The sequence below is a fragment of the Macaca nemestrina genome, chromosome 1 (assembly GCF_043159975.1).
Source record: "Macaca nemestrina isolate mMacNem1 chromosome 1, mMacNem.hap1, whole genome shotgun sequence".
NCBI classification, from domain to species: Eukaryota; Metazoa; Chordata; class Mammalia; order Primates; family Cercopithecidae; genus Macaca; species Macaca nemestrina.
In genome coordinates, this window is record NC_092125.1 from 128955954 (window position 1) to 129244311 (window position 288358).

The window sequence follows — 288358 nt, forward strand, 5'->3', positions numbered from 1 at the left end:
GGTGATTACAATTTAAGATGAGATTTGGGTGGGGACATAAAGCCTAATCATACCATTCTGCCCAGTCCCTCTGAAATCTCATATTTCAAAACCAACCATGCCTTCCCAACAGTCTCCCCATGTCCTAATTAATTTCAGCATTAACCAAGAAATCCAACTACAAAGTCTCATGTGAGACAAGGCAAGTCCCTTCTACCTACGAGACTGTAAAGTCAAAAGCAAGTTAGTTATTTTCAAGATACAATAGGGGTAACAGGCATCAGGTAAGTGTTTCCATTCAAAATGGTAGTGCTTGGCCAAAATAAAAGGGCTACAGGCCCCATGTACATCTAAAACCCAGCAGAGCAGTCATTAAATCTTAAAGCTCCAAAAAAATCTCCTTTAACTCCATGTCTCACATCTGGGGCACAATAATGCAAGGGGTGGGCTCCCATGACCTTGGGCAGCTCCTTCACAGGTTGGCATTGAGTGTCTGTTGTTTATCCAGGTACACTGTGTAAGCTGTCAGTGTATCTACCATTCTGGGGTCTGGAGGATGGTGGCCCTCTACTCACAGCTCCACTAGGCAGTGCCCCAGTGGGGACTGTGTATGGGGGCTCCATCCCCATATTTCCCTTCCACATTGACCTAGCAGAGGTTCTCTTTGAGACCTCTGCTTCAGCAGCAGATTTCTACCTGAACATCCAGGAGTTTTCATACATCCTCTGAAATCTAGGCAGAAATTTCCAAACCTCAATTCTTAAATTCTCTGTACCAATAGGCCCAACACCACATGGAAGCTGTCAAAGCTTGAGACTTGCACTCTCTGAAGCAATATCCTGAGCTGTACCTTGGAACCTTTCAGCCATGGCTGGAGCTGGAGCACCTGGTGCTCAGGTCACAGAGTCCTGAAGTTGCACACAGAAGAGAGCCTTGGGTCTAGCCCATGAAACCATTTTTTTTTTCCTCCTAGGCCTTTGAGCCTGCGGTGTGAGGTGCTGCTATGAAGACCTCTGACATGCCCCGAAGACGTTTTCCCCATTGTCTTGGCAAATAACATTAGCTTCCTCATTTTGCAAATTTTAGCAGCCGGCCTGAATTCCTTCCCAGAATATGGGTTTTTCTTTTCTACCAAGTGGTCAGGCTGCGAATTTTCCAAACTGTTATGACCTGCTTCTCCTTTAAACATAAGTTCAAATTTCAGGTAATCTCTCTTAGTTTCGAAGTTCCACAGATCTCTAGGTCAGAGGCAAAATGCCACCAGTCTCTTTGCTAAACATAGCAAGAGTGACCTTGGCTCCAGTTCCCAATAAGTTCCCATCTCCACCTGAGACCACCTCAGGCTGGACATCACTGTTCATATTACCATTAGCATTTTGGCCAAGGCCATTCAACAAGTCTCTGGGAAGTTCCAAACTTTACCACACCTTCCTGTCTTCTTTTGAGGCCTCCAGAGTGTTCCAACTTCTGCTCATTACCTAGTTTCAAAGTCATTTTCACATTTTGAGGTATTTTTATATCAGTATCCTAAACTCCTGGTACCAATTGATTGTATTAGTCTGTTCTCATACTTCTATAAAGAAATACCCAAGTACTTCTGGGTCATTAATAAAGGAAAGAGGTTTAATTAACACAGTTCTGCATGGCAGAGAAGGCCTCAGGAAACTTACAATTATGGCAGAAGGGAAAGCAGGCACATCTTACATGGGAGCAGGAGAGAGACCAAAGTGGGGACAGCCCCTTATAAAACCATCAGATCTCATGAGAACTCACTCATTATCATAAGAACAGCATGGAAACTGACCCCTGATTCAATCACCTCCCACCAGATCACTCCTTCAAAACCTGAGGATTGTAATTCAAGGTAAGTTTTGTGTGGGAACACAAAGCCAAACCATATCAGAGTCTGAACAGCCAAGGTTATCCTAAGCAAAAGAGCAAAGCTAGAGGCATCACATTAACTTAATTCAAACTATACTATAGGGCTACAGTAACCCAAACAGTATGGCATTGGTACAAAAACAAGCACATAGTTCAGTGGAACAGAATAGAGAGCCCAGAAATAAGACCACACACCTACAACCATCTGATTTTTGACAAAGCTTGCAAAAAGAAGCAATAGGGAAAATACTCCCTAGTCAATAAATACTTCTGGAAAAACCAGCTAGCTATATGCAAAAGATAGAAGCCAGATTCCTTCCTTACACCATATACAAAAATCAACTCAAGATGGACTAAAGAGTTAAATATAAAACCCCAAACTATAACCCTGGAAGACAACCTAGGTAATACTACAGGACATAGGACCAGGCAAAAATTTCAGGACAAAGATTTCATGATAAAAAGACCAAAAGCAATCACAACAAAAGCAAAAACTGACAAGTAAGAAGTAATTAAACTTAACAGCTTCTGTGCAGCAAAAGAAACTATCAATGGAGTAAACAGACAACCTACATAATGGTAAAATTTTTTGCAAACTATGGATTTGACAAACTTCTAATATTCAGAATCTATAAAGAGGTTAACAAATTTACTAGAAAAAAATGAACAACCCCATTAAAAAGTGGGCAAAGTAAATGAATGGACACTTTTCAAAAGAAGAAATACATGCCAACAAGCACATGAGAAAAAGCTCAAACCACTAATCATTAAGGAAATGCAAATCAAAACCACAATGAGATACCATCTGACACCAGTAATAATGGTTATTACTAAAAAAAATCAAATATAACAGATGCTCATGAGATTACAGAGAAAACAGAACACTTATACACTGTTGGTGGTAGTGTAAAATTAGTTCAACCATTGTGGAAAGCAGTATTGCAATTCCTCAAAGAGCCATAAGCAGAACTGCAATTCAACCTGGAAATCCCGTTACTGAGTATATACCCAAAGGAATATAAACAATTCTACCATAAAGACTCATGTATGCGAATCTTCATTGTAGCACTATTTACAATAGCAAAGACATGGAATCAACCTAAATGCCCATCAATGACATATTGGATAAAGAAAATGTGGTACATTTATACCATGGAATATTATATAACCATAAAAATCCAAGATTATGTCTTCTATGGAAACAGGGATAGAGTTGGAGGCTATCGTCTTTAGCTAACTATGCAGGAACAGAAAATCAAATACTGAATATTCACAATTGTAAGTGGGAGTTAAATGATGAGAACTTATGAAAACAAAGAAGGAACAACAAACACTGGTGTCTACTTGAGAGAAAAGAGCAGAATAGACAACTATTGGATACGGGGCTTAATACCTGGCTGGTGAAATAATCTGTACAACAAACCTCTATGACAGAAGTTCACTCATGTAACAAACCTTCACATGTACCTCTGAACCTTAAATAAAGGTTAAAAACTATTATAAAGGTGAGAAAAGTATGAAATTTCTGTTTTAAAAGTTAGCCATCAATTGAAATATGAATGTGGTTAGTTACCATTATATGCTAAAGTAGATTTAACGTATCTTCATCATGCACCTGAAATAAGTTAGATTACAGATATTTGATGATTGAGATCTCTTGCCTTTCATCTTTAGCTACATGAATACATTTGAGATGTGTTTCATATTTAGACCTTTATATCTGCTTTTCTTCTGTCAGAAATATTCTTCCACCCATCTTCATATGGTCCCTACTTTTAATTTTTCTGAAACAATTTAAATATAATTTCTGACTGTTTTGGCTAGAGTATCACCCTCCCCTCAGTCATTTTCTATGATTACATATTTTATCTTCATGTTATTGTTTATTGAATCTGAAACTAATTAATTTATTTAGTAGTTAATATGACTGTTTTTCTCCCCAGACTGAAATGTTAGCTCCTGAAAGTGAAGTTTGCCTATTTTGTATTTTGCTCACAGCTAATTCATCAATACCTGAAACAGTATTTGTCACACGGTAACAAAACAAAGGGAAGGAAGGAAGGAAGAAGGAAGAGAAGAAAGAGAAATGTGTTAACTCCTGCAATTTGCTAGAATTCCATGTATTCTGTATTGTAAGTTTCTTTTTATGTGATGAAATGGCACCCCCCCCCCAACCCACACACACACACAAACACATCTGGCAAAGTGGTGTTAGTGAGAGGACATTAATATAATCTCTAATAGAAAGAAGCTGCAAATGTATTGGCAGAAAATACCAGTGCTCAGTATTGTCATAGCTGAAGCAAGCACCTAAACAAGTATTCAGATATTTTCAACCACAATTTTTAATCAGAACACCTTTTTCATAATACTGTTATGCCATTTGTACTCCATTTTGTATTTTTTGCTCCAATTGCCAGCTGTTGTCATCCCCTGGTAAATATTAGAGTTAACTGTGAACCTTTTCAGAAAATATGAACATTGGACTCTATCCCCAGAGGCTTTGACTCATTATGTCTTGGTGGGATTGACTACTTGTATTTTAAAACATCACAAGTGACTTTTAAATTATTTCATATGCTTGGATGCTACTACACTAGTTATCCTGAGCACCTTGATAAAAGGATATCTCACTTTATTCATCTTTGTAGAGTGAGTAGGTATGGTAGAACTGACAAAGAAAATGGTTTGTGAATGAATGATGAGGGATCATTAATTAACTGGTTCACAAACTATTTATTCCTTGAATACAAGGTAGTGAAATATAATTCTTATATAATTTTGAATGGCTACTATGGTCTAGTCCTTTGCACTAAATATAAAATATGAAGAATCAGTAACATTAAGGAGAAAAAGAGTGGAGACAAGAGAGGAAAGGAGAGGAGGGAAGAGAAAAGGAAGAAAAGGGGAAGAGAGGAAGAAAATCAAAGAACATATTAGAGAACTTGACAGGAGTTAATTAGTGCATCTCATTGACAGTCAAATATATTTCTTACTTTGCTTTCCAGTGAACTCACAGTTTCCCAAATTGTGTTTAAAAAGGCATTGAGCTAATTTATTCCTCGATAATAAAACCCTGCTGTGTTCCCAGTTAATTTACTCAGTTCTAGGCCAGGAGACCCAGTCTTTTAAATTTATTTCTATCTACAAATCCTATATTTTTGGAAAGGCACTTGAAACTTAGGGAAAACTTGCTTATTCATTCATTTTTAAACTTAGCCTAAAGGAATAATCTCAACATTCTTATTTATAGAAAATACAATTAATACTACATACCTTGATACATACTAGGAGAATTTAGTTGAATTTCCCCTATATTTTGATCCCAAAACTTCTCACTTGAATATGTTCACTTTTGTAAACTTACTAAATAGTTTTCTACTGCCAACCTTGTCTGTTATGCTCTTGCTACTAGCCAATATTTTCTTTCCTCTGTAATGCAAACATAAAAAACTCTACAGTTGCATCATGGCAAACTTACATACACTAAAAATCATATCTTTGCTCAACCTTTTTTTTTTTTTTTAACATACTTAATTCACTAGCGTGACTGAAAGAGAACAAATTGACTAAGGTGAAACACCTTGAAAGTTAAAGAGAACAAATGTGACCAAGGTGAAACACATTTTAGTAAATTTCATTATCTATAATCAAACTAATTATATCAGTTTAGGTTGGTTTATTACTATTCCATGTTTGCACGGAACTAGATTACTCAAATTCTGTTACTCTTTTATCTCTCAAACTATTTTTGGGGTTTACAATTTACTATAGTAATAACTATATCATTTTTCTATAGATAGTTTTTAAATCTTGAGTTTTTCCCTGCAGATTATCCCTACTAAAAGTTCAGTTCCAGTTACTTCAACAAAAGAAGTGTGTTGTCCCTTTTTGCATACCTAACAATATACTAAGCAATTAGGATAGAACAAGGAATTAAAAATAGTCTCCATTTCTAAGCAAATTTGTCTTTATGTGAGAAAGACAGGCATGTACAAATTAATTAAGTTCAGTATTAGAGTAAGGAATACATAGGTTCAGATTTCTATGGGAGCACGAAGGAAGAGAAGTTAGTTACTGAAATGATAATTAAAATAATGGAGAACAGTGAGCCAAAAGTAGATACCTAGAAAACATACCTTTTGATGCACAAGCAGAGTGCAGTTACAGAGTAATCATAGAAAGTTTTGCAAATAGTCACAGAATGACTAATAATAGAAAAAAAGATATAAGAGAAAGATGTTATAGATGTGAATGAGGAAAGAATGTAAAGGAAGGGGGCATATTTCAATATCCCTTCAATATATTATATGCAATTATTTATATAAATCTCTAAATAATACTGTATTAGGTTTTACCAGAGTAAAAGAACCAAGACGAGATATACCTATCTCTATAATATGTGTGTGTGTGTGTACATGTGTGGGTACGCATGTATTCCGAGGTGGGTGGATCACAAGGTCAGGAGATCGAGATCACAGTGAAACTCCGTCTCTACTAAAAATACAAAAAATTAGCCGGGCGCGGTGGCGGGCGCCTGTAGTCCCAGCTACTCGGGAGGCTGAGGCAGGAGAATGGCGTGAACCCGGGAGGCGGAGCTTGCAGTGAGCCGAGATCGCGCCACTGCACTCCAGCCTGAGAGACAGAGGGAGACTCCGTCTCAAAAAAACAAACAAACAAACAAACAAACAAAAACAAACAAGAAAAACACATACAGAGAAAGAGAGAGAGAGATTGATTATAAGGAATTGTCTCGAGAGAGAGAGAGAGAGAGAGACTAATTATAAGGTATTGGCTCATGAAGTTTTAGAAGCTGACAATATCCAAGATTTGCAGGGTGAAATAGAAAGCTGGAGACCCAGGAGAATCGATAGGTGTTTTCATTATAATTCCAAGTCCTCAGAATGAGAAGAGCCAAGTATAAGTTCCAGTCAAACAAAAACAAACAAACAAAAAATAGCAAGCTGGGACTTTTAAAAATGCAATGTTTCAGTCCGAACCTGAAGGCTATAAAAAACCAATATTCCACCTCAGACAGTCAGGGAGGAGGAATTCCCTTTTGCTTAGCCTTTTTGTTATATTGAGGTCTTCAATTGATTGGATGAAGCCCACCAGCATTAGGGAGAACAATCCTTTACCCAGCCTGCCTATTCAAATAGCAAGCTTATCCAAAACACCTTCACTGCCACAGAATGTTTGACCATATGTCTGGGCACCCTGTAGCCAAGTCAAGTTAACACATACAATTAAACTATCACAAATAGTAAATGTTCATCTATTTAGTTTCAGATAAAAATAATTATCAGATATTATAATGCTTTCTTCTTATATTCTAATAAAACATCTTGCTTTCACCTCATTCTAAAAACCACTACAATAAATTAGACTGCTGTTCAAAAATAGTCAAATTGAAGAACAAAACAAAATATTGATGAAGTGGGAGATAGAACAACTGAGATGAATAATAATTGGAAATTAGTACAAACTGGCAATCAGTTTTGAAGAGCACATACTAGAACAAATGTTTTAAATTCCCTCACTGCATGAGAAAAGAAATAATGGTGTGTTTCAGTTTTTGTAAAAAAATTAATCATTGCATTAGAGAATATGCATAGAACATTTAACAGAAGAAAAAATATGTAGGTTTTTTTTAAGTCTAAATTTGAAAGTTTGGGCAATAATGTAATCTAAAGAAAATGGTGGGGGAACTATAATTACTTGATACAACTGGTAGTAGAAATGCTAGGTTCCTTAAATGAATCTCATCATTCATGTTTGGGTGAATTCCTTTAAACAAATAGAGCTCGTTAATTAAGATGTCATTGAACACCAAAGAGAAAATTAAATTAGAGGCAGTGGGGGCAGTGAATAAAAGGTATGCTACATTAAGAAAAAAAGCACCCCCCAAAATATAATAAAATATACACCAAATATAAATAATTTATATGAATAGTTTGTCATAAATGTTAAATAATGGCACCTTTTACACGGCATTGAAGCAGTGATTTGTAATCTCCAGTTGTGATGATCTGATATTTGATTGACCCACCACATATTAATTTGAGCAGAGAACTATATTTAATATTGTGTAGACATAAAAGGAGTTGAACATGTTATTTTGGCTTTTATCATTTTTTATTGCAGATAATGAAAAAATAAATGTATGTATAAAGCATCACATGCATAATTAGAAGGTAAAACATAGAAACTTCATAGTAGTGGTGAGTACTGAAAGTATCTCTTTGGGGCATTACTTAGGAAAAGAAAACCCTTTAACTGAGATTGACAGAATTGTAGAATAGAGTTAACAAAGAGTATGGGCAGAAATTATAGCACAGGACTGTAAATCTGATTATGAAACAGAGCCAGCTGAATATAGTACACAAATAATATGTTAGAAATAAAGCTTCTGTTGGGACTGACGACATAAATCAAATTTAGGATAAAATAAAAAAGTAAACGTGTTCTTATTTCTCACCAGCAGAAACTTGGAATTCCTTTTATTATTATGGTCACCAGACATAGTTAGAAATAATAAATAAAATTATGAATTTAAAGTTAGGCTTAATAGTTGTTAAATCAGTCTAAAACAATAACAGCAAAAGCCAGACATGTTAAAAAATCAATGCTTTGGGAGATGTTAGACATCTAGACACCAAGCAATAAAGAACTGAAATCATTGAGAGATGGAAAACAAATGAGGTGAGCCCAAAGTTTTGTCAAATTTATTGCAGACCATCTCATAGCAAGAGGAGAAATGAAGTAAATCCCAGCTGACTTTCTGAGTTAGGGAGATGGAGGGTCACCCACCCATACATTTTGAGAATTTGGTAGAGAATTGATCAACTCATGCATATGAGGAAACTACATCAAGCCAGAAGAAGTATCACTACAAATTATTAGAAGGTACAGTGCCTAACACTCACACAGAACCAGAAAAAAAAGTCTGTTCCCATAAGCCAGCCTAGAAAATATTATAATTCCCATAATTTTATAAAGAATTCAAAGCAGTCTTTTATTAATAGAGGCAAAGATGTATCCCTAGATAAGCCCTGCTATGATCCCAACTAAACAAAGTTTATCACTGTGCATTTTTTTTCCGATTAGTTCTTCAGAGCCTTCTCCATAACCATAGAATACCATTTATTTTATAACCAAGAGAAACCCATAATTGATGGGGGATGATACAACCCCTGGGATAAACCCTTAATTGATGGGCAATTGAGGGTTGATTGTCTTTGGAAAGACAATATTGGAAAAGATTCTATATCTTTCTCTAAGATTCCAGAATACTTTAGTCCTGACTATTCAGAACAAACCTTTTATTAGAATGCCTTCATTTTTTCTTTTCTTCATAATATTTCTGACTCTCCTCATTTCCTATTCTACCTCTAGATTCACCTTGCAACTAAGGTGCCCACACTCCATCCTTTCTCTTAGGCTCTACTATGGGGAAAATTCAAACTGAGAAAAGCAGAGAATGTCTTATTTTGCCATCGTATATCTAGTTTTCATAGCAATTCTTGGTATATGGTAGTACTAAGTGGTTGCTTATTTCCAAATAGTGAAGGTCATTGACCACAAAGGGAAATAATATTTAAGAAAATGTTTAATTGAGAAGAGTAGAAACAACAACAAAAATATAGTCTATGTGTCCTTATTATTATTATTATTATTGGAATAGTGCAAACGTTAGAAGAAAGTAAAAGCCAAGAAGATAGCTAATTAGATAGAAAGATAGATACATAGATAGCGATACTGAACAAAAGCTAGAAGAAGAAATAAGGGAAGGCAGTAAAAATTCTAAAGAATGGCAAAAATGAATTATTAAAGCGCTACTTTCATTTAATCTATATCTCTCTCCTCATCACCACTCTAAAATTTTTTTTGAAATTAATGTATTTTAACCCACTATATCCAAAACTTTTATTATTTTAGCATGTAGTCAATGTAGAAATTATTAGATTTTTTTTCATTTTTTGCTACCAAGTCATAAAAATTAGGTTTGCATTTTTCACTTACAGAACACCTGAATTTGGATTTAACCCACTGCAGTTACTCAGTAGCCACATGTGGCTAGTGGTTTGATTCATATACTTTTATGATTCTTTTATTCTTCTGCAGATCACTTTGCTGCTGTTGTTGTTTTTGATTTTCTTTCCAAGAGCCCAGTGTGACTTTCATAGCTTAAATCTTATATCAATTTCTACTTCAAGCTGACAACTAGAGTATCTGAGCTAGGCACCCTAATTGGCAGTGTGCAAATATTCTCAGCCCAACTGTGGCTATAGCAGTGTGTACCAGTATCCTGATGCTTGTTCAACAGGGTTCAGAAGAACAGAAACCCAGACTGATTTTCAAAGATATCCCACAGCAAAATACAGTTTAGTAATTTTCATGGTGAATCATTTTTTGTGCAACTACAAACACTAAGTAAATGATATATAATTTTCTTTTCACAAAAAAGTGATTCTATAAAGCAGTTATTTGAAAAAAACTAAATTTAACTGTTTAAACTAAATTTACTGTGTTTTTATGGGATAGCTACCACTAAAAATCTGTGTATATTTTGGGAATATTATAACTCATATGAATATGAGTTATAATCTTTGATACTGATGTTTTAAAAGAAATCTAGAAAATTTGCTATTGTGTGCATGTTCATTTAAGCCTAATGCTTAATTACATATCAATAATTATATAATATATTTAGAATATATATCTATATGTGTACTGTATATATAAAGTGAGAGTGAGTGAGAGAGAAAGATAGGCATCAAATACCTAACAAAATATCAATCTTATTCTAGAATTTTAACAAAATCACTGCTGAATTTCTTGAGCTATACCTGTTGTAAAATGAATTATTTTTTAAGGAAAACTGTATATGCCTAATGAGGGTTGGCTTAAAAAATTCCAAATTTACATGTGAAAAAACTGGTTCATCACAGTTTCACAGCTACAGACTTGTTTGTTTATATTTTTGTCAGGCTGTGATACTTCATATTGTTTGATTTTTTTTTTTTTCTAAGAAAGGATGACTGATTAAGGGTGCTAGGAGGAAAATGATTGCCTTCTGGAATTTAATTAGTTTGACTTTAACTCAAGACAAGAGATTCTGCTAGCTGTCAGCTACTATTTGGGTCTCTAGCTAATTAAAGCTCTAAGAGAGCCTATTAAAACTGTTCAAAAGTCAAGGCCCCCTTAAAACATCTCCTGCATTGCCACACAAAAAGTGACGGTGATATTATTGTTCACATATCTTGTTTATTGCCTTTGGCTTGAAAATGAGCCAGAATATGCCATCAACTTAGCTCTGCCTTTTATTGTTATTTTTGGCAAATGCTTTGAAATATACCAACATTTAACGCACAATACTTTTATCATGCTAATACATACATACATCATGATAAAACGGATGTAAGAACAATTTAGAGTCCCGTTCTCTGGAACACCTTCTGAAACATTTTATTTCTTTGTATTTTTAGAGCGCCAGTTTTTATACTTACAAATATTTCTGCTAAAATAAAAATTATTTGCCTGAGTTTGTTTATTCAAAGCATTATCAATTTAATAATCTGGATCTGCTAGCCATGTTTAGAGTGGAGTTTTAAACTTGAGACTTGTTAAAGAAATAAGAGTATGTCGCCCATAATTAAACTTATACTGTATAATAAAATCTATATAAGACACTCAATCTACATTTATACATTTTAGAGTGTGTGGCTTGTTCTCTAATAGAATACTCTGGTTTCCCTACTGAGATATAATATGACAATCTTCATAGTAAAGATTAAAATGTAGCTCTAGGCAAACTGACACACACACCCTCTTGCGTCTCTTCTTTTTTCCCACTTATTTGTACTAGTTCTGCTCTATGCTGTGGTACCTGCTACCTACCTAAGGTGCATTGATAATGAATCTTAGTCTTTGTACATTCACATGCTCAAAGTTTAATGTGTGTGCATCAAGGCTCTAAATTAATTTATATGAGAAGCTTTTCTTTCTCCAATATTGCCTGCAGGATCATAGCTATGACTTTGAGATAGTGAAGCTCTCTTTCTCTCTAAACTTACCACATGGGTTGCATTGTCTCTAGAAAGTGAACTCCAAGTTCATAAACTAAAGCACTGAAGAAAGAGACTGTAAATGCCTTCATGGCAGGAGGAATCCATTTCTTTTCAGAGGGATACCTGCAAACCAATGCTTAATGTTTCAGCAACTGTGATGCCATGATCACTTCTGAAAAAGACAAACTGTCCCAGGGAAGGCTAGCTAAAATTTTCACTTACTTATAATTTCATCTGCATCATTACATTATTGCTAGTGTAATAACAAGGACCAGGTTCCTACTTTATAAACACTGTTTAACAAAGTGGTCTAGCCTCTGTGACATCACCAAATAAATATATCATGCTTCATTTTAGGATTCTTATGAAGGACAGACTCTGTGAGTTAACCTGTGTGAGAAGTTTTAGGCCCAAATTTTTATAGACTTTCATTACACACACACACACACACACACACACACACACACACACACACACACAAAACCTTTTTCTTCCATACAGAGTTTTAAAAACCTTTAAACAAATATTTTTATATATTTTATAATGATATTTATTCAAATTGTTATTTGAAGTCTAGACTATAAGTTGTTTTAGAACCAAGTTTCATTCATCATTAAATGCCTTGCAGTGAACAGTATCTGGCCAATGCTTATGAAATGAATAAATACAAAGCGAAGTTAAGTAGGAATCAAGCACAGATTTCATGCTGATCTTTTTTTTTTTTGAGACGGAGTCTGGCTCTGTCGCCCGGGCTGGAGTGCAGTGGCCGGATCTCAGCTCACTGCAAGCTCCGCCTCCCGGGTTCACGCCATTCTCCTGCCTCAGCCTCCCGAGTAGCTGGGACTACAGGCGCCCGCCGCCTCGCCCGGCTAGTTTTTTGTATTTTTTTTTTAGTAGAGACGGGGTTTCACCGTGTTCGCCAGGATGGTCTCGATCTCCTGACCTCGTGATCCGCCCGTCTCGGCCTCCCAAAGTGCTGGGATTACAGGCTTGAGCCACCGCGCCCGGCCTGATCTTTTTTATAATACAATTAGTTGTGGCTCATAAACTATTAAGTCACAGAATCAACTCTGATAATTTTATGAAAGATAAGTAAAAATTTTATATGTAAATAATTTTGCTGATACTGTACAGTCCTATTGGTGTTGGTTTATTTAGAATAGTAAATTTTAGGATTTGATTTTCAAGATATATCTGAGTGCTTATCCTGGTACACTTAAATGAGTCATGTGATCTTGAAGGGCTTTAAGTTTTCAGTCTGGAAATTAGAGGCCTAAACAAGGGAATAGCTACATTGTTTTTCATCTTTATAGTTGGAACAAATCCTTTGAATTTCTTCTAGGTGTTACCTACTGCCATGTGACCCTAATTCTCTATTTGAAGTATGTATTTTCATTGACATTCTACTTATTCAGTTTTGGTCATAAAATAAGAACTCTATTACCCTAAACTCTGTTTATCTCTTTATTACTGTCAATCAAAACTTAATTCAGTGTTATAGAATTAAGGTGGTTATATATAAATAAAAATTGATAAATGAATAAAGATTATAAACCATGAATTTAGGATTCTGTTTCATTCTGAAAATAAGAAAGAAGAAAAAATTGAGAATGTATACAGAGACTTCAACTGTATTGAAAGTGCTTGTTGCTTAAACTGTTTTGTAGGTTTATAATGATTCATTATATATCTTAAAATGAGTTTAAATGATATGGCTGTAACATTTCATAGCCAAAAAAGGAGACCAATAATGTTTCTTTTAAATTTTAACAATTAGAATGTTATCATTATACTAGTTTCTCAAATTATTATGTATTTTACCCACATACCAGACTCTAGAAATAAAAAAGTTCATAAAATAAAGCAAGAATAAATCACTTTCAGGAAGATTATTGTTAACTTCTACACTTACAACATCATTAATTGAACCTAAACCCAAATATCTGTAAAACAAATAGCAAATTAATTTTGTTTCCTGAGATCTTAATATTTTTTTCTCATAACTGGCCTATTTTATACATATTACCATTTCTAAATAATTTCAATAATGAGAGTAAACCATATTCCTGCAAATTCTCTTGATACTGTTCAATACTGTTTTATATTAAGTACAAAGTTAAAATTAAAATTATAAACGTGTTATTTTAAGGAATAATCACATTACTTAGAAATAAAACTATGTGTTGTGTGCTGTACTTTTAGTGAGATATAGTTTTACTGTTATATAGAACAATAATTAGTTTATTGTAACCTAAATGTTTTTTAGTTACTAAATACTTTAAGCTAAGTCTACAAATCTTTAAACATTTACATGGCCAATAGAAGGTATATATCTGTATTCCCAAAATACCCTGGTTGCATTGGCTTAGTTACAGCGCTTGATGGTGCCAACTATGTTTAATGAATCCTGAATGACTAATGAGCTCATGAGTCTTTTTCATTATTGTAGCTTCCTGTAGTTCTGAGGTTTTCTAGCACATACACATGAGTATTTTTATGTTTAAGTAAATGTACATTTCAAAATTATGGCATATAAAATTACCATTTAAAATAATAGGCTTCATATATGCAATATTCACATGCATTTTTGTTGAATAAAAAATATGAAAATAGAAAAAAATGATTTTTTTCTTAAACATATCAATTTGTTAAACTCCAAAAGTAATTTATATTAAAGCGTTTATTGTAAAAATTATCAATATGTAGCTTGAAATGCCATAGCTGGTGTGATACTATTTTCATCAAAGATGAAAAAAACTACAGGAAATGGAATTTTAAAGAAACACATCAATGATGGGCTATTTTAATTTAGCAACAATTTTCTCTTTTAAGGCTCCCACTCAATTTATGTAAGAATCAGCTATTATTTCATATATGGCAGAAAAATGTTATTTAAAAAAGTTCCATGTAATGATTTTTTAAGCTATAGCAATTTTTATCTACTTTGGTTTTTACTTATTTTTTACTGTATATATTTAAATAAAATTAAAATGACAACAATCTAGAATTCAGTTTTAGAAACTTCCAATATTTTAATATTATATTATGCAGTATTTTACAATCTGATTGCAACTTTTTAAATATTATCATCCTTATATAGAAAAATGCAAGGGAGAAAAATCTCAAGCTTTGAAGCTTTGTACAGTTACTGTAGTAGCAAATTCAATTATCTGTGAACAAGTGGCAGAAATAATAGAAAGTCAAGTGTTTTAGTTAAGTGGAGATGTTTACTTCCACATTTATAAATATTTACATTGTATTGTTATTCTGTATACATTTACCTAGAATAAAGTTAATAATATAAAAATTCAAGGAAAATATTTGTTGAGTACACTGAAGTTATAAAAAGTGGTAGAGACTCATCTATCTTATAATTTCCTTAAACATAAAATGGTTTTTGTGTGTATGTGCCATATTCTTTTTAAACTTTACAATTTTCTAAATTTCTATTTGGGCAAATTTATAGGGTACATAAGAAATTTTCTCATGTGTGTATTATGCATAGTGATCCAATAAAGTGATCCATTTAGAGTGCCCATTACTTGAGTACAAACCTTTTTTATCAAGTATGGTAACTGTATTCTGCTGTTAAACATTAAATGTATTACTTAATTTTATTGTTTATTTGTACCTTTCAACCCACTTCTCTTTATCCTCCCCTTTACCCTTGACTCACCCTTTCCTGTTTCTGCAATCTGTTTTTTCCACTCTCTACCTTTATGTGTTCAATTTTTCTAACTCGTACATGTAAGTGGAAACATTTGATATTTATCTTTTTGTGATTGGCTTGTTTCATTTAAGATAATGACTTCCAGTTCTATCCAATTTGCTGAAAATGGTATGGTTTAATCTTTTTATGGCTAAATAGTATTCCATTGTGTATATTTAACACATTTTCTTTATGTATTCATCTATTGATGGATTCTTAGGTTGTTTTATATTTTTGCTATTGTCAATAGTGCAGCAATAAGCATGTGAGTACAGGTGTCTCTCTGATATACTGATTTATTTTCCTTTAGATAAATAAATACACAGTAGCAAAACTGGTGGACTGAACGGTAATCCTATTTTTGACTTTTTGAGAAATCGCCATATTGTTCTGCATAGTGGCTTTATTAGTTTACACTCCCACCAATGGTACGTAAGTGTTCCCCTTTCTCTGCATCCTTGCCAACATTTTTTTTCTGTCTCTTTAATAATAGCTCTTCTCACTGGGATAAGATGATATTTCATTGTGATTTTAATTTCTATTTCTGTGATGATTAGTGATGTTGAGCATTTTTTACATACCTGTTAACCAATTGTATCTTTCTTTTGGAGAATGTGTATTCATGTCTTTTTGCTACTTTTTAATGGGATTTTTTTTTTCCTGTTGAGTTTTTTGCATATTCTGAATATTAGTCCCCATTGGATGAATAGTTTGCAAATATTTTCTCCTATTCTGCAGGTTGTTTATTCACTCTACTGATTATTGCTTTTACTAATGAAGAAGCTTTTTAGTCTACGTAGAATTTTTCTACTTTTGTTTTTGTTGCCTGTGTGATTGAAATCTTTGTCACAAATATTTTTCCTAGATCAATATCCATAAGAGTTTTTCATAGCTTTCCTTCTAGTATTTTTATAGTTTCAATTCTTACATATTAAGTCTTTATCTTGAGTTAATATAAATATCAATGTACAATATATGGTGCTTTGTGTCTGGCTTCTTTTACTTAGCATAATGCTTTTAAGGCTCACACATATTATAGCATGTGAAAGTACTTTATTCTTTTTTAAGTAGACTTTATTTTTAAGAACAGTTTTGTGTTCCAAAAACTAGCAACTCCAAGTGGAAGGTACAGAGGTTTCTCACATACCTGTTTCCCCTACATGTTTAAAGCATCCTTCTTATCAGCATTCCTCATCGGAGTAATACATTTGTTACAATTTATGAATCTACACTGACACAACATTACATTAGGGTTCAATTTTGATGTTGTTCATTCCATGAGTTTGGACAAATTTAAGTCATCCACCATTATATTATCATACAAAGTAATTTCACTGACCTGAACATTATCTGTGCTCTGCCTGTTCATCACTCTCTTCCCTCTAGCTCCTGAAAACCATGGGTATTTTTACTCTTTTTCATTTTACAGAATAGTTGAAGTCATACCATATGTAGCCTTTTCAGAATGACTTTTTTTCTATTTCTTTTTTTTCCCTTTATTTCTTTAAAAAAAAAAAAAAAAAAACCATGACACATGCAGAATGTGCAGGTTTGTTATGTAGGTATATATGTGTCACGGTGTTTTGCTGCACCTATTGACCCATCCTCTAGGTCTCCTCCCCTTATCCCCACCCCCTCACAGGCAGTGGTATGTGTTGTTCCCCTCTCTATGTCCATGTGTTCTCAATGTTCAACTCCCACTTACGAATGAGAACATGCAGTGTTCATTTTCTGTTCCTGTGTTAGTTTGTTGAGGATGATGGTTTCCATCTTCATCCATGTCCCTGCAAAGGACATGATCTCGTTCCTTTTTATGGTTGCATAGTATTCCATGGTATATATGTACCACATTTTCTTTATCCAGTCTATCACTGATGGACATTTGGGTTGGTTCCGTGGCTTTGCTATTGTAAATAGTCCTACAATAAATATAGGTGTGCATGTGTCTTTATAGTAGAATAATTTATATTCCTTTGGGTATACACCCAGTAATGGGATTGCTGGGTCAAATAGTATTTCTGGTTCCAGATCCTTTAAAAATCACCATACTGTCTTCAACAATGGTTGAACTAATACAATGTAATTAATATTCCCACTAACATTGTAAAAGTGTTCCTATTTCTCCACAGCCTCACCAGCATCTATCATTTCCTGACTTTTTAATAATCGTCATTCTGACTGGCATGAGATGGTATCTCATTGTGATTTTGATTTACATTTCTCTGATGATCAGCGATGTTGAGCTTTTTTTTCATGTTTGTTGGCTGTGCAAACCTAGAGGGATCATGCTACCTGACTTGAAACTACTACAAGGCTATAGTAACCAAAACACTATGGTACTGGTATCAAAACCGACATACAGACAAATGGAGCAGAACAGCGACCTCAGAAATAACACCAGACATCTACAACCATCAAATCTTCAACAAACCTGATAAAAACAAGCAATGGGGAAAAGATCTCCTATTCCGTAAATGGTGCTGGGAAAAACTGGCTAGCCATATGCAGAAAAGTTGAAACTGGACACCCTCCTTACACCTTATACAAAAATTAACTCAAGATTGGTTAAAGTCTTAAAGGTAAAATCCAAAACCATAAAAACCCTAGAAGAAAACCTAGGAAATACCATTTAAGACATGGGCACGTGCAAAGACTTCATGACAAAAATGCCAAAAGCAATTGCAACAAAAGCCAAAATTGACAAATGGAGTCTAATTAAACTAAAGAGCTTCTGCACAGCAAAATAAACTATCATCGGAGTGAACAATCTACAGAATGGGAGAAATTATTTTGCAATCTACATATCTAACGAAGGTCTAACATCTAGAATTTACAAGGAACTTAAACATATTTACAAGAAAGAACAAACAACCTATCAAAAAGTGGGCAAAGGATATGAACAAACACTTCTCAAAAGATTGACTTCTTTCACTAAATATACATTTAAACTCTATGTTTTTTTATGACATGGTAGTGCATTTCCTTTTAGTACTAAATAATATTCTATTTTCTGAATGTACCAGAGTTTATTTATTCATTCATCTACTGAGGGGTATCTTGGTTGCTTTCAAGTTGTGACAATTAGGAATAAAGCTGCTGGCCAGGTGCAGTGGCTCAAGTCTGTAATCCCAACACTTTGGGAGGCCGAAGTGGGTGGATCATGAGGTCAGGAGTTCAAGACCAGCCTTGCCAACATGGTGAAACCCTGTCTCTACTAAAAATAACAAAAATTAGCCAGGCGTGGTGGCTCGTGCCTGAAATCCCAGCTACTCAGGAGGCTGAGGCAGGAGAATTGTTTGAATCTGGGAGGAGGAGGTTGCAATTAGCCGCGATCACACCATTGCACTCTAGCATGGGCAACAGAACAGAGGGAGACTCATCTCAAAAAATAATAATAATAATAATAATAATAATAATAATAATAAAGTTGCTACAAATTGCAAATATCCAAGTGCAGGTTTCTGTGAGAACATGTTTTTATCTCCTTTGTAAATATACCAAGGAGTGTGGTTTCTGGGTCATTTGGTAAAGAATTTTTAGTTTTGTAGGAACTACCAAATCAGCTTCCAAAGTCACTGTACCAAGTTGTATTTTTACAAGCAATGAACAAGTGGTCTTGCTGCTCCACATCCTCGTTCAGCATTTGGTATTGTCAGTGTTCTGGATTTTGGCCGTTCTCATAGATGTGTAATTGTATCTTGTTCTTATTTTAATTTGCATTGCCCTAATATATGATTTGTAGCATCTTTGCATATGCTTTTTCATTTTCATGTGCTTTTTATTTGTCATCTGTATATATACTTTAGTGAGATGTCTGTTAAAATAATTTCCTCATTTTTTAAATAGATTGTTTTCTTATTGTTATTCGTGTGTTTTGGATAACAGACTTATATTAGATAAGTCGTTTGTAAATAAGGTCTCCTAGTCTGTCACTTGTCTTTCTATTCTCTGACAGTGTCCTTCCCAGAGCAGAAGAAAATTTAATTTTAATTAAGTCCAGCATATCAAGCCTTTTTTTAAATACATAGTGCTCTTTGTGTTGCATCTGAGAAATCATTGCCAATCCCAGAGCCATCTGGATTTTCTCCTATGCTGTGTTCTATGAGTTTTGCAGTTTTACATTTATATTTAAGTCTGTGATTCACTTCGACTTAATTGTTTGTAAAGGTTACAAGGCCTAAGCCTGTATTTCTTTTTATTTATTTATTTTTTCATGCAGATATCTATTTGTTATAACACCATTTGTCAAAAATGTTATCGTTGCTCCATCGTATTTCCTTTACTCCTTTGTCAAAGATAAGCTAACTATATTTATGTTGGTCTATTTTGGGCTCTTGATTCTGTTCCATTGATTGATTGGCCCATTCTTTGCCAATACCATAAGAATAGTTTTATAGTAGGTCTTGAAGTAAGATTGTGTCAGTCCTAAAACTTTGTTCTTCTCATTTAATATCTTGTCAGTTATTCTGGGTCTCTGGGTTTTCTATATAAACTTTAGAATCAGTTTTTTTTTTTTTTTGTATTCACAGAAAATGTTCTCGGATTTTTATTGAGATTGCACTGAATTTATAGATGAAGTTGAAAAGAACTGACATCTTGATAATATTTAGTCTTCCTAGCCATAAACATAGTTATTCATTTATTATTTAGTTCTTCTTTGATTTCTTTCATCAGACTTTTATAGTTTTTCAAATATTGCTGTTGTACACATTTTCTAGACAATATATGTAATTAAGTGTTTCAGTTATTGTATGTTAATGTAAATAGTATTGTGTTTTTAATAAAAATTTTGCTAGTTCATTGCTGATATATAGAAAAACATTAGACTTTTTATATTAACTTTATGTTTTGCCATCATTATAATCACCTATTCGTTCCAGGAGGGGTTTTTCTTGTTGATTTCATTAGAATTTCTACATAGGCAATCATGTCATCTGCAAACAGACACAATTCTTTTTTTTTTCTTTTCTTTCTTCCTAATCCGTAAATGTTTTAAGTCTTCTTGTCTTCTGACATTATGCTGATGTTGAAAAACAGTGGCAAAAAGGGAACTATACAGAATACATATATATTAGTAATTTGTGTCCTCTTTTTTCTTTTAGCCTGACTAGAGTTTTATCAAATGCATTGATTTTTTCAAAGAGCAATCTTTTAGTTTTGTTTATTTTTTATATTGATTTGCTGTGTCCAATTTTATTGATTTCAGCTCTAACCTTTATTATTTATTTTTGTTTTATCACTTTTGATTTAATTTATCCCTCTTTTTTACTTTGTTGAATTAGAAGCTTAGATCACTCTTTTCAAAAAATGTATGTATTCAACGCTTATAAATTTTCTTCTAAGCACTGCTTTTATTACACCCCCACAAAATGTGATAAGTTGTATTTTATTTTTATGTAGTTAAAATGTCTTTTAATTTACCTTGATATTTCCTCTTTGACCCATGTATTATTTAAAAAGACTTTGGGTATTCTCCATATATTTTGAACATTTTTGGCTCTCTATTATTTATTTCTAGTTTAATTCTGTTGTCTTTGGAAAGCAGACATTATGTAATTTATATTCTTTTAAATTTGTTAAGATGTGTTTTATGGCCCAGATAGTGATCTATCTTATCAAACGTCCCATTTCAGTTTGAAAAAAATGCTTATTCTGCTGTTGTTGAGTAAAAATAGCTTATAGATGTTCATTATATTCAGAGCTGATTGATGAATTTTTTTAGTATTACTATTTCCTAACTGATTTTCTACCTGTTGTATCTATATATTTCTAAAAAGAAGTGCTAAAATATTCAATCATAATAGTGGATTCCTCTATGTCTCCTTGTAAGTCTGTCAGTTATTTTGCCTAATGTATTTTGACATTTTGTCATGAAGCATATACACACTAAGAAATATTATGTGTTCCTAAACAATTTTACCCCTTTCTTATTATGTAGTGCCTCCTCTTTACCCCTGATAACTTTCTCGACCCGAAGTCTTCTCTGTCTGAAATAAATAGCCATTTTTACTGTAGTAGTCAGGGTTCTCCAGAGGGATGTAACTAATAGGATGAATGTATATATGAAGGGGAGTTTTTAAAGAAGAATTGACTCACATGATCACAAAGTGAAGTCCCACAATAGGCTGAGTGCAAACTGAGGAGCAAGGAAGCCAGTCTGAGTCCCAAAACCTCAAAAGTAGGGAAGCCAAAGTGTAGCCTTCAGCCTGAGAGCCCCTGGAAAACCACTGGTGTAAGTCCAAGAGTCCAAAAGCTGAAAAACTTGGAGTCTAATGTTCGAGGGCAGGAAGCATCTAGCATGGGAGAAAGATGATGACTGGAAGACTCCGCAAGTCAAGTCTCATTTCACTTTCTTCTGCCTGTTTTATTCTAGCCACACTGGCAGCTGATTAGATGGTGTCCACCCAAATTGAGGGTGAGTTGGCCTCTCCCAGTCCACTGACTCAAATGTTAATCTCCTTTGGTAACACTCTCACAGACACACCTAGGGACAATACTTTACATCCTTCAATCCAATCAGGTTGACACTTAATATGAACCATCATACTTACTTTTTTTGATGTGTTAATATGGTATATCTTACTCACCCATGTACATTTAATCAACATGTGTTTTTATGTTTAAAGTCAATTTCTTGGAAGCAACATATAATTGAGTCTTATACCAGTGCCATACTGTTTCATTAGTGTAGCTTTATAGTAAATTGAAATTGGGAGTGTGAATCCTCAAACTATGATATATTTTTTTCAAGATGTTTTGGTTATTGTGAGTTCCTTGAATATGTTTATAAATTTTAGGTTCATATTGCAAATTTCAGAAAATATCAACTGGGATTATGATAGGGGTTGTGTTGAATCTATCGATAAATTTGGGAATTATTGCTTTATGGACATTAAGTCTTCCAACTCACGTACACAAAATGTCTTTCCCTTTTCTTAAGTATTCTTTATTTTTTTTCATTTATGTTCTATAGTTTTTAGTGCACTTGTTTTGATAAATTGTAAATCTTACTCTTGCATTATAAGGAGCAGTAAAAAGGTTATAGAGAGCAAGAAAATAAGGTTCAATTCTTATTTTTAAAAAAGCTGTGAACTTTAAGTTATTTTTATTCCTTTGGAGATCTCAGGCAGTACTAAAAATGTTCTCCAATTCAAATATTTCCACTACTCTCCATTTTTCTGACTTCCACTTTTTCTTCAGTTTTTATCTAGTAACTTCTTACTCTATTAACTTGGTAAGTTCTTCAATGTACTTATGACTTTTAAGTTTCATTCTAAATTTTCATTTGCTTTAAGCAAAAATATTGGTCCAAATAATCTAACCCATCATGATCAAAATCAGACATCCTGATACTTGGATAACCACCTCAACACATTAAGCTATCTGAATCTATTTATTAAATGAAGTTTAATTTTAAATCTATTAGAAACCTAAAACTTGTAAAATGATATTCGCTTTAGGATGTAGATGACATCAAGTATTTGGCTGGAAAATGTACATTTTCCTTTATATGTCTAAACTATAAAAAAAAATTTCTATCCTTTCAGAGCTCATCAGTGATGACTGAGGACCAAATTATTTCCACTGAGAGATATATAAAATGTAGAAATAATTTTTTATAAAGGAATAAAAGAATAAGTAAGTTAAATACAAAATATGGTAGAATGGCTAGCTAGCTAACTATATAAATGCAGCATCATTTAAAAAGTGAAAACATCACCAAAAGATTTGCAGTTCAACATTTCTTTAGGGTTAAGCTACTGTGATACATTTTTACAAGTTGGCAAACAATGACAAATATTTTTTTCTCAGAACTAAAAAGCACAGTTTTAAATATATAAATATGTAGCTGAAATAACATTATTTATGAGCATTTTTCTCCTTTATACAATGATATGTTACCAAGGATGCAATTTTTTTTTTTGGAACTCGAAAGGCAGACGAGTGAATGCTGACAACACTCTGTCCAGATCCCCTTTAGCCAGCCATTGCCCTCATGTCTAGCTTCTTTGTGTTAGTCTCTAACAGCTCACAGCTGCTCTCTCTTCTGAAGAATTTTCCTTGACTATATGGTAGGTTCCTCACCCAGGAGGTAAAATTCACCAGTCAGGGGAAACCTACAACCAATGACTGCTGTAGGTACAAATAGGACAGAGCTCTTGTCCAAAGGGGTACTTTTTGCTCCAGAGTTTGCCATGAAATTTTAATGGAGCTGAACTCACTCCCACTGAAATAATAATTTTCTTTAGTTTTTATTCTACTTCCCTTACTCTTTTATTCCTTGGATTATTCTCTGTAAATTATGCACAACTGAATTTCTGTCTCAGCCCTCACTGCTGTAGAACCTGACCTAACGTAATTAACCTATCTCTCTTTCACTACGAGAGAGAGAAGCTGACTTGACCGAATTTGATAAATCATCTTGGTTGGTCCAAACAGCTATGATAAGAAATGTTAAGTGGTAGTGCAATAAAGCAGGCTTGAAAACAATAAAGGACATTTTGAAAAAATATTTCAAGGTGTATTTTGAAAAAATTCAGATTAAATTATATTACGTTTTGTCCATTAAGGAGACAAGATAATCTGATTTGAGTATAAATCATGATTTCTCCTCATTGATCAATTATTAATTGTATTGCTAACCTACTTTATTCCTATGGATCTGATACAATATTGTCTCTGGATATGGAATCTTAATTTTAAATAGTTTTTAAAATAAAGATTTTTTATATTAAATTTTCAAATACAAGATGAAAGCAAAGCAAACACGTTTTTCCTCCTCCGTGTAGAAGAAAATGATGAATACTAGGCTAATATCCCTAAGTTCTGTTGCTTTTCCTAGTGAAGTCACAAATCCTTAGCAAGCCTTTGGAATTTAGCATTTTTTCTTTAAAATCAAAGGGTTTTGTTTTTATTTAATAATATCAAATATTTCTTCAGTGTCTGTTGTACACTGTAGCAGTATTCTGACTTCAAAATTAAATATGGTAAGAACAGGCTACAGAATCAAGATAAAAATAAATTCTGTAACACATGTATTTTTAAAAAACTCAGGAGAAATTGAATTAAATGGAAAAATTAAAATCTATTGGAGGTAAATGGAAACTTCCGAATGGGCTGATATCTGCAGTGAATATTGAAAGTGTGTTGCATATCAACAGAAAAAGAAGAAAAAATTAATATGAGATTAAGTTAACAACAGAGAAAATGCATGCAGACTTCCAAGAACAGAGAATATGCAGTACATTTTTAAAGGTAAGAATAATGAAAAATAATATATCAATTTGTTTGTAATTCACATACAGCTGTTAACTTATATGAAAAATAATCTTGCTGTATTTTAATATTTTATTTAATTTCAAATGTATATGTAGCATGATTATCATTATCATTCAGAAAATATAAATAAAATGGAGCATCATCTGGTTTTTAAACTCGTTTCATTGCAATTTCAGAAACTTTATGAACTGGTCTATTTCTAGACAAACTGCTCTTCTTAAAATCTGTTCTGAGAAGACAGCAAAATGAATTAACAATGGATTATTTATCGAAAAGTTTTCTAGGTCGTTTCCTATTTCAGGTATAAGAATGGACTACAGAATCTTTCTTTGAAATACTAGTTTAGTCACACAAAATTAAAATGTGTATTATAAAACAGTGTAATGGAAAATTATTTAACTGACATGGTTGAAACATGTCTTCATAAGAAAAAGAAAGCGTTTTTGTTTTAAAGACTTTAATGCAAAAGCAAGTCTATACTCAAAATAATTTGGTTTGAATGCTCTATAAATTTCGAATGCTTTTTCGGTAAAAGCTTTATTTAGTTTAACACATATATCATCTTTCAACAGGGTCTCCTTTTATTTGAAAAGCTTAAGCTAACAATAAATCAAGCACTATAATGTAATATCATCAATGAAGATGTCACAATACAAAGAATTGTAAAGAGATGATTAGTCAAATAGGCTTAAAAGGTTATACAAAGAAAGACATTATCTTATTAATTCAGAATTTGCTGCAATGTATTGTTAGCTCAGTGTTAACCACTTTGGCCAGAAGCATGCATTTTAACAATTACAACAAAACAATACACATTAGACTATATGATCTGGTATTAGCTTTTTTGGTTTATTAAACACGTCACTGAACACCTAGTCGAATTTCTTTAACCTCTACATTGTTTACTGTTACAAAATAAAATATTAAATTGCATATGTTAACCAAGTGACAATGTTGGTATTTTATGATTATTTACTTAAGGTTGATGATAATACATATGCTACTATAAATAAAAGTTAGGGGATATAACTTGTTATATGAAATCTACCTTAGCTTTTTTTCTGAGCTGTTAAAATTTTAAAACCTCTTAAAATATTATCACTTCTGTAATAAAACTAACTAAAAAGATACAGGTGAACAAAGTTTTTGTTTGTTTGTTTTTGTTTTTTTAACAGAAAATGCAGTCAACTCAACTTGCTGATTATAAACTTAACAACTGCATAGACCATTTATCTTTTTAAATCTTAAAGCATTAAATTAAGATTAAGTCTTAAATCTTAAAGCATCTTAAGCCATGTACGATTTACCTGTAACCCAAACACCTAGCAAAAATCTGTTTTATAGAGTACATAAAATGTATATAAAATTACATTTAAAATGTTCAACTAAATCATCATATTGATTTGCAATAATATGTGAGATTTAAACTCTAGACTTGACCAAAGGTAAAGTACATCTTCACCTTGAAATGAGGCAATGGTTTTTTTTAATTTTAGCAAATCACACCTATTTTCCTTTTCAATATTCATTGTATCTATTACTATCTAGATCCTGAATTGACAAGCTATTTTTATACAAAACAGCATTAATACATAGATAGATTATACCTACACACGTATTGTTTTGTTTAAGTGTGTCCTCGGATAAATGTGCTTTGGAAACTTAATTCCAAATGCAACAGTGTTGGGAGGTGAAGCCTAAAGAGAGACTATTAGATCATGGGGGTTCTGCTTTCATGAATGGATTAAAGCCAGCCCCTAAAGAGCTTGGAATTGGATCTCTTGCTTTCTCTTACTCTCTCTTGGCTCTTATGGCATGGGATAATGCAGCAGAAAGGCCCTCACCAGATCTCAGTGCCTCGATCTTGGAATTCTCCAGCTTTCAGAACAGTAAGCCAATAAACTTCAATTCATTATAAATTACCAGCCTATTTTGTTTTAGCAATATAAAATGAATTAAGACACAGATACACACACATCTACACATATATACAAATATGTAGATCTGTGTTTTACATAAAACAGATTGATTCACCTCCTACTAGACAAATACCATAAAATATACAGATTGAGTATACAGGATATCTTTGAGCAAAATAACGACAGAACTACGATGAGAAAAGCTTTGAGAATAACCAAAAGATTAAAAGTTTGGAAACTTACTCCAACAGGCAGTGCATGAGAAACAAGTAGATCCTCCAGCTCCACTCTCACTTACGATAAGTGAGTAGCAGAGCAATTGGGTGGGACAAAGTTTGGACTAGAAATAAAAAGATTGAGAATACACTCTCAGCTTGCTTCAGAAAAGTGTAACCTTGCCTTAGTTCATATTTTCAGAAATATGCCAACCTGCTTTCATTAACATGATATTCATATTTATTTCTCCACTTACATGCTTTGTTTTTAAAATGTATATATAATAATATATTCATTTTGTATTATGTGGAGACATAATGTTATTGTTTTGCTGTTATATTATGTAGAGACATAGTTGTTATATATGTGGAGACACATATAACATATTATATGTTATATATAATAGTATCATGTTTATTAATAGATAATATGTAAATATATAAATATGTAATTATATATGATATACATAACGTACTTCATGTAATTACATAAACAGAGTAACTGACACAAATAGCTTAAAAACAAATGCAACTAATTAAGCATAAAACCTAACTGTTGAATAAAATACACATGCGTTTGGTAGAAAAGAGACTGGTCAGATATTCACAAGTATTTATCTTTCAAAGAATGTTGTGTTTTGTAGTGTGCCTTATAAAGCAAGTTTGGTGTTGATTAATCAGGAAAGTCAGTTTTAGATATTATTTAAGTAGACTTGTACAGTACGCATACACTAATAAACAGAAAGGCCTTGTTTAAACAGTCAATTATTCTTGTATCTCTATATTGTTAGATCAACAAATTATGAACTCTTTGACATATTCTGTATAATCAAATTATCATCAACTGTTAATTGAAAAATGATAAACTTAAAATGACTAAAGGCATACATTGCTATATGGCACTTTATAGATATTGTGTTCTTTTAACAAATTGAAGATTTGTGGCAAGCCTGGTATAGCAGGTCAGTTGGCACCATTTTTCCAACAGCATATCCTACTTGGTTTTTCTGTAGCATATCACATTTTTATAATTCTCACAATATTTCTAACATTTATATTTTTTATTTTTATTATTATATCTGTTATGCTAATTTGATGTGATCTTTGATGTTACACTGTAATTGCTATGGGGTACCACAAAGCACATCCATATGAGGCAGCCAATTTAATTATAAATGAGTGTGCTCTGACTGCTTCCTCAACCAGCCGTTCCCTCGTCCCTCTCTCTCTCTCCTTACACCTCCTTATTCCCTGAAACACGACAATATTAAAATTAGGTCAAGTTGTTCACCCTACAATGGCCTCTAAGTGTTCAGATGAAAGAAACAAATTACACATCTCTTTCTTTAAATCAAAACCTAGAAATGATTAAACTTAGTGGAAAAGGCACATAGAAAGCTAAAATAGACTGAAAGCTAGGTCCCTTAGCCAGGTTTTGACTGGAAAGGAAAAGTTATTGAAGGAAATTAAAAATGCTACTCTAATGAACATACAAATGATAAAAAACAAAACAGCTTTATTGCTGATATGAAGAAAGTTTGAGTGATCTGAATAGAATATCAAACCAGCCACATTTTCTTAAGCTAAAGCTTAATCCAGAGGAAGACCTTAAGTCTCTTTATTTCCATGGAGGCTGAGAGAGTTGAGGAAGCTGGAGAAGAAAAGTTTTAGGCAAGCAGAGGTTGGTTCATAAGGTTTAAGGAAAGAAGCCACCTCCATAATATAAAATTGCAAAGTGAAGCACCAGGTATTGATAGAGAAACTCTAGCAAGTTATCTGGAGTATCTAGCTATGAAACTGGTGAAGATAGTTACAACACACAACAGACTTTGGGTGTAGAATAAACAGCCTTCTATTGGATGAAGATGCCATCTAGGATTTTCATAGCTAGAGATGAGAAGTTAGTGCCTGGCTTAAAACATTCAAAGAACAGGCTCACGCTCTTGTTCAGGGATAAAGCAGCTGCTGACTTTAAATTGAAGCCAATGCTCACTTTCCTTCCTGAGAATATTAAGACCCTTGATAATTATACTAAATTTATTCTGCCTGTGCTTTATAAATGAAATAACAAAGCCTGGATGCCAACATACCTTTTTTTCTCCCTTTGTTGTGCTCATAAATACTTCAAAATTTAGAATTTAAAAAAATACTTGAGAAGTGACCAAATGGAAATTATAATAAAATGGGAGTTTGAATTTACAATATTTATTGATTCCAGTCATTTAAAGCACTTTAATATATTTATAAATATTAAATATACATTTTTACTTTATAACAGTACATAAATTTTGAATAAATTTAATAATGTCAGTTACCTTGTGTTTATTAATATTCCTTTTAAATAAGCAGTAATTAACTTGAAAGTTATTTTTATATCTTAATTACTTTACCATAATTGTACTGAACTAAGTGAAAATACCAAGAATTTCTGACTTCTTGTTCCTTTATGTTGCTCAGTGAGGACAGTCACCAGATAAAATCACAAGTGTATGTTCAAAAATTTTTGGAAGACTATAATAATCTAGAACATCACATTTTAAAATTAGATATTAGCATGTTTAAAGGTTTTAGCCTGTCATACCATCTATGGAAATACCAAAATTTATTGCATACTAAATTTGCAAAAAATAAACTACTATCATATAAGTTGATTTTTAAAAGTGTAATAAGAACATTTATAAACAGGAAACAAGTATTTTAAAGATATTTCATGGTTAGATGCTTGAGATCTTTTTAAAGAAACCCAAATTAGGCTGGGCACTGTGACTCACGCCTGTAATCCAAGCACTTTGGGAGGCTGAGGTGCGTGGAACACCCGAGGTCAGGAGTTTGAGACCAGCCTGGCCAGCACAGTGAAACCCCCAACTCCACTAAAAAAAAAAAAAAAAAAAAAAAAAAAAATTAGCTGGGCGTGTTAGCAGGCACCTGTAACCCCAACTATTACTTAGGAGGCTGAAACAGGAGAAACCCTTGAACCTAGGAGGCAGAGGTTGCAGTGAGCCAAGATCATGCCATTGCACTCCAGCCTGGGCAACAAGAGTGAAACTCTGTCAAAAAAAAAAAAAAAGAAATGGAAGATAGAAAACTTGGCTGGGCGTGGTGGTTAACACCTGTAATCACAACACATTGGAAAGCTGAGGCAGGTGGATCACCTGAGGTTAGGAGTTCGTGACCAGCCTGGCCAACATGGTAAAATCGTCTCTCTACTAAAAATATAAAAATTAGCAGAGCATGGTGGCACGCGCCAGTAGTCCCAGCTATTTGGGAGTCTGAGATATGAAAATCACTTGAACCCAGGAGGTGGAGGCTGCAGTGAGCTGAGATCACACCACTGCACTCCAGCCTAGGCAACAGAGCAAGACTCTCTGAAAAAAGAAAGAAAGAAAGAAAGAAAGAAAGAAAGAAAGAAAGAAAGAAAGAAAGAAAGAAAGAAAGAAAGAAAGAAAGAAAGAAAGAAAGAAAGAAAGAAGAGAGAGAGAGAGAGAGAGAGAGAGAGAGAGAGAGAGAGGAGGGAGGGAGGGAGGGAGGGAGGGAGGGAGGGAGGGAGGGAAGGGAAAAGAAAGAAAAAGAAAGAAAAAGAAAATACAAAACCCATCAAGAAGGAGATATTCATAGGAAACAAACAAAAGACAGAAGGCTTTTAGTTACAGAAAAAATACAGTAGAAAGTTTCGGGAAATAAATTCAGCATAAATTGAAAAAGTAATGTGAAAGTTTGTATGTTATTTTTTAAAAGAGTAATAAAAGATTATTAGAATAACGAATTATAGAACTATTGGGTATGCTACTGTAAAGCAGTAAATAATTACAAGATTAATTTAAAAAGTCTGAGAATACTGTAGCTATACATTTCGTTTCACATGGCACTGCAAATATGAAGAGTTTTAAAATGTGTTATTTAAAATATATGTTTTGGTTGCTCAAATAAAAAAAATAATTGACTCAGGTGCCATAGCTTCATTTCTTATGTTAGGATGTCAATGATGTCTGAAATAGAAGATGCAATGTGAAGAAATATATTAAAGTGTTCTAAATAAAATAGTAATATATAGTTATAAGCTATATTCATCATTACTCAAAGTTTATCATGTAAAATATTCCATGTAAATTGATGAAATTTAAATAAATATCTAGAATATTTTTAGAGCAGATGCTTGTTCCTTATGATCTAATATACTCATCAAATGGGAAACTGTTGACTTTTTAAAGTCATCTATTATTTCATTTTTATTTTCTTCATTATCTTTTTGTCAGACCATAATTTGTTTTAATAATCTTGAAAAGATCTAAATAGACAGCAACACCCTGCTTGGTAAAAGCTATGAGAAGTCATTAATTCTTTTAGTGATTTTCATAGCAAGCTCCAGAGCAATTGGAAATCAATGCCAAAGGTCACTTCACATTAAAAATAAGTAAAAAATGCAGGAATGTATCAATTATACAGTTATTGCTGGTAAAACAGAACATGCAGTGTTTCTAAAAATATCTAGGAGAAAAGTGCAATTTTCTATTCTACTGACAGTATGCTAGAATATTAGCAATATCTTTAAAATTATCAGCACAATACAACAAATGAGGGTTGGTAGATATTGTTGATATATTTATAAATGCAGAAACATTAGCATTACAATAATTTTGCCCCTATTGTCAACATATTTTTCTGTACTGATGAACAAGAATAAGCATAATCATTGATATAAATGACAAAGAATATTAAAATCTGTATTCTGTAAAATGGTAATTGCCTAGAATATTTTATTTTATTTTATTTATTTTTTGAAGTTCTCAATTTTAATTTTAATTTTTTTATTATACTTTAAGTTCTGGGGTACATGTGCAAAATGTGCAGGTTTGTTACTCGTGCCATGTTGGTTTGCTGTACGAATCAACTTGTCATTTACATTAGGCATTTCTCCTAATGCTATCCTTCTCCCAGCCCTCCACCCCTTGACAGGCCCCAGTGTGTGATGTTCCCCTCCCTGTTCCCCTCCCTGTGTCCGTGTGTTCTCATTGTTCAACTTCCACTTATGAGCGAGAACATGCAGTGTTTGGTTTTCTGTCCTTGTGATGGTTTGCTGTGAATGATGGTTTCCAGCTTCATCCATATCCCTGCAAAGGACATGAACTCATCCTTTTTTATGGCTGCATAGTATTCTGTGGTGTATATGAGACACATTTTCTTTATCCAGTCTATTATTGATGGACATTTGGGTTAAAAAGTCAGGAAACAATGGATGCTGGAGAGGATGTGGAGAAACAGGAACACTTACAGTGTTAGTGGAAGTGTAAATTATTTCAAACATTGTAGAAGACAGTGTGGCGATTCCTCAAGGATATAGAACTAGAAATACCATTTGACTCAGCAATCCCATTTCTGGGTATATACCCAATGGATTATAAATCATGCTACTATAAAGACACATGCACATGTATGTTTATTGAAGTACTATTCACAATAGCAAAGTCTTGGAGCTTGGAGTATTTTAAGTATAATGGTGATACTGATCTTGTGTTTTATTTTGAAGTGTATCAGTGTCTAAGAAAGAGAAGTTTCTTGCTTCTGCATGGGATTGTGTGGTATCTCTTACTCTTCTAGGGATATGTAACACAGAAAGGGCAGTCAAAACTAACAAGAGAAAGCAGAGTGAGAATAATATACATCTGATGTCATTTATACAACCAATGAAAATATACTGAAGCTACTTAGTTTCATATACGCAAGAGGAGATAAAAAGTCAAAATCCAGTATCCAGAAACTCAAAATATGGCTCAACAAGTGACAATCTTCTGAGTTAAAGATATAATACCAAAAATTTCAAATCCTAACTGAAAGCCATAAATAACAAAATTGAGGCATTGTCATTTCTAGTTTATTTTAAAACTATGACTTTAAAAGTAATTTTATCTTCTATATTTTTCCATTATGATTTTTTAAAATCAAGAGGAACATAACCAAGATGAATACAATTAGAACTCTAGCATATGACTGTATTTCATCTTTAAATAAATATTTAATGATTACAAAATATAATATTAATTTTAAGCAATCTTCCCATTGGAAAAGCAACAGTTATCAGTCTGATTGTGTCATTGACATGGCTTGGCTGTTTCCCAACCTAAATCTCATGTTGAATTATAGCGCCCATTATCCCTACATGTCCTGGGAGGAACCAAGTGGGAGGTAACTGAATCATGGGAGTGAGTTTTTTCCCATGCTGTTCTTGTGATAATGAATATGTCTCATGAGATCTGATCTCAATGTCAGTCTGTGAAAGCACCCAGGAGTGCGTCTGTAACCTGAAGAGCCACAGGGGTTGATCTGCCCAAGACGTGGGAGCCCACATCTTGCATTAGCATGACCTGCATGTGAGACATGGAGTCAAAGGAGGTTATTTTGGAACTTTAAGGTTTAATGACTGCCCTGCCGGATTTTGGACTTGCATGGGGTCTGTAGCCCCTTTATTTTGGCCAATTTCTCCCATTTGGAATGGGTGTATTTACCCAATTCTGTACCCCCATTGTATCTAGGAAGTAACTAACTTGCTATTGACTTTATAGTCTCATAGATGGAAGGGACTTGCCTTGTCTCAGATGAGACTTTTGACTTGGACTTTTGAGTTAATGCTGAAATGAGTTATGACTTTGGGGGGTTGTTGGGAAGGCATGATGGGTTTTGAAATGTGAGGACATGAGATTTGGGATGGACCAGGGGCAGAATGATATGGTTTGGCTCCCCCTCCTCACCCACATCTCATCTTGAATTGTAGCTCTCATAATCCTCACATGTCATGGGAGGGACCCAGTGGGAGGTAATTGAATGATGGTGGTGGTTTTATCGCATGTTATTTTCATAAGAGTGAATATGTCTCATGAGATCTGATGGTTTTATAAAGGGCAGTTCCCCTGCACACACTCTCTTGCCTGCCGCCATGTAAGACATGCCTTTGCTCCTCCTTGGCCTTCCACCATGATTGTGATGCCTCCCAGCCATGTGGAACGTGAGTCCATTAAACCCCTTACCTTTATAAATTACCCCATCTTGCGCTTGTCTTTATTAGCAGTGTGAGAACAGATTAATAAAGTCATCTTACTTTGAATTCCTAGGCAAAAATTTTAATAATTTTACTAAGGTCTATGAACAGAATATAGAGAAAAAAAGGCTTACTACAGGGTTTTTCACTACTTAAGAGTAAAAATGGTTAACAGAGGAGGGCAGAAGCTAAAATAACATTCTCCTAAAGATGCTTCCCCTATGGAGCACCTGGATGCTGCTGTGCTGACATAAACATCATAACAGTGATTATCTTTATTCGTATAATAATCTGGTTAAAATCAACCTCAAATAGAAAACAGATTTGATTGTTATTGATAAATGAGGAAAAGAGATCAAATGTATCAGAGATCAAGTGGGTTTGGCTTGGAACTGACAACTAATGCCAGAAAAATCCACCCACCCTCATTTGCCACAACTACAGACCCTTAAGCAAGAATCTAAAGTTAAAACTTTGAAAAACTAATACTTGTAACCAAACCTAGATAAGCATTTATTCTCAGCCCAGAAGCCAGTGTTGCCAGAGAAAAACAAAAAGATTGAGAAATAGCAAAGAAACCCGACCCTTGGCAGTCCAACATTGAAGTTAGGGATGTTTGGGGAACCTCTCCCTGGTGCCTGATAAATGGTTGCAATAATTTGAAGAGTGAACTGCAAATGTCATGCAATTTCCTCAACTTTGTCTCCCAGTCTCAGTTTCTGACCTCAACTTGAAAAAGGCTTCTATAATCTGTCCAATTTAATTTTCTACTCACGACCTCACCTTGCCCTTTATGTTTATTTGTTTTAATGAGAAGCCTCTGCCAATGCCTAACTGCAAATTTTAACCGTCCTTTGATTAGCTTGTTCAGGTTTCTCTCCTACTTCAAATTAACCTCAGCTCCTTTCATGTAACTAAATTTTACTATCTCTAGCATTGTTAATCAACCTAGAACAGCCTCTAAGTTCTGCTGTTAGATAGATCTTAGTCTTCAAAATTGTAGCCAGAGCCTCTAAGGCTAAATTGGGTGAAACTTCTTACCAGCATTTATCAGATTTCTACACTCAGGCATTTCTCCTCTGACTGCCCAAATCGTTCCTGTTTCTTTCTCTGTGGCTACTTGGGGAATTTCTCCTGAACTCTAAACTCAAATCCAAAAGCCTTCTATTGAAGGAAGCAGAACAGAAATTGCTGAATAATTACAGCACTACACAGTCTCTCCTGAAGAATTTACAGAATTATTATTCACAGAAATGTAGAAGTTCCCTTCTTTTAAAATCAGCTCGGTTTTCTGCCAGTTGTACTTCAGGGGGAAATTCATGGAAGTTAGGACTGCCTGATATACGAAAAGCCTGCAAGAACCCATGATATAATGTACAAAATTTAATGAAAGATTTGGAACGTTTTGGCTATATAGTAAAGCATATTATACCCCCAGAGTAACTTTTTAAGAAAAAAAAAGTTGTTTTTGTCTACATGAATTACTGCAATTCACCTTTTGTGTAGGGGTTCTACTTGTTATTATAAAATGACAGCTGATACAATATTCCTAAGTTGGACATTTATAAAATGGCATCTTCCCATATATTTACCATGTATCTTCTTTCATGTAAAGAAACAATATCTGTCCATCAAGACTCTTTTGGTATTTTGGTTTTGAATTATCTAACATGAATTTCACTATCAAACTAACAGAAAGAGTTATAAATCAGTACTTTGACATAAGTTGAGTATCATCTCTCATTATTAATACCATAAAGCTACACTCCTAGATAGTATATATCAGCTTCTAATTCCCATTATTATCCATAAAGGATTATGATAAAATTTTGCATTTAAGTTTTATTGAAGATTTTCTTAAGAATTGCAATCAATGTACATAAAACTTCAAGACAACTGAAATAAATCATTTTTATATATGCTTTAAAGTCTCAAAGACACAAAGCAACTCATCATATTCTTTTCAGAATTTAGAGCTGTAAGCAACAAAAAGCCCATGGTTTAAAAATAGTATGCTTCTTTTATTAGATAATAAAAACTTCATGGCATTTTTATTTTCTTCTTCTCTTCAAAGAAACTCAGTGTTAAGTTCTCAGACTTTATCATCATAGATGTTCAAGTAAATTTACATTTTTATTCACCTTCTCCCTTTTCAATTTATTTAGCTCATGGATTTTATTTTTTACAATGCTTTTTTTGATTTATTATACCTGTGATTTTTTTTATAAATTAGGTAAAATATACTTCAGAATTATATTGGCTGTATATTTTAAAGTATTCTGATGATTCATATTTCTATTTTCACAGGGAGCTGTAGTTAAGATAGGAGGAAGATTGACAAAAGGGGCAGAAAAAACAAGGTGTAGTTTTGGTTTAATGTATAAATTTAAATGGGTACAAGATGACAAAATTTATGTACATAGATATGAATAAAAAAATTGTTAACTTTTTATAACAAGTAGAAATTACTAAAGATTAGAAAAAAGGTACATGTGACATCATGAAAATTCTTCTGAGGTGTTATTTTGATATCAATTCTTTAAAATGAAGACTTTTATCAGTTGGATGGTCCAAAGAGAAGAGACATGAATAATTCTAATTTATGCTATGCTAAAAACAAAATACAAATTACTGTCATGGAAAATGGCAGACAAAGAGCTGTTGGAGCAGGGGTAGATTTAACAACAACAACAAAAAAATAGAGGAAATAACAGAAACAAATGCTATGGTCAATATTTTCTCTATATATCAAAACTTCACGTAACACTACAGGAGAGGTCTAACAAGGCATATACACTTATTTTACAGCTTACTATATAAACATTATCCAAGAAAGCATTTACCAGGCTGTCAAAAAGCAAATGCACATCATCATTAGACAGTGTGGAGAAAATAAGTTTTTAAAGGTTATTAAGACCATTCTCATTTTTATGAGTGTCTGTTGTATCATTCACATTATAATTATCATCATTTACATTGATTGAAAATTAGAGATTAGATTATATTCCTCAGGATATATTGCTGCAGGCCTAGTGCCTTAAATTATATAATTTTCATTGAATATAAAAAATATACCATACAAACATTTACATTAAGATCTAATCTCCCTCATTGTTGAACACTTTAGATAGATATTCCCAATATTTCTTGGAATTATTACTTTCAGGAGAAATTCATAAGAAGAAATATAGTACCTCTGAAACAAATGATAATGTCCTAGAAAAATGAAAGCATACAAGAAAAAAAAAGTGAGACACTTTCAAAACCTGTATCCAAAGCCTTCAGGAAACATTTTGTGCTGCTCTAAAAATAATGATATTCTAGTTGTATATAGATACACATCAATAAGATAGGTCTTGTTAACAAAGATAACAAACATTTTAATATATATTTTTAACAAAGCTTATTCTTCATTGATATTTATGTTTTATAAATTCCCTCTTTAATATTTATTATTTTAATACATCTTTACAAATTTGCACCCAACGATTTTTAATATTGTGTATATTTTTAACGAGTAAAACAATTAAACATGCAATTTGTATGAATAATTACTACAGGGTTTCTGCTTCCAGCAATGGAGGAACAGCTTAACTGAAAACAACTATCCCAGTGAAGACAAGTAAAAAAACCTGTATTTGGAAGGCAAAACATATTAAAGTCATTGAGTTATAGCTATTTGAGGATGTGAGGGACAAAGATCACGCAAAAAGTAGAAGCCTGGATAAGTTTTGCTTTTTGAAATATTTTTCAATTTTAAAATAGGTGCTGAGAGTCAAAACATTTGGCAGAGCTTTGTATAGTCACATAAACAGTGGCCAAAGCATTGAAGTTCAATGTCTGACAAAGAAGTCAAGCATGACTGCTAGGGAACAGAAAGGAATAGGCCTTAGTGATAATGGAAATTGTCAATAATCTAGAGACCACCAAGACTGAAGTATATCTTCCAGTCATTTGATTAAAGGTTATCTGTGCCTAATTAATCTACCCCTGGAAAGCAAAAATGTATTATTTCTGAAGAAAGGTAACAGGATTAAGTATTTCAAATCATGCTTTTTTTAAAATTCCACTTCTGGCATTCAATTAAATTATGTAAAAATGACAAGAATTTACAAGAAACAAATAAAATAGCAATAGTAATGACAGCAAAAGTTATTCAGATATTAGAGCTAATATGTATATATATATTTTAAATAAATGTGTTATGTTAAAAAATTTTAAGTGACAAGATGAAATATTTTAGCAAAAAAAATAAAAACCTAGCAAGGAATAAAATAGAAATATTACAACTGGGAAAAAAAAGATAAAATTAAGATAAAAGGTATACTTTAATGGCAAATTAGACAAATTAGAGAATTGAATTATAGATCAAAGACTGAAATATGTGCATAATTCCAGAATAAAACACATAAAAAAAAATAAAAAAAACCCACCTTTTTCAAATGTGACATAGGAAACCTTGAAAATCTTCTCTCTCATTTTTAGAAAAAAATAAACCAACGAGTAAACTAAAAATCAGTGATTTTTTTTTTTTTGACTATTAGTAAACTGAATTTGAAGGGCAAATCACCACCCTGAAAACATGGAGATAAGAAATCCAGAGGGTCTCAGCCATGGTTTTATTCCCTGGAGTAGAAGTTACTGGAGGCACAGATTTGTAGGAATACTAAAATGGTCATTATAATAAATTGCTAGAGCTTAAGTGTAGATTAGAAAAAGAGTAAGAAACTCCAAGGTCTCTAGTATATGGGTGACAATGCATGTTTTTTAGTTACCTTCTGGAATCCCACCAGTTCTCGTATTATAAAGCTAAGAAATATCCACTGGCTGACTGGCCGGGAGACTGGAAATTAAGCATTGTTAAATATGTTCAGAACATTATCTATTAAAAAGACCTACTCTCCAGAGGAAAATACTTTATCAGAATGTGTCTTTAGTTGCCGGAAGACATTTCTTCACACTCTAGTACCTCCTACATTTCTCTCTCACATAGGAGGGGGAAAAATTACAGCACTGGGGAAACACTTGTGAATGTCACAGTTCAGAGACATAGGATTACTAAAAGACTGAGATTTAATCATAACATTTAGACTGCTTCCTCATCTTCACATCTTAACATCAAACCAACAGGTACTTTAGTGTAATTACAGTAGATTGCATCTGAAAGAGGAAAAGGAGGCAATTTTTTTCTGAGGAGAGTACTTAGGGAAGTAGAAAGTCAAAAGCGAAGACAAAAACAAGGACATTAGAAAAAAGCCTCTGGTAGCTACAGTTACAGAAAATATTAAACACAGCACAACTCCCATTCAGATTTACATAAACCCTCACACTAAAGGTGTACTTCTCACAGATGTTATTACTCAACATAATATTTCTGCTTTTCAACAAAAATCGTAAGCCATGTTAAAAGGCAAGAAAAATACAATCTGAAGTAACAAAGCAATCATCAATACCAGACTCAGATATAACACAGATATTGAAGTTATTAGATAGGGAACTTAAAATAATTATTATTAATATTTTCATTGCTCCAATGAAAAAATAGATAACATGTAAGAAAAATAGATTACATTAGCAGAGCAATAGAAACTCAAAAAAAGATTCCAAAGAAAAAGCTAGAAATAAAAAAAATTCTAACAGAACTAAAGAATATCTAAAAAATACTATAACATATATGAAGCCTAGCATTAACAGTGTCATCAAAGACTGGACACAGCAGACGAAAAAGCAACATTGAGTTTAAAGATAGATCAATAGAATACTCAAACACTGAAATGCAGAGAGGAAATTTCTTGAAAAAAAGAAAAAAATACGCCCAAACTTTGAGACAATTTCCAAAAGTACTGTGTCCGGAATTGGTGGGTCCATGGTCTCTCTGACTTCAAAAATGAAGCCACTGACCCTCACAGTGAGTGTTACAGTTCTTAAACATGGTGTGTCCAGAATTTGTTCTTTCAGTTGTTCAGATGTGTCCAGAGTTTCTTCCTTCTGGTGGCTTCGTGGTCTCGCTGACTTCAGGAGTGAAGCTGCAGACCTTCTTGGTGAGTATTACAACTCACAAAGGCGGCACAGACCCAAAGAGTGAGCAGCAGCAAGATTTATTGCTAAGAGCAAAAGAACACAGTTTCCACGGCGTGGAACGGGACCCCAGCAGGTTGCTCCTGTTGGCTGGGGTGGCCTTTTATTCCCTTATTTGGCCCCCACCACATCCTGCTGATTGGCCCATTTTACAGGGTCCTGATTGGTCCATTTTACAGAGTGCTGATTGGTTCGTTCTGACAGAGTGCTGATTGGTGCGTTTACAAACCTTTAACTAGACACAGAGTGCTGATTGGTTCATTTACAAACCTTTAGCTAGACAGAAAAATTCTCCAAGTCCCCTACCCAATTAGCTAGACACAGGGCCCTGATTGGTGTGTTTACAAACCTTTAGCTAGACAGAGAATGCTGATTGGTGCATTTACAATCCTTTAGCTAGATAGAAAAGTTCTCCAAGTCCCCACCTGACCCAGAAACCCAGCTGGCTTCACCTCTCAGTATCACAAATTAATATTAGTGATATCTAAAGAACACAGAAGACAGAACAAAGCTGCAGAACTATTTGAGTTAATAATAGCTGCGAATTTTTCCCAATTAAAAATACATAACAGATATAAAAAATAAGGAAACAAATATGAAAACAGAATAAGACAAAACCAAAACACCCGGGAATATTATACTCAATCTGTAGACAAACTAACACAAAGAAAATATCTTCAAAGAGACTGTGGAAGGAGTTGAGCAGGAAACACCTTAGCTGCATAAGAATTACAGCAGACTTCTCATGAGAAACCATACAAGCAAAAAGATAGTGAAATGACATTTTAAATATTGGAGGGAAAAAATTAAACCCAGGGACCAAAAAAATTCTTTATCCACTGAAATTAGCTTTCAAAAGTAAAAGAGAAATGATGAAAACACAAACTGTGGGCATCCATTGCAAATACACCTTGATGGCAAGGAACTTTAAAAAAAGTTCTTCAGAGACAAGATAAATTATATAGATTCAAAACTAGGATTGCTATGAAAAAAGAAAAAGCATCAGAGGAGGTATAAATGAGGGTGAAGTTAAGTTTTTTTAAAAAAACCTAATTAATTTAAAAGATAACTGCTGAAGACAATAACAGTGAAAATACATTGGGTGATTATTGCACAAGGACATGGAAAATGACTGAAAATCTTTTCATAAGAGAAGCAATGATAGAATTGGAAATAATATGTAACAAGGTACTACTGGTTATACATAAAGTAATATAGTGTTATTTGAAGGTGGACTTATATCATTTGTATGTTACAAACTCTAAATATTTAAAATAAGTCTAATGGAGATGCTAGGATATAAATACATTTAATCATATAAAATGCTCAATGAAAATCAGAAAAGGTAGAAAAGCAGGGGAAATGAATGAGTAAATGACAAGTGTAACAAATAGAAAACATTTTTTTTTAAAAAAGTATTAATTAAACTATTTTAAACATTACTTTAAATGTGGATGGACTCAACACATCAATTATAATACAGAGATTGTCAACAATATTGAACTATACATGAACAAAATGTATAAAGAAACTAGATATAGATCCATGTAGATTACAAGTAATAAGGAAACTTGAAAGAGAGATAAACATGTAATAATCTTGAAACTCTCACTTCTACCATGACCAAAGAAGAAAAAAAAAAAATGCTGACACTGAAAACCAATTATTTTCATTGAGTCCTTCAGAAAATTGACATTACAAGGTAAACTGTAATCCCCAAATGGAGACACAGACAAGTACAAAGAATCACACCCCAAATCATTTTGCCTAAATCAGATGCCATGGGATGCATACAAAGTAGGAGCACATAAATGTTAACTTATATTACAGGAGTTATATTAAAAAGTTAATTGGTTTCCTATGTAACAATGATGAAAAATTGGAATTTAAAATTAAAGCACACAATCATTTTCAATAGTACCAAAAATGCTTAATTATAAGTCTAATAAAATGTGTACAGAATGTATATGTGAACTATAAAACTGAAGAAATATATAAAAGACCTAAGAAATAATTAGCTATTTTTGTTCATTGAATGGAAAACTTAATGTTGCTAAGATATGAATTCATTCCGACTTGATTTAGAGATTCAATAAAATCTAATAAAAATACTAGCAACCTATTTTGTGACTATCAATGAACTGATTCTAAAGTTTCTGTGGAAAGATAAATGACCCAGGATTGCCAACAAAATGCTGATTAACAAAACTGAAGGACAGGCATTTCCTGATGTCCAGACTTAATGATAAAACTATAGTAATTTAAATAGTGATGTACCGGCCTGAGAACAGACAAGTATATCACTGGAACAAAAAAACCCAGAAATAGACTCACACACATATGGTCAACTGCTTTTAGACAAAAACGCAAAAATGATCAATAGAGAAATAATTTTCCTCTCAAGAAGTGGTTACAGAAAAAGAAATTAAACACAGACCTTACAGCTATCCCTAAAATTAACACAAAATGGATAATAAATTTAAATGTAAAATTCAAATCTATAAAAATTATGGAAGAAAAGATAGGAGAAAAGTTATGAGATCTTGAGTTTGGCAATGGATCTTTAGATATTACATTTAAAGCATGACACATTAAAAATGGATAAGTTGTACTTTATTAAGATTGAAAACTTCTGCTCCATGAAATATACCATTAAGAGAATAAATAGACATACCATACATTGGGAGAATATATTTGCAAAACTCATATATGATGAAAAATGTGGATTCAACATACAAAAATAACTTTTAAAATTCAACAAGAAGACAAACAATAAATTTTTAAATGGACAAATATGTGAATTGAACCTTTACTAAAAAATATCAAGATGGAAAATAGGCATAAGAAAAGATTCTTTAGTTTGCTTGTAATTAGAGCATTGAAAATCAAAATAACAAGGTGAAACCCTACACACCTGTTAGAATAGTAAACATGAAAAAAAAACTGTCAATACTAAATATTACTGAGAATGTGGAGCTATAGCAACACTTATTCATTGCTGGTGGGTGGCAAAATTGTACAGCCACTTTGGAAACAGCGTTACAGTTTCTTGAAAAGCTAAACGTTATCTACCATATTATCCAGCATTCATGCTCCTGCGTATTGACTTAATTCTGAAAGGTGATGTCAGCACAAAAATTCAAACGTTTATAGAAATTCATATTACTGAAACCTGGAGTCAACCAAGATATCCTTCTACAAAGAAATTGATACACAATCTGCAGTACAACCATACAATTAAATGCTATTATACATTAAAAAGGTTGAGTTCACAAACAAGGAAACAACATGAATATTGTTGAATGCAGATTGCTAAGTATAAGGAAGCAGTCTGAAAGGTTACATACTGTATTATTTCAGTAATATGAAATTCTGGAAAAACAAAACAGTAGTGAGTATAAAATGATCAGGCAGGATTGGATAGGTGAAGCACAAGGGATTTTTTTTTTCCCCCCAATTTAAAGGATAACCTTAGGTTGGTTAATTTGTTAAGAAGAAAGAGATTTATTTGGCTCACTGTGCTGCTGGCTTGAATACTGGTCATCTGGTAGAAGTCTCAGGCTGCTTTCATTCGTGGCAGAAAACAAAGGGGAGCCAGCGTGTGCAGAGAGTACATGGCGACAGAGGAAGCATGTAAGAGAACATGGCGGGGCCAGACTAATTTTAACCACCAGCTCTCATAGAAATTAACAGTACAAGAACTCACTCAGGCCCCCAGGGAGGGAATTAATTTATTCATAGACTGCCCCTATGAACCAGACACCTTCCATTAGGCCTCACTTTCAACACCGTAGGTCAAATTTGAAAATGAGATTCAGAGAAACAAACATCCATACTACAGCAGGATACACAACATTGTATTAGTCAAAATCCATTGAATTATATGGCACAAAAATATGAACCTTAATGAATGCAAATTTTTAAAATATCATTTAGGAGGTGTAATGATTCAATTGTGCAATGAAGAATGTGACAAAACAATATGACTGTGTTCAAAACGTATGAAACTGGGCGCGGTGGCTCAAGTCTGTAATCCCAGCACTTTGGGAGGCTGAGGTGGGCAGATCACCTGAGGTCAGGAGTTCGAGACTAGCCTGGCCAACATGGTGAAACCCCATCTCTACTAAAAATACAAAAATTAGCTGGGCATGGTGGCAGGCCTATAATCCCAGCAACTTGGGAGGCTGAGGCAGCAGAATTCCTCGAACCCAGGAGGTAGAGGTTGCAGTGAGCTGAGATCCTGCCACTGTACTCCAGTCTGGGCAACAGAGTGAGACTCCATCTCAAAGAAAAAAATATATATATATATATGAAACAACCTTACTGAAGATGGTTGAGGGAATAGTAACTCTAATAGAGTTTGTAATACTAAAGGCAAAGAACTGTACATAACTACAATATTCTGGTTAATAAAATAGTTTACCACAGGGATTGGATTAAGAGTTTGAACACTGTTATATGTATACTGGAATCGAACAATTAGGCAAATGGATGGCAAGTGATAGAAGTCAGGTTTCTTACTGCTTGAGTTGGAAGTTACAGATAAGCAAGAGAAGATGGGCAGAACAATTCACATAATAGTGGATTAGAGTCAGAGACACTAGTATGAGTTTGTTCTTAATTTGATATAGAAAAATTGGTAACGAACGAAAATATTTACAGAAATGCATATGTGCACATACTAGTATGCACACCTGTATTTGTGTATGTATCTATGCCTTGTTTTGTCTGGGCCTAGAGGACCTTTTGAAAGGGTCTAGAAATAATGACACCCTGGTAACCCAACAAGGATCTAGATCTTAGTTTCCAATTCTAGCATCTGGATTTTAGTTTCCATTCTCCAATTAAAAGAACCAGAGTTCATTAAATATAATTATCAGATGGGTTCAGGAAGTATACAAGATAAGTTTGGGCCATCTTTCAGTGTCAAAAAGTAAAGATGTGCACCACAGTTAACGTTCAGTAAGTACTTAAAGAGTACCCTTGCAAATGATCTTTAAAGTATTTGAACTAAAATAACTCTGAACTTCTACAGGAAGCCACAATAAGACACTAAAAATAATTAAAGTAAATTAAAATAAAATTGAAACACCCATTTTGCTGTCTTTATCTGTCTTTAATACTGTAAAAATACTGTAAAAATACTTGAATCTATACATACCGTAAAAACACTTGAAAATGCTAAAATATCTCTGTGGGTATAATGGCAAATACAAAAACATAAAACAGGCACTGAAAGTTTCAGCTCTACTAATCAAACAAATGAGTTCTTCTTACTATAAAATCCAACATTCAAAGTTTGAGCATGCTTATATTGACATCTCGGACAGGTTTTATTTTCTTAAATGTCTACAGATGGAATTTTTATGAAACCTCTGATAAAACAGAGGTAGAGTTATAAATCAAAATTTTAAATAAAAGCAGTTATAAATTAAGACAATCAGAGAAAAAATAACATACTAAAGCCTTAAACACATGATGAAATCATATATATGCAATAAGAAAAGATATTATATCCACAAAATAAGAACCGAATACAGTATAAAAGTCACATGAAGGGAACAAAAATTCTTGTGTCTGGGTGTATCTGCCTTTGTGTATGAAGTAATCCAATCATAAAGTTAGAATATAAATTTGAGAAAATTTTCACAGTAAGCTGAGCATGAAAAAAATTAAATGAAATACAAAAATTATCAGAGATAAATTTTTAAAATTTTAGATATAATTCAGGGAGGTTAATATCCAAACTAGAAATTCCAGAAAGCTTGGAATAATAATATGGATGGGGAAAAAATCAACAAAATATAACACAGAAAATTTATCAAAACTTTATTAACCAGAGTGTTTAGAATATTGGATGAAATAGAAATGTGAATTTGATAATATTTTGCTTTCAAACATATACAAATTATGACATTCTTAAAATATTTTAAAAATGAAAGTAATTTTTAATCTAAAAAGCTAAATTGGAAGCTAGAACATGGAGTCTTGCTCTGTTGCCCAGGCTGGAGTGCAGTGGTGTGATCTTGGCTCACTGCAAGCTCCGCCTCCCAAGTTCACGCCATTCACCTGCCTCAGCCTCCCTACTAGCTGGGACTACAGGCGCCCACAACCACGCCGAGCTTTTTTTTTTTTTTTTTTTTTTTTTTTGTATTTTTAATAGAGACGGGGTTTCACCGTGTTAGCCAGGATGACCTAGATCTCCTGACCTCGTGATCCGCCCGCCTCAGCCTCCCAAAGTGCTGGGATTACAGGCGTGAACCACCACACCCGTACTGTTATTTTTAAGTTTTTAAGTCTTCTCTGTTTCCACATTGAATTCTGCATCTATCCACTTTAAGAATGTAATTTTGAGGTAAAAATATTTTCAGACACGTGTGGTCTCCAAAAACTCACTTGTTGCTCACACTTTCTCAGAAACTACTGGAAGTATTTCAGCAAAAATAATTTAAACAAAACAGCATCCAGAAAATAGGGAAATCAGTACAGGAAAGAGAGAAAGGGGGGAAAAAAAGAAAGGAAAAAAGAAAGAATAAAAAGAAACCCAGATTTGACAGTAAGAAGAGAATCACTTCTACATCAGATCTACTGAGAACCACTCTGTAATTGGTTGGTAATTTGAGTATTTGTTAACATATTGAAAGTAATTTTCTGGCAGAATTTTGGCATGAATTAATCATAAGTACTTAGAAGAAACTAAGCAAATGGAAAACAAAACAAAAGAAACAAAAGTAATCATTTCCTCCAGGCAAAATAAGCAAATTGTGTTGAGAAGAAAATGTCATTTTATTTTATTTGCTGACTCAGCTTTGAATAATACTTGTATAATTACATTAATGTTGATCTAAACAAAACTATTATAAAGTTGGTTTGCATGTGGTAGAAGAAATGTGTGTGTCTGTGTGCTTATGGTAGAGAGATAATATGAGGGGCATAAATCTTCCTTTTTCCCAATAGGAAGTCAGTATGTCATATTCAGAACTCTAAAATTAGTAATATTAGCATCTTTAACATGTAATTTTATAATATTAAGAAACAAAGGAAAAAGGTGAAAGCATGATAAATACCCATTTTTAAGAAGCAGGAATTGACAAAAGTAGAAAAAAGAGACTAGTTTTTTGTTTTTTGTTTTTTGTTTTTTTCATTCTCCCCATGGAGCATTTATTTATTATTTACAAATAGGTGCCCAAGGCAAGAGGATCACTTGAGGTCATGAGTTAGAGACAAGCCTGGGCAACACAGCAAGATCACATCACTACAAAAAACAATAATAATGATAAATCAACACATTATCTGGGCATGGTCTCACACACCTGTTAAGTCCCAACTATTCAGGATGCTGAGGTGGGAGGATCATCTGAGCCCAGGAGTTTGAAGCTGCAATGTGCCATTGTACTCCAGCTTGGATGACACAGAGAGAGAGACCCTGGTCCCTAAGAAAAACAAGAAAGAAAAAATAAGAAAACGAATAGATACTATTAGTAACTTCATTTCATACACAAGAAAATTGAAATACAAGTATGTTACCCACGTCACCAAACTAGTAGTAGAACTTCAATATCAAGCCATGCAGTTTGCCTTTAATGTCTATGCTCTTAACTTACCATACAGTAGTTACAGTCCCTAGAATGCTTTGACTGGATAAACTACAAGTTAATCAATGTTAAAAGTAAGAAGTAAATTTGAAAAACTTAATGTGTTCTGAAACATTTAAAAATATTTTTATGTTAATATTATTCCCATGTCAAAGATAATTCAATGTGTAAGTCATGTTTAATTTGAATGTTTATGTGAATTTAAATATTAGTGCACGAGAAAAGCTTATGAATATATTGTGTATAAACATTATTAACACTAAAATTCAGAGTCTCTTGAGAGGTAAAATATATTGACCAATTTTTGTGAGTAGTTGCTTTATTGAGGAAGCTTGACATAGACAAGACCTGAGTCTCAGAAACACATGAGTTCATTGCCAATACTGTGACAAAACGGCACTAGGCTACTTTTGTTGATTTATAGAGGAAGCTAAGTAAATTTAAGCAAAACATAAATGAGAATTCACAAAAATAAAACAAGAAAAAATAAAATATAAGAAAAAAATCTTAAATTAAAAAATAGAATAAATAATTAAAAATTTGTTTCTGAAGCATTCTTAAGACATCACCTTCGTATCCTGGTTTATTGTTATGTAATGAATTAAATGACACAGAATCTACCGCAAGTTTGTTTTTCAGTAGACGTTCAACCTACGCTATAATAAGGGTGTCCCCGTGCAGACTGCTGATGCAGATGCCTTCTCGTTCTCACCTTCAAGCATAATCACCATTGAACGTGATAATAAAGGATTCCAGCCATGACAAATTTGGCCTTGTGCCCAGTTTAGTTAAACCCAATATCAAACAATAACTAGAGCTTATTCCAAACCATTTATATGTAAATGTCCCAAACATGTGGATCTTTTTAAAGGAATGTACTGACAAGATATTTTCTCTGTAGCAATCCTGCACCTCAAGTTATGGACTTCAGACATTTGACATAGTTTCCCAACATCCAAGAAGATACTAAAATATCTTATGAAAATTTAGAAATACATATTTAACATATTATAGTTCCACATAAAGAGATTTCAGCTGATTTATGAGTGCAAAGACGCCCTTCACATTTAGAATCAGCTTCAATCAGGAGAGGCTAAGATGTTTGCCCACACACCTGGTACCAAAATTACTCTCAACCTGGCCTGAAGCCGCCTAACAAATATTGAATTAAGAAAATGTTACATGAATTAGGTTAGAGCTCAAAGGACTTGTCTACATTCAAGGAGTTTTAAAATAAACACTCAGACACAATTCAGGGTTGTTTGGAATTTTAAGAGCCAAGCAGAAAACAAGTGATGTAAAAGATAAATAACTGACAAGAATATATGTAAGTGTGTATGTGTTAAAAAATCACAAGGGAAAATTATCTCTTTGTTTCATTAGGCAATATACTATGAAGCAGATCTACATATTCCATGAGATTATAACATTTAATTGCTACATTTTTTTTCCTTTCTGCAAAAAGGTGTAATATTCATTAAATTTGTTCTCTAACTTTAACATTAAGTGGACTAGTTTTAATGTGTTATCATTCTCCTAGCAAATAATAAGGCAGGAAGCTAAGGCTGAAAATTTAACTTCAGAAATATTCACACTTGCATATCGCTAAGCCAGTCGACCTCTAAAAATCTCACCCAGTTCAGCTGACCTTTCCACATGAACTTGCAGATTTAGTTTGTGTTTTGTCTAATCACTTGGCATTTTTCATTTTAGAATATATTGAAAATTGAATAGATTCATTTCAAAAGATGTAAAGCTTTTACCAAAAAGTCTTAGAGACATAGCAGGAAATGAAATTAAAATGATGCAATTGTAGCACAAATTTTCTTTTGATGATTATGTTAGCCATGGGATTTCATTTTCTTTCAGGAGATGATATGTGATCCAGACTTTAAATATATGTAGGTTATTTTAGGAAACTCAGTATTCAATGGAAGGTCCAGAATATGTAGATTACCAACACTGCTAAATTGTGTATTCAATTTACTCCATCAAATACACTAAAGATTAAATTAATTAGAATAAAATCTCACATTGTCACTGATAATTGTATCTCACACCTTTTATAGGTGAGCATTTTATTATAAAATTTTTGACATGAGCTTATAGTAATTGAAACTCCAAAGTAGTCTCATCTCTTTTGTATAAACGTATTTCATTGCATAAACCAACTGAAATAAAACGTTCTCAAAAGTTTATTTTGTTAAACTATATACTTCCATTTTTTTCTCTCTAAATATCATTTTGTATCTGCATTCACACATAGCAAAACAATTCTACGAGTGCTTTCATTTCTATTCCAAACCTGAAACTGAGAAATGTTTCTAAAAATGATGGATATAAAACATTTCCTCAAAACTGATGTTAACAGAAAAGACATTAAAGGTTGCTTCTACAAATGAGGACAAATATTGATTTTTTTTATAAATAGAGTTCTACTGTGCTTTTCATGTGTTCAGTCATTAACCAGAGTACCTGGATTATACAGATTTGATGATTCTCTCAACACATATAGTCTGATTTAATTTTAGCATTCTTATTGATTTCAAGGGGTGTCATAGAGGGCAGAAGGATGAAAAGGGTTGACGGAGTTCAACATATGGCATCCAATTAGAGACATCAGAGAATATCAGTACTTTCCCTTTTACTCATAAAAAAGAAAACACTCTACTGCTGTTTATTCTTGAGAGAAGAATACACACATGATTCCACTCAAAGACGTTATGAAATATTTATTTTTATTATATTTTATCATAGTAGATTTCATGAGTTATACGTAAGTTGTATGTGATTTTTAAAACAAGAAGAAATACAGTGAAAAAACACTGGATTTGACACAGGCAGTATTACTTACCATCAATATGGTACACTTGGATAATTTATTTAACCTTTCTGAGCCCCTGATAAAAATGACAATCTTTCTCACAAAATTTATATTAGTTTTCTAGGTATGCTGCAACAAAGTACCAAAAGCAGGGTGGCTTAAAACAACAAATATTTATCGTCTCACAGCAGTTGAGGCCAGAAGTTCAAGACTTGAACTTATGACCACTTGATCATGGTAAATGTTATTTTTAACATTTTATTAAATAAATTTAGTTTGCTAATATTTTGTTGATGCATCAATGTTTATCAGATATTTTGGCCTGTAGATTTCTTTTTTCTTTTCTGGTTTAGGTATTGGAATAATGTTGGTCTCATAGAATAAGTTTGAAAGGTTATCCTCCTTTTTAATTTTCTGGAATAGCTTGAGAAAAAAATATATTAGCTCTTCTTTAAGTGTTTGGTAGAATTCTGCAATTAATATTTTAGGTGTTGGGCTTTTCTTTGATGAGAGAATTTTTATTACAGATTCAATCTTATTACTTATCATTATTCTGTTTTTATTTCCTTTTTTGATTCAGAATTTGTAGGTGGTATGTGTCCAGGAATTTGTTTTTCTTATAGGCTTTCCAATGTGTTGGCGTATAGTCATTAATAATAATCTCATATAACACTTTGTTTTTCTGAATCAGTACTGTTTCCTATTTCAACTCTGATTTTATTTGAATTTTCTATTTTTTTCCCTTAGTAAATCTGTCCTAAAGCTTGTCATTTTTATTTATCTTCTCAAAAATCCAGCTATTTATTTCATAGATTTTTTATCTATATAATTATCTTAATTGACACATAATAATTATACACATTTATGGGATAGTGACATTTCAATACATGTATACAATATATAATGATCAAATCAAGTGTGAAACCTGAATATCTGAGACAGACTCAGTTAATTTAGAAAATTTTCATTGCCGAGGTGGAGAAAGTGCATTCTTGACACAGCCTCAGAGGTCCTGATGACATAGGCATATGGTGGTCAGGACCCAGATTGGTTTTATACATTTTAGGGGGACTTGAGACATCAATCAATATATGTAAGATGTTATTGGTTTCATCCAGAAAGGTGGGACAGCTCAAAGCAGGTAGGGGGCTTCCAGGTCACAGATAAGTGAGAGAGAAGTGGTTGCATTATTTTGAGTTTCTGATTAGCCTGTCCAAAGGAGGCATTCAGATCTGCATTTATCTGAGTGAACAGAGAGGTGACTTTGAATAGAATGGAATGCAGGTTTGCCCTAAGCAGTTCCCAGATTGATTCCTTTAGCTTAGTGATTTGGGTGCCCCCAAATTTATTTTCTTTTCACACAAGGTAATTGGCATATGTGCCACCTCAATATTTATTATTATTATTTTTTTAAATTTCAATAGTTTTTAGGTAGTTTTTGGTTACATGGGTAAGTTTTTTAGCAGTGATTTGTGAGATTTTGGTGCACCTATTTCCTGACCAGTGTACATTGTACCCAATATGTAGTCTTTGATTTCTCACCCTGCTCTGATCCTTCCCCCCAAGTCCCCAAAGTTCATTATATTATTCTTATGTCTTTGCATCCTCTTACCTTAGCTGCTACTTATAAGTGAAAACATACAATATTTGGGTTTCATTCCTGAGTTACCTCACTTAGAATAATGGCATCCAGCTCTATCCAAGTTGCTGCAAAGGCCATTGTTTTGTTTCACTTTATGGCTGAATAGATTCTGATGTGTATATATACCACATTTTTTTAAAACACTCATTGGTTGATGGGCATTTAGTTTAGTTTCATATTTTTACAATTTTGAATTGTGCTGCTATAAAGATGTATGTGCAGGCTTCTTTTTCATGTGACGACTTCTTTTTATCTGGATAGATACCCAATACCAGTAGTGGGATTGATGGATTGAAAGGTAATTCTACTTTTAGTTCTATAAGGAATCTCATTACTGTTTTCTATAAGGAATCTCATTACTGTTTTCTATAATAGTCGTGCTACTTTACATTCCCATCAGAATTCTAAAGGTGTTCCGTTTTCACTACATCCACACCAACATCTATTATATTTTGACCTTTTAATTATGGCCAATTTTTGCAGGAGTAAGGTGGTATCTTATTGTGGTTTCAATTTTCATTTCCCTAACAATTAGTTATGTTGAGCATTTGTTTCATGTTTGCTGGACATTTGTATATTTCTTTTGAGAATTGTCTATTCATGTATTTTGCCCAGTTTTTGATGAGATTGTTTCTTTGCTTTTTCCGATTTATTTAACTTCTTTGTAGATTCTGGATATTAGTCCTTTGTCGGATGCATGGTGTGCAAATATTTTCTCCCACTCTGTGCATTGTCTGTTCACTCTTCTAATTATTTCTTTTGCTGTGTATCAGCTTATTAGTTTAATTAAGTTCCATTTATTTTTGTGTTTATTGCATTTTTTTGTTGTTGTTGTTCTTAGGACAGTTTCTTTTTCTTTTTCTTTTTTTTTGCCTAGGCTAATGTCTAGAAAAGTGTGTTTTTTTTTTTTTTAATGTTATCTTCTAGAATTTTTGTGGTTTCAGTCTTAGATTCAAGTCTTTGATCCACCTTGAGAGTTCATTTTTGCATAAGGTGAGAGATGAGGATTAGGTTTCTTTCTACATGTGGCTTGCCAGTTTTCTCAGCATGATTTATTGAATAAAGTGTCCTTTCATCACTTTATGTTTTTGTATGCTTTGTAGGTGATCAGTTTGCTGTATGTATTTGGCTTCGTATCTGGGTTTTCTAATCTGTTCCATTGATTTACATGCCTATTTTTATACTAGTATCATGGTTTTTGGTAACTATAACCTCATAGTATAATTTGAAGTCAGGCAATGTGATGCCTCCAGATTTTTTCTTTTTGCTTAGTATTGCTTTGTCCACGTAGGCTCTGTTTTGGTTCCATATAAATTTAAAATGCTTTTTTTCTAGTTCTGTCAAGAATGATGATGACATTTTCCTAGGAATTACATTGAATCTGTAGATTGCTTTAGGCAGTATGGTCATTTTCACAATATTGATTCTATACATCCACGAGCATGGGATGTGTTTCCATTTGTTGGTATCATATATGATTTCCTTCAACAGTGTTTTGTAGTTTTTCATGTAGAGATATTTCACTTCCTTGGGCAAGTATATTTCTAAGTATTTTTATCTATTTATTTGTTTATTTATTTATTTGTATTCTGCAGCTGTTGTAAATATCATTGAGTTCTTGATTTGATACTCAGCTTTGTCGTTTTTGGTGTATAGCAGTGCTGTTGATTCATTTGTGTACATTGATTTGCATCCTGAGACTTTAGTGAACTCATTTTTCAGGTCTAGGAGCTTTTAGGATCAGTTTAGGGTTTTCTAGGTATACAATCATATCATCGATGAACAGCAACAGTTTGGCTTCCTCTTTCAATGTGGATGTTATTTATTTCTTTCTTTTCTCTGATTGCTCTGGCTAGAACTTCCAGTACTATGTTGAATAGAAGTAGTGAAAGTGGGCATTTTTGTGTTATTCTAGTGCTATTGCCTTATTATTTCTGGAGAGGGGCTCCATTTGATTTATTTCTGCTTTGGTCTTCATTATTTGTTTCCTTGTATTATTTTTTATTTACCTTGTTCATGTTCTTTTAATCTATTGAGGTGCAATATTAGGTTGTTTGAGATCTTTCTCTTTTTTGATGTAGGTGTTTATTTCCTTCTGACTACTGCTTTGAGTGTATTCTGTGGGTGTTTGTATATTGTATTGTGATTTACATTTGTCTTTAGAAGCTTTTTTAAAAAGCAATTTTAAATTCTAAATTGATCTGTTGGTTTTTCAAGGATTTACTTTCCACATATTTGTACAGTTTCCAAAGATGCACTTGTTAGTGATTTCCAGTTTCATGTCATTGTGCTTGAAAACAACAGTTGATATAATTTCAGGGGTGTTTTTTTTTTTTTCTTTAATTTGTTAAGACTGGTTTTGTGCTACACTATGTGGTCGATCCTGGAGAATGTTCTCTGTGCACAAGAAAAGAATGTGCATTCTGCTGCTGTTGGATGGAAAGTTCTACTTTTGGTCTATTTTATCTAAAGTGCTATTTGATTCCATTATTTCCTCATATATTTTATGCCTAGATTACCTGTCCATTATTGAAAATGGAATATTGAAGTCCCCTACTATTATTGTATTGCTATTTATTTCTCCCTTTTTGCCCACTGATATTTGTTTTATATTCTTAGGTGTTACAATGTTCTGTACATAGGTATTTAAAATTATATCTTTTTGATGAATTAATCCTTTTTATATTAAATAATGACCTCCTTTGTTTCTTGTGACAGTTTTTGGCTTGAAGTCTATTTTTTTCTGAGGTAAGTATATCCACCTCTGCTTTATTATGATTACCTTTTGCATGAAATATCTTCTTCCCTCCTTTTGAGTCTATGAATGTCCTTAAGGATTAGGTAGTTCTGTAGTTAAACCCTGTTTTGATATCCATGTGCAGCCATTCTAAGTCTTTTGATAAGAGAATTGATTTCATTAAAATTAGGTTATTATTGATAAGTAAAATCTTACTACTGGCATTTTGTTAATTGCTTTTTGTTTGTTTTGCTTTGTATGTTTCTTGTCTTTTTCTTCAGAGGATTTCTCAGCAGAATCTCTACCAGCTGGGAGATAATAGGATGGTATATTTTAAATGACAAATGTAAAACTTTCAAGCATAAATACCATATTCAGCTAAGCTGTCCTTCAGAAATGAAGAATAAATAAAGTGTTTTCCAGACAAGCAAAAGTTTAGGGACTTTACCACCACTAGACCTGCCCTACAAGAAATGCTCTAAGGAGGTTTTCAAGTAAAAACAAATGAACACAAACTACTATATGAAAATATTTAAAAGCATAAAATTAATAAGTGGAGGTAAATATAAAATTAACTTCATGATACCCCAATACTTTTATGGTGCTCTATAAATCAAATATATATCTAGTATGAAGGTTAAAAGCCAAAACTGTCAAAAATAATGAAATCTAAAATAGCCTAAGAAATGCATAATGTAAAAAGTTATAAATTATAACATCAGAAATAAAAATCATGGGAGTAGGGTACACAAAAAATAAAGAGAAAAAACTTTTATATACAACCAATAAAGACAAAAAAGTCTCCTATATTTCCCTGTAAACTATCCAATTATAAATTATAAAACCATTGCCCAGGATATTGTGTAAATAATATGAAGTATAAAAGGCTGAAATGTGGCAGATCTTAACTTTCAGTTCAGTCAGTCTTGTTCTGGAATCCATGCTGTTAATTCATACACTATTCTACCCAAATAAGAGCAATTATCTTTAATATACATTAATATATGTAAATGCTAATAATATCTCTAAAAGGATTTGCAGTAGGTTGGAAGAGTGGTTACCACAGGTAGGGCTAAGGAAAAGGAATGTGAAGCAGCGGTTTTTATGTTTTCCTCTTTTTTTCTTTTGAATTTTTTTATTATGTTCATGTTTTCATAAATAAATAAAATAGAAAAAAAGAAAGAAAGGAAGGGAAGAAGGTGAAAGGAAGGAAGAAAAGAAGGAGGAAGGAAGGAAGGAATAAAGGCAAAGAGAAACACCACAGAAGGAAGAAACTAATATAGCCCATGTCTTTGGAGAATGATTTGCTTTTAAAATAATGTAAAAGAATATTTATTGACATAAAAGTGTATGTATTCGTAATCACACAACCAAATTTTAGAACATTTGTATAGTTTGATGCTTTTAAGGGAGAAAAATTGTGTATTTATACATTATATGTATCAATAACATATAAAATGAAAAATCAAAATTAAACAAAAATTATAGGAACAGGTAAGATTTTTTCTTGTGATTGTATTTTTTTAACTTCTTACCTAAAATCAAACAGTATACAATCTTATTATAAAATAAGTATTTCAACAAAAAAAATTGATTTGGCTTTGAAAACAATAATATAATAGTGAATAATATATTTTAGGCTATACTTAGTACTTAGTGTTAATGTAATTAGTGACTTTAAGGAAATGAATTACTTTTTATTTATACTAGTAAGTATAACAGGTTTTATTGTGAATCATGGGAAGCCAAGAAACAGCTTTCCTATACTCAGGGCATAAAATATTTCTTTCTAACTTTAGAGAACATAGGCTTCTTGACTAATTCCTTTATATAAATGTATCAAATCTGCAGACTTATAAAGAACATTAGATAGACACAAACTATAATCTTCATAATTCAAGAATAAATAACACTTGCTATCTCGTGGTACACAGTGTCAAGTTATCTATGGCTATGATCACACTAGCAGTACATTTTGATAAGATTGTATTGATTTGACAACATGATTGTAAAAGTGACAAAAATACAAAGGCAGAGATACACAGCAATGACAACTTTCAACCTCTCAGTGCTTTTGTGGAGTGTACAGGGAACTCTGGATGAAGAAGATAAGAGTTCACCTCTGTCAAATGAGAAAATGTACATAAACATCATTTGATGAAGCACCAAAAGTGCTGCTAACCCTGATTAAGTTTCTGTTCTCCAAGAAGGAAAATAAAACCAACTAAATAGAAGTCAGAAATCTGACATATATGTGTAGATGCATATTTATATTATCTTGAGTTTATATGTGTGTATATATACACAATTTTTAAGGCAAAATCAATAAACACAAAATATTATTAAGTATAAAAATGAATTAAATATTGGTCATAGAAATGATTAATTAATGGGGTTTCAGAGAAATCCTTTAAAAGAATGTGTAAACATAATAAAAATGACTGACATTGCTGCATGGTGGCTATCTGCAGCTCTGAAAATAATTCTCAACTACTAAGTTTGAATTTTCTCTCCTATGTTCAATAACGAAGTTGTTCTCCAAAGCCTCCCTGGCATTTTACTTTTATTATGCGGTTATATCCACAGCAAAATAACTGGTGCTCTATTCAGATCCATAGGCCTATTTATTATTCAGTTTTGCTTTGTGGTTTTGGTTATCTGCTCACTGTATAGTCCCACAAGAAAATATCTTATTTTCATGAGAGAATCAAAGAAAGAATTGTTGAACCAACATTATTTGAGTTAAAAAATGTATTTAAATTCAGGACACAGAACAAAAAATTAGATATGTTAGTAAAAGGTGTTTAGGACTTCCTGAGTAAGGCATATACATTCCTTTATTATATATAAATTTCCTCTGGAGATTTTATTTTTGCCATATGGGAAAATAGCAATAACAATAACAATAACAATATTGTTCTATTAAACAATAGAAAACAAATTATGAGGTAGGAGTTTATTTTCTCCAACCACATAATTTTATTCTGTTCAAAGATTCTGTATGAATCAATTTCTCTCTCTCTCTCTCTCTCTCTCTCTCTCTCTCTCTCTCTCTCTCCTGTTTCTGTATATGGTGTGTGTGTGTGTGTGTGTGTGTGTGTGTGTGTGTGTGTGTGTGTATGTGTGTACAACCATTTTAGAAGGCATGGTATCAGGACAAAATCCAGTTAAATCAATGCAGAGATAAATGAAATTTACTTCCAGGAAAATGTAATTAGCATCTACTATGTCCCTGGCATTGTTATGAGAGTATAAATGACTTTGGGTGATTTCATCATGCCCAATATAATGCACATTCATAGCAACGTGTTATGCATTTCAGATGTTATACAAGTGGACATACCAGTTTTTCCTAGATCTACTGTCAACGCTTAAAACTACTATTATACTGTTCCTCTTTTCTATGTATTTGTTACATTCTGGAACACAGTGGGGGGTTGAAATTGTGCCACTGTTGCCTCATAAGAGTGGAACTGAAACGCTCGTAAGGGATAGAAAGAATGTGACTTGGTTATGATCGATTTGGAGGTTTTCTGTTATTGATCAACAGAATTGAGAAGACTATAATTTTTCTAGGATGTAGATTCCATTTGTAATGAATTTGCCATTAAAAGTAATAATGAGAAAGTTCTGCTTCTGTAATACATTGTATATGATTTTGGAGTCAGGTGAGAAGGGAAACAGCCAGGTTACAGGCATTTCTATCATTGTTTTTTTCACATCGTGTTATAATGATTGGTTTACATATTGTTTTCCACTGAAATCAAAAAGGATAGGAGTCATGTGTTGCTACCATGACCACAGTGCCTGACACCATAGCCAACAAACAAACAAAAAAAATGAATGTTGAATTAGATCCAGTCAGTGATAGTCCTTAAAATAATAAGAATAAAGATAGGACTTTTAGAGTGTTCAATTTCTTTGAAAGGAAAATCAATGGTGATTATTTATTGACATATTTATCCCTTAAATAAATTCAAAAAATGAACCTCTAATTTTGTGTTATTAGAATTGTTTTCCACAATTATCTAGGCATAAATCTGAAAAGTTAATGAATGAATTTTGGCTCTCATAACAGACTATTCTTCCATCTTTCAGCTGCAGAGGTGGAATTCATATGCTAGTTCAGCAAGTTGAAACACCCATTTGTATTGCTAAGATTACTTTTATTATGTTTGTAGGCAGTTATAGAACTAGAGAAAATTATTGAAAATTATTAGTAACTTCATTTTTGCTATTGTTGAAATTTATGTTTATATTTTTACCAATAGCCTTTAACACAACAATTCCATTTCTAACAAACTTTCCTCATGGTTCTATAAAAAGTAATTATAACAATTTATGGTATGCCAAATTAGTTAGATCATATATCTAAAGAGTAATGAGACTATTTTATATCAATATTTCCATCCTATGTTGTTTCATAATATTTAGGTTATGAAATTAAAATAATATATTTTCACAAGTACTTTTTTGCAAATAGATTGTGCTGAGTGCAGAAACCAAGCTATATTTTAGGCTTAACACTCTTTTGGGTGTAGTCCAAACTCAAAATCAATACATATAAGGATGATTTCTTCAGTCCTCCAAATTCGAAGTTTAAGTCCACAAAAACATTTCATGCAAATAATAATTCCTATAATCTTGAGGACTTCTACAAAGCACTGGGTTCAATTCAATTTTTATCTAAGGCCCATGTGATCTACTTGGTTTTGTCAGTAATACTGTCTTGCATATGCTGTGGCTCTCTAGCTATTGCTCTATGGACTCGGGTTAAATTACTCATGAGTAGCTATTATGTGCCAGGAATTATGCTAGGTATAGGTATTCAAAAATGAGAAAAATCTAATTTTCTGAGAGAAAAGAGGCAAGCAGATATGTAATTATGATAGAGAGTATCCTGAAGAATATCTATGTTCCACAAATACATCTTAGACCCATCCACTCTTTTCTCTGATGACTAATACCATTATTTCTCAATGAAAACTAGGTTATATAGGAAATACTAAATTGAATTTTAGCAGTGTCTTCTATTCTCATCGATTTATTTTACACATTTTAACTAAGTCATGCTTTAAACAGGAAAATTTGAACATTTCATGCAACTATAAAATTCTCCAAATGTGTTTTTATTCTATTCAGATAAAGTTCTAAATTACTTACTTGTACTACAGAACTCTATATTATTGGACCCTGTCGGAATTTTTAACCCCTCCTTGGGTAGGCATTTGTTTTCTATGCCCAACCTTCTTTGACATTTTTCTGTCCCTTGGTTATACAAAGTTGCTTCCCACCTCACAACCATAGCACATTCTCTTTCTCTACTTAGAAAGCTCTTCCTCTTGCTGCTACGTGCCTTTCACTTGTTTATTTGATCCTCGTTTTTTGGTTCTTAACTTGGCTAATACTTCCACAATAATACAATACCTCAGATTCTTCTTTATAGCATAAGTTACCAGACTAGAATTACTGAATTTGAATTCTCGCTATAAAATTTATTTATTCCATGATTATGTCAAAATTGCTTAATGTCTCTGTCCTATAAATTTTCATTAGCAAAATGTGATTATAATGCTTACCTTATAGATTTTTTTAAATGACAAAAACTATATTAAAAACTTTGAACAGGACATAATATGTAGCATATACTCAACAAATGTTAGGAATTATCATTAACTATCAGAGACTCTCTAGCTTATTTTTATTAAACTTCACAATAATCATCACAAATATAACCGAACACATACACATGCACACACATGAATGTGTAATTTCTCTGTCTACTGTGTATCTCTCTGTCTTGAATATAAGCTCTGTGAGCTCAAAGCCCATGGGACTTAATTCTTTCTCATTAATGAAATACACCATAGTAAAGGCATCCAAATATACAGTGACGGTTGTGATGCATGTGCCAAGAAATGAGGCACCTGCCTTTTATGAAAGTCCCTTCGTTTTTCCATTCTCTGGCAGGAATGTTTAGCTTTAGAAATGATTTTTGTATCCAATTTTGTTAGCTTTCAGTACCTATTAACTTATTTTGATCAAAGTTAAGACAATGCATAATACATAAGTTAGATATTCAGACCGTAGGTCAATAAAAAAGGAAAACTTATTGTACCATGAGATTTTGAACCATTCAATTAAAGCAAAAAAAAAAAAAAAAGAAAAAGATGTCAAAGGTGCTTTCACTGTTATAACCGGTTAAATGATACAGTAGGATTTCAAACAATGATGTCAAACTATCCCCAGATTTATGGACTTTCAACTGTTGAAATGGAATAAAAGACTATGCAGAATAAACAGATAATAGTGATAGCATGAAACATTCACAACCAAAGCTTGGTAGTTAGTAACATGGAAATGCAATGATAATTAAGAGCAGACAACTCAGAGAAATCTGTAGTCTTCACAGATGTGTTTATATAGACAAAAAGGAGAGTTTTTCTGAAGTTCTTCGGGTTGAAGATAAATGATCCGTTTCAGAAATTACCCAAGCAAAGGCCAGTCTAAATTCAATAAGTAATAGAACAACTCAACCAATGGGTCAATGTAGAAGTGGGAGATTTTAAGTGAACTTCATAAACTGAGGCATTTAATGATCCAAAACTATGAGAAACACAGTTGCCTAGCAATATTTCATCTTGAAATAAAAAGTGCCTGTAAAGGGCCAGGTAGCATCCCTGAGTTAGAAAGACACTAGGAATTAACAAAAACAGATACCAGTAAAGATCAATTGAAAAAGAAAAAAAAATTCTCATTATGTACAGATTTGCCATTAATTTATTCCCTCATTTACTCTAAATAATGCACAGACTAACTGAAAAAGAAAAGGCTTGTTTTAGACATATGTGTACAATGTCTCCATCATCTTAGGATGTGCTCAGCACTGAGAACAGTATAAAGAGCATACCTCTGAAATTAAACAGACTTGTTCTTATGATTTAGATCAGTTATTAAACAAAATCATGAACGAGTCACTTAAACCACAGTGACTCTACTGACTCATCATAAATAAAAAAATAGATACAAACAACTTCATAGGATGGCTAAAAGGTTGTACACTTTCTACAGGAAAATGTATATAAAACACCTAGCATAGTAAATGCCAGCAGAAGGCACCACTATATATTATTATTATTATTTTTCCCCACATAATACTCTTATGGAATGGTCAGGGTCTTCTAGGAAATGATTTGGGAGCTGAATCAAAAATCAGCTTTGGGATAGGAAATAATTTATAGATAATGATGATAAATGAAGAGAAACAGTAAGATGTGTAATACAGTTGCTGCTTTGGGAAATTGTCAGTATTAATATTTTGATTGAAATCATGCTCCACTTTCTTTTTTATCCATTATTTATTTTTAACCACTGAATTGAGGTATAATTGATGTACAAAGAACTGCATGCATTTAATATATGAAATTTGCTAAGTTTGGACAAATATAAATATCAATGGCACCGTCACCACAATTGAAGTAAAAGACATATCCAACACCTCCCGAGCTTCCTTGTGACTTTTTGTTTTGTTTTGTTTTATATTCTGTGGTGAGAACACTTAACATGAGATCTACCTTCTTAAATTCTGAAGTGCACAATATATCACTTTAGACACTACGTTTTAAAGCAGACCTCTAGAACTTATCTTTCATGACTAAAACTTCAAATCCATTGAATAACTCCCCATTTCCTCCACTCTCAGCCCCTGACAGCCAACATTATATGTTATACTGCTAAGAGTTTAGCTATTTTATATACTTCAGATAACTGAACTCATGCAGTATATGTTCTTTTGTGATTGACTTATTTTGTTTAACAAAATGTCCTTTATGTTCATCCATTTTGTGCATATGACAGGATTTCTTCCCTTTTTGAGACTGAGCAATATTTTGTTGTCTTTCTATGCCACATTTTCTTATCTGTTCATCTGTCAAAGGAAATTTGGGTTGCTTCCATTTCTTTCGTATTGTGAATAACGTTGCAACGAAAGATGAAGTACAGATACATCTTTGAAATCCTGATTTCAATTATTTCGGATACATATCCATATGTGAAATCATATGATAGTTCTATTTGTTTTTAATGGAGTCTCGCTCTGTTGCCCAAGCTGGAGTGCAGGGGTGCGATCTTGGCTCACTGCAACCTCTGCCTCCCAGATTCAAGCAATTCTCCTGCCTCAGCTTCCCGAGTAGCTGGGACTACAGGCGCCTGCTACCACATCTCGCTAATTTTTTGTATTTTTAGTAGAGACTGGCTTTCACCGTGTTAGCCAGGATGGTCTCGATCTCCTGACCTCCTGATCCACACGCCTCGACCTCTCAAAGTGCTGGTATTACAGGCATGATCCACCGTGCACGGCCTCAATTTTTAATTTTTTGAAAAACCTCAGTACTGTTCTGCATATCTGTTATGCCATTTTACGTTCCCGCCAACAGTATACAAGAGTTTCAATTTCTCCACATCCTTGACAACACTTGATTTCTTTTATTTTGTTTTATTTTTGATAATAGCTACTGTAACAGGTATGAAGAGGTATCTCATTGTAGTTTTGATTTGTCTTTCTTTGATAATTAATGATGTTGAGTAACACTTCATATATCTGGTAGCGATTTGTATGTCTTCTTTGATATAGCTGTTCAAGTACTTTGCTAATTTTTTTTGAGGGGGGGTGAGTGGTGGGGTGTCGTGTTGTTGAGTTGTAAGAGTTTCTTTTATGTTTCAGAAATTAACCTCTTATGAGATATACGGATTGAAAATATTTTCTCCCATTCCAGAGGTTTCCTTTTCATTCTGCTTGTTGTTTATTTTGCTGCTCAGAAGTTTTGTAGTTTGACATAGTTACACTTGTACATTTTTGCTTTTGTTATCTGTGCTTCTGAGGTCATATCCAAAATCCGTTGCTCCAACTAATATCAATAAGTTGTTTCCTTGTTTTCAACTAGGGGTTTTTATCCCTCTACTAGGAATTTTACGGTTTAATTTCTTATATTTAAGTCTTTAATCTGTTTTTCTTTAATATTGTGTATGGTTTAATACGGAGGTCCAGTTTCATTTTTTTTTTTTTGCATGTGGATGTACAGTTTTCCAATAGACATTATCCATTTTCTATTCTGTATTCTTGACAGCTTTGTTGAAAATTAAGTGACTTCATATGCATAGTTTTATTTCTGGGGCTTTCATTATGTTGCATTGGGATACACATCTTTAAGCTGGTACCATACTGAGTATTTTCTGTAGCTTTGTAATATATTTTGAAATCAGAAAATGTGATGTCTCCCGCTTTGTTCTTCTCTCTTTGTGGCTCCACATAAATTTAAAAATGGTTTTGTTTTAATTTCTGTTAAAAAAAATCCCATTGGCATTTTATGGAGATAGTGTTGAACCTGTAGATCAATTGGGCAATATGTTAACAATATTGTCTGGGTTTTTTTTGGTTTTTTTTGTTTGTTTGTTTTTGTTTTTTTTGAGACGGAGTCTTGCTCTGTCGCCCAAGCTGGAGTGCCGTGGCACAAACTCGGCTCACTGCAAGCTCCACCTCCCAGGTTCACACCATTCTCCTGCCTCCTGAGTAGCTGGGACTACAGACATCCGCCACCACGCCCGGCTAATTTTTTGTATTTTTAATAGAGACAAGTTGCACCGTGTCAGCCAGGATGATCTCCTGACCTCGTGATCCACCAGCCTCGGCCTCCCATAGTGCTGGGATTACAGGCTTGAGTCACTGCGCCCAGCCAACAATATTAAGTTTTCTAATCCATGAACACAATGTGACTTTTCATTTATTTTGTTTTCTTTTATTTCTTTTTATAAATACTTTATCAATGCTTTGGTTTGGCTTTGTAGTTTTCAGTGTATAAGTTTTTCACTTCCTTGTTTTAATTTATTCCTTTTTTTAAAAATTGTAAATGAGATTTTCTTTTAATTGCCTTTTTGGATGATTTGTTGCTAGTGTATAAAGACACTTCATTTTTATGTCTTGATTTTGCATGGTTTAACTTTACTAATTTTGTTTTCACTAACAGGGTTTCATGGTGTCTTCAGAGTTTTCCACATATAGAATATGTCATCTATAAACAGAAATAATTGTATTTATTTATTTATGATTTGGATTTCTTTATTTTTCTTGATTAGTTGCTCTGGCTAGAGTTTTACTGGTCTAAGAAGAAAAGCTTTGAAATTTTCACCATTGAGGATGATGTTGGCTGTGGGTTTATCATATATGACCTTTATTATGTTGACGTGCATTCCTTCTGTACTGAATTTGTTGAGAAATGTTATCATAAATTAATATTGGATTTTGTCATGTGCATTTTTCACAACTCCTAAGATGATCATGTTATATAAATGTTAATTCTATTAATATGATGAATTACATTTATTGATTTGCATGTGTTGAGCCATCTTAAATCTCAGGGAGAAATACCACTGATCATGGTGAATAATGTTTTTAATGTGCTGCTGAATTTGATTTGCTTGTATTTTGATGAGGATGTTTTGCATCCTCATCAGGGATATTAGACTATAATTTTTCTTGTAATGTCTTTTTCTTGGCTATAGTATCAGAATACTGCTGGCCTCATAAAATGAGTTTAAAAGTATTCTCTTCTCTTAAATTTTTGAAAATATTTGAGAAGCATTGTTGTTAATTATTTAAATGCTTCAACCAATTCACTAGTGATGCCATCTGGTCTTGGGCTTTTGTTTGTTGAGAAGTTTTTGAAAGCTGATTTATTCAGTTAGCCATTACTGATCCCTTCAAATTTATCTATTTCTTTATGATTCAGTCTTGATGTGTTGTATGTACCTATAAATGTATCAATTTATTCTAGGTTATACAATTTCTTGGTATAAATTGTTCATAGTAGTCTCTTATGATCCTTTGCATTTCTGTGGCATTGGTTATAATTTCTACTCTTCCACTTCTGAACTTATTTATTTTTGTGAGTTTTCCCATTTTGTGTGTGTGTGCAGCTAAAGTTTTGTTCATTTTGAATATCTTTTCAAAAAAACATACTCTTGGTTTCATTATTTTTTCCCGTATTGTTTTTCTAGTCTCTACTTCATGTATTTGTGTTCTGATCTTTATTAGTTTCTTCATTCTGCTAACTTTGAGCTTAGTTTCTCTTCTTTTCCTGGTTCCTTGAGGTGTTAAGTTAGGTTGCTTATGAGGAGTCATTTTTTTTTTTTTTTTTTTTTTTTGAGACAGAGTCTCACCCTGTCACCAGGCTGGAGTGCAGTGGCGCGATCTCACTCACTGCAACCTCCTTCTCCCAGGTTCAAGCTATTCTCCTGCCTCAGCCTTCTGATTAGCCAGGATTACAGGTGCTTTCAACCACACCCAGCTAATTTTTGTATTTTTAGTAGAGACAGGGTTTTGCCGTATTGGCCAGGCTGGTCTCAAACTCCTGACCTCAGGTGATTCAACCACCTCAGCCTCCCAAAGTGCTGGGATTACAGGTGTCAGCCATCATGCCCAGCCTTTATGTGAAGTCATCTTTAAAATGTTTGTGTTATTGCTGTAAATATCCTTCTTAGTAGGCTTTGTTGTATCTCATACATTTTGATGTGTTGTATTTTCCTTTTCATTTGTTTCAAAACATTGTCTTACTTTCTTTTTCACTTCTTTGATCACTTGATTTTTGGGGGGTTGTATTATTTAATTTCCCCACATATATAAGATTTTCAATTTTCTTCTCATTACTGATTTCTAATTTCATACCTTTTTGGTTGGGAATGATATGTGGTATTATTTCAATCTTTTAAAATTTGTTATGACTTGTTTTATCTTGTGATCTATACTTGATACTGTTCCAATGCACTTCAGAGGAATGCATATTCTACTTCAGGTGAAATATTCTTTATATATCTTTTGGGTCTATTTGATCTATTAGGTTGTTCAAGATCATTGTTTACCTATTTTCTGTCTGGATGTTCTATTTTTTAAAGTGGGTTACTGATGTCTCTTACTATTTTTGTATTGTTTTATGTTTCTCTCTTTAATTCTGTGAATATTTGCTTTATATATTTAGATGCTCTGATGTTTGGTACATATGTATTTACAATTGTTATAGTTTCCTGACAAATTAACTTTTTATCATTATATAGTGTCCTTCTTTGTCCCTTGTGACTATTTTTGGCTTAAAGTCTATTTTGTCTGTTTTAAATGACTTACCATTGCCATTTTAATTTTTTTTTGTCTTTTTTGAAATTCTTTCCCCCCTCTTCTCCTGTCTTCCTTTATGTTTCTTTGTTTTGTTTTGTTTTGTTTTTGTAATGATATTCTTTGATTTCTTTCTCCTTTTGTGTGTTTATTTGTATTTTGTATTCTTTTTGTTGTGGTTATCAAGAGGCATATGTTAAATACCTTATTATGATGACTTATTTTAAGCTGATGACTTCAATTGCATATGAAAACTCTACACTATTATGTCTCCCTCAACACATTTCATGTTATTGATGTCACAATTTGCATCTTTTAACATAGTGAATTCATTAGAAAATATTTGTATTTATAGTTATTCCCAAATTTTTGTTTTATAAATTTTGTTCTAAAAATTTTAAGTAATTTACACACCACCACTACTGTATTACATTATTCTGAATTTATTGATATATTTACCTTTACTAGTGAGTTTATACTTTAGTATGTTTTGACTTGCTGTTAGCTGTCCTTCCTTTTTAATTGAATAATTCACTTCAGCATTTCTTGTAAAGCAGGTCTAGTGGTGATGAGCTCTTTTTAGCTGTTGTTTATCTTGGAAAGTTTTTATCTCTCCTTCATTTCTGAGGGACAATTTTGCCAAATATAATATCTTGGTTGGCAGATGTTTTCATTTAGTGCTTCGACTACATCATTCAACTCTCTTCTGGTCTACAAGGTTTCTGCTGATACTATCATTGATTACTTTAGAAAGGCTCTCTTCTACAGTATAAGTCATTTTTCTCTTGATGTTTTCAAAATTATCTTTTTCATTTTGACTTTTGATGATCTGATTATAATATGTCTCCATGTGTATTTTGTTAGGTTCTTCTTATCTGGGTCCTTAAATCTTCAAAAAGTCAGGTGCAGTGCTTCACGTCTGTAATCTCAGCACTTTGGGAGGCCAAGGCAGGAGGTCACTTGAGCCCAGGAGTTAGACCATCCTGGGCAACATGGTAAAAATCCCATCCTACAAAAAATGGAAAGATTAGCTGAGTGTTGGAGTGTGTGCCTGTGACTCTAGCTACTCAGAAGGCTCAGGTGGGAGGAGCACTTGAGCCTAGTAGGTGGAGACTGAAATGAATTGTAATTGTGTGACTGTACCCCACCCTGGGCAACACAGCAGGACCCTGTTTCAAATAAATAAATAAATAAATAAATAAATAAAGCTTCAATAATCCTGGTATCAATTTTTATGATGTTTTGAATGTTATTTCTTTAGATAAGTGTTCTGTTCTACTTCTCTCTCTCCCTCATGGTAGAGAAGTTTCATAGTCATATGCCTTTTCCGACTATCAGAGAGCCACGCTGCCCTCGTCTTTACCCAAATGCAGTACACTGATAGGCTTGGGTACTGCATAAACACTCCACTGCTTAGCCTTGCTCCTGGGTGAAAATGTCTGGGTTGTGTGCTTTTTTTCCAATCATACAGAGCTATGTGAATCACCATAAAACTCCTTTTCATTTACTTTGTGAGAGAGTGCCAAAATTATGAGACACTGGGCACAAGCTCTACTTTTCTTTCTTCCTCCTGAAGGATAAGATTATGGGTTGCCTGTCTTCTTCCTCTTATCCTGCAGAGCTTTGTCAGCTGCTGAGAGATGCTAATCCTTTTCCTTCAGGCAGTGACTGAAATGCCAAGACATTAGGTGCAAGCTTCACTTACGTTTTTTTCCTCCTGAAGGAGAACTCTCAGGATTGTGTACCTTCTTTCAGTCAAACAGATTCATCTCCCTTCCCCTTTTCCTTAAGAAAGTGTACCGGAATACTGAAAGGCTAAATCCAAGCTACAGTTTTCTTCCTTCTTAAAGTAGGAGTCTTAGAGTCGTACACCTTCTCTCAATCCTGCAGCACTGTGCAGGCTGCTGAGGTTCCCTGACCCTTCCTTTCATTCTTAGCTGCCCCGTGGTATTTTCCATATGCTGCTTGCCTCAGTGTTCTGAGTGAAGTGAGACAAAAGTAGAACTGGTGGATAATGCCCTGAAATGCTGAGGGATATAAGAGGCATGCTGCCCTCACTCTTTCTCCCAAGAGAGAAATCCCAAGCCTGGATCTCAGAGGGTGCTAAGCTGTGTCAGTTTAAAGCAGGGACTAACATAAATAAAATTAAAGTGTTATTTATATGAGTTTACAAAGTCATTTTTCTGGATTTTGTGCTTGCCTGAAGTGTTATAACTTTTAAACTGGATTCTGGAGTTCACAAACAGGTATTTTGAGAGTGCTTCATTAGTGTTTCTTCAAGAGGATGATGGCTGGAACTTATCATGTGCCATGTTGCTGATGTCACTTCAAACAAACATTTTTCAGTTTCACTTCTAAGAAGTTAGTAACTGCTTATATACATGTAGGAAAGCATATGCATGTACTCACCTATTTATAATTCTTTATGCCAACCTCCTTCTTATCTTAATAGCAGTGACATTTTAATATTTTCTTTTTAACTTAATTTTTAAAATATCATATATTTCCTTTTCTAGGTCCACCACTGTGTCACATAGCCAGATGGAGAGTTATGTGGAATAAGATCTGGGAGAAACTCAAGCACAGGAGCTTATTTTCCCACAGAGTTGGGGCATAACAACCTCCCAGCTCATGATTCATTCACCTTGAAACTTCCATTATTCCTCTTTAAATTTTTAGTCATCTTCATTTTTTCAGAGTTACCACTAACTATATTAAATGCATTATTCTAAGCACATTGCATGAGGATATCATTTGTATTAAATTCTAAAGGAAGTAGGTTATGTCCAATTCAAAATATTAACCAAGAATAGAAATTTCAATCATATCTTTTTCTTACCATAAGTCTTAATATTTTTAAAAAATGTGTTTAGATATAAAAATCTTTTATGATTTTCTAATGTAACTTGTACTAGAAAAATTTTTAAAGTTCTTGTACATACAAGGTATCTAAGTAAAATATCTAAAGCCATTAATGCCCTATCAGACTCTGTTACAGATCTAACTGATGGTTAAGTGATATTATAAGGTTGTCTTATTCTAGGAAAGTAATGTGCTAGACACAATCCTCTCTGAAGAGCCGCATGATAATTGTGATTCAACTGAAAAAGGAAATGATGACCCTTACTAAGCTATGTGTTTGAATAAGAACTTTGTCTTGTACAGACTTATTTTGAAACAAGAATCAAGCCAAAATCTTAGAAAAAAAATGAGCCATGATCCACAGAATAATCTGAATAAAAGTTCAGGCATTTGGCATAACATATTTTTACAATGATGCCTATTAATGTTTTTCTACTTTTAATAAAAATGCTTTGAGCATAATTTTAAAGGAAAGAGAGAAAAGTCTTTTATTTCATAATTTGCGTGTTCCTTTCTCTCTTAGGAGGATCATGTTGTTGTAAGATTAATACTGAATCACTCAAGAGGCTTAAGTGCAATTTACTTCTTTCCCTAAGGTTGATGGAAATTGCAATACAGAGTACTAAGCATAATTTTCTACAACAAAATTCTCACTTCAGCAACTATATTCCCTTCTAGGCTCCTAGCATGTTATAAAATACGTCTACAGTTTAGAGTACACTTTAGAGAGTACATTAAAATGCACCCTCACGTTTTATATACAGGGATGGAGACACATTTGATGAATGAAGAATTCACCATTCATCCTCTGATATCTTCCAATTCTAACAAGCAAAGAGCTGGCAGACCAGACTCTTCTACTTGAGTCAACCTGTGACAGGAGCAGTACCAGGTCAACTCTTGTGACTATAACAGATTAAGGCTTTGGGACACTGCAATTTCCATAACAGCATAAAATCACAGCCTTTCAGGTATCTCTCAAAGTTATGTAAAATATGTACTAATAATAATTTTATCTCATATTTTAGCAATTTTCATATTAATAGTATTTCTCTATTGAAAACAATACAGGCAGTACTCTATGGTTTTCTAGTCATTATTAGGTAATAATATTATTTTTGAATAAAAAGTCACTTTAAAACTAAACAATTGGTGATTACAGTAAATACAATTGAACATAAATTATAATTTATTATGGCAATAATCTTACTAGTTCTTTGCACCATGCAAGACAAAAAAATGTTAGTTTATCTGAAAACATTTATATTAAGAATTAAAACTTAGTTGTAAGTTATTCAGGGTAAGTAAATGAATTATAATGAGAATGCTGTATATCTGTGTGCCAGTTTTTCTGCTGTAGGTAAGTTCCATGATTTAATAGTAATTTGCATTTAAATGTGTTGTTTTCTTTAATTCTTAAACTACTATTACTTTGTTATTTCAAAGAACAACATTAAAATTATTCATAGAACTTCATCTTCATTTTTCATCAGATGGCATCTATATTCACAAATTAAAATTTATTTATTTGTTGAAAATAATCAGTCTCTTAAATGTAGGTGAAATATGGAAAGCTGTGCCTTCCATATGTTCAATAAATGTTAAATGACCTTTGCTAAGATAACTTGTTAAATTCATTACAGAGAACTCTTAGAATGACTATAAATATATCTTATTCTAAAGCCAATTAACTTACCAAATATGAATAATTCAATTTAGTGTAATTTAAATATTGGCAAACACTGTAATATTTTCAGAAAAGCATGTAAAAATGCAGAAAATAATCAAATTTAAATATAGTTGAGCTCAATCAAGTGGCGAAATAATCAGTAAAGATATCACAGAATTTCATCTTCTAAAACTCTTTGACATTAATCTAGAATGTCTTCTACTTCACAAATAAAGATAACACCTTATTATGGTATTAAGGGAAAGGGTGGAGTTCAGGTAAAATCTAAACAAAGCTGTATTTTGATAGGTACAATACATGATTGGGCTGTGTGAAAACGTAGCACATCATACCTTGGCTGAGAAGTATACTCATTAAGAAATTACAAAGTAAGCTAGTTATAGAGTACTGGGTTTAGAAACACCTTTTTAAAATCTTTAAACATGGTCTAGAAATTGACGGCTTTTCTCTGTCAAAGTGGTTCGCATCCTCCATGTAACTGTATGATACTCCATTCTCACTCATTTTACTTTAAACAAATTTATATCTGTCTATAATTTGAGAAACCAGTTTCAGTACTATGTCTTTCTTATTAATTAACAATAACAGTTTTCTCAGGTTAACACAGAACATGACCTTAAAGGAAGTTACCCAGGAATTAGGTAAGAACATCACTTGAACTCTAGAGACTTGGACTATGCTGCCAACCTCATTTACAGCCTTTTAAAGGGGCTGAATGTTATAATTACCCTTGTGTCTCTAGAATTCACTCCTTGACCAATTTTTTTTAATAAGCAACCTCAATCAACTGTGAAAATAAATTCAAATTTGCTTAGCATGGAAAACCCAATTATCTTGGAAAGTATAATATTACTCTTATGAAAAAAAAATGTCTTTACCATGAGAATGCTTGTAATTAGGTATAAATGATGAAAGAAATGAACACAGCCTCTTTCATTTAAACTCAAATGATCTGTTCCTGAAATTCCATGTCCTACATTAAAAGAATAACTGAGAATGTATGTCCCATTATTTCTAATAAGACCCTATTGTAGTGTATTGCCTATTAACCCAATGCCATCTGACAATTTCTTAAAACTTGATTAAACCACAGGACATACTTAGGTATAAATAATAAACTATCATAGTACGATAAAATGGGGAAATTTTTGTTGATCACTGAAAATATTGCTTCTTGATAATCAAAGTGCTAAAATTGTAGTTAGCAATATTGTGGCTAGTAGTAAGTTAATATTGTCAGCTCAGCAGCTGAGAGGATATCTATTGATACTTAAAAGATGTTTTTCAATGCACATGATTCCAATTTTTACGTTACATTTTATATATAACATTTATTTTGTTATGCAACTCATATTGAGTTTTGGGAATGGAATTATATATTTTTCTAATCTGGCTTAAGATGTTATCTTGAGAGAGTTATATTCTATGAAATGTGGCTATTACACACAAAATATTAGGTAAGAGTTTCACATGATCTCAAAAGAGTTGGATTGTGCTGTCAAGGAGATGTTTTGGAGATATTCTAAGGAGGACATTCATGTTACGTATTTTTTTAACTGAGGATGATTTTTAAAAAATATTTTGGCATGCTAGAATGTCTAGTTGATTAGTTTCTTAATTCTAATTTACCTTTTTAATTTCTAATTTATGTATGAAACAATATTGAAAATTTAAAGAAAAATATTTTTCTCATTTATAATCTAATATATCCAATTTAGAGAAGTCATATTTTGGAAAATTTACTTTTTAGACAAACAATATATGTCCTTAACTATTTAATATAGTTTAATACATAACAAAATTTAATTAACTTAAAGAATTATTTACATTTCCAAACAGAATAGTATAATTTGTTTGTAAGATAGACTCAAAAACTAATAGAAATATATTCTTAATTTTTATATATAAAATACTTATAAGTTGAATAATAATTCCACAATACAAGTAGCCACATACATGTTTATTAAAAACAAAGGCCACCATAAAGAAAAACTAAAGCTCATAATGATGGGAATTAGGGAAAACAATTTTTTCTAGGTTTTATCTAGAGATTCTAAGTTTTTGAAGAAGTTTAAAATTATCTTATTAAATTAAAAACTTTGGCTCTCTTTGCCTCTCATCTGATGGCTCAAAGTTTGTTATTCCAAGGCATGATACTGACACTTTCTGTGTTCCCTGTATTACAATCAAATGTAGAAGACTACTTTAAAATGGTGACCCAGTTTTGAATAGGAGGTTGATATGGTTTGGCTGTGTTCCTACCCAAACCTCTTCTTGAATTGTAGCTCCCATAATCTCCATATGTTGTGGGAGGAACCTGTTGTGAGGTAATTGAATCACAAGGACAGATTTTTCTCATGCCGTTCTCATGATAGTGAATACGTTTCATGAGCTCTGATGGTTTTATAAAGAAGAGTAGTCCTGCACATGCTGTCTTGCCTGCCACCATGTAAGGCATGCCTTTGATTCTCCTTCACCTTCCACCATGATTGTGAGGCTTCTCCAGCCATGTGGAACTGTGAATCCATTAAACCTCTCTACTTTATAAATTACCCAATCTCAGGTATGTATTTATTAGGAGCATGAGAACAGACTAATGCAGAGGTGTCACCTAGTTTTATGTAGTTATATTACAAACATAAAAGAAAAATAGTAAGAAAACATAGCACTTTGATATGCTCAAGATACTTATTTTGGAAAGTTAAGTTACTATTCATACACTATTGCTGAAACATAAAACTTAAGGATTATATAAAACATGTACTCTTGAAGCTGATTCAGCAGGCTGGTATTAGCATAAAGTAGTTTAGATGAGAGATATTTACTAAAACCTATTTTCTACTCCTGAGCCAGCAGATGATAAGAAGGCTGCTGCTGAAGCTTTATTTTTGTTTGGCTTTGTTTTGATTTTGATTTTTGAAGCTTTGTTTTTGGTCTTGCAATTGGTGGGAGTGCAAACAAAAATTGCTTTTCATCATTTGGCAGCAGCTGCTCAGCCAATTTATAACCTTTGGAAAGAGGCTTAACTTTAAGGAATCTTCCATTGTATCAGATTGTGGTAAAATATGCATTTCAATGTTTTAACACAATTAAATGAGTTTCAGTATACCAAATTAAAAAGAGAAAATATTACTATATTGTGCATGACCTTACATGATAATAAAGTAAAATTTCTGTATGGCTTGTTAGTTAACATTCTGATTATTCAAGATTATGAATAATACATTTATTTGATTAACATAATATTTTAAAAGATTACTTTCAACTCACTTCAAGGATTCCCAAATGCTAGTGTGAAACTGTTAGTATAGAATACTGTAGAATACTTGTCCTATTCTGTAGGAGCTGGCAATTTTTTTTTTTTGGTAAAGTTTAGATAGTAAATATTTTAGGCTTTATCAACCATCTAATATCTGATGTAAGTATTTAACTCTGGTGTTGTATTGCAAAGGAAACCATAGACAATGTGTAAATGTATATTCCAATAAAACTATGTACAATAAGAGACAAGAGACCTGAATTAGCTTGCAGGCCACATGTTGCTGATCAGAATCTTGGAAACCAATCAGGAAGTCATTATAATAAATGTATTCTCTGACTTCCTGGAACTTCAAAATGAGATGTTTGTAAGCGTCATACTAGAAGAGCTTTACTGAATATAAAACACTTGGCCCACTCTTTTAGTAGACTTCTTAGAACTAGATTTATACTCTCTAAAGACATTAAAAGTTGTGATAAATGTTATACAATTTCTCACATATTCTCTGTGAGAATGTTATTTTACAATTTATTTCCAAGGGGAAACTCTTTCGAGAGAAAAAAAATAAGAAAAAATATCAGATAGCACTCAAAGTATAAATTAGCAAAGGCTCAGGACAACCAAATGTGTAGTTATTCTTCTTAAAGTAAATTGATCTTTTACTTAGACCACCAAAGGATTTTTTTTCTTTTTATTTAAAATCCAACCAGTTTACTAAAATATTTTAATTCTGGGTTAATTTTTCCTGGAATTCAATGTATTTTATTTTTTAAGTATGTACACTGATGTTCTCTATTATTTTATAAAGTACTTTTTGAATTGTTGTTTTGAATATTTAGTTTTGGTTATCTTTTGCAGGGATTTTAATATGAATATGTTGCTGCTTCACTGAAGTCTTATATAGCGATTGCTTTTAAAAATTTGTTTTTATCTTTTTGTGATTCATTCTGATCATAATTTTTATTATAAAGCTTACATTCTTTTTTGCACATTTTTAGCATCTATTTATCATTTTGTTCTTTGTAGCTTAGCCTTCACTTTTCAATTACTTTGTATTTTCTTCTATTTCTTTCAAAATTTAACCAGTTCTACCAGGTTCAACATTTCTTTAGCCACAGTCTTATGTTATCTATGTTATCTGGCCATATTTTCTGTATGCTTGTGGAATTTCCTCCTGTTTTCCGATTTTCTTTATTTTTTTTGAAATATTAAGATAATAAAAACTGGTGTATATTTGGCTGATACATTTCCTGTGTCACATTTTTCTTAGGTGAATTTGTCATCGTCAGAGATATTTTGCTGCCTTTATTTAGTTATCCCCCCTTTATCCTCTGGATGTTATTTGTATTAATAGTATATTTGATTGCAATATTCCCTAGGCTTTTTTTATCACTTATATCTAAGGTGGATCTTCCTATTAAGCAATGACAAGTCCTGAGAAGTGAGTAAAAGAACAGTGCCATTTGTGCCATCTCTTGGCCATCAAATGGGCTCTTTGCATAGCTAAAATAAGGAACAGGTTCTTTGCAAATGGTTTCTGTGTGGCCAAACCACCTCTGATTCTCTCAGGACAGACTACAACTAATGATAGCTTCTACTTAAGGCCTGGAAATTGCCTGGATTGTTCATGATTGTCCAATGAAGAGACAGTAAGGATGCTATGCCCACTTTCAAAGGATGGACCTTCTCTTTAATAAGTGGTAGTTTCTTAAACGTACCATCTCCATGCTCCCTAGGAACCTGATCCCCATCTACATCTCTAACCCAAACACATCTCTATTTTGCCTACTACTCTACCCTGTTTGTTTGTTGTCACCACTGTTCATACCGGTTTTCATTCAGTGTTGGGCCATCTCCTGCTGGACGTGAATATTTGACATAATTTCTAAGATCTGTTTCATACGTTCCCTGACCATTCCCACCAAACGTCCTTTACCTCTTCAGTTTTTGCTGTTGATTATGATGTATTTAGTTATTGGTCATATACATATAGAGTACATAAATTTGTTAGCTTTTTTAAAAATGTGTTTTAAATGAATTTGCATTTTTGGTTTATTTTAAATCTCTTCATTGTAATCTCTGACTTTGAGGACAATTAGTGGCTCAATTTGGATCTAGGATGTTGCCATGCACATATCAAAAATATGAGGCATTGCTTTTTATATCCCAGAAACCAATAGTATACTATTACATCCACCATATGCTACATTATTTTCACGTTCTAGCATCTCTAAAATATGGGTGCCTTTTACATTTAATGAAATCTTAAAATTATAACTGCAAGCATTTAAAAAAATATTGTCATAAAACACAATAATTTTTTAGAGTATATGTATTCAATTCAATATAATATAATAAAAAGAAAATGTGTAACTTTTCACTAATATTAAATAAATGAATGGTTTAGTTTCATTGAACCTCATCAAAACACTTTTATTAGAGTTTGGAAGCTATGAATTCTCATATTTGGGCAAGGTGTGGTGGCTCACATCTGTAATCCCAGCACTTTGGGAGGCCAAGGTGGGCGTATCGCTGGAGTCTAGCAGTTCCAGACAAACCCGGGCAACATGACAAAGCCCTGTCTCTACCATAAATAGAAAAATTAGCCAGGCATGGTTGCATACACCTGTAATCCCAGCTACTGGAGAGGCTGAGGTGGGAGGATGGCTTGAGCCTGGGAGACTTAGGTTGCAGTGAGCCAAGATCGTGCCACTGCACTCCAGCCTGGGAGTGAAATAATAATAATAAAGCCAAAAAATAAAAAATAAAAAAGCTCATATTTAAGAGTTTAGTTAAAAAAAAACTGTGCAGTTTAAATAATCCTGATAACTATTACAGTTAGAGGATATTTCCTGGAAGTATGAAAACAAAATCATTTAACTTTAAATTCACTACTATAGGGAGAAACTAAATCTATGCCTATTTTTTCAAACAGTAATAGTTAAGGAATTAAATGGATAAGACATAATGCTTCATTCTATCAGGAAGATGAAGTTTACTTTTCTGAAATATACGGAATGAAATAAATGACACTTTACGAAGTCAGAAAATGATCGGAAAATATGAGCATAAAAACCACTGATATCAAGACAAAATATTCTTCAAACAGTACAAGCCAAATTTGTATAAAAGGTGCACACACACACACACACACAGACACACACGTAATCACTTAAATGAAAATAAGAATAAAAGAAAAAAAAGAAAAATGCAATTCAATAGTCAGGCATAGTGGCAGGCGCTTGTAATCCCAGTTACTCGAGGCGGGGGTGGTGGGGGAAGCAGGGGAGCTAAGGCAGGGGAAACACCTGAACCCGGGAGGTGGAGGTTGCAGTGAGCTGAGATAGCGCGACTGCACTCCGGCCTGGGCGACAGAGCAAAAACTCCGTCTCAATAAAAAGAAAAAATACAATTCAAAATGTCTACTTACCTGGAGATTAAAGAAAGGGACATAGATAAGTAGAGACTTAAACCACTTTTTTTTTCTTCTTTTTTTGCCCAGGGTGGAGTGCAGTGGCAGGAACATGACTCACTACAGCCTGGACTTCAAAAGCTTAAGTGATCCTCCCACCTCAGTCCCCTGAATAGCTGGGAATAGAGGCGGGTACCACCACAACCTGATAATTTTTAATTTTTTTTGTAGAGATATGGTCTCCCTATGTTTCCCAGGCTGGTCTCAAACTCCTGGGCTCAACAAATCTTCTTGTCTTGGCCTCTCAAAGTGCTGGAATTACAAGTGTGAACCACCTTGTCTGCTTACGCCTAAACCAGTTATGTTTTAAACAAACATTATTAAGTGTAGAGTGAAGAGTTAGAAATGATGCCATAATTTAGGATGCCATGTTTTGGCCACTGTCTGCATGCCAGCTTCCTGGGCAGCACCATTCCTCTACTCTCTGTGGCATGATCAAATTGTCCAATAATTAGTTATCAGAAAATACTATGATCTCAAATATCATAGTGTCTTTGTTTGAGCTGCATGTTCTTGAATGTTCAACCCTTCTCTCTCTTTCAGGCTGTCTAGCTGTCTAGTAAACTACTAGATATAATATATGTCTTTTGTTTCAGATCATGAATCACCTTCTCAGGGATACTTTTCCTGATACTGTCCCTGTTACCATATGGTGACACTCTCTAATTCAAGTTGCTTTGTTACATACAGTTGTCCCTTGGTATCCACATGGGTTTGGTTCCTGTACATCTCTTCTCCAACACCTACAGATACAAGAATGTGGACACTCAAGTTCCTAATATAAAATGGCATAGTATTTGCATACAACCTGCACACATTCTCCCATATACTTTAAATAAATTCTATATTGCTTATAATATATAATGCAACGTAAATGATGTGTAAATAGTTGCTATCCTATATTTTAAAGTTTGTATAATTTGTATTGTATTATTAATATTATTACTGTATTTTCAGAAGACAATTGACCCTTGAACAAGGCAGAATTTAGGGGCCCAGTCAGAAATTGAATACAACTTTTATCTCCCCCAAAATGTAACTACTAATATCTTACTGTTGTCTGACAGACTTAGTAATAAAATAAGCAGTTAATTAACACATATTTTGTACATTATATATATTAAATATGATATTCTTACAATAAAGAAAGCTGGAAAAATGTGATTAATAAAATCATAAGGAAGGAAAAATACATTTACTATTCATTAGGTGGACTATTGGTTTATCATAAAGTTCTTCATCCTCATCATGCCTCAGGTTAAGTAGGCTAAGGAGGAGAAGGAAGAAGAGGAGTTTGTCTTGCTGTCTCAGGGGTGGCAGAAGTCGAAGAAAATCCAAGTATAAATGAATCTGTCCAGCTCAAACCTGTGCTTTTCAAGGGTCAATTGTATTTTCTATGTGGTTGGTTGAATCCGATATGGAGGGCCTCAATGAAACACTCAAACAGTGGTGGGTAGTGATGTGGATGAAACGTAAGATTTGAGATCCCTCACTTCCTGGCATGCCTTCTCATTTCCTTTACCTTAGGTTTTATTTGTACCTGTGCTTGGTATTTTTTTTTTCTTAAAACGGCTGTCAAATTATTAATACAATAGCTTCAGGCCTATGACACCTAAATCTATTTTTGCCTTCAAAGAATTCTTATTTTCCTCCTAGTGCATCTTCATTGTTATTATTTAATATCTGTCTCCCAGGGAGAGTAAGAATTCTGTCTCTTTATAGTCACCATTTTTTCCTAAGGGCCTGAAACATTATCGGGCTTAACAGGAGTGTCAAGTAAACATTTACTGGATGAATGAGCATAACTGTAGATAATGATCTTTCTTCTCTTCATACACAATTTTGTATTTAGTCAAAAGTATCACAGACACAGGTATACCGCATTTCTTTTAATATATCTTCTGTAGAATTGGAGGTAAAAAAGCTTATGACTATTCAGCATAACATTGCATTAGAGATAACATTTGTTGTAAAGGCAGGATTACTCTCAGGTATCTGTATTTGTAAGCCCTTAACAACAAGTAAGATGTATTTCTTCAGAGGTCCCTTTCTTAATAGGATTTCAGGCTGCTTGTGGAAGCAGCTGAAATAAATGGCTTTTAAAAACATGTGTGTCGTATTACATTAAATGGGGTTATGAATCAATATCCATGCGCTATAATATATACCCTAGCCATACAATGGAATTAATTAGGGATTAAAAAGAGAAATCCATTCCTAATTTTCCCTCCATCCCACTTTCCCTTCTCCTCTTGAAAATATGAGTTTTTCAAATGACATATGAGTGGAAGAATCCATTATAAGCATCCACTGTTTTGCCTGCTCTAAAGTAATTTGGTTGTGCATTAATAACTCTCACTTCACAATCTGTCATAAACTATGTTTAAATGCCTGTGCTTTTAAATGAGATTGCTTATTTTATGAAGGAATGTTTGATGGTCCACGGTTTCTGTGTTTCATCGTGTGGTGTAAAGGTATAGTACTGGACGAAACTGTAGAGAGCTCCCTCAGGTTTGTCCTCTGCACTTCCTCTCTGCATCTTCAGCTTACTACCCTCAGCTTGTTTTTGAAATCATCGATTTAAAAGCAAACACCTATCAAGGTGTCAAGAAACCCAGAAACTAGTGTAAAGGCACTGTTTTATATTAACAGATAAGTCCAATTCAGTGTAATCAATTTTATATGAGAGTTAAACTTATATATAAATTTGTAGAGAGAGAAAGGCAATTTTAACTAAGACAATCAGGCTAGTTAGAAAATATTTCACAGAAAAGTGATATTTCAAATGTTTAGAAAGATAAAAATCCTGCTGTTGGAGAAATATGCAAAGCTAGCAGGGCCATTTCAGGAACAATGAGAATTTCAAAATCAATAAAGAAAATTACAAAACTGGAAATGAATGAATTAACTGACTATAAAGGGTCTTCTAAAGACCTATAAAGCAAGTTACATACTATCAGTAGACAACAGGGAGATTGAGGACTTTGAACAGAATGTAAAAATGTAAAGACATGTTTTATTTATTATTTATTTAATTAATTATTCAGTCAGTCATTTATTACATTCTCGTGAAGTAACATATGACAGTTATGTAGAGAATATACTTAAGTGATGAGATCCAAGTTGCAATATTCCAGGTAAGAAATGAGGTGGCCAGAACTAACATTGAGCTAGAAGAATATAAAGGGGGATTAACATGTAAAGGTATTTATAGTGATATGCTGGTAAATATTTCACAACTAGCTCAAAACAAACAATACCTGATGTGTACCATTTGCCAGATCTGTGGTATATGAATGCTCCTACCATGGGCAATTTCAAAGTGCCAATGTTTTATCACTGAATGCAAAATTGGGAATAGATGTGCACAGTCAGCTCTCCTAAGCTCACACCAACCAACTTCAGAGCACCACTAGACATTTCTGAGTTGCAATCAATAAAATGTGGACGTTGATGGAATACAGTGTTGATAGAAAAAAATTGTATATAAATCCCAGATTTCCATCTTGAGAAACCAAATGTGTTCATATTCAATGGCTTTGCTGCTTTCTAAAATAATAATAATAATAAAAATGCTTATTAAAGAAAACATTTCAAGTAAATATTTGCATTTTAACTAATATTCTTAAGAAATATAATATCTTAACTTAGAGATATATAATTCTTGGGATTTCAGTAAAGGATATCTACTAAGTAATATTTGGTGTTCAGGACAAGAGAAGTTAAGCACACTTCAATGATTCGATCTAGATCAATAATCCCCAAACCCGCTCATTTCTAGTTATCAAAAATTTTAATAAAGTGTAAAATAAGCTTTCTTTACTTCCAGACTTTTCAAATATTTTTTATGCTAATTCATTGTGTGGCATTCTAAAGTAGGAATAAACTTCGTAATTTTTCAAATTTAGTTGGATAAGGATTTCTATTTTGACTGCGCACCCTGGTGAAGATATCTTCTTCCCAAACCATATTATACAGGAATTAGTAGAATAATTTTGAAGATTTGTACATTACAAAACAGGTGAGCAGGTGACATATGGGGAAATTAACTCAATGATCAATTGCATTTAAAACTATACCCATGGCAATTGGATAGTACCTTGTCTGATGAAGTAATATGCATAGAAGGAGGTGTGCAGCATGTAGTAATAAAAAAAAAAGGGGGGGGCTGAGGTGGGCAGATCACGAGGTCGGGAGACTGAGAACTTCCTGGCCAACATGTTGAAACCGTGTTTCTACTAAAAATACACAAAATTAGCCAGGGTTGGATGTGCACGCCTGTAGTCCCAGCTACTCGGGAGGCTGAGGCAAGGGAATTGCTTGAACCAGGGAGCTGGAGTTTGCAGTGAGCCGAGATCATACCACTGCACTCCAGCCTGGGCGACAGGGCAAAACTCTGTCAAACAACAACAACAACATCAACAACAACAACAACAACAAAATGCCCAGCTGCTCCTTATTTCTACATGAAAATAATAACACCAAAGGAACAACAAAAGTTACCAGGAACAAGATAAGTAACTTATTAACTTATCCTCTAATCTTCTAATGCCCCTATGAGTTATAAATATGATTGCCTCTATTTTTCATATGAAGAAAGTCAGTTTTGGGAGGTTAAAACACTTGGTATATGAATTAATTTCTGTCAAGATCATGAATGTTAATGCTCTCAAGCATTGCATCCTACTGTTTTTATTATATCAAAAGGAAGAAAAATATTACTCTGTATTCATCATTGTGTGAAAATTAGTGTGTCCAAAGATAACACTTTCTAAGAGGCAAAGCTGATACATTTTCTCAGTAAATGAATAAATGTCCTAATATTTCTCAGAACAAAAAAATTGCATATGCACAATGGAAATCTGACTTTTACATTAGCTTATACCCAATAACTATTTGTAGGATGATCCATGCTATTGCACCGATGAAGTATTCACAACTCTCTGTGTAATAATCATTGAAGAAAAAAACCAAGATTGTCTTTCACTTATTTTAGGGAGGTGTCTGTACACCCTTGACATTGAAATTTTGCCAAAAATATTACTGCAGGGGATGACAGGCACACAAATCTGCTTTCTCAGTATTCACAGAAAAAACCTTCTAGGCAGAGTTTTCAGTTCAGTACATTCATTACCTTTTAATTGCTCCTAAACTGCACTGTGACCTGTTGCATGAATAGCCAAATCTATCTAACTGAAACTAGCATAGTTTGGGCATGTGTGCTGTGAAAAGCTTTTTCATCAGTTGGTATGTGTGTTCATTCGGGCATGCTTGTTCAGCTGTACCTATTATAAAACCAAGTAAAGACGTAGTCAAAATACAAAAGTAAACAAATTGTTAAGAAAACAGCTACATATTAAAAACACACAAATTTCATCCAACCATTTGTTACGTTATACATGGTTAAATAAGGAGCATGTTAATAACTGAAAACTTATAACTGTTAAATATGATTACAGGCCGGGCGAGGTGGCTCAAGCCTGTAATCCCAGCACTTTGGGAGGCCGAGACGGGCGGATCACGAGGTTAGGAGATCGAGACCATCCTGGCAAACACGGTGAAACCCCGTCTCTACTAAAAAATACAAAAAACTAGCCGGGCGAGGTGGCGGGCGCCTGTAGTACCAGCTACTCGGGAGGCTGAGGCAGGAGAATGGCGTGAACCCGGGAGGCCACTGCACTCCAGCCTGGGTGACAGAGCGAGACTCCGTCTCAAAAAAAAAAAAAAAATATGATTACAATACCAGACATTTCATATGTCAAAAAAAAAGCATGGTAAATGACTGTAATATTGAACATTGCATTTAAGAATCTAAGCTATAAAGAAAATTCCACTTGGAGAAAATATACTCTTGAAAATTTTAGTCTGGGCCACTGTAAATACAATGCCATAAAAAACAAACGACTGCACCAACCGCTGTGATCAATGAGGTATAAAAATTATAACAACCCTAGAAGATTTACTCAAAGTTATTTCACAATCCCTCATAGACTAGGTACGCATCATCCTACCTTCAAAAAAGTGCAATCAGAAAGCTCATGTTTCTGCACCTTCAAAGGAAAATTCCATAAATAAGAACCTTAAATACTGCCTTCAATTCACCTTACCAATTTACATTTCTTTCCTATATCCATTTTCATAGTTTAGTTAGATAAAATGTAGACAGAGAGACAGAGAGGAAATTAACTTATTGTCTTCTTTCCATTCTTAAAACACTTCCTCGTTGCCAATTAAAATATTTTTCAAAGAAACCTTTGGGAACCATGGGACATGTAACTTCTACTCAAAGGAAGAAAAGGTCACATCCAGTCAGGCTGTGGACAAAAGGCCTACCAAGAATTTAGTGGTACTGTACTGAGTCAGCCATCATGAATAGCAAGTTCAACAGCGTCATCGGCATTCCATGGAAGGAGTTTAAATGCAATATTCTGCGCCCTACACCTAGATGTATGCAGTGATTTAAAAGGGAGAACAGAAGAGAAGAAGGATGAATAGTAAGACCAGACCATTTGATTAGAAATGAAGAGCCAGCAAAAGAAATGGCAAGCACTAACCAGTGAAGGTGGAGGATAATGAAGAGAGAATGAGATCCCAAAGGCCAGGTAAAAAAATGGACTTCAAAAAGTTGGGACCTATGTTCCAGATAGGCCAAAGAACACAGAGACTGAGAATTAATCTTTGAATTTCACAATTAATCTTTGAAATCACATTTCCAGGTTATTGCTAATCTTCTCAAAAAAATTCTGATGAAATGTTGAAGGAAAGAAAGCATGTAGGAAAGAATAAGAGGAGAAATGTAGACAATGAATATAGAGGTCTCTGTCAAGGTATTTTGTTATAAAGAAGAATGGATATAACACATTGAATGATAGTTGCTAGAGTGTGTGAGTTGAGATAATTTTTAAGATAAGGAATATCATTTTACTTGAATAATGGTGAGGATAAATGAGACATGAGAGACAGAAAATATAACCCTGATGACATAAGATATTACAGTGACAATTCTATAGGAATATTCTTGGAAAGACTAGAACTGCTGGGATTCAGTGCACAAATAGAGTCCTTTGTATTTCAAAGCATGGGTAATCTATTAGTTGGAAGATAAGGGATTGTGGATTGCATGAGTACAAACACAAACAGAGGAAGTAATTGTTGGTAGGAAAGTGTGGAAGTTTTTATTTGATTTCTGTTACTTTTCCCAATGAAATAGGAAATTTGATCATCAACTAAAAATGAGGAGAAAGAATGGCATGCTTAACATTTGATGGGAAAAACAAAGTAAGAAATGGTTGTCTCAGAGAATGAAGGGGAAAATGTCATAGAAAACTGCAATAGTATTACTGGACAAACTTGAGATTCCACTTCAGTTTAATTGTCAGTAATTTAAAGTGTGGTTAATCTTTATGATTGCATTTTTTCTATAGACATACATAGGTATGAGGGTGCAAATGAAAGGTGTAAAGCTGGATTTAATCATGGATGATATTTTTCTTATTGAGTTGAGAAATGTAAGGAAATAGAGACTGCGTGTGTGGAAATAATTGAAATAGTGGACCACTGAATCTAAGATGGGGAGTGAGGGAAGGAAGAACATGAGAATTGAAAGAGAGTTTAAAAAAAGGGTTAAGAACAATAAGAGCAAGTCCCCTTTATATCAGATAATTGTGGGAGTTAAAGTTCCAAGAATGAGAGCTGGAGAGATAAGAGATAAGAGGGGTTGTCAGAGGCTAGAAAGCTTGAATGTAAGATTATGGACTGGAGAGTGATTGAGAATATTGATGTCTAGATCATGACCATTGGAGTAAGTCACTAAAGTGTTTTTTAGAAAAAGATCATTAGAGAAAAGGAGGTTAAGAAAATAAAAGATCATGGAGGCACTAATTAAGTGGCCATAAAACCTCCAAGAATTATGACAGGAACAAATGTAAACAAGAGTGAATGTGAGTTCAATGTGGACATGGTGTTTAAAATGGTGGACTCTGGAGGCAGGCTGGGCTCTCAAAACTCAAACGTAGTTTCCAAATGAGCCTGTAGAATTTGAATAAATTACTAAAAGTTCTCTTTTCCCATATATAAAATTGAAGTAATAATAATATCTTTATTAATTAGAAAATAATAATGATACTAAAACCTCATTTGAGTATTAAATAAGTAAATATTATGTCTGTAAAAAGCTGTGTAAGGAATTATTTCAGCAGTTCTCTCTTATCTAACATTATCTTTTTCCTATACTACTATTAGCTTCAATACATGTTTTTGTTTCCTCCATTTAAAAAGCAAACTGTTCCCCTTTGGCCCACATACGACTTTACCATTATTTTTATTTCTAGTCCATCTGTATTTGCTTTTCATAGCTTAGCTTACTTTCATTTCTTTTTCAGGCAAAATTCCTAGAAGATCATCTATATTTATTGTCTACAAATAACTTGTCTTTTCTTTTAAAAACCCACTTCAAATAAAGTTTTTTTTCTCTCCTTGAAACTGCTTTTGTCAAGGTCATCAATATTCTTTATGTTTCTAAATCAATGACAAAGTTTTCATCATTGTTACCTAGAAAAACACTTAATTCTGCTCGTTAGTCTTTAATCCTGTTCATTCTCTTCTTCTTCTTGAAATATTTTCTCATTTGGTGTCATAGACACCACATTCTACTTATCTTCTCCTCATTGTGGTGCTCATTCTCATGATCTTTACTGGTTCCTCCTTTACTCATTCACCTATAAATATTGGGGTGCCCCAGAATTCAGCCTGTGTTTCTCTTCCCTTCCCTATTTATACTTACATGATTTGTGATCTGTTCTAGCCACATGTTTTATTTATTTATTTATTTATTTATTTATTTATTTATTTATTATACTTTAAGTTCTGAGATACATGTGCAGAACATGCTGGTTTGTTACATAGATATATACGTGCTGTGGTAGTGTGCTGCACCCATCAACCCGTCATCTACACTAGGTATTTCTCCTAATGCTATCCCTCACCCAAGCTCTTACCCCATGACAAGCCCGGGTGTGAGATGTTCCCCTCCCTGTATCCATGTATTTTCATTGTTCAATTCTCACTTATGAGTGAGAACATGTGGGCTTTGGTTTTCTGTTCCTGTGTTAGTTTTCTGAGAATGGTGGTTTTCAGCTTCATCCATGTCCCTGCAAAGAACATGAACTCATCCTTTTTAATGGCTGCATAGTATTCCATCATGTATATTAGCCACGTTTTCTTTATCCAGTCTATCATTGATGGGTATTTGGGTTGATTCCAAGCTTTTGCTATTGTGAATCGTGCTGCAATAAACATACATGTGCATGTGTCTTTATCGTAGAATGATTTATAATCTTTTGTGTATATACCCAGTAATGGGATTGGTGGGTCAACTGGTATTTCTGGTTCTAGATCCTTGAGGAATTGCCACACTGTTTTCCATAATGGTTGAACTAATTTACACTCCCATCAACAGTATACGGGTGTTCCTATTTCTCGATATACTCTTCAGCATCTGTTGTTTCCTGACATTTTAATGATTGCCATTCTAACTGGTGTGAGATTGTATCTCATTGTGGTTTTGATTTGCATTTCTCTAATGACCAGTGATGATGAGCTTTTTTTCATAAGTTTATTGGCTGCATACATGTCTTCTTTTGAGAAGTATCTATTCATACCCTCTGCCCACATTTTGATGGATTGTATTTTTCCTGTAAATTTGTTTAAGTTCCTTGTAGGTTCTGGATATTAGCCCTTTGTCAGATGGATAGATTTCCAAAAACTTCCTCCAGTTCTGTAGGTTGCCTGTTTACTCTGATGACAGTTACTTTTGCTGTGCAGAAGCTCTTTAGTTTAATTAGATCCCATTTGTCAATTTTGACTTTTGTTGCCATTGCTTTTGGTGTTTTAGTCATGAAGTCTTTGCCCATGCCTATGTCCTGAATGATATTGCCTAGGTTTTCTTCTAGAACTTCTGTGGTTTTAGGTCTTCCATTTAAATCTTTAATAGATCTGGAGTTAATTTTTGTATAAAGTGTAAGGAAACCGTCCAGTTTCAGTTTTCTGCATATGGCTAGCCAGTTTTCCAAACCCTATTTATTAAATAAGGAATCCTTTCACTATTGCTTGTTTCTATCATGAGTGAACTCCCATTCACAATTGCTGTAAAGAGAATAAAATACCTAGGACTACAACTAACAAGAAATGTGAAGGACCTCTTCAAGGAGAACTGCAAACCACTGGGCAAGGAAATAAGAGAGGACACAAACATATGGGAAAACATTCCATGTTCATGGATATGAAGAATCAATATCATGAAAATGGCTATACTGCCCAAAGTAATTTACAGATTAAATGCTATCTACATCAAGCTAATACTGACTTTCTTCACAGAATTAGAAAAAAAGTACTTTAAATTTCATATGGAACCAAAAAGAGCCCATATAGCCAAGAAAACCCTAATCAAAAAGAACAAAACTGGAGTCATCACACTACCTGACTTCAGACTATACTACAAGGCTACAGTAACCAAAACATCATGGCACTGGTGTGCCAAAATAGATATATAGAGGAATGGAACAGAACCAAGGCCTCAGAAATAATGCCACACATCTGTACCCATCTGATCTTTGACTAGCCACATGTTTTAAAATATTTGTATAGGTTAATAACTCTTCTATTTATGTCTCTTTTCCAGTTTCCAAAATTGATTTGGAATTTACATAATAAATTCTCTTTTCAAAACTTTCAGCATGTACTGTTTTCCCCATCTCACTTATATGCAAATCCATTCTTTAAGTGGCTGAAACCAAAAATCTTAAAATCATCTTTGACTCCTTTACTTCCTGATACTCTATCTCCAAACCAATATCAAGCCTTATTGGATTTACATTATAAATATTCCCCAAACTGGCTTCTGCCAGCTATGAAAAAGTAGTTTATATCATAAAGTAACCTTTCCAATAATAACAACTTAATAGATGATGGCTTCCTATAATAACAACTAAAAATGTTATTTTAAAAAAACAGAATTTACACACAAACAAACATACACAAGTAGGCATCAGAGGAAAGTAGGTCAGCTAGAATCTGAGGGAGAAGCTAAGATCCCCCCCAAAAAAGAAACATTATATCGCATTATTTATCTTGAGGAATCTGCACGTTTGTAAACATAAAAAGCCAATTTGTAATTCCTATGTGATCTTCACTCATTGCCATAATGGTCTTATCCACTATTCTTTTTTATCTTTTCTTGCCTCATAGTCCTGATTGGCACATATATATGTCATGCATACTTTATTTTTGGGTTTTTAATTTAATAGGTACATAATAATTGTATGTATCTTTGAGGTACATGTGATATTTTCATACAAGCATACACTATGTAATTATCAATTTGGGTACTTGGGATATTCACAAGAATGATTATTTTGTTGTGTTGGGAATATTCCATATCTACTCTTCTAGTTATTTTGAATTTTATAATAAATTATTGATAACCACAGTTGCCCTATTTTACCACCCTAGATCACCAAACTCCTATTTCTTACCATATACAAAAATCAAATCAAAGTAGATTGAAGTCTTAAATTTAAGATGTAAGACTTTCAAAAATACTGGAAACAAACATTCAAGAAGTGCTTTAAGACATTAGTTTGAGAATGATTTCTTGAGTAAGACCTCAAAAGCATGAGAAATCAAATCAAAATGGACAAATTGAATCACACCATGCTAAACAGCTTCTGAATAACAAAGGAAATAATCAAACAAGAGAAGAGGACATCTACAAAACCCAGAATAGTAGATAATATTTGCAAAGTATTCAACTGACAAGAGATGAATAACAGAATAGAAAACTCAAACAACTCAACAGCAATGTATCTATCTATCTGCCTTTCTATCTAACTTCAAATTAAATATTGATGAGCAAAATATCTGAATAGATATTTCTCAAAAGATCACATACAAATGGCCAATGGGCATATGAAAATATACTCACCATCACTAACCATCTGGGAAACACAATTCAAAACCATATTGGCGTTATCACCTCACCCCAGTTAAAGTGGCTACAATCAAAAGGACAGAAATTAACAACTGATGATGAGAATGCAAAAAAAGAGGAACACTCAGACATTGTTGTTGGGAATGCTAATTGGTACAGCGACTATGGAAAACAGTATTGAGGTTCCTCAAAAAGCTATGAATAGAACGACCTTAGGATCAGGCAATTCCACTAGACACATATCCAAAATAAAGAAAATGAGGATATTGGAGAGATATCTGTGCTGTCATGTTTACTGCATCACTGTTCACAATAACCAAGATATAAAATCAACCTAAGTCTTCATTGATGAATTAATGGATAAAGAAAATATAATACACACACACACACACATACACACACACACACAGAGAAATATTATCTAGCCTTAAAAAAGAATAAAATCCTGTCATTTGCAGGATGGAAATGGAAGACATTGTGTTAAATGAAATAAGACAAGCACAGAAAGAGAAATGTTACAAGTTTTCATTCATATATGGGAGCTAAAACACTTGATCTAATGGAAGTAGTAAATAAAATGGTGGTTACTAGAAGCTGGGAAGTGTAGTGGAAAGTGGGTAACAAAGAGGGATTGGTTATCGGTTACAAAATACAGTTAGAATAGTCAACTTAAGCTTTACTGCCTTGGCACTGACTTTGACCTTCCCTGGAATGTTAATTCTCTATCTACATGGATGGCTCAGGTCTACATCTCCTTCTTTTTTTTTTTTTTTTTTTTTTTTTTTTTAATTATACTTCAAGTTCTAGGGTACATGTGCATAATGTGCAAGTTTGTTACATAAGTATACTTGTGCCACGCTGGTGTGCTGCACCCATCAACTTGTCAGCACCCATCAACTCGTCATTTACATCAGGTATAACTCCCAATGCAATCCCTCCCCTCTCCCCCCTCCCCGTGATAGGCCCCGGTGTGTGATGTTCCCCTTCCCGAGTCCAAGTGATCTCATTGTTCAATTCCCACCTATGAGTGAGAACATGCGGTGTTTGGTTTTCTGTTCTTGTGATAGTTTGCTGAGAATGATGGTTTCCAGCTGCATCCATGTCCCTACAAAGGACACAAACTCATCCTTTTTGATGGCTGCATAGTATTCCATGGTGTATATGTGCCACATTTTCTTAATCCAGTCTGTCACTGATGGACATTTGGGTTGATTCCAAGTCTTTGCTATTGTGAATAGTGCCACAATAAACATACGTGTGCCTGTGTCTTTATAGCAGCATGATTTATAATCCTTTGGGTATATACCCAGTAATGGGATGGCTGGGTCATATGGTACATCTAGTTCTAGATCCTTAAGGAATCGCCATACCGTTTTCCATAATGGTTGAACTAGTTTACAATCCCACCAACAGTGTAAAAGTGTTCCTATTTCTCCACATCCTCTCCAGCACCTGTTGTTTCCTGACTTTTTAATGATTGCCATTGTAACTGGTGTGAGATGGTATCTCATTGTGGTTTTGATTTGCATTTCTCTGATGGCCAGTGATGATGAGCATTTTTTCCTGTGTCTGTTGCCTGTATGAATGTCCTCTTTTGAGAAATGTCTATTCATATCCTTTGCCCACTTTTTGATGGGGTTGCTTGTTTTTTTCTTGTAAATTTGTCTGAGTTCTTTGTAGGTCCTGGATATTAGCCCTTTGTCAGATGAGTAGATTGCAAAAATTTTCTCCCATTCTGTAGGTTGCCTGTTCACTCTGACGGTAGTTTCTTTTGCTGTGCAGAAGCTCTTTAGTTTAATGAGATCCCATTTGTCAATTTTGGCTTTTGCTGCCGTTGCTTTTGGTGTTTTAGACATGAAGCCCTTTCCCATGCCTATGTCCTGAATGGTATTACCTAGGTTTTCTTCTAGGGTTTTTATGGTATTAGGTCTAACATTTAAGTCTCTAATCCATCTTGAATTAATTTTCATATAAAGAGTAAGGAAAGGATCCAGTTTCAGCTTTCTACTTATGGCTAGCCAATTTTCCCAGCACCATTTATTAAATAGGGAATCCTTTCACCATTTTTGTTTTTCTCAGGTTTATCAAAGATCCGATGGCTGTAGATGTGTGGTATTATTTCTGAGGACTCTGTTCTGTTCCATTGGTCTATATCTCTGTTTTGGTACCAGTACCATGCTGTTTTGGTTACTGTAGCCTTGTCGTATAGTTTGAAGTCAGGTAGCGTGATGCCTCCAGCTTTGTTCTTTTGACTTAGGATTGTCTTAGAGATGCGGGCTCTTTTTTGGTTCCATATGAACTTTAAAGCAGTTTTTTCCAATTCTGTGAAGAAACTCATTGGTAGCTTGATGGGGATGGCATTGAATCTATAAATAACCTTGGGCAGTATGGCCATTTTCACGATATTGATTCTTCCTATCCATGAGCATGGTATGTTCTTCCATTTGTTTGTGTCCTCTTTTATTTCACTGAGCAGTGGTTTGTAGTTCTCCTTGAAGAGGTCCTTGACATCCCTTGGAAGTTGGATTCCTAGGTAGTTGATTCTCTTTGAAGCAATTGTGAATGGAAGTTCATTCATGATTTGGCTCTCTGTTTGTCTGTTACTGGTGTATAAGAATGCTTGTGATTTTTGCACATTAATTTTGGGTACACAACGAAATGAAGGCAGAAGTAAAGATGTTCTTTGAAACCAATGAGAACAAAGATACAACATACCAGAATCTCTGGACACATTTAAAGCAGTGTGTAGAGGAAAATTTATAGCACTAAATGCCCACAAGAGAAAGCTGGAAAGATCGAAAATTGACACTCTGACATCACAATTAAAAGAACTAGAGAAGCAAGAGCCAACACATTCAAAAGCTAGCAGAAGGCAAGAAATGACTAAGATCAGAGCAGAACTGAAGGAGATAGAGACACAAAAAACCCTCCAAAAAATCAATGAATCCAGGAGTTGGTTTTTTGAAAAGATCAACAAAATTGATAGACCGCTAGCAAGACTAATAAAGAAGAAAATAGAGAAGAATCAAGTAGACACAATAAAAAATGATAAAGGGGATATTACCACCAACCCCACAGAAATACAAACTACCATCAGAGAATACTATAAACACCTCTCCGCAAATAAACTAGAAAATCTAGAAGAAATGGATAATTTCCTGGACACTTACACTCTCCCAAGACTAAACCAGGAAGAAGCTGAATCTCTGAATAGACCAATAGCAGGCTCTGAAATTGAGGCAATAATTAATAGCCTACCAACGAAAAAAAGTCCAGGACCAGATAGATTCACAGCTGAATTCTACCAGAGGTACAAGGAGGAGCTGGTACCATTCCTTCTGAAACTATTCCAATCAATAGAAAAAGAGGGAATCCTCCCTAACTCATTTTATGAGGCCAACATCATCCTGATACCAAAGCCTGGCAGAGACACAACAAAAAAAGAGAATTTTAGACCAATATCCCTGATGAACATCGATGCAAAAATCCTCAATAAAATACTGGCAAACCAGATCCAGCAGCACATCAAAAAGCTTATCCACCATGATCAAGTGGGCTTCATCCCTGGGATGCAAGGCTGGTTCAACATATGCAAATCAATAAATGTAATCCAGCATATAAACAGAACCAAAGACAAAAACCACATGATTATCTCAATAGATGCAGAAAAGGCCTTTGATAAAATTCAACAGCACTTCATGCTAAAAACCCTCAATAAATTCGGTATTGATGGAACATATCTCAAAATCACAAGAGCTATTTATGACAAACCCACAGCCAATACCATACTGAATGGGCAAAAACTGGAAAAAATCCCTTTAAAAACTGGCACAAGACAGGGATGCCCTCCCTCACCACTCCTATTCAACATAGTGTTGGAAGTTCTGGCTAGGGCAATCAGGCAAGGGAAAGAAATCAAGGGTATTCAGTTAGGAAAAGAAGAAGTCAAATTGTCCCTGTTTGCAGATGACATGATTGTATATTTAGAAAACCCCATTGTCTCAGCCCAAAATCTCCTTAAGCTGATAAGAAACTTCAGCAAAGTCTCAGGATACATCCCTTTCAAGGGACTGAGGAAACAAACAGAAAACAGCAGTTCAGAATTTGGGAGAATTTCATGAGTTTAAGGAAAGGAAGCAAAAATGTGTTTAAGGACTACCAATAAGAGACATTTTGGAAACACCACTGATTTTTATTTGAGAATCCTGAAGTACTCTAAGAGGAAACTCACAATGAAAACAGACAAACCCCAGGATGTCTGAAATCCAGTCTCCAGTCATATTAAATCCTGACAGGATGAAGGTGATCTGCTCTTCTCTAACTGCATAACAAGCAAGTCAACAAAAATTACGTTATTTCTGGAGAAAGATAACATTTTCTTAAATCTAAAATTTTCAACCATAATGTCTGACTTGTAGTAAAAACTTCCCAGGCATGAAACATACACATACAAACACACAAAATAAAAATGACAACAAACCAACAAAAAACAGAAACAAATGATAAAATCCAGATGAATCAAATAGGTTTTCAGGTGATTTGAGTATTTGAATTATCACAATTGGAGTTTAAAATGATTATGAGTGTACCTTTATCTTCAATAAAGTAGATGACAGGATAGAGAAACTCACCCGAGAATAAAACCTGTACTGAAAAATAAAATGCAATATTCTAGAACAAAAAGTACAATAATTGTAGTAAGTAACTCAAAAAAATAGATTTATCCATACATATGACATAGTAAAATTTAGCATTTGTAAACTAGTCTTCAAGTCAGTATAAATGTGAAACACAGTAAGAAAAAGAAGTATGAGAAACAAGTAATATGTGGGATAAGGGCAAATGTTCTAAGATATGTATGTGTAATTTCAGTCTTTGAGTGGGATAAGAGAAAGGCATGAGCAATATTAGAAAAGAAACTACGAATGGTCACAACTGGCAAAACTTCATAAATAAAACTACAAATTAAGAAAGCTCTATAGAAACAGGAAATGGATATGAAGAGATTTCCACTCCTGGATATATCAGCAAAACTGCTAAAAACGACAAAGTTAAAACTTAAAAGCAGCCAAAGAAAAATAAAGGAATAATACTGTTAAATAAGAAGAGTAAAACTAGAGGATATTTAATAGAAACAATGGAAATCAAAAGAAAATACAGCGAGTCCTGAAAGAAAATACCTGCCAACTTAGATTCTAAATTTCTTGAAAATTATTCTTCAAAAATGATAACTATGTAAAGATGTTTGCAAATTTAAAAAACCCCAAATACTATTTTGACAACAGACTTAATAGAAATATCTAAGGGAATTCTTAAACAAAAGGAATATTATCCCAGGTGAAAATATGGCAACGCAGAAGGGAGGAAGAGTACTGGAAAGAAGATGCAAGCAAAAAGTAACATTGCCTGGACACGGTGGCTCATGCCTGTAATCCCAACACTTTGGGAGGCTGGGGCAGGTGGATCACTTAAGGTCAGGAGTTCAAGATCAGCTTGGCCAACATGGCAAACACCTGTTTCTACTGATAATACAAAAATTCGTTGGGCATGGTACCAGGCACCTGTAATGCCAGCTACTCAGGAGGCTGAGGCTCAAGAATCGCTGGAACCCCAGAAGCAGAGGTTACAATGAACCAAGATTGTGCCACTGCACTGCAGCCTGGGAGACAGAGTGAAACTGTGTCAAAAAAAAAAAAAAAAGAAAAGAAGAAGAACATCCATTAAAACAATAATAATGTTTTGAAAGTTTAAAATATATTTAAAATAAAATACACAAATACATAACACAAAGGAGGTAATATATGGAATTAAATAGTTCTAAGTCCTTGTTCTAAGTCTGAGAAGTGACAACACTGCTAATTAATAGTAGATTTTAATAAACTAAAGATGTAAATTGTAATCTCTACTGAAATTAATACAAATAATTTAAAAGGTATAACCAGTCAACTAATTAAAATGTAAAATGGAACGATAGTTTCCAAATAATAAAAATCTATTCAGAATTTAACTATCCCTTATTTGTTCCCCCGCTACTACCTAGGCTTGATTCATCAACAGCTCTCACCTAGACTACCACAAGTTTTTATATCCATGTTATTTCTTTTCTATCCCATAGTATTCTTGATACAGCAATCACTGAATTTCTATTAAAATATGTCAGCTCATCACACTGTTCTGTTCAAAACTTCCAAATGCATTTCCTTGCTTACAGAATAAAAGTCAAAGTCATTGCAATGACCTGAATGCCCTATGTGGTTTTCGCTCATGGCATCAGTGGTCTCAACTACTATCCTTTTCACACTCTTGCTGTCTCACAGGCATGATTGACTCAAGTATATGTCAGGTACATTTTAGCTCTAGACTGTGCTGAATTTGGCTTTGGCTCTGTCTGGAATACCCCTCTATTTATGTATATGAATTGTTCAGTTCCATCCTTCCTTCAAGGCTATGTTTAAATATTTCTCAGTTATCAACTGAGACAATTATGTCTTTTCAAGAATGGTATATATTGAGCAATATGTGGATACATTTGCTTATCACAACTGAGGGAAAAGGGTGCTCCTGATATACAGTAGATAGAGGCAAAGCATTCTGTAAAATAGTATAATGAACAAGATAGGTTCTCATACCCCGCCTCAAAAAAAAAGTCAGACCCAAATTGTTGATAGTGCCCAGGCTGAAACTCCGGACTAAGATAAATTTAAATTTAAAGACTAGTAAAATTAGTTTATATTAAAATCACAACAAAAATTAGTTTCTATAGTGCTTTAAAGGCTTCAATGTTGTTTTACATATGCTTTCTCTCATGAGTACAATCTCCCTTTTAAGTATCTCCACTCCAATTTATCTTTCACAATTTGCCTAGCTATCCACTCAGCAGAACTAATCTCATTTCTTCCTATCGTCTTTTTATTTCTTCCTTTTCCATCTGGTATAATGCAACTTCTCTATAAGATTGAGCTCACCTGCCATATTGTTATTTATTTTTTCCTAAATTAGAATAAATCACTCTTCCATGATGGTAATGCAGGTAAGAGAGAAATTCCATTGTATCATGCCAATTATCAGCTTGACATTATTGTCTACAAAATAATAGGATCCTTGAGGAAGGATATATTTGTTATTCCATCTGCTATTGTAGTCTCAATAAAGCCACTTATAAACAGTAGGAAATATAAAGTAATTAAACACAATCCTGACTTTAATATTCTTAAAAGAGATGTAGATAGCTCAAGATTTAAAGATATGAATATTGATAAATATGAATAATCATTCTCACAATGGAATCTATATAACAAGGAAAAAGGAATAAATTATAGATACACAACAGTAACATTTATGTATCTTAAAAATAATGAGCAAGGATTATGTCTTAAGTGTCCACATATATTTTTAATAAAGCAAAAAAAAAACAAGGAAAATAATATATCATCTGAGAATGTATTTTCATGTACAGTAAAAAATAATTTGGAAAGACGAAAGTGGCATTAGAATCAGGAGATGAATCTCCAGGATTAAGCAGGAAATGGGATAAGGATGGAGCATGCTGTTAGATACAGTACCTTGGCAGTATTTGCATTCTAAATCTGACTGGTGAATTCACAAAAGTTCATTTTACTATTACATTTAAAAAATCACATTGTACTTTGTTTTTAATATTTACTATGTAACAAACATTCTATAAATTACCCACAATTTAAACTTTTAGAGATTCTAGAGACATGGGTTAATGTCATGAGCTGAGTTCTATACATTCAGTTAAAATAGGCCTTCAAAATTAACCTCATGTTGTCTTCAAAATATCTTCCCTGGAACACTTTTTATAAAGAAATGTACATGATAAATACAAAAAGTTACAGGACCAAATCATTTTGTGATCGACTATCCAACATATCTCCTTGTTGATTATTTTCAATACACATCTGCATAGGCCTTAATAAGCCCTTCTGTACATAAATTTGTTTGATTATTTTACAGTAAATGTTTCTCAGATTTATTTGACTATGTCATTTTCTTCCATCACTTATTATTGGAATTAGCATTCTATAGAGCATACTTCAGGAAATATTGCTGCAAAATTTACCAGGGTTGCCATAAATCTGATGGATTTGGAATCTATGAGGAAAAAATAAAATATTAAAGAAATTATGAATGATGTTAGGAACAATCTTTCAGACTGATTATGTAGACCTTCTTTATGCAGGGAGATTATGTCTCCATTCTCCGTGCATTAAGCATAAATGTACTTTCATGGGACATTAATATTGACTCAATCATATATTATGCTCTAAATTTTCTAACTTTTTTTTTTTTTTTACCCACGTGAGGGCATAACACATATTATATTTGTATTAGATTACTGGATCACATATATGAAAGTTATTTCTTTTACATTTCACAAAGAAATAGTAATAAAGATCCTGATGTGTGTCCCTGCCCAAATTTCACGTTGAAATGTAATCCCCAATGTTGAAGAAGGTGGGACCTGCTGGAAGGCGATTGGATCATGGAGGTTATTTCTCATGAACTGTTTAGCACCATCCCCTTGGGACTGTTCTTGCAATACTGAGTGAGTTCTCTTGAGATCTGGTAGTTTAAAAGTGTGTAGTACCTCCCCACTTCATTCTTTTGCTTCCATTCTGGCCATGTGATGTGTCTGCTCCTGCTTTGTCTTCCACCATGATTGTAAGTCTCCTAAGACCTCCCCAGAAGTTAAACAGATGCTAGCATTACACTTCCTGTACAGCCTGCAGAACCGTGAGCCATTTAAAGGTCTTTTCTTTATAAATTACTCAGTCTCCAGTGTTTTTTTATAGCAATGTAACAAGGTACTAACATATTGTGAGACACACAGGGTGGGTTTTTTAAATCGATTTTTACTGTATTTCGGGCTGCCAAATTTTTGTCTAGATGTGTTTTCTTCTAATTCCTTTTTACTATATGATATTTTTGTCCAAACCATATAATCAAAACTAAATACATAGATTTACTAATACATAGGTTTTTCTTCAAAAAATCTTTGTATTAAACTTATTAAATACACAGATTTTTCTTGAAAGTAAGGTAATGCTATTTCCACACTAATTTAAATTAATAGTGGTAATATAGAGATTACAATTTACTCAGCAAAGTATATTAGCAATTTGGAATACGTTTTATAAATAAGGACACAGTATAATTCTATTAGTTTAATTATTATTTGCTCCAAGAAGAAAAATAAACATTCTCTAATTTTTCAATTAACCAATAAGAAATTAGATGTTTTATTTCAGTAAGCTCCTTAATACTATTTATATAATTTGTTTAAAACTGGGAAATGCTATCATTCTGTTTTTAATAATTTTAAAGTTATTAGCAATAAAAAAAACTTGCTCTAAAATATTTAAAATACAACACTATGAAAATTTATTATGGCATTTCTAGCATTTAGTTTTATTCAGTTAAAGATATCTGTTTATGTTACTCTGAAAACTTGTGGTTTTAATACACTTAATGAGCAATTTTAATGTTTCTCCTGGAAAATATAGCAGTTCAGCGAAATCTATGTTTCCTTGAATGGTTCTTTAATTTGTTTACCCATAGATACACGGGGAAGGACTCAAAGGTCATTAATGCTGGAATTAATATACATTAGTCATAGGAGTAGACCATTTCCCAACTGGGTAACACCACATTTCCAATGGCCACCTAATTAATGACTGTCTAATTGACTCATGTGCAAATCCTGCAAGGCAATACTTTTACTAAATAAATTGAACCTGCCATTGCAAAAACTGCAGGGCTGAGGGCATAATTAACTATACTGAGGCATGCTTGATCTCAGAAGCCCTAGGGATAATCAATAATTAGTTTCATCAGAAATGGTTTTGTTGTAATAACCATGACACAGTGTTTCTGAATTACTGAAGTTTTGATGATTGTTGCTTATTTGGATCAGAATAGGAAAGCTGTAGCTAGCTCAAGTTTTACAGCATAATAAATTTTCCAAAGTATCTTGAGATTAAAAACAATCAAAGTAAATGAAGCGTCAAGTACTATTCATCTTTCCAAATATTAGTGCTTACAAAAACAAAGAAGACCAAACTAACAAACACTCTGAATTTATCACATTTAAAGTCATATAGAAATCACATTTCATTTCATAAAACAAGAAAATAAATTAAAAGATGTGATTGGTTGATAAATATTCTAAACTTTGTCTTCCTGGAAAATTTGTGATCCAAAATTCATGATCTTCATCACTTCATTAAGAATAAAAATTCTGAGCACAGAGTCCATAATCAGTTCAATTCATGTCGTTCAATATTTATAGGACCCATCAATTAGAAGGTGGGCAAAAGTAATTGAACACTCTGATAGTCTAATAATAATTCCCAAACAGGAATTCTAAATAAAGTAAATTCATATAACTCAAAATATATGCTTAGCATATGCTATGTAAATAGGTTTTCAAATATAATTTTCTAGCATCACGACCTTATTTTGTTTTAGAAATAGCAAAAATTGCTAAATTATTGAAGCTGTGTTTCTGTTTTAATTCAGGAGATGATACTGAAGCAACTTTACCTTTCTGCTTCTCAGTTGTAACAGAGTATGTTTTATCCCCTGTGTTTTTTAGATAAGATGAAATACTCTTCCGATGACATAGTAAGATTTTATCCTAGATTTGAAGTAAATATAACAATACAGAAAATTCACACAATAATTTTCTTAGTCATGATCACAGACAACTTGATATGAAAGGGAGTAAGCCCACTGCCGTATAATTTCACCAATATATAGTAACATTTATCAGACTTTTACAAATCAGGACTGAATAGTGCTAATGCGGAGGCTTTCAAATTGTGCAACTTGTCAAATTTTTACTGAAATATTAAAATGTATAATTTATAATACTACAGTATGACTGCTGAGATATGTAACTAAACTAATAGGGAATGGGGAAGAAGGGGAATATCATTTTTCTGTGTCTCAGAGGACAGTTATATAGCTTGAGGACAAGCTTAAGTCATAATAGTCACAAAAAAATATTTTTCAGAAGTGAATTAAATAATTGAGTTTTCAATTACTACAGCTCTTAGTTGAAGGGTGTTCCTGTATTAACCTGTTCCATTCACCCGGCTACCTAATATTCTTATGGCCACAAAGTTCCCCAGTCCAGCTGTTTTTTTTGACATGTTTGTCTCTTCACAAACTTTGGAACAATGCAAGAGAATCAGCTAGATATTCTCATATAAATCTACAAACTAGACATTTCCCTCAATCAGTCCATGCATTCTTAATAAATAGTGAGAGAAAATTATCTCAGGGCATATCTGAAAGTCAAGAGTAGAGAGTACCTAATATAAAATCTATAAGTAGCTATACATTATAATTCTTAAGGATTATGGCTCCAGGGTCAGAATCAATGGGTTTGTATTACAAACTCCACTGTTTACTAGTTGTATGACCCTAAACAGTTTATATAGCCTTGGTTTTATCATTTGTAAAATATAATCTTGGTTTTATCATTTGCAAAACAGAGTTAGTATTAGTACTTAGCTCATATAATTATGGGTTCCTAAGAAAATTTAAATAAATGTATAAAACAAAAAATGATCATTGCTATTTTGATTGTCCTTAAAGTTTATCATAATGTTTAAAAATTAAAAGCAAATAATATTAATAACTAATATTTGCTGAGCACTTACTATGTTCTAAAAGTCATGTGCATACGAAGTCATTTACTTTTTACAACTCTTCATGGGGTAAGTACAATTTCATAGAAAAGGAAATAGAAGCACAGAGAAATAAAGTGATTAGCTCAAAGTCACATTGATAGCAGACCTGAGATGGTGGTACTCGGGATAGAATATCCTAAGACTCTGAATAACTTGGCAACATAGAAAACCAGAATGGCTGCTACGTCCTGTCTATGAAGCCAAAATCTTCAAGCTACAGAGGCTGGAAGGAATATCTACTACTTGGGTATTGAAAATGATGCCATTTCCACAGGAAAGAACCATTCTGTGTCAGTCAGACTAGATAATTTATAAGAAAAATAAATTTACTTCTTACAGCTCTGGAGACTGGGCAGTCCAATTTAAGGTGCTGGCGTTTAGCAAGGTCCTCATGCTTCGTCATCGTATGGTGAAAGGCAGAAGGGCAAGAAAGCTTTAGAGAGAGCAAGAGGAAGATGGCCAAATTCCTCCTTCTGTCAGAAACTGACTCCTTCAAAACCTAACGCATTTTCACAATAACAGCATTAATACACTCATGTGGGCAGAGCCTTCATGACCTAATCACCTCTTTAATGTCCCACCTCCCAACACTGTCGCATTGTGGATTAAATTTCTAACACATGACATTTAGAGGACGCATTCAAAGCATATCACCCTCATATCCAAAAGAAAACAATAGCACAGTACTACATTATTATATCTGGAAAATTAGTTTTTAAAGGGAGATCTTATAAAATTGGATGTTTGTACACAAAGGACAGAATAGAATATAAAGAGAAAAAAAATCTCTGCTTGTATCAATAGAGATTTAAGTAATTCAGTTAATATTCTTATGATTTTTTGTTTGTTTGTTTGTTTCAAGTAGAAAAAAACAACTGCCCAACTTTTGTAAAGAGTTTTACTAGATAAAATGAGATACTTACTATAAAAATGTTCTGGAGATACCAATTACTGTATTGACAAATGTAAGATATCATTAATATTAGTCAGCTGGGAAATAATGCATATGGGTATGTAATTCCAAGCTTAACTTGGGATAATTACTGTGAGATACATTCTCAGGGAGAATACATTCCAAACCTATAATTTTCTTTCTTTCTTTCTTTCTTTTTTTTTTTTTTTTTTTTTTAAGATGGAATCTCACTCTTTCACCAGGCTGGAGTTCAGTGGGGCAATCTTGGCTCACTGCAACCTCTGCCTCCTGGGGTCAAGCTATTCTTCTACCTCAGTCTCCCAAGTAGCTGGGACTACGGCAACGTGCCATCATGCCCAGTTAATTTGTGTATTTTTAGTAGAGATGAGGTTTCACCATATTGGTCAGGCTGGTCTTGAACTCCTGACATCATGATCTGCCCGCCTCAGCCTCCCAAAGTGCTGGGATTACAGACGTGAGCCATCATGCCTGGCCAAAACCTATGATTTTCTAAAGCGTATTTCAAATACTCTTCAAGCAACTGTGTCATTTTTTTACTTAATCAAAGCTCCTATCCAAGTGTTATTTGCCCTTTTCAATATCAATATTTAGAGATGGGCATCAGCTTAGAGCAGATGTAGAGATGATCAACAGTCCTCTTGATAGCACTGTTTTTTCATTTGAGATTCATATCCTTACACCCTATTTTCAATAACTTGTGAATAAATACCACATCAAAGATTTTGATGAGTGATAAAGAAATTTTATGAGCTCTCTTTTCCTTTAAATAACAAATGTGAACTCTTGCAGAAAAGACTGTTGGCTACAACTTTCAAAGTTAACCAAATTTCTAAAGCTGTTTATATTGTATGGAAAATGAAAGAAACACATTTTTAAATCAAAATGAGGCAAAGGCCATATGAAGAGAACACTATGCTATTTTTAGCATTTCTTGAAGATTAGGGTTTGCATTTTAGCACAGTCTGTACTTTTCCTTTAAACAATTACTATCTGTCACCACTGTATTTTGTATTGGAAACTTTGAAAGGTAATTAAAGCCGTATTGAATGGTTTAGCCCAAAACTAAACAATGATGAATTTTCAGAGTGTTTATGTGTTCAAGGTTTAAAAGTCTTCATGGAAAAAATGTTTTATCTTATTAAAAACATATTTAAAAACATGTTCTAGCCTTTCTTTCTAATGTGGCAGCAACAAACACACTAACAAAAATATTGAGGAAATAAAATCAGAAATTTAAAATATTAAAAAATAAATTTTCCAATTTTTATGAAAGATTTTCTAAATTTAAAAGAGCTAAATTTTGTCTAAACATAAACAGGCAGGTTGTGATTTTATCTGCCTTTTGGACTCATTTAGTAAGTGGGTATTGTATGAACTTTTTAGAAAAAAAACAGATAAATTAAATTTTGTATTCTTCAGTTGCAGCAAAGCATATTTCCAAATTTCATTTAAACTAAGTAAAATAATGAGACCAATTGTTAATATCTATAGGTACAGAATATAAAATAATAAATCACAGCTAGAATTTGTTATTAGTCCCCTAAGTTAAATTATATAATTTAACTAATTCATTCTTCTGATTTTGGTTTAAGAAACAGAGTGTCTCACATGTTGATCCAAAGCATCATGAACATAGTTTTCTACCTTATATGTTTTTCCATTTATTCTGTACATCTCCAAACTTAATTAATTATTGTCCAAGGCACAATAGTAGTCATTTGAAACTTAAGTCTGGAGTGGTTTAAACCATGTTTCAATCTGTCTCATGCAAATATTTAGCTCGGGTAGGGTACAGAGAAAGATGGTCAAGATGAGGTTCACTCTACTTGTCCCTTGGTATACGCAGTGAAAAAAGGCTGGCCCTCCAAATATACAGATGTTGAATCCTGTAAATACTGAATTTTTGATCTGCGTTTGGCTGAATGACTCTGCAAGTAACTGGACCTGCACAGTTCAAACCTTTGTTGCTCAACGATCAACTATATATGTTTGGAAGTTATCCCTTACTCATCTCTTGCTTTAACCATGGGTTGGGCAACATCTCAAGTTTTGCCAACAAGTTTCCTAATGGCAAAATTGCTTGAAGAGAAAAAGATTCTGGGTGTTTTATTTATTGCTTATGAAAACAATATGTAACCACAAGCATGCAATGACTTATCCTTTGTTAGCCCTCTTTCCTTTCTCTGTCTCCTTTTTCATTCTTTGCTTATCAGCTCCAAACACATAGAAAGAAAGAAAACAAAGATTTCAAATTTTGTCTCTCTCATACGAACCGTTCAGGCTGTGGGGATCCTGTTTTAGTCATCTTGGTATCTTAAGCACATAGAATAGATCATGTTCATTGCAGGCAATCAGACATGTTTAGAAATTTTATACACAAATTTGAAGTTGTGCTTGATGCTCATTATAATTTGCATGAAAGTGCAGGGTAAGGAGGGCACACAATACAACAGATTTAATTACAGCTACATGTGCAGTTAGCCTGTGTGTGTGTGTGTGTGTGTGTATATATATATATACACACACACACACACACACAAGCTTAAGTCACAATAATCACAAAAAATCTATATGTGTATATATATAATAGCTATATATAGCTATATAATAGCTATATATATTATTATATATATATAAACATATGATTTATAAATATATAAATATAATAAATACAAATATATAGTTATATAATTTACAAATATATATTATATAATATATTGTTATTATATAATTATAATATATTATATAATGTGTGTTATAAGTATATATTATAATTATATATAATATTATATATATATTGGCTCACTGCAGTCTCAAGCTCCTGGGCTCAAGCCATTCTATTCCTGAGCTGCCTAAAGTGCTGGAATTACAGGTGTGAGCTACCACACATGTTTCTGGATTTTTAAAAAACTAGTGGATTTCTTGTTGACAGCAACTAAATGGTGTTTGTAGCATTTTTTTTTTTCAATAGGTTTTGAGAAACAAGTGGTTTTTGGTTACATGAATAAGTTATTTAGTGGAGATATCTGAAATTTTGGTGCACCCATCACCTGAGCAGTGTACACTGTATCCAATGTATGGTCTTTTATTCCTCACCCCCATCCCACCCTTTCCCTCAAGTCCCCCAAATCCATTGTATCATTCTTATGCCTTTGCACCCATATAGCTTAGCTCTTACTTATGAGTGAAAATATACTACGTTTAGTTTTGCATTCCTGAGCTACTTCACTTAGAAAAATGATCTCCAATTCTATCCAGGAAGGTGCAAATGTCATTATTTTATTCCATTTATGGTAGTTCCTAACCAAGGAGGTGAAAGACCTTTACCAGGAAAACTACAAAACACTACTGAAAGAAATAGATGACACAAACAAATGGAAACACATCTTATGCTCAAGGATGGGTAGAATCAGTATTATGAAAATGACCACACTGCCAAAAGCAATCTACAAATGTAATGCAATTCCCATCAAAATGCCACCATCATTCTTCACATAACCAAAAAAATCCTAAAATTCATATGAAACCAAAAAGGAACCCACATAGCCAAAGCAAGACTAAGCAAAAGGAATAAATCTGGAGGCATCACATTACCCAACTTCAAACTATACTATAAGGGCACAGTCACTGAAACAGTACGGTACTGGTATAAAAATAGGTGCATAGACCAATGGAACAGAATAGAGAACAGAAATAAGGCCAAATATTTAAAGCTAACTGAGCATCTACAAAGCAAACCAAAATGTAAAGTTGGGGAAAAACCCTATTCAACAAATGGTGCTAGAGTAACCGACAAGCCACACATAAAAGAATGAAACTGAATCCTCAACTTTCACCTTAAACAAAAATCAACTTAAGATGTATCAAAGACTTAAATCGAAGACTTTAAACCATAAAAATTTTAGAAGATGACATTAGAAAAATTCTTCTAGATATTGGATTAGGTGAAGATTTCATGACCAAGAACCCAAAGCAAATGCAACAAAAACAAAGATAAATAAATGGGACTTAATTAAGCTAAAAAGCTTCTGCACAGCAATAGACACAATCATCAGAGTAAACAAACAACTCACAGAATAGGAGAAAATCTTCACCTGACAAATGGTAATATCCAGAATCTAAAAGGAACTCAAACAAATGATCAAGAAAAAACAATCTCACCAAAATGTCGGCTAAGGACATGACTAGACAATTCTCAAAAAAGATACACAAACAACCAACAAACATAGGAAAAAAAAAAGGCTCAACATCTCTAATGATCAGGAAAATGCAAATCAAAATCACAGTGCAATACCACCTTACTCCTGCAAGAATAGACATAATCAAGAAATCAGAAAATAATAGATGTTGGCATGATGTGGTGAAGAGGGAACACTTTTACCCTGCTGGTGGGAATATAAACTTGTACAACCACTGTGAAAAACAGTGTGGACATTCCTTGAAGAACTAAAAATATATCTACCATTTGATCCAGAAATCCCACTACTGAGTGTTTCCCCAGAGGAAAAAGATGTCCTTATACAAAAAAGATACTCACACATGAATGTTTATAGCAGCACAATTCGCAATTGCAAAAATGTGGAAATAGTCCAAATGCCCACAATATATACACACGACATTGTCTTTATCTACTCTTTGAAGATATACGTCCCATTGAATACTACTCAGCCTAGTTTTTATTCTTAATGCTGAACTTTTAAAATCTCTATGAAACTTCTGAAATCCATGAATCACCATCTTAGTCCCAAAATTTAATAGACAGATAGTTAATATCCAAAAGTAAAGTAAATGGTCATCAAGCTAAAATGTGTCCTTAAGAATAACATTCATGTCATATACTTTTAACTCTTCTGTATTTTGTTTCAATTAGGACATTTTTTAGTTAAAAAAAATTAAAAACATGACAAAGATTGCCAATAAATATATTTTGTATCAGAAATTTAAAGGAACTTTTAAACTCTCCTCAGAAGCCATCATCACCTTCACAATCTTTTAAAACCCTTTATATGATTGTGACAAAAAAATTGTATAAATAATTAAAATATATACAACTGAAAACTATTAGATTGTAGCATTACAGAGACTTATTTTTTATTTTTAAATTTTCTTTAACACACATGATTCTCATCTAAATTAACTTTTTTTTTTTTTTTTTGATACAGGGTCTGGCTCTGTAGCCCAGACTGGAATGCAGTGACATGATCTCGGCTCACTTCAACCTCTGCCTCCTGGGTTCAAGCGATTCTCCTGCCTCAGCCATCAAAGTAGCTGAGACTACACCACACCGGGCTAATTTTTATATTTTTTGTACAGAGGGGAGGTCTCACTATGATGTCCAGGTTGGTCTCTAACTCCAGGGTTCAAGCGACCCTCCTGACTCAAACCTCTCAAAGTCCTGTGATTACAGGTGTGAGCCACCTTGCCTGGCCTTACAGAGACTTTAAAAAGTAAAACTAGTTCCTGACACAGAAAAGGGTGCTCTTCTCTAGATCTGAAATTTGATCCACCTGAAAATTATAGGAAACACTTGGGTCTGTAAAACAACCTGTGACGGTCTGTTGCCCACTGAACAGCTATCTTCCAAACTCCCTACACACTCCTACCCGACCAACTTCATACAGAACCTGGAAGTTGTTCCCCTTTTTCTGAGCAGCCATTCATCAGGGGAGGTCATTTGTATTTCAAGGGAAAATCTTCATGGTCTGAGCCAATCATAGGAGCTTTATTCCCTTTGAAAAGTAATTGCTTTACAGATAATACACATTTCTGTGGCCATGAGGGCAAGTGAATGGGAGCAGGTGAAACCTTCCTCTTATAAAAAAGAAAAAAAAAAAGATATATTTCAGCCTCTTGTCATCCACCACCTGGAACCTTTGTGGTCACTTTGGAGCCATAAAGGGAGACATCAGACACACTTGTTCAGACACACTTGGTCAGAATGGCAATGAAAGGCAGAAGGCAACCAGGTTTCAATGACACTGTTCAGCTGCTGAATTAGCCAATCCAGGAACCGCCCTCCATCTAGACTCCTGGTTCTCAAGCACCTCAGTCCCAAAGATTCCACAATTGTTTTTGATTGCTAAAATAATCCAGACACATTATTTGAGGAAATAAAACATTTATTGAGATGTTTATTTAGTAACAGCAACAAATAGTTTCTCAAGAAGAAGATAAACTGAAAACTCCTCTAAGGCAAAACAAAGTAACTTTCCATTGTTCTTAGCTTAGACCAAAATCTATAATCTTATATTCTCCTTTAATAACTTTCAAAATACACAAAATGCTTGGAGGAAAATATTCACATTATACCAAAACATTTTAAGATAAAGAGCAGTGTAAGAGCAGTATTCTCTACATACCACAGTATACCATGATGCCTTCCTATAGCTTTAGACCTATTGATACTCAAAATATTAATGCACTTGTGGAAAATGATTGGGAAAATTGAAATACCTGCAACTTTTTCCAGTTTCTGACTTCAGGAACAGGTGCAAACCACCATCTCCTTCATAGATCTCCTGTTACAGCATCCGTTAAAAAACATTTGTCCAGCTCTCAAATATTGATGATAATGCATGGGATGCATGTGTGCTCTGCTGAGTTTGGAACCGATAGCATATTCTACAGCAATGCTCAAGCTCTGAATTATTTTTGCCTGACAAAAATAATATTCCAATATTCCCTGAAGATATTTTATAAAAAGATTGAAAATGGCTATTTTTCACAGTCAAAGCCAATTTCCTTTATTTTTTGAGATAGAGTCTCGCTCTGTCACCCAGGCTGGAATGCAGTGGTGCACTCTTGGCTCACTTACAGCCTCAAACTCTTGGACTCCAGCGATCCTCCTGCCTCCACTTCCTGTGTAGCTAGGACCACAAGCACATGCCACTACACCTAGCTATTATTTTTAATTGTTTTTTAGAGATGGGGTCTCACTTTGTGGCCTAGACTTGTCCCAAACTTACACGTGTGAGCCACCACACCCAGCCAATTTATTTTTTAGTAGAATATACACTGTTGCATTTTCTTCACATTTTTTTTTACAAAAGGTTGCTATAGTGTGCTGTGTGAGTGAATATTCAGATCCTGTATATAAACTAAATATAATCAAAGGCTCCACATCAGTTATTAAGTTTGATATTGAAATGTCTGATCAGGGACTCTCCAAATAGTATTCACAGTATTAATGGTGAGAGAAATTTTCATTTCTATTTTTTCTTACCTTTACAAAGGCTTTTGTTGGAAAACTGAGTTTACAGTAAATTCTAATGAAATAGTCCCATTAAACATTTGAAATTATTGGTAGATATGAGAGAATAATAAAAAATTTCTATTTAAAAGTAAGTTTGACATTTATTTGCAATCAATTTTAAACTGTTATGTCCAATATTCCATTCTGTTTTTCTCATGATTCTTTAATTGCTAGATATTTCAAAAACATTATATTAATTTGTTGTTTTTTAAGAAAAGAATTTTCTTGTACCATTTTTAGACTTCTATCTTAACTTTATATAATTCAGTTTTTAAAACCTAGTTTCATATTTAATGAATTAAGAAACAACATCAGAACAGTTTAGGCAGATTTTAATAGGCAAAAAAGGGTTGCTTTGGCAATGTATAAATGAGTAACTGTTATAATAGAAGTCATTATTTAATCTACTTTTATTAAATATTAAAATGCAAAAAAAGAATAACATTCATTTATTTTCAAAAATTTTTGTAAAATGTTCTAAGATTAGTAGTAAAAATATATTTTCTCATTTATGTTAGCAAAAAAGTAAGAACATTTTTCTAACTTGTTAAATGATATTAAAACAAAAATACATAGTATTTTATATTTTTGCAATGAGTACCTGCAAAAGGTGTCCATGATATAGAATATAATTTCTAGCCAACACAAACTTGAAAATAAAATTTTAAACTCTCTAATAAAATTGTATTTAATTATGAACTTACAAGGCAAGTAGATTCAATTTTACTGCTCTTAAATAAGTCTCTCTCTGCTCATTTAAGTCTTCATAATCTTTCAATTTATAAGTAATATATCATCAGTAATTCTTCTCTAACATTCTGTTTCAACATACTTCATTGTGATTATTACCATTATAATATACTTTGTATCAACAATGGACACAAGCAGTTTTAAAAGAAACCTGGAATACGTGAATTATTTGGAATATTGCCTTTAATATGTTAGAAAGAAAACGTTTTGAACATTTTTAATACCAATTTGTAAGTCAGAACTTCCCATTATCCTTTATTTCTATTTTAGTCTGTGTCTTCTGAAAAGTCTGAAATAAAAATGCTAATGTATTTTTAAAGGTTAATAGTTGCCTAAGTGGTCCATAAAATAGAAACTTAAACATAGCAGTTTGCAAAATTTAATGAGAGGGCAAACACAAGTTCACCTTGTCTTTTTATCTTCCTTAGCTGTGTCGTCTGGAGACCTGTAAGTGTCTGAAAATGATTATATCAACTACAGGATTAGGCGACGTAGGCTCAGAGCAGATTAAATGGTTCAATGTCTATGCACTTGGGGGTTCTCATGGCAGAGTGTGTAGGCTTCATTCAGAGGGCAAACACATATTCCTGATGTCTGTGCTATCATGAGAATAACTATCAGGTTCTGAATTTCATCCATCACTTTTATATCTGAAGAAAGCCCGCCTCTAGCCTAATGAGTGCTGCAGAAAACTGAAGTCAGTGGAGCCACTTGTCTTCCCAGTTATCAAAGTACTAAATTACTCAGGAATTGAATCCACATAATGAAACTAAGTGGTACATTTTGCTTTATTTTCCATTATTAAAGATGTTTGAACTTAACAAAATAACTATATTGGTGGTAACAATAATCCATTTAGCTAAAAGCTTTAACACATGACTATATCAAAATTATGCCTAAAACGCTTTATTGTACCTTCTAAAATGATCCTAAATTAGTAGTTTCAATTTAGAGCAATTGTGCTCCATGCCCCCAACTCAAGTAGAATTGGCAGGTTTAATATAGAAATATAGGAGACTTTGTTAAATTTTAATTTCTAACAAACAACTTATTTAGTATAATTGACCCATACAATATTTGGGATTATGCACATGTACACACACACTCATGTGTGTTGCTTTTCTGAAATGCAAATTGAGGGGATATTCTGCATTCTTTCTGGCAATGCTTTGAACCACAGGGAGCATGTCACAATGCCTTGATACATTTTTTATTTTCACAAAAAAAGGGTGGTGGTGCTACTGGCACCTAGTGGATAGAAGCCAGGGATACTTTCAAACATTCTACAATGAACAACGTAGTCTTCTACCACAGAGACTAATGGATAATAGTCTCCATTATCTAGTCTAAATATTAACAATACTCAGTTTGAGAAACCCTGTCTTAGATTACAACAGGAAATGTATTACATTACCATCCAGACTACTTCTTGCTCTATTTTGGCCTTTTGCTGCTCTGCTCTTAGAGTAGATTCTAGCTACTGGATAGCAAGTGCCTATAAAGATACCAATGGATAAGTGATCAATGGTACAGAGGAAAAATAAACCATTGATGAAGCTGTCAGATGTTTGGTGAAAGGGTTGGTAAGCTTGGAGAGATGAATAAAATAAAACTGTACCTTCTGAAAGAATTCTGCAACGTTTCAGAGTGGATTGGTGGCAGAAAAAAATCTTGACCATTTTTCCTTCTTTAGGAATTAAATGTTAACACTATTGAGATCACAGAAAAAAATTAACACAAAATGTGTGGGATTATCAGAAGATTACTTATTTTGTTACTACCTAAATTTATTTCTATAATAGTGAATTAAATTTTGGTTGATGGTAAAAAAAAAAAAAGAGAGAGAAAAGGAGCTTAGGGTTATGATGTTTTTAATTTATGAGCCAAATGAATAAGCATATTGTCTATGAAAATTAATACTTAAAATAGGGCACAAAGGTCACCTAGCAGTAGGTAACACATAGAAAAAATTCAAAGGATATAATCAAACTGCAAAGATGAAAAAGAATTTAGCTATTTCCTTATTTAGATCTCAAATTTACAGATTGAAAACTTAAAGCCCTTCAAGATCAAATGACTCATTTAATATCCAGGATATCCAGGATAAAGTATATCCAGGATAAAGAAACAAGTATCCAAAAATGTAAACCGTAAAACTTACTACTTTAAATAATCAAAGTCACGCCAATGCCACTATTGATTATAAGTACTATTACGTATATAGAAAATATAATCCTCACTTATCTTTTAGAAAATTTTAAATAGCAAACTCTTTCTGAAATCTCTACTGATGTCTCCAACCATACATTTATTGTTATATTTCTCTATAATCCCTTCTCACATACACACAACTCTGCAGGAAATACATCACATTCAAAATGGAATGTCCAGCACAGTGCCTAGTACAAAATGAGGCCTCATTCATTTTCTATGTCTCATTTTACAGTTATATCTATTCACAAACTTCATCCAATCCTTGAATTTAAGGAGTGTTCCAATATACGTTTTAAAATATATAACTATTCCTCTAGGCAACACATTTCTTCAGCATAAGAATAGTACAATTAATAGTTCCAAACATGGTCAGCCACATATTTTGCACATAGTAGGGGAAACACTCAATAAATATGAATTTAAATAAAGATGTTTCATTTCACAGTAAAAACCAATGATAAGGGGACTCTGAAGTACAATAGGTAAAAGACTCTCCTTAAATTCAACAAACCTTTACGTAAATTTTTTGCTATTTTCATGAAAATACACATATTCTTTTGCAATATTTATCAATATTTACACACAATTTCATGCAAGTTTCTTGATATTTTAAGAATATTTAAATGAAAGCCCCAGCGTACATGACTGAATGTTAACTCGGTGATAAATATAGTGATTGGTGTTTTGCAAAATCAATAAAGGCCCAGAGCAATTTGCTGATTTTAATAATGGAAATAATTTGAGATTCTCTTGCTGAATTTATTAATATGTCATAAATTATTTTTCAATCATCTGGGAAAATAATAAATATCATACTTTTTCTTTTGTTTATAACGTAAGAAAAAAAGTAGTTAGAATTTTCCAGCGCAGAGAATTTTAAATTTTAGCAAAAGGAACTATTGTTTAATTATCAAAGGGAAGGTCATCACAATGATGAGGTTGAAAGAACTGAAAATGAGATCTCAGACCACAAATATGAGGCTTTGACAGTGAAATCCATGGAGGGAGCTTGAGAGAGAGAGAGAGATTTTGAGACACTGAGACTTATTTTAGGGAAGAAGAAAATCGCAGTTAATTATGAAAAAGGTTTAGACTTTAGAAGCAGCCTGGTCTGTCAAGAAAACCTATAGCGTCTAAACCCTGATATATTTTCCCTACTTTAGCTTTGCCTATTGCTAACTTTTCCAATGTGTAGAAGCCTTCCTTAATCATAATGGTTTTATTATCAGTGTGATTTGCTAGGGTGTGAGAACTGTAACAGCGACTAAATCTTGAATACGTAATTGTGCTAAGTTCTGAAATATTCAGGACCGTCAAAAAGATACAATATATTCAGTGCTGCACCCCTTATTTTAAGAAAGTGGTATACTCTTTAAGTGCTTTCATCTCCCTTGCATTTCTTTTTCTTGCCAGACCCACATTTGTTAAATGAATCACTTTTCACTGAGATATAGCTTCATCACCCATCTGTCCTACTCACATTCACCATTTACAGCAGCCTCATTGAATTTGTTTTTACTTCAAAATTCTCCATGCCTGGGCCAAAATACTTAACCCCTTTTCTCAAGGGCAAATGCTACTCTTTATGCAAAGTATTAATTCACCATTTTGTAACATCTTGTCAAAATTCCTACTAGGGACCCATGTATCATGTTTTCTTGCTATAAATCAGTCTTCTCCACTAAACAGTATGATCTTCAAAGGAAAAGATAATGTATTTTTGCCATATTTGTGACAGGTAGTCAAAATAATTTGAATACATGATTTAATAAATAAATTGTTAAAAATATATAATTGTTATATAAATATATATAAGCAGATAAATATATCTTGGCCAACAGTTAGGGTTTCAAGTGTCCTTTACTTCTTGATTACACATTTAATTTAGATTTAGGACCTAGATTCTAGATGTGCTAGCTGGTAACCATGCACCATAACCAGAAATCACCAAATAAAAAAAAAAATAAGAATAAATTACATATATGACAAAGTATAAGACCAAAGTTAATAAAGGAATTCATTAGTTAATTTAAAAAATAGAAGTTAATGAATAGAAAAAAAGTTTAAACAGGCTTGAATTATAAATTATAAAGTTATGTCATTGAAAATAAAAAATAAAAGTAACAAAGATTGCAAGTCCAATTGTGAAAATTGAGGGGAAAAAAACTCAAGAGAAACTAAAACAAATAAACAAAAATCTTAAAAGAACAATTCCATTATATTTTCTACTTGACTCTCTGGCCTTCTTCCTGCATCAACTCAATGTATTCATTTTCTTGGTTTCACATCATGATTAGCTATTTTTTTTTTTTTTTTTTTTTTGAGATGGAGTCTTACTCTTCCACCCAGACTGGAGTGTAGTGGTACAATCACTGCTCTCAGCAACCTCCGCTTCCTGGGTTCAAGTGATTCTCCTGCCTCAGCCTCCCACGTAGCTGGAATTACTGGCATACACCATCACACTCAGCTAATCCTTTTGTATTTTTAGTAGAGACAAGGTTTCACCATGTTGGTCAGGCTGATCTTGAACTCCTGACCTCAAATGATCCACCCCCTCTCAGCCTCCCAAAGTGCTGGGATTACAGGTGTGAGCCACCGCGATCGGCCATGATTAACTATTGTTAATTGGAAAATGTTATCAACACCTCTAGCTTCAAATGCCACTGATAATTCCTAAATATATATACATTCAGAATTTTCTTCTGGAATACAGATTAACGGTTCACTAAAATTTAAGGCATATCAAATGCCACATAACTAAAACTAGTCAATGTTCAGTCTCATCTTAAATTAGTTATTGTCAGTATTTTACTCACTTACTCTCTTCTCCCGAAATCACTTTCTTCCCTTGATTTTCAGGATATCACACACTACTTTTTCTTCTTCTGCCCACGTAACTGCTCCTCAGATCCTTTTCTATTTTTCCTCATTTTCCAGACTTAAAAGCATTATAGTTACATAAAGCTTAGTTCTTGAAACTCTTCTCTTTGTGCCTACTTCTAAGTGAACTCACTGAGTCTCATAGATTTGAATATGTTATTTATATTGGTGTCTCCACAATTTATTCAAATCAAGTACATTCAGTAGACTCTTAACTGGCATATCTAGTTGCCTCCCCTTTACATCATCACTTAGATGTCTTGAGAGTATCTAAAAGTTAGCATGTTCAAAATTGACTCTTCACAACTGAACTCTCATGCAGAAGATTCCTTTTACAGTTTTACCCAACTCAGTTGATAGACATTCCATTCTTCTAATTCTTCAAGCAACATTTTACCCACATGTTATCTCTTTCTTTACTTCACATTTCAAATTATTTTGCCTGTGATTTTGAAATATTTTCAGCAACTAGCAACTTCCTATTATCTTTACTTCTATCAGTGTAGCCAAAACTACAATAATCTCTTGAGTAAATGATTGCAAATGTCTAAAAATTTATCTCTTTGCTTCTACCATGTGCCCTTTTGGTTCCCAACAATGTTCTTTAAAAAATTATATCACTCTTCTATTCAAAATTCTTATGGTATCTCATCTTATTCAAAAGTCAACATCCTTATGTTGGCCCACAAAGTACTAGGTGATCCATTAACTCCAGCCTCTCAAGCATTCTCTTTTGCTACTACTGTATGTCTCGCTCACTTGGCTGCAGTCATAGTAGCTTCCTTGATAATCCACAAACATGCTGGGCATGTTCTCATGGCAGGGCCTCTAAATGGCTGCTCCCTCAACCTAGAGCTTTGCCTCCCACTTCCATCTCAGCTGCAAACTTATTCCTTTAGCTACTTTGTGTTTTCCTAAAATATTTTGTTTATTAATGAGGTCTCCTGTCTGAATCACATACAATGACATCCTATTTCACATTTTTCACTCCCTAAAATCCTAACTGTAGCTATTGCACTTGTCACTATTAACCCCCCCGCCCCCGCCACCAACACACACAATTTCTATATTGTCTTTGTCTCCCATTAGAAAGTATCCTCTTGAAGGATAGGGTTTCTGTCATAGTAAAAGCTCAATACATTCCTGCTAAATAAATAAACTAACCAAAATTACCATGTTATCTCCATATATGCTCTTCTTTCTTAGTGTCTTATATTAGTAAATGGAGATTCTATGTGGCAGTCACTTATGTCAGAAAATTGTTCCCTCTACCTGATCTCACACTTTCAATTAATCACAAAACTTTTTCAATTTTACCTTCTGAATCCTCATATCTCCTCACTACTTTCTCTTTTTTAACCTGAGAACTAAAAATTTACTATCTATAATACTGGTGATCATTCTACTTGTAGTCTAACTTGCCTCAGATAACCACAAATTATTTTCCAGAGGAGACTTTCTACTGATCTTGTCACTCCTTGATTAAAATCAGTCTCCATTTGTCTTTCTAAACTCTGTAGAATGACATTTAAGACATTCTACATTATGGTCTCTATCTTTCTATTTTAACCTGCTGATATTGTTTTAGACATACTAAATGATTTGCACACAATTTGCAAAGCATAAATTACATTCTCTTGACTGCAGCACATGCTGTTTCTTTTCTATTCAATGTCAATTCTGCCTCTTCATCTGACAAAGTTATATGTTTTCCAATAATCAGCTCACTTACTTACTCTGTGTGTGGGAAAAAAAAAAAAAAACTCAATAAATATTTCTTGAGTACATTATTTAATCTCCCAGGCGGTTTCATGTGAACTTGCTATGTATCCCCATAGCACTTGGTGCATACATTTATATTAGTGCATATTACACTGTATTTGTTTGCCTCTCTACTATCTGCTACTCCCAGAAATGTGAAGTTTGTAAAGGAAGACACCATGTCTTTCATCCATGTATCCCTAATGCCCAGATCAGTGCCTGAGGGTAGATATTTTAAAAGTATTTGTTGGTAGAGTAAGTAAAAACCTGCACAAAATGCTATTATTAGTAGAGAGACAAAAGGAAAATAAAATGTTATCCTCATTAGGAATAATTACCATGATGACCATGTTTACGATTATGTAAGTCATGAAGAGAATTATGGAGCCGCAAGGTGTTCAAATGTAATGTAAACCTGCTTTGATGTCAGAACTGGCTTAGAGACTCAAGTAATCAAAGAGCCTGGTCCTGCAGAGGATGCTTCATGATTTATAGAATATGTTTTTTTGGACTAAATTTTCCAGAGGCTGTTTTATCTCTTTGTAAAAATAAGTGAGATCAAGATAATTAAATAAACAAAAAGGAAAATAAATAAGCTCTTGTGCTTATTTTATGCACCCCCATCAGTGTCTAACCTAGATTTAATCCTCTATAAATACATTTTGACTAAAACATTTGTTTTTAAATAATTTACATGATAAATTATTGAAGCTTTGAGTTATGATTTCTCATCCTATTCTTTCTTATCCTGAAGTTATAACAGAAAGAGAAAACATTCCTTCTTGAATTAAGAGCAAACTACCAGATAAAGCAGATCTTTTTTGACCTACTACTTATTTTTAAGTTTACAGTTAGATAGGGATTGAACTAACTCCTGTAGCTATAAACATAAATTTGATTTACAAAGACTTTCTTTTAAGAATTGAGACAGCAAACAATGAGAAAACATAGAAACTGTTCACACACCACAAGATTAATTGAAAAAAATAAGTATTTTTTTAAAGATAAATTTAGTTATTTGAAGAAAATAGTCTTTATAGAGTAATCTGTCAGACCCTCTTCTAGCAATTTATAAATGCCAACATTATAAGACGATTATCTGCTACTACTATAACTGTTTTATAAATAGAAAAGCTGAGAACAAAGATCTAAATAATTTTTACTTTGCAAATGTTAAGTAAATTTACAAATTCAATTCACTCAAAGTTAAAACTGTCGAGATGGAATATACCTAATAAAATATTAAGACAGTGTTGAATTAAATCTATGAATATAGTTATCCCACTTTCTCCATGGCGGATTGGTTCCTGGACCCTACACAGGTATCAAAGTGCACAAGTGCTCAACTGTGTTATAGAAAATGGTGTAGTATTTGCATACAACATAGGCACATCCTCCTGTATACTTTAAATTATCTCTGTGTTACTTATAATACCTAATGCAATGTAAATGTTATGAAAATACTTGTTATGTTGTATTACTTAGGGAATGACAAGAAAAAAAGTTTGCACATGTTCAGTACAGACACAACCATCCATTTTTTAATAATTTCTTTTTAATTTTTAGTTTTAATTTTTAATTTTTGTGAGTGTATAATAGGTACTTTATGAAATGCATGAGACATTTTGGTACAGGTATGCATACAATGCATAATAATCACGACATAGAATATAGGGTATTCATCCCTTACAGCATTTATCTTTTGTGCTATGAAAAAATCAATTTTTTTAGTTATTTTTAAATGTACAATTAAATTATTATTGACTGTAGTCCCCCTATTGTGCTATCTAATTCGTTCTTTCAAACTATTTTTTGGTACCCATTTACCATCTCCATCTGCCTCCTATTTTCCCACTACCCTTCCCAGCTTCTGCTAATCATTCTACTACACTCCGTCTCCATGATTCAATTGTTTTTATTTTCAGATCCCACAAATAAGTGAGAACAGACAATGTTTGTCTTTCTGTTCCTGAGTTATTTTACTTAAATTAATGACCTCCAGTTCCATCCATGTTTTTGCCAGTGATAGAATCCCATTCTTTTTATGGCTAAATTGGGTATATGTACCACATTTTCTTTACTCATTGCCCTGTGAATGAACACTTAAGTAGCTTTCAAATATTGGCTATTGTGAATAGTGTTGCAACAAACTTGAAAGTATAGATACCTCTTTGATACATTGATTGCCTTTCATTGGGTAGATAACCAGCAGTGGGATTTCTGGATAGTATGATAGCTGTATTTTTACCTCCAAACTTTTCCCCGCAGTGGTTGTACTAATTTATATTACCACCAACAGTGCACAAGGGTTCTCTTTTCTCCACATCTTCCCCAACATTTATTATCGCCTGACATTTGAATAAAAGCGATTTTAACTGAGATAAGATGACATGTAATTGTACTTTTGATTTGCATTTCTCTGATGATGAATGGTGTTAGGAAATTTTTCATATGCCTGTATATCACTTGTATTTATCCTTTTGAGAAATGTCTATTCAAATCTTCTGCCCATTTTAAATCAGATTATTAGACTTTTTTCCTATAGAATTGTTTGAGTTCCTTATATATTACAGTTATTAATGCCTCATAAGATGGGTAGTTTGCAAATATTTTCTCCCATTCTGTGGGCTGTCTCTTCATTTTTTTTTTTTTTTTTTGAGACGGAGTCTCGCTCTGTCACCCAGGCTGGGGTGCGGTGGCCGGATCTCTGCTCACTGCAAGCTCCACCTCCCGGGTTTACGCCATTCTCCTGCCTCAGCCTCCCGAGTAGCTGGGACTACAGGCGCGCTCGCCACCTCGCCCGGCTAGTTTTTTGTACTTTTTAGTAGAGACAGGGTTTCACCGTGTTAGCCAGGATGGTCTCGATCTCCTGACCTCGTGATCCACCCGTCTCGGCCTCCCAAAGTGCTGGGATTACAGGCTTGAGCCACCGCGCCCGGCCTGTCTCTTCATTTTATTGATTGTTTCCCTTGCTATGTGGAAAGTTTTTAACTTGATGTGATCCCATTTGTCGATGTTTTTCTTTGGTTGCCTGGGCTTATAGGGTAATACTCAAGAAATCTTTTTCCCAGAAGAATGTGCTGGAGAGGTTTCTTAATGTTTTCTTTCAATAGTTTTATAGTTTGAGGTCTTAGATTTAAGATTTCAGTCTTCAATCTATTTTCATTTGGTTTTTGTATATGGTGAGAGATAGGGATCTAGTTTCATTCTCCATATCGATATTCAGTTTTCTCGGCACCATTTATTGAGGAGGCTGTTGATTCCCCAATATATTGTCACCTTTGTGAAAAATAAGTTCACTGTGAGTGTATGGATTTGTTTCTGAGTTCTCTATTTTGTTCCATTGGTTTATGCATCTGTTTAAATTCTGTTTGTGCACTTTTGGTTATTATAGCTCTGTAGTATAATTTGAAATCAGATAACGGATTCTTTTAGTTTTCTTCATTTTGCTCAGAAAAGCTTTGGCTATTCTGGGTAGTTGTAATTTCACATAAATTTCAGACTTTTTTTTTCCATTTCTGTTAAGAATATCACTGATATTTTTATAGGGATTACATTAAATCTGTAGATTGTTTTGGATACTATGAAACTTTTAACAATTTCGATTGTTACAAACCATGGACATGAAATATCTTTCTATTTTTTGTGTGTCCTTCAATTTTTTCATCAGCATTTTACAGATTTCATTGTGGGAATCTTTCACTTTTTTGGTTATTTCCTAGTTATTTAATTTTATTTGTGGCTATTTTAAGTGAGATTAATTTTTTTTTTTCAGATGGTTCACTGTCATTATATACAAATGCTACTGATTTTTGCGTGTTTATTTTGTATCCCACAAATTTACTGAATTTCTTTATCAGTTTTAATAGCTTTTGGGGAGAACTTTAGGTTTTTCCAAATATATTATCATTTCATTTGCAAACAAGGGTAATTTGACTTCTTCTTTCCAATTTGGATGTCCTTTTGTTTATTTCTTTTGTCTAATTACTCTAGCTAGAACTTCCAGTAATATTCACTGATTTGCATATACTGAACCATCATTGCATCACTGGGAGAAGTCCCACTTGATCATGATGAATTTTTTAAGAGTATTCTTGAATAAGTTCTGTTAGTATTTCATTGAGGATTTCTGCATTAGTATTTATTAGTGACTTAGCCTGTATTTTTATTTTTTGATGTTTCTTTGTCTGTTTTTTATATCAGGGTACTACTGGCCAAGTTAAATGAGTTGGAAGTATTCCCTCTTCCTCTATTTTTTTTTTTTTTTTTTTTTTTGTGGGGCGGGGTACAGCTTTAGTATGATTGATATTAGTTCTTAAATATTTGGTAGAATTCAGCAGTGAAGCCATCAGATTGTGGGATTTCCCTTACTGGGAGAGTTTTTATTATGGTCTTGATCTTGTTAGCTGTTATTGGTCTGTTTAGGTTTTCAGTTTTTCCTGGTTCAATCTTAGTTGGTTTTATGTGTCTAAAAATTTATCCTAGATGAAACCCCGTCTCTACTAAAAAAAAAAAAAAATACAAAAACTTAGCCGGGCGAGGTGGCAGGCGCCTGTAATCCCAGCTACTCGGGAGGCTGAGGCAGGAGAATGGCGTGAACCCGGGAGGCGGAGCTTGCAGTGAGCCGAGATCCGGCCACTGCACTCCAGCCTGGGTGACAGAGCGAGACTCCGTCTCAAAAAAAAAAAAAAAAAAAAAAAAAAAAAAAAAAAAAAATTTATCCTAGAGTTTCTGATTTATTGGCTTATACTTGCTCATAATAGTCATAGATCTTTTGAATTTTCATCCTATCAGTTGGAATGTCTCTTTTTGCATTTCTGATTTTATATTTTTTGGGTCATTTCTCTGTTTTCTTAGACTGGCAAAAGGTTTGTCACTTTTATTTCTCTTTTCAAAAGAACAACTTTTTGTTATATTAATTGTTTTTATTGTTTTCTTCTTTTTAATTTCATTTATTTCTGCTCTAATCTGTATTATTTCTTTTCTTCTCATAATTTTGGGTTTGGTTTGCTTTTGCTTTTGTAGTAGTTTCAGATGTATCATTAGGTTACTTATTTGAATTTTTATATAAGTACTTACATCTATAAATTTTCCTCTTAGTACTCCTTTCACTATATTCCATAGGTTTTCATGTGATACGTTTCCATTATCATTTGTTCAAAAACATTTTCATTTTTCTTAATTTCTTTATTGACCCACTGGTCATTCAAGGAGCATATCATTTAAGTTCTACACATTTGTCTGGTTTCCAAAATTCCTCTTCTTATTAATTTTTAGTTGTATTCCATTATGGTCAGAGAAGATAATTGATATTATTTCGTAAGATTTGTTTTGTGACCTAACATATCCTTAAGAATGATCTACATGCTGAGGAAAATAATGTGTGTTCTGTAGCCTTTGCGTGAAATATTCTGTAAATAACTATTAGGTTCATTTGTTCTAGAGTGCAGATTAAGTCTAACGATTACTTGTTCTTTTTTCTTCTTTTTTTGCTCTGGAAGATCTGTCTAAGGCTGAAAGTGGGGTGTTGAAATTTCCAGCTATTATTGTATTGAAGGCTCTCTCTCTCTTTAACACCTCTGATAATATTTTCTTCCTATATCTGGGTGCTCCAGTGTTGGGTGCATAATCATTTATGATCAATATATCCTCTTGCTGAATTGACCCCCCTTTTCATTATATAATGAACTTCTTTGTCCCTTCTTACACTTTTGTCTTAAAATTAATTTTATCTGATATAAATATAGCTAAACTTTTTCTCTTTTTTGCTTTTCACTGGCATAGAGTATCTTTTAATTTTCAGTTTATACGTCTCTGATATTGTTTGGATTTTTGCCCCCATCCAAAGTTCATGTGGAATTGCAATCTCCAATGCTGGGGGAGGGGCCTAGTGGGAAGTGATTGGATTATGGGGACAGATTTTCCATTTGCTATTCTCATGACAGTGAGTGAGTTCTTACCAGATTTGGTTGTGTAAAAGTGTACTGCACTTTCTCTTTCACCTTCCTCTTCCCCTCCTTCTCTGGCCATATAATTTGTGCCTGCTTCCCCTTCACCTTTTGTCATGATTGCAAGTTTCTAAAGCCTCCCCAGCCCTTCCTGTACAGCTGATATAACTGTAAGTAAGTTAAACTTTTCTTTCAGTCTCAGATGGTTCTTCATAGCAATGCAAGAACAGACTAATACAGTATCTTCATAGGTGAAGCATGTTTCTTGTAGGCAACAGATTATTTGGTCTTGTGTCTTTTCATCCATTCAGCCACTGTGCATCTTTTGATTGATTACATGAGTTCATTTAAATCCAATGTTATTAGATAGGTAGGGATTTACTCCTCACATTTTGTTATTTTGTTTCTGGTTGTTTTATAGTCTCCTCTTCCTTCTTTTCTTTCTTCTTGTCTTCCTTTTAGAGAAGGTGCTTTTCTCTGGTGGTAAGCTTTAAATTGTATCAGTTGTATGCTTTTTTGTGTCAGTTGTGTGTTCTTCCAATCTGAGGTTACCATAAGGCTTATAAATACTGTTGTAAAACCCATTATTTCAAAATGAGGATAACTTAACACTGATTGCATAAATAGACATGCAAAAAGCAAACTCACAAAACTCCACTTTAATTTCATCCCCTGACCTTTATAAATTTTTTGTTTCTCTTTATGTGTTATTGTATAGTCTAAATCTTCAGAAGTTGTCATAGTTATTATTTTTTATTGGTTCATCATTTAGTCTTTCTACTTAAGACAAGAGGAGTTTATGCACCACAATCACAGTGTTATACTATTCTGTTTTATTTGTGTGTGTGCTGACTATTACCAGTGAGCTTTTTACTTTTAGATGATTTATTTTTGCTCATTAACATCATTTTATTTCAGATTAAAGAACTCCCTTTAGCATTTTGTATAGGGCAGGTCTGGTGTTGATGAAATCCTTCAGCATTTGTTTGTCTGGTAAAGTCTTTATTTCTCCTTCATATGTAAATGATATTTTCAAGTGATTTACTACTCTAGGGTAAAAGGTTTTTTTCCCTTAATTTCTTTAAGTATGTCATGCCACTCTATTTTGGCCTTTTAGATTTTAACTGAAAAGCCTGCTTCCAAATGGATTGGAGCTCCATTATATATTGTTTGCTTCTTTCTTCTCACTGCTCTTAGGATTTCTTCATTGATCTTTGAGAGTTTGATTATTAAATGCCTTAAAATAGTCTTATTTGGTTTAAATCTGCTTTGTGTTCTATAAACTTCTTGTACTTCAACAATGGTATCTTCCTCTAGGCTTTGAAAGTTCTCTGATATTATCCCTTTGAATAAACCTTTTTCTTCTATCTCTTTCTCTATCTTCTCTTTAAGGTCAACAACTCTTAGATTTGCCCTTTTGAAAGGGCTATTTTCTAGATGCTGTAGGGGTGTGTGTGTGTGTGTGTGTGTGTGTGTGTGTGTGTGTGTGTTTTAATTCATTTTGCTTTTGTCTTTTCTAATTGTATTTTCAGGTATCCTGTCTTCAAGCTCACTAATTCTTTCTTCTGCTTGGTCAATTCTTCTATTAAGAGACTCTTACACATTTTTTCAGCATGTTAATTGCATTTTTAAGCTCTAGGATTTCTGCTTGATTTTTTAACATTTTTTTAATCTCTTTGATAAATTTTTCTAATAGAATTCTTAATGCTTGTACTGTGTCTCTTATTTTTTTTTTTTTTAGTTTCCTCAAAACAGCTATTTAAAATTATGTGCCTGAATGTTCACCTATCTCTGTTTCTCCAGGATTGGTTGCCGGTGCCTTATTTAGGTCATTTGTTAAGGTCATGTTTTCCTGGATGGTGTTGATGCTTGTAAATATTTGTTTGTGTCTAGGCATTGAAGACTTAGATGTTTGTTGTAGTCTTCACAGTCATGGCTTCTTTATGCCTGTATTTCTTAGAATAACTTTCTAGGTATTCAAAGGGACTGGGGTCTAAAGTCCAATAACATTGTGGTTTTTGCAGGCTCTACAGGTATTACTTGGTGGTTTTGTATGACATTCAGAAGAATTCTTTGGATTACCAGGCAGATGTTCTTGTTCTTTTCCCTTACTTTCTCCTAAACAAATGAAGTGTGTGTGCATGTGTGTGTGTGCACGCACACTGAGCCACCTGGAACTGGGGATGTGTTGATGCAAGCACCACTGTGACCATCACCACTGGGACTGCAACTGGGTCAGAATGGAAGATGGCATGGTGATGGGTCCTGCCCATGACCTTTCCCTCCAGGCTGGCGAGTTTCCCCAGGACCCAGGCATGTCCAGAGATGTTTTCTGGGATCCAGCGATTGGGATCAAAAACCTTAGCAGTTTACCTGATGTCCTCTTCTACTGCGGCTAAGTTGGCACTCAAACTACAATATAAAATTTTTCCTTCTCTTTTCTCTCTTTTCCACAAGCAGAGGATCTACTTCCTGTGGCCTCCACCACCACCAGTCCATGGAGGGTTCTGCCAAGTCACCACTGATACTCACTTAAAGCCCAGAGGTTCTTTTTTCAGCTTGTGGTGAATGCTGTCAGGCCTGGGACTCACAGTTCAGGGCAGCCTGCTCCTCTTTGGGTGTAGGACAGATCCAGAAGTGCTCTCCAAGAGCCTAGGCCTGGACTCAGTGGTCACCAACCTGTCTGCTGCTATACCTCACTGTGGCCAAGCTGGTACCTAAGGTGCAAGACAAAGTCCCTTTTACTTTTCCCTTAAACCAAGGGAGTCATTCGTCATTGCACATTCCCCCAGCTGGGAATGTGCTGGGTCACTCCTGAAGCCACACATCTCAGAGCCCTAGACTCACACCATACTACCTGGGTATTGCTACTGGCTATTCAGCACCCACAAGCTCTTTAGTCAGAAAGTGATGAATTATGCCAGGTCTATTTCCTTCCCTTCAAGGCAGCTGGTTCCCTTTTGGCCCAGGGTGTGCCTAGAAATGTTGTTGAGAAGCTAAGGCCTGGAATGGAAGCCCCATGAATCAGCCTGGTACCCTATCCTACTGTGGCTGAGCTGGTATCCAAGATGCAAGACAAAATCATCTTTAATCCTCACTCTTCTCTCTTAAAGCAGAAGGAAAGGGTCACTTTGATTTCTGCAAGCTGCACTGCCTGGGGTTTGGGGAGGGATGGTACAAACTCCCTTAGCCGGTCAGCTGGTATTTCCTTAAGTCATGTACCACTGTAATCTACTGGCTCTAGGTCAACCCTAGCAGTAGGAGTTGGCGAGGAATTGCAGTCCTTGTGTTCTAGACTGCTTTCCTTGTTCACCTAGTACCAAACTATTGGGGAAGACTGCCCCTGATAATTCAACATGGGTTCTTTTCTATTTCCCTAAATGTCAGCCAGTCTGAGAAATAAAGGGAAATAGTACAAAGAGAGAGATTTTTAAAGGTGGGTGTCCAGGGGTGACATCACATGTCGGCAGGTTCCGTGATGCCTCCCAAGCCACAAAACCAGAAAGTTTTTATTAGTGATTTTCAAAAGGGGAGGGAGTGTATGAATAAGGTGTGAGTCACAAAGGTCACGTGCTTCACAAGGTAATAAAATATTACAAGACAAATGGAGGCAGGGGGAGATCACAGGACCAGGACGAAATTAAAATTGCTAATGAAGTTTCGGGCATGCATTGATAACATCTTATCAGGAGACAGGGTTTGAGAGCAGACAATGATCTGACCAAAACTTATTAGGTGGGAATTTCCTCATCAGGCCTGGGAGCACTACGGGAGACCAGGCTTATTCCATCTCTTATCTGCAACTATAAAACACAGAAGTCCCCAGAGTGGCCATTTTAGAGACCTCCCCCTAGGAACGCATTCTCTTTCTCAGGCATGTTGCTTGCTGAGAAAAATAATTCAGTGATATTTTTCCTATTTGCTTTTGAAAGAAGAAAATATGAATCTGTTCTGCCCAGCTCTCAAGCAGCCAGACCTAATGGTTATCTCCCCTGTTTCGTGAACATCGCTGTTATCCTGTTCTTTTTTCAAGGTGCCCCGATTTCACATTGTTTAAACAATTTGTGCAGTTAACGCAATCATCACAGGATCCTGAGTCGACACACATCCTCAGCTTACAAAGATAACGGGATTAAGAGTTTAAAGACAGGCATAGGAAATCACAAGAGTATTGATTGGGGAAGTGATAAGCATCCATGAAATCTTCACAATTGCAAAATCTTTACTCACAATCCAGAGATTGCAGTTCACAAAAATCTTTACTCACAATCCAGAGATTGCAGTAAAGACATGCCTAAGAAATTATAAAGGCGTTAATTTGTAGAACTAATAAATGCCCATGAAATCTTCACAATTTATGTTCTCCTGCCATGGCTTCAGCCGGTCCCTCCATTCAGGGTTCCTGACTTCCCACAACACCAAACTGCATTTCAACCCATGGTGACCACTGGGATGGGCCAGTCCCCTCTGGTTAGAGCACATACAAATGCTCCCTCCATACATGGGTGACAGCCAAGATCAGTATGCCTTTATTCTCAGCTATGACAGGGCAGCACTGACTTCAATATAAAGTCCTTCAGTCACTGCACCCTCCCTCCCCAAATACCCAGATTGTCTCTCCATGTCACTGCTGGGGGATGGGGGAGGGGTGACATTGCCATCCAGACTGTCTCTCCTGCCCTCCTCAATTCCTCATTCAGAGAAATGAAGTTAAAAACAGGTACTGTGATTGTTTACCTAATTTTTGGTTCTTGTGGTGATGCTTTTCTGTGTGCAGGTAAATGTTAAGATTTGGTGTTCCAGCAGGGGAGAGAAACAATGTATGCTTCTATTCCACCATCTTGCTCTGCCCTTTTTCCAAATATTTTCAATACAAGGTTGGTTGAATCTACAGATGTGGAACCCATGGATGCAGTGTCAGACTGTATAGAAGTATATGTATATGTGTGTGAGACACAAATACCTCTAAATATATATACATACATGTATATAAATACAATATATATACATGTATACATTAAAATGTAGATAAATAGTCTTACTCTGTTGCCCAAACTGGAGTGCTGTGGTGTGATCTTGGCTCACTGCAAGCTCTGCCTCCTAGGTTCATGCCACTCTCCTGCCTCAGCCTCCTGAGTAGCTGGGACTACAGGCACCCACTACCACACCCAGCTAATTTTTTTGTATTTTTAGTAGAGATGAGGTTTCACCGTGTTAGCCAGGATGGTCTCGATCTCCTGACCTTGTGATCTGCCTGCCTCAGCCTCCCAAAGTGCTGAGATTACAGGCATGAGTAATCCGTGAACTTTTTAATAAAGCTCTTTAAATAGCAGTTCCTGTAATGTTTTTTCCAAATATAATATTAAAAAAAAAATAGGGAGAAATACAAAAGACACAGAAGCAATAAAACAGATGTAAACAGATGTTGCTTATGCTTGCTCACATTAGCAACATGGCATTTCTTAGTGTCAGTATCTCTTATATTTGAATTGTAAAGTCTTCAATGTATAAACTTTATTTGTAGACTATCACATTCATTATTTTTATAAATAATAAATAAAAGCAATAATAATGAAATAAATATTTATGAGACTGTTTACTTTTAGGTTGATAAAAAGTAATTTTAAAAATTATTTGACCCAACAGGGATATAAGCCAAAAAAAAAAGTGCTTTTTATAGAACCTCAAGGAGTCACAAAATTGCATAATTTATTTGATTTTTTGATCTAGGCAATATTTGCACAGAGTAAATCATAAATTTGAAATTCATTAATTGATAAGTCTAAGTAAATATACAGACCTTTGTAACCAAAATAATTATCAAGAGGGTTAATTTTTATATCACCCTATATAAGTCCCACTACAGTCAATCCATATTCCCAGTAGGCAACCACTTCCCAAATTCTATCACTAAGATTTCATTTGCCTTTCCTTGAACTTCAAATAAATTGAGTCAAATAGCATAAACTCTTCTGTGACTGTCTTTTTGATCATTGTATCTTTTCAATGTATACATATTGTTGTAGCATTAGTACTATTTTTTGGAATAATACTCCCTTGAATGAATGTGCCAAAATTTCTTTATTATCTTCTTATGATGAAATTTGTGTTGTTTTTAAATGTCTGAATATTATGAACTACTGTGAACAAAGGTATTATAAACATTCTTGTGCCAGACATTTTTTAGCCATACGCTTTCATTTCTCTTGACTAGGTACTTAGGAGTGGAATTGCCAGTTCATGAGGTAAGTACAGACTGAATTTTTAAGAAAGTGTCAGTCTCTTTGTAATTTATTTGTTTGAGTGTTTTATATACTTTAGACACAAGCGGTAAAAATGAAAATAAAAATTGTCATTATGTATTATAAATATTTTTCTCAGCTTTTGAATTGCATTTTCACTTTAATAACAATGACTTTTGATAAGCATAATTATGAATGAATGAAATATTTTTTATCATTCCATTATAAGTACTCTAGTAATTTTCCAGTGAATCTTTTTATAATATTTTATAGTTCTTCTAAGGATTAAAATATCCACTAATCTTTTATAGCATTCTTTTAAATATTTTCTCTTTTTAATTGAAATATAATAAGTTTATTGCAGTATATTTCTATTTATTAACCCAGCATTTTATGCTATTATTATGTCATATTTCATATTCACAAATAATAAAAGACCAACAATACAATACGATTTTTTTTTTTTTTTTTTTTTTTTTATGTCAATGCTTCACTCTGGTCACTCAGGCTGGATTGCAATGACATGATCTCTGCTCACTGCAAAGATAGTTTTGCTGGATGTTAGGAATTAGGTTGAAACTGGTTTGTTTGTTTGTTTTTCAACACTTTAAAGATTTACTATATTATGACTTTCATTGAAATCACTTGACCTCTGCCTTCCGGGGTCAAGTGATTCTCCTGCCTCAGCCTCCCAAGTAGCTGGGACTACAGGAGCGTACTGCTACACTCAACTAATTTTTGTGTTTTTCTGTAGAAAAATACATAGTTTCACCATGTTGCCCAGGCTAGTCCCAAACTCTTGAGATCAAGCCATCCACCTGCTTGGGCCTCCCAATGTGCCGAGATTGCAGGCATGAGCCATAGAGGCCAGCCCTAATTTTTGTTGTAAATTGTCAGTTCTCTTGTTTTAAAATCATGTAAAAGTATTTACTAACACAATTTCCTTTTTTGGTACTTTTTACTCATTTCTTTGTTGCTGAAAATTACCTTCATGGCCGTGTCCTTTCTGCTTAAAAAATGTATTTTTAGGCCAGGCATTGTGGCTCACACCCGTAATCCCAGCACTTTCAGAGGCCAAGGCGGGTGGATTGCCTGAGCTCAGGAGTTTGAGACCATCCTGGGAAACATAATGAAGCCCCATCTCTATTAAAATATAAACAATTAGCCAGATGTGCTGGCGGGTACCTGTAGTTCCAGCTACTCGGGAAGCTGAGGCATGAGAATTGCTTGAAACCGGGAGGCAGAGGTTGCAGTGAGTTGAGACTGTGCCACTGCACTTCAGCCTGGGCAACAGAGTGAGACCGTCTCTGAATAAAAAACAAAACAAACAAACAAACAGAAACTATTTTTGTCTTTCTTTAGGGACAGATTTCCTGGTCCTGAATTATTTCAACTATAACTTAACTGAAAATGTCTCTGTTCAACCTTTATTTTTTGAAAGATAGTTTTGCTGGATGTTAGGAATTAGGTTGAAACTGCTTTGTTTGTTTATTTTTCAACACTTTAAAGATTTAATGTCTTATGACTTTCACTGGAATCATCCACTGTCATTTGTGACATTGTTACATTGCCCCCAAGTTTAAATATATTCTATTTTCCTGATCTCTTTCAAGGGTTTTCTCTTCATCTTTAAACAACTAGAGTATGATATGGCTATGTGTGGTTTTCTTTTTTCTTTTTCTTTTTCTTTTTTTTTTTTTTTTTTACTAGTGGGGTGGGACGGAGTCTTGCTCTGTCTCCCAGATTGGAGTGCACTGGTGGGATCTGTGCTCACTGCAAGCTCCTCCTCCTGGGTTCATGCCATTCTCCTGCCTCAGACTCCCCAGTAGCTGGGACCACAGGCACCCACCATCATGCCCGGCTATATTTTTTTTGTATTTTTAGTACAGACGGGGTTTCACAATGTTAGGCAGGATGGTCTCCATCTCCTGACTTCGTGATCTGCCCGCCTCGGCCTCCCAAAGTGCTGGGATTACAGGCTTGAGCCACTGCGCCCGGCAGTGGTTTTCTATTTACTCAGAATTTGCCAAACTTCTTGGCTTTATAAAGGCATGCTTTTCACTAAAATCGGTTTCTTTTTTTTTTTTTTTTTTTTTTGAGATGGAGTCCCACTCTGTCGCCCAGCCTGGAGTGCAGTGTGGTGCAATCTCAGCTCACTGCTGCAACCTCCACCTCCAGGGTTCAAGTGATTCTCCTGCCTCATCCTCCTGAATAGCTGGGATTACAGGCATCCTCCACCATGCCTGACTAATTTTGTATTTTTAAGAGAGACGGGATTTCGCCATGTTGGCCAGGCTGAATTGGGCACATTTTTAGTCTTTCTTTTCTGAATGTGTGTGTGTGTGTGTGTGTGTGTGTGTGTGTGTGTGTGTATGTACTATACATATGCGTAACGTATGTGCTATACATATGTATGTATATTTTATATGTGTGTATATACCTATATATGTATATTATATATACATATATGTATCATATATGTATACGTGTATATATGCATATATAATATATATGTATATATAATATTCATATATACTTATATATTACATATATATTATATATGTATATATACGTGTACATATATAATATACATATATGTATGATTTTTTTTCTATTCTTTCTCTCTTGTCTTTCTGGGACTGGAATTTTTTTTTTTTTTTTTTTTTTTTTTTTTTTGGGGACTGGAATTATACAGATGTTAGACCATTGCTATTTTCCCAGAAGTTATTTGATCTCTTCAAGTTCACCGTCCCTGTATTCTGTCATCTCTAGTATTCTGTAAAGCACACTAAATACATTTTTTATTTCAGACTTTGTACTTTTAAATTGTAGAAATTCTATTTGTTTATTTTTGTTTGTTTCAGTAGATCCCAGTTTTATTCCAAGATTCTCCATTGGTTTTCTTAATGTGTCCATCTTTTAATTTAAGCCTTGAAATAATTAATTTAGCTAACTTAAAGTTCTTTATCTGCTATTTCAGTATCTGTGTCAGATGTAGCTATGTATCTTTTGATTGCTTTTCTTTTACATATGAAATTTTAGTTTATTTTATTTAAAATAATTTTTATTTCATATTACATATTGGAAATAAAATGCTTTAAAATTCTAGGTTATATCTCTTTCTGAAGATATTATAATCAATTATATTAATGAATGATCACTTTTAACTTTCGATTGTGTCAGTTTGGGGAAAGTCCAATATTTTAACCAAGCTCTTTTAATAAGATAACTCAAATTCCAAACAGCCTCCTTTGATGGAGAGAACTGAAATTTCTTCTAAGGATTTTCTGCTTTCCAAATATTTTTTCCATCAGTTTCCTCAGATTCTTCCTCATTCCCGTGAAGCTCAGGGTTACTAAAGCTTTTAAGGTGAATTTACAAGCAGGCACTGGTGCTCCCTATCTCTTTGGTTTCCTCCTTGCATCATTCCTTATCCTTCAATTTCTAGCCCACCAGACAATCCCAATGCTTATCTTTGACTTCAGTCAAAAGTATTGTGCTTTACTTGAGTTCTAGCTACCAATTGCTTACAGATTGTACTGGGCCCTCAGGAAGAAAGTTACATAAAGGGGAATATTGCTCAGTATGTTTTTGTTTGTTTGTTTGTTTTTAATAGATTGGATCCTCTTCAGCTTCAACCTGCTTTTGTTCACTCACCACTGCCTACAAACAAAATGTTTCTCATATTTCACAAGTTTTATTCATGGAAAAACTCATGTTATAAAACAATTTCTTCATTTCCATAAGATACTTTGTATTGCATTTTTCAATAACAATACTATCAGGGGCAGCTAATATCTAAGTTACCAGTAGTGAATCTGTACAGGTCTGCAGCAACCTCAATTCTTGCCTCCTTACAAGAAAGTGTTGGCTTGAGGAGCATAAGGCAGAAAAAGAGATTAAGGCAAGTTTAAGAACAGGTGTGAAAGTTTATTAAAAAGCTTTACAGCAGGAAAGAAAGGAACGTACGCTCGGAAGAGACCCAAGCGGGTACGCTCAAGATTAAATGCCCCATTTAATCTTAAACCCAGGACCTTATATACTAGTCCACTTCCGGCATCTTGCCCCCTTTCCTTTCATTCTTCCCTTAGGGAGAGCAGCCCGCATATGCAGTGCCCTCCTTGTGCTTGGGAGGTGAGGCTGCAGTGTGTTTCAGAAGTTGTATGTAAGATTACCTGAGTCTTTCTTCCCTTTTCCGTTAGAATGCTCCCAGAAGGTCATACTCCGCCATTTTGTCTCAATGAGTATGCACTAGCCCACTGGCCTAATTCCTGAGTTTTTATTGGAGGTTGTCAATAACCAATTTCAAGTGTCTTTATCTATTGGGAAATTGCCTCTCCCTCGTGACATCTGTGGCCAGTTATCATTTTAGTGTAACAACTGCCAGGCCATCAGGAAACTGCCCCCCCCGTCCCAGTGCCAGCTACAACCAATTACCATTTTAGAGAGACTATTGGACTATGATCTGATGGATGCCTGACATTCCTGGTGGATGCGGAGAACCCTCTTCTGCCCCACTAATGCCTGACTAGCTACCTACTGTAACAATACCTCTTGAACTTGTATTTTATCTCAGTTCTCAATTTGCTTTTGTGTTTATTTAAAAAAATGAAATTATTTGGATGTTCATGTAGTTGAACTTTTTTTTACTTGCACAGTGTACTGAAATAATTTCAATTGCTGAACCCAATTTTGTAAGTTTTCACTGATGATCAGAATTATTTCTAGTAACCAAATACATTAGTAATTAATCTGCTTGAAATTAAAATATCAGATGATGCCTTTTACTACAGGCGATACATTTTAATAAATTTAAAGGTTCACTATTTTCATATTAGGGATGTCTATGAAAATAACCATATATCATTAATATAACATTAAAAGAAAATACTAATTATCTGATTTTGAATATCAGTCCCATATTTTTCTGTGTGTAATAGAAACTCCTGATATAATTTATGTTCAAGAGTATGAGCACTGAACACCTTGTATGTTCTAGAAACCAAATATTCAAAATCACAAGCAGTGGAATACTTTACAGAATGAAATCTTAATAGTCCCTGGATTAACATACAGTTTTTAATTGATGATATGCGATATTTAACTTTCTTTTCAGTTAAATGTATCATGCATTGAAAAAAAAATCACTGAGTTTAACTCTCACGCATGGCAGTAGAAATGAAATAAGGAAAATGTCTACTGCATCCATTCACTATTTTGAATCTTCCATGCTCAGCAGAAAGTCAGGATGATCATACTCTCTGCTATTAAAGTTCATAAACCTCAGAGACTTTAAATTTTCAGACAATCTGAAAGCTATTCAACTTTAATGTAGTCAATCATCTATATCAAATAATTTGGTTTAGAGCAATATATTTCACTTCTTCTTCCAGAAATTTAACTTTCATCATACTATGCGGTGTGCTCCATAATGCATCTAGAAATTCTCTAATCTTTTTCTGCACATAAATGACAGAATCCAAAATGAATGGCTATTAGTTCTTTTCTATTTTCCTGCAGCCTACCCAATTATGAAGAAAATTAATGTGGTAACTATAGCCTTAGCCCTCCCCAGACTGACAGCCAAGAACAGCCCAGTGTAGAGTACAGATTAGTAGGAACCAGAAATAATTTACTGTTGTAAGACGAAGTGTAAACACAGATGCCTATCGACTTTGCATGAGCCTAGAGATAAGCTCATTTTCCAAACCTCCCGCAGAGAAAGGGCAAGGTCAATCTGAATAATTGCCTATAAAGCACTAATTCCCACTCTATTTGCATATTAGCATTGGAGTCCTGCAGAGTATACCAGAGAGATGGCGTATAGTTTAATTCCTATGTGTAGTTTCTAGTACTGTTCAATGCATAAGGTGCTAAAGCCTGTTTCCAGTGTTACTGCCAACATAAATTGCATTTTACCAATAACCAATAATGTATCAAAGATCTTGATACTTACAACTCATCCTTCCTTCAATCTCCATCTCTTAGAGTCTACTTAGACTACCTGGATGATACTTCTAGTTCTCTAAGAACTAAATTTGCAATCTTCTAAGGTTATTCTCCAGTAAAGTCATGCAGTTCCAGATAGTTGTCCAGTCCCTGTGTAGCACTGGCCTCTCCCTCCTTCCCTTTGGTAGCTCTTGGGTTTATTGTTGTTCTGCACATACCTTATGCCAGTAACCATTGTAGATATTTTAATTGTTGTCTCATTTAACACACAAACAATTTCATAAAGATGGTACAGTAATACTCTTTTTTTTTTCTTTTTTTTTTTTTTTAAGACGGAGTCTCCCTCTGTCTCCCAGGCTGGAGTGCAGTGGCCCGATCTCGGCTCACTTCAAGCTCCGCCTCCCGGGTTCACGCCATTCTCCTGCATCAGCCTCCTGAGTAGCTGGGACTATAGGCGCCCGCCACCATGTTTGGCTAGTTTTTTTTTTTTTTTTTTTTTTTGTATTTTTAGTAGAGACTGGATTTCACCGTGTTAGCCAGGATGGTCTTGATCTCCTGACCTCGTGATCCGCCCATCTCGGCCTCCCAATGTACAGTAATACTCTTAATTGACAGATGAAAGCACTGAGAGTATAGAGCTTCAATATTGTTTCTAGTTATACCAGTTATGAAATAGTTGTTCAGATCTGAACCCAGTCTGTCTCATTCCACAACATGCTTTTGCTCTATATCATGCAACATCCTATAATTCTTGAAGCTCAAAGCTGATATTAGATCTCAGTCTCATATTAGCCAAAGACATGAGTTGAAGAAGTTTTACTAAAGAGAGATAGCACAGATATTAACAATAAATTAGCCCATAGAGTTTGAGTCAAAGAAAATGAAATTGAATGTGTCAAGGTTGAAAAAAATCATACATTTTGTAATCAAATATATCTACATTTAAATTCTAATGCAAACTACCTCTATGCCTTTGGTTAAGATGCTTAGCTTCACATAAAAGGGTGTGTGTGTGTGTGTGTGTGTGTGTGTGTGTGTGTACGTGTGTGTGTTTGGTATTCTTTATAAATTCATGATAATAATATTGTCTACTTCATAGAATTTTCATGAATTAAAAATGCAAGTTTAAACAGGTAGAGAAGTTAGGCGGTCTGTTCATTATAACCTTTTTTTATCCTGAGAAGAGACACTAAGACAGTTAAAGTTAAATATAGACCTAAAGGCCCATGTACTTAAATAAATACTAGAAATCTAGTTTGAAGAGAGATTAAGGTTCCTTACATGCCTAACAGAAGCACTAACATAAAAAGATCACCATTCTTATTTCTTCTGAAAGAATAAAAAATAAATGGAAGTTGACATATTTCGTGCACTCCTATTAAGTAATAAACTATTATTGCAGAAACATATAATTTTATCTTAGAAATATTCCTTTTCCCATTATAACTAAGGTATGAGGGTTGCCATTGCAAGGTCTTTCAGCAATGTGGAGGTTGCCAGTATGAGAAAACTAAGCCGACATGTAGAAAGAAGAATGGTCTAATAATTCTTAATTTCTATTCTTTCTCATAAGCAGTTATGATCCAGTCCATCACTCCTTCTTCCTCTAAACTTAGCTACGAGGACATCACCTATTCCCATCTGCTTATTTCTGAGTCTGCCTGCTGATTCTTCCTCATCTCTGTAATGTCTAAACATGGATCTGCAGGGTTCATTTTAAACAGTTCTTTTCCTCTCCATCTATATTCACTCCACAGGCAGTCTCATCTAGGCACTTTAAATATGCTATCTATGCTGATGACTTCCAAATTTAAATATCCCACCCAGACCTAGTCTCTGAAGTCTACACTTATGTATCTTACTCACTATAAACACTTGGATATTTAATAGACATCTCAAGTTTAACATGAACAGAACTGAATTTCTAATCTCTTCTCCACTCCAAATTGATTATTTTCTTTTCTGGATCAAAGTAAATAGCAAATCTATTCTTCCAGTTCCTCAAGCCAAAAGCCTAGGGACCAACTGATTCATCTCTTTATACTACACCCATTCCTACATTACAACCCACTGGCTCTACAGACAATGAATAGCCAGGCTCCAAACCACTTCACATCCATGCTGTGACTCTCATCCAAGTCATATTCATGTCTCTTCTGAATTAATTCAGTAATTTTCTAACATGGCTTCTGCCATTTCCTGCTTTTGGACTAGTCCCAATAGCTTAAGCACAGCAACCATGTTAAAACATGAATCAAGTATTGTCATTCTTTGTTGAATGGCTCCAACAACTTTCCATCTCACTTAGAGAAAAAGCCTGTTCAGTTACATGCTGCCTCAGTCATGTTGGTCTTGATTTTCCTGGCATCTGAGTAAAGAACTAAAGAAAAGTCATCTTGTTATCTTCCAGAGAAACATTTTAGGCTGAAGAAATAGCAAGCGCAAAGTCTTTGAGATGCAAACATGTGTTGCAGTTTAAAAGATCCATAGCACCAGCATGGAATTTGGACTCATGTAAGCCTAGTGTTCAAATTATGTTTCTGCAACTTACTGAGTCTACCTTTAAGTAAAACTATAGATGAGGCAAATGATCAGGGAGTCAACTGACACTGGGATGCTGTTTCTGAGTTCCCTCAATAATAAATCATATTCAGTACCTTCTATGAAGCTATTTTAGTTAACAAAAAATAAACTTCTTGTCATCTTTGAGTCCATATGCCTGTGGTAGTGAGGCAGGAGGGTAGGACAAGTTGGGTGGGACTTGTTCCCTGTGTGAAGCACTGCAGGTTCCTTTTGCATTCCTTGCACCCTCGTGAGTCAGCACCTAACTCTTTTGCAAGACATGTGGTCCTACAGTACACCAGCCCATCGCTATTTGCTTACATTAAGGCCTGAGAAAGAGAACAATGCCCCTTATTCATGTTGTAGCTTCCCTAATCTCCAGCCAATCAGCACCGAAAGCTAAAGAAGCTAGGAGCTACAAATTTCTGCCTTCTCAGTCATGCAAAGCTAGAGTCAAAGTTTACTTTCCAGTAAATTTTTCTCATTTTAATTCTAAAAAACACACCCCTCAGTGGAGATTTTATATGTTAACGATACATGCAATGTGCATTAGAGCATGTAGAGCTAAGTGCATGCACCAACAGCAGGTTCACCTTTGCATAGTTGACATCCCTAGTATATTATGAATATGTATGTACAGTCTCCTTAAGGCACTAGGAGCTATCTTTCTCTTTGAGGAGGTTGTTCACCTCTCAGAGTGTACTTTTGCTTTGCAATAAACTTCTTTTCCTACTCTTACTTTGGATTAACTCAAAATGTTTTATGCAGCAAGGTCAAGAATCTGAAATAGCCCATGGACAGCAATGGGGGAGACAGACATTAGACAAATAAAGTGAGTAATGCAGGATAGTGGGAGCTGAACAGTATGGGGGGGGGTGTTTTTTGTGGTGATTACAGTTTGAGATACAGATAGCATTTTTATCCAGGCTCATGTAAGTCTAACTTCTGTAGTTTTTAACCTTGTGATATTGCTCTTTTCTTGACATCCTTGACATCTTCAAAAATGTTCAGAACATAGTAAGATAGTGGTTGGTCAAGCACTTACTCCTTAAATAAAGTTGCATTCTGCCATAAGTATTGAAGGATTAGAGATGGAAGAAGAGAGGAACTGGAGATCTGACTTTGCTTTATGAACTGATATAAAGCTACCACTGGCAGTTCTTAAAGATAAATGAAGGAAATCTAATCATGCCTTGCATGAAAAACTGACTATTCCCCACAGAAATAGCTGTGACTTTTGCTTCCTTTCCATGAGTTTGGCTACTTTAGAGTCTTGATTAAAAGTTAAATGCAGATGTCTCATGCTGGTAAACCAAGTTTTATTTTTTAAAGTAATATCTTGCATTTTATTTTCACACATATTGATTAAAGCAATATTGTGGTAACATTAGAGAAACAAAATATTTTATGCAAAGTCCTACCATCTTACTTAAACAAATGTTTACAATTTTACAGGTAAAATTTAAATAATGTGCATTTGTATTTTAATTAACATATATTCATAGTGACATGGTTGTTGTCATAGTATATGAAACATTTTCTGTATTGCGTATATTGTCCCATTTTTTAAAAATAAATTAATGGGTATGCAAGAATCCATGGACTAATTCTATCATAGTGACATCTGCACTTTATGTTTGTTTATTTGAAGATTTAGGCACCTCTCAATGTCAGCTCTCCTACCCAATTCTATTGCAATTTTAAATCAATATTGCCCAACACTGGCTGCAGAGAGATTTTAAATATAAATAAAATCACATGAGATTCACTACCAAAGAGTGATTAAATTGATCAGGATTGGACTTAAGCACTGGCATTTTTAAGACTTCTCCAGGTGTTTCAAATATACAGGCCAAATTGAGAATCACTATGAAAAATTAGCAAATGTCTCATTTAACATTGTAGCCTTACAGTTCTTCAGTTCCTGGCCTTGCTCATACCTACACTTGGTCACCAATACCTCATGTGTCAACTCCACAATCCTGGCAATAATTTTGTAACCTTCCAGATGTAATTTCTTATTGCTATTACACCTTGCTCAGAGAATCTCAGTGGAATCTTCTCAATTAGAGGAGGAATCTGGATTCACACCTTCCCCCCTTAGTGTGTACTTCTCTCTTTTATTTATACCATATTGTGCAGTTATAAGTTTCTAAATATTGTACTTAGTCAGTTTTATTAAACCGAGCCACCAAATGTAACATGTGTCTTATTTTGTCTTAGAACAGTTGGTCTTCATCTTTTTCCTATTTAGTAACTGGAATTTCTTCATTATACTTCATTGATACTTTTTTATTGATAGTGTCAATTAACTTACATATAGCAGTTAACATACAATATTTTCTCTTGACAGAATCCAATGTGTGCATTTAAACAGACAGGGTTTTGTAAACTTACATTTCCTATGATGACAGGAGACAAAACTTTATCTTCACAGTCCTAAAAGCATAAATTAATTACATAGGCTAAAAAAATGACTGTAATCTTACCACCTGGTTTTCCTTATTCAAATTCCCCTCTGTTATATGACACACGTACACACATACACAAATTGAATTCTGCTCAGTTTTTTTCTGAGTAATATTGATGCAATGGGACACCTTACTTGTTTATTACATTTTTTTATCTGTATATTTAGAAGATTTACTCAGACTGAATACTAGATTTAATAATATTGTAAGTATGCTGGGAAAATCACATTGAAGCAAATTTGCAGAAAAAGATATAAATTACTTCTGAATTTAAAAAGAACAACAAAGTCAGCTGGGCATGGTGGCTTACGCCTATAATCCTAGCAGTTTGGGAGGCTGAGGCAGGCAGATCACTTGAGGTCAGGAGTTCAAAACCAGACTGGCCAACATGGTGAAACCCCATCTCTACTAAAAATACAAAAAAATTAGCCGGGTGTGGTGGCGCTTGCCTGTAGTCCCAGCTACTCGGGAGGCTGAGGCAGGAGAATTACTTGAACCCAGGAGGTGGAGGTTGCAGTGAGCCAAGATTGCTCTACTGCATTCCAGTCTGGGAAACACAATGAGACTCTGTCTCAAAACAAACAAACAAACAAACAAAAAACAAAGTCAATTGTTCAGAAAATTTTGATAATTTAAGGTAATCTTGCTAAATAAAAACAAATATTCTACTGTCATGAGAAATTTGATAAGTGAAACTCATTAACAAGAAGGCTTAATTTAGATTCTGTGATCTAATCTTTGGATTCCATAGTTTAAGTGAGATCTTTACATTTTTTGATATCATCAAAACATTCTTTCTTACAGCTGGTACTTTGAAGAAATAATTCAACCAATGAAACTAAAAGGAATTTTTTTTTTTATATCTAGATTGTATAATATCATTCTTCATTTTCTTATGTGAAATAAACAAATCCGGCCCTAACATACAAAAAAGACATATGAATCCCAGATTTTTTTTTCTTTTTACTTTTCATTCTTTTTTTTCTTTTTCTTTTTCTTTCTTTTTTTTTTTTTTTTTTTTTTTTTTGGCAGAGTCTCCCTCTGTCACCCAGGCTGGAATGCAGGGATGGGATCTCGACTCACTTCAACCTCTCCCTCCCAGGTTCAAGAGGTTTTCATGCCTCATCCTCCCAAGTAGGTAGAATTATAGGTGTGTGTCACCACATCTGGCTAATTTTTATATTTTTATTATAGATGGGGTTTCACCACGTTGGACAGGTTAGTCTCAAACTCCTGAGGTCAAGTGATCCACCCGCCTTAGTCTCCCAAAGTGCTGGGATTCTGGCATGGTATTAGTTCCATGTGATAGACATGTGTGTTTTCTTAAAGACTTTTGCACACATTAAAATTAATAGATTATTTTAAATCCACCATGTATTATATGGTAGTTCTATTTTTTAGTTTTTGAAGAACCTCCATACTGTTTTGCAAAGTTTCTGTATTAATTTGTATTTCCACCACCAATGTACAAGCAGTCCGCTTTCTCTGCATCCTCCCAAGTCTGTTACTCTGTTTTTTCTTTTCTTAATCATAGCCATTTTAATGAGACTGAAATAATATCTAATTGTGATTTTGATTTGCCTTTCCCAGGTGATTACTGATGTTGAGCATTTTATATATATACATATACCTGATAATCAATTGTATGTCTTCTTTTGAGAAATTTCTATTCTGATCTTTTGCCCAATTTTAAATAGAATTATCTGTTTGTTTGTTTTTGCCACTGAGTTGTTTGAGTTTCTCATACATTGTGGTAATTAATCCCTTGCTTGATGGATAGCTTGCAAATATTTTCTCCCATTTTGTAGATGGTTTCTTCACTTTGTTGATATTTTCTTTTGCTATGCATATTCAAAAGAAAATAAATCAATATATCAAAGAGATAGCTGCACTTCCGTGTTTACTGTAACATCATTCACAATAACCAAGACATGAACTCAACTTAAGTATTCATCAACAAATGAATGAATAAGGAAAATATGGTATATATATACAATGAAATATTATCTAGCCATAAAAAAGAACGAAATTTTGTTATTTGCAGCAACATGGATAGAACAGGAGAACATTATGATAAGTCAGCAAACCAAATATCGTATGTTCTCACTCAAATGAGGGAGCTAAAAGAGTGGACTTCATGGAGATAGTGTGTGGCATAGTGGTTACCAGAGGCTGGGAAGCTTAAGGGGGAGGAAGTATGAAGCGACGTTGGTTCTTGAGTATGAAAATACAGTTAGAAGGGATAAGTTCTACTGTTCAATAGCACAGTGGGTGACTATGGTTAACAAGAATGTATAGTATATTTCAAAATAGCTAGAAAATTTGAAATGTTCTCAATACAAATAAATCAATTGTTTGAGATGATGGTTATACCAATTACCCTTATTTGATCATTATACTTTGTATGCATGCATTCAAATATCACGTGCACCCCATAAATATGTATAAATTGTATGTATTCATTTTAAAAGCCAGCATGTACATATTAGTACTATACTGATCAACATAATAATCATAATATTATAGTAGCAATAATAGTAATGGTGATAATGAGTAGTGTACTATAATTAACAGAAATTTCAAATTTATAATTTTTAAGTTAGTATAACCTCAGTTCTGTTACTTTACTACTGCCAGTAAGCCTAAGAAATATATTTCTTGTTTAGAAACACCCTCTAAAACCACAGGCCTAAGCTGTATCATTCTTAAACCTGGCAGTGTCTAAGGGACCTGCTGTGGTCCATTTCTGGAACTTCTATTTCTCCTGGAGCAAAAGTCACAGGGCTAAAGGACATGTCAACCTGGATTCCCTGCCATGCCTTTCTAGACTATGACCTAGGAAATTAAGACCCCAAAATTCTTCACCCAAACAACCCCAAAGCTTCCAATGTTCAAATCACTACGCATGAGGCCTGAAAAGAAGTAGCTACTTTCATGAGTATTGACAGAGCTTGGACTGAAGAAACAAGGTAGCCATGCCCATCCACATGAGAATGAGTATGTATATTGTGGTCAAGATAAAGTGAGGAGCTAGAAGAGAAGAAGGGTAGAGCATGGGCCAGGGAACTGACTCCCACTGTGTTATCACATTCTGTTGAGAAAACACTCAGCAGTCTGAAATACTACATTTTAACCTGGCCTTTTTTTTTCTAGGTGTTATGAAAATCTATTTGTCAAGTTTAGAAGATTAGATCTTTTCAACATTTGAAATATGGGATGTGGAATTATATTTGCACTCTTATCATGAGCCCTACAAACATAAGTCTGGAATCTGGCTGTAATTGGAGGGTCACAAATTGTGAGGCTATTGTTCACATTTTGGGAAATCAATGGGAACAGAAATGGGCAGATAGTGAGGTGGATGTCTGAATCGTGGAGTGTTTCTTAGCCAGTCACACAAAGCTCAGGCATCACAATTTCTATAGAAGCTGCACTGAACAGAACAAATGCCTCCTATTTGCTCTCTGCTTCTGATGAAAATCTACTGCCTTTTAAATGAAAAACAATATATTTTGTCATTCCAATGATTTGAATTATGTCACATATGATCATTTCATAAGTTAAGATACTACTAGTCTATCATTAAATTAAAATATATAGGAAAAGTTCATCATGTGGAGGGCTTGTTGGAGAAGGAAATATAGATTTAGGACTATAGGAGCTGGAATTCTTTTTGTTGGTGATTAAAATTCTACTCCACAGTCACTGTGTGTGGACATATAATTTTGTTATGAACATTTTGTTTTGAAATGTGTTTTTGTGTGTTTAAAATATTTATTTAAAAGGTATTTATCCTCATTAGAATGCACAGGTTATATCTGTAAATACAGTCAGGATAGAGCTATGAAGCTGAAAAAAAGTGTTGGGATTCTGCCAATGTTCCTAAAATTCATGTCTTCATAAACTGACTTCTGGAAAATAAGAATTTAACAGGCACAGACTTAAGAAACATGAGGAACCCAAGTTATCCTGCTCATAATATAAATCGTGTGGCCCCCTTATTTATTTCATGTACTTACATCTTCTCCATCTGTGGTCCCAGAGCTCTCCTGTACCAGGCAATCATATTCTCCAGGGCTCCATTACACTTTGTACTTGTTGAACTGTCTTTTATTCTCGAAACATTTCTCAGAGTTTTTGTGTTAATTGCTCAAAATAGAATCTTAGTGCCATGAAACTCCTGATGATTCTCTGAGAATCTCAAGTTTTAAAATGTAGAAAAAGAGTAGGCAGCCTATACAAGATTATCCTCATGTCCAAAGTCAGAAATCACCGACATATTTTCTCAGAATCTGTCAATGGCTTAATCTGGCCCCGCTTTAACTTTTGCAGGCTGCTGGTGTTGTTGCTTTCCTTCTTCATTATATCGAACACCAGAAGCAGTTATGTAACAAGTAGAAAATGAATGTCGCCCATTCAATCTCTTGGTATTATGTAGTACTAGATCTGGTTGTTAAGCAGGGCTGGCACCATGAGATTTCAAAAGTTGTGCTGAACAATTAAGTAGTGTTATTCTGAGATTAGTTTATGTATATTTTTAAAAGTGTTAATATCTTTAGTGCTTCGATATTTAATTATCAAATTAATCCTGTGTAAATTACATATCTACAAAATTGCTTTATGAAGTGCTATATACTTGCAGAAGGTGAGCCACTCATTTGATTCTAAGTTTTGTATTAATTAACAGAACTGATATGAGATCATTGTGAACCACAGACAAAAGTGTATCCAAAAACAAACCTAATATTCAAGTCTGTTTTCTTTACAGTCATACTTTTTTTATACGCAAAACAAAGTAATTAAATGTATCATTCCCCATGCAGTACTATTATCAATATTTAAGATGACTAGAGGAAACAATGGTGATGAATAAATTTTGTTGGCTTTTTAAGGTTAAGTTAAGCAACTAAGAGGTCTTCAGTCTTCTTAGTTGCTTCAACCAAATTATGCAATGCTGCTGCATGCTTACTTTCAACTCCCAAATGTAGGAATTGTCATGGTCCTCTATTCTTGAAGTATGGAAAAGAAAATAATCTTAATTAAATGCTTGAAATATGTATACATAAAATCAAGCCACTCCTTTGCTGCAAATAATGTGTTGACTTCCTGTCCAAATTTCTATTAAGCGTCTACACCATTTGGCTCCTGCTTACTTCTGTCATCTTGATTTCTATCCCACCATGACCATTTCACAAATTAAGATACTGTCTATTATTTTCTTCAGCCAGGATCATCTATTAATCATTTCTTTATTAATTTATGTATTCAATAAGCACTAAATGAGTATCTACAGGAAGAGCGTAGATATAAGTACACAAAATAAAAACTCCTGCCCTCATAGGGCTTACATTCTAAATGTGTGGTGATCAGCAGAGATGAGGCTGAAATGCATCACAAACCCATAAGTGAAATGTACAGTATATAGTAATAAATATTACTAAAAAGAAAGAAAGCACAGAAGATAAGTGTGGAGTGCTGAAATTTTAAATGCTCTGATCAGGGAAGGCCTTATAGAGGAGGCAATATGTGAGTAAACATTTGAAAGAGTAAATGCAGGACAAAGGACTAAGAACAGAGCAAGCAAATGCATAACAATGGGAGAGGTAAGATCAAAGAAGTGAGCGGGGGCCAGATAGCTTAGACCAGTGTAAGAATTTTGGTACTAAATGGGAAATATATCACTGGATAATTTTGAGCAAGGGAGTAATATGATTTTATGTATTTCAAAAACAAAATTATAGGGTTGCTGTGCTGAAAACAGACTGAACTGGGAAGCAAAGCACAAAGTGGAAGACCAACTAGAATATTACCACAATAATCAGAGTGAGGAACAATTGTACCTTGGACCAGATGATATCAATGGAAGGGTGAAAAATGATCCAACTGACAAGATTTTCAGATGATCTATACCAACAGATGTGTTGGTAAGTAGGAGATAAAATTGATGACTTTAGGATTCTGGACAAGAGAAATATAGAGGGGAAAAGTTGTGGGATGTGTTTCCAAATCAAGTTGAGAACAATTGCAGGAGCAGCAGGTAGTACCAGGAGGATGCATAGAAGGGATGTGCCATGTTTGAGATGCCCATTGGACATGAAAGTAAAGAAGTCAAATAGGCAGCAAAGTGTACAGGTGTGGCGTGAAGGAGGTAAATCTAGGTTGAAGATAAAATTTGGAGATTCACAGTATATTGTTGATGTTTACAGCTAAGAAGCCAGATGACATCACCAGGGTCTAAAGGGTATAAAACAAAAACAGAAGAGTTTGATGACTGTAGCAAGGAAATAAGAAGAAAAAGAAATGTAAAAAAGACATGAGAATAGAACTATAAATGAGAATATGGGCTCCAGAGAGCAGACTGGTGAGATTGTATTAATGGAGGAGGTGATTAATGCTGCCGATTAATGCTTCTAAGAGATCCAATGAATGAGGACTTAAAACTGACCATAAGATTGAATATCATGGAGATTATTGGTGAGCTTTTAAAGAACCATTACACTGAAAGAACAGGAGTAAAGAACCTTATTAAAGTCATTTCAAGAAAGACTGAGAGAGGGGTAAAATGGAGACCTTGTCCAATTCTGAGGTTGTCATTGTCAAGAAAATCAAATAATTGAGGTACAGAAGATATGTCATAAAGAGATGATTGTCTTTAGCTTACAAGAAATTTAAGCGTGCTTGAATGCTGACATAAACAGCAAGTAGAAGTAACAGTAGATGATGAGATGTCCTTGAATAGACAAGAGATGTGCACAAGCGAAGCTGTTGGCCTTAGGTAGCTACTCAAGCAGTCTGACGTCAGTAACAGGAATGCAGAGAGGGTATAGATGTTGTCACAGGTAAGTAGATATGACAGTGGATGCTTGTGAAGGCCTTTTTAAAATTGCTTCTATTGTAACTCTGAAATAAGATGTAGGGAATCAGCTGGAAGTAATGGGAGAGGAGATACTGGAAGACTGAGTGGAAATGTGAAACTATGACAGAGTCATTGGGGAGAATAGGAGAGTGAATGGATTAAAGCACATTTGAAGTTAGTGATCTTAATATAAAGAAAGAATAATCAGATTGTTATGTGATTTATTTATTTATTTTTTTGCCTCAAGCTACATTCATCTGTCATGGTATAGGCACAGAGTGGGTAGAAACTGTATTTTTTTCCCCTAGTATTGAGGTTTTGCCAGGCAAGTTAGTGTAATGGAGGGAGTAGTAATAGCTTTGAGAGTATAGTAATTTAAACTGGCAAAGAAGGGCAAGAAAAGTCCTAAGACGAGGAATAATGAAAGGATAAATTCCATGCCCTAGGCAGGCTCAAACAACTGGTGAAGTTCAGCGGTTAAGAAGTCACCTAGCAATATAGTAGATTGAAATCTGCGTGCTAGAAATTGAGATTATGGAGGAGATGAACTTTTATTGTTAATGACAAATCTCAGACCTCATTATAGATAGGACTGAGCTATTCAATATGAGTAGATTAGTAGGCATTCAGGAAGAAAGTCAAAGAACTGTTAGAACAAGCCCTAATAAAAACAATGCATCTGGATATTGAAATCAAGTAATGTGGCAAGGAGGATGTTGAAGATCAACATGGAGACAGCTGCTAAAATCTTCAAGGAATGAGAGGGAAGACCTATGCATGGAGTCAATAGAAAAATGTTAAAAGAAGGGTAAGTGGGAGACATTGTCTGGGCATGAGATTTAAGCTGAAGTGACTTCTTTTTCCATCATGAAAAACAGGTTCACAAAAGAGAATTAGAGAGCCCTGCGGGGATTAGAAAACTAAGCATTTTGTAATAACTAAAGTAAACGAGAAAAAATACTACAATAACCGAGGCAAAAATGATGAGGTCTGGAGTTCCATAAATAAAAGCAAGAATAAAGAAAATATAATAATAGTAATAATAATATATACTTAAAAATATACTTGACAGAATTAGGTGGCAGAATGCATATAGTGAATAGAGGATGATGAATGATGTTTGGCCTGGAAGATGTGATGTTTGAGATGCCCGTAGTACATCCACAGGCTGACATCCAGTGCACAGCCTGAAGCCTGTGTCTAAAGCTCAAGCCAAGTGATACAATATTGGAAGTCACTGGTGATAACTGAAACCATAGAAACGCACGAAAAATTCAAAGTGAAGCCCAGTATTTGAGACTGTAAACAGGAAATGTCCCAATAAAAAGTCTATACAATTAATTCTTTATATGAAAATGAGCAGCGGTAGTGATGATACGGATTCAAAGGTAGCTAGAGCTAGTAGGAGTAGAGGTAAAAATGAAACACTACTTACAAAGAAGAGAGTGAAGTCAAGGTCTGTTTTTCCACAGGTTTATTAAAGGTCATGCACTTTCAGAAAAATGAGGAAAAGAATTAAACCTCTTGAACAAGGTCATCCAGAATTAGAGTTACAAAGTAACTAGAAATGTAGAGACAATTAACCAGATAATATCTTCACTCTAGGTTCTAGCAAGAAAGGTCCTATTTCCTTTTTATTCTTTCACTTCTTTCTTTTCAAAATTCCCTCATAGTCTACAGGAGAAGCAGAGAGACACCCGATTGCACAAAACATTTTCCTCCTTTCCCCGACTCCTACTACACGTGATGGGCCTTTCCTTCCATGAAAGCTTCCCTAGCCTCTTCAAAATTTTCAAACTACCTCTGAATTATCAAATTAGCACTATGGGAAAACTGATCATTGAGTGACTATCTCTATTTATATGTTATTATATGTTATATATTATTATGTAACATAACCACAGTGTGACATTATTAAAGGCAAAGACTATATTTTATTCAATAGTGTTCATCTTAAGCACATTTCCTGACCTAAAACAGGCATGCTGTGCAAGTGTTGAGTGAAAAAATAATCTGAATATTTCACGTAAAACAGTCTGATCAAACCTGTGCATTACTGAAATAGCTTGATGAAATTCAACCAACTTTTACCACAACTTTGGTCCCCACATTTTGCCATTTTGTGCTTAGAGTATCTCAGAGATCTATCTGCAAGTCAGATATTCCCTGTTTTATTGTAGCGAACTATTAGACATTCAGCATCACATCAAGGTAACTGGACAAAAGGATTAGTATGAAAACAATTAGCATAAAAATGAAACCATTTCCATTTTCTCATTGTAACAGTTTTGACTAAACAAGGCGTGTACCTCAAGTTTTTCTTGAGATTTGTTCCGTTCCTTTTCCCTCATGCCACATCTTCACACTTAAGTTAAATTCCTCTAGTGAATACAGGTTAGGTTCAAAGTAAAGCTACTAACACACCAATTTTGCAGATGGGAAAAAATGAGATTTAGAATTATTACTATAAGGAGACAGGGAACTAATGCATTGTGGAATCTTGATTTTCAGTTATACTTACTGACTCCCAAGCCCAAGCCCTATCCATGGAAAATATATCATTTACAACTAAAAAATATTCTTAAAATACAAGTAATTTGTAGAAACTTACCATTTTACTGATTTCTTCTCAAATCATAGACCTAACAACCCTGTTGGCAAAAATAGAATTAAATATTGAAGAATGTAAACAAAGCAAATTACCTATGTTTCATAATACCTATTTTAGAAATGCTGCATTTCTGGAGTTGGATTTGTTGTACAAATTATGCTCATAAAATGATGTAATTGAGTTGACACTCGTGATTACAAAACGAGAATTTTTGGCAGTGGTTTGTTTTCTCATTGTTTATAAAACATTATGTGACTGCCAAAATTCTAAATAAGATGTAAACTATGTTGAAGTTCTATTTCATTATACCTTAAATTTGTACTCTGCCAAAATATATTAGTGTATGTGTGTGTGTTTGTGTATGTGCATATGAGGATGCCTTTGTAACTATTGATAAAAGCATACTTATCAGAGTTTATTTTTAAAAACTATTAAGAGCAGTGTTAATTGAAGAATATTTATATAATTTTTTAATTTAGAGATATCTGACAAAAGTAAATGCCATTCATTATAACACCATTTAATAAATATGCACTAATATATAAAATAAAGTTTACTATCCATTTGGAATTTGTTTGACAATTGTTCTTAAAATTCAGGGAAAGAATCTCTAAGCCTTTTCCACGTAACAAAATTCTGCTCCAAATAGCATTGTTTTGATTCCAATATATTATTATGCAATTTACTAAAACTTGGAGAAAAATGCCCAAGGGGATTACACAAAATCAGTGCTACCTACATTTCATAATAGACAAACAGTAAATAAGTTCCATTTTATTCATTCACTAAATTTAGTTAATTTTCTGATACCACATTTTAAAATGGTTTCTCTTTTATGGCTTGTATCAAGCCAATCCGTAATCTAATCTATCAAAAAGGTGTTTAAGACTAATGGGTTACAACTGGATGGGTTATAAGATAAAATGATGGAGGGGAAGATCTAAAAGGATCTCAAATTTAATGGTTATTGGAATGAAAACATATTTAAAATCTGAAATATGCAGATACTTGGTTAAACGGAGCAAATTTAATAAATGGGTGCGGCATTGTGATTGAGGACTATGTGGGAAACATTGTATTATTTTTATTATCATCTTTATTAAAAGAAAAATAACAAAGGTCGTTACCCAGATAGAATGTATCACACATATGTGCCTGTAAGTTTTTTAACTTGATAAGGGTAAAAAAGAACATGTCAGTAATGAAATGAATCTTTATCTTTGGAAATAAAGGTAAATTTGATGCTTTGAATGAACAGACACCTTGTTTGACTAGAAATGATCATGATTCCAATTTCTTGTCAAACATGTTAGTTTCTTGCTGTCAGAGAATGCTGTTCCATTTCTGGTATTTCAGCATCAGGCTTTTGCTGTTACAAAACCAATGCCGTTGGCTGTCAGGGCTTTACAGTTTCAATTGGCAGACTTATCTGTCTTCAGCAGGATTAGACAGAAATATTTCTTATTCAGAGGCTGCTCCTGTGGAAGACGGCAGCAGCCCCAGGAAATCTGAGTATATTAGCTTCAAAGGACCTGTCTGCCACCCTTCTGACAGTACACTCTGCAAAGAACCTTCCGATCTCCTGCTCCCTGGGTGGTTTCCTCTGCATCTTAAATATGTATTTTCGGCATTACATACAAACTTCAGCAAGTTCTATGTTTTAATATTAATTTACATAAGTACAAAAACAAGCTATAGATTTTCACGCAATTGGTACTAGCCCTTTCTGGTAAATGATACTAAAACCGTGAGGAGAGATGGGAGACAATGAGTCTAAGATAAAACTGTCAGTAGAAAAAAACAAACGAGAATCTTTACCAATTGCTTATAACATTAAAATAGTACTCTTCTTTTAAAAACGTTGAATAATAGTTTCAAGTATTATTTACTAATAATAATAAAGGAGATCTCAGTGAAAGGCAGTTATTTGCCAAAAAAAAATGTAATTATTTCTGTACTTCTGAAAGTGTGCAAACTGCTTTAAAAGATCCCATGTGCATTTTCCTTTTCTGTTTTGTATTTTCTCGCTCCTCACTGCCCCCTCTCACTCCTTCCCCCATCAAAAAAAGACAAACAAAGGTGCTGTAAGTCTAGAATGTGCGTGTGTGTGTGTTTCCTTTTTTTCCCAAGAGACTACATCTCTTAGTATTTATATGCCTCTAAAATTTTATCAAGTGCTTTATAATCCATTCATTGAATATTTTATTACTCCATAAAATCTGCAAACATGTCTACTTAGAAAATCCCAACCCTCTCTCTAGCATGGGAAAATGGCCCATAGCATTGAAAAATGTCAGTGACCACAGTCAAGTATGACTTTATTTTTGTAGAGACAGAAATAAAACCTATACGGAATATTTCTTTAATTGCCATTTTTAACATGTTGTATTGGTAAATCATGGAGTCTGTCTGGTCTATGTCACTGTCTTTGTTATGATTGTGAGGTTTTATTTATTTATTTTTATGCCACCACTCTTTCAGAAGGATCTCAACTGATGAATAAGTAGCATGTTTCACTGACTTATTCAGTGCCTTTGAAAGAAACAGTATAGTGTGTTATTTTCTTAACTGGATAAATTTTAAGTGATTTTTTAAGGCCTAGCAATAAAATTCAGTTCATAGAATAATGATAATCAGAAGCCTTTATGGCGGAAAAAAAAAGTAGATAATTTTACATCTTAAGTTGCTTTGCTGCAAAAAAGTAAAATATTGCCTTGATAAATAACCATAAGTTTAGTAACTTACAATACATGACAATCAATAGCTTTAGAGCTCAAAATATTTATTTGAAACCTAACAAACAACTGCTTAAATTGGTCAATAAAAATAACTTTACTGCCTAATTGTTATTTAATACTGATTTACTTTTCACCAAGGCCCCCAAAATCATACAATATAAACATGCGGCACTGTCTCTTTAGGGCTGACTTCACAATTACAGATTTGATTACCATTAAATACCTTGTGCTCATACACATTTGCAGCTATACCCACGAAAACACAGTTGACTAATTAGGTTTTTCTCATAGAAATTTTGTTTTCAGCCGGGCGCGGTGGCTCAAGCCTGTAATCCCAGCACTTTGGGAGGCCGAGACGGGTGGATCACGAGGTCAGGAGATCGAGACCATCCTGGCTAACACGGTGAAACCCCATCTCTACTAAAAAATACAAAAAACTAGCCGGGCGAGGTGGCGGGCGCCTATAGTCCCAGCTACTCGGGAGGCTGAGGCAGGAGAATGGCGTGAACCCGGGAGGCGGAGCTTGCAGTGAGCTGAGATCCGGCCACTGCACTCCAGCCTGGGCGACAGAGCGAGACTCCGTCTCAAAAAAAAAAAAAGAAATTTTGTTTTCAATTTTATAATTTTCATCAGTGTATTTATCTGGCAAAGTGTTCCACATCTCAGTCAAAGTACAAAATCTAAATTAAGAACAGCATAGTGATGCCATTAGCTTATGGTACAATTTCAAGTTCCCATATCTCCATTATATGGCACTGATCCAGTCAAGTGACAATTATGAATTATGCATCATGAGAGCACAGAGGATTTCTCTGAAGGTGTTTGCAAAGATTTCAGAGAAAATATTAATTTATCCCCTCTCATACTGAACATTAATTTAGTGTCTACTATGTGAGGAGTACTGACTAAGCATAAAGCTGCTCCTTTAGGGAAAAAATACCAGTGAATTTTAAAAGGCATTTCATCTTGTTTGAGTATAATTTTCAAAAACAAAGCTCCTATTTTTCTGATTGTGTGTGCATGTATGTGTATGTAACAGAAAATAATATTATTGGACAAGTAATCAAGGTAAATTATGTTTTTCTTTATGGACTATAAATGGCAGTTTATATAGTTAGTGTTATAAGAAGAAAAACACTAGACTGAGGCTTTGGCACACCTTTTTGCATCTATGAAAATAAAATAATTGAGGGATCACTTGTCTATCCAGTAAAAGGGACAGCAGGAATTAATAATACATTAAATGTTCTAAAAGTTTTACCCAACTACTTCATTTATGTGTCCCTGTATCCAGTACAAATACATTTACTTATACTTATCAACAAGAAAAAAAAAAAAAATGAATGGCATGTGTTCCACTTATATGCTGTGTCTATCTCAGTGTTCTAAGCCAGAAAATAAATAAGTTCTAATTCAAAAAAAAATTAAATATTTATCAGCCTGAAAATAATAATATGTATTTTGCTAAGCTTGCTACCTCTTTCCCTATTGATGCTTATTGCCTTTGGTTTATATAATTCTAATTCATCTATTTTAGAAATCAACATTGAAGTGAAATGCAGTCTTTAGAAAAGAGCAAAGGCTGGAAAGAGGCATGGTTCTAATATTACAGAAAATGATCTGTTTTCATTATGACATGATGATTCATTTTTTTCCCTAAGTGTGACTCTTTAAATAGAGAAGAAGCTTATTTTCTAATATTTATTTCCTCTCTAAGTTGTTTTTTATTAGAAATGGTATTGCTTCAAGCTGACATTTTTCTAATATTGGTATGGTTTTTCGTACATTTTATGTCATTAAAAATTATGCATGGCTCAACAACAGCATATCCCAATTGAGTCATATCAATGTAAATAAAAATGCAAAGAGGCGAAGTCGATAATATTACCAAAAAATTGGTGTTTAGGGTATAATATGGAGATTCATACTGCACAGATGTTCAGCAGAAATAAGATCTGCACCTCAATTGAGTAAGAGTATTACCTGTTTTATTGCTCTGTCTATGTACAGCAGGCAAGGGTAGAGAGACTGTGACCTTGAATGCATCACAGAAGAACATGCTGCTTGCTGCTTTAGAAAAAAGAAAAAAAAAAAAAAATCACTACTCAAAGTTATGTTCAAACAGTTGAAAAACAGTAATAATAAAAAAGTTAAAATTATAAAAACATTAAACCAACAAATATGACAATATCTAGTGTTTACATTTCGGGTGGAAGCTGTGAATGCATAAATCACAAGAGATAAAAAATGGATAAACAAGATAAAAAATGGAAAAAGAGGAAAAATGGAAAAAGGGAAGCTATTTTATTTTCTCATTTAGACAGGGGATTCAAAGAATGAATTACATTCCTACATTGTATATAACCAGATAATTAAGGGCTATAATTTGCAACATGATTATTGTGCATTTTGTCTGGGAAGGTTCCACCCAAGTATTCACTTTGGTGGAGTTTGTAACTAACTCATTTTCCTTCTCAATGTGTTGTGTATACATACATTTTTATAATAAATTAATTAAAAATTTAGTTATCCCCATTCCTAATGCTAATAGTCAGAAGCAAGAGTTACCCATGAACTTCAAAGGGTAAAGGTCATTTCTAATAAAATTTGAGCATCATCCTGAAAAGACAAAACAAAACAAAACAAAAAAACTAACTCTAGCCTTTCCCTAAATCAATGTAGTTCAACTTCCTAAACCCCTTCCCTTAGTTTAGCTTGACCCTCCAACCAACAGTTACCTAAGGGAATTGCAGCATTGATTGGGTCTGAAACAGTAGTATTTCCTGAATTTTGGCATTTTCTTCACTAGCAGACATAACCAAAAAACATAACTAATATGTTCATATCTGTCATCAATAGACATAGCAATAATTTTACATCACAGTAGAGATATATCTCCTCAAAATGAAGATCGAAATCCATGTCTCCTCAAACAAAAATCAGAATTTTTCTTCTGCTCAGCAAAAATTGTCTTAACAACCATAATGGTTCAAGAAAATTTTAGCAAGTATCTTCACCAAGCTAGAGACATTGGTTTATTCATCCCTGGATCCTCAAGGCTCAGTCCTGGGTAAGAATAAGTTTGTTAAAGCAACTTTTCTTTTTTTTAAAAGAGACAGATCTTTTGCTACTGTAAGGAAGCATTTAAACTGCCTTACAATAAATAACTATTAACTGTCCTTAATAGTATTTAATTTTATATATAAATTTTCCTTTATAAAAATTATTTCAATGTTGTTATTGGGATCACATAGAAATTAACCATGTCAGTCTTCATAGAGTAGGAGACACTTAGATTAGTAATTAAAACATAAGTATTTTTTCAAAAACTAGAGATGAAGTGGTCAAATGGCTAAAGTCTGTCTAGCAAAGAATTTATATATAAGGTCATAGAATGCAAGATTTTGGAGACAAAGTTGAAACAAGTCAATAGAAAACAACAGGATAATCAGAGAAAATATGCAATCCACATATCTCTATGCAAAGTAATTATCTGGTGCTTATAAGTAGAATTTATTAATTGGAAAAATGCAGAGATACCAAGTAAGAAGGCTTCCATAAGGGCTGTCTGTGATAAGTGGAGGACTCTTGACTATGGAAATGGCTGAAATTCTGTCTTTCTCACCTGAGGAGCTCCATTTGGGTGTTCTTAGCACCATGTTTGAATAGTTCTATGAAATAGTAAAAATCACAGATATACTAAGGACTCCAATTTGAAACTATTTTTATCCATTCTGTCATTCCTATGATGTAAGTTGAGAGTTAGTAGTTAAAACTGAGAGAACATAGGACATATCACAAAGATAGCATAGAATGGAAAGAGAAAAGGAAAGAAGATAAAATGTAAAGCCTTAGATAATCTGTGTGTGTGTGATCATAAAACAACACAAATAATGAGACAGATTTCTGCTTTGAGCCAAGATGGAAAAACAGAGACTGGATTTATTCTCCCACTTGACCAAAAATAGGGGTAAAATACACAAAACAATGAGTTCCTCTTTTTTTCAAGTTCTATTTCTTTAGAGAGGAAAGGATTCTTGTGATGTCACATGTAATGGTAAATATAAAAATGGCTTTTGAGGGCCAGGAGCGGTGGCTCACACCTGTAATCCCAGCACTTTGGGAGGCCGAGGCAGGCGGATCACGAAGTAAGGAGATCGAGACCATCCTGGCTAACATAGTGAAACCCCGTCTCTACTGAAAATACAAAAAATTAGCCAGGCATGGTGGTGGGCACCTGTAGGCCCAGCTACTTGGGAGGCTGAGGCAGGAAAATGGCGTGAACCTGGGAGGTGGAGCTTGCACTGAGCCAAGATCAAGCCACTGCACTCCAGCCTGGGTGACAGAGTGAGATTCTGGGGGAAAAAAAAAAAAAAAAAAAAAAAAAAAAAAAAAAAAAAAAAGACCTTCAGAAACACTTATCTTGAAGAAACAGGGTATTTATATAACATTGAAGTATCTCTCCCAAAGTAGTTGTTATTTACTGAGGTGATTTTATTTTAACAATTTAGACGTTATACAAAAATTAATTCAAGATAGATTAAAGACTTAAATGTAAAACCCAAAACCATAAAAACTCTGGAAGAAAACCTATGTAATACCATTCAGGACATAGGCATGGGCAAAGACTTCATGATGAAAACATCAAAAGCAATTGCAACAAAAGCCAAAATTGACAAATGGAATCAAATTAAACTAAAGAGCTTTTACACAACAAAAGAAACTTCATCAGAGTGAACAGGCAACATACAGAATGGCAGAAAAATTGTGTAATCTACCCATGTAACGACAGTCTAATATCCAGAATCTCCAAGGAACTTAAACAAATTTATAAGAAAGACAACAACAACAAATAACCCATCAAAAAATGGGCAAAGTATATGAACAGACACTTCTCAAAAGAAGACATTTATGTGGACAAGAAACATAAAAAAAGCTCAACATCATTGATCATTAGAGAAATGCAAATCAAAACCACAAACATATACCCTCTCACAACAGTCAGAATGGTGATTATTAAAAAGTCAGAAAACAATAGATGCTGGTGAGGCTACGGAGAAATAGAAATGCTTTACACTGTTAGTGGGAAAGGAGTGTAAATTATTTCAACCATTATGGAAGACAGTGTGGCAATTCCTCAAGGATCTAGAACTAGAAATACCGTTTGACCCAGCAATCCCATTACTGGGTATATATTCAGAAGAATATAAATGATTCTGTTATAAAGACACATCACATGTATGTTTATTGCAGCACTATTTACAATAGTAAAGATGTGGAACCAACCCAAATGGCCATCAAAGATAGACTGGATAAAGAAAATGTGGTATATATATATACTGTGGAATACTATGCAGCCATAAAAGGAATGAGATCATGTCCTTTGCAGGTAATGGATGAAGCCATCATCCTCAGCAAACTAACACAGAAACAGAAAACCAAACACCACATTTTCTCACTCATAAGTGGAAGTTGTACAGTAAGAACACATGGACACAGGGAGGGAGACAACACACACTAGGGCCAGGCAGGGGGAGGGGGGTAAGGGGAGGGAGAGCATTAGGACAAATAGCTAATGCATGTGGGGCTTAAAACCTAGATGATGGCTTGATAGGTGGAGCAAATCATTATGGCACACTTATAACTGTGTAACAAACCTACACATTGTGCGTTTGTATCCCAGAATTTAAAGTAAAATTTTAAAAAATACTTTAAAAAAATTATTTCAATAGGTTTTTGGGGAACAGGTGGTATTTGTTTACATGGATAAGTTCTTTAGTGGTGATATTTGAGATTTTGATGCATCCATCATCCAAGCAGTGTACACTGTACCCAATGTGTAGTCTTCTATCCCTCACCCTATCCTCACCCATGTCCCCAAGTCTCCAAAGCCCATTGTGTCATTCTTATGCCTTTGCATTCTTATAGCTTAGCTCCCAGTTATAAGTGAGAACATATGACGTTTGGTTTTCCATTCCTGATTTACTTCACTTAGAATAATCGTCTCCAACTCTATCCTTGCTGGAAATGAGATTATTCTATTCTTTTCATGGCTGAGTAGTGAGTAGTATTCCATGGTGTGTGTGTGTGTGTGTGTGTGTGTGTGTGTGTGTGTATCACATTTTCTTTATCCACTCATTGTTTATTTGGGCTGGTTCCATATTTTTGCAATTGCAAATTGTGCTGCTAAACATATGCATGTGCAAGTCTTTTTCATATGACTTCTTTTCCTCTGGGTAGATGCTGGATCAAGTGGTAGATCTACTTTTAGTTCTTATGTTCAATGTCATGCAATAAACAATGGTTCCTTGAGAGAAGCAATCTTGGAGAAACCTGTAATTGCAATTGCACGAGCTCACTGCCTGAGAGAATATTCAAGCCATACCACAAGGAGAAGCAACCCAGTTGGAACCCAATGAACTCCTTGAATAAAGAATATGGAGCGAGGTGTCTGAGGATACCCAGGCAGTAGGCAGAGTAGATCAAGGCTAGTAGAAGGGACTAACAAAGAAGAGAGAGCTACGCAGAAAGAGAACTCTGAAGGTATGCCAACGGATCCTCTCAAATATTTTGCAGAGTGCTTGTCAGTCCAGACATGTAGAACACCATAGACTGGGGGAAACATTCACCACTACTCTTAAAACAAAAGCTTGATAAATCAGATTTTATTAAAACCAAGCCACAGGCTTGAAGAAGGTATTTACAGTACTTTTAAGAACTGTATCCAGAATATACAAAAATTGATGTAAATCAATAGAAAGAGCTCTGCCAATTCAATTTTAAAATAGTTTATATATTAGAACAAGTACTTTATGAAAAAATATATGAAAATGGCCAATATACATATAGAAAATTTTTCAAATTCATTTGTCATATAAGAAATGCAAATTAGAATGACAACGAGGAAACTCTAAAAACCCACCAGAATATCTAATGTAAGAATGACTGAAAATACCAAGTGTTGGACAGAAGGTGGAGATAGCAGAATGCATATATAATCATGTGGAGTATAAGTTGGTACAATGACTTTAAAAAAAAAAAATGCTTTACAGTGTGGCCTGGCGCGGTGGCTCAAGCCTGTAATCCCAGCACTTTGGGAGGCCAAGGCGAGTGCATCACCTGAGGCCAGGAGTTCGAGACCAGCCTGACCAACATGGTGAAACTCTGTCTCCACTAAAAATACAAAAATTAGCCAGGAATGGTGGCGCGTACCTGTAATCCCAGCTACTCACAAGGCTAAGGCAGGAGAATCTCTCCCAGCTACTCAGGAAGCTGAGGCAGGAGAATCACTTGAACCCGGGAGGCAAAAGTTGCAGTGAGCCGAGATCATGCCACTGCACTCCAGCCTGGATGGCAGAGTGAGATTCCATCTCAAAAATAAATAAATAAATCAAAAGGAAAGTTTGGCAGTATCAGCTGAAGTCCACACACACTTATCATATGACTCAGCAATTTAGCTGCTAGGTATTTTCCCAACATAGTTGAATACTTAAATTCACCAAAAGGCATATGGACAAATGTGTACAGAAGGTTTAATTTTAAACGTACTTAACTGGAAACAATCCAAAACCCATCAGGAGCAAAATGCCTACTGAAAACGAAAGTGTATTCATTCAGTGGAGTGATGTTCAAATTAAACAAAAATCTCTGCAGCTATATGCAACAACATGTAATATTCTGACAGATAAACAAAAGTGCATTCTGAGATTCCATTCACATGCAGTTCAAGAGATTTAGTTTTTTGAGTTTTAAATTTAATATTAAATTTGTTGTTTCAACGTTAAGCCTCAACAGTTATTTTAAAAATCACAATAATTATTCTATTAGAGCAGGTAGTGATTAAGAAAATAAAGGTAATCATAAAAAATTAACCTGTGATCATCACTAACTAGTGATGAAAATAGAATGTTGTTGAATAAGTGTGCCTGGGTCTATAGTGAAATTTACTGCAAAGCAGGCGATTTCTGGGTAACAGAAGAAAAAGGAGGGAGAGGAGAAAGGAAAGGGGAAAGTAAAGGTGAGGGAGAGGAAAGGGAAAAAAGAAAGATGAGAAAGAAAGAGAGAGAGAATTAGAGAAGTAAATAAAGAAATGAGAGAGAGAAAAGGAAAACTCAAAACACTTAATTATTTAAAGAAACCTGACTTCATAGCATGTTCTTCTGATTATAAAGTACAGATTTCAAATTCTATATTTTGAATATCTACCTTCATTTCCAGTCTCGTCAAAAATTCAAACAATGACTTTCCTTTCTTTGGAAGCCTTACCTATGATCTTTTTTTGTTAATCATCTTTATACACAGATATTAATATTTTTATTTTTAGAATTTATGATGTTGAACTATACTAGCTACTTGTGGTTTGGAAATTGCAACTATCTGGACATTTTCTTGAAATTCCTATGATGAATAACTGTAACACTGCAGCTAGAAAGGAAAAATCATAGCACATTTTAAATAAATCATAAGGTTTGTCAACAAAACAGTCTAAGAACAAAACATTAACATTGTGCTGAACAATCTGCTGTGTTGCCACAAATAAAACATCAGGGACATGCTTATATGCATTTGAAATCTGATCACTGTTTGCCTAAATAACACCTGCACACAAATGCATTTTTAAAATTTCAATCCCTTAGCTGTCGCTGTCTCCTTGTACCTTGAATGCCTTTCATCTCCTTTTCATCATACTGAATTTCTATTCATACTTCAATGTTTAGTTCAAATGCTATCATTTTTATGAAGTCCTCACAGATCCTCCTGTCAAAATGAATTTGTCTTTCCTCTGACTTCACTCAGCATCATACTTGTGCTATGGTTTACCATTGATTTTAATTTGACTTTTAATTAATTAATTAATTAATATTGTTTTATGTACGGTTTATAAATCGAAAGATAGTAGGATTTATCAAATATGCCTACCTTATCGCTCTTATCCACATAACATCCAAAATTAATATTTTCAATATACAATTATGTAATGATACTCCTCTGCTTCCAACTCTTCATGATTTCTCATCTCACTTGAATAATATCTGAGAACATTGTCATCAGTCATGGATTAACATGTTGTTTTTTCTGCTCACCTCCATCATAGCCTCTTACTACTCAACATTTGATGTCTAGGTTTCATTAACACTACTTACATTCTAATCATCAAATATACCAATATCTTATCCACTCTGTATCAACTACACAGATAAACCACTCAATCTAGCATACCACTTTCCTAGACACATTCAGTTGTATCACTGTTGTATTTCCTACAGCATTTATCACTAAGTGATATTTTGTTGTCTGTTTTTTTTTTTTTTTTAACTGACCTCAATCACTAACAGATAATCTCAATTAAGCAGAAACCTTTCCTCTCTTTATTGCTTTATCTCTGTGCCTGGAACAGACACAAAAGAATATTTGCTAATAAATTACTTATAATATCACCATGACCCATGATGGGCTGATTTAATTAATGGCTTTATTTTGTCTTTCCTCCGTCTATCTATATCCTTTAATGTTAATTGTTCTCAATAGTGAGACAAGGTTTATTTCCCTCTGTTTGGTTTTGGACTGACATTTAACTTGCTTTGGCAGATAGAATATAGGAGAAATAACTATGTCAATTCTAAATATTGGCCTCTGGAAACCTTCTGAATTTTCATTTGACTGCTCTTGTACAATATCACTTTGTCATAAGAATATGCCCAGGGTAGACAGCCATAGGATGAATTATATGGAGCAGAGATGTGTCTAGACAATTGTGCAGCTGAGGCCATCTTAGAACAACCAACAACCAGTTAATCACCAGACATGTAAGAAATCTCAGCCAAAAAAAGCAGAACATGATATGCAGGTGACTACAGAGACATGAATGAGCTCCCATCAACACTAAAAGAACCACTCACCACAGATTTGTGCATTAAGTTAATGATTGTTTTAAGCCACTGAATTTTGTGTGATTTGTTATGTAGAATTACTGTGGCAAAAGATAATTCACATGCCATAGTATCTTGCAAATCATAAAGTCTCAATGTGTGTTAGTTGGAATGTCTTCAAATTAAATATATCTCTATACTAAACTTCTTCTTTGAGCTAAAATTTTACATCTCCAACTGCCTGGTGTATTTCTAAACTAAATGGAACAGTTTCATCAAATTCTGCCTCCTTTCTCCATGACCTAGGCATGAGGTTCCAAACTTTATATCAGCATTGACTACTTTTTTTTTTTAATCTCCATATTCAGTGTTACTGTGGGCTATCAATTATTCCTAAACGGAAACATTTCAATCCATACTTCCTTGTCTAATTTTATTGGCACCATGCTAGTCCAGCAATTCCAGAAGTCAGCCAAATAGATGGAGAATAGTAACTTATATCGTGCAGTGTTTTACAATATTCAAAACATTTTCGTACTGCATTCTATTTAATGGCTACAACCACCTTGGATCATTCTACATAGACCTTCCTATCTTCACTTAAACGTTGATGAAACTGAAACTCTGAGAAGATAAGTAAAATCTTTCTAACTTCTAGTTCAGAGTCCTCTTCACTACACTATGTCTGACTAACTTAGCAGCCTCCTAGCTTATTTACCTAGTTTCAGTTTCTACTCATTCTGCCCACAAAATGGTAAAAAATGAACATTCCTCAGACTATCCTTCCATTTCCCTGTTCAACAACTTAAATATTTATTATTTAGAGCATTAAGTTTAAATTTGCCAAAATTTAAGGTTTTCATTATGCTTTTAATTTTTTCTGGTGACCTTCAAGACCTCAAAAATCATTATACTAAAATATGTTTTCTACTTTATACGACACATTTTACTGAATCCTATAAACACCTCTTAATAGTTATTTTATCAATGCTTCTTTAGTTCAGTAATCTGGAATACATCCTCGTTTGAACTATAAAATATTCCATGAATATGAGAAACTATTATGAATTCATAAAATTTTTTAAATAAAATTTTAAATGCAATGCCTCTGGTCCCAGCCTAATAAGGTTACCTTAAATCTTCTATTTTTACTGTCTCTTATGGTCCTACTCTAAAAACATATTTAAGTGGAGCAAATCACATATTAAGGGATTCGTCACAAAATTATAAAGATGGTGCATTGTTTCACGCCGGGGCCGTAACACACTGTCAGAGAAGTCTCTTCACTTCCCATTTTTTATTGAAGAAGTTAACATATATTTGGTTGAGAACTCAAGTCTGGAAAAAAGAAAGTATTGTGAAGTGTCAGGATTAATGGGTCTTAAAATTTAACAGCAAGCTAGAAAGCCTGGGTGGTAGAGTAGGTAGGTTGCAAATTCCCTGGGCACAGAGTAGGAAGAGAAGGATGAATCGCACATCATAGAAGTAAATATAAAATATGCAGACCAGTCTAACATTTTTGCTATGTGGTGTCACTTTTTCTTTGCTTTCAGCCTAAATGAATTATCTTCCTAAACATAAAGAAGATAGAAGACCTTTCAGCCACTATGTCATCCCAGGTGATGCCAATCCAGTCCTACACCCACATGGAACTTTAACCACTACTCATGCTATCTACACAAGGTAAGAAAGAAAGGAAGTGAAGGAAATTAATAATTGATTAATATGAAATATGCATACGTGTCACAGCCCAGACTTCTGCAGTTTATTTGAGGCTGGGGTAACAATGATAAGGTCCTTCTTCCATCACATTCTAGGCTCCTGAAATAGCAATTTACTAGGTAGGGTTCTTTACCATATAGATTAACCCAAATTCCTCAAAGATGCCTTCTTTCTGGAGTAGTTTAAATTGAGACCGTTGGTCTGGCATGATGTTGAATAGAATACCATGACTGTGATGAGGCACTGTGTTAGTCCACCGATGGTGGTACTGGCAAACTCACTGTAGACAGGGAAAGAAAATGAATTTTATAAATATATGCCTGGTTATGATGAAGATAAATTATTACCTTCTTGATGAAAAATGTCCATTGCAATCATCCTGAGAAGTAGTTTGCTGGTCCTCCCCAGGAATCATGTACATTGCTGGCTTGTGATAGTATTAATAGTAGCTTGAGCACTCAGCAGATTTAATAGCCAAATTGGCCATGAAGTTGAGGCTTTGGAATGCATATATATTTCTGTTGCCATGGCCATTCTATATATAAGTGTTTTAATCAAACTCTGTTGATCAAGGAAAGAGGCTGGTTGAATGCTACAAAACAGCTGCCGACCAGCGTTAGCTCCCTCTGTATCAGATGCTCTCTGGTGTGCACTCACATTGGACTAGATATCCTCACTTTATTCCAAGAGGTCTTTCTATATTACTTTCTCACAGACATCCTTATCTTGTTCTTTTAAAATCCCAAAAATCATCATGCAGAGAAACCCAGGTCATATAGTGCACAGAAGCCAGTTTTTCCAGGCACAGAACAAGTCAGAGAAGAAGGATAGACTGGGGATTGGGGATTTGGAGGTGGCTGGGGAATTTTAAACAAGAACATAGTAAGTGATTGCATTTTTCTCTACCCCAAGGTTAATCTCAAGTTCTGCCTAGTTCAGGCTATACTAAATTATATTGCAGTATGACTAATAAGGTAGAAAATCAGCCAAGTTTATGCCCTTCTTGCTACAAGCTTACTGGTCCTTTTAATTTCTCTCATGTAGTGAATCATCACCAGAAACGTAGAGAGTTCCTCTCTAAGTAACTCAGCACCAGAACACTTTAGATATCAATCTACACATTTATTCATAGCAGCATCATGCTATTATCTTTGGTTCATAATTTTATTTCTGGATCGTAACATTTTTGATTCTTCAGAAAGGGTTTTTGGAAAAATATAATCTGTATTTTTTTCAAATGATAAAAATTAGTATTATCTTCCCTGAAGTATTCACTCTTGTGTGTATTTACTATTTTTTGGTAATATTATCCACTAAGGATATTTCTCATATTCCTACAGTAACATAAAGCTACATATGTCAATGAAGAGATTTTTGGATGTAAATTTTTCCTCCTGGGACTTTGCTTACTTTTACAGGAGTGGTACTCAACCAGGACTGTACATTGGAAGAATCTGAGTAGAACAAACAAACAAACAAAAACTGATTAAATGAAATAAAATAAGGAATCCGTGTTATTTTGTTTGTTCATTTCGTGTGCATGTGTGTGTGTGTGTGTGTGTGTGTGTGTGTGTGTGTCTGTCGCCCAGGCTGGAGTGCAGTGGCGCGATCTCCGCTCACTGCAAGCTCCGCCTCCCAGCTTCACGCCATTCTCCTGCCTCAGTCTCCCGAGTAGCTGGGACTGCAGGCGCCCACCTCCACGCCTGGGTAATTTGTTGTATTTTTAGTAGAGATGGGGTTTCACCATGTTAGCCAGGATGGTCTCGATCTCCTGACCTTGTGATTCGCTTGCCTCAGCTTCCCAAAGTGCTGAGATTACAGGCGTGAGCCACCGAGGGATCAGTATTTTAATAACTACCTTGGATATTTTAATGTTTGAAAATTACTGATTTACTTAAAGACCTTCAAATTCTCTAGTTCTTAAGTTAGCCTTCTCAATTCACAAAATTATTTAGTATTTGTTTTTTTATAAAGTTACATTGTTGTTTCTAAATTGTATCCTTTATTGTATCATATAGGTCACTGAATCTTTAATTTTACAAGCTGAGCTTTCCACTTGCATAAATTCTGATATCATTTATGTAAATGAAAATAATGCCAGTTATAAGAAAATGATAATTAACATGTGACAGTGGTATTTAAATTTCCTTAAGTAAATCTGTTGAGTGTCCTTTTCATTGCAATTCATGGAAAGGATAATTATAAAATTGAAATAAAACATATATCATGGACAGATTATTTTCTTCAGATGTATTAAAAATCAAAAGTTCTAAAACTATTAAATGATATAGTTAAAAAGCACAGGAGCTTTATTTTTAGTTTAAATACTTTTGTAAGTTCAAAAACTTTCACTACTGTTTTTATTATAAATGTAATGTTAAGTTAAAAAAAAATGAGCAATGAAAAGCAGAGAGGCACCCACACAAAAATCACCCCCAAATACTCTGATTAGAGAGAAACAATTTATAAAGTTTAGCCTGCATTCTTGAAGTATGTTTAATGATAAAGTTTCTAAAGACTCTAACAATTTTCAGACAAGTACTTGGTAGGAATTTATAAATATTTTAATAAATATAGCCCATAATAAAACCTCTTCCTCATGCCATCTGAAATAACATTCACTATTTCTTTTTGCAGTTATCATTGACATCTCTCTAGCCCTATTCCATCCATGTCATTGGTTGTTTTATTTTATTATTTATTTTATTTTATTTTATTGAGACAGAGTCTTGCTCTGTCACCCAGGCTGGAGTGTAATGGTGCAATCTTGGCTCATCACTACCTCCACCTCCCTGACTCAAACGATTCTCGAGCCTCAGTCTCCTGAGTAGCTGGGATAACAGGTGTCCACCACCACGCCCAACTAATTTTTGTATTTTTAGTACGGACGAGGTTTCACCATGTTGCGCAGGCTGGTCTCAAACTCCTGACCTCAAGTGATCCCGCTGCCTCAGCCTCCCAAAATGCTGGGATTACAGGTATGAGCTACGGTGCTCAGTCTCGCTGGTTATGTTAATAACTGCATAAATTATTTCTTAAAACACTGGTCTGTCAAATATTTATATTCTTCCAGTAAATATTTCTCACCCCTCCTTACCTACTCACTCCTACCTACTCCTTGCTATTGCTATACATTAAATCTGATTTTTAACAGTAACTATTAACACCACCCCTTCAACATATCAGTCTGAAAATAAGAGCGCATCTGCAATTTTCTATCTTGTACCTTCTGGTGAATTGGCGTCATTGTCTGGGGTAAATACTCAAGGTCAGTCATCTCATGCCAGGCAAGTCGAAGGCACAGACACTCAAGACGTGTGTTTAAGAGTGGAAGTTTAACAGGCAAGAGAGAAAGGAAAACAGCTCTCCCTCTCACCTGTAGAGAGTGAGGGGGCGCATGAGCAGGTCTTCCGGTTTCGTGGTCAAATGCATGGGGCTTTATAGCAGAGCTTGAGGAGGCGGTGTCTGAGTTGCATTGAGCCTCAGAGATTGGTTGGACCAGGTGTGACGTTTGCATAGCGCGCTAAGAAGCTGACCATGCGCCCTAACCTTTTATTATGCAGATGGATTCTCTACCTAGCCAGCAACATATTGTCTGTTCCTTATTGTACACGTGGTTGACAAAGAGAAGGGAAGATGGAGCCACCATGTTTAACAAGCCTAGTCCCCAGGTAGCCTTTTCCTACTGGCACAGCTGCCGGCATTCACCCGTGCAAGCTTCCAGCTGCTTATTTATGCCTGCAGTTCCATTTTACAGGCTGTTCTTTGTTAGGAAAAAAAAATGATTTTTGTTAAAAGGAAGCCTTACTTAGGACTTCCTTACCCTGATTAATTAATTTCTATTTAACCCCTATATCATTAGCATTCTAGCCCCAACAATCCTTCAACCTTACTAGGATCTATGTTCCATGGATCTACCAATTTTTTATTTTATTTATTTATTTGATTTATTTTTCTATTTTTATGTTCTTTGCCTACTTTGTTTCTTTGTGAAAATAATTTTAGCTTTTAGATTCAGGAGGTACATGTGCACGTTGTTATATGGGTGTATTGCATAACGCTGAGGTTTGGACTACAAACGATCCCATCACCCAGGTAGTCAGCATGGTACACAATAGATTTTTCAGGGCTTGTCCTCTTTCTTCTCTTCTCCATCTAGAGTCTCAGTGTCTATATATAGTTTCCATCGTTCCATCCCACTTTGCTTTTTACACTGAAGCATCTGTCTTCAACTCCTGCACCCTTTCCACCTCTTAGTGTTCACTTGACAGAAAACCAGCTTGATTAAGTAACTTTTCTTGACACTCATGCTTATGTAGTTAAACATGCCTGGGAAGAAAAACAAAATGTAAGCATGCTGACTGCTCTTACTTTAAATACATGAAGATCTAATCTCAAATTGTTCTTCAAGATTGGCTGGCAGCTCAATGTTTCCTCATTTTATTCACACTCCTACTCTCTCCTAGAGGATGATTTCAAATGACATATCTCTTCAAATATCCTATGCCTCACCCCCAACCTCATTTTTCTTAGTTTACTAAGAAATCAGAAGAATTAAGAGGGAATATGTACAACCTCATTCTAACACACTTATTTACCTGTCTGCATGTACCACCCCTATCCTGTTAATGTAGGTTAATTTTTCTTGATCTTACCTAAGACCATATCCCTGCCTTTGTTCTAGGTCCATGCTATATCATGTTTATGAGAGATTTGTTCTCAAAATTTTCCTCACACTTCAGTGAATCATCTATTTTTATGTCTTTCCTCTGATTATTATTATCAGTAGTCAAGCATGCTGTTACTATCTTATCTCTAAAAAATTCTGACTTGGCCCCACTTCCCCCTCAGTTACCAGTCAATTGTTTTACTTTCCTTCACACACATACACACATACACATACACACACACACACACACAGAGAGAGAGAGAGAGAGAGAGAGAGAGAGAGTTTGCTTGTCTGTACCTCCAATTATTAATTTTACCCTATTTTCTCTTGAATCATAACAGCCTGGCCTTTACTTTTCCCTTCATTAACATTACATCTGTTAAGTTCACAATTACAGCCACTACTAAATCCATCAGTGTTCGGTGCTTATATTATAGAGGCAAGAAAGATTTCATTCAAAATGACTGCAGAGGAGAGAGAAACTTAATTTAACTGTTGAAACAAAAGGTGGGAAGGTTTGTAAGCATTGGGGTGAGATAAAAACCCTGGGGCAGGGAGAAGGGAGATGGACCAATGAGACATGTCAACTACATTGAGCTATTCCTGAGTTTGCAAATGCTCTTTTGTCTGTAATTATGCCCTTTGTATCTGCTAATTGGCTTCCATTGACATTAGGTTTCTACTGTCCCACAGAGATTGGGAGAAAAAAGATGCTATCTCCTTAAATGTTTATGTTTCAAAGAGAAGGTTGCCAGGTCTTTGAGAAAGATATTTCCCGGGTTGTAAATCTGGGAGAACACTGACATATATTTCCAGGGGGACAGAAAGAGAACTTATCATTGTAACTTTTTTTAAAAGTAAATGCTCTAAGAAAAAATGAGACTAGGGAGTTATAGTCAGAAATAAATCTGTAAAGTTTAATCAACCTGAGGGATATGTGTTACGATCTGAATACTGGTGTCCCTCCAAAGTTCAAATGTCAAAAATCTAAGTGCCACCAAAATTAAAATATCAAAAACCTAGCACCTAATTTAATAGTATTTAGAGGTGAGGCCTTTGAGAAGTGACTAAGCCCTGAGGAGAATTACTTGAACCCAGGAAGTGGAGGCTGCAGTGGGCTGAGATCACACCACTGCTCTCCAGGCTGGGCAACAGAACAAGAGTCTTATCTCAAAAGAAAAAAAGAAAAAGAAAAGGCACAAGGGAATTTCCTTTCCTCTTCCACCATGTGAGTATGCAACAACAAGGTGTCAACCATAAAGCAGAAAGTTTGTTAGAACTTACCTCAGAACTTACCACAACTTACTTAAGAACTAAGTCTGTCAGTCCCTTGGTCTGGAAATTTACAGCCTCCAGAATTGTGAGCAATGCATTTATGTTGTTTATAAATTACCCATTCTAAGACATTTTGTTATAGCAGCAAGGATTGACTAAGAATGTTAAAGCCATCTTGGTCATCTGTTATTATGTAATGAGCACAGGGAGGAGTATTTTTGTACTATGGCAACCCATTGAGCTTATTTTGATATTCTCTGGCTCAATTTTGATAGTGAAACAACAGTTGAAAGATCTCAGATCTTTCAGGGGTGGAGGTCTGAGTAATGTCACCATATACATTATTTATTATAGAACAGCAGAGATGAGAACATGACAGGAATCTAGCATGAATAAGAAAGGATAATAATTAATTAGTTTTTGTTGTTGTTTTTGCAGTCAAGAAAAACCGTAGAACAAGAACTTGAATTTGTCTTACAAATCTTTATGTAATAGAATTCCAGGAAGAGAGGCTAACATGGATTTTGGAGAATCTGTCCTAAAAAGTTTAATGAAGAATGGATCTATGCAACTCCAGAGGTGGACAGTAATGGATGCTATGCTCTGCCATTCTCATCTCCTTTTCAGAGCCAAAGGACTTATTCCATAAGCTGCTGAAAGTGCTGCTGATCGACAGCCCTCAGATCTCAGCTCATCTTGTACATTGTCCTTACCTTAAGAGGTCCACTTTGCACAAACTTGTGCCCTATATCAGGGCTAACATATACCCAATATCCAATCTACACAGAAGAATTAAGTTCCAACCCCCTCACATCAACTTGATATAATTCTGAAAGGATGAAATCTTGTGATTTCATTGCAGACAATTGCTCTATCCCTCTTTCTCTCCTTTCCATATGACTGACAATTCTAAAAATATTGTCCAATAAATTTTCTGCATGCAGAGTACCATTTTGGAGTCTATATTACAGGCATCTCAGCTAGCAACATTGCTAAATTTTTACTGTTGTTGTTTTTTCCACAGATCCATTTCTTCCAACATTCCTCACATAATAAATAAAAGAATATGCATCAAAATACCATTTGATTGTAGCTTTCCCTTTTTAATTATTTAGATTGATTCTCCATTGTGTATAACACTGTGTTCAAATTCCTTAGCTAAAGGAAGTCCTCAGATTCCGGTGCTAATTTTCAAAGCCAGCTTCAACACCCACCATTCTATGACAAAACCTTCTACTTCTACTTTCTTCTTTAATTTTCACCATCTATACTTATATGTCATAGCTATCCCTCCTATACACTGTGACTTTGTTTATGATGATCACTTGGAATAACTTACTCTTAAACCTACACCTTTCCAGACCCTATCTATCTTATAAAATCCTTCTCAAGTCTCTTATTAACCCTCAGATTTGTACTAGCAAACAGTCACCCTCATCCTACTCACCATTCATAATTATCATCTTTATTATGCAAAAAATCACTGTGAGAAATGATTGAGCATCTTATATGCAGCTACTGTTTGTATAAAACATAAAAATAGCCCAATCAAAAAATATAAAAAACTTAAAAATAGCACAATTTTGTTATTAAAATTTTTAATTAACTTATGGCTTGTATTGTGTCACTTTCTTTCCTAATATTTATCTATGCAAATTTTAGATTTTCTAATATATTAATAATTAATATGAGTACTTAAACACAGTAAAGAATATGATTTTTTATATCTGTCTCTGTCTCTTCCCCTCCTTATTCTCTTCACCTTTATGAAATTACAGTAATTCAAAAATATGCATTCAAAAATTGCTTGTTGAACTGACAGAATATAAATTAGTTTGGATAATATAGGTATGCTTTATTAGAAAAGAGTGAAATAATCTCATAAAATAGTCTGAGAACTTTTTATGTATTCAAAAATTAAAATTAAAAATAATCTATAAAGATAAGTGTAAAGATTCTTTTATGTTACAAAGTTAAATAAGAACTAAGTCAATGTAAAAACAATAAAAACATTATTTTTTAATTTGGAATGCATAGAACAAAATGATGATCACTAAAGATGAATACCACTTTGTACACTGGATAAAATTTCTTAGAATGCTATACGCCATTTTTAATTTTATATTTAATAAAAAATGTGCAAGTATGTGTCAACAATAAATTATGTTCTATAAACCACCACAGAGTAGTGTAAAATGAAATGACGTAAAGTAACAACAGCAATAAAAAAGACTACCTGAGTGCTAACTTCACAATTCATCATGCATGTTTAATATGAAGTCACTAAATTATGAAACAAACATTATTTATTTTCTTACCACTTCTACCATGTCAGTATGAAAAAAATATCAAGTTCGTTATTTAAAAAAAAAAAATACTAAAAAAAGAAGAAAAGGGAGAAAGACAAGGTAAGGAAAGAGAGAAAGAAGGGAGGAATTAAGGAGGAAAGGAGTAAGGAAGGGGAAAAAGAGAAGCAGAACATAAAGGGTAAAGGAAGGAAGAAAGAAAGGAATGGAAGAGGGGAGAAAAGGAAGTCTCTAGCAGACAGTTGAACAGTATTGAAATGTCCCTGGGACTGCCAGGAATATTATTTAACTTGGTCAATTACTTGATGAAATAAAAGTACTATTTCAGAGTAATTTCCTAAAATGCATATGAGAAAGTGCCAAAGAAATTCACATTTCTTTTTTGCTGTATCATAAGGAGACTGACTCCATTTTTTGTATATATGACTACTGATAGCTGTTAAGCCCACCTCTTCCTTTCCCTCTTGTGTTTTGTATCTGGATAAACTCAGAGAGTCCAGGCACTCTGTCTTTACAACTGGAGGTGAGTAGATAATCAAACTATGCAAGCTGTATCCTGTACACAACCTTCTACCCTCTAAGTAAATTAAAAATCCAGACCAGTCTCCTAACCATGCTTGTTTAAACAATCTTGAACCTTCTTAAAAGACCTGCCTTGCTTGTTCTCAGAGACCTCAATTATGTAAATAAGAAACTTTTTCATACACTCTGGGTGTGTGGGCTATTGTGTTATCCTCTCAACCAAACCTCAAGTAGGGGTCCATTTGCCTCTACAGGTGATTATGACATGCTACCACAAATAAAGTTGTATTTTTCTTGGCAGAATTTAAGGCAAATGTGCTCAAAGTTTAACAGTATGCTCACAGTTTGTAATAAATGAAAATGAAGGGCCAGAAGAGGTGACTCACACCTGTAATCTTAGCACTTTGGGAGGGCAAGGTGGACAGCTTGCTCAAGCAACATGGCAAAACCCATCTCTACAAAAAAATACAAAATTTATCTGGGGGTGGTGGCAGCGACTCCCTGTATTCCCAACTACACCGGAGGCTGAGATTGAAGGATTGCTTGAGCTTGGGAGATTGGGAGATTGGGGCTGCAGTGCAGTGAGCCAGGATCACACCACTGCACTCAAGCCTGGGCAACAACACAGCAAGACCCTGTCTTAAAAGAAAAGAAAGAAAGAAAAAGACAAAAATAAAATAAAATGAAGACACTCTGTCCCCAGAAAGACATTAGAAATTTGAAAATTATAAATCTTATTTGCTCTGAATAATTAATGATTGATATACTACTTGCTATTTATTTTTGCTTGTTTAATAATAACAACTAACAATGTTGAGACACTATGCGACAACCTGTGCTAAGAATTATGCATATATTATCTCAGTTAATCCCCATAATATTCCTATATGGTATGTATTGTTATTATATTTGTTTTTTGATGAAGAACTGAATGTGAAATAAGTCAAGAATCTGCCCCCAATATACCCTGATGAGAAATTATGAAAGTCACCCACATTTACAAAGCTGGTTTAAACTACGCTTCCTGACTTCAATCGTCATGCTTTTAATCACTATACTTTATTTCTACACCATGATCAATAAAGACAATTTGATAAAAATCCAGCAATACAGAGTTCTAGAAAAATTTATAAGGCCAAACATTCATGTAAAGAGTTGATGTATTTCTCAAAAATAATCAAAGGCTAAATGCAGTCTTGAATTAATAATAATGGAATTGAAATGTTGTCAAAAGAAAAATTTTAAAAATTAACAGATATAGCCGGGCGCGGTGGCTCACGCCTGTAATCCCAGCACTTTGGGAGGCCGAGGCGGGGGGATCACGAGGTCAGGAGATGGAGACCATCCTGTCTAACACGGTGAAACCCCTTCTCTACTGAAAATACAAAGAATTAGCTGGGCGTGTTGGCGGGCGCCTGTAGTCCCAGCTACTCGGGAGGCTGAGGCAGGAGAATGGCGTGAACCCGGGAGGCGGAGCTTACAGTGAGCCGAGATGCCCCACTGCACTCCAGCCTGGGCGACAGAGCGAAACTCCGTCTCAAAATCAAACAAAAAAACCATTTAATAGATATATCAATGCCTAGCCTATATTTTAAGTTTTCAAAGACTCACTAAATTGGGAGATCATCATAGTGATCATCCTGTCAAAAAGAAAAAAAAAATTGTTGCAAGAAATTCCAACAAATCTAGATCCTTTTACTAATTTGATTACATGAATTCCTTGCCTTTGGTGTAGTCAACAATATGAATTCCAGTTTTTTTAGGTGAAGAACATTCTTTAAAATAACATAATTTTCAGGAGATGTTTTTCCTTAAGGAAATAAAGTTAACATTTACTTAGCAACTATTATGTGTAATCACATTAATGTTTTAAATGTAATATTTTGTCGAATTTGTAAATCTAAAAAACGTTTTACTCACAATAGGAATATGCTTTATTAATAATGTATATTTGGTAATGGGTATTGGGATATGTCTTACCACTGTGGAATTTATTTACATGTGTTTTAAAGTCACGTTTTTATACAGGTAAGGAATTCCAACTTTCTCCATATTTCTTCACAGATGTGTTTAAATTTTGATTTAGATATAATTTCGGCACATTTGAACATCATCTAAATAATTTAAATTTATTTTTACAGTTACACTGGGTTTTGTCACCAATTATATTTATGTATGTACATATTATAATTCAAATTATGCATATCCTTTAATGCAAGAAAACCAGAAGTCAAAACTGATTACAATGTGAAGATTATATCAAGCTGACTATATTTGTACCTGTTATGAATTGTTATGTGATACTTTCTTTTCCAGCATTGGCCATTTTGCTTATTCAATTATTGAATACCACATTTTCTCCTCTATCACTTGCATCTGCAGTAATCTCTGACTTATGTTTGCATAGTTTGTTCTCTTGCTGTGCCTTTGCATAAAAAAACACAATTTTTCAAATCAGGCAGAAATTAAATTCAGAAATAACGTTTGTGACTACACATTTAAAAAGCTTTATTAGACATTTGAAAACATGCTTTTCTTTGGGCTAAAAAAATAAACCTAGAGAATTCTCATGCGTTTGCAAATATTTCTACATTATTTTAAGCTAATCAAAAGCCTTATTATTAAGTAAAAGGAAAAGAAACTTTGCAAAAGGAATATAATCTGGATCCACTTTTCAAGAATAGCCCATAAAACATATATTAGGGGGCATTAAGTTAGTAATAATTTTATTTTAATATTATAATTTATACAAGTTTAAATACAGCCTCATTATATAAATCAATATTTGGCTTTGTTTTTAAAAATCAGTATGTCGAACCTTAATAATTTAAAACCAAATCTTATTAATCTGTATACATTTTATGAATTGTTTCACATATACCCTCTATAATATGTATGTATATAACTACAATTGATAAAAAGCACAAATTTCATTTATATGTATGGATATGTTTGTGTATATGTGTGTGTTTATAGGCATATTTGTACATATATGTGTATGTGTCATAGAGAAAAAAAGGATACATACATACCTGCAAGTGGAAAACTAACATCATTCACTTTCTCATCAGAAACTGCAGACAAGGATGGCCTCTGACTAGTATTACTCAATTTGTAGAAGTATTAATTTAAAAACTCTGGTCCCAGCACTTTGGAGGCTGAGGCAGGCAAATCACTTGAGGTCAAGAATTCAAGATTAGTCTGGCCCAAAATGGTGAAACCCTGTCTCTTTTAAAAATACAAAACTTAGCTGGATGTGGTGGTGGGGCCTGCAATCTCAGCAACTTGAGAGGCTGTGGCAAGAGAATCGCTTGAACCTGGTAGGCAGAGGTTGCAGTGCACCAAGATCACGCCACTGCACTCCAGCCTGGGCAACAGAGTGAGACTCTGTCTCACACACACACACACACACACACACACACACACACACACACCTCTCGGACCTTTGTAACTAAGAAGGAAGTTATTAGAAGTTAACTGGACTCAACAATGGGTGTGTATTTTCTTTTCTCTGGCATGCATTTAAGGGCAAAATTTGAAAGCAGAAGTAAAGGTTTTAAAATATTAGTTAAGTAAATGAGGACTTTTGGTCAGCCCAGCTGCAACTCCATTAAAAAGCTACCTCATGATCTAGCCATCTCAATTCCATCCATTGAGTGGAGCTGACTCCACTTATCCTGCTCCAAGACTGGGCATAAAATAAATAAATAAATAAATAAATAAATAAATAAATAAATAAATAAAAGAACTGTGTAATCTAGAAGTCTGGGTCCAGATACAGATAAAGTGATTAGTTCAGAAATGTTGTGCAATCCAGGTAGGAATAATAATGAACATTCCGAAGATTTTTTCTGGGCTATAAAAAACCAAACCACTGACTCTTCACTGCCCCATTATTCCTTGGATATTTTTCTTTGCTTGTTTTGTTATGGTTTGTTTAATACACTGACCTGTAAAGATGACGTAGATTTGAGATTTCTGGTGACCATATAGCCATCATAAAGTAAGGAGTTTAAGAATTAAACTGAACAGGACTTCCCACCCCCAAAAAATAAATAAATAGAGAGAGACAATCTTAATGGCATTTGTTTAGAGCTACATCTTGCCATTTTTTGTCATCTCTATCATTTGGATTTCCCAATCTTGTATACATACATGGAATTAGATAAGTAGATACATAGATAGATGATAGAGTTTAAACCAATCTTTTAGTTATCTATCATTTACAAAGTCCTAATTAATAAAAAAATTAAATGAACTAAATAAATGCTTAGTACTTCTCTTGCTGCGGAAAGTTGCGGTTACAAAAAATTGGAAAAGTGTTTCCTATAACTGTAGGGATTTAGGCAAGACTGTCTCGAAGTTAGTATTTGTTCTTGGGAAATACATGATGTGAGATATTCTTAACTTTTTTATGTAATGGATAACTAGAAAAATAACAAAACAAAACTGCCATTCACCTAGAAAGGAAGTGTAGAAGGGCAAAGGACTCAGGACATCTACAGCTATTTTGATATGTGGTGCAAGACTTGGAGCTCCTAGACTACTCTGTATAGCTGGACCTTTTACAGTCATGGGCAATCCTATTCAGGGCATTATTCTGCACTCAGTATCTCCTATTTAGAAAAGTACACATTACAGGGAGAAAATTGAAATTTTGGCTAGGCTAAATATGTGGATATTAAATAGGGTTTTCTAAAGTGGATGCAACAAATAAAATGTTTAAAGTAGGCACTTTTGATAAGATTTGTGCACTTGAGATAAGATGACAAAGTTAGGATCTGGAGTGTATACTGTAGGGAATATTCTGTTGGCCTTTACAGGGAAAAAATTCTGTGCCCTCTTTCATATGTCCATACACATAAATACCCGGATATTCTTGTCTCTGATCCTCTAGTCTTTCTATCTGCAGATCCCTTATCTGCCATGGCCCATGGCCCATAGTCCAAGCCACTGCCCATTGCCCCCAAAAATGTATATATTCCCACAATGGGCCAATGCTTCTTCTAAACCAAGCAGATGTCCATATGCACTGCTTTCAGCTCCACCTAGGGAGATTTTTATTTCTCTGCAGTGCCTTTCAAGGCTTTCACTAAGTGCATCTGTAATATTCAACCATGAGTCATTTTTCACCTTTGGCTTAAAGCTGCATACCAAACTGACCTATTCATAAATAATCTTGGGCTTTTTCTTCCCTTCAGTTTACTATTTTTCTTAGAAAGCTAAAAGCATTCTAATCACATTATTATTAATGTATTGATTGCATTCCATTTTTTATTATAGTAAGTTTTATATGTATCTTACCTTCTCTAAATAGTATCTCAAATAATTTTGGAAACTATGATGCATTAATAGATGTTAGAATAAGGTTTGCATACAAATCCCAACTCTGCTCCTTTCTCAGCATTAAAGTTGAACATCCCTTTTTTCACTTGTAAAAAGTGACCTACGATAAGCAGCTCCTAAAATGACTTATAATGATCCTGCCTCTTGGTATACACTAGTGTAACCCCCTGGTGGCATCTAGTGACTTGCTGCTAAGAAATGGAATATGGAAAAATAACAGGATGTCACTTCTGAGAATAGGTTGTAAGTGACTATGACTTCCACCTTGTTTGTCCTCTCTTCCTCTCTTCCTCACTAGCACTGAGGGAAGCCAGATGCTCCGTGTGGACTGCCTTAGAGAGGGCCATGCGGCAAGTAGATGCCTCTGTCCAACAGCCAGCAAAGACCCGAGACCTACCAATATCCACAGAAGTGATCTTGGAAGCCAGTTTTTCTCTGTAGTTGAGCTTTGAGATGACTGCAGCTCTGAGTGACACTTTTACTGCAAGTCATTGAAAGACCCTCATTCAGAGGATATATAACTAAGCCGTGCCCAGTTTCCAGGCCCATAGAAACTGTGATACAATAAATGTTAATTATTAATTCCTTAAACTGCCATGCTTGGGGTAATTTGTTATGCAGCATCATTAGATAACTAATACTATACCTATCAAATAAATTGTTGAAATTAGTAAATGAGTAACTTCTATAGCGTAATACAATTTCATTGCTTTGATCATTTTAACAGTTTTTTTTTTATTGTAAGCATGATATTTGATATGAAAAGAGCTTTGAGTAATTTGTTATCCTCAAAATCCCATTAAAATTACTTTATTCTCAAAATAATGACATTACTACTTTAATAATTTAGTTACAAACATTTAATATACCTTAAAATTCTTCTTAATGTTTTTCTGAGACCCATATTGCAACCACCCTGAATTAGAATAAAATAATTTGTTAGCATTTTTGTCAAACTTTTATGAATAAGTCCAAGAAAAATATTTATTCCATATGTGCAATAATGTGTCTTTAGAGATGTTTTCCAAAACATGTGCATAACAATTGAAGAGGCATTAAAAAAATGTTGACTCTTCCAAAGTGCTTTGTTTTCTTCACCATGACTGGCTATGACCTTACATAAGTTAAATTATCTCTCTGTGTATCCATTTTTTCCTCCATAAAATAGATATAATAATTACACCTTACACTGTTTCAAAAATTAAATGAAAAGATACCTGTAAAATGTTTTGAATAGTACTTGGATGTATAATGAAGCCAGTTGCTACAGTTGCTGTTATTATTAAGAAAGGAACAGAAAGCTTTTGTTAATGAATATAAATATAAAATCATTCAAACAAGTCTCCTGCTAAAAGTAAAAAATCATATGTCAATTGAAAACATATGTTGAGTTTGTTCAATTTCCTAAATGATTGATTTGTTATTTATTTTTGATTCTAAAATAAGTACAAATATATTGTGGAAAAAATCAAATCTTTCAAACAGGTCTCATGTGACAAAAATAATCATCTGTCAATTGAAAATGTGCTGATTTTGTTTGATTTCCTAACTGATAAATTTGTTTTTTTCTTTCTTATTGTAAAACAAATACAAAGATATTGTGGGAAAAATGAAATGCATAGAAAAATATGAAGAAAAACTTTAAAATATTACATAATGATACTATATACCAATGTATGATGGTGATATTTTTAATATTTTCTTCCAAATGTGTTAGTCTTAAGTATATGATTCCAGAACATGTGTACTGATCTCCCTTATAAGAATAATACATGTGTCTGTTATACATTATATATTTATAAGTAAATGCAATTTTAATAAAAATGTAGTCATCTGTTTAGAATATTTGGCTGGTAAAAACAGGAGTCGCTTATTTTATGTATTGCATAGAACGCATGAATTGAGGACAAGTAAACCTTCTAATTCACAGCATTTAGCTTTAAAATTCTGCATAAAATTTAAATGGAAACAATAAATTATTACCTATTGTGAAAATAAAAAAATTGTTTTTGAAAACCTGTATCTTTAAGAAAAAAATACTATTGTTTCAAATATTTACAAGTCGATGTTGAAAGTGTTTTGAGTATGTACTCAATTGGCATGGATTGTTATTTTCCAAGTACTAGTGAAAGACACAACAATTGTTTGGTTCTTATTAAATAATACCCAAATAAGAATTCTTTACATAAACACAAAATGCCAGATGTTTGAAGAGGCTAATAATCCCTCAAAAAGCAAACATTAAATTATGAGAAGTCATTAAAGTTATCTTCTTGGGAGTGATTCTGGATTTGCTCCTCTTATTTTACTTTGATAATTGTTTTTGAATTCAAATTTGTTATTTGAAGTAGACATTAATGCTCCAATTCGCTTTGTAAAATATACCTTTTATAGGAGTATAAGTAATTTCAAGCAAGATCACTGGTTATTTCAAAGCAAAATTGAAGTTATTTACATTCGTTTTGACAATCGGGCTATGCTATATGATCAGTATGCCACCAAACACCATATTGAACTGTGTGTCCCGTGTCCACCTATTCAAACAATACTGAATTGATATTGCTTTTAAGTGTATTATCTGGAACTTTAAGGAATTGGAGGAAGAGGAATGCAGGGGGATTTTCCAAACATTTTCATTTATGCTGTATCTGGTAACTTTATTATGAATGGTCTAAGTCTATCCTTTTACAAAGTGACCTTGAACTCCTCCTACCAGTAGGTGAAGTCTTTTTTGTCAAGCCCTGAGTCTGAGCTGACCTTGTGACTTACTTTGTCCAATAGAAAACAGTAGACATCACAGTGTGACATTTCTGAATTTGAACCTCGAGAGGATTAATGAGATTTCACTTTTTCTTGAAACTTGACATCTGGCATGAGAAAAAGATTGAGGCTAATCTACTGGCATCAGACTTCATGCAGAAGAGACAACTTGATCTGGCTATGCCAGCCATGGCCCCAGACATGTGAGATGGTCTAGCCAAGACCAACAGAAGTGCCCAGAAGATTTGCAGCTGACTACAGATAAAGTGTGCCTCTTGATATTTGCCTAGTTCATCTCCTTGCAGTGAGCAGAACCACCTAGCCAAGTAGTAGATTTGTGAGCTAAGTAGATGTTTATTACTTTAGGCACTTAAATAAATGCTTATTTTTTATTGGGATGGTTTGTTACACAGTGCTTGATACAAGCATTTAATATAAAATGTTTTATCTGAAAAAAAATTAAATAGAGTCCATTTTCTTATTTTTATTTTTTACAATTGTGATTTCTCTTCAGAGGCAAACTGCAATGTTCAGAAAATTTTTTCATGCATTAGTAGGCTTAGCAATAACTTTTGATTTTACAGTATTTTAAAAACAATTTGTCTATTGCATGACATATAAACTACTAAGTCTTATGTTTAGATCTCTCCTTCAAAAGAAAGTATATTGTTTGCCAAACATTCAAGACATTATTGAGAAAAATAGCAGCCAGTGAGCTACAAGTTATAAAAAGTGCCCAGAAAAGTAAATGAATTAAACAACATGATGAACAGACACCGCAGTGATTTCTAGCTTTCTCTACATCAGTGGGTCTCAGTGAGGGGAAGGGTGTAATTTTCTTCCCCCAGAGGACATTTCCAGACATTTTTCATTTTCTCAATAGGGGCAGAGCCAAGAGATGCCACTAAACATTCTACAATGCAGAGAACAAAAAGGAAACCAGGTAACTGGAAGAGAATAACCATATGTAACAAACCTGCACATTGTGCACATGTACCCTGGAACTTAAAGTATAATAAAAAAAAAAATGAGTAAGTGATAAAGTCAGAGATTCAATTGATGATAAAGGGACTTGTTGTGTAGGCCCTTAAAAGGATTTTGGATTGAATTTGAGATAAGAAAGAGAGCCATTGGTGGGTATTAAACAGAAAGACGACATGACATGATTTCTGTTTAAATAGCATCATTGTGTTAGTTCTGTTAAAAGTAAATTATCAGTTAGACAAACTTTTAAGAGGAAATTTTCATTGTCCAGGTTAAAGATGATGGTGGTTTATACCAGGGCGGAATCAGCAGATCTTGTGGGAAATGATGAGTTATTTTTTTGAGTGTGAAACCAACAGAATTTTCTATCAGATTAAACATCAAGTCAAAGAAAGACAGTAATTAAGAATAATTCCAAGATGATAAAATCAAGGAAAATGTAATTATCAAGTAACTCTTTGAAACACAATAAACTAAATTTATAAGCAGTATAAACATTTTCTTCCTGTGTATATTCATGTGGCAGCTATAGGTAGCAGTCTGTGTGAAAGTAGAATACGTATAGCTGGAAGCTAAGCAGTGCTTGTAGAATTTACTTTATTCTTGCAATGGGGGATATTTTTCTATAGTCCCCTAGGCAGACTGGCATTGTAACGATGCTAAATTTAATAATGGACTTAGAGAAATTAATGGATACAATAAACCCTAAAAAGTAATTTCTATTGGAAATCTAGCAGCAGCATAGAAATTAATTTTTATTATGCATATATTTTTATCTGAATCAATTTTTCTAACCAAAGTTTGGATTCCTGAGGAAACCAGTGCATGCCTGTTTTGCACATACAGTGAATATACTTATGATCTTATAGGTACCATTCTTTATTTTTACACTGGAAGTTTATTCAGATGTATTTAAATATTCTCAAATTAAATTATTTATATTTATTGATATCATAATTTCTGAATATACAGGACAGCTATTGTCACCTTCTTATTCATGATTTGAAGCCATCTGACTGATCTCATTGTAGCAATGAATGCACTGTGTCCTGACCCACCTACGTATTTTATTTAAATTGCACAATTATATAATCTGTTTTCCTAAAGAAAGCAAAGGTTTTATTTACTGAGTGATAGTTTAAATGATATATAAAAACAATATATATACACATATGATATATGTATTAAGTGACATTATTAATCAGGAAAAAGTCAGAAATAAAAGAAAACATGTCTTTTATGAAAGTTTATTGTGGAACAATATAAAAAGTAGTATGGATGTTAATGAGAAATATATAATAATGTGCCATAAAGGGTTTAGGTTTCATTTTGAAATTTTTATAGTATTTATATGTAAAATTTAAATTCACTGCACCCATATCCATGCTGTTCATTTACATATACTAACTATAACTCTCTTTAGTTTTTAAAGTCAAGATGAAAGAGAGGATATCAAAGTTAAGTAAGTAACTTAGAACTAAGTTACATTTTGTTGGTTAGAGATAGAGCATTCCACTCATTATTAAATAGGTACCACAGAAGTATGGAGCATTCCATCAGGGCTTACTTCTCTATACTGTGTCTCAAAAAGACAGCTCTGATGTTGAAATTATTTGCACAGACCAACTACATATCATGTAGACACCACATACTTTACGCATATGTAAGTACTGAAGCCATATAAAATATAGATAAATTACAATGAAAAAGAGCAAATTTTGAATTTTAAAAACACTGAATTCTACCACTCATAGAATTCTGAATAGTGTTGTAACATCTTATTAACCCAAGCCATAGCTAATAAAAAGAAGTTAATACTTATATAATGGTTCTGTATCAGAAACTATAGTGCAAAATTAAATATAGTTTCCTCCAAATGTAATCAAGAGAAGCTAATTTTAAGATTAATAAAATGTGAATTAACTTTTGCATTATTTCAAGTAATGTGCTAATGATTTTCCCTTATTTTGTGTTTGTATATTTGGAATTCCTCTGTATGTATACAACTGTCAACTTTTGTATTACTAAAAGTGTAGGTTATAACTCAAAATATTGAATAAGTATTTTCATCATTCTCATTTCGTTGAGAAATTTGTAGATTTTTATGTCTTTTTTATGTGACTATTTTTGTTTGTTTGTTTTTGAGATGGAGTATCGCTGTGTCACCCAGGCTAAAGTGCAAGATATCAGCTCACTACAATCTCTGCTTCTCAGGTTCAAGTGATTCTCATGCCTCAGACTCCCAAGTAGCTGAGATTACAGGCATTCACCACCACACTCCACTAATTTTTGTATTTTTAGTAGAGACAGAGTTTTGCCATATTGGTCAAGCTGGTCTCAAACTCCTGGCCTCAAGTGATACACCCACCTTATCTTCCCAAAGTGCTGGGATTACTGGTGTGAGCCACTGCACCTGGCCTATATGACCATTATATCTGACTAATATTTTGTTGGATATGCTAAGAAAATATTATTATTATAACTATCACTTATTGAACATCTTAATACGCCAGGTTCTTCACCAGGTATTTAAACAAGTATTTAAAAATTTAATAATTTATTTTGAAAAATAAAATTTGTATTATAAAAGCATCATGTAATCACAACAATAAAATTAAATTGGCATAGTGTTGAAAGTTTTGTGTACTGTAAAAATCTTATGTACTATTAAGATCCTTTTTGAAGTCCATCCAAAGAAGTATGCTACTGAAATTACTGGATAGGCACTTTATATAGCAACTATCTCACTTCTAGCATGAATGAATATTAACAATACACCTATTAATAATTAGGTGTGTAAATCACACAGAATTCACTAACAATGATATAACTACAGGAAGAATGTAATTTAAGACATGCTACATGAAGATAGATGCAGATTTAAACTACTTTGAAGCAACAATAGAAGAAAAAAATATATGTTTAAGTCTATAGACACTAGAGAGAAGACTGAGATTGTTTGTTTTGTTTTGTTTTGTTATGTTTTGTTTTGCTTTCCAACAGAATTTTGACATTTTGATCATTATAACAAAAACTGCATGGAGGTTAAAGTTTTCCATGTTTTCTCTCCTTTCTCTAATAATTGCACAAATATGCAATGGTATTTTACACAGTCAAGTTTTGTAAGGTGTGATTCTTTTATTACTATAGCTTTATTTTTTATTTTTATTTCTATAGCTTTTGGGACACAAGTGGTTTTTGTTACATGGATGAATTATATAGCAGTGAATTCTGAGATTTCAGTACATCTGTCACTCAAACAGTGAACATTGTACCTAATGTGTAGTTTTTTATCCCTAGCTTCCCTCCTACCCTCCCCCTTCTTAGTCTCTGAAGTCCATTATATCACTCTGTATGCCTTTACGTACTCATAACTTAGCTCCCACTTATAAGTGAGAACATATGGTTTTTAGTCTTCCACTCCTGTGTTACTTCACTTAGAATAATTGCCTCTAGCTCCATCCAAGTTGCTGTAAAAGATAATATTTTGTTCCTTTTAATGGTTGAATAGTTTTCCATGCTGTATACATACCACTTTTTCTCTATCCACTCATTAGTTGATGGGAGCTTAGGTGGTTCCATTTGTGGAACCAGTTGAGTGTAGGTTTCTTTCACAATTTGAATTGCAATTGTGAATTGTGCTATGCATGCTCATTTTTATGTGTTTATAAAATATTAAACTTTCATTGTCTAAGATCTTTTGAAAGTAGAAAGATAAATTTCTAATCTGTCCAATTTACCTTCCTATGCAAAATGTAGATGATGCAATTGCTATTGTTAATCCTTCTTTCAGTAATCTAGGAAGAATACACTCTGTTAAAATAAATTTTCAGCCAAGATTTAATCCTATCAAAGATTTTTAAAATGAGAAATTACAGAAATTGCTGTCATGAAGTTTGGGGCTTGCTTGTCACAACATGACAAACCTGCCTCTGTCCTAATGTCTTTCTTCACAGTTACCCTCTCAGGTCACCTTCCCTGAGTGCCCTATTTAACCTCACAGCTCATTCCCCGGCTGCCTCCATCCCAACTCCCAACTTTAGCTTTTTCCTTAGAACTTTTCACTATCTGAAATATGTTTACTTAATAGATTTGTTATCTCTCCCCAGCTACCAGAATTAGGTTCTATAAGAGCAGATATATCATCTGTTTACTTTAGAATCTCCCAGAACTGTACCTGGCACACAATTACTGCATTATTTTAAAAGGTTGATGGTTCAAGGAAATGGTTCCAGTAATTTTATTGTTATTATTTTTTGAGACAGTCTTCCTCTGTCATCCAGGCAGTAGTGCAGTGAAAAGTCCACTCCTTTAACTCCTGAGCTCAAGTGATCCACTGCTTCAGCCTCCCAAAGTGCTGGGATTACAGGAGTGAGTCACCATGCTCAGCCACTCCAGCAATATTTTTTTTCTCTCTTACATCTTTCAAATCCCTTCTATGTTATTTCCATCCATATACAACATATGCCAATTAATTTTAATTCAGTATGTTCCCACATAACAAACACCACACACACTGCTGACCTTACATCCTTCTAGAGCTATATTATTTCCTTATTTTCCCATTTCTTATCCAATAAAATTATTTAACAGATTTGTCTACATTTATTATCTACAAGTCCTTTTACCACCTTCACTATCATTCCTGGTTTAATAACCATTTTTTTATATCCTGTACTCCTTTAATGATCTTGTAGGTTATCTTACTATTTCAAATCTTTCTTCCTTGCTGTGGTCTCCTCACAACAGCCAAAGCAGCCCTAGTATGCCCTTAAAAACAGAAGTCAAATTTCTAACGTTCTTTTATCTAATTCTAAATAAAATCAAACTATCTTCTCTTTCGTGGCGTAAATATTTTGGCCACCCATTTATCACTGTGGTTGAAACAAGCAAGCAGCCATGGGGGCTTAGAAGCTGACAGGCTTAAAACACAAGAAGCATAGATGGCTAGTGAAATAAAAAGTCAACTTAGTACCGAAAACAACTAACAGCAAAATTTAACTTTTGCTTAGCCAGAAAAATCCCCAGCCTCAAGCAGGCATGCAATTACAAAGGCTTACCTTTAAAGTCACCTTTCCACATTTTAATGCTAAAAATCATGCTGAGGGGTGGATATTTAAGATGCTAATAACACATGGCTAGTATGAAAAAGCATGTTAAACCACAGCATATGCTCCAGAAACACCCCTCTACATGCCCCGACCGTATTTTCCCTTACTTTCCCTTACTCTAGAGTCCCATAAAGGAAACCACCCCCTAAGTTTCCAGAGCAGCCCATTTCCTTTTCTGGAGCTTGCTCCCTTGTGAGCACAGCTTTCATAAATACTTTCTTCTTACTAGTTCTTGTTGTCATTTCTCTTGATTTTTATCCTGGGGTATCAGAAGAGCCCACAGACCATGGTAATAATGGCTACCCCTTTCTAGGCCCATTGGACTCATTTGCAAATTTTCAGATGAGATTTTTCCCACTTCAAGATGTATGTTACTTCCTTTCCCTCTGCCACGTAAATACTCCTGTGTCTTTCACCTCATTCAGGGCTCTGTTCAAATGCGACTGTATCAAAAGATTTTCTCTGAATACTTGATATAACTTAACATCTTCCTCCCATACACACTATCTCTTTATTTATCTCCATTCTGCTTTAATTTTTCTTTAAATCATCACTGACTGATTTGTTTGCTGCCTGTATTCCCCTAATAGAATACTAGATTATAGATTATAAACTGCATAAAAACAAAAAGTCTCTCCCTGTCTTCCCACCCCCTCTCCAGTTTCATAATGGACATTCAGTAATTAGTTACTGGAAAAACAAAAGGCTGTCGAATAATTATTGCTGCTAAATTTCTTTGAACAAATCAGATGAGCATAAATGTACAACCCATAGACAGATAAATGCTTTGTTTTTCTAGCTATCTCCCTCCTTAACTATGTGGTGTCCTTGTTTATCTTCTTGGTTTTTGGAAGATTGAATTATACTGTGTGTTTAGTGACCTTATATTCTTTTATTTCAAGCTTCTCTTTCATCCTGCATTGCTGATTTTACTCATACCCTTCTGGTGAATCTCCTTTTCAGACTTTTCTTCAGCTACTTACAGAGAAAACAATTCTTTTAGGCATTGTCTTCTATTCAGTTGCTTACCATACGCCAACGGCTCTAAAAACAATATGCCCAGTTCATAGTTCTTTTCTGACTCCAGACCTATCTATCCATTAAATATTTCTACTGGAGTTTCTGAAGGCTGCCTCAAATTAAACACACATGACAATCACAGCCAGTCCTTGGTCCCCCCAAACCCTCTAATTATCCTCCATTGATCAAAATCTCAATAAATATAATGCATCTAAGTGAGATTGGAAACTATAAATATTTCAATTTATATTTTACTAACTAAAGATGTGTCAATTTTGTTGTCTTCTCTCCCACAGTTTTCTTTTCAACATAACACCTTTTGAATGTATTAGTACATAACCTCCAATACAGACTTCCCGTAGCCTCCCTGCCGCTCTCCAATTTGTTTGTAACTCTGCAACCATATATGCTTACTTTATTCTTACAATAAAGATCAAAATATTCAGCAAGACCTACAATGACTCTCATGATCAGACCCCCACCCAGTGTTGAAATTGCTACTGGGTGGCACGCTCTCAGGAAACTAGAAAGCATCATCGCCAAAAATCACTGTTTAAGTAGCTATATTTCCAAAAATACATATGTAAAACTAGTCTTCCAATGATAATTAAAACTTTATTAATCATTTCATTGGTACATTTTAAATTTATGTTTTAGAAGATCAGATGTTACAATATTTCCAAAGCTTAGGCTCTCCAAAATTCTTAATGCAAATCTACATCTCTATTTCTGTTTGTTTGTTTGTTTTGTTTTTTTAACCCCTGTCTAACCACACTGGTTTTCTTTAGCTACTGAACAGTCACGTATGCAATATTTGCCTCAAGGTATACACTCCTACTATTTTCTCTGTCCAAAAGCTTTACCTCCCCCAATTTGTTCTACCTATTTGCTAGTAAATGACCTGAATCATAAATTGTCAACTCAAGTCACTTCTGTAGGTCATGCCTTTTTGACATCCAAAGAATGATTCAAGTTCCCCTCTTCAGTTCTCTAAACTTTAAATTCTAAAGGGATATAACACATGGTTAGGTCTGTAATTGCACTTTTATTTCTTTAATAATTTAATTAATCTCAATTTCTCCAATTAGATTGTAAACTCCATGAAAGCATGTCACTGTAATTGGTGCTTCATATTTGTTGCACAAGTAAATAGCCCTTATTGGAAAAAGATAATGAATTTGATTGTACTTTTCCAGTTACACATTCTTTTAAACTTTCAAGGTTAACTACTGAGTTAATTAAACCTTTCTTTGTCCTCTTGTCAATATGCTAACACAGGTAATGCTCTGCCTCCTTGAACACAGATAAATTCTCTAGGGCATAATTTATTCCAGCTCTGCCAATTGAAATACGGAGTCTATGACCTTCTCTTTCCCCTAGTGACTTGGACATTTATTTAGTCATTTATGGTTATTTAAGTGCCAGATTATATTATTCTCTATATTTGCCCCATAGGACACTGCCAAAGGTAGTTCAGGATCACATTTCTAAAGGAATGACGGCAGCATTTAAAAAATTATGAGAAATTATGAGAAAGCACATTGCAAGCATTTCATTTCTACTATTTCTACATGAAACCATTTCTGATAGAAAACAAAATGGCCTCAAAAACTAGGCTTCTAAGTAAAAATATATTTTTATTTACACAAAATGTAGTACCTTATTTTAAAAGTACAGGAAAAAACTAATTTATATTTTGATTCTCTGATATACAATATTAAGTTTTATTGTGCCATTCCTCAATGACATTTATTATGGAATATAATAAATAAAATATAAAACCAAAGAAAAATATATAAAAATCTAAAGAAAATGTTCTTTTTCTTTTTTTTTTTTTTTTTTTTTTTTTTTTGAGATGGAGTCTCGCTCTGTCATCCAGGCTGGAGTGTGGTGGAGCGATCTCAGCTCACTGCAAGCTCTGCCTCCCAGGTTCGCGCCATTCTCTTGCCTCAGCCTCCGGAGTAGCTGGGACTACAGGTGCCTGCCACCACACCCAGCTAATTTTTTTTTTTTTTTTTTAAGAGACGGAGTTTCACCGTGTCAGTCAGGATGGTCTTGATCTCCTGACCTCGTGATCCACCCGCCTCGGCCTCCCAAAGTGCTGAGATTACAGGCGTGAGCCACAGCGCCCAGCCAATGAAAATGTTCTTAAATCTTGGCACTTTTCTGATTATTCATATGGCTTAAATTGTCTTAACATTAAAATAATTGATATACACAGAATACTGAACTAAATTTGTTTTTTATTGTTGCTGAAATATCTAATAATATATCAATACAATGTAGTAGTAAACATAAATTAAGGTAAAAGCTTATCTGTACATAACGATTAATTAGTAAGAATTTTCTCTTTATAGGCATAGAATTTAAGCAAATGTTATTAGTGAAAATAGATGTGGGTTATAATAGCTTTCTAGGAAACAAACAAGACCTTAAAAGAATCTTTCCGCTCAGCTCATCCACCCCCATTGTGTTACAAATGAAAAAGGGAGCTCTTGAGAGGTTACGAGGGCACACAGATCTCTGGTTAGTGTTCTCCAATGCTGCAGAGAGGATGGATGGGCGTGGGAGTGCAGTAATGAGAACCAGCAGGACCTGACCCACTGTAATTGTGGTTTTATAATTCACTAGGGCAGAGAGCCTGGAAACCAGTCAGAATTGATTTCTCACTACCTAAGTATGATGTTTGTTCCCACTTAAATGACAAAGAATAAAAATGGCAAATGATTTTTTTTTAAAACAACCTTTCTTTGTGTTTACTTACTAATGAAGTTTTAGTTACACTTAAGAAATTAGGAGAAGAAAAGACAACTTTATTATTTATAAGTTTACAGAACGTCTATATTGTGTAGTGAACTATTCGTTTCTTTCAATAAGTAATTTTTATTGAATACATAATACAGAAATAGTAATTAATTTCTAATAATCATTTTGTATTTGATTTTAACAAATGGGTGTGAATTCATACTAAGGGCCACACACCGTGAGACAAAATAAAACTATAACATTCTGATTAGTCAGGATTTATATTATTATCCAAATTTTCCAGAAAGAAGTGAGACTTTTCAGAATGAAATGATCTGCCAGAGGTTGCACTGCTAGAAAGTAGCATGAATAACAGAAAAACCCAGAATGTCATCAGTGATTACAGTGTGCATTGTATTATGCAGTACATTATCATCAAAATATAAGAAATTCCACAAAAAATGTAGGAAGAGAAACATGATAGGCAGCCTCTAAATGGTCATCTAAAAATCCTTGCCTCTTGGTATTCACGTCTTGTGTGATCTCTTCCTCTTAAATGTGAGATGGACATATTGCTTCTCTTATAATGACTAGAATGTGGAAGAAGTAATGGGATGTGATTTCAGATATTAGGTTATGAAAAAACTGTGGCTTCAATCTTGGGTGCTCATTCCCAAATCCCTTTCTGGCTTGTTCACTCTTAGGAAAGTCAGTTGCTATGTTGTGAGCTATTCTGAGCAAATGCTAACATGACAAGCTGCTGAGGGAGGCTCTAACCAAAGTCAGAGAGGAACTGAGGTTCTCAGTTTTCCAGGCTGTGGGACACTAAAACCTTCCAACAACTATGAGTGAGCTTGGAAGCAGATCTTCCTTTAGGTAAGCTACAAAATGTACCAATTGACAGCTTGACTAAACCTAATGAGAGACCCTAAGACAGAAGCACTCTGCTAAGGCGAACCCACATTCCTGAACCACTGAAATAGGGAGATAATGTTTGTTACATAATGCCAATAAGTTTGGTAATAATTAATTATGCAATAATAGAAAACTAAAATTAACTTGATTCCATGTAAACTCCTTAAACTATATGTATAAGTATGTATACCTTAAAATATTAATTGCTCTACTAGTAATCAGAAAAATATGTCTTTGTATATTTTTAAAGGTTATCAAAAAGGAGACATTATTATTATATTTACAGGTAAGTCAAAATATTGCCAGTTATGTATATGTATGTGTGTGTGTGTTTGTGTGTGTGTGTCTGTGTGTGTGTGTGTTTGGATCTTCTTGAAAATAGTCTTATAAAGCAAATATAAGGAAGCTTAAGTCTTTCAGAATTCAAAAAACATTAACATTTTTTTTCTTGCTAATAAGGACTCAATTTCATGGCCTAATATAAATGCATTCTTAACCTACCAAGGCATCCAATTTGTCTTTCTCTCACATACCAAGATTGAGAAAAAGAAAGAAAGCAAGGCTTAAGGGGAAATAAATTCTCATATTCCCGTAAACAACATAATGCTCATGAGACTTGGTTCCCAAATATGTGGTAGACAAGAGGAACAGAGAAACCCACCCATTAAAGAAATCTTGAATGGCTGAGCTAGATAAAATGTCATAGAATTTTTGAAAGCTAGATTCCTAAGAAGTAAGCAAATCTTGAAGCTTGCTGTAGCCCTAGGAACAAAAGCCCATTCTCAGGGGTCTAATAGCTAACATAAGATGGGGTCTTAATTGTAAATGTTTCACTAAAATGATGACCTCTGAAGACATTCCAGTGAAGATAAACATCTATGCAGTTTGCTGTGATTCAGGCATTCAAAACACATGGATAGGAACAATACCTACGAAGGCAGGGGAATTGCCTAGTTTAGTTAAGTACTATTCATAGCCCACAGAGGAATGATAAGAAACCAAGATGTGAAGGACAATGTGAAAACAGAGAAATGTGAGAGACAGAGGGCCTTTTGGTGACAACTCACAAGGTGGCAGTTGTCTCCTGCAGAAAGAGAGCTGTTGCAGCTCAGTTGCAGATCCAATATCTGGCGATTATAGTTGCAGATCTTCAAGTTTCAGCCTAGGGAGTCTATTAGGCTAACATGAGTGCCCTGGTGGAAAACACCTAAAATTGTAAAATCTACAATGGATATATTACAGAAGTTAAGCAAATCTATCAGATGATTATGTTCCCAAGGTGGTCCCAGAGGGCACATCATCCTCCAAGACCATCACTCATTGGCTATGAGAGGCACATCAGCATCATAAGTTCAATAGTCACTCACTCTTCAGTGGGCTGGGGATGAGGGTTGTAGACAAGGTCACAGATCTGCTCATATTAATATCCAAGGAGGTATGGACCTCTAAAATCATAGAGGTCAAGCTTTGATACATTACCTCTAGAAGTCAGAGAACACAATTACTCTAACAAGCAAGGTTGGAGTGGCAGCCAAACAGCTCTAAGCTGTAAGAAATTGCAGAGATGGTTAGTAAAGCATGAGGCCCGAGAGTGCAGTTTACAAACGTGCTGCTGAACATCTAGAGCCAGAAAAAGGTAAGAATAAGGAATAAGAACACTAGGTGGTTTGCTGCCCCAAAATCATAATCTCTTGCTTGGCTCGGAAACTTAATTAAATGACATCCAGCTTTTGCCCAGCTGTATTTCAGAACTGTTCTCATGTTTCCCATTTCTGAACAGGAATAGCTATGGCTGTCTTCCTATGCCTGTTCTACTATGGTATCTGGGGAGTAGAGAGAAAACAACTTGTCTCTTTAGCTTCACAGATTTATATATCAAGAGAAACTACCCAAGGAGAGTCATCCACACTTGGATAAGATTTAGACAATGAGATTCTGGACCGTGAGCAGATGAGATAAGACTTTTGAGGATGTCGGGAGGAGATGAATGTATTTTGTGCATGGAAAGGATGTGAACAGCTAAAGGTCAGAATGTGGACTACCATGAAAGGCTCTAACATGACCCCAAATTTTACTTCTTTCTGATGGTCACAACTTGTGTAATATTCTCCACTGGAGTGTGCAAAGAACTCATAATGGTTAGCTTGTTTCTAACTAATGTAATAAATACTTCAGTGATTACTTATATAAGATTATAAAGTGTCTTGCAGGCAGCCTCTTTCTTTTTTGCAGAATTTGATGAAGGCAGCTACTGTGTTTTGACCTGTCCTAGGGAGACACCAACATGGGAAGAGAATGAAGGAGGCCTCCCTTCAACAGACAGCAAGAAAGAGAGATACTCAGGAATTTAAACCACAAAGAAAGAAGTTTACCAACTATCACATGTGCTTGGAGGTGGAGCCTTGCTCAACTGAGCTTTGAGATAAGACAACAGCACAGGCTAACAACTTGTTTGCAGCCTTTTGAGACCTGAAATAAAGTACTGGTGCAGAGGACCCAGCTAAGCTATGCCCCCACCCCGACCCACAGAAAGCATGAAATTACATGTATTTTCCAAACCACTAAGTTGGTGGTAATAATGGACACAGCAATAGGAAAATAAGGCAATAGGTGTTCATATTATTTTTTTCTAATATTTACTCTTAAAATATTATACATTAAATAAAACTTTTAATATGAATGCTAGATTTTTAAGTTTTTAAGGTTTTTTAAAAATATACAAGACATTTTATCTAAGTAAAATCAGAGGATAAGTGGAAGGATATTTCTCTGTTGATCATTACCAAGAGGTTTGCATCTTGGTAAATACTTTAAATATTTGAAGTAAAAATATACAAATTGTCTTTTAGGAGAATTTGTGGTTTTGCTTGGGGTATTTTTGTTTGTTTGATTTTTTTTTTTTTAAATCAGTACTCTCCAAAACAAATTCTTGTGCTTCTTAGGAAAAACTTAAATAAGTCTGACCAATTCCCCGAAAACAGTGATTTGTTCTTTGTACACCTTTAGGTGGAAAAGTCTGGAATGCCGATGTTATAAAAATGAAATTGAGATGTGCTAAAAGGATTGCATGAAACTTCCTTAAGTAAAAATGATGCAAGAAACAGCCATACTTATATTTATATTTTGGGTAGTTGTATTTGCTTACAACATTTCCTTAGTGATCCTGTTTGTATTTTAGACACACTCATCTCCATCTACCTGTGAGTCCCATCCCCAGAAGCAGATATCCAGAGCCCCAGAAAAGATGGGCTTATTTCCTGCTCTGTCCCAAGGGCAATGCTTCCAAGGAGAAGAAGAGCAGCTCGTTGTGATGAAGTAGATGCTGCGCTTGATTGTTGCTAGGCAAAAATATTGTTTCAGTATTGTCCTGTTATCTAATAAACTTCTCGTGGAAAAGGAGACTGAGGTGCCAACTTTATATTTCAAAAATGTTGTAAGAAAAGCCCTGCATGGCTCTGAAGGAGTTGTGATACTCAAGACACAAGAGCTGGAATTCAATTCCACAGATTACATAAAATAAGTATTATTATTTTTTTTTTCTGTATCATCAGTACCTAAAATAACACTTGACAGAGAGAAGACACTGAATATATATTTACTGGATACAGGAGTAAACTGAAGGGACCAGAACAAATATCTAACCTCTCAGCACACACATTTACAACAGCCACACCAAGGATATTGTTCGGATGAAAATTTAGTGCCTTCAAGTCTCTACTAGGTCTCTTTTCAAAACACTCTATATAAACAAACAATCCTATCAAAAATAAATGCAGTCGGGTACACTGGCTCATGCCTGTTATCCCAGCACTTTGGGATACCAAAACAGTATGATCACCTGAGGCCAGGAGTTCAAGACCAGCCTGGGCAACATGGCAAAACCCTGTCTCTACTGAAAATACAAAATTAGCCAGGTGTGGTGGCCTGCACCTGTAGCCTCAGCTACTTGGGAGACTGAGGCATGAGAATCACTTGAACCCAGAAGGCAGAGGATGCAGTGAGCTGAGATGCTGCCACTGCACTCCAGCCTGGGCAACAGAGTGAGACTCTGTCTCAAAAAATAATAATGAAATAAATAAAAATAAATAAATAAATGCATTTACAAGCCAAATCTTGTCATGTCTTCTTCCAACCAACTCCCTAAACACCTCTCATACAGAAAGACCTAACCAGCCACTCTGTCACTTTGTGGCCTTTAAGCCATGATAAGGAAGCTGATGAAACTTATTCAGAATAAGGTACTTGTGAATTAATATATTATTCCTTCCAGTACAAGAAACAATTTTACGAGAGGGTTAACCAGAGAAGTCAATGCTTAAAATATAAATAAAATTGTTGAAAGTAAAATTTCAAATATCAATAAAAGACTGAGGGAAGGGGATTTTGATACGTATCTACCCAGTCACACAATTGCATAATGTTTTGTAGAAGGAAAAGAATTGTGAAAATATAACAAAGAATATATAGTTGAAACTTCTTGAGAATTTACATTTTGAGGAAGACGTGAAATAGGTAAATAAAATCAATGGAAACATCTTTACATGACATACAAGCATATCTTTGCTGTATTGTGTTTCATTTCACTGTGCTTCCCAGATATTGTGCTTTTTACAAATTGCAGGCTTGTGGCAATGCTTCATCAAGCAAGTCTGTTGGCATCATTTTTCCAATGGCATATGCATACTTCCTGCCTCTGTGTCAAATTTTCATAAATTCTTGAGATTTTTCAAGCTTTATTATATCTGTAGTAGTGATTTGTAACTAATGATCTTTAAGTTAGTATTTATAATTGCTTTAGGGGTACCATGAACTATGCCCATATAATCAATAAATGTGTGTTCTGACTCCTCCACTGACTGTTTCCCCACCTCTCTCCTTCTCATTCCCCTCTATTCCCTGAGACATAATAATATTGAACTTAGACCCACAACAGCCTCTAAGTATTTAAGTGAAAGAAAGAGTAGTATGTGTCTCATTTTAAATCAAAAGCTAAAAATGACTAAACTCATTGAGGAAGTCATATCAAAAGCCAAGACAGTAAAAGCTAGACAGCTTGCACCAAACAGCAGAGTTGTGAATGTAAATAAAAATGTATTGAAAGGAATTAAAAATGCTACTCCAGTGAACACAAGAGTGATAAGAAAGCTAAACAGCCCTATTTTTAGTATGGAGAAAGTTTTAGTGGTCTGGATAGACAATGAAACCAGCCACAACATGCCCTTAAATCATAGCATAATCCAGATCAAGATCCAAAATCTTTTCTTCTATGAAAGCTAAGAGAAGTGAGGAAGCTGCAGAAGAAAAGTTGAAAGCTAGCAGAGGTTGTTTCATGAAATTTAAGGAAAAAAAAAGCCATCTTCAAAACATAAAAGTATAAAGTGAAGTGGGAAGTATTGATGTGGACACTGCCACAAGTTATCCAAAAGATATAGCTAAAATCATTGAGGAAGGTGGCAAAACACACACAAAAAAAGATTTGCAATGTAGACGAAACAGTTTTTCACTGGAAGAAGACACTATCTAGGATTTTCATAACTAGAGAGGAAAAGTCAATGACTGGCTTCAAAGCGTCAAAGGACAAGCTGACTTTTGTTAGGGACTAAAGCAGCTGATGACTTTAAGTTGAAACCACTGTTCTTACCATTCTGAAAATCCTAGGGCACATAAAAAGTATGCTACATGTACTCTGTTTGTGTTCTATAAATGAAACAAAAGTCTAGATGACAGCATATCTGTTTACGGCATGGTTTATAGCATAATTTAAGCCCACTGTTGAGTCCAACTGCTCAGAAAAAAAATATTTCTATATATTACCACTCATTGGCAATGCATCTAGTCACCCCAAGAACTCTGATGGAGATGTACAAGGAGATTAATGTTGTTTTCACGCCTGCTAACACAACATCCATTCTGAAGCTCACTGATCAAGGAGTTGTTTTGACTTTCAAATCTTATTATTTAAGAAATACATTTTGTAAGGCTAAGGCTTCAATGGATAGTGATTCCTTTGATGGATCTGGGTAACATAAATTCAAAACCTTCTGGAAAGCACTTATCATGTTAGATGTCATTAAGACCATTTGTGTTTCATTGGAGAAGGTAGAAATATCAATATTAACAAGGGTTTGGAAGAGCTTCTTTCCAACTTTCAGAGATGACTTTGAGGAATTCAAGATTTCAGTGGAGAAAGTAAATGGAGATGTGTTAGAAATAGCAAGAAAGCAGCCGGGCGCGGTGGCTCACGCCTGTAATCCCAGCACTTTGGTAGGCCGAGGCGGGCGGATCACAAGGTCAGGAGATCGAGACCACGGTGAGACCACGTCTCTACTAAAAATACAAAAAATTAGCCGGGCGCGGTGGCGGGCGCCTGTAGTCCCAGCTACTCAGGAGGCTGAGGCAGGAGACTGGCGTAAACCCAGGAGGCGGAGCTTGCAGTGAGCCGAGATCGCGCCACTGCACTCCAGCCTGGGCGACAGAGCGAGACTCCGTCTCAAAAAACAAAACAAAACAAAACAAAACAAAACAAAAGAAATAGCAAGAAAGCCAGAATCAGAAGTGAAGCCTGAAGCTGTGGCTGAATTGCAGCAATCTCATGATAAAACTTGAATGAGGAGTTGCTTCTTATGCATGAGCAAAGAAAGTTATTTGAGATAAAATTCACCCTTGGTAAAGGTGCTATGAACATTTTTGAAATGACAACAAAGGATTTTGAATATTCCATAAACTTAGTTAACAAAGCAGAGGCAAGTTTTGAGAGGGTTGACTCCAATTTTGAAAGAATTCCTACTATGGGTAAAATGCTATCAAACAACATTGTGTGCTGGAAGAACTCTTCCATGAAAAAAAAAAAAAAGTAAGTTGATGAAGCAAGTTTCATTGTTGTCTTACTTTGAGACATTTCCACAGCCACTCCAGCCTTCAGTAATCACCACCTAATCAGTCAGCAGCCACATCATCAAGGCAAGACCCTTTATGAGCAAAACAATTATGACTCTCAAGAGGTTGGATAATTATTTGTATTTTCTGCAATAAACTATTTTTTAATTAACAAATGTACATTGTTTTGTTAGATACAATGTTATTTCACATTAAATAAACTAGAGTATAGTGTAAACACAAGTTTTATATGTACTGAGAGACCAAAAAATGTGTGACTTGTTTTATTGTGATATTTGCTGTAATGTGGTACTCTGGTACTGAACTTACAGTATCTCCGGGGTATGCCTGTGGTAGCAAGAAAAAAAATTGAGATAAAAGATGGGAGATGGGTGGATGCAATGTAAAGGCAAGTTGGTGTATTATATGAAGTAGAGAGGGTAGTGGTTTTTCAGACATCAAGATATCAGATGAAAGTTCACTTGATGTTGATCTGAGCTGGAATAGTCACTGATTCAGGTTAGCAGGGAGAAAAGAGCCATAGATAATGAAGAATCACTGCTGGAAAATTGTGATAGTAATAGCTTTTAAAAAAAGTACTTTATCTAGAAAGTGAAGATGAGTAGCTAGAAATCTCATTAGATATCATTATTTCATTAAAAACTGTCATCTCCTTCGCTGATATTTTATTCTACCAATATTAAATTATGAATTATTTAATGATTTCCCTTTAATATATCTTAACACAAAAAATTTGTCTAGTTTGTGCTTTCTCCCGTTTTCATGAATATGAAGCTCAGAATTGTTTTAGCAAATAATGCTACAGCAAAAATAAATATTGCAATAATGCATAAACCATGATGTTATAAAATATTTTTATTCATGCCCATGGTTTTTATTTAAAAAAAGTAGTTACTCATATTGCCATTTTATGCACTTGCCCCCTTTTTATCTTATTCATTTGAGGTTACAGGGAACTGGCTTGGCCACTTTATATTGTTGATGAGGTCACTAACCTTCTCCCCATTGGCCAATTTGACATTACATGAAAGATTACATAAGGTCAAAAGGTAAACCTATAACCAGTAAGCAACAGGGAAGGCTCTTGAACACTGTGGTTACAAATCATATGCTACATAACATGCTTAAGATGTGTTATGCCCTGTAGAAAGGGCTTTCAGTTGGTCCTGAAAGGCAAGAAAAGAGAAGACAGAAATTTGAATGTAAGGAATATCACAAAGGATGAAAGACTAATATTATTTTTAAAATATCACTCACACTCCAGACGTGTGATATTTCAGGGAGTTTGGGATCAATTTAAATAACAAAAATTTGATTTCTTAATAAAGAATCCTCAGTGACTTGTTTTTCCTCCCCTTAATATTGCCTATTTTATGTCCTGTATTTCACGTGTACTACACTGACAATAATATGATTCATAGGCTGAAATGGAGAGAATATTAGTTAATGCCTAGCGAATTCAAATGCATATGTAAACAAGAATCTTTTTTTGTCATTGAAACATTAACTTTTCCACTGGAAAGGCAAGAATTAAAGAATTTGTGGAGCAAAATATCTTACAGATGCTGTGGCTTGAGATCTTTATTTTACAAAGAAAAACATTAGAGTCCAGAGAATTTAAAGGATTTGTATTGAATAGAGGACATTGATAAACTAGATCTCAGTTCAGTGGTATTGTTTAGCAGTAATATTCTAATCAAAAGCGGATAAGCATGCTGTTAAAGGTACCAATCTTGCAAGTGTGGAAGTTGCAGAATTCTTGCTATAAATTGCCAAACGCTATTGCAGTGACAAGAATGGTCGTGTTTCCCTAGAAGAACTTCTATGTTGTGATTGGGTATTGTTGCTAGTTTTCTGCCTCTGAGGCCCTATCAGGTTTCCATAAAATATTCAATGTCATTTACCAAATCTCTGCTTTTTTTTTTTTGTGACTAAGATCAATGAACCATATAATTATTTTTTTTTAACTTGTACTATGAAATAACTATGCCTCACACTGTGAAGAATAAAAGATGTAGATAATTAATGACTCTTGGGCACATAAACTCTACTAAAATATACGATACATAAATTACTAAAATTAAGAATATCATGTTAAGGGTTGTAAAAAATGACGAAAGCAAAAAATGATGCTTTAAGAATTTAAAGAAAAGAGAGTATGTTAACATGAGTAGTAGTTCTTAAAACTTAATGTGGCATTGCATTTTTCTGAAATGTTCATGGATAGTGCAGATTTCTGTGCTCCATTTAGAACCAGAGATCATAATACTTTTATGTGTATTAGGTGGGACTCAGGAATTTACATTTCTATTAAGACTGCAGGTGTTTCTGATGAAGCTGGTACCTTAACTCCACCTATTAAAAACAATAAGGAGTCAGAAAAATTTTAGGAAGAATATAATTATTAGAAATCATGCTTTTCAGTTTTTTCAAAGTTTTCTTTGATGACCTTAATGTCCCATTTGCTTTTGCCTTTTCTATATGTTGTATGATTTATGTTTCCAGGTATGATATGGTATCATCGTAAATAAAACAATAAAATGATACTAGATATCTCATGGAAACCTAGCAGGGCCTTAGAGCCAAGTGTTACAAAATTAAAGGATAGCTAGAATCCCAAAGAATAGAATTATATCCACCTAGGCAATATCATATTCATATAATAACAGTCTCATTATCTATCTTTACATTTCTTTTTGCGTAAATCAATGCTAGTCCAACTCCTACTTACCGTTTGCATTAGGCCATGCTTGCATTGCTATAAAGAAATACCTGAGATTGCAAAATTTATAAAGAAAAGAAGTTTAATTTACTCACAGTTCTGCATGCTTTACAGAAAGCATGATTCCTCAGGAAGTTTCCAATCATGATGGAAGATGAAGGGGGAGGAAGGCATTTCACATGGTGAAAGCAGGTGCAAGAGAGAGTGGGAGGAGGTGCCACACACTTGTAAACAACCACATCAAATGTGAAGTTACTCATCACCAGGGGATGGCGCTAAGCCATTCATGAGAGATACACCTTCTTGATCCAGATCCTGGTTATGACCTTGAACCAGGCCCCACTTGAACTCTGGGGATTACATTTCAATATGGGATTTGGTGGGAACATAGTTCTAAAACATATCACCCCCACACACACTTTATTTTGGTCTGTCAATATAGGTCAGATTATAAAGCAATGAAATCAAACACCCAAGTCTCAATGGTTTAATTCTGTAGAAGATTGATTCCTGACTCATGCTACATATCAAGTGTAAATCAAAGGAGGGTTCTGATGAATTGATGCTGATGGGGCAGCCGCTTCATGAAATGGCAATGGTCTGATTCTAAATATTCTGCCCAAATATTCCCCGCCCCCCAAAACAAGTCACCTGCTACTCTGGCTTTAAATGGGCAGAAATATGGAATGTTATCACATTCTCAGAAAAAATAGAGGCAGCATATTTGTGAACAACCTGTCTAAAAGACGATTGCAAATTCTCTTAACTAATCTTTCTGACTCTAAGTTTCTCCTTTAAAATCCATTCTATAACCTATGGACACATTAATCCACTTAAAACAACACTGACTACTTTGTTCTTTCCCAGAAAACTTCAAAGCACCTCACTATCTATTTAATATGATACAATATTATTAGAATGATAGTTGAAGCCCTCTATATCATTGCTTCTTACATGACTCTAACTCATTGTCTAGCACTTACCTTACACGAAATCTGTAATTCAAGAAATTTGCACTGTTAACTATTCTTCAACAAAATTTTTGTGTGAGGAGTTGTCAACAGTACAAATATCATTTATTGTCAAACAATAAACATGGTTATTACTAACTCCACTTCTTCACTTACATTTCCTGGGAACCTGGATTTAGACTTAACTAACACTGATTAAGTAGAGAATATATTAGATAAATTTCTCCTATAGTAATTATTTTGTCCTCATACCTACTCATCAATCTACTAGCAATTCTTTAGTCTCCATTTTCTTGCTTTAAAAAGCCTTCCCAGAGGTTCAAAATTAGTTGTGATCCTAATTTTGTCATAATCTTTAAGGTCTTGGCATAAAGTTGTATTTTAATAACATGTACGCTTCCTTTTGATATAAATATTTGGCTATATATCTAATCTTCAGATGAAAAATGCAAACTTTTGTGGGTTTAGATGGAATTGCTTTTAAGTTATCTTTCATGTAGCACTGTGCAAATAATGGCACTTACTAAAAAAGTGTTTAATTGAATTGTCAAAATAATTTATATAACAGCATCTGAGCACCAACTAATGACCAATTTCACCTTGGAAATTAGTTTGTGCTTTTGAAATAATTATTTTATGATTTGGGAATTCATTAAAGCATTGTTACAGGGTGATCATTAACATTTTCCCATATAATCAAATATGTAAGCTAGTAAATACAATTCTGAGTAGAAACACACACACACAGATGGAGATCTAATGATGTATAATTTTCATTTTTATTTAGATTTCTGAGTTTGTTAGGGAGTGATATAGAACGGAGGGTACATTTAGCATAGTTCTCTTAGGTTTGATAAGTAGGACTCTCATTTGCAGCCTATCTGAAAAATTCTTCATTTGGGTTTCAAAATAGTTATTTGCTGAGCTGCCAACAAAAGGAAAAGACAGTGCGGTCAGCCACCAGATGGTAAATTATTTCAACTCAGCGTCACATTTATTCATAACATTCAGGTTATCACATGAAGCAAAAATGGCCACAGTGGATTTTATTTTACTGCTTATAAGGAGCTCCTCTATTTTTCGAGGATTATATTTTTCCCTTGGTGTATTTTAAGCACACATTATCACTTAAAAGGCTTTCTGCAGCTCATTCAAAGCACTTGCCATTCCCCCCTTTTCAGGCACCTATTATTGAGGTTATCACTGGTAATAGCAGTCAGATTAATGTATAATTCTCACACGTATAATAGAACAAATAAGATAGACTCAGAATTTGAGGGTCATGCTGTTCTTGAGTTTATGGTATGATTTCTTTTTTTCTCCCTAAAGCGTGATATCTATCTTTACAGAAGGAACACTATTCAGTTTTTATAGAATGGAGGAGTTTTTCTGTCAAGGAAATTTAGACATCTCAGAATTCATATGAAATTTTACATTCTCTTAAGAAATTGTATAGTAATTTTATTGTATTACCTTAAAAGAAAGTGAGTTAATAATGGCTGATTTTATGTCATACAGATGTTAATTTATATACAGAAACTGTGTACTAGTGATGAATTCCTGTTAAACCAATTATGTTATCTACAGCAGCGTTCAATATAGGTGAGCAATATTCATTACCAGGCCAAGAGCAGATGTGATAGAACCATCTAGAGTTATGTTTACAGATGAGACAAAACAGAGACAAAGATACCATAAGATATATGAAAGATGTTGACAGACCCCTCATTTTTTTTTCTCCTGCAGAAGTCTTTCTTCATCCACATTGAAGCTTTCTCTTCCTTATGCCCTGTTAGGCTCCAGTAGCCACCAATCCCAAGCAGGCCTTTCTAATTTGTTTAAACTGGAAGGAAGAAAAATATATGCAGATTTTCTCTGGGGTTGAATATTTGATAGTTCCCTGATGTTCAATCAAGTTGAATAAGCAAGTAAGCTGTGACAGAGAATAAAACTCACAAAAAGAAGTAAAGATGAGAGACAAAGTGCTGGCAGCATCTTAGTTGCTGAATCCCATTTTTCCTAAGATTCAGCTGTATTCTTTCCTTCATATGGTTTGATTGCAAACTATTCTGTGGATCACATGAGCCAATTAATTTTCCTTTTGTTCAAACTACTTACAGTATTTAGAGACCAATAACTCACAATAAAGAGCTTTTGAACAAGATATAACTTAATGGGACTGGAAGAAGCTGGATGGAACTAAAAACTGAAGCAATATCACTTGATATGAGCACCAGTGCTTAAGAATTAACTAAATATCATGTTTTCATCAACCTAATAAATAAACTGTAATGAGCAAAATAATAAAGAGAAAGGAGACTGTGATGGGTTGGATTATTTGTTAGTGATACTCCACCTCTTTTGGAGGATGAACTATATAGATCCCTACCCTACTGCTTTGGCCAATGGAATGTTCATGGCTATGTTGTGATCAGAGATTTTGACCTGTTGTCTTTTGTTCCTTAGAACCATCAAGAGAAGGTTATGTTCTCTATATCTTACTTGTCCATGAACAATGTAATAACAATTGGAACTGATTTGAAATTAACTCAAAAGCAGAAGCTGAGCTACTTCAACAAACATGCAGACCATTAGAGATAAAAATAAACATTGATTATTGTAAGCTACCGAGTTTTTAGGTGGTTGGTTATGCAATCCTTATTTTGGCAATAACTGACTAACACATGGTTAATACAATAAAGAAATTAAAAGCAAAGCAGGCATTAGTATGAGTGACAGACAACAGAAAAATGAACCAAAAGAGAGGATGAAAAACATGGGAAACCAAAAAGAATTGCAAATAAAAAGCAAATGAGGCAAGATGAAATATAATGAGCAGTAGAAAAAAAGAAAAGATAAAATTTCAGTAAGTAAATTCAGCGGGCTGATAGTTATAGGAATAGAAGAAGCAGACTGATTATAATGTACAGAAAAAAAAAAAACTGTGAAATATTTGATAGAGACAGCAGGATTTTGTACCTTAAGTGAAACGTAAGAGCCCGATAAGTTAATATTTAGAGCAAAAGCTCATGGGGTGAGCTAAAAATACTTTAGAAATACTATACATTAGGTGCACAATTGAAGAAAAGTGAGAAGCACATGATATGCTGGGTAAATATGTTTTGGTTAGTATCAAATAGTTTAATTACCATTACCTAATATTCTCTCATTTCTTGGAATTCTGATCCTTCAAATTATCTTGAACTCACACCTACAATAAATACTCAAATTTTAGAGAACATCCTACTCAAACAAAATAGGTTAAACAATAATAGAATGTGTAGACTTTATTGAGAACACTCAAAACATTTGCATTGATGATGTAATGATGATGTAACTTTGAAAGTTCTAATTTCAAAATTTCATCTTGCAAATTAAATTTTCTCTATTTGAAAGAAAAGTAATTCCCTAGTATAAAAAAAGGGGGGGGAAGGAAGGAAGGAAGGAAGGAAGGAAGGAAGGAAGGAAGGAAGGAAGGAAGGAAGGAAGGAAGGAAGGAACTAGATCCATACTGGTCAACGGTCAGAGAGTCTATGCTGATTTATGAACTTTATGAATCCAAAGTCACTTTTGCTTTGGTCTGTAAGTCCAGACTTGATTAAAGTCTTGATTTATTAGATTTGTCTCCATAAATAGAATAGAAAAGTAAAGCTAATGGTATTTAGGTGCTCTTTTTTCTGCCCGGGTTTTAAAGGAAATAGTCTACAAAGATATGAAGTGCCCAGTTTTTGTGAAATAGATTTTAGGAGAAGAACTAGTAAGAAGCTCCTTCTGTTTTGATGAACAGGAGTGGGAATGCATACATGGAGCTGTGGTACGGTAGTGTTTTTTAGCTCAGCTCACAATGTTGGACTACTGGGGCACATATTACAGTCACATGCATGCGGTTCTAACCAAAGGTTAATTAGTTTGGCTTTTATAGGTTAAAAAAGAGGGAATATACATAGTTAAACCAGAGTGTAGAAACAGCTAATAGCATTGCACTGACTATCTCAAGAGGAAGATCCTTCCACAGTAAGTCCAGAAGAGCCTTCCACAGTAACTCCAAGGAAGTAATTTTCATATATACCTCTTTCTTTGTTATCCATCCATCCAATACATAGGCTAGTCTTCTTAGTGCCAATTGTTTAAAGGTCTTTGTCAAGAGAACCAAGAAGATAGTCCAAAAGAATTGATTCTTTGAGAAAATAATTGCACATTTCAAACATATGGCTATTTTGTATCAAGTAGCTTAATATATAGGCATTATAAGGATTTTTTTTCTGTACTGAATTTGATAATTGTTGCATTAAATTTTTCCTCAGAAAAGAAAAAATAATCTCAAGAATAAAACTCAAAGGAGATTTAGACTGAAAATTTTAGAAAATCTATTTAGTATCAGATATTTTTTCTCTTACAGATAGTATGAATTAGAACTTTGTTGTTTTCTTAAAGAAAGTGTCATAGCCATCACTATTTCTGACATTTTAATTGAATATTTTATGAATGTATGGCATATGGTAGTCGGTTCTGCACATAGAGAGCTGCCAGTAATTATTAAACTTTATTGTAAATAATTCAAGTATCATTCACCATATTAATATTTAAATTTGTAAAGAAAATGAGTTAAAAGAAGCTCAAAATGGGTTTAATGTAATGGCTAACACATAGTAGGCACACAATTACTTTATCTGGAGCAAAAATTGTGCCACCAACAACTCCTCTTATTCTTTCTCAGCAAGCTCAATGTAAAGACAACGAAGATGATGATGTTTATGATGATCCATTTCCACTTATAATTTTCCTAATAACATTTTTAGCTTACTTTAAGAATACCGTATATACTATATATAACATACAAAATATATGTTGACTGTTTATGTTATTAGTAAGGCTTCTAGTCAACAGTAGGCTACTAGTAGTTAAGTTTTAGAGGAGCCAAAAGCTATATGCAATTTTTAACTGTGCCCCTAACATCTGTATTATCCAAGAGTTGACTGTATTTCTAAGCTAGCAAACTAGTCTGCTGTGGTTTCAAGTATGCTAGCAGAAGACACACTACTCATTGATCACAAAAGGGTAAAGGACATTATTACTCATTCGCTGCACAGCAAGCAGATAGCAGCATGATCGTCATATGCATGCGGTTTCTCCCTGTTTCTTGTACCCTATAGGAGCGATATGGGTGTGCCTAAGTGGCTGCTGTGCAGGCAATAGGTTTGCATTAGTTGAAGAACTCTAAGTTTAGAGAATCCTGGCATTATGAACTGAATCGTGTCTTCCAAAATTTATATGTTGAAGCCCTAACCCCGAATGTGACTGTATTTAGAAATAAGGCCTTTGGGGTGCTAATTAAAATTAAATGCGGCCACAAGGGTGGGACTCTAATCTCATAGGCTTAATGTCCTTATGAGTAGAGAAAGAAACATCAGAAATCTTGGTCTCTGTGTAAGCACAGAGGAAATGCCATGTTGGGACAAAAGAGTGTAGCTGTCTACAAACTAGGAAGCGAGTCCTCACCAGAAGCTGAGTTTGCTGGCACCTTGCTCATGGGTTTCTAGCTTTCAAACCATGAGAAAATGAATGTCTGTTGTTTAAACCACCTAGCCTGTGCTATTTTGTTATGGTAGCCTGAGTCAACTAATAAACTCAGCCTTTAAAACTTAACTAAATTTTAATTCAATTAAAGTAATGAGCTCCAAACGATTCTGCCCCACTGTTTTCCTATAACGATAAATTATACTAGTCAATAAACAAACTTGTCCTCTGCTCTAGAGGGAGACACATCGTATTTTCTATGGGTGTTTAGTATGCAACACCTCTGCATACACAGTCCAGAGTAAAAGTCGTCAGCGGTCATAAGAGTTGTAGAAAGAGAAGAGACCCATAAAGAGTTGCTTCCCCAGGAGATGCAGGTGCTGCATTCGGGATTTTAGTCAAGAGAGAGAGAAGAGAGGTTATATGTAAATTTAGTTCTAGAACTTTTAGGACTTGAACAAATGAGGGTCTTCTACATATGTTTATATCCCATCATTGCACTAATCTACCAAGAAAGCTATATTTTGTTGATCCCTTATTGAACACATAAACCATTCATTCTCTCACTCATCAATTCTTATATTCATTCAATAATATTTACTGAGCACCTACTCAATAGTGAATATTTCTTTCATTAGTGAAAAATAAAAAGAGAAATATGACATGGTCTCCGTTTATATAACACTATATAAACAATATGGAAGACTAGATAAAGGTAACAACTCAGAAAAAAAAATTAAGATGCTAAATGTGTTATTAGAAGTCTTTTGGGCAAGTTTAAGAAAAAAAAAAAAAGCGGGTATTATTGGCTCATTAATTGCCTCAAGCCAGAGGGTGTATGGCCTGAAATATAAATCAATTCAGAGGCTATGGATGATGTGAGGATTCTGTATCTTTACATTTCTTTGCCTTATAATTTTTCAGAGATTGTTTTTATTCTGCAGATAGTTAAATTCATTTGAACAAGAGAAAGGGACACTAGCCGCTTCAGGCTTACCTGATTTGTGAGCCAAATAACTATATTTATTAATAGCCAAAGAAAGACATCTGTGAAAGTGAAAATGGAAAATGGGTGCTATTAATAACTATTCCAAGAAAAGATGTATAAAACAGAACATTCCTAGGAAATCTGGAGTGTATGTTTACCCTATACAGAGCCCACTACCCTAAAGGAAGAGAAACTCTTTCTGTCCCATCAACCTCTTATTAACCTTTTCGGAAGCTGGTAATGGACTAATGTGCTATCCTGGAAACAATGACTGTAACAGAGAGAATGGAGTCCCGTGATTACATCATCTGTTTCTTTTCCCCCACTTTTTTTTTTTTTTTTTTTTTCTTTCTGAGACGCAGTCTCACTCTGTCGCCCAGGCTGGAGTGCAGTGGCGCAATCTTGGCTCACTGGGCTCACTGCAACCTCCGCCTCCCAGGTTCCAGCAATTTTCCTGCCTCAGCCTCTGGAGTAGCTGGAACTACAGGTGCCCACCACCACGCTCAGCTAATTTTTGTATTTTTAGTAGAGACGGGGATTCACTACGTTGGCAAGGATGGTTTCTATCTCTTCACCTCGTGATCCACCAGCCTTGGCCTCCCAAAGTGCTGGGATTACAGGCGTGGGTTACCACGCCCGGCCCGCTCTCTCTTTTTCTAACTATATGCTTCTCTCAGAGCCTCCAACCTCTTTTCAGTTTAGAGGAATCATTTAACCCTTACTTTCTTGTTTGATAAAACCTGTTTCTGGCTCCATCTTAGAAGGACTATGGTAGATTCTTATACTTACAGTATAGCATTTATGATATATACTGCCACATGGAATAACATAGTAAGTCATTATGATGAAAAACCTCCTCCTTACCGGTGAAAATGAGACAGAATGAAAGGAATAAAGGTATCAGACCATTCCATTCTATCACACATGCACATTCATACCTGCACAAACACACACATGTGCGCACACACATTTGTATTTTGGTCTATTGATCTTAAACCGTAGTTTCAAATTATTTTATCAGGCTGATAGATAGAACCAGAACTAAGCATTGATTCTTAAATGATTTATTTTCTGGAAGCCAAAATAATGGATCTAAAATTGAGCTTGGAGATATTACCATTTTGTTAAAGATAAATGAGAGCTGTGATGATAATAATTTATCAGTTGCTATAATCATCCAAATGTGTCACTGCAAACACATTTTCATACAATTTACTTATATTCACACAATTTCCTACTCTTATCTTTATTATTAACAAGAAGTCCTCTTGTTCAAAATGTCAACTAATCACCTTCTCCCCAGTCTAAGAAGGAAAAGCGCATGCCAGTGAAACTGGAGATCAAGCCTGCCTATGACATTCTGTTCATCTTGGAAGTCTGTTATTACTAGAGCATATACATTGACACTGTGACAAATTTACTTTCAAGGTATTTGGAAAGGTGTCTGTTGGTGGAAATAGATTTCTTATAAACCTAAATCTAAACAAAATAAATATAAAGGGCTATAGAAAACTGAATTTTGAAACCCCTTCAAAAAACAAAAAACAAAACAAAAAAAATAGCCTGCTGGGCTCAGTGGCCCACCCCTGTAATCCTAGCACTTTGGGAGGCCGAGGCAGGCAGATAACAAAGTGAGGAGATCGAGACCATCCTGGCCAACATGGTGAAATCCGTCCCTACTAAAAATACAAAAATTAGCTGGGTAGGTTGGTGGGTGCCTGTAGTCCCAGCTACTTGGGAGGCTAAGGCAAGACAATTGCTTGAACCCAGGAGGCAGAGGCTGCAGCGAGCCAAGACTGTGCCACTGCACTCCACCCTGGTGACAGACTGAGACTCCTTCTCAAAAAAAAAAAAAAAAAAAAAAGGCCAGGTGTGGTGAACCCCTGTAGTCCCGGCTGCTCAGGAGACTGAGGTCGGAGGATTTTTTGAGCCCAGGAGGTGGAGTTTGCAGTGAGCTGCGAGCTGAGAGCCCAGATCATGCCACTGCACTCCAGCCTGGATGACAAAGCAAGTCCATCTCTCAAAAAAAAAAATTAAAAAATGAAAAAGAAAAAGAAAAGAAAAACTGAATTTTGCATTAAAAGTAGCAAAAAAAAACAAAAAAGTTTTGAAGCATAATGACAATACAGATATGCATTTAAAAATGTTTTATCTTAAAGAAAATGATCATAATCCAGCAAATACACATATATAAGAGAAAATATCTCAAAATAAAGTATACCTCCATTGGGTACAAGGTTAGGGGAGGATGTGACTATGGTGATTGTACTTTATCTGAAATGTTCTGCTCCTGACTCTCCACTAACATAAATCCCCCATAAGAACTTCAGTTTACTAATCCATAAAACTACCATGGTCATCTAAATGATCTCCAGGATCACTCTTGCAAAACTTTATCCTAACAGTGCTAACTAATGCTACATTTTTGTCATGGTTACTCATTGAGAACCCTTAGATATTCCAGACCTGAGCAGAACTGGGGCAAGGGTGAGACATCATAAGTACTTACCTCAGGCACAAAACTTAAGGCCCTGCCAAAAAGCACAATGATATGGTTTGGCTGTGTCCCCACCCAAATCTCATCTTGAATTGTAGTTTCCATAATTTCTATGTGTTGCGCGAGGGACACAGTGAGAGATAATTGAATCATGGAGGCATTTTCCCCATGGAGTGCAATGGCATGATCTCATCTCACTGCAACCGCCGCCTCCCAGGTTCAAGCATTTCTCCTGCCTCAGCCTCCTGAGCAGCTGGTATTACAGGTGCTGCCACCACACCTGTCTGTCTAATTTTTTTTTTGTAATTTTAGTAGAGACGGGGTTTCACCATGTTGGTCAGGCTGGTCTCGAACTTCTGAATCTGGTGCTTTTATAAGGGATTTTTCCCTTGCTTTGCTATGCCCTTCTCATTGCTGCTGCCCTGTGAAGAAGGGCGTGTTTGCTTTCCTTTCTTCCATATTGTAAGTTTCCTGAGGCCTCCTCAGCCCTGCAAACTGTGACCCAATTAAACCTCCTTCCTTTATATGTTAACCAGTTTTGGGTATGTCTTTATTAACAGCCTGAAAACAAACTAATACACCCAATAATCAAAATAAATATTATTTTCATGTAATATTTTAAAAATTGAAGTTGATGCAATAAATCACAATGAACAAAATATGAAACTTTTAAAGACTGGAACTTACCCTGTTGTTGTACAGCCCTGTCTCACAAGCCTCACCCTGGCCCTGAGTCCTTGTCTATGTGACATTGAACAAGTCATTTAATTTCTTCAAGCTTCAGTTGCCTCACTGTAAAATGAAGATTAATAATAGTATTTTTTAAAAACTTTACGGTATGGTTGAAGGAAATAAATGTGATGATACTTTCAAAGTCCTTGTCATAACACCCAGGACATAGGGAGTGCTAGATAAATGTTAGTTATTACAATTATTAACTCAAGCATAACATTTATTATATATTTTAGTATTCAACAATGTTTTAAATAAAATATCTTTGATGAAGCAGTCACATAATTGGACACTGGAGCTACAGTTTCTGCCCTCGCCGAATTAATAGTCAAATATCATTTAAATATTTATGAATATTAATTTAAGAAGCTGTGATTCCTCTGTAAATCTGCAAAACGTGATGCTTAGTTATTTGCTAACATTGAAGAAAATATATTTTAATAATTATTTGTGATACATAAGAGTTGGTTATTTATTGCATTTCACTTGAGCTCTGTGTTAAAACATTTTAAAAAGTAAGACATTTTGGCATGTGCTAATTTTATCAATATGACTTAATTACTCCACATAATTCAAAATACTCAATTATTTATAATATTTTATTATAAATTAATGACTCAAGATGTCCTCTACTCACATGTTTGGTTTATAGACCAAAGTGATATGTTTTTTCATCAGGTCAACCCTCTATTTCCAAATCTAGCTAGCTCTATTTTTCTATATTTGTTCTTGTTCTTTTCTAGGTTGTTCTCTATCCTGAATACCTATAGTTCTTGTTTCAGATCTCCAATGAACTACTCTCTGGCTAAAAACAAAATTTTTCCTGCTTAAAATCTTTTAAAGAATACCTAGTATCAAAAATAAATTCCAACTCCTTAATCTTATCCAAAATTTTCTTTTTTAATTTGACAAACTCCCATTTTTCAATCTTATCTCTCTTTCTTCTTCTATTTTTAACTGAGATGTAATTCATACTCGTAAAATTCACAACTTTAAAATGTACAATTTAGGGAGTTTTAATAAATTCACAGAGTTGTGCAACCATCATTATTATCTAATTCAAGAACGTTATCATCCTCAAAAACAAAAGAAATTCAAAAGTCATTAACAGACACTCTCCACTCCCCCAGCTCTCTCCCAGCCCCTGGCAACTATAGGTGGTCCCTGGCTTTCAATGGCTCCATTTACAATTTTTTGACTTTTTAATAATGTGAAGGCAATATGCATTCAGTGGAAACAAAACTTCAAGTACCCATACAACCATTTTCTTTTTCACTTTCAGTACAGTATTCAATAAATTACATTAGATATTCAACACATTATTATAAAAATAGTATTTTTGTTACATGCTTCTGCCCAGTTAGTACCTAATGTAAGGATTCTGAGCATGTTTAAGGTAGGTTTGGTTAAGGTATGAGTTCATTAGATAAGGCATATTAAATGCATTTTTGACTGAAGATATTTTCAACTTACAGTGCGTTTATCATGACATAAGCCCATTATAAGTCAAGGAACATCTGTGTTATTCTGGTTTATGTCTCTATATACATACACTATCTCCACATTTCACATGAAAAGAATAATATGGTGTGTGACTTCTTATGCCTGGTTTCTTTCCTGTAGAATATTGTTTTCAAGGTTGGTCCACACGGTGTCATGTACCAATACTTAACAACTTTATATGGCTGAATAATATCTCATTGTATCAATGTATCACATATTGTTTGGCCATTTATCAGCTAAGGAACGTTTGGATTGTATTTACTTTTTGGCTATTATGAATAACACTGCTTGTATATCAGCATTCATATACAAGTTTTTGTGTAAGCATGTGGTTTCAATTCTCTTCAGGATATGCCCAGAGTTGCAACTGCTGTTCAACTTTTTGTGGAACAGGCAAACTTTTTCACAGTAGCTGCACAATTTAATATTCTCATCAGCAGTGTAGGAGGTTTCCAATTTCTCCACATCTTTGCCAACTCTTGTTCTTTTCTACTTGTATGTTTTGTAATTATAGTGGTTTTATCAGGTAGAAAGTGATACCTTAATGTACTTTTGCATAAAGTGATACCTTAATGATGCTGAGCACCTTTTCATGTACTTATTGTTTATTTGTATAACTGTTTTGCAGAAATGTTTGTTCTAATACTTGGCCCGTTTCCTACTTCTTTTTTTAATTTTTGAGTTTTAGGAGTTCTTTATATATTACAGTTACTATACTCTTCCCAGATATCACATTTATAATATTTCTCCCATTCTATGGAGATCGTCTTTTCACATTTTTGATAGCACCTTTGACAAATAAAATGTTTTTAATTTTAATACATTTTAATTTATCTATTTATTCTTTTGTTGCTTATCCTTGTTAAATCAGCAGGATGCCCTTAGCCTGTGGCTGTCTCTGTACCTTGAGTTTCCATGTTAAAAAACCCTGCAACCTAATTTAATACATAAACAGACTGAAATCTAATCTAGGAGGAGATATACATATATATAATGTAGATAATATGTATATACATATTATATATAATATATACATACAGTAAGATATATAACTATATTGTTATATATTATATGTTTACACTTATTATATATAGTGAATACTATACTATACTTACTTACTATAATATACATACTTATATTTTTAAAATAACCAGGTTTCAGCCAATCACAAAGAGCCAGGCTTTAACCAATTATAATCAGCCAACTAACTACACCATGCCCAAATAGTATAGATGCCTAGAAGTAGCCAATTAGGTCATTTTTCTACTATGCATCTGTGCTCAACCCATAAAATATTAGTGCTCTCACTACTGGTCAGAGTTTCTGAAAATCTTCTGGCTCTGTATGATGCCCAAATTCGTGAATTGTTATTTGCCCAAATAAATTATTTTAATTTTAATTTGTCTAAAGTTATATTTTACAGTTTAATATCATAAAAGAGATCCAAAGTAGGCCTCCAGCAACCCCTGGGAGCACAACCCAAACGAAAGCACCCACTGGATCCATTGTGCTCATTGCTCTCTCATAGCAACTGCAGGTCATGCGTAAGTTCCTCTCACATTCAAACTTTGCAAACTGAGGTATTTGAATTTTTTGACTTTATTTGAGCATTTTCTTTTTGGAATGGGTTCAGAATCATAACACAAATTGAACTGGGTCCAGTGGAATGTCTTAGGTAAGTATGGTTTCACAAAGACAGGAAATCATGGGCTTATATGGATCTAAGGAGTCTAGAACTCCTCCGTCGGGAACTTCAACCAATTTCACATATAAGACTTATGAACTCAGAACTTGTGCTTTTCTGGAGAAAGGGGTAAACCTTACCAAAAATAACTTATGATTACAATGACTATAGTGGATAAACTGCTCGGAGAAAGCAAACAGTTCCATGTCTTTATAGCTAGAACAGCTACAGACCTTCTTAAATATATTTTAAGTAAAGACTGAGGAGTCCAAAACTAAAGAACCCTGTGCACTGACATGTCTACCTTTACTTTAAACTGCCAGGTTATTAGAAAATAAATTATTCACTTTTATACCAGCCTTCTGATGAACCTACTCCCTTTGGCCTGGACTATTTCTGCAACAGAGGAAACCTTCAAGGGCTTCATTTCGGCAATAATAATCAACCAATCTCTTTGAGAATAAATAATATTTCTGTGGCGGGAATTTCAAATCCAGTATAAAAGTCCGTGTCCAAACCTGTCTCATAGACTTGGAAGAATTTCAGAAAATAAATAAATATATAAATAAAACAATTATGAGGATTAGTCCTGTCTTCTTCCTCCATTTGATTTTGCTTCTCTCATGGAACCTCTAGGTTAACTGAAACTCCTCTTTTCAAACTCTCAGAGGCATGTGAACCAGAGCAACTCCATCTTGAATAGGAGCTAGGTAAAACGAGGCTGGGACTTGCTGGGATTCATTCCCAGATGGTTAAGACATTCTAAGTCTCAGGATGCGATAGGAGGTCTGCACAAGATACAGGTCATAAACTCCTTGCTGAAAAAACAGGTTGCAGTAGAGAAGCTGGCTAAAACCCACCCAAACCAAGATGGCCATGAGAGTTAACTCCGGTCGTCCTCACTGCTACCCTCCCACGAGCACCATGACAGTTTACAAATCCTATAGCAATATCAGGAAGTTGCTCTATATGGTCTAGTGAGGGGAGATATGAATAACCCACCCCTTGTTTATCATATAGTCAAGAAACAACCATAAAAATAGGCAACCAGAAATCCTCGGTGCTGCTCTGTGGGGTGACTATTCTTTTATTTCTCTATTTTCTTAATAAACTTGCTTTACTTTGCCCTGTGGACTCACCCTGAATTATTTCTTGCTTGGGATCCAAGAACCCTATCTTAGGGTCTGGATGAGGACGTATTTCCAGTAATAAAATCTTTGTCAACTACATTATCTGCCAATCCTTAAAGAAAAAAAAAAAAAAAAAAGAGAAGAAAAAGACTGGTTATTCAAGCCTGGAAAAAAAAAGTGGCAGGAGGGAAAGATGAACCAGTTATCTGACTATAAGGCGAGATTAGAAATATCCATGCAAATGCTTTTTCTGGGTCTATTGAGATAATTGTGTTGTTTCTTGACTTGTTATTCTATTAATATGCTATATTAAATAGAATGAGTTTTACATTTTAAACCAGGTTTGCTTTCCTGGAATAAATTTCACTTGGTTCCGTTGTATAATCTTATGACAGTAAGAGAAATCTGACACACCTGACTCCCTATTGCTTTTAGCTGACCCTCTAGTTGACCTCGAAGCTGTCCTTGTTCGTTCCTAAGTATAGGCCAAGCTGACTTTGAGAGAAATTTAGTTTATAATTTAACCTTACAGTAAGGATGATAATAGCCTTTCCCAAAACTATCTCCTTCAGAGACCAAAGCCACCTTTGTAAAACTAATGAAAGCCTTCAAGGTTAGGATTATGAGAGGGGCCTTAATTCTGCCAAGACATAGATGTAGTTAATGATAACTACCATTATTCTGGGGGTCACAAGATGTATAAGTTCCCTAATTATTACTATCGAGAAGGTCATTATTGTAGAAACTAAAATTGCTCTTTTGAGGTGTTTTTCGGACTTTTGCATTTCTGGGAACTGACTGTCTCTAACCCGGACCTGTGATTCTTGACCCAACTGGTCCTGTGGCCCCACCCAGAAGCTCACTCAGTGCACAAGGACCACTTTCCACACCTTTGCTATTTTTATTCTCAACCAATTAGCAGCACCTATTCCCTAAACTCCTGCCCACCAAATTAAACTTTAAAAAGAAAAAAAGTCTCCAAATTTTGAGGGGCGACTAATTTGAGTAATAAACTCCAGTCTTCTGCTTAGCTGACTCTATATATATTAAACTCTTTCTCTACTGCAATATTGCTGTCTCAGTAAATCAGTTCTATCTGTGCAGTGGGCAACAATAATATTATAGATAAGTTACTTCTCTCTTGCTCCATTCAAGGTTATCTTCTTGTGGCCAGCCGTGGTGACTCATGCCTATAATCCCACCTCTTTGGGAGGCTGAGGCGGGCAGATCCCTTGAGGTCAAGAGTTCAAGACCTCTCTGCTAAAAGTAAAAAGATTAGACCAGCATGGTGGTGGGCAGCTCTACTGAAAATACAAAAATTAGCCAGGCCTGGTGGAGGATGCTTATAATCTCATCTATTCAGGAGGCTGAGGCAGGAAGATCACTTGAACCTGGGAGGCTGAGGTTGCAGTGAGCTGAGATGGTGCCATTGCACTCCAGCCTTGGCGACAGAGCAAGACTGCCTCAAAAAATAAAAATAATAAAATAAAATAGCCGATATAAAGTCTTTGTTTAGTAAGTCCAGTATCTGGGCTTCCTCAAAGATATTTTCTGTCATTGCTTCTTTTTCAAAGTGTATGGGCCAAACTTCCTTGCTTTTTCACAAATCATTAATTTTTATTGAAATATAGACATTTAAAAAATATGACAGCTCAAAAAATCAAATCCTCCTCTTCTCACTGAAGCAGGATTTGTTGTTGTTGCTCCTTGTCGTAGTCATTAATTTTTCAGTAGCTTTTCTGAAATAATTCTGTTAAATCTGTTTTTAATTATATATCATTATTATTATTATCATTTGTGGCTACTGAAGTCACTATACAATTGGTTTAGCTGCCAGGTTGGACAGAAAATTTCATAAAGACTTTCTTGCATAAATCTCAGTCTTTGCTGAAGAGACCCTGTGTGTTTGTGTTGGAACATGCTTCCAATACTCAGCTAGGCAGTTTCTAACTCTTCCTTAGCCCTTACTTTATGTTTGCACAGAGTCTGCAGTTCAAAGATGAGCGCTTAGAGCCTTCACAGATATTTCTTGAGCATGCACACAACTGACAAATGTACATACCTTCTATATTGCAGAGAGCATGTCTGAGATTTTCAAAGTCCCTGTGGACATCTCTTTCCCCATCTTTTTATTTTTATTTATTTATTTTTTTTAGCTTTTTGGTTAGTCTGTTTTTGACTTTAATTGTTATCCATTTCTTCAGGCAGCTGTGGCATTAAAATATTTGCCTCTAAATGTTTGCGACAAATGTTCCCTAGGGAGAGGCTTTTAGCCTTGAATGCAGTTCAAATAAAGATAAGTCTTTTCAGTGGAGTCTCCCTGGGAGCCATCAAGCAGGTCAAATAAGGACAATTAGGGGGAATGAGGTCACGTTCCTTCTTTTTTTTTTTTTTTTTTTTTTCTTGACAAGGAGGGAATCTCACTCTATCACCCAGGCTGGAGTGCAGTGTAATGATCGTGGCTCATTGCAACCTCCACCTCCTAGGTTCAAGCAATTCTCCTGCCTCAGTCTCCTAAGTAGATGAGATTACAGACTTGCACCACCAGGCCTGGCTAACGTTTTGTATTTTTAGTAGAGAGGGCGTTTCACTATGTTGCCCAGACTGGTCTCGAACTCCTGACCTCAGAAGATCAGCCTTCCTTGGCCTGCCAAAGTGCTGGGATTGTAATTTTAAGCCACCGCATTTAAGAATGAGGTTCCATTCTCCTCCCTACAACACTAGGAAGATTAGCTGCTATTTGTCAAGGTTCTCTGGGGAGTAGGAGATGGGCCTAAGTCAAGTTAAAATGCCACAACAATCACAGTTGTTACCAACCAAGACTGAGGCATTTTTCTTGAATAAATGCTTCTACATGGATGTTTATTTTCAGGGTCAGAAATAATTGATTCTGATAATTTCTTCTCATTTTGTTTTCTTGCCTATTTTTAATTAATATATAATAATTGGACATAGTTATGGGAGACATAGTGATGTTTTGATGCATATAATGTATAGTAAGCAGATCTGGGTAATGAACATATTTATTATATCAAACATTACTATTTCTTTCTGTTGAGGAAATTTAGTATCCTCCTTCTAGCTATTTGAACTTATACGATGAATTACTGTTAACTATAATCATTTTACAGTGGCATAGAACACAGAATTTATTCCTACTATCTAGCTGTAATTTTGTATTGTAACAAAGCTCTCCTATCCCCCCTTCATCCTACCTTCCCCAGCCTCTAGTACTCTCTGTTCAACTTTTAACTTCCATGAGATCAACATTCTTAGCTTCCACATGAGTAAGAACATACAACGTTTATCTTCCCGTCTTATTTCATCTAACATAATGTCCTCAAGTTTCATGTATGTTGCTGCAGGTGACAGGATTTCATTCTATTTTTAATGGTTGAATAGTATTCCATTGTGTATATAAGCGATATTTTCTTTATTCATTCATCTGATGTTGGACACTTAGGTTGATTTTATAGCTTGTCTTTTGTGAATATTGCTGCAATAAATACAGGTCACAGATGTTTCTTCAATATACTGATTTCCTTTCCTCTATATAAATATCCAATAAGATTGCTGAGAAATTGATTTATTTAGTTTCAGCCAACTCATTTTTGACAGACTCCAAGAAAACTCACTAGGGAAGGAGAGTCTCTTCAGCAAATGGTACTTAGAAAATTGAATATCCAGATGCAGAAGAATAAAACTAGGCATCTACCTCTCACTGTATATAAAAATCAACTCAAATTGGACCAAAAACTAAATGTAAGATCCAAAACTACTAAAAAAAAAAAATAAGAAAATGCTTCAGGACATTGGTTGAATGTGCACATTTTATAATAAAATGCATTTCTTTTACAAACAAAACGAAGAATATAATAAACCTAAAACAATTTCATTTTTTTAATTTAGAAAATTAATAGTAATATAATTTTATAAACAAAGAAACTAGTTGATAGAATATTGTTAACAATTGATAGGAAAAACAGAACACTTACATCACATGTGCATTTTATTTTCTAAAAAATTTACAATTTAAAACAAAGAAAGTAAAATTCCTAAATAAAAACTAGCATACCCAGATACATTGAATTAGCCATAAGGCCAAGGATGTTTATTTCCACTTATATATAAAACTTAAGCTCTTTCTATTAGATCACATTAATATATAAAACATTCTTACTACATTATAATTTTTATTATAGACATTGGAGACATGCTAGTGTATCCTATCAATGAAGTGTTTCATTTACATGATCTAGTAAGGAAGATAACACAGGGATTTAAAAATATGTATTCAAGAAATATGGTGTCTAAAATGAGACGAAGTTTGGGCTTAAAGAAAATTTTTGCCAGAAAAAGAGATCATACATAAATGAATTTTAAGGCAAAAACATTATGGTAGAAAGAACATTTGCTTTTGAACCTGAAGATCCTAGGTTTCATAGATGTAGTTGATAGGTTTCAGAAAATGCTACCCCAAAACATGGCTCATTGGCATTTGAGTAAAGAGCAGATGTAGAAAAGTCTCTCTGATCCTCTGCACTTTTTCCCTAAAGCAAGCCATAAAATATTTATCTGACCTACTTCTAAAGTTGATTATAAGACTGTCATGTCACAGATACCATTCCTATACTCAAAAGAGAAAAAATGCCCTTATCTCTGAAGACTCAGGGACACAGAGTAAATTTTGTACAAACAGGTAAACTTCCTCTAGTTTATTAGATTATATCACATCCTTTTTGTTTAATCATATTTCCTCACAATTATACACTTCTTTATGAAATAGCATAAAAATACACAGATTTTGTTGTTTATTTGAGTCTGTGAAGGTTTCCGTCACATAAAACTTACATTAAACAAAAATGCATGTTACCCTCTTATTAATTTTTCTTTTGTTATAAGAACATCAGTCATGAATCAGCCAAAGGGTGAGAAAAAAAAATCACTTTTTATCCCTTACATAGTGGTATTATATTATTTTAAAGTAAATCCACCTAAATAATTACTGCCTACCTTCTATTGTTTGTGTTAAGAAGTCAGCTGTCAGTCTTTGAAGTCAGTATGCCTTTTTGACTAAATGCTTTTAAAGTTTTCTCTTTGCCTTTGGTTTTTAGACTTATAAGTATATTATTTTAATTTTATTTTTAATTTTTTTTGACTTTTTGTTTTGTATTTGTTCTACTTGAAGATCAAAGTGTCTCTTGAATCTGTGGCTAGATATTAGCAGTTTTAAAAATATCTCAATCATTATCATTTTAAATATTTGTTCTTCTCTACTTATTCTTATTCTCCTTGGGCACCAATTAATCACCCGTTTTTCCTTTTCAGCGTATTGATATATCTTATTCTTCTAATTTTCTATTATTTTATATATTTGCTTCAGTCAGGCAATTTTCTTCAAACCCATATTACAGGTTAGCAATTACTCCTTCAGCTTCCTCTTATCCACTATTAAACCCTTTATTTCCATTTAATTTTTTTTTTTTTGCTTATGTGCCATTTTTTATCTTATTAATCACACGCTTTTAAAAGTCAGGTGTGTGATTACTATTTGATCTCTTATATACCTGTCTTCATTGTTTCTTTTATTTTTTCCATTAATATTTCATCAGTCCTTGCTTTTTTGTATGTTTCATTACTTTTTAACATTGCATTATAGACATTGAGATAGAAACACCATAATGAAAATTTCATTCTCTGGATGGTGTTAACTTCCCCCAAAAGTATGTATCTTTTTGTCCCGTAAGACAGATAGACTTGGTTTGGATCACATTAATTCAGTCATGAATTGACAAGATTCAAAGTGACTTCTTTACTCTTAGGACTTCTTTACTCTTCTTTACTCTGTGTTGCCTTTCAGGTACCTATCCAAATATATGACATTATTAACATGGCTTCTTCTCCTGGTCAAACTCTAAATTCCAAGCTTCTCCACTCAGTCAAGTGAAATTGTCAAAGTGTTTCTTAACTTCTCAGCCATTTAGCACCACAATCAAAATGCAAATTCCACAAGTGAAAAATTGTGTCAGATATCAGGCTCAGTTCCTTTGTTTTTCTTCTCTCCTAGTCTTAACCCCAAAGGTTCTTGTTTTGTTAGTTGTTTGACAATGGTTTTAAACAAATTTTGAAAAACATTTTTTATGATTTCCTGTTTGTTCTCAGTGGAAGATTTCATTAAAAGAAGTTATTGGTCGAGTCTGGTGACTCACGCCTATAATCCCAGAATGTTGGGAGACCAAGGCAGGTGGATCACAAGGTCAGGAGTTCTAGACCAACCTGACCAACATAGTGAAACCCCGTCTCTACTAAAAATACAAAAATTAGCTGGGCATGGTAGAGTGTGCCTGTAATCCCAGCTGCTCAGGAGGCCGAAGCAGGAGAATCACTTGAACCCAGGAGGTGGAGGTTGCAGTGAACCGACATCTCACCACTGCATATCAGCCTGAGTGACAGAGCAAGACTCCGTCTCAACAACAAAAACAACAACAACAAAAAGAAGTTATTGCACCATTACTGAAAGTAACGTTATTGTTGTATTTAAATATACAGAAGAGCTATACATTCTTCATTCACTAACTTACACATTGGGGCTTCACATAAGTAGGTAAACTTCCTAAAGGCATTTGAGTTTGTTATCCTTGAAACAGCAAAATCATTAAATTAAATATGTTGGACACTTAGACAGGGCTCTGTGAAATAGCTATACAAGAGCTAATCTTGGGGTAAGAAGAAACTAGAATAATTATTGAGGAAGCAGAACACTGCAATGGCTAAGTTATGATTTAAAGTTTTCTTAATAATGTACAATGTCTAATGGATTAAAAAATAAGACACTTTCATCAAGGTAAGAACAGGGCAGTAATACACTTTCTAGGATACAGTAAAGCCAGGGGCAGCTCACCAGTGTACATGGGGGACAGAATGCTTCAAGTTATGGTGAATAAACTCAGGTATGATTCTGAAAAGTTTAATCATGAATGTATTTGTGAAAGTTGTCAGGATCAAAACCAGAGTCACTTTTGTTAAAAACAAACAAACAAAGAACCCTTCAATAGAGCTGGGGAAGTCCATAAGAGAAGAGTTCTCATTTATAAATAACTGATAACAAAAAGCACCACAAAAGACTGCAAAAAGCACTACTTTGTATAAAGGCCATTTCAACTTTACACAAAAATACTACTGTAAGAACATCTGCCCAGCAACTGCTTGTGCAACTTTAGACTGACTTTACTTTTGTTATTAACCTTTGTAGCCAAAGATAATAATCTCAGACAATTATGTAATCTTCTTCATTTTTTTCTTTAAAAAATTATTTGTCTTCTTTTATTCTCCTGAATATGCATATTATTTTCTATGGAACATTTATTCACACTGCAATGTCCTATTCCTAAATATTATTTTCTTTTAGAGATACTCTTTCTGGTTATTTAGGTTGACACATTTGATGAGCAAGAAGAGATGTGAGATATTCTAGGCAATAATTCAATTTAAAATCAAGTTAGCTGCAACAGAAAGATAAATTCTTCCATGACAGAGGGGAGTAACAAGCACAGAAATCAGGTCAAGTGCTGGAAATTTATTTACAATAGAGAGCTAGAGAACATCACTAGTTCTAACAAAGAGAATTTGAATAATGGGAGAGAGAGAAAGAGTGATAGCATTAAACCTCAACACTGATAACCAATATTTTTTAAAAAGGTAAAGACAATAAAACAATAAAAGCTATACTAAGATGATAGTTTCTCTTGGACTGAAGCAGAGTCAAGTGGAAAAATATGCAGCACTGACTAAGCAGTAGGTAAATGTGTTGAGATGAAGTAGTCACTGTTTAACAGAGAAGCTGCTGGAAACAGAGACAGAGACTAAAAACCTGAGATCCACGTTTTAGTATGACAGGAACTGAGCTCTTTGTTATGGTTATAATAGTTTTTAGTTTTTACTCTGTGTTTTGACTGTTCTTTAACGTTTTAAACTCTATATCTGCATCATGTTCATATCAATCTCACATTAAAATGGCTTTAGTAAACTGTATTGTTTATAAGTAAAACCAGCCTCCGAATCGTGACAATGTTCTGGGCTAGCTCACTTCTGCTTTCCTATTTCTTCTACAACCTGCTGTTTATGGACATAGTACTGATTACATTCCTAACAGAAGGCAGTGACTCTGTCATCTTCATTTCTGCATACCCATATCCCCTTTCACAGCACTGGATGTGGAGGCAGTGTTCAAGAGTTGTTTATTGATACAAAATTCAGTAACCATCTATCAATTCAATGTGGGCAGGCTTAAGCAGATTTTTATCTCATGATAGAAAGAGCATTAGTACATACCATTACCCCAAACAGAAAATAATTAAATGTAGCAATAAATTATGAGTTTCTAATAAAAGAAGTAGTGTTATAGTATACTCCTGTCCCAAGAATGATCCTCTTCTATTGATGAAAATTCTTCTTTATCCCCATCTAGTAACCCAGACCACGCAAATGAATACTGGCAAATAATGGGCAACAGATGTTGCAGCCAGATGGTCCCTAACTTGAAAGTAGTTAACTTGTACTCAGGTGGTTATATTTCTTTAAAAGTGTTATGTAGTCTGTCCCTTTTTGTTATACTCAGTAATTAGTGGGCAGTTAAATATTTTATGCTATTAATTTAATTAAAGTTGTTTTAATGAAAAGTAAAAAGATAAATGATTGGATTTCTGATGCCCTGGTGTAATGCAAACAATTTGATCCAAGCCTTCACACATTAAGTTCTACGATTGACTTTGCAAAGCCAAATTTATAAAGAGCAAATATTAATTACCAAATATCTTCAAAAGATATTTGATACATTCTCTGATCCAGAAAATAGAGAAGAAAACTTAATTTTTCAAATGGACAGGTAAACTTGGAAGTGAAAGTTTTATGGTTATTACATAAAAAGAGAAATTGCAGTGATAGGAAGAATGAATGCTACAACATAAACCCTCTAAGTTTACTTTTCCCCTAAGACACATGGAAGAAATACTGCGAGAGCACCCTCAATCACTATTTTAACAAGTGTAACATTATCATTAGAAAGAAACAATAGCAGGGCAGAAAGATATTACAATTGAATATGGTCTCTGATTTTGAAGAAAACAGCAGGTTGAATACAAGGCTAAGAGGTAAGGTAGCCCTGCTGGCTATAGCCACTGACTCTTCGAAATAACTGTCACTCACACATTAGTGAGATCTTCATAAACATGTGAAGTAATGTCTCAAACAATGTAACCTGGCAGGGCATGGTGACTCACATTTATAATTCCAGCACTTTGGGAGGCTGGCGTGTGAGGATCACTTAAGGCAAGAAGTTTGAGATCAACTGGGGCAACAGAGTGAGACTCCATCTTTATGAAAAAAAATAATAAGAAGAAAAAGTCAGTAATTTTTTTTTTTTAAGAGCCAGATGTAGTGGCACGTACCTGTAGTCCCAGCTACTTGGGAGGTGGAGGTGAGATAATCACTTGAGAAAAGGAGTTTGAGGCTGCAGTGAGCCATAATTGTGCCACTGCACTTCAGCCTGCGTGACAGAGCAAGACCCTGTCTATAAACAAAAATAAATTTCAAAAAAAGAAATACTAACACCTTTGAATACAAAAAACAACATTTCACTGGTTTATTAATCTATAAAGTAATCTAAATGATGGTTTATAACATTTTGCTGTTCAAATACATTATTTTATTATCACTTCCAAGAAATATAAATTTAAGTAAATGTTTTCCAAAGGATAGCAGGCACATTTTAATTTTTAATTCCTTTATTTGGCACAGGGTTTCACCTTTTCTCTTGTAAAATATAAATAATAGCACAATAGTTTGGTGGAAGAGTAGTGGTCTTCAAATTAAGTTTCCAGACAAGAGTCTACAACTGCCAACCAGGTAACTTTATGCCCATTTTATTAATAAAGAAAAGTATTTCACTGTCCTTTCCTGAAAAAAAGAAAGGAAGGAAGGAAGGAAGGAAGGAAGGAAGGAAGGAAGGAAGGAAAAAGAAAGAGAGAAAGAAAGAAAGAAAGAAACAAAGAAAGAAGGAAAGAAAGAAAGAAAGAAGGAAGGAAGGAAGGAAGGAAGGAAGGAAGGAAGGAAGGAAGGAAGGAGAGAGAAAGAAAGAAAGAGAGAAAGAAAGAAACAAAGAAAGAAAGAAAGAAAGAAAGAAAGAAAGAAAGAAAGAAAGAAAGAAGGAAGGAAGGAAGGAAGGAAGGAAGGAAGGAAGGAAGGAAGGAAGGAAGGAAGGAAGGAAGGAAGGAAGGAGAGAGAGAGAGAAAGAAAGAAAGAAAGAAAGAAAGAAAGAAAGAAAGAAAGAAAGAAAGAAAGAAAGAAAGAAAGGAGGAAAGAAAGGAAAGAAAGGAATGAAAGAAGGAAGGAAGGAAGGAAGAAAGAAAGAAAGAAAGAAAGAAAGAAAGAAAGAAAGAAAGAAAGAAAGAAAGAAAGAAAGAAAGAAAGAAAGAAAGAAAGAAGGAAAGAAAGGAATGAAGGAAGGAAGAGAGAAAGAAAGAAAGAAAGAAAGAAAGAAAGAAAGAAAGAAAGAAAGAAAGAAAGAAAGAAAGAAAAGAAAGAAAGAAAAAGAAAAGAAAGAAAGAAACAAAGGGAGAGAGAAAGAAAAAGGAAGGAAGGAAGGAAGGAAGGAAGGAAGGAAGGAAGGAAGGAAGGAAGGAAGGAAGGAAGGAAGGAAGGGAGGAAGTGGGAATAAGAGTGAGTTGGAACAAGATGGTTCTTCAATTTCTCAGTATTTCAAATTGTCTTACATCAATCAGTGGTGTATTGATATCCCATTGCATAACAACAGATACTCTGCATACTCTACCATTTTCACTTACCAATCCTAATCAACTATACTTGCCAAGATCACAAACAAGCTTTTTACTACTAAATCAAACTGATTCATTTTGTCCTTACCTTTCATGATCTCCTGGTGTTTTATTCACATCTATCCCTTACTAATTTTTTTTAATGATATCTTACTAATGGTTTTCTGGAATCTCACACTCAGATTTTTTTTTTTTTCCTTTTCCCCTAACTGCTTTTTCTCAGGTGAGTTGCTTGTATGGTTGTCAAGATAGGCTTCATTGATAAGATAAAAATTGAGCAAAGTCATTAACAAGGTGAGGATGCTAGTTAAGCAGGTCTGAAAGGAAGATAATTCTAGGAAGAGGAAGTAATTTTTTTCACAGCAATGCCCCTAAGATGGGAGTGTGTTCATATTTTCAATGGACAGCAAATATGCAAGTGTTGCTGGGGCTGAGTTAAGGAGGGGAAGAATTTTTGATGAAGACAGGAATGTACTAAAATTACCAAAATTTGTAGAACTTTACTTGCTATGTAAGGTCTTTCACTTTATTCTGAGTTAAATAAGGAGCTATTGAAGAGTTTTGATCAGAGGAGTTAGGATTGAATTTTGTTGTTAAGGTTTACTTTTGCTTCTCTGTAAGAACAAATTTTACAGGAGCAAAATGAAAACAGGAATTCCAGTTGGGATATCATTACAATAACACAGATGAAAAATGATGATCTTTCTACCACATATGCAGCAATAGACGGAGTGAAAAAAATAAAATTCTAGAAGTACCATGAGTGTAGAAAGGATTATCTGATGACTTGGATATGAGGTGTGAGAGCCAAAAGGATTCAAGAATGGCTTTATACCTTTTCAGTATGGAAAACTGAAAAGTTTAATTAATTTCAACTGAAATGGGATGGGCTATAATTGAAGTAGATTGCAGTCGTAGTGGATGTTGAGGGGAGGGAACCGATTGGAAGTTACATTTTGGATATGTTGAATTCACAATGGCTATTAGAAATCCATGTGAAGATGTGGAAGAAGCAGTTGACTATATGTCTGAAATTCAGAAAAGAAGTTTGGATTGGAAATTTTAATTAGAAGTAAGTATCATGTGAATGATACTTAAAACCATGAGCCTGGATGAAGTAATTAGGAATGTGAATATAAACTGAGAAGAGAAAAGGCTCAAAAACAGAGCCTTTAGCAACACCAATATTACAAGGTTGAAGAAAATAATAAAAGAAATGAGAATGAATAATCAACGATGTAAGAAAAAACGAGAGAACATGGATTTCTGGAAGCCAAATGAAAAAATGGTAATAATCAACTATGTCAAATGCTGCTGATTGGCCAAGTAAAATAAATAGTGAAATTTAGTCAATCAATTTAGTAACTTGGAAGTCATTAGTTACGTTGATGAGAGTAGTTTCAGTGGAGTTGTATCATGATTGTTCAATGGGAGGAAAGAAAATTGGAGACAGAAAGCACAGACCATTCTTTTCAGAAGTTTCCATGCAAGGGTGGGGAAGAAAAAAGTGGTATCTAGTTGATGAACTGCTGGACAAGTTTTGTGTTTGCAATGTGAGAGAGATTAACATCCATACAACAATGTTGTCATAACAGATTGACTCCACCCTGTTATGTTATACTTGCCTACCTCCTCACCACTTTACAGATCCTATCAATTACTAAGCCCTCGTGCTTCTACTTCCTTAATATCATGCAAATCAAATAACTTCTCTCAAGCCCTCTAGTCCACTATGGTTTGCTTGTTGCCATTTCTCTAACAGGCCAGAAATGTAATTCCTCCCTACATTGTCCACTATTGCCTTCCCCTGATTTAATCTCTAAACTACCTTGGGGTAAATTATTTTGCAATAAATATGTGATTATGTTAACCTCTTATTCAAAATACCTAAATGACTGTTCATCACCTTCCACCTAGTTATAAAATTAGATTTTTTAAAGGAAAATTTATATTACTTCTTGTGAAAAAGCCTGCAATGATTATTCATCATCTGCTACATAAAAACTAATCTCTTTAAGTAAACACGATAGGTCTTTTTAAATCTGGCCCCTGTTCATCACTCAGATCACCTTCTACTTCATCTTTTTTTGTGTAAGCAATTTGAGGGCAGGGACTTTACTATTTTGTTCAGAACTGTACCTTGAGAATTTTAAATAGTATCTGGTTTGAATTAATGAGTTAAAAATAAATACAAGAGTGTTTGGATGAATGAACACATGCGTTTTGCAATATCTAATGGAAAGTGAGTGTACAATTGTGACTAACTTTAATGAAATGGAAAGGACTTCTTCTTATATGTCCAAGAGTTCTTCAGTGTTCTATGAAATAATTGCACTAGTTTTTGTCTCTACATCTTATCTTATCCAACACCCACACACACAAATCTGAGTGATTGTCTTTATGTTCACTTTTATTGGATGTATCACCTCTATTGGATTATAGAATATTCTTTAAGCAAGAGATGGAAATGAGTTGTAGTGATTCTGCCTTCTATACCACTAGCTGTAAGTATAAATATGCACTGCTTGTATATTTTTTGACATTGAAGATAAAGTCAAGTTTATTGGCCTTAAACTTTTGAAATCGCATGAGTTAAAAAATCTGTACAATATAAATCAGGACTGAGATCAACCTCAGTTTCATAGCTGTATTAGTTTGTTCTCATGTTGCTAATACAGACATATCAAAGACGGGGTAATGTATAAAGAAAAAGAGGTTTAATGGACTCACAGTTCCACGTGGCTGGGGAGGCCTCATAATCATGGTGGAAGGTGAAAGACACATCTTACATGGTGGCAGACAAGAGATAATGAAAGCCAGCGACAGGGGAAACTCCTTATAGAACCATCAGTTCTCATAAGACTTATTCATTACCATGAGAACAGTATGGGGGAAACTGGCCCCATGATTCAATTATTTCCCACTGGGTCCCTCTCACAACATGTGAGAATTATAGGAGCTACTACTCAAAATGAGATTTGGGTTGAGACACAGCCAAACCATATCCATAGTCTATTAAACAATTTGTAGTAGCACAAAACTGCATCATCACCAGGTACTTTATCAACTTTAGTTTTACAGAGTGAATTTTTCTTTTCTTTTCTTTTCTTTTCTTTTCTTTTTTTTTTTTTTTTTTTTTTTTTAAGATGGAGTTTTACTCTTATTGCCCAAGCTGTAGTACAATGGCTGGATCTCAGCTCACTGCAACCTCCGCCTCCTAGGTTCAAGTGACTCCCCTGCCTCAACCTCCTGAGTAGCTGGGATTATAGGCATGTGCCACCACGCTCAGCTAATGTTTTGTATTTTTAGTAGAAACAGGGTTTCATTGTGTTAGCCAGGCTAGTCTTGAACTGCTGACCTCAGGTGATCCGCCAGCCTCAGCCTCCCAAAGTGCTGGCATTGCAGGCATGAACCACCGCACCCAGCTCCTGGGTGAAAATTTCATATGGTATTATATTGCAAATGAATTTTATTATTATATTATTTTAAGAATAGGGAAATTATAAAGAAAGAAGCAAGTGCTACTGTCACAATGCCTCAGGAGTTACAGGTCTTCAGATAAGGAAGAGGATGTGGGGCTTAAACACTGAGGATGCCTGACAATAGCTATCTATTTCCATAAAAGATTAAGTCAGCTGAAGTATACACACTACTTTGACTAACATATGAGGTAAACACTGGTGGATGTAAAAGCAAGAGGACATTTTTTATATAGTAAATACATTCAATCTTTTTCCAAAGCACATTTTCATAGTCATATGGCAACCTGAAAATCACTGGCTTTTTCCCTCTCAAATAATGCACCCTTTGTTAAGGGATAATTGCAAAGATTTCTCAATACTTTTCAAATTTCAGGTCCCTGAGGACAGAAGTATACATTTACCACTGGATTATATTAAGAAAGGTTGTCAATGGCATTTTATAATGATATTCTCAATAGCCAATTGTGAAAATCAATCCCAAAAAATATATAAAACCTCTCTTGTATAACTTAAGAATTAATCACTTGTGGTTTAGCTGACATAGAGTTATAACTTTAAACTAGAGCAAATGGCTCTATTACACTTTCAGCACAGTGGTGGTTCAGCTTGCTACTAAGGCAGAATCGCAGCAGGCAATTAATTGAGATTTCATGGAATTGAAAAGATTTGCTTTATCAGATTTAAAAACCAGTAACATAAATAAAGTTTTAGGACTACAAAGTATTTTATTGAATAAAACTTGTTTATAAAAAGGAAAGCCTATAGGGGCATATATGTGCAACATTGTTTTTTATATTTAATGGAAATGAGATTTCTGTGGCTAAAAGCAGCAAAAACAAAACTACTTACAATTTTTTAGTAACCTAGTTAGTTGATATAGCTGTAATCATTTGAATTTTGTTTTTATTGCATTGAGTATAATATTTTCAGACTTTTTAAAAGAAATAAATAAGATTGTGTTTTGCAAATAATACTGAGTAAGTGAATGTAAGCAAATAAAGTAGTGTTCTTACATGTCAAAGTTTTACAATAATTCAGACTTATGACAGAAAATGCCCATTCGTTAAGGCTGAAACTTTTGGTGTAAAGCCATCAAAAACAGAAATGTATGGTACATATTATATTCTTGTAGAATTATTTTTATTTTTAAATGAGGTAGTGCTTTATCTTCTTAGTATCTCTGTCAAAACTTAATAAATATTAGGTGGATGGATAAATGAATGAAAAGATGGATAAAAGACAAACTGTCTTGTAGAATTTAGATATTTTGAGAACAATATTCTATTTGCATCTGAAATATTCAGGTCCCAATATTATCATCTTTTATAGTGGCCATTAGTTCGTACTTTTTACTAAAATGTTAATTTGTCTTTTGAAATGACACTGAATCTCACTTTAGAAAGTTATTACACTATTTCCCAGTCCTTCTTTAAAGTTCTTCAATGTATCCTAACATCAGTTTCTATAAAATTGTTCCCTTTGTATTTTCATATGCATTTTATCAGCATACCTCCACAGATTACAGGCATATTAAAATGTATTTAGGTTATTTTATTATATTACTGACAAACTACCATTTTTAATGAGCGATATCCAGAAATATCTAATATAAAGTATGCCTCCGGTATGTAATTTTTGAATAAATAAATAAATGAATAAAGGCAAAGTATTTTTATTCCTGTTAAAATATGGACACTGCAATAATTTTCTCAAGTACAATCCTTTAAATAGAATCCAGACCACAAATGATACAACCCAAACCAAACTAAAATTATGACTTACTTATTTTGGAGCAGAAAGAGTTCTTAATTAGCATTTAAATCAACCTCTTTATTTTATAACTGATGAAACTGAGCCCCACATTTACTAAATTATCAGTTCTGAGTCACATGACCTGACACAGTAAGGATTATAATTGATTTCCTCTCACTCGCACTTTTGTGCTTCTTCCATCCAGTCATGTGAACTCTTACTCAGATTACAAACTCAAATCTGATTGTTGGCTGCCCTGCCTCCTTATCCCTCTCTAGAAATTAAGATTGCAATTAACATGTTTATACATCTGGGAAATAAACACAAAGAATCCCACTGAATAAGCAGACATTAAGCAGATTTCTAGTACAAGTCATCAGCATTTTTGGAAGTTGTTTTCTGAGTGACAATAGATGAAGAGATACATTTTAGGATAAATGGGAAATTTGGTAGGCTGGAGACATAACTGATCTAAGGCAAAACATACGAAGCAAGCTAGACTGTACATCTATTGGATACAGCAAACAGAATAATATTTTAAACAACTGAGAAATTGAAAAAAGAATACAAGATAAGTGTCTTACTTTTGGTTTCAGACCTTTGTGTAAAAGTACAGTTGAAAAGAGGAATCATGAGACAAAAACTCAAGGTCTTGTTCACTTGGTTAAAAGCTGCTAATTGAGGATTTGACTTATTAGGCTTAGGGGAAAGATGGTAAGCGAAAGAAAGACATTAGAATCCAATTTATAAAGCAGAGACTTGAGCTAATTTAATTCATTGTTCATAATATGCTTAGTAATGGCACTAAATTGAGACAACAAAGTACAGCATGAGCCAAATCTCACCCATGTCCTGTTTTTGCAATTTAAAAGTTTGATTAAAAAAAGTAGACACACCAGTTCATCCACTATGTCTATAGCTGCTTCATATACATTGCAATACAGATTATATGACTCTCAAAGCCGAAAATATTTGCTAACTGCATGTTTACAGAAAAAGTTTTCCAATCTCTGAACAAAATAATGCTTTGTATTCTTTTACTAATTTAATTTTTTCAGGTTCTTAAAATGATAAAATATTCACTGTTATATTCTCCATTTATAGAGGAATATCTGGCACTTAATAAATATTCAAAAAACAATAGACATATAAGGGAATGAATCGAGTTGCTGCTATTATTATCAACATTTTCAGGTGGACTATTGGGGGGAATGGCCTCATGGCAGAAAATTTTGGCTTCATTTTTCTTTTCATTGATTCTCAGGTATTTATGCCTTTGATTACTCAATGTGGTATTCTTCACTTTTCTCTCTCTAATTATCCATATCTTTCCCCTATTTGTGCTTTTTCTATTATCATTCTTCCTTAAAAGACAATAATACATGTTGGATAAATAAGTCATTTTGGTTCAAATAATTTTTATGTTTTTAATATTTATGTTAAAAATATAAATCAAGCCTATTTTTTTATGTTTTCCAAAACCTAAACACATATTTACTGATATATAGCACTTACATATTTTTCTCTTTTTATTAAGGAACATTGATCATAAAAGAAGAAAACATGCCTGATTTATAATATTCTATGGAAATTCCGATATTTTATTCTTTTAACTCTCTGCCATTGACAACAACCCTGGAGGCTTACATTCTCTAACATTATTTATCTCAAAACAGATCAAAATGCAGATGTTTATTGTACTGCTAGATGCTGTTTTGTATCTTGAGGTTTCACCTATGATGAGAAAAGTGAGTGTTAAGTGTATCTTAAAACAAATAATAATTGTCATATACTCGGTAGTATTATGAAAAATTCCCTATAGATTATTACAAAGCAACTTTTAAAAAATACGGCATTAATAGTTTTTTCCAAAGACAGAGAACAAATTGAGTTATATTACGAGGTTTCAAGTAATACTCATAAGTAAGTTTACACATGTTTGTGTATACATAAATATAAAGAGAGCAACATCCGTTTTTATTTGCAAAAATACATCTCAGAAATAATAATAACAATACCATAAACTGTCAAGGCTAAATTAATGTTGATTTTCTTTCTTTTTTTTTTTTTTTTTTTGAGACGGAGTCTCCCTCTGTCGCCCAGGCTGGAGTGCAGTGGCCGGATCTCAGCTCACTGCAAGCTCCGCCTCCCGGGTTCGGGCCATTCTCCTGTCTCAGCCTCCCGAGTAGCTGGGACTACAGGCGCCCGCCACCACGCCCGGCTAATTTTTTTGTATTTTTTAGTAGAGACGGGGTTTCACCGTGTTAGCCAGGATGGTCTCGATCTCCTGACCTCGTGATCCGCCCGTCTCGGCCTCCCAAAGTGCTGGGATTACAGGCTTGAGCCACCGCGCCCGGCCAATGTTGATTTTCAATGGATTTTCCCAGGTAAAGGTTAAGAAACTTTATTGCTTTGTTTGGCTATTTTACCACAACATATTGTTTTCTGTATTTGTGCTATATTATAGTGGCTCATAACAACATACAACACATACGTATCATTTACTAAAAAAAATTCCGAGAGCAGATTCTAGTAGTTTAGCAGAAAGCAAAATAGAACAGTTAATAATCATGAACTTAGACTGTTGAAGGCATCTGAACTTAGAGTAAAACATGAAGTGCTTGTCTTTGCCACAGCTCTCTGAATGTCATGTTCTCAAGGCAACTTGTCTCTTCTAGCTTATATATGGTAGCCACTCCAAAATCCTAGAACAACTTACACATTTCCCAAGATGAAGCTTCAAGAATTATTTTTCTGTCTTATTTCCATTCCATTTAGCCAATGAATGAAGAGTAAATCATACATGAATTTTCTTAGTAAAGAATGAAAATGTGAGAACTAATGGGAAATAATAGTAAAACACACAGGGAATCAGTTTTCTGTAAGTATACACTACACTTACTGAAATCATAAAAATGTATTGGTATTTATCTACTAAATTACTTATTATTATACCATTCAGTATTTAATTTTATAGTGAATTTTTCTCCATTTATAATCATGTCCTTTCAATTTGAGCACAAGTTCCTGAAAAATAAGATTTAAATTGTATACCTCCTTTGTGTTTTCTATTGGCGCCAAACACACTAATAGAGTGGCCAGTTTATTATCTCTGATTGCCTCTTATGCACAAAGCCTTATGAAGTTATTAACATATAAATTCTAAGAATGTATAATAAAATTATAGAGTCAGCTAATCATACAAAAGACTATTGATGTAAAAAAAAAGCATAAACTATAAGGTCTCATGAAAAGTGCAGATAAAACATTCCTAAAGGGATACAGTTGATATGAAAAAGTACATAAAGACACTTAAAAAATAAGAGTACATTATGGTAATAATCCAAAGGTGATCTGGTTCACGGTTTTCATTTCATAGGTGAGGAAAATAAATTAAATATGGTGTAATATTAGCACAATTTGCACAGCCAAAAATGGTAAGCTGGGGCTACAATTCAATTTGGCAAATTGTATTCACTGCATTCATTAACAATATCTATTGGGCTTCCCTGAAACATCACTGTAATAATGTTCCAGTTATCTATCAATGTGTAATAACCACCCACAACCCAAATTGGTGACACGAAACAGCAATCATTGTATTATGATCTTGGATTCTGTGAGTCAGACTCCAAGAAGGTACAGTGGGTATGAATTATTTCCATTCTACATCTGAAAACATTGTTGGAAAAACTTGAATGCTGGAGTGACTTAAAGAGCTGGATGGTGGAATCATCGAAAGGTTTCTTTATACACTTGAGACACAAGGGTAAAGATATGATTGCTGGTTTCCATCTGGCTTGTGCATCTTCACAGCATGGCAAACTTGAGGTAACTGGAATTCTTACAAGTAACTCAGGGCTCCAAGAGTGCATGTGCCATTGCATAAAGCAGTATGATATTTGGTGACCTTGCTTTGGAAGTCACGTAGCATCACTTCTACCATACTCTATGGTCGAAACAGTTACAAGCTACCCAGATTCAAGGGAAATAATTCTTTACAGGGGAAGTTCCAAAATCCATGTTTTAAATTCTATATTTTAAAGATAGCATACTTTATTTTTCCTTTCCTGGATAGACCTTTATAGAAAATAATTTTCTTCATTATTTGAAGAAAATATTCCGATATTTTCTTCAAATGTTCCGATAGTGGCAGCCAGTCTCTGTAGAACTGTTGTTACTTGCATGCTATAGTTAAAAGAATTATTTAAAAAATTGTCACATAGAATTTTTTCTACAGAATTCAACTTAAAAATGGCTCTATACCTGATAGAAGTATGGATACCATAGCGTGGTTGTCCTAAAAAGCAACATTAAATGTCTCACCTTCCTTCATTTTCACTTATTCCAATACTTTAAGTAAATAAATAGAACTCGAGAGTAGCTCAGGAAGATTATACATTTAATTAGTGTGCAACGGGATGTTATCTACATTGAAGATGTATGATATGGCACTATATCATTTATCATTTCAGTGGATAGAAAGGTGGCTTCATTAAGAAAGAACATACGTAAGTGTAGGATCACTGTATTAGATAGGAAAAAAGAAAAACAACCTGTTTGGGTTCTTTCACACCAACACAGAACACTTCTGACCCCGGATAGTTTAGAGGGTTTTCCCCATACACAAAACAATTCTTCAGTGGACACAAACTGAATGTCTTACAATTTAACTCAATTCTGACACTCTTTACCAGGAGATAGCGTCAGATCCCATAGGCTAAGGTCTTAATCCTATAAGACCAGCCCCAAATTCAAGTGTCAGTTGCAAGCCCTAGGTTGCTCATCTTCCTAACCCTACCTAACCAGCTATAAAACAGCATTCCGATGACCTTTTCCTCGGGTTTGATGAATCTGCTAGAGCAACTCACAGATCTCAGGAAAATACCTGGATTTACCAGTTTATTATATTAATAAAGGACATGACAAGGGATACAGATGAACATCCACATGAAGAAATGCATAGGCTGACGTAAATGGGAATGGGCGTGGATTTTCCATGACCTCTCCAGGTGTGCCATTCTTCTAGCACCTCCACCTGTTTGACAACCAAGAAACTCTCTGAAGCCTGTAGTTCAGGCATTTTTTTCTTTATGGAGGCTTCATCAGATAGTCATGATTAATTACTAACTCCATCTCCAACCCCACTCCCCTTCCCACAGGTTGAGGAGTGAGGATGAATGAAAGTTCTAAGCCTGTAATTATAGCTTGGTCTTTCTGGTGACCAGTCCCATCCTGGAACCCAACAAAAGTCATTAGAACAAAAGACACGCCTATCACCCAGGAAATTTCAAGAGATTCACAGTCTGTGCCAGAACCTGGAGTCAAAGACCAAATATTTGAACAAAAGATGCCTCTAACACCATGATAACCAAGAAATTACAAGCATTTTACCAGGGACAGAGACAAAATATGATCTTCTTATTATATTACAATATAACAGTCATGTTATTCAATTGATGGTGCAATTGCTTGAAATACTAAAGAATCTCGAGATAAAACCTTCAAAAACTGAAAGTAAAACTTACATGAATAGTCTCAGACTTTTATTGCCTAAGGCAGAAGAGCTTTCCATTTTCATCTTCATTTTAAACTTTCCTCAGAAAAAATCCTTAGGAACTTTTCACATAATGTTTTCTCAATATGGAATACACCTCCACTTCTTTGTAATTTAATCTAACTTTTCTTTCAGTAAAATCAATCAGAATGTCCCTGCTTCATTCTTCCTAACTTTCCATTTCAAAATAGGCCCCCAACAAATCAAGGGCTGTTTTTTTTGTTTCTTTGTTTTTTTCTCACTACTGGTATACAATATCTAACATAATGTCAGATATTTTTCTATTAATTAAGTATTTATTATGTAAGGAATATGTGGATGATTACTCCATTTGTTGATATACCAAAATCAGAACATGTAGTTATCTGACTCTCAATTTCAGATACTAATAATTGAAATCCACAATACGATCCTAATGCATTAAATATAACTTTTGTTTGTTGTCTCACTCATGATTCATTTAGTGGAAAAAAGTAATTTTTGTAGAGATTTTATTTTGGTGCCAATAAATCAAAATTTTCAGCATTCTTTCTTTTTTTTTTTTTTTTTCTTTTTTCTCTGAGATGGAGTCTTGAGCTATTGCCCAGGCTGGAATGCAGTGGTGTGATCTCAGCTCACTGCAACCTCTGTCTCCCAGGTTCAAGCAATTCTCCTGCCTCAGCCTCCTGAGTAGCTGGGATTACAGGCGTGTGCCACAATGACTGGCTAATTTTTGTATTTTCAATAGAGATGGGTTTTCACCATGTTGCTCTGGCTGATCTCAAACTCCTGATCTCATGATCTGCCTGCCTCGGCCTCCCAAAGTGTTAGGATTACAGGTGTGAGCATTATTTCTTAAAATTTAACTCAAAAACAAGTAAACCAAGCATAAAACATGAGAAACAGAATTCAAATCTTGTGTTTGCCTTAAATTATGAATAACTTTTAGTGGAATATAAGGGCACATTTGATTTAGAATTTTCATTTCAACAGGATAAAAGAAGAAATACTTATGTTTTGACAAAGAAACATTTTAAAATACCGGATATTAGACAAAGGAATTCTTGAATTCTTCAGGGAAACATTTTTATCCAGATAACATACTTTTTTATTGTATCTTGAAACTGTAATATGAACAGGTGGCTCTGGAGACGATGTTCACATCAGAAAATAAGACTTTTCAAAGAATAATGACCTCTTCATAGCTGCCACAAAGAGCCACAGATGAGATATCAATGAATAGAGAAGTCAAAAATGTCATAGACATCTCAATTGCCAGACTCTCCTATGCCCAGCACGCCTGACTCTCTTTGAAACATGGGGCTTGTCAATCAAATTTAAGAGTTGAAAATAGCTACATTAGGTCAAAAAGAAAAAGACTTTTTTTTAATGTAGGAAATTTACACCACAGTTAAAGAATCACTTTTATTGTATTCTTCTTCTATTTTGATAACATTCAGCAATTTTTTTAAAAAGTAAAAATTTTTTACTTGTTTGAGGTTTTCTCCCAGTGTAAAGGAACTAGAATTGTTTTATTGTGGGGGAAAGAAAGATAAGTAAAAAGACATAGAACACTGCTTGACCATGTATAAGTGATCAACATAAGTCTCAATTCCTATTTTATTTTACCTTTGCATTTCTTTTTCTCCAAATATAAATTTTGAGATGTTTAGTGGCAATTAATCAAATGTAATTTTACAGGAATTACACGCATTAGTCCCTCTCACACTGCTATAAAGAACTGCCCAAGACTGGGTAATTTATAAAGAAACAAAGTTTAATTGACTCAAGTTTCTACAGGGCTGGGGAGGCCTCAGGAAACTTATAATCATGGCAGGAGAGAAAGCAAACATTTCCTTCTTCACATAGTAGCAGGAAGGAGAAGTGCTGAGTGAAGCAAGGAGAAAGCCCCTTATAAAACCATCAGATCTCATGAGAACTCATTCACTATCATGCAAACAGCATGAGGGTAACCACCCACATGATTCAATTACCTCCCACAGGGCCCTTCCCAGGACATGTGGGGATTGTGGAAACGACAATTCAAGATAAGATTTGGGTGGGGACACAGCCAAACCATATCATTATCTAAATTTGAAAAAAAATAAAATAAGTTATGTTTGTTAAATGTAAGTGTTGTAAGCTGCAGTCATTCTGAGTAATATTGTTAAGCACGGAAACCAAGACATAGTACAGTGAAATTAATGGAAATACTTTATAAGGGCTTTAAAGTTAGATACCTCAAACATTCATTAATGTTTTCCTTAAGTTATTTTATTTTTTTCTCTGTGAATAAAAACAAGTAATTTATTTGTTCTACCTACAAAAAATTTGAATCATTTTAATACTCGTACTCTATATCCCAGTATCTGATATCTCCTTATTTTACATTCTTTGGTTCTCGGAGAAATGGAAACGGTTATGAAAGTATCTATTTTATCCTTTGCATGGCCCTAAAAATTGTGACCACCAAAAATCTGAGACAGGTCTCAGTCAATTCAGGATGTTTGTTTTGCCAAAGTTTAGGATGCATGACAGTGACACAGCCTCAGGAGGTCCCGATGACGTGTGCCCAAGGTGGTCAGAGCACACCTTGGTTTTATACGTTTTAGGGAGACATGAGACATTAATTAATACATGTAAGATGAACATTGGTTCGGTCTGGAGAGGCAAGACAACTCAAAATGGGCAGAGAACTTCAAGGCCATAGGTAGAAAAGAGACAATGGTTGTATTCTTTTGAGTTTCTGATTAGCCTTTTCAAAGGAGACAATCAAATATGCGTTTATCTCAGTGAGCAGAGGGATGACTTTGAATAGAATGTTAAGCAGGTTTGCCCAAGCAGTTCCCAGCTTGACTTTTCCCTTTAACTGAGTGATTTGGGGGCCCCAATATTTATTTTCCTTTCACAAATCTTAAAATGTGATCAAAATTTAAAACGTAGATTTCCTGTAGTCTACCACTGTACACTACAACTGGGGAAACTGGAATTTCTAGGGTACAATAGTGGAGGGCAGAACAGTGCAAACAGCAGGTTGTCACCATTGCTGAGACCGTAGGCATTTACAAAGCACAGTGAAAGTAGGCATCCGCCTTTCCTGTTCTGGTTTCCTATGTTTCATAACAGTCAGTGAGATCAGAAACAGGACCAGATAGGCAAATCTGGTGTAGGTTGTAGTTTTCTACACTTACGTGGCAGAATGAACAAATCTGCGGTACTCAGAGCTCTGACACAGGAGTTATTATTTCTCTCAATAATCTTTTGTTTGTCTTTCCATATGTCTTTATAGATTTTCCTTGATGATAGTCAGAATATGACAAAGTAACCCAAGTGAGGTCCCCACTGTATTTTGTTTCCCTGTGGTTTTCTCATGATAATATAATTAACTTGAAGAAGAAATGTATTTCCCATAGTATACATAGTTTGCTTTACCCTTTATACAGTCTCACTTCATCCATTGTTCTAAGCATCCTCAATGGGGGCAATGAGAATGAGAATTTCTGCAGTATTTCCCTTTGCATGTTGGCTGTAGCTCCATGATGATTTTTTGACCTGTGGAGACACACCTCTGAATCATTGACTTTATGACATTTATCTCTTCCAAGTAACCTAGATAAATTTTGACCTTGTAATAAAAATTATTATTTTTCTGATCAACATTGCTGAGTAAAGGTATTTAATCATAAGATTATATAAGTTCATATCTATCTTAATTTGCTGAATATGTCATATTTTACATAAAATTATGTTATGTAATACTCTAAGTATATGTATATATATTATCTAATTATATAACACATATAATTTTATTCTATGTGTAATTATATGTGTAGATCTATGTATTATCTAATTATATTACACATATAATTGTATTCTATTTTTTTCTATAAAGCTAGACATTTGTGCAGATATTTATGGCTTAGAAAGCTTTCAGCATATATGAGAGTATTTTATTTTTACAACATTTTGAAGAATTGAGATCAAGCCCCTAAAGAACTGAATTTAAGATGGGCTTTATAAGTTTCTGATTTCTCAAAATTATTTAAGCAGTAGATTCACAGCTTTCACTACTGTTTCCTGTGATTTGTTGTTGTTGCTGTTGTTGCTGCTGTTGTTGTTGAGATGAAGACTAGTTCTGTCACCCAGGCTGAAGTGCAGTGGCCAGATCTCGACTCACTGCAGCCTCTGCCTCCTGGGTTCAAGCGATTCTCCTGCTTCAGTCTCCTGAGTAGCTGAGACTATAGGTGCACACCAAAATGCCCAGCTAATTTTTGTACTTTTAGTAGAGATGGGGTTTCACTGTGTTTGTCAGGCTGGTCTCGAACTCCTGACCTCGTGATCCGCCCCCCCTTGGCCTCCCAAAGTTCTGAGATTACAAGCGTGAGCCACTGTGCCCAGCTGGTATACTTCATTGTTTTCTACTGTACCATATTAGAGCATTTTTGATGATTGAAGAGCAATGGGAAGTGAGGATCATACATTATTGTTAACTTTGCTTACCTCATGTGTGACAGTGTGATACCTAGATTTTACATAAAATTTTATTATAAATTGAAGAAGAATTATGATATTTTTTTCCTACAGCAATATTTTAATACTCTTAAATATATTAGGTCTAGTAGACTAATTAGAAATTCAGTCTCCTTTATAGTTAATTGCAATATTAAATTAAAAGCATGTCTTCTGTTCTCATTAAATATGTTAAATTGAACTATTATTATTGTCATAATTTCTTTTTATTAATATTATTACAATGACAAACCATAAATTATATACATTTGTGGGGTACAAGGTAATATTTTGATCTATGTATGAAATGTGGACTAATTCTAACTGATTAACATAGCCATCATTTTGCTTACCTATTATTTTCTTTTTTTTTTTTTTTTTTTTTTTGAGACGGAGTCTCGCTCTGTGGCCCAGCCCAGGCTGGAGTGCAGTGGCGCGATCTCGGCTCACTGCAAGCTCCGCCTCCCGGGTTCACGCCATTCTCCTGCCTCAGCCTCCCGAGTAGCTGGGACTACAGGCGCCCACAACCGCGCCCGGCTAATTTTTTTGTAATTTTTAGTAGAGACGGGGTTTCACCGTGGTCTCGATCTCCTGACCTTGTGATCCGCCCGCCTCGGCCTCCCAAAGTGCTGGGATTACAGGCGTGAGCCACCGCGCCCGGCCTTACCTATTATTTTCATGTTGAGATATTAAAATATGCTCTTTTAGTTATTTTGGAATGTACAATACATTATTGTTGACTATAGTCACTCTGCTGTGCAACATATCTCAACACTTATGCCTCCTGTCTATCAGAAATTCTGTACTCTTTGATCAACAGTCCTCCATTCCCTCCCTCCCCATTACACTCCCAGCCTCTGGCATACATACAGTGACACTGATAAATGGAAAATGATAGAAAGCCCGGATATAAGCCTACACCTTGCAATCAATTGATTGTCAACAAAGGTGCCAAAAACACAATGGGAAAAAGATACTTTCTTCAATAAACAGCGTTGGAAAAGTTGACTACTCACATACAGAAGAATGAAATTTGATCTTTATGTCACAATATACATGCAACTCAACTCAAAATGGATTAAAAAGTTAAATATAAAACCTGAAACTACACAACTATTCTAAAAAGACATAGAAGAAAATCTCTGCAACATTGGTTTGGGCAATGATTTTTTGGATATGACTCTAAAAGCACAGACGACAAAAGTCAAAATAGACAAATGAGATGATATTAAGCTAAAAAGCCTCTGCACAGCAAGAGAAACACAGAATGGATGAAAATATTTGCAAACCATACATGTGATAAGGGGTTCATATCAAAAATATGTAAAGAATTCAAATGATTCCATTTTGAAACATCTGCAATTAATATTAACTGGCAAAAAATAATGAATATCGACAGCTCTACGTTTAATTGGAATCATAGAAAAATACAAAGTACAGATTCTCATTTTAATGTATTTTTTCTATTCTAATCTTTCTTAAAATGGTAGAATAACAATAACAAGAACTATAATTTCATGAATGGCTACTGTATCAGGCAGAGTTAAAGTCAGTCAGAGAGACTGACTCAGTCTAATTTCAACAGCAAAACAAAAAACGTGGTAAAGGACACCAAGATTCACATAATTAGATTTCTTTAATAAATCATCAGTCACTAATATGTTACATATATGTTTATTTCTGTATCATATTTATTGCCCACTAGAAAATAGTGTCTCAGGCAAGAATTTTCATGTGTTAGTGCTTTACCCTCTGTTTCCACAACTGTGTCTAAGGCATAATAGGAACCCAATAAGTATTTATTGAACAAATAAATGAATGAACAAATCTAACTGATGGCTGGAGAATCACACCTGGCAAGGGATCATAATAAAGTGGCTTTGGAAGCTGGGTAGATGGAACAGTCAAATCATGACGTCACCAGTAGGAAGAATGTTTTTCCAAATGTTAATAGAGTCCTTGTCCCTCTGTTCAATATTCAAATTTCAAGAAGAAAAAATTCAGCCTGGAATGGCTGTGTGAAGAATTTGGTAAACCCACTGTTCATCAAACAAACATGTAACTACTGAAATTTGTAAAACAAAACCATTTGAATTCTCTGGAAATTGACGTAAGTTCACAAAGCAAATCAAGAAGCACTTACTCAATAATATATTCTGAATATTCACAAGAACAATGGAAGTCTAAGACATTTGAGTAAGAACCTGATATTACCACCCACCACCCTCCAGTTACATGTTTCAGAAACTTTACTCCAAAAGTTTGCATCCAAGAAGATGGAGGCTGTCTTTCCTTTCAGTTCACAGTTGTGGGATTATACCGCCTACGAGGGGCAGACTGCTGGATTTTCTCATTTTCACCCCCGTAACAGCCGTGTGTTCTGGGTTGGTGTATTTAAGGAAGCTAGTGCTCTTCTCCCACCTTGCTCCCATTCACAGGGAAGAATCTTTATCCAGGCAGGGTGGTCGAGAGAGAACACTGCGATCTCAATTGCCCGTACTCCCCAGCTCTTGTTGGGCAGTGGTTCTCTTACAGGAAAGGGGTCCTGATCCAGACCCCAAGAGAGGGTTCTTGGATCTCGTATGAAAAGGAATTCAGGGCTAGTCCGCAGTGCAAAGTGAAAGCAAGTTTATTAAGAAAGTAAAGAAATAAAAGAATGGCTACTCCATAGACAGAGCAGCCCCAAGGACTGCTGGTTGCCCATTTTTGTGGTTACTTCTTGATGATATGCTAAACAAGGGGTGGACTATCTATGCCTCTTCTTTTTAGATCATATAGAGTAACTTCCTGATGTTGCTATGCATTTGTAAACTGTCATGGTTCTGGTGGGAGTGTAGCAGTGAGGACGACCAGAGGTCACTCTTGTGGCCATTTTGGTTTTGGTGGGTTTTAGCCAGCTTCTTCACTGCAACCAGTTTTACCAGCAAGGTTTCTATGACCTGTATTTTGTGCCAACTTCCTATCTCATTGTGTGACTTAGAATTCCCTAACTGTCTGGGAATGCAGCCCAGTAGGTTTTTACGCAGCTCCTAGTCAAGATAGAGTTGTTCTGGTTCACATGCCTCTGACAGTTCTACGGCGAGAGAGGTGAAAATTCAGGGCTTTTCCTCCTCATTTCTCCTTAGCTTCTGGTTATAGGACAGAGATGTAATTCCAGAGAAACAGGCTGCCGCCCCTTCCTCCAGTGGGGTACAACAGAGGTTCTGCCTAGGTGAGAGGCAACACAGAAAGACAGGCAGCCGTGTTCATCTGTTGAAGGGGGTGACTTTATTTGGAAAAGAGGATGGAAATCATATGCCTTAAGATTTTCTCAACTATATTTCTCAAATATAGTTCTAGCAGTAAGCAATTAATAATAGAAGAATAGAGGATTAAGAGTAGAAGGCTAAGAGTTCCATGAATATAGCTGTAACAAGAAATAACACATAATAACTTTTGACTAGCCACTAGATGAACAGTAAAATATGTTGACCCAGGAGTGACTGCTAGACAAGCAAGCTTATAATTTAAAACTGAGGGGGGAAAAAGCATCATCCGAGACTTCACATTACAAGGGAAATAGATTTCATGAATTAATTTAGCCAAGTCATTAAGCAAATAACACTAAACACCAAAATCAACCCCTCGTGGGTAGTGGGGGAATGGTTGCTAACTTATACTCTCTAAAATGTCCCATTTTTGACAAAAAAATTATGAAAGTCAAAGAAATAAGGTAATGTGTACCTTACTCAAGGAGGATTTTTAAAAGCAAGGAATATAAACTGTTTTTGAGGGTACCCAGATATTAGAATTAGCAGACTTCAACAGAGCTATTATAAATATGTTCAACAAACTAAAGAAAATTGATGAGAATGACAAGCAGATTATAAATAAAGAGGTAGATATTAAAAAATAACACATATTCTGGAGTTGAAAATTACCATAATTAAAAATAAAAATTATCTAAAGGGATTTAGCAGTAGTTTTGAACTGGCAGAGGAAAGAATCAGCAAACTTCACAACAGGTTATTAGAGAGTATGGAATCTGAAGAACAGGAGAAAAAATGTTGGAAAATGAACAAAGCCTCAGAGATCTGTAGGATACTATTAAGGGCACAAACATATGCCCAGTGGAATGTAAAGGAAAAAAGAGAAAAGGGCATACAATATACAAAGATATGATGCCTGAAAACTTCCCAGACTTAATGAAAAACATTAATCTACATGTACATGAAGTTCAACAAATTCCTAGTAAACTTTAAAAATCTATATCTAGATATAGCCAAAATGTTGAAAGCTAATGAAAAAGAACAAATTTTTAAAGCGGCAAGAGAAAAATAACTTACCATATACCAGCAAACACAAATAAGATAAACAGCTGATTTCTCCTTAGAAACTATAATAGAGTCCAGAAAGCAGTGAGGTGACTTATTCAAGGTGCTTAAAGAAAAGAGCTATCAACCAAGAATCCTATATGCAACACAGCTATATAAAATGAAGGCATAATAAAACATTGAAAACCAAGATTGAAATAATGTGTTGCTAGCAGATGTACTTTGTCAGAAATACTAAAGAAATTTATCCAGGCTAAAATAAAGTAATACCAGACAGTAATTCTAACTGACATAAAAAATGCCAGTTAAGATAACAAACTAGTAACTACAAAAGACACTATTATTACATATTTATTTTCTTTTCTTAGTTGATTTAAAATAATACTATAAATAATATCTACAAAATTGAAATGTTGGTACTATACCATATAAACATATAATATATTTGACAAAAACAGCCCAAAGCAGTGAGGGAAAGAAGATTACAGTGGAGTAAGAAAGTGACATTCAGTTATTAACTCCACGCCACAGGAAGACTATCAGGAGTGATAAATAAGTTTAATTAAAAACACTATAAACATATTTTTATCCTTTCTTCAATGACCTAACTTTATACAAAGCAATGATTATAACACTGCATTGTTGTGTTTGTAAGATATACAGATATATTTGACAATAATAGCACAAAGAAGGGGGTAGTTAAGAAAACTACAATAGTATTCCCTTTTCTGCATGGGATATATTCCAAGACCCCCAATGAGTGCCTGAAACCAGAGCATAGTAACAATACCTACATACACTATGGTTTTCCTATGCATACATACTTATAATAAAGTTTGGGATGTGACAACAAAACTAGTATATATTTCCTTTTCCTTCTTCACAACTTCAAGGATGAAAGATGTGCTCTTACCCTAGATCTTAGCAGCCAAACTATATGATTTTTTTTCTTTTCTTATTAAGTTTTGACCTTTTGCCTTTTAATGTAAAGAAAATATTTTATGACTTCATTTTGGCATGTCCAGATTGTCATCTCCAATACTATTGTGTTTGGGCCATTATTAAGTAAAATAAGGGTTACTTTGCACAAGTACTGTAATGCCATGACAGCCAATCTGATAAATGAGATGGCTGCTAAGTGACAAAAGGGCAGGTAGCATATAGAGTATGGATGTGCTGAACCAACAGATGATTCATGTCTAGGGCAGTATGCAGTAGAATGGCATGAGGTTTCATCACACTACTCAGAATGACACAATTTAAAATTTATAAATTGTTTGTTTCTGGTAGTTTCATTTGATGCTTTCAGGTTGTGGTTGACCACAGGTAACTGAAACCATGAAAAATAAAACAGTGTGATATAATTTGGCTGTGTCTCCACCCAAATCTCATCTTGGATTGTAACTTCCCACAATTCCCTTGTGTTGTGGGAGGAACCCAGTGGGAGATAATTGAATTATGGGGGCGTTTTCTCCCATACTGTTCTCATGGTAGTCAATATGTCTCACGAGATCTGATAGTTTTATAAGGGGAAACCCCTTTCTCTTGACTCTCATTCTCTTCTCTTGTCTGCCACCATGTGAGACATGTCTTTCACCTTCTGCCATGATCCTGAGGCCTCCCCAGCCACATGGAACATGTGAGTCCATTAAACCTATTTCTTTTGTAAATTCCCCATTCTTGGGTCTGTCTTTATCAGCAGCATGAAAACGGAATAATACACAATGAATAAAGATGACCATACAGTGAATCAAATTGTATATGTATCACTGCAATTAAGTTGGTATAAATTTGAGACAGATTTGGCTAATTTGAGATGCATGCTGTAATCCCAAGATTAACCACTAAGAAAATAAATCCAAAAAAAACCCCATAAAATTAAAAAGAAAATAGTATTCACTTGATCAACACTGGGTCTCGTGCTGATATCTGATCTAATAGATGCTCAATGTCTTTAGCTAGCATAACTAATTATTGTGAATCTTTATTTTTCATTTCCATAGTATATAAAATTTTAGGTAAGAAATAACTATCTGAGACCTCTATTCCTCAGCGGCCCTTTGCTGTCAGGTGTGACAATATGACAAGTAACGGTCAATAGACTACACTCAGAAAGCTCATCTCTCTGGAAGTAGATATAATTCCTCCATGTTCTATTAATCCTTCAGCTTGCTAAATATAGATATTCAACAAGCCCTAGAGGTTGATACAGTCGGAAAATAAGAAAAAAGTGTGAATTTCCAAATCACTATGGAAGCAAAATTCCCATCATCTTGCATTATCTACCCTTGATTTATATGTAATTAATAGATGCACTTTTAGTGAATTGGAGCTATTGATATTTTAGTGGTTTTCATACAAGTTTAGAAAGTCTTAACTGATATAACTCTGAACTGTAGTCAACCATAATCTCAACAGATTGTATGAGGTAAAATGATTCATCCTCCAAAAGAAAATTTGGATTTAATTTTATAAGAAAACTGAATGCTGGCTGTGTTCACATTCTGGATCTTAAGTATTGTGATAAGTTATATGTATGTATATATATGTGTGTACGAATATATGTGTATGTCTTACACATAGTTATAAGCAACCTTACTGAAATTATTTTCATAGTCATCATATACCAAATCCTATAAGGTGATGATTATTATTCCATTTGTTGAGAAGAAAGAAACTAAGAGTAGCTAAGTATATTAAATAGTTGAGTTTTAACCAAAATCTTTCTACCTCCAAAAAAAAAAGTTTTTAACCAATACTTTACCCACTATGGGCCTAAAATTTCTTTGATAATCTGAAAGATTCTTGTTTTAGTATTAATTGACTTTAAAGGTTACCAATTATTATTTGATATTCTGTTTCACTCATTTGATAGAATACTTTTTATTATATTAAAATTACCTCCTTAACATTTTATTCTCATGGCAAGCAATTCACTTTTTCCAATACATTTAATGCCTCCCTTAATACCTATCCATGTAATGAAAAGCTAAGTATCAAGATTAATATTGAAAAAAATGATCCTTTTCTCTTAAATTCATGTGGCAGAATTTCATTCAATATGAGCTATCTATACTTTGTTCTAAGTATGTCTAAAGACATTGGTCTCCCTAAGCTTTTCATTGTAGGTTTATTAATAGTCTATGACACCAGAAATGCAATGCTGCAACATAGGCCAAACTGAATTATGAAAACTGTGATGACGTCTTACCTAAGTTAATACAGATACATCTGTCTTCTATGTTATACTTTTATTCAATAAGGAAAAGGGTATATGACTTGGGTAGATTGTTTTATCAAAACTGAGTTTCTCATTCCACCCCCTCTCATCAAAGAAAGAAAGAAACTGTTCCTCCTGTGGATTTCCCCATGTTTATAGCAGCTCATTCTTTCTGTCACTCATGGGGGAAAATAAAATCGTGGGTCATCTGTGTCGCCTCACTTTCTCTCATACCAGATATACAACCCATCAGGAAATCTTACTGGTTCTTCTTTCAGAATGAAATCTGAGGCTGACCCCTTGCCCACCACCCACTCTGTTGGCACTCTCTTGGGAACCACGGCCTTCTCTCCCTCTCATCACTGCAACAGCCTTCTCGCTGTTCTCCCCACTTCCATCCTTGTCTTGTTTACGCTCAACACGGTAGCCAGAGTGTTCCTTTCAAAATATGAACCAAAACAAGTCAGTTTACCTCACAAATTCCACCCATGGCTCTTGCTAATCCAGAGTGTAATTAAAATTTTTAAAAATAGCCTTATTTGCCTTACACAATCACCCTCCTTCCCCCATGTCCTACCATTCTCTCCTTGCTTACTTTGCTTGCAGGAAACTGTGCTCCTTAACCACTTGATGGACATTCCTATTCTCAGGCTTCCACACTGCCACTGCCTTGACTTCAAAAGTTTTCCCTGCTTATGCACAGCACTCACTCTCTCACTTCCAAGTCTTGGTTCATGTGTTACAGGTTCACCGATGCATTCCCTCCCAATTTATGTGAAATTAAACCCACATGCAAGGGATACCCTCCACTGCTGATCCACCTAACCCTGCTCTGCACTTTCTTTTTTTTCTGTAGTACTTCCCACTATTATATACTTATTCATTCTTTTTTTTTTTTTAATTTCCTGTCTCTCAACTCTGAACATGAGCTTCATGAGCACAAGAGTGTTTCATTTATTCTTGATGGAAATAGTGCCTAGTACATAGTTGATTCTCAGTACCAATTTGATAAAGAATGAATGCGGTGATTTAATTAAATTCATGCCTATATATGGCACTGTAAGAATTTATGGATTTTTTTTGTAATACTTTTTGACTTGTTTGGAGAAGACTCTACAATAACATTCTAATATAATAGCATCTAATTCCCATACAACCCACAATTTCCTCGTGGATTGTATGTGGGATACGAGAGGAAGTAAGGAGTTATACATGTTATTCCCCGTATGTTCGTTACTTTGGGATAGTTAATAAAAATATCTTAATTTAAACATTCATTGTTTTGATAATTTTCAGTTTTTCATGGAGATTAGAAGGAAGAAAATTCAATCAGATGCTTTAACTCTAAATGAATACTAAGCACTTATACATACATCATGTTATTTCCTTCTTGTAAAAACTTGCGTTGTGGATTTATTAATTCCTTTTTTGAATACATTTACCCCAGGACACATAGCTGACACCTTCATGAAGCTTCTGTGATTCACAATTCTATATTCTTTTCAAAACTCCTTTTTATAAGAAAATAAAATAAAATTTCCATGTAAAGTAAGTTCATCAGACTTCTATTGCATAAAATAACTATAAACCAAAATTTTGAAATAGGATAGTAATAAAAAAGCACTAAATGTTGTAAATATATCAAAAAGATGAATAGTCACAAAATAAGAAGGCTCACATATTATTTTAGAAATCAGGTTAGTTAAAATGTTCAGGTAGTATTCTCATTTCTTTTTGCAATATCTAGCCTCACCAGGATATCCTCTAGAAGAGAGGAAGCTTTGAAGTTCACAAAATTTGATTCAACATTGGCATATCAACTTGACTTCAAAGGGATTTACACTGCTGAAGAATTTCACTGAGTTCAAGAAAGAAAGGAGAATCTAAACTTCCTGTGAAATCTAACTTCAGAGTACCTGGTAACTTCAACAAAATCAGATACATTTGGGTATAAAAAACTGTTCAATTCACACAGAACATTTCTTTTTAATTGTCTGTTTAATATTTATTGCAATGTGACAATAGAAAAACAAAAAGTTAGGAGTTTAGTGTTTGCGGGATAAAGCTTTCCTAAACATGTATTTAATTTTAGGTAAGAAGTAATATTGATATAAATGTTTTCCTTCTTGCCCATTCATATGTGCAGCACTGGCTTATCAATGTCATTTTTACTTTCCCTACAAAACTTTCCCTAAAATTCCACTTACTTTTTATGAGCAGGCTTGATTTCATTTAGCATTTATTGCATTTAACGTTTATTTCATTTCTTTAACTTAAGTTTAAGACTTACATTTGCAGACTCAAAATTACTTTCAGATGTTTCCATCAGTGTGTCCTGCACTTTTATTCTACTCTTTTTTGTGGTCATGGCATTCTCTTCCCATTCCTACTTCCTTCCTCCAACCCAACCCATCATAGTATTTTCAAAATTTATAGCGATGAAAGTGCTACTTATTCTATAAGGCCTATTTGAATATTTCGTCTGTTTTCAGTGTCTCTTGCTATGTCCAAGACTACATGTTTTATCACTTTCACATTTATCTGTGTGAATGAATGACTCTAATTCATTTCAACCTCTCGTCACTTCTTCTCTCTGGTTTAATTGAAGAAAAAAATTATTTAATTATTTTGAGTAAAACTATTAAATTGAATAATTGCAACCCAGCGCCCCCCCCATTATATGTAACATATACCCAGGATGAGTAGAAATTGATGAGACTAAATTTATAATCACTAAGTCAAGCCTCTTAAAGGGTTAACAATATACAATTAATAACAGTGCATATACTTTATAAACTCTCATGACAATTCTATTGATTTTCAGATTTGAATAAATGAGGTATTTGAAAAGATATTACTCTGTGGGAAGTTTAAGAGATTGATAGCCAGTAACAGACATTTTAATGATAACTACATTTTATTCAGCTATTTTTATAGGTGAAGATGTGTGCTAACCTATAAAGAATGGTATTATTATCCCCATCTTGTTAATGAGTACATGAAGCTTTGGAGAGATTAAATCACTCACCCATGATCACATAGAGTCTAGGTCTTCTTTCTCCAGAGCAAAAGCCAATCTAATACAATTATTAGAATTTAGAACCAAAAGGTAACTTAGAAATCATTTCCTCCTTACCTCTCATCTTACAAATGAAAAAACAGAGACAAAAATAGTTTCCAGCCCGAAGTTACCAAGCTCTTGGACAAAACTCACTCTACCCTTGCCACCTCAACCTGCAGTAACTGCAATGAGCAAGTGGAGCTAAGAATTTCTGTTAAGTATAAAAACCAGAATGCACAGATCGATTTATTTCACTTCCCTAGTAGAGAACAATACTAAACTGGAAAAAGATATGCAACATATCACCCCTGGCACCCTTTTTTACCATCAGGAGAGATCCAGAGTGTATCCCTCCTTTTAACCCTTTAAGGTTCACAGCCTGCTGGCTGCTTATTTCTGGCAGCTGATATATCCACCTTCACTGAGAGTGGAACTCCAGATTCCTTTTTGACCCTAACTTAACCAGGGAAAAGGCAAGATCTTAGAAACTGTGGACTGGATTATTCTTGATTTGGAGAGGAACAAACATGCTGCCTGTGTTGATTCTTCACCTTTGTTGAAGAAGTTTAAAAGTTTTAGTGAAGCCATTTGTGACTCCTGAGAGTCAAGACTGCCTCACATAAAGGGCAGTGTATAAGACCTAGAGGAAATATTATATTAATTCTGGTCCTGGGTGTGACTTTGTCTGAAAAAGAACAAATTGCTTACAAGTGCACTCACACCTCTTTCTGTCTTCCATGGCTGTTTCTGACACTTCCTAACATCATACTGTTCTTTACTCTCTCTCTCTCTCTCTCTCTCTGTATATATATAGAGATACCTTTATATCATAAACAATTTTGAACCTCCTTAATAAAAGGCAGAAATTAGAAAATTAAAACATTTACTTCATTGTAGATGGTCATTTTTTAATAGGTTAAATGGTTTTATTATGTGCTTTTGATGGTAAGAAAGCAAAAGATAAAAAAGATACAGTCCCTGCCCATGATGGCTTAAATTTCAATGGGAGAGATAAATAAATGTACAAAGTATTTCTATATAATGTGGTAACTTGCACAAAAATCTCTTTACTTTGGAACATAAATAAAAATTAATACACAGTGCTACATTTTAAAATAAAATCTAGAAATCTAAATAAAAGCGTTAAAGGAAAAAGGATAAAAATCAATTAAATAAATAAGATCATAACTTAGATATGCTTTTGGGAAAACACGCACACACAATAGGGCTAATTAAGCTGCTTATCTCAGAAATTTTACACTCTAAAATGTTTACATAAAACTAGCAGTAGCAGAGATGGTTAACTGATTACCAAACATGTTTCTTTTCTATTGGGAGCAGAGCTCAACTAATTTTTTTTCCTTCCTTTCTGTTAGGCTTGACAGTGATTGAGTTTCATCTAGTAGAATGTGAGTGGAAATAATAAATACCTCTTTTGCATATAACCATCAAAACCTCCAATGTATACATTTTACATGTGCTTTCCCCTCTCAGCTTGGTGCAGATGAGCATAGTGACTGGGGGAACAGGGGAGCCATTGCTGGGAAGGCTTGTGTCCCCAAGTCAGTAAGTACAGGATAATCCCTCAATGACCAGGGACACATTTTCATGCTGTTAAGTGAGCAAAAATAACCTTCAATATTGGTTGGGTCATTATAATTTGGGGGTTCAGGTGACATTCTTCTAATATGCCAGCCCTTCAGAAGAACTGAAATACAAACACTACTCTCACCTTTTTTCAATCACACAGGGGTTAATTGAGCATGATTTATGAAGTCACAGAATTTTAGAGCACAGATTGTAGAGAATAATAGCCATAGAATACTAGGCATAATTTAGTCAAACAGCCTCATTTTAATGATGAGGAAATTGATTTAAATTACCAAGAGTAATTTGAATCCCTTCTCTTTGTTCCCGCATCTCTATGATTGATAACTGCTCCTATGGTAGCTACTTTTCCTTTCTCTTCTTACATTTCAGTTGTCTCATTATCAATTTTGTCCCTAGTTAATAATTGTTCATATTAAAATTTCATTGTTCAAATAACTGGTATGGGTTCTTTCTTCTTATTGAACGCTGGTGTGGACATAGGAGGTTTATATCCTTTGCTGGTGAATTAAATAAGCAAAAATATGAAGCAAATTATTACTTATCCCGATAGTTTCCCCTAAAATTGGCTGACCAGGAGGGGACACATGTTGCAGCGATCTTAAGTGTTGCCTTCAACACCAGATCATGGATCAGACATAAATGCATAAGGGAAATCCCAGGATGGCTTTGACTTTCTCAATTAACTTTGTTTTATGTTGGGACATACATGGGTGCTTTAGTGAAAATGAGAATGACCAACTCATGCTATTGTCATTTTATGATTAACTTCATTAAACACAAAAATCTCATAGAAACTGCAGATTAAAACCAAAATTATTGTGCTCTATCTTCAATTTCTTTTGCCTATGAATTTTTGAAAAATTTTAGCTAGATAAACTTGAAGAATATCTCTACTTACTTAATCTTAATTTTTTATTTTATATTGTTAAGATATTCTAGATCTCTTTTTTCAGCTTAATAATTTTTAAATACTTCCAGTTAGATGAACTTGAAGAATATATTTATTAAATCTTATTTTTTTATTTTATATTGTCAAGATATTTTGGATCTCTTTTCTTCAGCTTAATATTATTCTGTACTAGGAAAGTGGAAAAAAGCATATCTGTGCATTCTGGTTTTCATATTTAACTGAAAATTCTTAGTCCCACTTAACTGCTTGTTCAAAGTAGAGTCAGACTATTTGTTACTTTTATTTTCAGAGAAATTCACTCACTCTACATCCACTATAACATGTATTGGCTATTTCTTTTTATCCAGAATTGGCTTTTCTCCATGTGATTGATTCTGAAGAATCCTTTCCTATGTCCCTCATACAGAGCCTCTGATTTTTCTTCCCACAGTAGCAATAACAAAGATCTTACTCTGCTTACTTTTTGATTAGAAGAATGCCACAAACTGGTTCAGAAATTCAAACTCTTCCCACATTGCGGAAAACAGATAATATTACACTTCTTAAAGTAAAAAAAAATAAATAAACATATGTCCTTGCTCAGGAGTTTTACTCCCTAATTGTTCCAATCTCAGTAGCTGCCTTCACTCCCCTGTAGACTTCTCCATTTTGCCCACACACTCTGAAGGATCTTATGTGAGGGTTAAGGCCAACATAGCTGCCTCTCACAGTTCTCCCTCCTATGCAGCCCTGTTTAGCTGTCCCAGAACTATGAGACAATTTTCTGATGCTCTGCCTATTTACATCTGGCATACAGCCTGGCAAATTCCCAAGGATTTATAAAAACCACCTTGCATTTCACACTGCATGTAAATGTCCAGAAGCTAAGATGTAATTCTACAGGTCCAGAAGACTGAGTCACTCTTTGCAGCCCAGGAGATGTTCTCTGGGGCCCACGCTATCAAAAGCAGACATTTGTTAATAGCCTCAGCCAATGTGAGGTGCCTGTTAATAAAAATGTACAGTTAGTGGCACTAAATGGAAGTGAAATTTGAATCCCCTTAATAGAAGAGTTTCTCAGTCTGGTGGCAGAAGAAGTCAGAGAGAATCAAAGCATGAGAAAGACTCAATGAGCCACTGCTACTTTGAAGATTGAAGAAGCCATGTGAGATGAAAGGGAGGTGCCTTTCAGAGGTATGGTGGAACCTGGCTGACAGCTAACCATGGAATGAGTCCTCAGTTCTATACCACGATAAAATGACTTCTGCCAATGACCCGTATAAGCTTAGAAGTATATAAGCTTCGAACTGAGGTCTCCAGATAATGCCCCACTCTAGTGGACACTTTGATTTCAGTCTTACAGCACTTAGAAAAGAGAACCCAGGTAAGCCCACTTGTACTTCTGACCAACAAAAAAGTGTGATAATAACTGGGTATTCTTTTAAACTGCTAAGTTTTAGTGATTTGTTATATAACATTAGAAAAATAGTATTATTTTAAGTTCTATTGGTATGAAAAACACAATAAATGAGATCCTATCTTTGTGTTTACATTGACTCATGCTAATTTTTGGGAAGATTCATTAATTTTTAAGAACACTACTTATAAATTATAGTTCCATCTTATAACTTTTAGTTTGAAAATTAATCTTTTATAATTGACATTTCTTTCCATTTTATATTTTTGATGATTTTCTTCCTCAATACAACTTGCCATAATGACAACAAACTCAGCAAAGCTGACATAACCCAAACCTTCTGATTGTGTTTTATTTTATTTTTTATTTAACCAGAGAATTTTACCTTTTAGAATTTTCTTGGGTACATAGTAGGTATATATATACGTGTAGGGTATATGAGATGTTTGATACAGTCATGCAATGTGAAATAATTGCATCATGGATAATGGGGTATTCATCACCTCAAGCATTTATCTTCTATGTTCAAAATAATCCAATTAAACACTTTTAGTTATTTAAAAATGTATAATTAAGTTATTATTGACTATAGTCACCCTGTTATGTAATCAAATGCTAGATATTATTCATTTTTTTCTAATTGTTAGCACCCACTAGCTATTCCCTCTTCCCCCAACAGTCTCCCACTATCATTCGCAACCTCTGGTAATTATCCTTTGACACTCTATGTCCATTATTTCAATTGCTTTGATTTTTAGATCTCACAAATAAGTGAGAACATGTGATGTTTGTCTTGCTGTTCCTGGCTTATTTCACTTAACATGATGATCTCTAGTTCCATCCATGTTGTTGCAAATGACTGGTTCTCATTCTTTTATATGGTTGAATTATACTTCATACCACATTTTTTTATCCATTCATCTGTTGATAGACACTTAGGCTGCTTCCAAATCTTGACTAATATTAATAGTGCTGCAACAAACATGGGAGTGCAGAAATCTCTTCAATTTTCTGATTTCCTTCCTTTTGGGTATGTACCCAACAGTAGGATTGCTGAATTGTATGATAGCTCTATTTCTAGATTTTTGAGGAAGCTCCAAACTGTTCTTCATAGCAATTGTACTAATTTGCATTTCCACCAACAGCATACGAGAGTTCCCTTTTCTTGTCAGCATTTGTTACTGCCTGTCTTTTGGATAAAGCTATTTTAAGTGGGATAAGATGATATCTCATTGAACTTTTGATATGCACTTCTCTGATAATCAATGATGTTGAGCACCTTTTCATATGCCTGTTTGCCATTTGTATGTCTTCTTTATAGAAACGTCTATTCAAATCTTTTGCCCATTATTTGGATTGGATTATTAGATTTTTTCCTTTCAAGTTGTTTGAGTTCCTTGTATATTCTGGTTATTAATCCCTTGTCAGATGGATTGTATGCAAATATTTTCTCCCATTCTGCTTGTTGTTTCTTCACTTTGTTAATTGCTTCCTTTGCTGCACAGAAGTTTTTAAGTTGATGTGATCCCATTTGTCCATTTTTGCTTTGGTTGCCTGTGCTTCTGGGATATTACTCAATAAATTTTTCTCCACACCAACGGAGATTTTCCCCAATGATTTCTGGTAATAGTTTCATAATTTGAGGTGTGGAGACATTAGATTTTTCCAAATATAAGATCATATCATCTGCAAACAAGGGAAATGTTACTTCTTTTATTCCAGTTTGGATGCTCTTTATTTATTTATCTTGTCTGTTTACTCTAGCTAGGACTTCCAGTAATATGTTGAATAACAGTGGTACAAGTGGGCATGTTTGTTGTGTTTCAGATCTCAGAGGAAAGGCTTTCATTTTGTCCTCATTCAGTCTGATACTAACTGAGGGTCTGTCATATATAGCTTTTATTATGTTGAAGTATGTCCTTCTATCTCAAGTTTTTTATGATTTTTATCATAAAGTGATGTTGAATTTGATCAAATGCTTGTTCAGCATCAATTGAAATAATCACATGGTTTTTATCCTTCATTCTATTGATATGATGTATCACTTTGAATGATTTGCATTTGGTGAAGCATCCTTGCATCACAGGGATAAGTCCATTTGGCCATGATGAATCATCTTTCTAATATACTGTTGAATTCAGTTTGTTGAGAATTTTTGTATCAATAGTCATCAGAGATACTGGCCTGTAGTTTTCTTTTTTCTTTTCTTTTCTTTTTTTTTTTTTTTTTTTTTTTTTTTTTTTTGATGTCTTTCTCTGGTTTTGGTTTCAGGGTAATACTAGCTATATAGAATGAATTTGGAAGTATTCTCTCTCTCTCTCTCTCAGAATAGTTTAAATAGAATTGTTATTCTTTTGTAAATGTTTGGTAGAATTCAGCAGTGAAGCCATCAGGTCCAGAAATATATATATATATATATATATATTTTTTTTTTTTTTTTCTGGGAGACATTTTATTATGGCTTCAATCTCATTACTTGTTATTGGTCTGTTCAGGGTTTGGATTTCTTCCTGCTTTAATATTAGTAGATTGTATGTGTCTAGGAACTTGTCAGTTTCTTCTAGGTTTTCCAATTTATTGGCATATAGTTGCCCATAGTAGCCACTAATAATTCTTTGAATTTCTGCAGTCATTGGATGACATGTTCTATAAATATCTACTAGATCCATTTGGTCTATAATGTAGATTAAGACAAACATTTCTTTGTTGATTTTCTGTCTGGAAAAAATAGCCTCCAACTATTATTGTATTGGGGCTTCTGTCTCTCCTTAGCTCTAATAATATTTCCTTTATATATCCTGGTACTCCAGTATTGTTATATCTTCTTGTTGAATTAAACCCTTTTTCACTGGGATAGATAGAAGGATATACTTCACATAATAAAAGCTATATATCACAGACCCTCAACTAGTGTCAGACTAAATGAGGACAAACTGAAAGTCTTTACTCTGATTTGTGAAATGCAACAAGGATGCCCACTTGTACCACTGTTATTCAACATATGACTGGAAGTCCTAGCTAGAGTGATCAGACAAGATAAATAAATAAAGGGCATTCAAACTGGAAAAAAAGAAGTAAAATTTCCCTTGTTTGCAGATGATATGATCTTATATGGGGGGGGGGTGGAAATAAAGCAAACCTATAGTGACCTTTTTGGTTTCTTTTTATAGTTTTTTTCTTGTAATCTATTTGTCTGATATAAGTCTAGATAGGCCTATTTTTTTTTTTATTTCCATTGGCATGGAATATCTCTTTCCATCTCTTTATTTTCAGTCTATGTGTGTATCTTTGCAGGTGAGGTGTGTTTCTTATAGCATATCAATGGGTCTTTATTTTATTAATCCATTTAGCTACTCTGTCTTTTGATTGGAGAGTTTAATCCATTGATAATCAATATTATTATTAACAAATAAGGATGTACTCCTACTGTTTTGTTATTTGTTTTCTGGAAGTTTTTTGGTTCTTTCTTTTCTTTCTTCTTTCTCTCTCTCTCTCTGTCTTTCTTTCTGTCTCTCTCTCTCTCTTTCTTTCTTTCTTTCTTTCTTTCTTTCTTTCTTTCTTTCTTTCTTTCTTTCTTTCTTTCTTTCCTTTGTCTTCTTTTAGTTCATGTAATTTTCTCTGGTAATATAATTTAGTTTCCTGCTTTTCCAATTTTTTGTGTATCTGTTGTGTTTTTTGGTTTGAAGTTATCATGAGGTTTTCAAATACTATCTTACAACTCATTATTTTAACCTGATAGCAACTTAACACTGTGTAAACAACAACAACAAAAAATCAAAAATGAAACTAATAAAATAATATGCCTTAACTTTGTACCTCTTCTTTTTAACTTATTTATATCTTATTATTCTTATCTTATTGTACTCTCTCTGTCTTGAAAAGTTGTTGTAGTTATTATTTTGGATTGGCTCATCACTTAGTCTTTCTACTTAGGATAAAAGTAGTTTACACACCTAATTATAGTATTACAACATCCTGTGTTTCTCTCCTTATTTAATGTTACCAGTGAGTTTTGTACTTTTAAGTGACTACTTATTGCTCATCAATATCCTTTTCTTTCTGCTTGAAGTATTTACTTCAGCATTTCTTGTATGACAAGTCTGGTGTTGATGAAATTCCTCAGCTTTTGTTTGTCTGGGAAAGTTTTTATTTCTTCTTCACCTTTGAAGGATATTTTTGCTGGATATACTATTCTAGATTATTTTTCTTTCTTTCTTTCAACAATTGAAATATGTCATGCCACTCTCTCCAGGCCTGTAAGGTTTCTACTGAAAAGTCAGCTGTCAGGCATATTAGAGTTCTGTTGTATGTTATTTCTTTCTTTTATCTTGCTGCTTTTAGGATCTTTTCTTTATCTTTGACCATTCGGAGTTGGATTATTAAATACCTAGAGATAATTTTCTTGGGGTTAAATCTTTTTGGTGTTCTATAGTCTTCTTGTTTTATCGATATCTTTTTCTAGCTTTGGGAAGTTCTCTGTACATCCATTTGGATAAACTTTTTTCCCTATCTCTTTATCTATCTCCTCTTTAAGGCCAATGACTCTTATATTTGCCCTTATGAGGTTACTTTCTAGATCCTGTAGGTCTTTTTTTTAAATTTTGTCTACTCTGTATTTTCAGATAGCCTGTCTTCAAGCTTACTAATTCTTATTTCTGCTTGATCAATTCTGCTATTAAAGGACTCTGATACATTCTTTAGTATGCCAATTGTATTGTTCAGTTGCAGAATTTCTGCTTAATTCTTATTAATTATTTCTATCTCTTTGTTAAATTTATCTGATAGAATTCTGAATTCCTTCTCTGTGTTATCTTGAATTTCTTTGAATTTCCTCAAGACAACTATTTTGAATTATCTGTCTGAATGGTCACATATGTCTATTTCTCCAGGACTGGTCCCTGGGACCTTATTTATTTCATTTGGTGAGGTCATATTTTCCTGCATAGCACTGATAGTAACACATGTTCTTCAGTTTCTGGGCATTGAAGAGTTATCTACTTATTGTAGCCTTCACTGTCGGGGCTTATTGGTAGCCTTCCTTCTTAGGAAGTAATGCTGTGATCCTTGCAGACTTGTAGGTAGCAGACTTAAACTTCCCTTGCAGACTTAAATGTCTTGGGGAAGATTCAGGAGAATTCTCTGGATTACTGTATTGAGACTCTTTTGATCACCTGCCATTCAAGACTGTCTTTTCTACACGTTCAGTGCCTCTTTTGATGATATGTAGTTAAAACCAAGTACTATGAGTGTTAATCTGATTTTGGTTCTTATAAAGGTGTTTTTCTTCTTGTATAGATAGTTGTTAAATTAGTGTCCTTGTTGTGGGAACAATTAGTGAATCCTTATATTCTGCCATCTTGCTCCACCTCTGTCTTTGATTCTGTTTTAAACACAAAGCTTATATCTATACTACAGAAGAATGCAATATGAAAGTCCTTAAATAGAGCAATACATTGATTTAATATACTGAGTCTCACAAAATTTTAAAAATACATTAACATATTGAAAGAAAAACTACCACAAAAATACTTATAAGAATATGAAGAACCAATTTATGACATCCCGAGCTAATAAAAAATCATATGTTGATGAGTACAAGCATAAATCCACTAATAATATTCCCATTGTTTAGTAAGTAAGTAATAGAGACACATGTATAATTTAGAAAGTAGAGAAAATGGGAAGCCAGAACAACTTTCACATATGACACTTAGATAAATGAGCTAATGGTGAAACCATTCACAAAACAAGGATTATTGGAAAATAAGCAGGATGATAAAAGGGAAGATTATTTGGGTCATGTTGACTTTGAGGATTCTATAAGTGGAGGAATATTGTAAGCAGTAGACATATATGAGATTACCGCTCAGAAAAGTGTAAACTACTGGTGACACTTGAATTACAAGCACTGGAAACGCAGAGTGTGGAAAAAAATTAATCAGATGAGTGCAGAGTGAGATCTAAAAAGAATAAAAAGGACAAGAACAGAATCTTAGGAAATAATAATAGTTTCAGAATATGAAGAGGAGGAGAAGAATGCTGAGAGGAAATCACCAAAGACATTGAAGGGAATTTGTTAAAAGTAATGTAATGAAAATCAGGAAGAGTGATAGAAATTGTCAAACACAAGAAAGATCAAGCAAGATTCATGGAATTGAAAATGATCTTTATAATAATTAATTGAAGACTGGGTGCGGTGGCTCACACCTGCATTCTCAGCACTTTGGAAGGCTGAAACGGGCAGATCATGAGGTCAGGAGATCGAGACCATCCTGGCTAACACGGTGAAACACCATCTCTACTAAAAATACAAAAAATTAGCTGGGTGTGGTGGCGGGCACCTCTAATCCCAGCTACTTGAGAGGCTGAGGCAGGAGAATCACTTGAACCTGGGAGGCAGAGGTTGCAGTGAGCTGAGATTGAGCCACTGCTCTCCAGCCTGGGCGACAGAGTGAGATTTCATCTCAAAAAACAATAATAATAATAATAATAATAATAATAATAATAATAATAAAAAATTGATAATTATTGCCTTCAGCTAAACCAGTTATTGCTTAAGATCAGAATTTGAGATGGGAATAGCAGTGGTAGGAAAGCAGCTGATTGTTATCAGTTGATAATAGAGTAAACGTATAGAAGTGGTAACAGTTAATGGAAACTGAGAATATTTCCTGTGAACAGAAGGAGAGGCATGCAGGATCTAAGAAGGTAAATTTTAAACATGGAAATGACTGAAACACTTATACACAGATTGTGAGAAAATAGCTATTAAAGAAAAAGAAGGGACAACTATAAGAGACAGAGAGGCAAAATTACCAATAGAGTATGTCTGTGTCCCTAAATACATAAAAGTGAATATAATCACATTTATATTTTTACTATGCTTACATTTCTGGATATGAAGTTATAAAGATATACCGCTGACTTTAATTTACTTTTCCAATGTCCTATTACTCATATAAGACTTCAGATGTGAAATGTAGTTCAAATAAAGCAATTCAAAATAATTACACAATTGATGGAATTAATGGACTATTGACTATAGTGAAGCATAATTTATTTAGCTCGACGCTTTTAAACCTCATCATCAATGTGACAGCATATACTTGTTCTTTTCAAATAATATTTGATTAAGGCATTTTACAATCCCAGTCATCATCACTGTGCGACATCGAATGGCCAGGAGTGTGTTATATTGTATTAATTCACACATGGATGCACTGATAGTACTCAGTCCCAATGTGAATGAATATTGCGCATTTCATGCTTTGTCATGTCTCATTGCATTAATAGCCATGTGTGTGATGAGGTCTGTAATCTATAGCTATTTTACAACATTTTCAAATGCACTTGTCATGAATGGAGTAGCCAAGTACTTCATTAAGTAATCTAGTTTTCATGAAGCATGTGTCTCCAAGAGCAGGTTGGCATTTAAGGTAATGTAAGTTGCTTTCATCTACATCAGACAAAAAAGGAGGGCATGTATAACTCTTAATTTACGGCTGGGCGCGGTGGCTCAAGCCTGTAATCCCAGCACTTTGGGAGGCTGAGACGGGCGAATCACGAGGTCAGGAGATCGAGACCATCCTGGCTAACACGGTGAAACCCCATCTCTACTAAAAAATACAAAAAACTAGCCGGGCAAGGTGGCGGGTGCCTGTAGTCCCAGCTACTCGGGAGGCTGAGGCAGGAGAATGGCATAAACCCGGGAGGCAGAGCTTGCAGTGAGCTGAGATCTGGCCACTGCACTCCAGCCTGGATGACAGAGCCAGACTCCGTCTCAAAAAAAAAAAAAAAAAAAAAAAAAAAAAAAATTTACATCAGATCTATCTCATAATTCAAACAATGTGCTGATAAGACTTCTCATTTACCATTGTCACATGTCTTCTTTTGGGTAGATATATTTAACTTTACACCAACTACTAAGGAGTTCTTCTGAAACCTTTTATTACAATACTTACTAGAATATATTGTGAGGGAGAGTGCAACCTATAGTAAGAGCCCTGACCATGAATACTTTGCATCCATCTTATTTTTTTAATATTATTAATTAAAAAATTGACTGGCAAAGATTGTATATATTCAAGATCTACAACAAGATTATATATGTATACATTGCATAATGATTACCACCTTCGTATTAATGAACATATCCATAGTTAAATGTTTTTGTGTATTTATTCCTATGATGAGAACTTTTTCTTTCTTTTCCTTTTTTTTTTTTTGAGATGGAGTCTCACTCTGTTGCCCAGGCTGGAGTGCAGTGGCACCATCTTGGGTCACTGAAACCTCCACCTCCCAGGTTCAAGTGATTCTCCTGTCTCAGCCTCCTGAGTAGCTGGGACTGAAGGCGTGCACTTCCAGGCCCGGCTAACTTTTTGTATTTTTAGTAGAGATAGGGTTTCACCATGTTGGCCAGGCTGGTCTCGAACTCCTGACCTCAGGTGATCTGCCTGTCTCAGCCTCCCAAAGTGCTGGGATTACAGGCTAGAGTGACTGCACATGGCCAGTGAGGACTCTTAAAATATGCTCTATTATCAAATTTCAATTAAAAAATACAGTAGAACTTACTCATCTTATAACTGAGAGTTTGTACCTTCTGACCAATATTGCCCCATTCCACTATGACCCACCATTCTCTCTGCTTTGATGAGTTTGAATTTTTAGATTCTACATACAAAAAGTTCAATGCAATATTTGTCATTCTGTGTTTGACTTATTTCACTTGGCATAATATTCTCCAGGTTCATTAATGTTGCTTGCAAATGGCAGCAAGATTTCCTTTTTTATTTTTATTTATTTATTTACTTATTTATTTATTATTTTTTTTTTTGACAAGGTTTCTATCTCTCTGTTTCCCAGTCTGGAGGGCAGTGACATAATCTCAGCTCACTGCAGCCTCGATCTCCTGTGCTTAAGCAATCTTCCCACTTGAGTCCCAATCTCCGATCCTCAGTAGCTGGGACTACAGGTCCATACCATCATGCCTGGCTAATTTTTGTACTGTTTTGTAGAGACAGGGTTTCACCACATTGCCCACGCTGATCTTGGACTCCTGGGCTCACGGGATCTACCAACGTTAGCCTCCCAAAGTGCTGAGATTTCAAGTGTGAGCCACTGTGCCTGGCTAAGATTTCCCATTATTTTTTTTAAGTCTGAATAAGAATCTACTGTGTATATATACCACATTTTCTTTATCCATTCACTCATTAACAGACCCTTTTTCCCATATCAATTTATCATTTATTAGTGGCTTTAAAATTTCTTTTCTAAGGATATGAAACTATACGTTCATTAAAATCACATGTGGAAAATCACTTTATCAATAGAATCCAGTTAATACAAATTATTCTGATTATACATGCATCGAGGCAAAAATACTAAAGCTTTAAATTGTTAGTTTTGAAGACATAGGGGACTAACTTCTGGATATTTTAGGTAGACATTTTTCAAATGAGGCCAGGAACTCTATTGGGGTTTCAACAAACAGTGAAAGAAAGAAGTGGCACTGAACTTTCTTCCCTGGAGACTGGCCAAGTATTGAGAACACAGAGAGCAGTGTCAACACCAAGGAAGAAGGGATAGGACATATTTGAATTGTGGAAAATCTTGGCAGAGATTAGGGGATTCACCAAGAAAAGGGTGATATCAGCTTCCACATAAGTGGGCTTGCTATCATTGTCCCCCAAAATGTCAACAGGAAGCTGAATAAGTGGCCACAGCTTTCCTGCTCTGGAGGCTTGGTAAGTTCAGGGGGTTGAAGAATTTGAAGGTTTTCCCCAAGTGCTTTATCATGACTGACAGCCTCTTTATATTATACAACACAAATCCATTTACGGGATTGTTTTGTTTGTTTGCTTGTTTTAACCTCCAACAACTAGACTTGAGACAAATAAAGTGAAAGCAGTAACAAACGTAATAGCTCTTCTAAGGGACTCAGCAGCCAAATCAAAAAAGAGTTGGCAGGACAATAATACAACATATCCAGAGAAGCAGAAGTGCTAAAGAATGTGGCTACCAGAAGAGAAGAGTTTAAAGATATTCAAGTACATCACATATACACACGTACATATAAGATATTTGGTGATTGAGAAACCTATGATTTTTTTTTTTTTTCCACATAAAGTCAGGAAATACATTTAAGGAGAGGATAGTCACTGGTGAAAGAGACTAGTGACCCAGAAGATCCAGTGTAAGAAATATCGACCAGGCGCGGTGACTAAAGCCTTTGTAATCCCAGCACTTCGGGAGACTGAGGTGGGTTGATTACCTGAGGTCAGGAGTTCGAGACCAGGCTGGCCAACATGGTGAAACCTCGTCTCTATTAAAAATACAAAATTAGCTCGGCCTGGTGGTGTGTGCCAGTAATCCCAGCTACTCGGAAATTGCTGAGAAAGGAGAATTGCTTGAACCCGGGAGGCAGAAGTCACTGCACTGCAGCCTGGGTGACAGAGCGAGAGACTGTCTCAAAAAAGAAATATACTGGCAGCCCATTTGGAGGGCCCAGAGATCTGTGTCTTGCTTCAACATTGTTTAGACGGAACAGATCCAGGGACTCTTTCTTCCAGCCTCCGACCACCCTGGGATCTCCTCTCCACTTGCAACCTCTGGGACCATCTTCTTGCTCATCTGCTGCTTCTGGGGCCAGCCAACACCGTTTTTGTGGTTAGCTCCTTCTTGCCAACCAACCATGAGCTCCCAGATTCGTCAAAATTATTCCACAGAGGTTGAGGCAACCATCAACAGCCTGGTTAATTTGTACCTGCGGGCCTCCTACATCTACCTCTGTCTGGGCTTCTATTCCCACCACGATAATGTGGCTCTGGAAGGCGTATTGTCTCTGGAAGGCATATTCACTTTGGCGAATTGGCCGAGGAGAAGCCCGAGGGCACAGAACATCTCCTGAAAATGCAAAGCCAACATGGCGGCCGCGCTCTCTTCCATGACATCCAGATACCGGCTCAACATGAGTGGGATAAAACCCTGGATGCGAAGGAAGCCACCATAGCCTGGAGAAAAAACGGAATCAGGCCCTTTCAGATCTTCATACCCTCGGTTCTACGCACACAGAATCCCATCTCTCTTGCTTCCTGGAGAGTCACTTCCTACATAAGGAAGCAAAACTCCTCAAGAAGATGAGTGACCACCCTACCCATCTCCATAGGCTGGCCAGCCCAGAGGCTGGGCTGGGTGACCATCTCTTTGAAAGGCTCTCAAGCACGACTAGGGGCCTACTGTGCCCAGCGACTTCTGAAGTGCCCCTCATAAAGCAACAGGACTTCTGCCTAAGCGTCCTAGGAGCCACAAGGCAGCTTTTTGAACTACCCTGGAGCACTCTCTCAATCCTTGGAACAAGTGGAAATAAAGCTTTATGAAGCAGAAAAAAAAAAAAAAAAAAAAAAGAAAGAAAAAAAAGAAAAGAAAGAAAGAAAAGAAAAACATAGTGCAAAAATAGAAAAATCATAATACAAAAATCAAGAGACTTGGACTGGAGTATAGATTCAGGAGCCCTAAAACATGAACTATAAAAGTTTCAGAAGCAGCGCAAATGAAAAAAAAAAATATATATATACTAATAAAAATGGCGAGACAATAGTTAAACAAATAGTAGAAATAAAAATTGATCGAAGATGCATCAGTTTGTAAATCAAAAATCTCCCTAAGTTCTAGGCTAGATACACAATAATGAAAATCATAAAAACATGTGTTAGATTGAAAGGAAATATCATAAGCTTCTAGAGAGAGAGAGAAAAAAAAAGAAACTTACCTAGGAAATATATATAGATTCAGACTGGCAAAGTGCATCTCCTTTTGCAGCACTGGAAGCTAGAGAACAGCTGAGCAGTATTGATATATTACTGGCAGAGAAAGATTTCAACCCAAATATATTATTTATCTGCCAGAGAAAAAGAAAAATATTTGAAGGCATGAAAGAATTTCTGGAGTATATATTGCCATCATACTCCAAACTTGAGACAAACATCTGAATAATGATTCTAAGCAAATATCAAATGAAAAATAATGAGGATTTTAAGATGAGGAAATAATTAGAGGAAAGAAGTGAGCCATAAACCTTGTGAGATATGCTTATGGGCAAGTATAGACTGCATAGAAATGAGAAGTAGAAAAGCTGAATAAATGCATAGAAATGAGAAGTAGAAAAGCTAAAGAAGAACGTTTAAAATAGAAAGGAGCTATCGTTAAGAGAAATTAGTGCTAGACTATCTTCACAAAAGCAAAACAATGAGAATAAGAAAGTGAAGAAAGGAAGGGAAAAATAAATTACTACAATGTTATCTACAAAATGAAGAAAGAGTGGGGGATGAGAGTACTGGAAATTAGAATACTGGAAAGATCCATCTTATTTGTGTTTGGGGGAATTTGAACATCTGTCATGGGAAAACATTTGGGGCATAGTTCTTGATTATAAGATCAGGGAAAGTGACTATATCTGTTAATAAATGGAAATGTGCAGTATTTCCATTTACCAAGGAAAAGAAAGAGTAATGAAGAAGACTTTGAACACAGAAGCAAGCATGAATGAAGTGAAAAAAAGAACACTATAAAATAAGTAATAAATATTAAGTAAAATAAAAATCTAGTATATCATTAATTACATATAATGTTAACAGATTAAAACCTTCCATTAAAACACAAAAATCAGTTTAGGGTTAAAACACATCCTAAATGATCTTTACCATAAACACACCCTAAGCATGGTAATAATTAAAGGTTAAAATTAAGAGATGAACAAATAGATAACAAGTGTATGCAAACAAAATGCAAGCAAGTAGAGTGATATTAATATAAGACAAGGTGTAATTTAAGGTTAAAAGCAATTAACAGGATAAAGGACATTGGAAAATAAGTAGGCATTCTTATTAAGGAAATATGAGTTATAAATGTATGTAACAAAATTAAAAAATAGAAAACCAACATCTTAACTACAAGTAAAAGAACTTGATAAAATACAGTTATATTTGGAAACACCACTGTAACTCCTTCAAACTGGGTATGTGCAATAAAACTCAAGGGGAATCCTCCTTGAGGGGATAGTCATTGGTTATAATCATTGATGGTTATATATCAATTCTAGAACTTGAATGTTCCCTATTTTAAAGAGAAGGTAAAATATAACATAAGAGGGTACAGCACAATTAGCTGAAGGAAACATGTGATTTGCTTTTGTTTATATCCTTGCATTATGTTACTCCAGAAAGGCTGATATTTGTCTCCTTTGAAACATGCAATAATTAAATTTAGAAATTATTTATTTCAAAATCCAGATTATTTCTCGCTTATATTTAAGCAAGCCATAAACCAAAAGAAGCAAGCAAATATAAGAATGTGCCTATTGCAATTACATACTTACAACATTCATGTCATTGATTTAGTGTGAATAATGAAGGGTACTATAAGAAGAGCATAGTGTGGTCATATTTTTTAATGAAGGAAAGAAACCAGGAGAAGAAAGTTAGAAAGTTGTTTACTGCTCTTTTGACTTTGCCTTTAGTTTGTAGGGGATACATTTCCCCTGTTGAGAGAAAACTTGCAAAAGCTCCAGTGTTTTGATGTATGGTATCTGAACTCCAAAGAGAATGTAATCTTTGTGGTAAGCTATCCAAAAGAAGTCCTCATGGAATTTGAGCAACCTCTGAAAAAGATAACCACAGCAGCAGGATGCTTCTCTAGAAATGAAACACTTCTAAGAACAAACAGTAAAGCATGCAGTTCTAGTGTATTCAGTTTTTATGTGTGGTATCTACTTATAATTTCTATGTTTCTAACCATCTCAGGATGATCAGAGTGATTTTCTCGAAGAATATGTAAAAACACAATTAGACAAACTCTAACTCCTGGAATCAAATTGTAATCTTTACATATTTAAATGTATCAGATCTGATATCCAAGGGATTCTTTATTATTTCTATAAGAAAAGGAAAAACATTCATAATAGAAAAATATATGCTTAGTATAAACACATGGACATACTTTTAATAACTAGCAATAAAATTACAATAATAATGCTGACATCACTGTTAAATAAATATATTCAAATATAATGTTCTACAGCAAATTTTTTCTAATGATATTTATCGAAAGGAATGAGTATTAATAGACTAGGTATTTATTATAACACATGTTTAGATTAATGTGAAATATTCCATATATTGAAAACTACACTTAATTATGTATTTGGTTACTAGAAATTAAATGCTTGAATAATTAAAAGAATAATTAGTTTTATATGGCTGAATATGGTCCAATTAAAAGAAAATGAAATAAAAAACAATGACAGGAAATACTGAGTCATTTTTCTTCTCACAAATCAATTCTTAATTCAATTCAAATATAAAATATTAAATATCAAAGATAATTAAATTACCTTGATAATCCTTCACACATCATCCAGGAATTCATATACATTTTATTAATTTTGAAACAATTTATATTTTCACAATAGATTCCCTTGTTTTAAGTTGCATTCCCTCAGAAGCTGATGTTGAGACATGGACTTGAATACACATAGTATTTCTGGGAGAGGATCTGATCCCAGGGAGCACGGATGGAGCAGAGGAAAAGTGCAACAAAGAAAGATAAAATAATGGAATGCTAATTAGTGTTTACAAATAATTTATTACTGTTTTTATCTAGGGCTCAATCACCCCGGAGAGATTTTAAAGAGCACCCTTCCCTGTTTTCACACCTGAAGCGCAAGAACTCCAGTAGTTGAAGGATGCTCCCAAAGAAGTTAATTCCTTGGAATTTTGAATTGTGTAAGGACCTTTGAGACATAGAGAAAGTTCCCAGGCAATGAATGAATCAGTGGAGCTTGCAGTAGAAAGGCTTTGGGATGGCATCCATGAAATAGCATATGGCAGGGACATGTAGATAGTTCTACACATTTTTAGGGCATAATGGAGTTCACAATATCTATTTTCTCCCAGAGACAATTTAAGAAATAGTAAATTAAAACCCCAAGATTATGTGAGCTGATTAAAGTTTTAAAGACATTTATTATAATCAGTGTGAATGTACTATAGTAAACAGAACACACTTTTTATTTATAACAAATTTGTTATAATCCAGTTCTACACATAAATTCTTATAGCTGTGTGACTTTCAGAAAAGTTCTTAATCTTTCTTTTTTATTCAACTTTTATGTTAGATTCAGGGAGTACATGTCCTGGATTGTTACCTAGGTACATATTCCCCGATGCAGAGGTTTTGGGTCTGAATGCTCCCATCACCCAGGTATTAAGCATCATACTCAGGAGTTTTTTCACCCCTTTACCCCCTTCCCACCTCCCCCCTCTAGTAGTCCCTAGTGTCGATTGCTGCCATCTTTATGTCCATTAGTACGTAGTGTTTAGCTCCCAATTATAAGTGAGAACATGTGGTATTTGGTTTTCTGTTCCTCCATTAATGTACTAAGGATAATGGCCTCTAGCTATATCTATGTTGCTGCGAAGGACATTATTTCTTTCTTTTGTATGACTGTGCACTATCCTTTTGTGTATATGTACCACATTTTCTTTATTTACTCTACCATAGATGGGCATCTTTGTTGATTTTGTCTTTGGTATTGTGAATAGCACTAAGATGAACATGCAAGTAAATGTGTCTTTTTGGTAGAACAATTTGTTTTCTTTTGGAGATATACCCAGCAATGGGATTTCTGGGTTGAATGGTAGTTCTAAGGTCTTTGATAAATCTCCAAACTGCTTTCCACAGTAGCTGAACTAATTTACATTCCCAAAAGTATGTAAGCATTCTATTTTCTCAGCAGCCTTTCCAGCTTCAGCATCTGTTGTTTTATGACTTTTTAATAATGGCCATTTGGACTGGTATGAGATAATATCTCATTGTAGTTTTAACTGGCATTTGTCTGATGGTTAGTGATGATGAGCATTTTCTCATGTTTGTTTCTTGCTTGTATGTCTTCTACTGAGAAGTGTCTGTTCAGGTCTCTTGCCCATTTTTTAAATGGGTTATTTGTGGGAATATTTAATGGGGTTATTTGTTTTTTGCTTGTTTGATTAATTTCCTTATAGATTCTGAATATTAGACCTGTGCCAGATGCATAGCTTGCTAATATTTTATCTCATTCCATAGGTCCATAGGTTGTTATTACTATGTTGATAGATTTTTTTTTTTTGCTATTCGAAAGCTCTTGTTTAATTTGGTCCCACTTGTCACTTTTTGTTGTTGTTGTTATTATTGTGGGACTCTCTCTGTTCTATGCCCAGGCAAATCTCCAGGCTACTTGCCTGGTGCAACAGCCCGGGTCACCCAACCTGTCCTGTGTGGAGATCTTTGTGCAAGGGAACCTTCTTTGCCCCACACCCCGGCAGATCTCAAGGCATCTGGAGAACCCGCTCTCCCAGATTAGGAGCTTAGACTGCCCTCCATCCCTGAGCAGATAATTTAGAACTGAGGAAACACTAGGTATTTGGTACTTGCCACAGAGGACCTTCAGTTGGACCTGCCCTTCCTGGCTCCCCTGTCCTCCAACACCACAACTAAGCAGGGAGCCCAGAGCACAGTGCATTCCATGAATCAGCCCATTGTCCGAGGTAACAGAGAGCTTCTGCTAGTAAACAAGGATCAGGTATATAATTTGGACTGGTATGAGATAGTATTGGCCACAACCGGCTCTTACTTATATATGCTATCTAAGGGCTTGTACAATGAATGACACAGTCCAATATAAAAACTGGCAAAAGAAGTGCGTAGTGTTATAGAAGCAAAGCCAAAAGACCCTATCCAGAATTCTCTACAATCCTTACCTTTCTGAACCTCAGTTTTGTTGGTAAGAGACAAAGAACTGCATTCGGGTAAATCATGTTACTATTAAAATAGATTAAATAACTTAAAACATTTATGAAACCTAATGTAGCCCAGATATACTTCAGGTACTCAAATAATTAATTTCCTTTTTAGTAAGATCTAAAATTCTGACTGCTATTAAATCATTCTCTTACTATTTGTTATTTTAAGCTCTGGATGATTCCCTCACATTTAGTTAGATTATATTTCTTTGTGTATTTCTTTGGTACCAGGTTTTATTCTATTTATCCATCTATTAGGAAACTGATTTGTCATTATTGACTATTAACCAATTAGGTACTTTTTTTTATTTTACGTACAAAAAAACTTAGGTATTGAGTAGCTGAGTAAGTGATGAGAAAGGGTGTTAAATCAGAAAGCATAAATAATTTTAAAAGGTTAAAACCTGAGACAATATTTACTTTCAAAGATGAATAAGATGGAAAATAAAAGAAACAGAGAGCCATAAGGAAAGGGAAGGATAAACTGAAAGTAGAATTATTAAAAGGATCTGGATCAAATAAAATTAAAATATGTTGAACAAAGCAAAATTATTAGGAAAACAAAATTTGCTTGTTAATAAATTAGTGAGATATATAAGACAGTAAGGGACAAGATTTTTGATATAGAAAGTAGAAACACTTACAAAAAAGATGACAGAAAATTTCCTAGAAGACAGCGTAAGAGTACAATAATGAAAATTATAAGAAAAACATTTAAAAAATCAAAAACAAGTTTTTACATTTTAACATAATTAATCTCAAAGGAGAGCTTTAAAAGTGGATAAAGAAAGCATAATTCAGTTTCACATATTGCACTTCATCTTCACAATAATCATATAAATAGAAAACACATACTTGATTTTGATTTCAAATGATACTAAACTGAGGACAACAATATGATGTCAAAAAATGCTAAATCTTACATAACCACACAAAGACTTGCACATGAGTGTTCTTAGCAGCATTTTTTCATAAGCCAAAAATTGAAAACAACTTAATTGTCCAACTGGTGAACTGATAGACATATCAATGGAATACCATTACAATGAATTATTATTCAATGGTAAAAAGAATGAACTATTGATACATGCTAAGTACAAAAAAACAGATAAAAGACACTACATATTTCATGATTCTAATTTATAGAAAATATTCTGAAAAGACAAATCTATAGACACAGATAGATTAATGGTTTTCTATGGTGGGGAGATGGGGACAGATGGCAAGGTGAAGATTAACAGTTAGTGGACATTAATGATCTTAATGGGTTGCTGAAAATGTTCTAAAACTGACTTCTAGTATTTTGCACAAGTTGATAAATCCACTAAGAAACCATTGACTATTCACATAATTCACATTGAGTATTCACATGTAAAATCTACTCCAAATTATAAAAGTGTTACATTTTGTACAAACAGAAAAATACTAAAGCTCCACAAAATAAAAGTGATCTAATGGCACACAATTCAATAAAGAGATGAATCTGAAAGAATGTATAACTTTTAACTACATTAATTATGACAAATGCAAATAAAAATTGCTTGCAGAAGATTCTGTATCTTCCAGAGACCTTGTTAGGAAAGGGAAAGATGGCTAGTCAAGGAGGAGAAAAAAGACTTTGGTTTTCATACTCCTGACAAATACATATTTGAGAAGGAGCTGGGCTGTCCTCTCTTGACCAGAGGAGGAATAGCAGTTCCTCCTGTGTACTGTAAAGTCTACTTGTCAAAATACCAGAGATATCCTTGGGCTTCCCCTTCTCAGAATGCCAACTGAGTAAGAATGTGATTTAATGGGAGCAGTCAAACAAACACAGGCCATGTAACCTGCCATATCAAGACTGAGCAGTGCTTTCATAATTGATCTGCTGAAACATTTAAAAGATGAAAAGACATTTTAAAACAAATAACTGTAACTAAATCCTTATTGCATATTTACATTTGACGCATGCTACATATACATACTTTCAGAGTCAAGTTTATAGGCAAGTGTCAGGAGCAGCTTTATATCCAAGGCATAGAGGCTTAAATCATTGTACAGGAGTTTCTGATGACAAAAGGAAAACATCGTCACACAAAGTCATTTGTGTATTAAAGTGTCTTAGCCTCAGGACTGATATTGTCTCAGGGACTTCTTAATCAGCAGAAAAGCATCTTGAACATATCCTTATCATAGCACTTAAAAGCTTATAATGAAATGTGCTGCTTGTGTATCAGTTTTCAACACTAAAGTCACTAAAAGATAAGATCAATTCTTTAGGGCAACTGTGCCTTTTATTCAATTTTGTGGTTTAGCAACTAGCCCAGTGACATAGTAGGCACTCAATAAACATTTGATAAAATAAATTAATCCTTAACTTACAAGTGTGGTTATAAAACACACAATTTTCCTGTGAATGTGCATATTGGGATTGGAATAAACAGCCTGAACTCCTTTTTGTGTTTCCTTCTCTCACAGTTATCTATCCTTTGCCAGCTACCCAATTACCAATTACAATAAAGCATGGTTACACAGCTTGCTCCCAGGCAACTATTTGTATGCTAAATCAGTTAACCAGACCATATTTAGCCTTTGCCAGCATGTGATAAATCTTTTAAACAAGGGAGATATAAATGTGATTAGGCATTCTCACCAAATATTTATAAATTTAAGTGCTTTAAAGCGCATCCAAATAATGTAATTTCCATCAATTTATAAAGGTAAGATGATTTGTGTTGGCACTCAAATTTTTATATATGTATATATTTATATATATTTATATATATTTATATATTTTTTATATATATTTATATATATTTTATATATATTTATATATATTTATATATATTTTTATATATATTTTTATACACACACACACACACAGAGAGCATCTTTTTAAATATTTTTCTCGAACCATTCCATGATTGACTTTTTTCTCAAAGCTTTTCAAGACACACAAGAAGTTTTCCTTATTATAAACAGAAGTTACCTATTTATTCATCTATATTTTAGTCTAAAAATAATTTTTATTGCTATCAAAACTGAAAGCCTGGTTCTGTGGCTTACATCTGTCATCCTAACACTTTGAGAGGCCAAGGCAAGAGAATTATTTCACACTAGGAGTTCAAGACCAGCCTGGGCAACACAAAAAGACCCCATCTCTATAAAAAAATTTAAAAATTAGCTGGGCATGATGGCACACCCCTGTAGTCCCGGCCACTCAGAAGGTTGAGGCAGGAGGATCACTTGGGCCCAGGAGGTCAGGCTGCAGTGAGCCATGTTTGCACTACTGCATGCACTCCAGCCTGGGTAACAGAGCAAGGCTCTGTCTCTAAATACATGTATATATATACACACACACACATAAATATGTATGTGTACAAGTTAAAGTTAAAAATCTATTGTAACATAATATCCTAAATGCTAGGTAGTTTGGAAATAAGTATTACTGGGATCTTACTAATATTATATGATATATGATATAAAGTAATTGTAATGTTCCATTTATAATATTATTTAAATTTTGAAAAATATTATTAAGCACAGATATAAATTAATTTATTTGAAAGTTCTGATATGTCAATTTTGTTATACTGTTAAGAATATTTTTTCTTTGATTTTATTGGGTTGTTCTATCAATAGGCCTGAATTTCTTAGAATTTTAGGAGCTGTAGTAATTCTTTCAGTGAATCTTTCTGCATTTTATACATTGTTCAAAAATAATGTGATAAAACTAAGTTTTGCAACTTAAAAACCGAAACAGGAGGCTGTATTTAACTTGTGAAGTCACGGTTAAAATTAAAGAGATCCTTTTTACTAGAATAATGAGACTCAAAACAAGATGATAGTGATTGGTTGAGAATGGGACGAGAAAGAACACAGACTTTTAAAAAATGTCTAAAAGTGAAAGGAAGGAAAATGATGAACGTGTGGCATGAGGAAAATTAGGCAGTGTGTAGGCAGATAGTTTAGGTTAGAAAGCGGGAACCAGTGTAAAGAAAGAAAACAAATATAGATAAACAATGAATAATTAATCACATAATATCCTACAGGTTGAAAAGAAAAAGGAAAGGAGGGAAGGAACAATATAACCAAAATGAAGACTAACATTTGAAGGTGCAGGAGAACAACTGGCACTGAGAGTTATACTGGAGCAGAACGAGAAGGCACCGTCACAGGTTGTGGGCCTGGCGTGGGTTGGGCGTCCAGCACAAGTGCTGCGAAAGGCTGTTCATGCAGATGGGCAACATGATGTGGGCTATCAGAATCTGAGTGGAGTAAGTATGACACCAACATGAGGGTAGCGCCTGGGGTGAGCTATATACATACAGGTATAAAAACACACATGTACACACACATATGTATACATATATATGTGCATATATACATACATATGTGTGTGTGTATACATATATGTGTGCATATATACATACATATGTGTGTGTGTATATATGGATGTATGTGTTATATGTCTATTTGCTAAGAGAATCTGGGCACAATAAAACCCCAATAGTAATGAGTGCACCTGGTATTCACATGCTGAATTGTAAATATCATTATCCACTAAAAGAAACCAAGACTCCTTGGAGAAATGGCTGAATCTGGAGGTGGAGCAGGGCAATTAGAAGATGAGCCTGGAACATTTATTGTGACAGATAGCAAGGAAGTGCTTAAAGAAGAATGGGGACATGTCCAGAGGACATAGAAGCCAGCTTGAAGGCACATTCTCTCTGATTGGCCAACTCTAAGAAAAGATCAATATCAAAATAAAAATTAACAATAAGTTGTTATCCATTAAATGATAATACATGCATCCACACTGAAATAATACATAAATATACTAATATATTGAAAATTGAATATTATACTGAGTTATTCCAAAGTACTGCACCTCTACACAAATTATTTAATAATTATAAAGGGCAAAAGAATCCCTTCATAGGGGAGAAAGCTGTTAATACATGACTTTGGTGAAAGAATCAAAGTAAACAACACAGTAATAAGAAAGGTAACCTGAACCTGTACACAACTGGCAGAAAGCAATGAGGAGAATACATATTACTTGTCTAATACTCTTGCCAATGAAACATAATCTAAATCTAGTTATGAGAAAATATCAGTCAAAAAACAATTGAGGGCATTCTGCAAAATAATGGATCTGTTATCTTTAAATTTCAGTCATAGAAGTGAAAATAAAACTGCAGAAATGTTCTGACTGGAAGAGATTTATAAAGACCAGTCAACTAAATATAATACATTATTTTGAACAATATTATTTTGCCATAAGGTACATTACTGAAAAATAAAGAAAAATTTGAGTGAGGTCTGAAGATTATATGTAGTAATGTATGACTGTCAATTTCTTTATTTTGATAGTCGTAATTGTGGTTATATAAGGAGACAGGTTTGTTTTTAAGAATCATCCAAATTATATTCAGGGTGATGGAGCATCGATTTGACAACTTATTTTCAAATGGTTTAGGAAAAATGTCATTTGTGCTACAATTTTTCTATAACTTTAAAATGGTTTCTAAAATTATAGAAACAAGAAAATGAACACAAAGAAACTTGATATGGTAATGGAGCTGTTATATACCTTTATTATATCCCTTGATTGTGCATACATTGGTCAACACCCAATGAAGCATGCCTTTAAAATGAGTACATTTCATTGTACACAAACTACAGTTGTACACAAGTGCACTTCAGTCCTGTTGGTTAAAAATATGTATGCATATTTGAAAATAAGAAAGAAATATCTTGATTAAAAATAAAAATTAATCTCATGATGGTGAGAAGGTACTGAATTTTGTGATTTGATGTGAGACAAATGGCATGCGAGTTTGAAGGCCACCTGAGAAAAGAAGACAAGTATCTCGCATTTGGCAGAAAATTACAATCAGGATCCACTCATTAAGTCTAAAGCTGGAACTGTATTATCCATTTATTTTTAAAAAAATAAAAAGCTCATTTATTAGAAAAAGAGCTTCAGTGGGCTTCCCAAGTTGCTGCTGTGAACACATGGGATCAGAACCTAAAGGTTCAGCACCTATAGTCACAAGGAAGACTTTGAACTAAAGACCAATCCATTCTGAGGGACCAGGATTTAAGCAAACAGGAAGTTACCATAAAGGGAGGAACTTGGTCAGGAGATTAGCTCTTAAACGTAAAATACCAAATTTAAAAGAGCATATACTTCCAAGAAAGACAATCAACACACTGAACAAAATGCCAAAAGAAAAGGAAAAGATATTAGAGTAATCCAAAATAACTATAAAGCAACTATATTTATAGATATTGTATAAAGTGATGAAATAATATATGTAAAAATAATAATTTCTTAAATAAGAAAGGACAGTTATGAAGCTAAACACAAAGCAAATTTCTACAGGAACTCTGGGGATTAAAAAATCAGTAAAAATGTCAACATAAATAGTTACAACTAAAAGCGAATTTAGCAATTGGATATAGCTGAAGAAAAATTAATTGATTACAATAATGCAGAAAATCTTTAAGAATGTAGCACAGAAAGGTTAAATAATCAATGATACTAAAGAAAAACTAAGAAACACAGAAAATGGAGCAAGAAGTTTCAACATATCTAATAAAGAAGGAGCAACAAGTGATATTTGAGAGATAAAGACACTGTGTGTGTGTGTGTGTGTGTGTGTGTGTGTGTATGTGTGTGTGTGTGTGTAAAGAGAGAGATATTCCCAGAATCTACCAGAAAAATCTAACAGAAAAAATTTCTGTTACTGGCCTTGAATCCATATGGGTCTGCAGCAACCTCAATTCCTGCCTCCTTGGAAGAAGGAATTTGACTAAGGGGCATAAGCCAGAAGGAGATACTGAGGTAAGTAACCCCACAGGTGCTCAGAGAAAGGAAAATTCAAGAAGGGAAGTCAGAAGTTGATTCTGGAGGGGCAGAGAATCCATAAATGCTAAAGGTCTCAGGTAAATGTGAAAGGACTCATTCCCTACACCAGGAATTGAGCCCTGGCCACCATTATAAAATGGTGAAGACTTAGCTGCTGAGCTACAGAATTGGGCAGTTTTCATTACTCTTTCCAGAAGGTTCCTGGAGGCAGCCAATTTTGAGCTGTCAGTGGCTTTTAATTCACTCAAAATAATTTTTAGTGTGGCCAGGCATGGTGACTCATGTAATTCCAACACTTTGGGAGGCTGAGGCGGGCAGATCACCTGAAGTTGAAAGTTCGAGACTAGCCTGGCCAACAGGATGAAACCCTGTCTCTACAAAAAGAAAAAGAAAAAAAAAAGGAAAGAAGTACAAAAATTTGCTGGGCGTGGTGGCCTGTGCCTGTAATCCCAGCTACTCAGGGGGATGAGGCAGGAGAATGGCTTGAACCTGGGAGTTAGAGATTGTGGTAAGCTGGGATAGAGCCACTGCACTCCAGCCTGGGAGACCAGAGTGAAACTCCATTTCAAAAAAAAAAAAAAAAAAACAGTGCTAACTATAACATAAACTCAAAAATTCCTGTCCTCCAGACAGCAGAGAACAAAAGAAAGTATTGCCACATGGTTACAAGATCAAGCTCCCAAGGAGGTAAAACAAGACAAGAGGGAAACTTCATCTAGCTTTTTGGTTGGTTGGTTTCGAGGACCTGCAGTAAAGTTTGTAACTGAAGTTTTCCAGGCTGCCTTGACCAGTGGGCTATGAGATCCTAAGCCCATGTTCTGTCCTGAGGTATCACTCTCCAATATAGCACAACACAGAAAGACAAATGTATAGCACAAAGTACACCAGATTCGCTACAATCTGAAACTAGCTTCACAAATCCTTTTTCTTACTAATGCAAATGTTGCAGAGGAGACAGTGATTTTTACCATTGCTACAGTAGATTTGCATAGAGAAAGAGGCTGTAATTCTGACTGATAAGAATTTACCCTTTTGTCAGCATGCCAGGTTTCTGGGGTCCCTTTCCCTGAGCAGCCCTAGCAACCTTGCTCTCTGTATTGTAGCCCTGGGGGCCAAGCTGCAAAACAAAGAAAAATTACTATTATCTTTTTATTTCATGAAACCACAGACCAAAAATCCTCTTAATATTGTAAGATGCTGCCCAAATGGTTTCATGGAGTAGCCAAATTAATATTTTCTACTTTGGCCAGAGCAAACTATGCCTGACAAAACATAGACATTAGTCACTTCTCTTAGCAACCAATACAGAACTGGAAAGTTTCAAACTTGCCCCCTGATAAAACGTGTCTACTTTGTCTCTACCAGAAAATGAAAGGAATTGAAATTAAGAGAAGGGAGAGATTGAAGGGTGGTGCCAAGATCGAAAGGAGAAAGGTAGAGAGATAGTGAAAGAGGTTGGAGAAGAGAGTAAAAAGGGGCCGCTTACCCGATTTAAAATTGGTGAGATGTTCCTTGGGCTAGTTGGTCTGAGGACTAGAGGTCATAGGTGGATCTTTCTCACGGAGCAAAGAGCAGGAGGACAGGGGATTGATCTCCCAAGGGAGGTGCCCTGATCCGAGTCATGGCATCAAAATGTCATTCATGTCGATGTGAAGAGACCACCAAACAGGCTTTGTGTGAGCAACATGGCTGTTTATTTCACCTGGGTGCAGGCAGGCTGAGTTCAAAAAGAGAGTCAGCAAAGGGAGATAAGGGTGGGGCCGTTTTATAGGATTTGAGTAGGTAAAGGAAAATTACAGTCGAAGGTGGGTTATTCTCTGGTGGGCAGGAGTGGGGGTCACAAGGTGCTCAGTGGGGGAGCTTTTTGAGCCAGGATGAGCCAGGAAAAGGAATTTCACAAGATAATATCATCGCTTAAGGCAAGGACCGGCCATTTTCACTTCTTTTGTGGTGGAATGTCATTGGTTAAGGCAGGCCGGGCATTTGCACTTCTTTTGTGATTCTTCAGTTACTTCAGGCCATCTGGGCGTATACCTGCAAGTCACAGGGGATGCGATGGCTTCGCTTGGGCTCAGAGGCCTGACACCCCCAGTTGTCCATTTTAGAACACACACAGAGAAAACAGGAGAATAGGAATGCATGTTCTAACACAAAAGATAGGAAAAGGAAAGGAGAGAAAGAGGGAGAGAAAAGCATTGACTGCAGTGGGTTGGGGAAGGCAAGGAGCTCAGTGAAGTCAGAGAAAGACCCACCCATTGCAGCAACAGTGAATCAGAATTTCAGGCAAACACTTGTTAGTAGCAAAGGGATCTTTTCTAGCTGTCCCATCTGATCTTAAGTTTTTCTCTGTGGGGAGGAAAAAGCTCCCTATGTTCTATGATCCTACACATGCCACCCATAACTGTAATTAGACAAAAGTCATTTTCCTTCTGTTAGGAAGTTATGGTTTGTACTGCATGTTACTGTGCACATCCTGTGAGTGGAGAGCAGATAAAGAAGTTATCTGCGTACTGTAGAAGTTATCCCCCCTCAAGAGATTGCTCAGTTAGATTTTTTCTAGGGCTTGTCTGAATAAGTGTGGGCTATTTCTAAACCCCAGAGGTAGGACTGTTCAGGTTGAAGTTATTGGTTAACAATTTAATTAGCTTGTCTGGGAGAAATAGGGATATTAGAGAGAAAAATGAATTCAGAGGTTGAGTAAATATTAAGTGAGCACAAATTGTGGAAAGCGTATTTTTGCCCTACGGAAGTCTAGGGTATTTCAACTTTACCAGGGACTGGTGGGAGAATAGTAATTGATCCCTTAAGTATTATAAAGGAGTATGAATCTTTCCTTTTGAAGAAAGGGGATATCATTCGCCCTGATTGTGCAACATTATTTGGAGGAGAGTTGCTTAGAGAAAGAGATTAGCACAGAGTAGGCAGCTTTTGAATGCAAAAGGAGCATTTATAATTTTACTTGCCACCTCCAGAGTTGCCCTTGGCTTTGTTCTGTTGATTTCTGAGCTGTTAGCTGCTGTAGCAGAGAGCCCCTTCCACTAAAGGCCATTAAGAGTTGGAATTCTGTCCTGGCCCCTTCCACTAAAGGCCATTAAGAGTTGGAATTCTGTCCTGGGGGCCCTTGTGGTAGAGAAGGCAAGCCACACAGGGCTTTTCCCTATGTTTATGCCATTGGGGCAGTTTGCCTTCCAGTGGCCTGGCTTCCTGCACCAATGGCAGTTCCTGGAAGCCTATCCTTAGGGCAACTTGGAGGGTGCTGGAGCGCTTGTAAAGCAGCCCCTAGTTGAGTCTGCCTCCTGTCTCTGCATTCTTCCTTTTTCTGAGCCCAGTCCTCTTTATTCTACTCTCAGTTATAAAAGACTGAGAAGGTGAATTTGAGGATGTCCTGCACGGGGTCATTGGGTTCCAAGGCTGACTTTTGTAATTGCCACCCAGTTTTTTGTTTGTTTGTTTGTTTGTTTAGATGGAGTCTCGCTCTGTCACCCAGGCTGGAGTACAGTGACACGATCTCAGCTCACTGCAACCTCCATCTCCCGGGTTAAAGCAATTCTCGTGCCTCAGCCTCCCGAGTAGCTGGGATTACAGGTGCTTGCCACCACACACAGCTAATTTTTGTATTTTTAGTAGAGACGGGGTTTCATCATGTTGGCCAGGCTAGTTTTGAACTCCTGACCTCAGGTGATCTGCCCTCTTCGGCCTCCCAAAGTGTTGGGGTTACAGGCATGAGTCACAGCACCTGTCCCTCCCAGTTCATTTTTAAGCCAAAAAGTAATACAAAGAAAAACTAGTTGTTTGTTTTAAGGTTTGAGAGAATCAAACTTTTCCTAGTTTGCGGGGATGCATCTGAGGGACATTTCCTGTGGGATGGAGATGCAGTTACCCACCTGTGAAGAGAAAACAGAGGTGAAAAAAAGGAAAAGGAAAAAGGAAGGTGCCCCCTCTACTTTTCTATGATCCTGAGTGGGGTGTCCCACGTTGTTATTTGGGTTCCAGAATGAACTAGTCTTACCATGTACCATTGGTACCATTTTGCCACAATGATGTACTTGAGAGCAAGGATACTGGAGTGAACAGTGAACCCCTTATTTATCCTTGGGATTCTGGAATAACTAGTCTTACTTTATACCCCTAACCTTTCATCTGTGTTCTAATGGCAACCTGTTAGCCTGGGACTAACCTTCATCTCTGCTCTATGTGCCTCTTGTGCCTGTGGCCTTGGGCCAGCCTATATCCTTGACTCCAGGATCTTATAGTGACTCTTGCTCAGAGCATTCCAGAAAAAAAGAAAATAAATAAATAAATAAAAGATTATCTTTTCCTCAGACTCCCATTTCCTACATTATTTAAGTAGACAAGAAGCCTGTTTTGCAGGGGTTGCACTTCCTTGCTTCTTCCCTTGGAATATGGCCTTGGAGGTCTTGATGCATGTTGAGAAGGATGTGGATGTAATTAGAGAAATGGGGGCTACGGGAGGAAGTGAGAGGATGCATGAGGAATACTTATGTAAGGGCCTTTATATGCTCACAAAAACGGCAGCCTTTGGATTTGAAAGGGCAATGTTTATTTGCCCTCTTGACATAAAGTGGTAAACTCCAGAGGACTTGGAGTTCTTGGGGTACGAACTCACAGATGGCAAAGGAGGAATTTCCCCTTCTTTCAAAGGGGTGCTAGCTCATAAAAGCCAATAGGTGGGATTCTTAAAGGGCCACAAAGTGAGGTCCTATGTAGGTAGACAGTCTGCTTCAAAAGCCACCAGAAAACTTGGCCCTGGAGCATAACAGGAACAAAAACCATGTGATAAGTCATAAGGAGCTGACAGAGCCAAAGTTCCAATTAGTGTCATTCCCAGACCTTTTGACTTGGGGATTTCTATGTTGGCCTACTTCTGGGGTCTTGCATCTCTTCTGCCCTGATTCTTCCCATCGGGTGGTCTATCCACATGTACAGTGGCCTAATGTGCTTGGGAAGGGAGCATGTACAGTGTGTTTACTGGAGTTGAATGTATACTCACTTGAGGCATTCTTCCCTTCTGCCAAATGCCCCTGGAAGGTCACATAACAGTTATACTCAGCCATTTTGCCTCTTAATGTGCACGCATGAGCATACTTGCCCAACTCCTAAGATCTTATTAGGAAGTTGCTGATCACCAGTTTTAGTTTTTTTCTATCTATAGGGAGACTGCCTTTCTCTGGCACTGGCTGTGACCAACTATTATTTTGGAGAGGTAATTAACAACTCCCTGACCATCGCTAATGGTTGCCTGACATTCCTGGTTGCAGGGGGAGCCCTCTCCTGCCCTGCTGATGTCTGCCTGATGGCCTACTGTAACAATTCCACAGGTTGAAAAATTTCATAGGGTGAACAATCATAGATTGTAGAATAAACTTTTTTTGAACTAATATCTCATCACCTCATAGAGATACTGCTCAACATGAAGAATGAAGAAAAGAAAATATCCCAAATTACCAATAAACAAAGGTAGATGCTAAGAGAAAAGTGTTGAGAGGATAGAACTGTAAATATAAAAAGTTTATGCACTGCAAAATTTTCAATGAGTGCAATCAAAACTTTTAAGACATTAAGAACCACAAATCATTATTTCTACAAAAGGAAAAATGAAGCCAAAGGAAGTAGGGTTCAAGAGCAACAGTGAAAAGGATGTATTACAACATGATGAGGAACAAAATGATAACGTAAAATCACACATTAAGGGGAGAAGAAAAACATAGTTTTTGAAAGGACAAAATTGGCAAACTACTTACTAGACTAAAATTTAAGACAGAGAGAATGCTTAATGAAAGAATATTAGTAATGAAAAAAGATGTAACTACAGATAGAAATTTAAAATGAGTTGTATAGATTTAAATATTTAAAGATATAGATTAATGAAAGATTCTTCTTCAAAAAATAATATTGCAATATCCACAAGGAGAAATAGTAAATCTGGATAGGTTAAAAGCCATTAAAGAAACTGTAACACTATTGAAACATACTACCAAATAGGGCATAGGAATAAAACAATGGTATTTAATTTTTTACTTATTATTAATTATATTGTACTTTCTTTTCCCCTTTGGTGAATGTGAGAAAAGAGATCAGGGAAATGTGTTTTTGGTTTATAAAATGAGAAAAATAAAATCTAAATCTTTTTTACCTTTTGAATCTTTAAATGTAATCCAATTATTAGAAATTTGAAATGCCACTAAGCTGAAGCAGAAGTAAAAATATCTTTGAATCACACAATTAAATTCATAAGGGAAAATTATTAGTGCCTATCTCAAATTGTTTCAAAATTAAGCTGCATTCTAGAGTGTTATAAATAATTTGTCTTTTATAATTCATGAATAAATAACTGTTATCCTTGGGGAATTATTCATTTCATCAATTAATATCTAGATTTCATCTAATTTTTTCTAGATAAAAATAGAAAATGTGTCACTGTTAGTAATCATTTAGTTGCACTTAAAAATAAAAGAAAATATAACTCGAAAGCAATGACTTATGGTTTTTTTTTTTTTTTAACTATATATATTTAATTTTACAGAGACAGGATTTCACTATGATGCCTAGGCTGGTTTCAAATTCCTGTGTTCAGGCAATCCTCCTCCCTTGGACTCCCAGTGTACTGGGATTATAGGCATGAGCCACTGTTAGCCTAAAAATATATATTTATAATTTTAAAGCTTTTTAAACTTTAGAGAATGTTTTCTATATAAAACCATATACCTGTAAGATTAAATGTTTAGTAGGGTTAATCTGACTTATAATTTTTAAGGTATTGATATTCTAAGATTTCAATTATTAAGCACATTTTATAAAATGGTATTCTAAACACCTGGGGAAAAAATGAGCAGATCAGACATGATGTTTGGTTTTGTTCTGTTTTTA

General features: G+C 34.4%; 3 long non-coding RNA genes and 1 pseudogene across 3 annotated transcripts; 2 read left to right on the forward strand and 2 right to left on the reverse strand.

Annotated features, from left to right (window-relative positions):
* Positions 1-47217: 47217 nt before the first annotated feature.
* Positions 47218-168272, reverse strand: LOC105489190 (uncharacterized). Its single transcript, XR_011609141.1, has 6 exons — positions 168093-168272; positions 165000-165146; positions 155259-155345; positions 150538-150577; positions 79010-79144; positions 47218-47593 (listed from the first exon to the last, which is right to left on the reverse strand). It is a non-coding gene; the product is annotated as an uncharacterized lncRNA (long non-coding RNA).
* A 35592-nt stretch (positions 168273-203864) lies between these two features.
* LOC105489189 (uncharacterized) lies at positions 203865-206377 on the reverse strand. Its single transcript, XR_011609143.1, has 3 exons — positions 206265-206377; positions 204832-204952; positions 203865-204034 (listed from the first exon to the last, which is right to left on the reverse strand). It is a non-coding gene; the product is annotated as an uncharacterized lncRNA (long non-coding RNA).
* Positions 206378-206612: 235 nt separating this feature from the next.
* Positions 206613-216562, forward strand: LOC139356752 (uncharacterized). The gene is made up of 3 exons (XR_011609144.1): positions 206613-207123; positions 215757-215890; positions 216354-216562. It is a non-coding gene; the product is annotated as an uncharacterized lncRNA (long non-coding RNA).
* A 51910-nt stretch (positions 216563-268472) lies between these two features.
* On the forward strand, positions 268473-269157 carry LOC105489188 (ferritin light chain pseudogene; annotated as a pseudogene).
* The last annotated feature ends 19201 nt before the right edge of the window (positions 269158-288358 follow it).